At 40.1% G+C, this 239,668-nt stretch overlaps 2 protein-coding genes, 1 long non-coding RNA gene and 2 pseudogenes across 10 annotated transcripts; 3 read left to right on the top strand and 2 right to left on the bottom strand.

Annotated features, from left to right (window-relative positions):
• The first annotated feature begins 24,376 nt into the window (after positions 1–24,376).
• On the top strand, positions 24,377–69,605 carry TC2N (tandem C2 domains, nuclear). 5 transcript variants are annotated; one of them, XM_045451901.1, is made up of 13 exons: positions 24,423–24,486; positions 30,483–30,615; positions 38,564–38,686; positions 40,054–40,287; positions 46,784–46,951; positions 48,747–48,838; positions 50,042–50,117; positions 50,840–50,940; positions 51,322–51,438; positions 55,307–55,498; positions 62,067–62,181; positions 64,454–64,653; positions 66,595–69,605. In XM_045451901.1, exons 3-13 carry the CDS (start codon positions 38,620–38,622, stop codon positions 66,703–66,705), a joined length of 1,473 nt encoding a protein of 490 aa, XP_045307857.1. In that variant the 5' UTR covers positions 24,423–24,486; positions 30,483–30,615; positions 38,564–38,619; the 3' UTR covers positions 66,706–69,605. The 5 variants fall into 5 exon arrangements, with proteins under 5 accessions (XP_045307855.1, XP_045307857.1, XP_045307858.1 ...); XM_045451899.1 differs by lacking the exon at positions 30,483–30,615 and having other exon boundaries at positions 24,377–24,486; XM_045451902.1 differs by lacking the exons at positions 24,423–24,486; positions 30,483–30,615 and adding an exon at positions 26,767–27,089.
• LOC123584233 lies at positions 54,154–55,046 on the top strand (annotated as a pseudogene).
• Positions 69,606–102,269: 32,664 nt separating the features above from the next.
• CATSPERB (cation channel sperm associated auxiliary subunit beta) lies at positions 102,270–208,499 on the top strand. Of its 4 annotated transcripts, XM_045451894.1 has the most exons (28): positions 102,271–102,505; positions 106,408–106,486; positions 109,045–109,133; positions 109,666–109,764; positions 111,593–111,733; positions 116,329–116,389; positions 128,362–128,457; positions 132,832–132,981; positions 138,164–138,259; positions 138,397–138,515; positions 140,554–140,586; positions 144,854–144,920; positions 145,191–145,237; positions 145,876–146,028; positions 147,573–147,725; positions 154,940–155,084; positions 167,979–168,133; positions 170,522–170,676; positions 182,026–182,216; positions 184,188–184,526; positions 189,563–189,702; positions 192,270–192,467; positions 193,308–193,418; positions 197,208–197,318; positions 198,662–198,797; positions 200,316–200,416; positions 201,100–201,174; positions 208,085–208,499. In XM_045451894.1, the coding sequence occupies exons 2-28, from the start codon at positions 106,408–106,410 to the stop codon at positions 208,286–208,288; spliced, it is 3,444 nt and encodes a 1,147-aa protein (XP_045307850.1). In that variant the 5' UTR covers positions 102,271–102,505; the 3' UTR covers positions 208,289–208,499. The 4 variants fall into 4 exon arrangements, with proteins under 4 accessions (XP_045307852.1, XP_045307850.1, XP_045307851.1 ...); XM_045451896.1 differs by lacking the exon at positions 192,270–192,467 and having other exon boundaries at positions 102,270–102,505; XM_045451895.1 differs by lacking the exon at positions 109,666–109,764 and having other exon boundaries at positions 102,272–102,505.
• LOC123584231 lies at positions 122,163–135,179 on the bottom strand. The gene is made up of 2 exons (XR_006705270.1): positions 134,013–135,179; positions 122,163–122,740 (listed from the first exon to the last, which is right to left on the bottom strand). It is a non-coding gene; the product is annotated as an uncharacterized LOC123584231 (long non-coding RNA).
• On the bottom strand, positions 205,188–206,325 carry LOC123584230 (annotated as a pseudogene).
• Positions 208,500–239,668: the final 31,169 nt, after the last annotated feature.

Here is a 239,668-nt window from a genome sequence, read left to right as displayed (position 1 = left end):
GAGTTCTTCTGTGTTTTAATGTGCAAACCATTTATAATTTATCTGTAAAGAGGAGCATGGATTGCTGTTATATTTGTGAAATATAATATACCCTGTTCTTAAGAATTTTATCAAAAAAGCCATTATGGGTACAAGGCCAGGCTATGGCATTTGCAAGTAACCTAGCTCCTTACAGAGACCTGTAGTCTTACATTTTTGTTTTGTTTTGCTTTTGTCTAGTTCCACATCGAAAAATACCCCATGGAGGTTTCCACTGTAAGCCTGGCATTTCCACACAGCCTCTTGCCAGTTTTTCTGAAAAGCAGACCTATGTATGGTCCAATAACACTGCTGAATTTTTATGTGCATGGGCACTATTGAAACTATAATCTACTTCCAGTAAAACCATGGTTAGTCAAGAGGATCTTTTCAGCTCAGAATTTATGCATAGTTGGGGAGAGCTAGACCCCCTTGCTGTCTGTTTTTTTGTTTTTTGTTTTTTGCTTTTTTCCTGTTGGGACTTTGGAATGTATTATCTTCTTAGGGTTCTCTGCACCATTAAAAAAAAAAAATTCTGTGACATCATTTTTCCTCCTAAAAGTCAGGGCTTTCCACAAGTAGGTGGTGAAGAGCTCTCAGGTATAATGCAAGAATTCGGGGACCATAAGGGACACTACAAAGGAGTGGATTGCCTCATTTGGAGCAACATGTCTAGATGGGGCAGGCCTGCCATGCTCCTGAGTGAGGTCGTAGGCTTGGGGAAGTTCTTTGCCCTTCCACTTTCTCTTCCCAATTCTTCCCTGTCCTCTCTTCTCTCCCCTTGTCCCTTCTCTGACTTGTCCCTGCATCCCTGCCATTGAATCTCCATCCAAAGTTGGAAGGAAGTGGCCGAGGCTAGGTCCTGTCCAGTGAGAGCACAGCGGGGTCTGGGGGGCAAAGCACAGCAACCCCCCAGCTCCTCTTTAAAAAAAATTTTTTTTAACGTTTATTTATTTTTGAGGCAGAGAGAGACAGAGCATGAACGGGGGAGGGTGAGAGAGAGAGGGAGACACAGAATCTGAAACAGGCTCCAGGCTCTGAGCTGTCAACGAGGAGCCCAATGCGGGGCTCGAACTCATGGACCACGATATCATGACCTGAGCCGAAGTCAGATGCTTAACCAGCTGAGCCACCCAGGTACCCCTCCTGCCTAGCTCCTCTTGACTTCTCTTCCCAGCACACAGAATTTCTCCCAGACTCCAGAACACCCTTTCCTGAATAGAACCGGGATCTCCTTTTCCTTCTTCTCCTCCTGTTGTCCCTGCACAAAAAAAAAGGAAAGCATCTTCATCTGGTGATGTGACCCTGGGTCTTTCTTGCAGCTGTCTTTCATAAGGATTCATTTTCAGGGTTCCTTCTTGATCTCCAGTCTCTCCACTCTAGGGTCAGTCTCCTTTATTCCAACACCCCCTGTCCAGGAGCCAGGCTACCCCCCTCATTCCCATTAAAAAAAAAAAAATCTTTCCATCTCTCTCTTGGTCCCTAGTCCATCATGGCACCTAGTAGCTGGACATAGCACCTATATTCTTCATGTAATCTGGAGCAGAGAGGCTGGGAAAGACTGGAGTCCCTTTAAATATGGGACGGTGCACAGTCTCCAGAGACCAGAGTCTCTGTGCCAATAACAACCCTTCACTTTCTTTGTAAAACGTAGTCTAGCACTCTTCACAGATTCACAGACTGCAGAATCATTCACCCAGACTACTCCCAGATGGTACATAGTGTGGTTTTATGGATAGTAGCCTTTAGTCAGGCTAATATATATCCTTGCAACGATCACCCATACACCACTTTTTCACAGTGGAGTTGATATCTGGCTATGACTTAAAGAATTCCTCAAGCATAGGGAGGGAAGGGCGCTGAGACCAGTGTGGTTGGAGCAGAGGATAAAGGGGCATGTGGATGGCAGGTAGCGATGGAAGTTGAGGTCAGATTTTTTATGTTTCTGTTCATCTAACTGAACTTGGTCTTTGTTGTGGAGGCCAACACTTCACAGAACTCTAGTCCACGGAGGTGCTAACCAGGACTCTAAGACAAAAGAGTTCACTTGTTTAATAAGTTGAGGAATCTGAGTCTCCTCTTTAAAGATTGGCAAATGACGTTAGAAAATGAAAGGCTCTGAAAAGTTCTGCAATAAAAGGAAACATGTTTACTTTTGTATGAAGGTTAACCAAACTTATTCACAAGGGATACGTCTGCCCCCCCCCCCCCCCCCCCCCCCAGCTAAAACAACCATCAACATCGCCAGGAACAATCTTCTTTAGAGTTTGAGAGTTGCTGTCTCTGCTGTGGGGAGCTATGGTAGGGTTCTTATTTGATCTTGTTTTACTTTTTAATTAGGGGAAGGGACACGGTCTAATTTGTAGGAAGATCCCTTTGGAAATGGTGTGTGGAGATGGGAAGGCAGAAGTCAAGAAAATCATTGCAGTTGTTCATATAAGAGATCATGATCTCTAAACTGGTCTTTCTAAAGAGTGAAGCTGGCTAGTTTCTTGCTTAAAACTCTTTACCGACATCCGCTCTGCCCACAGGTGAAGTTTCAAACACCTGAATGTGGTTGACGAAACCTTCCTCAGTCTGGCCCCTGCCTGCCTCTCCAGCTCCGTCTCCTACCTCTTGCCCCTCCTTTATAAGCCATTTCGAACGAAACAAACCTGAAAAGGCTTATGTATTCTCTCCAGCTATTCTTTTTTTTTTTTTTTTAATTTTTTTTTCAACGTTTTTATTTATTTTTGGGACAGAGAGAGACAGAGCATGAACGGGGGAGGGGCAGAGAGAGAGGGAGACACAGAATCGGAAACAGGCTCCAGGCTCTGAGCCATCAGCCCAGAGCCCGACGCGGGGCTCGAACTCACGGACCGCGAGATCGTGACCTGGCTGAAGTGGGACGCTTAACTGACTGCGCCACCCAGGCGCCCCCAGCTATTCTTGATAGAGCTGTCCTCCTTGGCTCCTCTCTACCCACTTGGCAAATGCCTTTTGGCAACATTGCCCTCACAGGTCAGGTGCTCTGGGAGCTTTCCAGACCCATGCCTGACACTCCAACTGCACTGCCACCCCCCGCCCCCTCCCCCCGTGTGGAATAAATCACTCCTTCTGCATGACCTGTGTCTCCAGCATTGTGGTCACCACATGGAGCTCCAAAATGCAAACTCCTTCAGGACATGGTGTGTTGCTTCTCACTATAGACTTAAGGGCTAACGCAGTGCCCGGCACAAACTGGGCGGTCAGTGTCATTTGATTGAACATGATCATGGAAACTGACAAGAAAAAATGGAGGAAAAAGGGAAAGATTCAAGAGAATTGCAGTAGATGGAATCAGTAGGTCTCCGTGATTTATTGGGTGTGGAGGCTAAGAGACACCCTGAACCAGGCTAAAGAATACTTCAGGAAGAAGAGTTTGGGTAGTGGGGAAAGGTAAATTCCATTTTTTAAAAGTAGGCTCCACACCCAACATAGGGCTGGAACTCACGCCCCTGAGATCAAGAGTCAGATGCTTTATGGACTGAGCTGGCCAGGTACCCCCTTTCCCCCAACACACATACCTTTTTTAGATGAATTCCATTTTTTTTTTTAAGAAAGAGAGAGAGAGAGAGAGAGGGAGTGTGTGTGTGTGTGTGTGTGTGTGTGTGTGTGTGTGTGTGTGCATGCATGAGCGGGGGAGGGGCAGAGAGAGAGAGAGAGAGAGAACCCCACGGAAGCTCCACACCCAGTGTGGAGCCCCGATGCAGGGCTCAATCTCACCACCATGAGATCATGACCTGAGCTAAACACAAGAGTCAGACACCTAACTGACTGGGCCACCTAGGTGCCCCTGATGAATTCCATTTTAAACCTGCTTCTTTAGTTCTATTTTTCAGTTGAGGTATAACTTACATACAGCGGAATAAATGCATAGATCTCAACTACACGGATATCTTGGACAGGAAAACTATGCTGAACTTGCGATGACTGTAAGATAGCCAGCTGGAGGTATTCTGAAGATGCTCAGAAGCATGTGTGGAAAGAGAGAAATTTGGTGCTAGAGATTGGACCCTGGGGGTCCTTCTGAGAAGTGACCATGGAGATGTAGATGAGGTGGCCCCTTGGAGATGAGAAACTTGAGGATCCAGTCTTTGACCTAGATGACCAAACACACTTAGGACAGCAGTCACAGAGCCAGTCACTTCCTTGAGTGAGTGATGGGGCGCCTATCCTCATGGTCTGTACAAACCACATACGAGGAAAGAATGCTAAGATAAACCAAAGTGACTCAGAGCCGCATATGAAAATTGAAAATTGCATTAACCATGCCACCTAGTAGCTTCTTCAAGCAGCGGAGTCATTTTCCAATTAACCCATTAGGCAAATAAATGTTCCTGGTTGGAGGCTAGCATTTATTTTCCCCCAGAGTATACTGTATTTAATTAAATGTATAGGAAAAATTCTGTTGGCCTAAGGAGTTATGGCAATGTGGTAGGAAGAGCGCTAGTCTGGAAGTCTAGACATCCTTGGCTCTTTTGCCAACTCTCTCTGGGGAAAGAGAATTTTTCGAGGTTCTCTTAACCTAGGGCAAGGCACGTGACCCCCTCAGAGCCTAAGGTCTTTCTTTTGTGGCCTGTGGAACATTTTAACCCTGAATCCTGTGTTGACTCAACTCCTCAATTTTTATCCAGCTGCCATCTGGCCCTGGCTCTGACCTGGTTAAGAATCCCTGCTCTCACAACTCTTTGCTCTGGCCCCTGGCCAGATAACCCTTCTCTCTCCATTCAAAAGCAGCCTGCGTTCTTTACACCAGCAGATGGAAAAGTGAGCTGGACACCACTTGGGTTCTTCATAGGAATTTTATTCTATAAACTTCGGATCCCTGGGTGTAATTGTGTCAGCCTGGTGAGGCAGGAGGAACACTGGGATTGGAGGTGACTAGAGCCGGATTTGGGTCCTCATTCTGCCACCTAGCAGTTTGTGACCTGGAGAAGGTGCTCAGGTTTTATGAACCTCACTTTCCCCATCTGTTAAATGGAGATAATGATACCTCCTTGTTGTTTTGAGAAATAAGATGGTGCACGTGGAAATGCTTGGTGCTTCTCTTCTAGCAAACAGCAATTGCCCCATGCCTTTCTTTGCCTCAAATATTCTGAATATCCAAGCCATGATTCACCCGAGCCATGACTCAGTTTATAAACAATTCCTGGAACTTGGAGGACCAAAGTGGCCCCATGTGCTTTAGCACACCCTCAGCAATTTCCATTTCATTTCACTTCAGACTTGAAATCTGACCCATTTCATCCTCACTTTCTACAAACTGGGGACATGGTTTCTAGCAACATTTCCACTCTTCCAGTGCCCTACGGATGTACCAGGGAGGTGGTTTTAATTGCATTTTCTTGATGATGCCCTGTAGAGACCATATGGATCTGAAACAATTTAGAAATTATGCTATGCGGGCCAATTACTTTGTGCACAATGAGGGGTCTGAGGTGGGGCTGGGGGGTTGACTAGCTCTGGTGACCTGGTGATAGATGGGCATACAGGTCTCTTGATTGTTGGTCTTGTTCTTTTCCCCTTAGACCACAGAATGGGTCTCATCCTAAACTATTTTAACTGCTTATATCTCGAGTAATCGGAAAGCTATTTCCTTAATCCACAGGGCTCTCCTTGTTCGTTTGTGTTGAAGGACCTTTGCTAATTGAGGACATTTTCGTGTCCTTTCTTGAGATTCAATAGGGTGAATTCTGGCACCATGAGGGACAGCAGAAACCACACACATAGAGGCCAGAGGTGTGTGCAGCTCCAGCTAGAGTTGAGGTAGAATACTCATCATCACAAAAGGCAAGAGTTCACAAGCCTTGGGTGGAAAATGGACAGCTGCCTCTTCAGTCTAAGGATCTGTGATACAGAGAGAGAAGCAGAAAACATTCCCATGCAGTGCTCTGGTCTTTGGAGTTCATGGAGGATCATGAGTAGGCAACCATTGTACGGACAGCTCTGGGTGATGGTGGAGGCGATGTTTGGTGACAGTGCATGAGGACTGCCACGCACACCTCTCCCTCTCTCCTCCCTCTCTCTCTTTCCCTCCCTCCCCCTCTCTTCTTTTCTTTCTTATGCAAACTTATCTTGAGTATTCTTTATATACCAGGTCTTGTGCTAGATCCTTAACCCTGACTCTAAAGAACTTATGCTTCTCTCTCCTTGATTGTCCTTCAAAGACTCACCCATCTTTCTTATTCATCTCCCTACTTTTTTTTTTCTTTTGTTCTTCCTTCTTTTCCACCTCTCTGTTTTTCCTTTTCCCATGGGTCTTTGTTTCATTGGTAATCCAAAAGATAGCTATGGTCTCCTTGGTCTACCAGGTCTAGATAATATTGCCTTGAACTTCTCATTCCATGCCCTATGGAATTCCAAAGCACTCGCTGATTTCTAAAAACTTCCATGGGACATAGAGAGGGCTTTTATTTTCATGGTCACCTCTGACTCCAAACACCGAACTTCTCTTGAATTTGCTTGGTTCATAGGCTGTCTCACTACCAACCCAGTCCCTTGCCAAGTTGACCCTGACACGAAACTCTGCCTCTTGCTTGATTTCCAGAAAAACAAGATGAAACAACACTTCAGTGGGTTGAACAGTGTCTGCCCCCCCCCACTCATGTCCCTCTAGAACATCAAAATGTGAACTTATTTGGAAATAGGGTCTTTGGATATGTAATTAATCAAGTTAAGAGGAGGTCGCATTGGAATAAGGTGAGCCCTAGATCCAATGACTGATGTTCTTTTAGGAAAAACAGAGGACATACAAAGATACACAGAAAGATGGCCATGCGAAGACGAGGCAGAGCTGGAGTGATGTGGCCACAGATCAAAAAGAACCAAGGATTTCCAGGAGCCATCAGAAGCTAGAAGGGTCAAGGAAGGATTCTTTTCTAGAGACTTCAGAGGGAGCTTGGCCCTGCTGACACATTGGTTTTGGACTTTGAGCCTCCAGAAATGTGAAAGAATAGATTTCTATTGTTTTTAGCCAAGTTTATGGTACTTTGCTATGGCAGCCCTGGGAAACTAACACAAACACCATTTTCATTTGGGTGTGCAGTCAGCTTTACAGAGGACGTGAGAGTGGAGACAAAGCAGAGAGGAATGCACATTGTAGCTCTCTGTGCCTGCTGTTTTGCTGGCTCCCTCTTCCATGCTCAACCTGCCTCTGCATCGCCTCTCCCCATGAAGTCCCCAAACTCCAAATCCATCTTACCCTATCATGCAGAACTCTGGGTCTCGAACTCGGCTCCCAGCCCACCACTGAGGCCAAACCCTTCCCGACACTTAGCTGTATGAAAATACTTTGCAGGGACTAGCAGCCCCTCTTAGAAGGGAGATGTGGATTGAAAAAAGCCACACCTATTCCCCTTTGGGGAGACATATTTCTTTTCTACTTCCTGTTCTGCAGCCTGCCAGGGACTGTGGGTTAGGCTTCTTTACCTGCACTCATCTTTAGAATGCTCAGGGTGTGGGTTGTAGAAATCAGAGGGACTTGTCTGTCTGTCAGTCAGTGGACGCTGCCCTGGGCACTCTGGGGAGACATTCAAAGAACACAAGAGGTTATCCTGTCCTTGAGGAACATTCCAGAAGACCACCCTTATCTTTTCTTTATTCAGAGCTTTGTTCAGCTGGTTCAATCTCTCCCGTGTTCTGATAACAATCTCTTACCTTCTACTTCTTCCCCCTCCCCGTCTGTATTTCCAGTTCTCCAATGTGCCTACTATTAGACAGCTTTAAAAGTTCTGTCACCCTTAGTATTCTGTTGTTTTATGGTTGTAAATTTCCAAGACCTGGGGGCAGTATTGTTTTTCTTTAATTTTTTATAGGAGATAAGGAAAACCAAGCCCAGAGATGGAGTAAATTGTCCAAGATCAGCTGTGTTTACGTGACAGAGCTTGCTATCACTTTCTGAGAGTGGTTGATAGCCTCAGCCTTTTTAGCTGGAAAAATCTACTTAATTTAGACTAGCCATCTTCTCATTAGCATGAGAGCTCTGGATCCGTAAGCTTGATTCCACTTAGACACTCTCTGTTTTAAGAACTGATTTCTAGCCTGATTTTAAATTAAGTTTATTCAATGGTTTGAAGAACTCTGTGTTTAGACTCCGGTTTCAGAGAAATATTCTTACTAGGTTACACGAATATTTTGAAACTCAGCCCTTACTTTTTTTTTTTATTCAATAAAAGTTTGCACAAACAATGCATCCCACAGGAGAAACTTACGCCAGATCCCAGATGTTTAACACGTTTGCTTCAGATATTGGAGTTCATGGCCTCTTGTGCTTGTTAAACTAAAAAATGTAAGACCATAGAAATGATTTTTAATATCTAAGAGCTCTGCAAAGCCAGGCTGGACTCTGGGCAATTGCATCATTTCAACAACCTTTTGATCACAGGTTTTTCATGTGTGTATGTGTATGCATGCGTGTGTGTGTGTGTGTGTGTGTGTGTGTGTGTGTATGTGCATGCGTGCATGTGTGTGTATAATTTTTTTAAACAATCCAAGCAAACATTTCAAGGAGAGGAAGCATAAACTCTTTTTTAAATGTTTATTTATTTTTTTAAAATTTATTTTGAGAGAGAGAGAGAAAGTGCAAGCAGGGGAGGGGCAGAGAGAGAGAGAGAGAGGGAGAGAGAGAGAATCCCAAGGAGGCTCCACACTCAGCACAGAGCCCAACGTGGGGCTTGATTCCATGACCACAAGGTCACAACCTGAGATGAAATCAAAAGTTGGTTGCTTAACCTGGGCCACCCATGCACCCCAGAGCACAAACTCTTTAGTTTTGACTCATTTTCAGTTTATTTTGGTTGCTCTATGCAGAAATGTTCAAAAAGTTCCTTTTCTAATCCTGATGTTGACTCTTACTTGTTACCACACAGCTGGGTCTGCCATTTGATCACCCAGCCCTGTATTGATGAGTCTCAGGGTTCAGAATGCCATCATACATGATAATATCCTGCATCTACTGGGGGCTGACTGTGCCAATCACTGTGCTGTGTCTTTGCTCGTGTTGTATCATTCAACCCTCACACCCATCACCTTCACACCTACTACTTTGGTCCCAGCCACCCTCCTGTCTTGCTTCCATTATAATTAGTTGACTATCTAGTCTTTCTGCTTCCACCGTTTCCTCCCGGCTCCCTGCCATCTCTTCTCAACCCAATAGCTGGGGTGATCCAAATAAAAGTTAAATCTTTTAATGTCATTCCTCTACCCCCAAACCGTTCAATGTCTTCTCAGCCTATTCAGAATAAAAGCAAATGTCTTTTTGATGGCCCATGCTATCTCTCTCGCCCCAAACCTTACCCTATGCTTCTCTGTCCCTAATTTCCCCTTCTCCCTCTCTTTTTCTTATTCTAGTTGCTGTGGCCCTCTTACAGCTCCTCAGATATGCCAGGCAAATTTCTTCTGGATGGCTCAGTAGAGCAGCAGAGGTTCAAGCACACATATAATATTACATCTATTAAGGAAAGTGGAAGATAATTTGTTTCAAACAGTTAACAACAGGTTGGTGATGTACTGGTGGAAATTTCAAAAATAAGTTCAGCAGAGGTTAAAGCACACATAATATTATGCCTATTTAAGGTAGGAAAGTGGGAGATAATTTGTTTCAATTAACAATAAGTTAGTGATCTACTGGTGGGATTTAAAAAAAATATCTAAAGCCCACGAGGATTCACATTTTTTTCAACAATCTTTGTTATAGGAAATTTGGCCAAAGGCAAGTTTCCCTTAAAAATACAAAATATTAAAATTAGTGGGGCAAAGCATTTTTGTCCCAACAGCATACACTTAGTTTCAGGGGACTGTTCATTTCACCTACTGTGCAATGTTAAGGGTTGGGAGCTTTAAGTTATGGGCATTTAGTACCTGCAACTAACATACTGAACCAATGAATGAGCAATGATACCCAAAAACTAAGGCTCTCTTAAATAGCCGGAAAATAAATAATTTTGGGAGATGTGTTTCAGATCATTCAGAATACGCTTTTTAAAGCACTAAAACTTTGAAATAATTGTAGTCATTCTGATGGATCTTAAAAATAAAATATTGTCCACTTTCTTGTCTTGGTAGCCAGACTATGCCATATGGGAAGTTTTACTTGATGATGATTCAGGATTATCATTATAAACATTGGTGGCTACACTCTGCTGTATTATAATATTAGTGTATGTCAGTTTGTCCATACCTTGAATGGTCCCAGGCAATGGTGCTTCTTAAATCCCCATGTCTTCCTTGTATAATTTTATAATAGGCATGTAGGAAGGGGAAAAGGAGTCATAAATGGGCAATTTCCATCCTGAGAGTTTTGTGGGAGACTTAGCTGTGTTGGTGCTTCAGAGGGAGAGGTAAGCTTTATGTGCTAATCATAAGCAAAAGGGCCTTGGATCCTTTTAACAACCATTTTCTTCACCATCATTTCCGTCTTGATGCTTCTGCAACACCATCCAGCAGCTCCAAAGCATTGGCCACATTTAGAACTGGGGACCAGAGACACTTTGACACACTGCCTGGACCAAAAAGAGGGAGAATAAGCAAAGGGAGGGTGGAGGCGTACCGGACACAAGTTGCGTCCACTTCACATCTTGTTTATAGGAACCTTATATAGGAAGGTACAAAATTGTCATTCAGCCCAAAGATCAACTTAACCTGCCAACACACATCTTTAAAAAAAATTTTTTTTTAATGTTTTTATTTATTTTTGAGACAGAGAGAGGCAGAACATGAACAGGGGAGGGTCAGAGAGAGAGGGAGACACAGAATCCGAAGCAGGCTCCAGGCTCTGAGCTGTCAGCACAGAGCCTGACACGGGGCTCGAACTCACAGACCATGAGATCATGACCTGAGCCAAAGTCGGATGCTTAACTGACTGAGCCACCCAGATGCCCCGCCAACATACATCTTTATACATATACTCCACCATTGCAACATGGTCTTAATCACTTTAATTCACACTTAAATAGTGCTTTGGTGTACAAAATGCTTTGTATTTTTTTCTTTCCCTCATCGAATATTTGTTCAGTATCTACACCACTGTCCCAATACTTTCTGGTAGACATTAGGAGTACAAGGACAAATATGGCCTGTCCCTCCCCATTTTCTTCTTTTGAGCATCATAATGACCCTGAGAGGTTGCTAGGGCAAAGACTATTATCCCCACTTTGCAGGAAAGAGATTGAGGCTCAGGTTCTCGCACTGTCACAAAAAAAGTACAAGAGCCAGAAATTAAACTCGGGTCTTCCGCCTGTAAACCCCATGTTTTTTCCAGTACGTTATGCCTTAAACCAATACTGAGAGGCGAGCATCATGCAAAGCAAATGAAAATGTATGCGCATCACAACCGAATGAAAATGCCAAAGACTCAGTTCCAAAGAATCTTGTAAGGACCTAGTTTTTGGAGAATTCCCGTTAAGTGTCTCGTGTTCGAGTGACAGAAACCAAACATGTGTTAACTTAGGCAAAGATGTAATTTGTGGGTTTATAACTGGTGTGGCTTATGTATTAGAACAGTGGTAAAAACAGGGTGAATCTTCCCTAAGGACTGAATGCAACCACGAAATCTAGTGCAGACTCAATACAACCAAGAAACCCCCTATACCACTTTTGCTTCTCTTGGCATATCTCCTTTATTGTATATTGACTTCTCTCTTGGAGATATGGCCCCCAAAGGGTCTTCCATCACCAAAACAGGACTGACTGCTCTTTTCTGGTTACAGTTTGAAAAAAAATATCCTAGACAAAGATTCTGATGGACGTTCCTTGGGTTTAGGTGCCTTCTCATGAGCCAATCAACTCTGATGGGGGGGAGGGTTGTGAAATCATGGGAAAATATAGCAGCTGCTGCTGGAAGTCCACATTTGGAGTAGAGGACAGGGTGTAGAGGACCAAAGGGACAGGAAGAGAGATGTTTGTCTGGAACAACTGATCTCTCAAGATTGGTTCTGGGGAATTCATTCTATCCCCCTCATCTGAATTGAAGAAAAAAGGTCTGATTGTCCATGTCAGCCATTATAGAAACATGAGGGAGGTCAATTTAGGGTAACGTTTACATAATCTCAAATCTCAGAGCAAAGGGGAAGAAAACATTCGGTGGTAAATGATCAGATTGGGGAAACAGTGACTTGGAAGTTCAACCTACCTTTGCACTTCCTTTCAATGATCTGTGGTTGTGCAACAGACCTTCCCAAGATGTAGAGGCTTAAAACAACAATGTTTTATCATTATTTAGCTCCTAAACGCAATATGGGCGGGGTTCAGTGGGGAAGGCTCATCTCTGCTCCATAAGGTGTCAGTGGGGGTAGCTCAACCAGGAACTGAAGGATCCACTTCCAAGGTGGCTCACACACATAGCTGGAAAGTTGGTGCTGGCTCTGTTGGATCAGAGGGTCCTGGCCCTTGGTTCTTTTTATGTGGGCATCTCCATGTGGGTTTCTCTGCAAACTGCTTTGTCTTCTTCAGAGCAAAGGTGGCTGGATTCCAAGAACAAGCACCCAAAGACAGCCAAATAGAAGTTGTACTGCCTTTTATGACCTAGCCTTAGATGTCCTATTTCGTTATTTCCACATTCTGTAATTGACGAAGTATTCTCTTGGTCAACCGGTCACTATGGTTAGCCTACATAAAGGACAGGGGACATAGAACCCAATCTTTGAGAGGAGTTTCAAAGAACTATGAACATGGTTTAAGTCACCACACAAGTTAATACATTTCCTTACTTTTATGACTACTTCAGTTGGGTTTTTTTGTTACTGGTGGCCAAAAGTATCCTCATTGATACGGTTAGTGTCATCTCAGCTGTTGACAGTAGAGTGTCCTAAATTCACAGCTTCCAAGTACAATGCCAATTGTAGCATGGTTTCCAGTAATTTGTTACTAGTAATTTAATAACAAGTTTTCGAAACTTTTTATGATTTTTTTTCTGTTTGCAAATCAGAGCAGAACCAAGCTGACCACTATAATAGCAGAACCGTCATATATTTTAATTCTATTAGACTTCTCTGAATGGGTAATTAAGGGATAGAATCAGAACAAGGATATGGTACATAGGAGCGTTATTCTAGGTTGAGGGCCATTGGCCTGGATGCCTCTTTTGGTAAGAGTGAGAAGAAACTCTGGGGTGCCTGGGTGGCTCAGTTGGTTAGGGCATCTGACTTCAGCTCAGGGCATGATCTCACGGTTCATGGGTTCGAGCCCCGTGTCAGTATCTGTGCTGACAGCTTGGAGTCTGGAGCCTGCTTTGGGTTCTGTGTCTCCCTCTCTCTCTGCTCCTTCCCCACTTGCACTCTGTCTGTCTGTCTCTGTTTTTCTCAAAAATAAATAAAACATTAAAAAATTTAAAAAAAAAGAGAGAGACAAAACTCTAGATAGTCTGTGTGCTTAGAGTCAAATTCTTTTTCTTCTCCATTATGCTGCAGCTAAGCTAGTGGGGTTAAAGACTTGTGATCACATTTTATATTCTCTATCTAATTCTTTTGGCCTTTCTGTGGGCAAGAAAAAGAATGAAGACATTCTTCTCGGTCATCTGCATTGTCCTGCCCCACGATGAACCCTAACAAAGCAAATAATGTTTAAGTGTCCATTGTGTTCTTAGCACTCGGCTAGGCATTGCAGGTATAAGGATAAGATGTGGTTCTCTAGGAAACTAGAAAGTGAAAGGCATTTGGAGAGCAAGAGGAAGCAACTTAAAATTAAACCAGGTGCATAAGCCAGCCTTGTAAAGAAAAGGAGAGTGAGTAAGAGCTGAGCACTTCTTGGATTTTAGGGTGCTTCCTGCCCAGGTATAGCCGCAGATCATGTGATTCTCCCTTCCCTGCTGCCTCTGACTGAGCCAAGGTCAACATCTGACCCAGAGTGCCCAACTGTGTGCTGGGAAGACCAGCCAGCAGCCTGTGCCTTGTGTCTGGGAAGTCTGAGCTGAGCCCATCAGATTGCTGGAATCTGAAGGGAGCCGCAGTGTCTTCTTTTGGGCGGTAGGCCCTAAGCTCAAAGTTCTAGCAGATTTGCCACCAAGGCATGCATCATGGACTCCGGTGCAGGCTGCAGCTCTGAGGGGGTCAGAGACCCCAAGAAGCGGGTTGGGGTGTGCAGGCATGCAGAAAGAAGCAGCCTCTGGGAGATGAGGGGCCACAGGGTGTCTGGACATCCTTGGGTTCTGCTCTTCCTGGGGCTCACTTGTCGAGATTCCTGAAAAAGTATGTTCCCTTTGTTTCCTTGCCCAGAGTGCCATGCTCTGTCTTTTACTTGAACTAATTTGAGTGGGTTTCTGTTCCTTGTAACCATCGGAGCTCTGTCCAGAACAAGTCAAGAATTCGTAGAAGAGATGGCGATTTCAATGGGTCTTGAGTTATGAATTGGATTTATGTAAACATAACTCCTATGTCTGGACTTTCCAGTTTGCTGACCGAGCCTGTGATTTAATGAAAGGAGCTTGACCTTTAAAGTCACACACACACAGCCTTAAGGTCAAATCCTGACTCCTTCATCACTTCCTTGTGATCTTGGAAAAGTTACTCATCTATAAAGTTTAGACAATAATCCCCACTCTGCAGGGTTGTTGGAAGAATTAAAAATAAGTCTATTCATATGTGTGTGTGTGTGTGTGTATACACACACACACATACATACCATTAACAGTGCTTGGCATGTGATAGGTCAGCAGAGAATGGCAGCTATTATCATTCCAAATGTATTTGGATGGGAGAAGGGAAGTAATTTTTAACCCTGTTCTCAGTAATGCAAAGTGGTTTTGATTGAGGCATTTTATGTTTTTCAACTTTTTCTTGAGTTTATTTATTTATTTTGAGAGAGACAGCTTGAGTGGGGGAGGGGCAGAGGGAGAGAGAGAGAGAGAGAGAGAGAGAGAGAGAGAGAGAGAATCCCAAGGAGGCGCTCCGTGCTGTTAGCACAGAGCCCGAAGCCGGGCTTGAACCCACAGACCGTGAGATCGTGACCTGAGCTGAAACCAAGAGTCAGATGCTTAACCCACCGAGCCACCCAGGCGCCCTACATTTCTTCACATTTTTAAGTGGCTTTGTACGCTGGGGGCAAGTGTGTGGGTATGTGGGCATGCGTGTCTGTTGGGCAAGGATATTGTTTGTTCCCCTTGCCTTCTTTCCCACTGAAGTTGTATCCACTGTGTTCTCCGACTAGTTATTGTTATTAATCAGGCTTGCGGTATGAGACGAACAGCGGTGATGAGTTGGTCAGGCTTCCAAGCAAGCTCATGTTTTGCAGGAAACGCCAAATTGTTTCCTGAGGGGATGTTTTTTAGGAATGGAAGGGTATGCTTCATTGGCCCTCACAGACCCCGTGCTGTCCCCGGAGTGCTGTCACCTCCCAGGGTGATACAATAGCTCTTTAAAAGCCAGTGCGTGGAGCTGCTGTCCAGTTTTGCTGGAAGTGTGTTTGCGTTGTTGTTTTTCTTTTTTCTTCTTCTGGTAAATGAGGCTCAAGTAGGAAATGGATTGCAGACCTCCCACATTTCCTCAAGAAAGATCCCAACTTCATCCGTCCCCTCATAAACTAGAAGGGTGGGGGAAGCTAACAACAGGCAGGGAGTCATGGAGGGGAAAGGAATGCCCGAGAAAATAGGACTGAAAGGGTTTTGAAGACACTCCGCCCCCAACCGATGCCTCTAATTAATAAAAAGATCAATGCGTACTTCAAACTAACAAATTAAGACGCAATTGTCATAAGAATACGTCTTTGGATATTTGGCTCACCTGCCAACCACATTTATTCGTGAATTCTCCTTATGGAGCAGTTTTAAAGAGAAGGAAAGAAAGTCTTGGCATCCTAAACTGCCTGGGGATTTTTCTGGGCGTATGAGTTTTCCTCAAATTCTGATGAAAGCAAAAATCACGAATAATAGCCTTCAAATTTTATTTCAGATAGTGAGTTTGAGTTGCATTTGTAAACAACCACTAATATTCAGATGTAGTCGTCCAAAGAGTTTTTTAAATCTTTCTCTTTTCTGCTGTGACACATATTTTGATTTCATATCTGACCAAAAGGATAGAAAATTGTTAAACAAAATTTTACTGAAGGTTATGAGGCTGAATCCTCTGATTTATCGTTGGCCCAACGGGAGCCCCCGAGTGGCACGAGAGGGGGTCTGGGCACACTGGTCTGGAGCTCTCCTCCACCTCACCACAGAAAATCATGGTTGGAGGGTGTGTCAGGAAACCATTGCCCTGCGACGGTCCCAACACGCCGAGGCATGAAATGACAATCATCTATTGTTTCTCATGTGTCTGCTGGTCAGCTGGAGATTAGCTCATCTCGTCTGGGTTTATCTGGAATGACTCTCATTCCATGTCTCTCATCCTTGTTGGACCACCTGGCTTGGCCCAGGCGAAATCTTCTCATGGCTTTGGCAGAAGCACAAAGGGCAAGCGGCAACATACAAGGCCTTCTCAGCTAAGCGCTGACATGTAACACTCTTGGTCCTATATCACTCTATTGGCCAGAGCGAGCCGAATGGCTGAACCCATAATCAAGGGCTAGGCAAATCTAGTCCACTCCTTGAGTGGAAGGAAACTCAAAGTCATGGCCAAGAGTGTGGGTACAGTGAGGGATGAAGGGCTGGGGCCAATACTGTAAACGGTCACAGAGAAGAAGTTCTATGACTACTCTTGGTGAGTGAAACCATACTGCTCGCCTGCAACTCTGACATGCTAGTCTGTTCTGTGGCAGTGATGATGACTATCATAACTTGGTGCTTTTAAACCCTCAGTATTTCTCCTAATTTCTCTAATTTTGGTTCCACGTCTCTCCCTGGGCAACCCTCTGATTATCACTCAGCTTCCTATATGGTTGTTTCGGTAGGGTACAGTATAATGTTTGGACCATGAGCTAGAAGCATCTGGGACCCATAGCGATTGTTTGTCTCATGTTCTGTTCACAGACAGGCCCTATTAATATTGGTAGAATCTATTGTCTACCTCAGTCCCTAGGGAGCTTGGCTGAGCCTTCTTCTTCAACAGAGTTTCGCTTAAAATGCTAATGGTGAAAAGACACAAGTTTCTAAGCTTGAAAAGTCAAAAGTCAGTTTCCATACTCCAGTAAAGTCATTCTGTGAAGCCAATGAGCAACTAAATAACTACCCTCTCTTGGGGAGACCCCTGTTGGTGTATGATTCTACCCAAATATTTGTAGTTCCTACTTATAACACCAGGACTTTTTCTTTCACAGGGGAAGGGAAGAAAAGTATAACCCACGTAATCATCCTGTTGGGCAGCCAAGGACATGCCTGGCGAATCAGAGGGCTCCAGCCAGGGAAGCAGAAGCACTAAAGTGTTACTGATACAAGAATAGGATCTCACAGAGTTACGGGAGAAACTTGGGGGAATAAAGGTCTGGAAGTGGGGTTGAAGGATCAAAGCCTAAACGGCCCCCTATGAGGTACTGGTGCAGGTGAACGTACTGGGTCAGAATTTGCATCTAGGAAACCGGGCACACCTGGCCGCACAAGCAGACTCCACGGAAGAACTGTGGAAAAATCTAGGGATAGCTCTCAGCTCTGTAGGTCTTCAGCCAGGCTTTGGAGGAGGGCCTGGGAGGACTGGCTGTGGAAGCTGGCAGCATCTCGGTTGGTCTGCCACTGTGATCTTGGGGGGTCTTCCAAGATAATAGCTCTGTTTCATTTATACCTCCCAGATCTTGTCCACATTCCTCTTGTGCTCAGTCTAACATAGAGCCATACATAGGGAAAGAAATTTTGGGAGATGTAGTTAGAGCTTAAGCAAGTTGACACAGTTTAAGCCATTGTACACGGGACTGCAGAAAAATGCAGACACATTTACTTTAGGTTTGAATCATTTCTTCCAATCCATACAAAGTTCACAGGAAGTAGGAATTTAGATGTTTCTCTCCTTCGTTAAGGGAGTCTGGGGGCATTTGTTCTGGAATCCTGGGGCAGTTCCACATGATGTGCTCTACGCGTCTTTCATTCTATTTAGACCAGCTTCCCAGTCTGGGTGAGTTGATGAGGTGGTTGGTAGAAAATCCTCCTTTTTTTTTTTTTTTTTTTTCCTGAATCCTTTCTTCTTTTCCTCTTTTATAACCTTCCTTTGATCCCAGCGGTGCTATTGCCTCTTGTCCTAGGGGCTGAATAATTTTCATTTAGGCTTCCGTGAAACTGTCAGCCTCTTGGTGCTCTGAAGCTTCATTGATTAATGGGGCTTGGAGAAGGAGGAGGATGGTGATGTGTTGGGGAAGGGCTTTGGGGCGAGGGCACTGGGAAAAGAGGACTTCATCATGCTAGGTCTCTTGGTGGAGCATCTATGACCAGCCATTTTCCCACTGTTCCCTAGCTTTGGTGGGTACTAGTTATCCAGGAAAGAAGAGGATGGGGGAAGGAAAAGAAAAAAAAAAGAAGCTCACTCCATCGCAAACAGTCCCGGTTTATTCATCACGTGTCCTGGAGACCAGTAGACAAACTCCCTGGTGGGATACTCAAGAGCCTTCAGAGCCAACTTCTCACACTTAGTTTCTATCTCTCAATATACAGTTGACCCTTGAACAAGGCAGGGTTAGGGATAGGACCCGTTGGCCAGTCAAACATCTGGGTGTAACTTCTTTTTAATGTTTATTCATTTTTGAGAGAGAGAGAGACTAGCAGAGGGGCAGAGAGAGAAAGGGAGAGAGAGAATCCCAAGCAGGCTCTGTGCTGTTAGCGCAGAGCCTGAGGCGGGGATTGATGCTATTAATGGTGAGATCATACCTGAGCCGAAATCAAGAGTTGGATGCTTAACTGACTGAGCCACCCAGGCACCCCTGGGTATAACTTTTGTCTCCCCAAAACCTTAGCTGCTAATAGCTGTTGACTGGAAGCCTAACTGACAACAAAACCAGTCAATTCACATGTATTTTGTATATTATATGTATTATATGCTGTATTCTTACAATGAAGTAAGTTGGAGGGAAAAAATGTTACTAAAAATCAGGAGGGAGAGAAGATACATTTACAGCACTGTACTGTACCAAATTCACGTGTAAGTGGACCCAGGCAATTCAAACCTGTGTTGTTCAAAGGTCAACTATATTCTCTGAGTGACACCAGACCTCCTGAAGCTCACTCAGGGAAATTCTTCAACGTGCAGGAAAGAGATTCACAAGGGCTGCTGAGTGATGGTGACTCTATGCCAGTTTTCAGGTCAAGATGTCAGCATTCTGATCAGGTGGCCACCCAAAAGAGAGAACAAAGAGCTGTGGATTCATAAAGATATTTATTTGTCCAATTGGGACAAACTTAAAGTCTGTGGCCTTAATACCTTTGAAAAATTTTCATGTTCCGTGTCTCCCATGCAATGCTTAGAGCAGGAGACAACATTTTCTGGTGTCTTATGTAATCTATATGCCATCATTTCTGACAGTGTTAAAATCAGGGTAAGTAAAGTTACCTGCTTGGTGGGGGGGGGGGGGAGCGGAATCCCTAAATGTTAGGAGTTCACACCATAAAGTTTATTTTTCACTCCCATCACAATCCCGTCAAGATTAGCGGTGGTGGGGAGAGCTTTGTTCTGTGAAGTCAATCAGGGACCTGGCCTCCCATCTGGTCACATTTTCAGCTTCAGCAATGGTCTAAGGTGGTCAGGGAGAGAGTGGGGAGAAGGCTCACCAGTTCTTAATTATCTAGACCCAGAAGTAAAACTCTACCTCTGCTCAAATTCTATTGGTGAGAACTGGCCCTATGTGAAGGGGAAAGGACAAAGTAATTCAGCTTTGTGTTCAGGAAAAGGAAAGGAAGTTTGGTGAGCATTCATGGCTCTGCTGAAATGTCACTTTCCCTCTGAAGCAAGTGCTTAGGATTGTTCCTGATGTATCACTGGTACTCAAGAATGTTAGTTGAACAAGTACATGAATGAATGAATGAATGAATGAATGAATATGTATAGGCTTCTGCTTTTCTAAGGCAGAAAATGAGAAGAAAATAATTTGGGGGGAAGCAGAAATCTGTCTGCCAGCTCCATTTTATTCATATGGTCATTTGTTTTTTTTTTGTTTTTGTTTTTTTATAAATTTTTTTTTTCAACGTTTATTTATTTTTGGGACAGAGAGAGACAGAGCATGAACGGGGGAGGGGCAGAGAGAGAGGGAGACACAGAATCGGAAACAGGCTCCAGGCTCTGAGCCATCAGCCCAGAGCCTGACGCGGGGCTCGAACTCACGGACCGCGAGATCGTGACCTGGCTGAAGCCGGACGCTTAACCGACTGCGCCACCCAGGCGCCCCTCATATGGTCATTTGTATTTGTGATATTACTTCACGAGCACTCTAGGAATTCATATTCTTTTAAAGACTTTTCTCATTCATTCAACAAATATTTGAAGGCCTTCTATGGGTCAGGTGCTAGGCTCAGGAAGTTATAATTCCTGTCTATTTGGTAACTCACGTAGGATGAGGTTAGTAGGAGGAGGGCAAAGAAGCCAACAATCACAATGATCGTGTAGGTGCCATGATCGAAATACGGATGGCTGGTGGTGGGAGTGCTGGGGTTAGGCACCTAATCCGCTCTGGGATGGCTGTTACGGCGTTTCATCTTCCAGAAGAGGTGATACGTCAGCTGAATGAACGTGAATTTGCCAACTGATACCCATACAATAGAGGTAAGGGAAACAGTAGTGCAAATTTGGCAATTGAGGGAACAACAGTTGGTTCAGAAAGTCAAAAATGTACCCCAAAATGGGTAGTGGAGGGGAGGCTGAAGGGGTAGGACTGGACTGAGTCATCCATCATTTATAAACTGCACTAAATGCAGGATGAATGAAAAGGGATTGGGACAGGGATGAGGTGATTTCTCTCTCAAATGAAAGAATATGAGTAGGAAAATCTAAGCAGCAATGTTATCCACACCAACCTGGTTATATTTTTCTCCTCAGATCTGCTTCAAAGAGTATAAGACATTAAACATTAACATTTAACATTAAAACTAAGCCAACAAAAGCCACTCAGAATGTTGCAAGAACCATCACTTTATGGGAAGAGTTTAAAACACAAGGGCACAGAGAAAGGTATATAGTATCCTTTATTCCTATCTTGCCTCTGGAACAGGAAGGAGGCCCATTTCGAGGAAAACAAAGAACACGGTTTCATTGTTTTCAAAGAACTATCTTTGTCAACAGAAGTGTTCTTTTAAGGACACCTTTTTAGATGGAAGGTGGAAGGAAAGGAAGAACATTTCAGGGAACGCTTTCTCTTGGGACTTTGGCATCAGCGAGGAGGTTGGTAAGATTGTTCAGTTAGGGACCCAAGGGCTCAGTCCAGTTAATAAGTATTACTAAGCATTCACTCATTCTTTTTTCCTTCAGCACATCTGAGCGACGCTTTTATGCCCTGCATTATGATGTCAGTTGCTGCAGGAGAGTAAAGGCTAGGTGAAGGTCCCTCGCCTTGAGAACTAACACGTGCAGCTAGAGGTTTCTAGCCAAGGATGTGCTCTATTGAAGGGTGTGAGATGATAGAAAATAAATATCGGTCTCTTAGGAGTGCCTGGGTGGCTCAGTGGGTTGAGCATCTGACTTTGGCTCAGGTCATGATCTCGTGGTTCATGGTTCATGAGTTGGAGCCCCACATCGGGCTCTGTGCCAACAGCTCAGAGCCTGGAGCCTGCTTCAGATTCTGTGTCTCCCTCTCTCTCTGCCCCTCCCCTGCTCGCACTCTGTCTCTCTCTCTTTCTCTCTCTCTCTCTCAAAAATAAAAAACAATATAGATGTATCTATATCTATATCTGTCTATAGACATATCTATCTATATCTATATCTATCTATCTATCTATCTATCTATCGTATTGGTCTCTGCCCCAGGTTCCTGGCTCAGGAAATCCTAAAATCCTTGTAAATTTCCAAGTACTAAGAGCACTAGGTGACTCTGTGTGGGCTCCTGGATGAGGAATGGTCACCAGAAAGACCATGATTAAAAACTTGCCAGAGGGGAAAGTGGCTGGAAGTGGGGCTAATACGTGATCATGCCTATGTGAGGAAGCCTCCATAAAATCCCAATAGTGCAGGGTTTGAAGACTTTCCAGGTTGGCAAACACATCCACACTGGAAGGATGATGCACCCCAACTCCACGGGGACCCTCCCAGACCTTGCTCTATATATCTCTCTTCATCTGGCTGTTCACCTGCATCCTTGATCATATCCTGTAATAAACTGGTAAAACTAAGTAAGCATTTCCCTGTGTTCTGTAAGCTGCTCTAACAAATTACTTGAACCCAAGGTGGGGGGCGGTTCATTGGAAACTTTGACCTATAGCTGGTTGGTCTGAAGCACAGGTGATAACCTGGCATGTGATGTGGGGGTGGGGTGGGGTTGGGGGTGCAGGAAGACAGTCTTGTGGAATTGAACGCTTCACCTGTGGGATCTGATGCTCTCTCCAGGAAAGTGATGTCAGAATTGAGTTGAATTGTGGGACATCTATCTGATGTTGCAGAGAATTACTTGGTGTGGGGGGAAAACCTCCATGTATTTAGTGACCAGAAATGTTGGAAATGAAATGTTTTATATGAGGAGGAAAGGAGATACACGGGCAAGAGATAATGCAGGAGGAAAGGACTGGGTTTTCCCCTACAACAGGTGGGAAACTGAGTTTTTCTAATATAAAGTGTCAGAGAAAATACACATATTCTCTCTCTCATTTGACCTTTAAATAGAGCACATCATATGTGTATATACACACGCACACATTTTATATAATATATATTTAAGAGCCTTGGAGTCTGAAGTCCAGAGTCGGTCTTGACTCTATACTCAGGCAACCACTATTTGTTTGACTCTCAATATTTTCAACTGTAAAACAAGGATAATAACAGTTACATCATAATTGTGAGGGTCGAATGAGATGACTCATGTGAAAGCTTTGTGTAAACAGTACAGAACTTTGCAAACATTTGTAATAGAGAAATGATTGAAGGTGAATGTACGAGGACTTTTAAGCAGTGTTTACCAAAGTGTGTGAGTTGAAACACTAATTCCCCAGGATGGCAACAGGCATCTCTCAGAAAGAGAGTTGTGTGGTGTGTAAGGGAGGCGAAACTTTACTGCCACCCTTTTAGGGTTTCTGGCTGGGACTGAGAATTAAATTGGCATAGATGAACAGGAGTGAAGCATACAGATCTTTAACATGGACACAGCAGCCCTTATGGGAGAATGAAGACCCAAAGAAGCAGTTAGAGATGAACATTATATACTAAGTTGAACAAAGGGTGCTAAATAATGGAAAAGGGGCTTGAGCTGGGGCAGATAATGGTGAAGGGACTAGGAAGATCAGGGTTAGTTTCACAAGGTTTGTGGGTATAGACTTCCTTTATCCTCTACTCCCTGGTGATAAGAATGTTTCTTGCCTCCCAGTATAGGGAAGACATCTTTCACTCAGGAGTTTCATCTTCCACTTTCAGGAAGAAAAAGGAGGGTCAGAGTGATCTTCTTGTATCTGCTGTTGTTCAAGTGCCTTTAACTTAAAAGAACCCTTATGTCAAAGTGGCATATTTTGGCCTAGCACCCTTCAGGTCAAATAAAGTTGGGAACTACAGGATGATACAAAGCAAAACACAGTTCTTAAGCGTGTTAAGTGCCCGTGACTCTCAAGGAGGGTAATTATACTGTGTCTGTTTCCCAGATTAATTTGATCTTGGGATCTAGCCCCCCCTCCACCTGCACTCCAGCATCTGTAGGGCCTGGAGATGAGCAGAACCCACTTACCCGCTTTGGGACAGACTGCTCCTTGGGAAGAAAAGGCTTACCTTTACTTCAATTCGTACTCCCTCAGCCTTTCCAAAGCTGAGCCATTCATCAACAGGTAATCTAGGAATCCACTCAACAACTTTCCAGGAACGGGGCTGAGACTCCCACCGTGGGAGGCCTAAAAGAAAAGGGCGAGCCCACTCCTTGCCAGGGTGCTAGAGTGGATTCTAGCATAATATGGGGGCCCGGGCACTGTAGTAGACACCTTCCAACAGACCTATTGCTAGCTGTGAAGCCACAAAAGTGAAGAGAAGCGGGCTGATCCTTAAAGAATTTAAAATTAGGGTGTAAGGTCAGGTGACGCTACAAGGCAGCTAAGAAAAGCTTCTTCCGTTTCCAAGGGTGCAGCCACATCTCTGGCAAGAAAGACTGCTCCTCCGTCCCCTCTACATAAAAGTCATCAGGCCCCAAACGTTCCCTCTGTCCCTCGGTTAGTTTTTATCTCCCTTCTGACCCCTCCAGGCACTCCAAAGACCTCTCCGGAGGGGCCCAGGGCGGCGGCTGGGAGAGGCGGGGAGGGAGGAGCCGAGCGCGCAGACTCGCGCGCTCAGGTACCGGCCGGGCGGCCCCGCCCCGCCCCTCGGCGCGCACCTCCGGAGGGGCGGGGCGGACTTGGAGGGACCGGGGGCGGGGTCTCGGGGCGCGGCCGCGCGAGGTGACCCGGGGCCCGGCTCCCGCGGGAGGCCACGGCGGAGCGCCCGCTGGCTGCAGGAGGTAACCGGCCTCGGCCGCGCGGCGCCGTCTCAGCGCGGCGTGGAGCGGGGGGCGCCCAGGAGCGGCGCGTGGAGACCCCGCGCGGGGCGGCCGGGCGGCACGTCTCGGGCGGGGAGGGGGCCTTGGGCTCAGGTGCGCCGTGGGGCCGCTCCCGGGCACGCAGCGTGGCGCGGGCCTCGAGCGGCCGCTGTCGGGGGCCTCCGGGGGTGGGGGGCGCGGTGTGAGAGCGGCCCCTGCCCCAGCCGCCCGGGGCTTGCGGATGTGTACGGTTTTTCGTCTCCTTTCACTCTTTAGAAACGTCGCCTTGCTTGGGGGCTGGGGGTGGGGGGGGGGGGTCGGTTTCCCGAGTCTCTCAGGGACACCTGCTCTCCGGAGTCCTCGGGGAGGTCTGAGGTCCCCGGACAGCCGGGCTCACCGTGGCCTGGGCGGGGAGGGGGCTCAGTGACTCGGGGGTGGGGGGTGGGGGGCGAGGCCAGGCCCCTGCCCTGCCCGGGTCCGCTCACTGGGACGCCCGGACGGGAGGGAAGGGACCCCAGCCCGCACCTTGCACCCCGCTCTCTGCCCGGTACAGGTGGCCTCTGGGCAAAGAGGGAAGCGAACTTCCTTTGCCTGGAGAGTCCGGTAAGAACACATTAGCGGAGTGTCTTTAATCTGTGACGTTTCTGAAACTTGTAGAAGCAGAGAAGGGGTATCAAAATGTCACTTCCCTATGGTTTTTGCAAAACAGGAATTATACACCCAGCTTGATTTTAGATTTGGCTTCTGTCTCTTACAGTTTTTTTTTTTTTTTTCCTTCTTCTTCTTTGCTGTGGTTTCCTTTGAATAAAGGAAAGTAGGATGGCTGATTTGTGGGGTATATTGCACACAGGTAGGCGTCCAGGGATAGGCAAGATAGCTGCCAAGCCAAAAACACCGATTCCTTTAGAATACTAAAAAATGCAGCATGTAAAAGGATTGAGTTGGTTTTTAGAATATTATTAATTTTCTCACTCCAGGTAGGCATGTAGTAGAATTTTGTCTTCTGATTAATACTGCAAAAAGTAGCCTGGAAAATACGAAGAGTTAACAACAACACCATCTATTTACTAATTTGATATTTTGCTATGTGACTTTATTGTGGTGAAAAACTGCTTCTTCTGGAAGGACATGTTAATATTGCTTGCCTTTGAGAGCTGGGATTGGAGGAGATTTGCCTTTTATCTCTTGTGTTTTGTAGTTTTGGTTACTATGAGTTACCTTCGTAACTGGAGGAAAGTCTTTATAAAAATTTGTGTTTCTTTAAACCCTTCAAGAAAAATATTTCAAAAGTATCTCTTGTATTTTATTGGCTCCACTTGAATTATAATTGTATTCACGCATAAAGCTAACAGACTGAGAGATTAATTCAGGCCGAGAGAAAAGCAGTGAGATTCTTGGAGACCATCTGGCAGACCTGTCTAGTATTGGGATTTTCTGAAGTCAGGATAAGAGTTGTAAATGTTGGAAGCATCATGGATTTGTGTAGTTAGTCCCATGAGAGTGGAAGAAATCTTCCAGTAAGAACAAGAAAAGAAGACCAAGCATGGGAAACCAACATTGAAGTGCTGTATAGAGACAGCCATGGAGAGTGAGGAGGAGAATTCAGGAAAGAGGGAGGAAAATCTAGCAGATAATGGTGCTTAGAAGCCGGGAGAGGAAAGAGTTTTAATCAGGAGGGAAATCTATCTCAGTCAAATGAGTCAGAAGGATCTGGAAGATAGGCGCTGATTAAATGTCTCTTGGCTTTGGTAGTTAGGATAGGAGGAGGTCATTGACCTCAGCAAACACAATATAAATAAAATGATAACGATAGAAGCCAAATAAGAATGAATTTGAGGAGTAAATAGAGAATGAAGAAATAAAGATAAGGAGTGTAGAGTCCTTATATTGAGAGACAAAGATTAGAAGAAGTTACAGGGTGGTGGAGGGGAGTTTATGGTCCGTTTGGAAAGAATATAAGGACAGTCGAATACCTTTATGTTAAAGTGCATCTCACAGCATTGTTCCCCTCTCGTGGTTAAGTAGCAGAAGCTGAGAGCAAGTAGCTGAGCAGACTGAATAGAACTATTGTAAGAAAGATTTTCATCGTCCCTCATTCAAATTATCGCGATCTTAGTGGTATTTTGGTCTCTTGGGGTCTGGTGTTATCCGTGTTAAAGTCACACTTTCACAAACCGTGTTGGATTGTATTTCACCTGAGTTCCAGTACTGTGAGACTCCCAGCTTGCATTTAAGTCATGGGATTCCTCTTACATATTTCAGTGATTCTTCTAAATCTCTTATGTGGAAATCAGACGTCTTTACTAAATCGGAACTCATGAGGCATGCACCAAGGGCTTTGCTTCAGTTATTACAATGCATTCAAGGGAAAATGCCCTTAACGTGAAAATTTCTTTACAATGAGTGTCACTTCGGTCATCATTGAAGTTTAATTTTTTTTGTTGCCGTTCAGACAAGTAGTTTTATGTATATTTACCTGGGGAATATGCAAATAATCGCTACAATGGAAAAGGCCAATAACCAAATGTTGCAAAGGATATGGAGCACCTGGAACGCTCATTCTCTGCTGATGGAAGTGTAAATTGGTAAAGCATTTTGGAAAACCTGTCAGTGTCAAGTAAAGTGTGACATAGGCATAAAGTGTGTTCAAACCTGACAAAATCCTAGAAAATGCAAAGTAGCCTAAAGTAACAGACAACAGAGGATGGGTGCAAAGGAAAAGGACTGGAAAGGGGTGTGAGGAAACTTTTGGGAATGGTGAGTGTGTTCACTTTCTTTTTTTTTTTTGTTTGTTTATTTATTTTGAGAGAGAGAATGGAGATGGGGGTGGGGGGGAAGGGCAGAAAGAGAGAATCCCAAGCAGGCCCCGCACAGGGCTCGATCTCATGAACAGTGAGATCATGACCTGAGCCGAAATCAAGAGTTGGGCGCTTAACCGACTGAGCCACTCAGGCACCCCTTCATTTTCTTGGTTGTGAAGATGCTTTCACCAGTGTATACATATGTTTGACTCATGTAATTATACATTTTAAATATGTATAGGGATGCCTGGGTGGCTCAGTCGGTTGAGCTTCCGACTTCGGCTCAGGTCATGATCTCACGGTCTGTGAGTTTGAGCCCCGCATCCGGCTCTGTGCTGACATCTCAGAGCCTGGAGCCTGCTTCAGATTCTGTCTGTCTCTTTCTGCCCCTCCCCTGCTTGTGCTCTGTGTCTCTCTCAAAAATAAATAAACATTTAAAAAAAACTTTTTTAAATAGTAGAAAAAGATATGCTAAATATATTTTTTCTTTTAAATACTGTAGTTATCTCAGGGTGATGGGATTATTGATAATTTTTATTTTCTTCATATAGTTTTCTGTAATTTTCATGTTTTCAACCACAGCCATGCACTTACTTAATTTTTAAATGAGAAATTATTTCATATGTACAAAATAGTACTTTTCACACAGCTATAGATTTAGAGAATACAAATAAAATAAATGCCCCTGTACTCATATCATGCATTAGAAATAATACTTATTGGGGCACCTGGCTGGCTCAGTCAGTTGGGTGTCTGACTCTGGCTCAGGTCATGATCTCACAGTCCATGAGTTCAAGCCCCACGTCGGGCTCTGTGCTGACAGCTCAGAGCCTGGACCCTGCTTTGGATTCTCTGTCTCCCTCTCTCTCTGCCCCTCCCCCACTCACACTCTGTCTCTGTCTCTGTCTCTCAAAAATAAACATGAAAAAAAATTTAAAAGAAACAATACTTATGAATATTTTCAAAGCCCTGACTGTGTCTCTCTCTTTCCATGCTGCTACTTTTTTTTGGTATATTATATTTATGAGATTCGTTGATGTTGCTATGTTACAGTTCATTTACTTTTTATTGCTCTATATCATTCCATTGTATGACTTTACTGCTGTTTATCCGTTTTCCTGTTAATGGATGTTTAGGGACATTTTCCATTTTCTTTTTTTTTTTTTTTTTTTTTTTTTACTTAATTTTCACTCTTTGCCACTAAGAGCTGTTTTGTTATGGCCATTCTAACACATGTCTCTTTGCCCAGAAGTAGAGTTGTGGATCTTCAGTTTTGCTAGAACATACTGAATTTTTTTTTTTTTCTTGAGAGAGAATGTGAGCGTGAGTGGGGGAGGGGCAGAGAGAGAGAGGGAGAGAGAGAGGGACTCCCAAGCAGGCTCTACTCTGGCAGTGTGGCCTATCTGCACTGCCAGACCCGGGGATCTGTCTCACAAATGGTGAGTTCATGACCTGAGCTGAAACCAAGAGTCAGACGTTTAACCGACTGAGCCACCCAGGTGCCCCCATACTGAATTGTTTTGCAAAGTGGTTATACCAGTTTATACTTCCACAGGCAGTGTGTTCAGTGCTCACTTTGTTCCCTTCCTCAACATTTGAGACATTTGTACAATAACATTTGTAATGATCTGAATTGTTTCTTTTCGACAATCTGGTAGGTGAGAAATGGTCCTCCATTGAAGGTTGAATTTACATTTCCTTAATTACTGATGATGTCAGATGTTCCACAATTCTGTTATGTCGGTTTATGTCTTTTGCCTATTTTTTTGACTTAAAAAAATCTCCTTCTAGAAGTTGTATTTATTTATTTATGGTACTGAGTCTTATTGGTTATGCATGTGGGAAATATCTTCTCCCCAGCAAGTGGCTTGTCTTTTACTTTACATGGTTTTTGATAGATGTATTCTATAGTTTAGAGTACTTGAGTGTTTCAGACTTTGTCTTTATGGTGTATGCTTTTGGCATCTTTTTGTTTTTAAGCTTTGGCTTTTTTTTTTAATGTTTATTTGTTTATTTTGAGAGAGAGAAAGTGTGTGTGCGCCTGTGAGTGGGAGAGGGGCAGAGAGACAGTGAGCGAGCGAGCGAGAGAGAATATCCCAGGCAGGCTCTACATTCAGTGCAAAGCCCCAAGCAGGGCTCAATCTCATGACTTTGAGATCATGACCTGAGCCGAAATCCAGAGTCAGACACTTAACCAACTGAGTCACCCAGGTGCCCCTTGGCATCTTGCTTAACACATTTTTCTCTTCCTTGAGGTTAGAAAGATGTAGTCTTATATTTTCTTCTGAAAGCTTTAAAATAGTATTGCCTTTTGTATTTACGTCTTTAATCCATATGTGATTGATTTTTGTGTCATGTGAAGTGGGGGTCCAGTTTCATTTATTTTCCAGACGGGTAATCAGTTTTTCCTAGCATCATTTATTGAACATTCTGGTTTTCCTCCTACGGATCTATACGCATCATATGCCAAGTTTCCATATATGTGTGCATATGTTTTTGGACTAATCTTTCTTTGGTCTCTTTGTGTATTCTTGCTGCGATCATATTTACTTTAATTGTGTAAAGAGCCTTGATACCTAAGAGAAGGAGTCACCTACTTACAATTCTTTTAAAACTAGACTCCCCCTCAAATTAATTTTTTTTCTAAAGTAAACTTTCATTGGAATATATTTTAAATCTTAAATATCTACTGTAATCAGCTGAAGTCACAAGGAATACTGAAGCTACTTTAATGTAGACTATATCAGGCTTTTTGTTTTTGCAGATCCTGTCCTAACTCATTAGAGTTCATTCTAACTTGAAAAGTAAATAGAGAATTTTCATTTTGGGAATATAGTTAAGATTTGGAAAAACCTTCACACTGAAAATAGCTAAGAATGCTGTAGTGCAATTTTTAAAAAAGGTACTTATGAATTAATATGCCAAAATCAAAGAGAAAGCTGAAAATCAGAGACTGAAGGAGCCCTTAATTCTTATTTGCTCTGAGTGCATTTGCTAAACTGGGGAGACTTGATTAGATTTGATTAAGAATTCGGTGGATTTGCAGGACAGGAGGCGTAGTTAGAAGTCAGCCTAGGGCTCGTTCAAGGTAAGCTAACAAGAGACTCTCTGCCTCTAATTCTGGAAATCCCAAAGGTCTGTGGCCTCAAGGACTAAAACTCACTCTACCTCTTTTAGGGAACCACAAGGAAAGTTGCCTTGACGCCAAGTAAAACAGGAGAAGAAAACGTGTCCTTGGAAAGTTGTAACCATGGACGGTGGTAGAGAGGTGGTTCACATCACCTTGGTGGTCCCCCCAAAATTCCAAGATGTAATTTGTTTAATATCTTATTTTTCTTTAGATACAATTCACATACCATAAAATTCACCCTTTTGAAGTATACAGTTCAGTGGTTTTTCATATATTCACAAAGTTGTGCAACCGTCATCACTAATTCTAGACCATTTTTTCCCCCGGAAAGAAACCTGTACCCATTAGCAGTCACTTTTCATTTCCCCCTTTTCCCCCAATCTCTGGAAATCACTAATGTGCTTTCTATTTCTATGGATTTGCTTATTCTGGGAATTTCATGTAAATGAAATTATACAATACGTGGCCTTTTGTGTCTTGCCTTTTTCACTTAGCGTGTTTTCAAGGTTTATCTGTTTGGTAACATGAATCTGTACTTGATTCGTTTTATTTTTTTTATTTTTTATTTATTAAAAAAAATTTTTTTTAACGTTTATTTATTTTTAAGACAGAGAGAGACAGAGCATGAACGGTGGAGGGTCAGAGAGAGGGAGACACAGAATCTGAAACAGGCTCCAGGCTCTGAGCTGTCAGCACAGAGCCTGACGTGGGGCTTGAACTCACGGACCGCGAGATCATGACCTGAGCCGAAGTCGGCCGCTTAACCGACTGAGCCACCCAGGTGCCCCAGTACTCGATTCGTTTTAATGGCTGAATAAGATTCTACCATATTTTGTTTTTGTATTTCTGTTTGTTAGTTGATGGACATTTGGGTTGTATCCGCTTTTTGGCTATTATGAATAATGCTGCCGTGAGCATTTGTGTACAATTTTTGTATGGAAATATAGTTTTCATTCTCATAGCTGTTACCTACGGAGTGGAAATCTTGGGTCATATGGTAATTCCATGGAGGAACTCCCGAACCATTTCCCAAAGCAGCCGCACCAGTTTTTATTCTCACCAATAATCTTTGAGGGTTCCGGTTTCTCTAGATCTTTGTCAACACTTGTTTTTGTCTGTCTTTTTGGTTATAGCCATCCTCAATGTATGTGGATTGGTATCTCGTGGCTTTGATTTGCATTTCCCATTACTGCTGATGTTAAACACCTTTTCATGTTGTTTATTGGTCATTTGTCTGTCGTATTTCTTTAGAGAGTCTATTCACATCCTTTGCCCATTTTTAAATTGGGTTATATGTCAATGTATGAATTTAAAATAATATGGTAAACAAATGCAGGTATTTTCTGTGGCAGTGTATTTTTATCTTTGTCTCTAAAAAGGTCTGCGAATAAAGTTTCAAAGTCACTGAATAATTTGTCAAAGATAACCAAGTGCACAGGAAATAAGACAGCCTGAACAAGAGTCAGCAGAAACAACAGATAATAAGAAGTAAACTTACAAAAGCTTACATATTGGAATTACTACTTATGGATTATTAAAATAACTAGGATGGGCTCAGGGCACCTGGGTGGCTCAATCAGTTAAGCATCCGACTCCTGATTTTTCACTCAGGTCATGATCTCAGTCATAGGATCGAGCCCCGCGTCAGGCTTTATGCTGGTAGCACGGAGCCTGCTTGGGATTCTTTCTCTCCCTCTGCCCCTCTCTCTCAAAAAACAAACAAACAAAACTATGATAGGCTATATTTAATGAAGTAAAATACAAGTCCTTCCTTTTTTCCAGCTGCTTTTGAAATTTCCTCTTTATCACTGGCTTTGAGCCATGTTATTGTGATGTGTCTTGGCATAGTTTCCTTCATACTTTCTATGCTTAGTGTTTGTTGAGGTTCTTAGATCTGTGGTTGGTAGTTATCAAATGTGAAAATTTTTAGTATTATTTCTTCAAATATTTTTTCTGCCTCCCCCCATCTCCTTCATGGATTTCTTTTTTTTTTTTTTTTTTTAATTTTTTTTTCAAGGTTTATTTATTTTTGGGACAGAGAGAGACAGAGCATGAACGGGGGAGGGGCAGAGAGAGAGGGAGACACAGAATCGGAAACAGGCTCCAGGCTCTGAGCCATCAGCCCAGAGCCCGACGTGGGGCTCGAACTCACAGACCGCGAGATCGTGACCTGGCTGAAGTCGGACGCTTAACCGACTGCGCCACCCAGGCGCCCCTCCTTCATGGATTTCAATTACACGTTTATTAGGCTGCTGGAAGTTATCTCATGGGTCATAGATGTTCTTTTTATTTTGTCTTTGTTCTTTTTTCTCTTTGTTTCATTTTGGGTAGTTTCTCTACCTGTGCCTTTAAGTTCTTTAATCTTTTCTTTTGCAATATCTCATCTGCTATTAATCCCATCCAGTGTATCTTCTACCTCAGATACTATAATTTTAATATTTAGAAGTTGCATCTTTTTTGTATCTATCATGTGACTTCTTAACTTTTTGAACATACAGTGTCAGAAATGTTTTAAAGTCTAACTCTCCATGTATTTCTGTGTGGTTCCAGTTGGTTGATTTTTCTCAGTGTTTTTTTTTTTGTTTTTTTTTTTTCCTTTTTGCATGTTTGGTCATTTTTTTATTGGATGCCAGATATTGTGAATTTTACCTTGTGTGCTGGATGTTTTTAGATTTTTAGAAATATTTTTTGCTTTGGGACATATTTGTTTGTTTATTTTGAAAGAGAGAGAGAACCAGTGGGGGTAGGACAGGGAGAGAGGGGGCAGAGGATCTGAAGTGGGCTCTGTGCTGACAGCAGGTGCAGGGCTCGAACTCATGAACCATGAGATCATGACATGAGCCAAAGTCCTCAGGTGTTTAGCCAGCTGAGCCACCCAGGTACCCCAGGACATAGTTTTTTTTGAAAATGGTTTGATCGTTTTGAGTCTTGCTTTTTAAATTTGTTGGTTGGAAAGCAGACTAGCATTTAGTTAGGGCTATTTATTACCCCACGGAGGCAAGACCTTTCTAAGTATTCTACCCAATGTCCTGTGAATTATGAGGTTATCCCAGTTTGGTTGGTGGGAACAGACATGAGTCCTGACCTTGGCGAGAGATGGTATGGTTTTTGTAATCTTTTCTGGTGGTCTTTGCCCAGTCTTGTGCGATTTGCTTGTGTGCATGCTCTGAGCAGTGCCCTGCTGAATCCTGGGGGGTAGGGGGAGGCTTTGCTGAGGTCTGTGGTTGTCTCTGTGTGTACCTCTCTATTCTCCAGTAGTCTGTCATGCAAACTCTATCTGCCTTCTTTTTCTTTTTAAGTTTTTATTTACTTTTGAGAGAGAGAGAGAGAGAGAGAGAATGAACACATGAACTGGGGAGGGGCAGAGAGAGATGGCAAGAGAGAATCCCAAGCAGGCTCCATGCTATCCACGCAGAGCCCAGTGCAGAGCTCGATCTCATGAATCATGAGATCGTGACCTCAGCCGAAAGCAAGAGCCAGAAGCTTAACTGACTGAGCCACCCAGGTGCCCCATCTATCTGCCTTATTCATATTCACATAAAGTTGTTTTCTTTTCTGCATCCCTCCCCCATAGTCCCCAGTTCATTTTGGATGACTCAAGGCCATCAACTTTGAGGACCTTTGAGAAGCAGTAATGGTTTTTAACCAGTCCTCCCACATTCCTTTCATGATTAATGTAAAGTATTTGCAGGCTGGCTGGGGGTCAGAAATGTGGTTTGATGAGTTCATTAGGAGTTTTTATATGAGGTGGTTATACTTTGTTCCCTTGTCGATCAACTATATATTTGCTGAGTTCCTCCTATGTTCCAAGTATCATATAGAGTGCTGAGTGATAAATAGAAAGTAAGTATAATATTGTTTCTGAAAAGTTTATATTTTAGAAGGGGAGAGAGAACAAGTATCATAAATGTCAAGAATATGAATATATATATATATATATATATATATATATATATATATATATTTTTTTTTTTTTTTTTTAAGTTCACTGGATGTTTAGAAATGAGAGAATTCAGTATGACCTGAGTGGTCAAGGAATACATCCTTTAAACTAGGGTTAGGGGCACCTGGGTGGCTCAGTTGGTTAAGCATCTGACTTCAGCTCAGGTCATGATCTTCCAGCTTGTGGGTTCGAGCTCCGCATTGGGCTCTGTGCTGACAGCTCAGAGGTTGGAGCCTGCTTTGGATTCTCTGTCTCCCCTTCTCTCTCTGCCCCTCCCCCACTCATACTCTGTCCCTTTCTCTCTCTCTCATAAATAAACATTAAAATGTTGTTTTTTTTTTTTAACTAGGGCTAAAAAAGGGATTTTGAAAATGTATCAATTTTTAAAACAAATCAGTTACAAGATATAATGGAAGAAAAGATGCCGTTGCTGATAGCCAAACAGATCTTAAAAGCATACACTTAACAAGAAAAGTTCTGCATTTATATGAGAAAAACTACAAAAACTCTTCAAAATACAAACACAGGGCGCCTGGGTGGCTCAGTCGGTTAAGCGTCCAACTTCGGCTCAGGTCATGATCTCACAGTCCGTGAGTTCGAGAGTCGCATCGGGCTCTGTACTGACAGCTCAGAGCCTAGAGCCCATTTCGGATTCTGTGTCTCCCTCTCTCTCTGCCCCTCCCCTGTTCATGCTCTGTCTCTCTCTGTCTCAGAAAAATAAATAAATGTTAAAAAATTTTTTTCAAAATACAAACACAGACTAGAACAAATGTTCTGGGTAGGCATGCACAACATCTTAAGAATGTCAGTTTTTTTTCTAAAATCACTTATAAATATAACAGAATCCCAACAAAAGTACCATTAGATTTTTCCTCCTGGGGCTAGACAGATTATAAAGTTCATTAGTAAGAACAGACAAGCAAGGAAAGCTGGGAAAACCTTGAAATTAAAGAGCAGTAAGGTTGGGGGGGGGGCAGCCCTGCTGCATATGAGAGCATATTACTATAGGCCATTATCATTTTATTTCTTTTTTATTAAGTTTTTAATGTTTATTTTTGAGAGGGGGGAGGGGCAGAGAGAGAGGAAGACACAGAATCTGAAGCAGGCTCTGGGCTCTGAGCTGTTGGGCACAGAGCCCGACACCGGGCTCAAACTCATGGACCATGAGATCATGAGGTGAGCTGAAGTTGGACATTTAACCACCTGAGCCATCCAGGTGCCCCTGCACTTTAAAATGTGTTACAGGAGGGGCGCCTGGGTGGCGCAGTCGGTTAAGCGTCCGACTTCAGCCAGGTCACGATCTCGCGGTCCGTGAGTTCCAGCCCTGCGTCGGGCTCTGGGCTGATGGCTCAGAGCCTGGAGCCTGTTTCCGATTCTGTGTCTCCCTCTCTCTCTGCCCCTCCCCCGTTCATGCTCTGTCTCTCTCTGTCCCAAAAATAACGTTGAAAAAAAAAAAATTAAAAAAAAAAATGTGTTACAGGAAAAGACAGTCCAGTTGAAGAGAATAGAAAATATATACATATCTCAATTATATGTGGAAATTTAGTCTATAATAAAGGCAGCATTCTAAAATCATTGGAGAAAATACAGAATTTTAAATAAATGGTGTTTGTGATACTGGAATAGCCAACTGGGAAAGGTAGGATTGAATCTACTTCTCATACTGTATGTACACTGGGGTGTTAATATAGAAAGTAACACCATACTAAGTATTAGAAAAGACCATGGGTAAAGTCTTTTATGACCTATGTATGAGGAAAAGTTTCCTGTGAGTCCAAATCCAGAAACAAAGAGGGAAAACATAGGTAACCATAACTACGTGTATGTGTATTCACACATTCATGTATGTTTTTATGTGTGTATATATATACACACACATCCTCCCCCCACACCCCCTCCCCCCCCCCCACAAGGCAGAAAATACCTCAAAAATAATGACAGACTGGAAGAATGTTTGCCACTTATATCATGGGCAACACATTAATCTCTCAACTATATAAAAATCCTCTAAAACTGAGGCAGGAAAGGACCAATAGCTTTATAGAAAGATGGGCAAAAAAGGTAATGAACAGCGAGTTCATAGAAACAAATACAGATTAGCCTTATATGAAAAGGTGCCCAACCTCACATAAAAGAGATGCTAATTAAAACAACACAAGATATCATTTCTTTCCTATCAGATTGGCATTTTAACAAATACTTTGTTGGTGTCTGTATTTGAAAGCTGGAGCTAGTGTATTGCATTAAGAATTTGCAGATTATGGCCTGCTGAATGGGGAGGTACGAGCCACCCGCAGGGGTCTGCAGGTAGTTAGTTCCCTCATCATCTGAGCTCCCACTTTGGGGAAATGAAAACCCCCCAGGGTCGTTTTGATCGAAGGCACAGTGTCAGTACACCCACACAAAGGAAGTAAAGTCAGCAGATTTGTTACAGATCCCAGAAACGGAAGTGGGAAGGTAGAGATGAATTAAGATTTGCTGTGAGTTGATAACTCTTTCATCTGGGTGATAGGGATTTTCTTACATCATTTTATCATCTTTTGTATACATTGGAATTTCCTATGAAAAATGTACAGAGTTTAAGTAGGCATAAATGAAGAGAGTGCATTTGGAATAAAGTCCGTGAGCCCAAGGTGGGCAATTGGACATAAAGTTCTTAATACAAACTTAAGTTCCTGGTAAATTTAAAACAGACTCCCAGGGCGCTTGGCTGGCTCAGTCGATACAGCATAGTACTCTTGATCTTGGGGTTATAAATTCAAGTCCACACTGGGTGTAGATATTACTTAAAAATAAATCTTAAAAAAAAATAAGACAGACTCCTTTTATTTCCATCTTATGTTATATGTGAGTTACTTAGCTGATAACTCTGTGTGTGTGTGTGTGTGTGTGTGTGTGTGTGTAATACAGTGTTTATTTTTTTATGGCAATCACCTTTTATTTTTTTTCTTTGCTTTATTTATTTTTTTAAATATATAAAATTTATTGTCAAATTTGTTTCCATACAACACCCAGTGCTCATCCCAAAAGGTGCCCTCCTCAATACCCATCACCCACCCTCTCCTCCCTCCCACCCCCCATCAGCCCTCAGTTTGTTCTCAGTTTTTAAGAGTCTCTTATGCTTTGGCTCTCTTCCACTCTAACCTTTTTTTTTTCCTTCCCCTCCCCCATGGGTTTCTGTTAAGTTTTTCAGGATCCACATAAGAGTGAAACCATATGGTCTCTGTCTTTCTCTGTATGGCTTATTTCACTTAGCATCACACTCTCCAGTTCCATCCACGTTGCTACAAAGGGCCAGATTTCATTCTTTCTCATTGCCATGTAGTACTCCATTGTGTATATAAACCACAATTTCTTTATCCATTCATCAGTTGATGGACATTTAGGCTCTTTCCACAATTTGGCTATTGTTGAGAGTGCTGCTATAAACATTGTAGTACAAGTGCCCCTATGCATCAGTACTCCTCTATTCCTTGGGTAAATTCCTAGCAGTGCTACTGCTGGGTCATAGGGTAGGTCTATTTTTAATTTTTTGAGGAACCTCCACACTTTTCCAGAGTGGCTACACCAGTTTGCATTTCCACCAACAATGCAAGAGGGTTCCCGTTTCTCCACATCCTCTCCAGCACCTATAGTCTCCTGATTTGTTCATTTTGGCCACTCTGACTGGCGTGAGGTGATATCTGAGTGTGGTTTTGATTTGTAATACAGCGTTTAAGATATATTTTTCTGTTGGTGTAATTCTAAATGTTAAACCAACTTATAAAGTATGAAGTTGTATATTGGCTGCATTTATAGGACCTTTGGATTACCAAAAGAATTGATTTGGAGGAAGTGAAAATTTTTCTCAAACTTTTTATGAGTGCCACATTTTCTTGCAAATTTTGCTTGGGCATTGATTTGGGTATACCTGGCAAAAAAGAAGACTGAGAGTGGAATTTTCCCTTTTTTTCAGGTTTAACATTGAGATTTTTCATCTAGTGATTTTTGAGTATCTCATTTTAATAACTTATAAGAAGCCTAGCTTATACAAAATTATATATAAGATAAAAAATCTATCTTCCTTGAAACATTTTTGCTTTGTATTCCTCATTACATCTTAGAAAGACAGATAATATGATTTATTTAGTGATACCTAACGCATTAAGCCTGATCATGTTAACTTGTTTTCTGTTCTGCCAACAGATTGATACTAAAATTGGAAGTTTGTATCAATTGCTGACTGTTAGAAATTGTATGTAATGGCAACAGAATTTCTAAAGAGCTGCTGTAGAGGATGTTTCTATGGTGAAACAGAAAAGCACAATTGTGAGTTTGGCTTCTTTTTACATCAACAAACATTTATTTAATATCTTTTTTAAATGTGGGATTTTGTAATATAAAGATAAATGAGAAATATTTCCTGACATCATGGGGGAAGCAGACATAAATGTAAGGCACACCAGGTAAGTAATAAGGTACCCTGGGGCATAAGAGACAGAGAGAAATTCAACCTGGCGGACACCCTGGGACATGACCACTGAGAAGATGGCATTCGGCATGGGAGTCTGAAGAGGACTTCAGCAACTGCGTGGGAGGAAGAAAGTTAGAGAAGGTGAAGATTGGACACGAGGATTAGTAGGTGGATGAAATTGCACAGGCAAAGGCAGGGAGAGAAGAGAACTGTTGAGTGTGTTTGGGGACAGTATACTCTGGCAAATGTTTTAATTCGAATAAAGATAGTTCTAGTTGATGACAATGCTCATTAAAAAACGCCTTTCACAAATGAATGACTAACGGAGAAGAGACCCATTATTTCATCAAGACCCCATATTTATGAAGGACTTCTGGAGATTTCCCTTTCTATTTAATGGTCTCTTCATTTTCTTCAGAGTTATGACTGGAACTTTATTTTTCTTTGGCTTTTTCTTGTATTTCATTGTCTGGAGCATAGCTCCCTAGTATATTTGAATAGGAAGGCTTCTTTTTGCATTAAAACATTTCACAAATTCCTACACAGTAGTAGTTGGACTTTCATCCAGTCAACAGACAATACCGCTCATACATAAAGATGAACTCTGGGTGTCCCTTACCTCCCCAGCCTAAGTCACCAGCTTAGGAAACACATATAATTTGAGACCACGGACAAAATAGGTCACAGAAGCTAATACAGGGAGAGTTGCTAGTGTATTAGGGTAAAAATACATTTTATTTTGTGATTCAGTAAAGATTTTTGGAGACTTGGGAGACCTTTAGCTTCTTTTCAGAATTGCTTTATATATTTAAGACTGATATTAACCACTAGTACTGACAACAAGAATTGCTTCATTGGCAGTATTTTTAAATGCCTGGCTTTTACTTGAAAGTATTGTGGAATTAACTACAAAATAAACTTATTTTCCATCTGTGAACTCTTTTTGTGGGAATGAGTTTCTTTAAAAACTGCTTTTACCATTATGATAAGTTAATATACTTTGGCAATGGTATGCTAATTTTGCAAATATTGCCTGGACAGAATTAATGTAGATTCCAGAAGTGCTTGATAGGGCCTAGAAGTGGTAGTTTTTCTATCAGCAGTTTCTCCTAGAAGATTAAGTAAGTACCAAAGCATGGTAACTTTAGATTATTATATATAACTCTACATTCATATTTGTGATTTTTCTTTTTCTTTTCTTTTTTTCTTCTTTTATATGTAGTTTCCACAGAAAGAGACTTTAAAGCAGCAGTCTCAGAATGTCAGAATACCACTGTCTGTGTACCTCCATTGACTTCTGTCTCCGTAAAGCCTCAGGTTGGCTGTACTGAGGATTATTTACTTTCCAAATTACCGTCTGATGGCAAAGAGGTACCATTTGTGGTGCCCAAGTTTAAGTTATCTTATATTCAGCCCAGGGTACAAGGAACTCCTTCACATCTGGAAGAACTGGAAGGTAAACCACAAAATGGCAGGATTTAAAAATCAACATGTAGCATTTAAATGCTATTGTTTCTGTTATTTTGTTCTTTCATATGTTTGAAGATATAAAATCCTTTTATATATAAATTTTATATTTTGTTTCTTATATGTTTTGCTCTTTTTGTAGAGGAACTTAATGTATAATATTTTTGAAAGATCTCATTATGAAATCTGATCACATTCAACACATCTATAGATGTGTCCTTTTTGAAAGGAATCATGTAATATCTCAGCTATCTTTAACACGTCTGGAAAGAAAATGAGGAATTTGTTTTTATTTGATCAGTAAATATAGAAAGCATTCTTAAATTTTTTTTGTTTGAGGATAGTTCTTATTTTCTATCTTCTAAAATTTGGTGTAAAGAGAAGAAAGGAAGCAATGGAGTAGTCTTTCTTCACCACTACACTACATGACCCAGGCTCAGTAGCCACTTGAATGAAATAGTCATTGGGTAGATTTTGGTTGATGTTGTTAGAGGCCAAGAGAGTAATGGTAAGAAGAAACAACATGTAACTCTTGTATTTTAAAAATAATTTGCTTCAGTCCATTGAAACACTCTCACAGCGCACAGTGTCCCCCCCCCCCCCCCACCTCAAAGTTTTATTTTGAAACATTTCAAACACACAGAAAAGTTGAAAGACTGTAACGGTGAATGTCCACCACATAGAATCTGTTATTAATATTTTACCAAAATTAATCACATGTCTGTCTATTGATTCTTCTATCCATTATTAATCCTCTTTGAGTGGGGCATGGGTGAAGAACACATTTCAAAGTAAATTGCAGACATTAATATACTTCTAAATACTTAAGCATATATGTAATTTATTAGAGTTCAGTATCTGTTTATAGTTTTCTTCTTTTGATATAAATGTTATACATAATGAACTACCTAAGTTTTAAGTTTGTATTTGTTGGGGCACCTGGGTGGCGCAGTCGGTTGGGTGTCCGACTTCAGCCAGGTCACGATCTCGCGGTCCGTGAGTTCGAGCCCCGCGTCGGGCTCTGGGCTGATGGCTCAGAGCCTGGAGCCTGTTTCCGATTCTGTGTCTCCCTCTCTCTCTGCCCCTCCCCCGTTCATGCTCTGTCTCTCTCTGTCCCAAAAATAAATAAAACGTTGAAAAAAAAAATTTAAGTTTGTATTTGTTGAGTTTGGTTAAATGCATGTAACAGTGTAATCCAGACTCCTGCCAAAATCTAGAATATTTTTCCAAATAGTCTTTTCTGCCCCATCCTTCTTCTCTTCTTTTTAAAAAAATTTTTTGACATCTGTCCATTTTTGAGAGACAGAGACAGAGCATGAGCAGAGGACAGGCAGAGAGAGGGAGATACAGAATCTGAATCAGGCTCCAGGCTCTGAGCTGTCAGCACAGAGCCCAATGTGGGGCTTGAATCCACAAACCGTGAGATCATGACCTGAGCCAAAGTCAGACACTTAACCGATTGAGCCACCCAGGCACCTCCCATCCTTTTTCTCTTCTCATTTGGGGATTCCAATTAGACACATGTTGGACCTTTTTATATTGTTTTATGTGCCTCTGAGACTTTTTTTTTTTTTTTTTTTTTTTTTTTGCTGTTCAACTTTTTTCCCCCTCTGTCAAGATTGGGTATTATTGACTGTCAAGTTCACTCTTTCCTCTGTCATCTCCATGCAGCTGTTAAGCTCATCCAGTTAATTTTTATTTTAGACATTATATTTTTCGGTTGTTGAATTTACATTTAGTTTTTTTTGTAGATTCTATTCTTTTGCTGTGATTTCATTTTCTATTTTTTTCATTATTGTGAGCTTATTTTCTCTTATGTCTTTGGACTCTAGCATCTTTGCTAATTCTAACATCTGAGTCACTTAGGTGTGGATTCTGTGGTTTTCTTTTCTTTTTTGAAAGTGGGTCAACTTTTCATGTTTCATTGTGTATGGAGTAATTTTGTATTATATTCTGGATGTGGGGTGTTTTGTTGTAGACACTTTAGACTGAGAGGGGTTTTTTTTTTAAAACAGGTGATTAACTTAGTTAGACTATGCTGCAAATTCTGGGTCTTTGGTGGCAGCTCTTAGCTTAGTTTTTGTATCTTTTCTTAAATTGTTAAATTTTTGTTTTTTAATGTTTTATTTTATTTTTTGAGAGGCAGAGCCAGAATGAGCAGGGGAAGGGCAGAGAGAGAGAGAGGGAGACAGAATCAGAAGCAGGCTCTAGGCTCTGAGCTGTCAGCACAGAGCCCGACGTGGGGCTTGAACCCATGAATGCAAGATCATGACTTGAGCCAAAGTCAGAGGCTCAACTGACTGAGCCGCCCAGGCGCCCCATGTATCCTTAGTTGGGGTCCGTCCCATATATTTGTGGCTCAGGGATCAGCCAGATATTTGAGCAGACTGTATTCACAGAATTTGGAGCTTTCTCCTTTCCAAGATTCCCACCTTGCTTTCTAGCAGCTGTGGTTGCTCTGAACTCCGCCCTCTGGTTCTTCAGGCCAGAAAGAGTGTGGATTTTTCTGTTGGAGTTTATCTGCCCTGTGCAGCACCAACTTTGGCTTGCCCTCAGGCTAACAGTCATTAAAACAGGCGGCCCTGTTCCCTTTCTTCCAAGAGTCAGTGCTCTCCAGAATCTGCACTGCTTTTGATCACTGTCCAGTCCCTTCAGGGTTTTTGTTCATTTTGTTTTTGGTCTACAGTGTACTGTTTTTATCTATAGGAGAGTTGGGTTTGGTAGGAGTGATCTTTTTTCCTTCCTTCGTTCCTTCGTTTTTTCCTTCCTTCCTTCCTTCCTTCCTTCCTTCCATCCATCCATCCATCCATCCATCCATCCATCCATCCATCCTTTCTTTTTTTCTTTTAGAGAAACAAGGAAAGAGGAACCCTGTGCCTGGCCCACCACCTTGTTTTACACATATCAGTAGTATCTCTCACAAACAGTGTTTAAAAGCTTTGTGTCACAGGATACCTTGATAATTGGTCTTTCTCCTTTTCTTGTGCTTGTTAACAGCATTGAGATTAAGCCATACAAACAGTTTTGTAATCTGTTTTATTCCTATCAGACATTGTGAACATGTTTTCATACTCATTGCTTTTTAATGGCCCCATAGTATTAAATCTATAGATGTCCCATAATTTGTTTAATAAATTTTGTCTTCTTAAAACATTTAGGGTATTTTATGTATTATTTTCATAATAAAAATGAGAAGTACCTACCTAGCAATATGTGATAATTTTTCTTTTGTCTTTTCATTAAATCACTAGAAAACAGATTGCTTTTTGGTTTGAATGAGTGGGAAATTGGTTTACACTTAAATTATAGGCTCAATGAAGATGTGGTAAAGCCATCTGATTTTTATTATATTGGAGAGAAAATCATTAGAGTCAAGAAAGTATTCTTGGTGCCTAATTATAGAAATCAGACATGCGCAGGTTGTATGTGTATGTGCCTGTGAATGATGGGTTGACAAGGAAATTTTGAGGAGAAGACAGGACAGAGCACTGTCAGTAATGACTACACTTATGTTTCAAGTATTCGAAATGTGTTTTGTTTCATTTCTTACTTACTGATGTGTCTGATGAAGCCACAGATTACTGCTTTGTAACCCAGAGATCCCATCGTTCACATCTTACGGTGCTTGCTCTATCTCATATCTACCTATCCATTAAGAGAATGTGTTTTGAATAAATATTGAAATTTTAAATAGAGCTTTTGAGAGGTGTAAAGTAAATGTTACTTTGCATTTAGTTTTATATTTATAGCACTGTGGTTCTGTAAATTGAGAAGCGTTCCTTTTGAGCTTTAAAAATAATATCACTGTATATTGTTTGAGAGGAAAATTGGAATTCTGGAAAGGAAAAATGAAATCAGAATATTCTTTTTTAGGTATAGCCCATAAAGGTAGTGAGTCATTTTTGGTACTACTACTCCTGACAGCATATTCTTGTTACCATAAACAGACTTGTAGCAGTGTTTGTGTGCTGAATGATTTAAGGGTTAGCTTATAAGGTGCACAGGCTCCTTAACAAAGCTCTCTGGCATCAGAACCCCCTCTTGGCGCCCCTCTGCCTATGTATTATGCTTGGATTGCACACATAGCTATTTGAACTGGGGTGAGGATAAGATCTCACCTCATAACCCCATATTTTATTTTTCTTCTCTGAACTCAGTGTGAAGCCACCTGTTTTATTGTTTAGCTCAATTCAGAAAATATTGGTTTATACTGTGGGTTCTATTTTAAATGGGACAAAAAGAATGAAAAGATGGCAATAATTTAAACTCTTAAAAACTTTATGCCTCTGTGTTATTTCCAGTGTGATTCTTAACTTTGAAAGGAACTTGATCTATCGTTTTATCCTTTTTAAATTGTGAAATATGCACATGTAGAAAAAAGGAACAACAGAAATATGTAACTCAGTGATTTACTCCAATGCAGGACACGTGTATGGTCACCACTCGAGTAAACAAATACGCACTGGCAGCAACCCAGATATAGTCTTTTGTTTATGATAGGTCCTTTCATTCAGCATTATTTTTGTGAGCTTCACTCAAATTGTTGTCAGTAGCTCCAGTTTTAGTATCTGTACAGAAAATACATTTATTTTCATTTATTATAAATGGCGTGGTATAGTGTTTCTGCATAGCATACAAAGGGTCTTTTTATGTAGCCTATATAGACTACTGTTCATTTTACTGTTAATGGGCATTTGAGTTTTTTCCAGTTTTTGGCCATGACGGATAATAATGCCTCTGAGCGTTCTTGTACTCGTCTGTTGGTGCACATGTGCGGGCATTTCAGTGGTGTGTATGTCCCCAAATGGCACTGCCATTTCATAGGGCATACGTCTCCCTCAGTCTTGGTGGAAATTGCCAAACTGTTTTCCATAGTGATTGCCTCCGTTTATATTCCCTCCGGCAGGAGTGCGATCTTGTCAACGCTTGCTTTTGTCAGGCTTTTTAGTTGTAACCCATGCTGGTGAGTTTGTAGTGGAATCTCACTGGAGTTTTCATTTGCGTGTCTACCCCATGACTAATGAAATCGAGCACTCACTCATGGTTTTGGCTATTTGGATGGCTTCTCTTCTGAAGTGCCTGCTTGAGGCTTGCAGCCAATTTCTGTTTGGGCTTGCCTTTTTCTTATTGATTTGTGGGAGTTCCTTATACATTCTGGATATAAGCCCTTTGTTGGTTATATGTGTTGCACATAACTTTTCCCACTCTATGGGTGACCATTTCACTCTCTTCAGTGGTCTCAAAAAATGGAAAATTTCAATTTTTAATGTAGTCCAGTTTATTAAAAAATGTTTTTTATAATAATGCTGTGTTGCATTTAAGAAGTTCTTGCCTGCCCTAAGGCTGTGTAAACTTTCTTATAAATTGACTGAAATGTAGACGTTTTATTGGTTTGCCTTTAACATTTAATTTAGATCCGCAATCCACATGCAATTAATATTTTATGAATTTTTTTTAGTTGGGATGAGGTTGTTGTTTTTTTCTTCTGTATCAATATCCAATTGTCTTAGCACCTTTTAGTGAAAAGACTGTTCTTTCTGCATTCTTATCCAGTGCTGCATTGATTGTAAATCTAATGTCCATAAAAACAGTGTCTCTTTCTGGTCCTCTGTTCTGTTCAGTCTTATTTTATTGTGTACCAGTGTTCTGTTCTTAAAACTCAGTAGCACAGATCTTTCCATCTTGTTTTACTTCTTAAAGTGGATTTCGTTTTTTTGTTTGTTTTTGTTTGGTTATCCTAGGCCCTTTGTGTTTCCATGTAAATATTTTCTAATCTTTTTGTTGATTTCTAACTTTATTATATCGTGGTTAGAGAGCACACTCTGTGATTTCTGCCCTTCCAAAGAATTGCTCTGCATATCTCAGCATGTGGTCAGTTTTTATAAATGTTTTGTGTCTTCATCAAAAAACGATCTTCTTTTTGCTTGAAAGATGTTCTTTATGCAAGTAGAAAAATAAAAGGAAACTCAGGGATGCCTGGATGGCTCAGTTGATCGAGTGTCCAACTTAGGCTCAGCTCATGATTTCACGGTTCGTGGGTTCGAGCCCCACGTCAGGCTCTGTGCTGACAGCTGGGAGCCTGGAGCCTGCTTTGGATTCTGTGTTTCCCTCTCTCTCTGCCCCTCCCCCACTCATGCTCTGTCTCTCAAAAATCAACAAACGTAAAAAAAAAAAAAGAAAAGAAAAGGGAAACTCAGATTAAAAAAATACAGGAAAATACAGGATTGTGTATAGGGCAAAGAGAAATGCCACAGCACAAGAGAGAAATTACCAGACTGTCTTGAGAGCAGGTTTCATGGCTGATCCCTGGCAGGATGCTCCATGCAGAGCACAGTAAATAAACATGTGCGGATTTCTATTTTATATCTCAAGCACATGTGATTTAGTGTTACTTGAGGAAAATTTTTTTCTTCCTCTTGCGTTGGATACGCCAACTGTTAATAACTTCAAGAAAAGGGTAAAACTGTAGAAACACTTACTTTCAGGATCTGCCAGAGCATCTTTTGGAGATCGAAAGGTAGAACTTTCCAGTTCATCCCAGCATGGAGCCAGCTACGATGTATACAACCCATGCTATAGGTATCAGCACATTTCACCTGATTTGATCCGGCGCCTTCCTCCACGTTCAGAAGCAGTGAGACTATATGGATCAGGTATGAAAATTTTTTGTGTTTTTTCTTTGTAGAATGTAGAAATCAAATAAATGTAGAAATCAAATGTAGAAATGTAGAAATCAAATAAAGTCTAAGACCCTGGAAGAGATGATTCTCATGATGAAGAACAAAAAATAAGATAGAGAAAAGCAAGGCTTCAGAAGTGATATGAAAAACATTATGGCTTCTCTGTGGTATTCTATCTGATGTAAAAATTGAAAGATTAATGAATTATGTGTATTGAGAGTTCCAAGTTCCATTTTCTTTGTCCTTTTCTGAAAAGTTTCATTTTCAGATTATTTCTGTATTTTATACATCATCTGCCTATTCAGAAGTTCTACAACGGGTATTTATTAGCTTTTCTTTCCTGCTCTGTTCAGTGAAAATGATAAATTTACAAACTCATGATGAGATGACAAATGTAAAGAAAGAAAATAGAAAATGCCCAAATAAGGAGTGCCTGGGTGGCTCAGCCGGTTAAGCATCTGACTTCGGCTCAGGTCATGATCTCATGGTTTGTGAGTTCGAGTCCCACGTCGGTCTTTGTGCTGACAGCTCAGAGCCTGGAGCCTGCTTCAGATTCTGTGTCTCCCTCTCTCTGCCTCTCTCCTGCTCACTTACTCTCTCTCAAAAATAAATAAATGTTAAAAAATTAAAAAAAAACAAAGTGCCTAAATGATTATAGAATTTTCTCAGTTTAATATTTGAGGACTGTATCAATTTTAGACTGGTATAAATGTACGTATCTGATTCATAAAATCCTGTTTTTCAGGATTTTAATGTTATATATAGCTACCTCAACAACTGAATTCAGGGTGAGGTACTGAAAACAAAGCAGAAGTATTTATTTAAATACTTATTTCAGCACTGTGTTAGAATATACATTATACAGAGTTCCATTCTTTAAGAATCTCCTAATTTAGGAGAGAAGCTAGAAATATAGACTAGAAATATAGAAGCACATGGAATTCAATATTTTTTTTTTTTTCAACGTTTATTTATTTTTGGGACAGAGAGAGACAGAGCATGAATGGGGGAGGGGCAGAGAGAGAGGGAGACACAGAATCGGAAACAGGCTCCAGGCTCTGAGCCATCAGCCCAGAGCCCGACGTGGGGCTCGAACTCACGGACCGCGAGATCGTGACCTGGCTGAAGTCGGACGCTTAACCGACTGCCCCACCCAGGCGCCCCTCAATATTTTTTTTTTAACGTAATAAGTACTCATTAAATAGTTGAATTGCATTTAGCACAGAGGACCTACGTTCTCTTATATCATTCCTATGGGATATAGAATTGAGTAATGAAGCAAAAAGAATGAATATTTCCTGCTTGATAGTTGATGTGGATGTGAAAATGTATTGTTTGATTTATATTGGTTTCTGTTTGGAACAAAAGTAAAATAATTGTAAAAAGTTTTAAATTTTTATGAAGAGGTTTTTTGTTTTTTTCTCATGTTTATTTTGAGAGAGAGAGAGAGCGGGTGTGTGCACGCACGTAGGGGAGGGGCAGAGAGAGAGGGAGAGAGAGAATCCCAGCAGGCTCTGTGCTGTCAGTGCAGAGCCCAACTTGGGGCTCCATCTCAGGAACTATGAGATCGTGACCTGAGCCAAAATCAAGAATCAGATGCCTAACCGACTGAGCCACCCAGGTGCCCCGAGAAGACTATTATCTCTTAAATCGATTGCATTAATATTCATGATAGATAGAACTAAACAGAGATTTAGTTCATGGTGAATAAGTAAAATTCCAATGTTTCTTCTTTAATGTAAAGACATTTTTCCATGTCCATTCGTAGTTTGTGATTTAAGGACCAGCAAACTTCCCAGTTCCCCTGGGCTAAGCAAGTCTATGTTTGATCTTACAAGTTCATCCCAGCGGTTCATCCAGGTGAATTACTTATATAAATGTATACGATAATTTATTTTCAAGCTAAAAACTCAGAAATGTGTGAATTACATTAGAAACAACATGTATAAATCTTTTGTAGATAAATCTATGGTAATATCTGAAGAGTTAACACTTGGCATTTCCCATGTATATTTTTTCAGGAAGCTCTCAGCTGAATAGTAAAAGGTAGTAGTTTTTTTGTTTTTTTGTTTTCTTTTTAATGAATCTTACATCTCTTGGTATATACTCAGGCAGTCTTGAAGGCAGTTGGAATTTAAAATGGTATGGTTCAAAGTGCTTATTCATTTAACCTTCCTTGTTGATCGTAACTACCTAGTAAATAAAAAATACTATTTCTATTCAGACATAGGGCCTAATTAACATTAACACAGCATCCTCCTATTTTTTAAATGGAATAACTTTTCGATGTTTAAAAAAGTTTCTTCTAAAAATATAAGTAAATTGTAATCATTAAAAACTGGAAGATAGAGTTAAGCAAAGTGAAAAGACAAATCACCTATATTCCTGTAACTGAGAATAAAAGCGCTATGAAAATATTGTTGCATATACTTGCGGGCTTTTTTTCCATGTAAATGTATATGCATACATTTTATTCAAATGGAAGTGTATTCTAAATAATCCTTAGCATCCTCAGTGGAGTTAATATTTTACAGAATTAATTCTTCATAGCATCAACTTTTTAATGTGTATCAGAATTGGTTGGAGAACTTGTTAAAATACAGATTGCCAGGCCTCACCCCCAGAGCTTTTGAGTAGCCCTGCACTGGGGCCCGAGTTTGTATTGCTAACAAATTCCTGGATGATGTTGATGTTGGTGGTTCAGAGGGACTGTGCTTTTATAACCGCTACTTTGCAAGTTTTTAAGTAACAGGGCACTTCCAGATATATTCTTATTTTTACTTGTACTTTCAAGTATGAACGTAAACGGTGATCTCTTCCTCCTTATTATAAAACCAAACCCCAGACAGCAAAGGCTTTCCCCATCTATGATCTAGTAAGCTATTTAAGATTCTCCTGTTAACACACACAGAAAGCTTTTCTTCCTCTTTACTATCTGATCAGTGACACTGTCTATGGTTAGCATGCAGTTTGATGCTGGGGGTGTGGGGAAGTTGGGGCATAAGTTTCAGATCCTTGAACTTTGCTGTGTGGTATCTGACTAGAGACCAATTTTATCTGTAGAGACATGATTCCCTGTCCAGTGTGCCTAGCAGCTCTTCTTCCAGGAAGAACTCCCAGGGGAGTAACAGAAGCCTGGGTAAGGAGTAAAGTACCTTCTTTTTATATTCTGAGGGGAATGAATTCTACCGAGTTGTAATTTGAACATATATTTGATAAGGTAAAAAAGGACAACTCTAGATGGTTATATCCATGTTACCGGCATATGAATACTCAGATTAGATGGCCCACTTCTTGTGTTCGGGCATGAATGTATCTTTAAAAAAGGCATAGCAGTTGCACACCTCTTGTTTGTTTGATATAAAGTATACCATTGTTTTGTGGGAAAGTTTATCTTAGTTTTAACTTAAATCTCTCACGCTATACTTGGGTTAAGTTCTTAAGCCAGGCACTTTTTACAGCAGGCCTTCCTCTGCTATAAAACATTGATGTGTCATTTTTGTCTTATTAAAGTGGCAACTTAAAAGAGTAATTTTGCCATTTTTCAGTTGTACTCTTAAAATTGGATTGTATCGGGGCGCCTGGGTGCTCAGTTGGTTGAGCGCCCGACTTCAGCTGAAGTCATGATCTCGTAGTCCGTGAGTTTGAGCCCTGTGTCAGGCTCTGTGCTGGTAGCTCGGAGCCTGGAGCTTACTTCGGATTCTGTGTCTCCCTCTCTGTCTGCCCTTCCCCTGCTCATGCTCTGCCTCTCTCTGTCTCAATAATAAATTAAAACATTAAAAAAATTGGATTGTATCAAAGCATGATTGGATTAGAAGGATTGCATAACATTTCAAATGTCCCTGTCCTTTTACGATTCAGATACAATTACTCTGTCAGGAGATGAAAGAGATTTTGGGAGATTGAATGTGAAAGTGTTTTATAATTCTTCAGTAGAGCAGATCTGGATCGCAGTTTTACAGGTAAGTTAACTTAGTTAATACCAACTTTGCTTACAAAACTGAATATTTTCGCTATAAGCATCTACTGTTTCTCTCAATGGGGAATGGGACAATACTTTCTTTGGAATTTAGGATTCTGTAACATTTTGCGTAAAACTGTATTTAATAAAGACTAAAGAAAATAAATCTGTAGGTATGATGGAATTATGGTTTTAACCTCAAGAAGGAGATTGATATGATGTCTAGAACATTAAATGTCAAATTATCTCAATGTAGATGAAATGAGAGCTCAGTAGAATAGTTTACTTTTATAGTTTGTATTTAAGTCATTAACTCAAGAAATACATCAAATATTTGTATTGTCAGAGTCCTTTATAAAATCTGTACTTTTAATTTTTTTAGTGCAAAGATTTAAGTTGGCCTTCTAGTTGTGGAGACACTCCTACTATTTCTATAAAAGGAATACTAACATTGCCCAAACCAGTGCATTTCAAATCTTCAGCAAAGGAAGGCTCTAATGTAAGTGGCTGTTTTTGTTTGAATTTCTTTTTATGGGTTTTTTTTTCCATATTTGTCACTATAAACCACTTAAAGAATTGGAATAAGAAAGTGTTTTTTTGGGGGAAATTGCAAATTATATACCTCTTGCTTTTTAAAGACAATTTTGAGCCTTAAAAATATTTGATACTTCAGTGCCCAATATTAAGATGTATTTAAAAAGAAAATCTTTCTTTTTTTTAAGTTTATTTAATTTGAGAGAGAGTGAGAGAGTGAGCTGGAGAGGGGCAGAGAGAGAGAGAGAGAGAGAATCCCACACTGCTCCACACTGCCAGCGCAGAGCCAGATATGGGACTTGAATTCCCAAACCGCATGATCATGACCTGAGCTGAAGTCTAGAGTTGGACACTTAACTGACTGAGCCACCCAGGCACCCCTAAAAAGAAAATCTTAATCACTAAAGTATGTACAAGATAAACAATATCTAAGAAGACTGTTTTTCTTGTATGAAAGGAAAATGAATGTCTGTATTTTTATCGTCCCTCCTCCTACCCCGCTTTGGCTTTGTGAAATAATTGCTTGATTGCAATAAATTTCTTTTAAATACTTCCAGCTATTATAACTGGAAGACTTATCCTGACTTTGGTTTTGTAGATTTCAGATTTCACATTAGTTTAAATACATCTTCATTTTTGTGTCCTGATACATGTTGAGAGGTTAGTGTTTTTCCATGCAAATGAAAGGTGTTTTCTGTAAGTACATATAATTTAAAAATAAGGTTTCACAAATGACTAATACCATGAAAAAATTTACTCTCACTAGTAATTATAGAAATATGAATTTAAATTGCATATTGCTTTCTCTCTTTTTTTCTTTGCTTATTAAAATGAAGAAAAAATTCATAAATATAGAACTTTCTGGAAATTATTTTGACAAAACACATTGAAACCTTGAAATATTTATGTGCTTTTACATAGTAATTCTACTTGGAATGTGTTCCATGGAAGGAGTTTAAAAGGCAAATAAAAAACGTGTAAAGTATTCTTGGCAGTTTTGTTCATAGGGGAAAAGTTGGAAACTATCTACATGTCTTAATAGGGGATTGGTTGAGAAAATTCATGGTATATATACCATGTGTATTAGTTTCCTCTGGTTGCTGTAACAAAGTACCACAAACTGGATGGCTTAGAGCAACAGAATTTTCTCTCCCACAGTTTTAGAGTAAGTCTGAAATCAAGATGTCATTAGTGTTGGTTCTTTCCTTCAGCAGTGAGGGAAAATCTGTTCCATGCCACTCTCCAAGCCCCCGGTAATGGTTAGCAGTCTGAGTCATTCCTTGACTTTGTTTCATGCTTCCATCTTCCCATGGCATTTTCCTTCTGTCACTGTGTCTTCATGTGGCCGCCTTCTTACGAGGACTCTAGTCCTAGTAGATTGGCAGTCCACCTACTCCTGGATGACCTCACCTTAATGTCACTAGCTACATTTTCAAAGACCCTATTTCCAAATAAGGTCACATTCTGAGTTACTGGGGGTTAGAACTTCAGCATATCTTTTGGAGGCCAAATTTAAACCATAACACTGTGTGATAGAATACTGGACAGCTGTAGAAATTTTTTAGGTAGAATTTTTAAGGACATGGAAAAATGCTGTTAAGTAAAAAGACAGTAATCAAAGTTGGTTTATATGTATTAGTATCTCACACTGAAAATATGCCTTTTAGAAAGTCTAGATGGAAATAAATTTTAATTGGTTATGATGCTGACACTCAAAATGAATCCTTCCTGAAACAATTTCACTTTCTGATTTTCAAATGAAACTGTGAGTTAACTTAGGAAAAGTTAGGAAAAATTGTTCTTATATTAAAGTTGGCATGGGATCTTACTTTTAAGATTTATTACTATTTATCAACTTGTTTACCTCTATTATAGCAAAATGTGAAGTCAGCCAACACACTTATTACTTCATGTGTAATCTCATTGCATCTCAATTTAAAAATTAAACACTTTATGTATACTATATTGTTGGTGTGGTCCTGTGGTTGAGACTCTGAGAGAAAAAGATAGCTCTGGTGGTTGGGAAGCTCTCAGAAACAATTTTGACTATACAGACATAAGCAGTTACAATAAAAGTGAAAATTTGGGCACTGTATCTAAGATACTGATTTTAGTTACCCAGATCAGATATCTTGTCTTTTCAAAAGGAAAACAAAAACAAAAACAAAAACTCCTTTTCAAACGAAAGCAGTAAAGATGGGAAGAAGGAAGTGTATAGCGAAAATCAGTCTAGTGTCAAGAAGATGTTAGAATAACAAAATATTAAAAGTAACAAAAAGAACATTTGGGAAAATATTCTGAGCATGAAGAACACTGACTTTCTGCCTGGACTGGATGCTAATGAGAGAAGATAGGACTTTTTAAGGAGATTGATTTTCAGATTGGAGAGAGTGGAGCAAACATCACTAAGAGAGAAATCAAATCCCAAGGTAGGTGGGAAGAACATTAGAAAAAGAATAGAAATAATTTAGGTCTCTTAATGTGAATGGATAGATTTGGGGTACTTCCTGAGAGAGCACATGTGAGATTCTTGAACCACTTACTGTTGAAAAATTGCGGTGGATAGCAGGAATGAGGCCCCAGAACCAAAGATGGAAAACAAACACAGTTTTCAAAAAGGAGAAAAGCTATATTCTGCTAAAGTTGGTGTTGATATTGACCTGAATCCCTTAGTAATTAAAAGGATAATTTGTGACTTCCGCCCTTTTGGCTCCCTGAGCAGCGCCATGGCGGTAGGCAAGAACAAGTGTCTTATGGAAGGTGGCAAAAAGGGAGCCAAGAAGAAAGTGGTTGATCCATTTTCAAAGAAAGATTGGTATGATGTAAAAGCACCAGCAATGTTTAGTATAAGAAATATTGCAAAAACACTAGTCATGAGAACTCAAGGAAGCAAAATCACATCTGATGGCCTTAAGGGTCGTGTGTTTGAAGTGAGCCTTGCTGATCTGTAGAATGATGAAGTTCCATTTAGGAAATTCAAGCTAATTACTGAAGATGTTCAGGGAAAAAACTGCCTGACTAATTTCCATGGCATGGATCTTACCTGGGACAAAATGTGCTCCGTGGTCAAAAAATGGCAGACTGATGATTGAAGCTCACGTTGATGTCAAGACTACCAATGGGTATTTGCTTCGCCTCTTTTGTGTCGGTTTTACTAAAAAACACAACAATCAGATTCGGAAGACCTCTTATGCTCAGGACCAACAGGCCCGCCAAATTCGGAAAAAGATGATGGAAATCATGACCCGAGAGTTGCAGACAAGTGACTTGAAACAAGTGGTCAATAAATTGATTCCAGACAGCATCAGAAAAGACATAGAGAAGGCTTGTCAGTCTATTTATCCACTCCCTGATGTCTTTGTTAGAAAAGTAAAAATGCTGAAGAAGCCCAAGCTTGAATTGGGAAAGCTCATGGAGCTTCATGGTGAAGGTAGTAGTTCTGGAAAAGCTACTGGGGATGCTAAAGTTGTGCTAAAGTTGAACGAGCTGATGGATATGAACCACCAGTCCAAGAATCTGTTTAAAATTCAGACATTTAATGGTGACAAATAAAAAATCTTATTTGGGATGTTTTAGATAAATAGATAGATAGATAGATAGATAGATAATTTGTGACATTAGAAAGGCAGTATCCAGGATAAATTCTGGAAAAACAACTCATGGTCATTGTCATCTTAATTTACACTGAAAGATATTTTTTTGTTGTAAAAAATTAGATCTTCCTTTCCTAGATTACAAAATGTTATTTTCATTTCTTTGGTATTGCCATATCATCTCTTTTTCAGTCCTTTTATTTATATATTTTATATTATTTTCCTGCATTTTTTTTTTAGAGTATTGAATTTATGGAAACTTTTGTATTTGCTATTAAACTCCAAAGTCTACAAACCGTAAGGCTTGTATTTAAGATTCAAACCCAGACACCCAAGAAGAAAACCATTGGAGAATGCTCACTGTCACTCAGAGCTCTTAGCACACAGGAGATGGATTACTCTTTGGATATAACGCCACCTTCAAAAATTTCTGTAAGTGATAGTAGTATCACTATAAAAGTGTTTTATACTTTAAGAAATATTTTGTGGATGACCTTCTGTTGGAGTATAACTTGAACACTCTAGAATATATTAGAGGATCGGGAAGGCTCTCAAGAAGCAATAATAATAGTAATAATAATGATGTCATTGTTTAATAAGGCTTTTTACATAAGTGATAAAAGGTTAACAGAGACCCTTTGCTTTCTCCATTGAAAAATAACCTTAGGGTTACCTTCTCCTAGGACATTTTTATTAATGTTTCATATTTTATACTTCAGGAAAATAATCCTGAAGTTAGGAATCATTTTATTAAGTTTTTAAAAATTTCTTTTATAGCTGATAATTTAGGAAGAGCAAGAAAGAAAGTTGGGAATCATAAATTCCAAATTCAAACAAGATTGCCTTAAAAAAAAAAATTCTGTTGGGGCACCTGGGTGGCTCAGTTGGTTAAGCATCTGACTCTTGATCTCAACTCAGGTCTTGATCTCAGGTCATGAATTTGAGCCCAGCACTGGACTCCAGGCTGGGTGTGAAGCCTACTTTAAAAAAAAAAAAAAAAAAAAAAAGTGCCTTAAAAGAGATTAGGAAAGTGATTTTAATCATGAGCAAGCTCAATATCTATCCATAAATTGGGTAGAATGGAGGTTCTTAACAGCTAGTTTGTCTGTTTTTGTAAAGAACTTGATTATCTGTAGTGCTGATTGATTTTTGAGACCTGATAATTTGTTTCTCTCAACTAGCCAGCTGAACACTATCTTAAAATTGTTTAGAAATCCCTAATAATTTACTTATATAGTTTCTATGTCAGGATAACAGTTACAGAAATTTTTTAATCTTTAAATCTTTATAAGCTTTTATAAGGCCAAGCCTGTATGTAATTTTAAATTTATATAGGATTTATATTTTACCTGCCTTCAAAAATATTTAATGTGACTTAAAGTGGTTCTTGTCCTGGCTACACATTAAATCAGAATTTGGTGGGGGGTGGAGAGGGTGGGGGGAGATGGGAGGTGGGAGGCCAGAATCATCTATAGTTTTTTTTTTTTCTAAAATTTATTTATTTTTTATAATTTACATCCAAGTTAGCATAGAGTGCAACAGTGTGTTCATGAGTAGATTCCTTAATCCCTCTTACCCATTTAGCCCATCCCCCCTCCCATAACCCCTCTAGCAACCCTCTGTTTGTTCTCTGTATTTAAGAGTCTCTTATGTTTTGTCCCCCTCCCTGTGTTTATGTTATTTTTGCTTCCCTATGTTCATCTGTTTTATATCTTAAAGTCCTCATATGAGTGAAGTCATATGATATTTGTCTTTCTCTGAATAATTTCGCTTAGCGTAATACCCTCTAGTTCCATCCACATAGTTGCAAAGGGAAAGATTTCATTCTTCTTGATTGCCGAGTAATACTCCATTGTATTTGTATCCCACATCTTCCTTATCCATTCATCCATCGATGGACATTTAGACTCTTTTCGTACTTTGGCTATTGTTGATGGTGCTGCTATAAACATTGGGGTGCGTGTGTCCCTTCAAAACACATATCTGTATCTCTTGGATAAATACCTAGTAGTGCAATTGCTGGGTCATAGGGTAGTTCTATTTTTAATTTTTTGAGGAACCTCCATACTGTTTTCTAGAGTGGCTGCACCAGTTTGCATTCCCACCAGCAGTGCAAAAGAGATCCTCTTTCTCCGCATCCTCGCCAACATCTGTTGTTGCCTGAGTTGTTAATGTTAGCCATTCTGACAGGTGTGAGGTAGTATCTCGTTGTGGTTTTGATTTGTATTTCCCTGATGATGAGTGATGTTGAGCGTTTTTTCATGTGTCGGTTGGCCATCTGGCCGTCTTCTATAGAGAAGTGTCTATTCATGTCTTTTGCCCATTTCTTCACTGGATTATTTTTTTTGGGGGGGGGGAGTGTTGAGTTTGGTGAGTTCTGTATAAATTTTGGATACTAACTCTTTATCTGATAACGTCATTTGCAAGTATCTTCTCCCATTCTGTCAGTTGCCTTTTAATTTTGCTTATTGTTTCCTTCACTGTGCAGAAGCTTTTTATTTTGATGAAGAAGCATCTGTAGTTTTTAGAAGCTTCCCAGGTGATTCTACTCTGCACTCTGGCTTGAGAACCAGCGAATTAGAAGGGAATTAAAGTAGAGATTAAAAAATAAAAAAGGATTTCTATAACTGATCAAGAAGTGAAATTTTTAGATAGTTCTTTCTTATCTATTATTTTCTGTCTCCATCTCCAATGTGTTCTCTGTACGGTATTTATTACAACTTAGAATTCAGTTACTTGGTTTAAACAAAACAAGGCTCAAGCTTCCATCCGTTTTCTTTATGTTTTACTGTGTTCTTAGCAAGGGCCTAATTATATTCTTGGCATTGACCGTTGGTACGTAGGTAGGAATGAAAGAATAAATGATTAAACGGAAGCATGCTATATTAGATTATTTTTATATTCTGTTTAAATGTAGGAAATTTGCTTTGTAACTGTGACAAGGAGTTTGTCACTTGCATCTTTGAAACTAGGTTTGGTAGACCTTAAGCTGCAACCATAGTTTACAGAAGGCACAAAATATATTATTCAAATGGATAATTCATTTACTAAAACTTTAAAGATGAGTAGAGTATATCAGAAGATAACTCAGCAAAGGTATTTTCTGGAGAATTGAGTTGTTATAATCTTATCTGCCTTGGAGAATCTGAATGAAAGATTTTGGCTAAGTTTCTACCAAATTACTTCATGTTTTAGAGGTCTTGCAACAATTGTGTATCTGTTGTGTGTTAGGTCCTAGGGGTACAAAAAGATTGATGGCCTGAAAGAAGAACTTAGGGGCTATATTGGACCAGTGGGTTTATATTAGTGTGAATGTTTCATATTATTGGCCAATGCAAAAATAGTATGCTTTGTTTCCTGTGTCGAGGAGGAAAATTGATATTTTAGTTGACAGAGCCGGACTTTCACACCCATCCTCCACGGTGACAATTATGCCACCACACACAGCAGAACTTTCATGTAGAGCTAACGTCTTAGTAGAGAGTTCTTGACCCTGACAAATAGTAACGTAAGTATTTATTTGAGAACCCAAGTCTCTGTGTTGAATAATGCAGAAAAGATGAGATTTTTATTTACAGAGCCTTACATACAACTGATGTGGTGTTAGGTGATTTAATGCTCACACTCAAATCTATGAGCTTTCTGCTCTCGGTATCCCTACTGAGGGCACCGACACACCAAAGCACTTGCATGATTTCCTCCAGCCAGTAGTTGGCGAGCCAGGATTTGAACAGAAGCATTGATTCCAGGACCAGCTCTACCATATGTCACTTCCCCCCAAGAAGATATTCTCAGAGATCACCAGATCATGGTTTTCTCTAACTATGCTTTTCACTTTCAACAACGATTCAAGGAAGGCTTGGAAAGTTTTCTTTTCTTTAAAAAAGGATACGTGTTGCAGGATTAGAGATCATGTATCTTCCATAGTTATGTGCCCATTAAAAATGCACTTTATATGTGCTAATTGATTGGAATTTTATTTTATGATTTTTTAAAAGTTTATTTTGGGAGAGAGAGAGCATGCACAGTGTGCACGAGCTGGGGAGAGGCACAGAGAGAGGGCAACAGAGAGAATCCTAAGCAAGTCTTGTGCTATCAGCTCAGAGCCTGACACCATCCTCAATCCCACAAACTGAGATCATGACCTGAGCCGAAGTCAAGAGTTGGACACTTAACTGAGCCACCCAGGTGCCCTGATTGGAATTTTGATTTTTTTTTTTTTCAACGTTTACTTATTTTTGGGACAGAGAGAGACAGAGCATGAACGGGGGAGGGGCAGAGAGAGAGGGAGACACAGAATCGGAAACAGGCTCCAGGCTCCGAGCCATCAGCCCAGAGCCCGACGCGGGGCTCGAACTCACGGACCGCGAGATCGTGACCTGGCTGAAGTCGGACGCTTAACCGACTGCGCCACCCACGCGCCCCTGATTTTTTGGTTATAGGGACATTGAAAACCACTTTGAATAGTTTTTCATGATCTGAATTAATATTCTGGAACATAATAAATAAGTTGAATTCAGAAATGACACTGGCAAATTAGAAATAGCAAACCTTTGCCAAGCTCTGCTTTGTTTTGTGAGAGTGAGCTCTACAAGTGTGTAACACTAAGGGAAGTTTTGCCACCTTTAGGTGTTTTAAGAAGTGTTGTTACATTGTGGACACACGACCATAATAACAAAAAAATTTTACCCATAGTTTCCTTGGTGTTTTGTAAATAATAAATAGCTGTCGTTGTTTTTTTAATGTTTACTTATTTATTTTGAGAGAGCACCAGCAGGGGAGGGGCAGCGAGAGAGGGAGAGGGAGAGTCCGAAGCAGGCTCTGCACTGTCAGCACAGAGTCTGACATGGGGCTCCACCTCACAGTTGGAAGATCACGACCTGGGCCAAACTCCGGAGTCGTGCTCTCAACCGACCGAGCCACCAAGCACCCCAAGTAACTGTATTTAATCTATTTTTTTAAATGCCAAGAACAGCAGCATTTTTTTAAATAAGAAAGAGCTCCGTTTTATATATGGCTACCAAAAAAGATTTATTAATCCATTCTTAAACTCTGATTATAAAAGCAAAAATAGTACTTTCACTTTTTTATTAGAATTCAGCATTTGTTGCCAAAATAGACAAGTTTGATCATCATTTTAGACTTTTCAAGGGGGAGTCTAACCTTGACAGTTGAGTTTATACTTTAAAGTGGTTCACTTTTCACTGCCTCGCTCTCGATTTATGTCATGACCAATTTAATTTTAAAATTTTTATTTATTTATTTATTTATTTATTAAATATAATTTATCGTCAGATTGGTTCCCTACCACCCAGTGCTCATCCCAACAGGTACCCTCCTCAATGCCCATCACCCACTTTCCCCCCTCCCCCACCCCCAGAAACCCTCTTAAATCCAGGTATAATTGGCATACAGTGTTACATTAGCTTCAGGTATACACCATAATGATTCAGTGATTCTGTACATTACTCTGTGTTTACCACAGTAAGTGTAGTTACCATCTGTCACATGTAGTGCTATTATAGTATTCCTGACTATATTCCCTATGCTATACTTTTCATCTCCATGACTTCTTTGTTTTATAACTGGAAGTTTGTACCTCTTAATCCCCTTTATCTACTTCACCCATCCCCTCACTCACCTCCCTCCTGGCAACCACCAGTTGGTTCTCTGTATGTGAAAGTCTGTTTGTTTGTTTTGTTTTTTAGGTTCCACATATGAGTATCATCATACAATATTTGTCTGTATCTTATTTCACTAAGCATGATACCCTCTGGGTCCATCCACGTTGTAGCACATGGCAAGATCTCATTCTTTTTTATGGCTGAGTAATATTCCACTGTGTGTGTGTGTGTGTGTGTGTGTGTGTGTGTGTGTGTGTGTGTGTGTAGACACACGTACAGATCTTTTTAATCCTGGCATGAGCAATTTTAAAATGCCGAATCCTGTTTTGAAGGAAACGCCCATGATTCAGTCGATGGCAGATACATGGAAAGGTTCTTTTTCAGTGAGTTATGTGCTGATGGTTGGGGAATACTCGGTAATTATCAAATACAAATCTCTTCATCAAGTGTCATTCAGCCATTCTGTAGCTTTGTTGGAATCCATACTCACAAAGATTTTTGTGCCTGTCTGTGCTGGGCCCCAGGGAGGTCTGTTAACCTGATGTTCTTTCTTCTCAACATGTGAACAGTAGTATTTTTCTGTTTGGATGACTTTATGTTTCTCTCCTTGATTTTTTACTCCAAGGACCTTGAAATCCACATAAGTAGGCTGGCTTGTGTTCCATCTCACGGATTACTAACTTTCTTCTTTAGTCGGTGCTACAGAAGAGCACATTTTAACTTTTTCCCCTCTGAATCTCCTTCATTTCATTGTTTGCCTCAGGTTTTCTTTGACCTTTTCCTTATTATTTACTGCCTCCGTCTCTTTCATTAGCTTCCTTTTTGCCAACTTTCTTGGCTGGCTCTCGTTCAGCATAGTAATTCAGCTCTTAACCTACACATTTATTCCTTGTAGTAATCCTTTGTCTTCAAATCTTCTAATCTGGGTAGCATCTACTGCTGTGTCTCTAGTCAGAAAAAATAATGGTGGTTCTCATATATGAAGCTTTTCATTATAGTTTATGTATTCTTAAAAACAATTCAAATGACTAAGTGTTTTGAAAGTGGCCTTTTTTGGTGTTTATTTCGTGGACATTTTCTTTACAAAAACTGCTGAAGAATTTCATTTGTTTTCAATTTGAAATATCTTTTGACCTCCCTGGTTTTGAAGGATCAAGTATGTAGGTTTAACTTGGCTTTTCAGAATCCGTGAAAGTGAGTACCTCATATTTACAGAATCCGTGCATTTATCCTAACCATATTTTCTACCATAATTTTGTGTGTCAATAAAAAGCATCGCTTTCAAAACTTAAAATTGTAGCTCTTTGCTTTTGAATTTTTGAAATATCTCCAAAACTTTATTCTTAATTATCAAATGGCACTTTTTTGATACCTAGGTTTGCCATGCAGAACTGGAATTGGGGACTTGTTTTCAAGCAGTAAATAGCAGAATTCAGTTACAGATTCTCGAGGCACAATACCTTCCAAGCTGTTCATCACCTCTCACTTTGAGTAAGTATATCTGTGGTTCAAAGTGAAATCTTCAGAAAATATTAGTCAAAGCTAGTTTTTCCTATATTTCTTAACAATGGAAATTAAAATCATACTTTTGTTATTTAACTTAAATACTTACCTTTTAACGTAAAATTACTTTATTGGATTTCAGATTTTAGCCATGTGTCTATTCTACTCCATAGTCTCTTGGATTTTTATTCATTTGATGCTATTCCTTATTTGGGTCATTAGTTTATATAGGTTGAGTGTCCAGAGGACTGTCAGATATATTTCACCAGCCTAGATAATTTATCTTTTCTCTAGGTCTGTGCCCATTGTTGAGTATTCTGCTAACTAGAAACTTAATTCAAAAAACCCTCAGAAAATATCACACATAAACCTTGAAACACTTTTCCTTTCCTGTGCCTTTGGGCACCAGAAGGGGCTCTGATGTTTTGGTTGCGTAGGCCTGGTTTATATGGCTGTTCCTAGAGCTGGAGGTGTGAAGTCAGTCCTCCCTAAGGGCTAAGAGTGGGGTAAGAGTGCTCCTTTATTCGACTACAAGAAGAGAAGATCCCTGCAGGTGGGCAAAAAGCAGTGGATGTCTGAAAATAAATGCGAGCGACTATTCAGCTCAGGAAGTTAGGAAAAAAACAGCAAACACAAAGGAAAGTAGAGGTAAGGAATTAAAGGTAAAGCCAAAGTTGATAGATACGGAGACAACAGCAAAAGACATAATCAATAAAGCCAAAAACTTTTTCTTCGAAAAGATCAGTAAAATAGACAAACCTACAGTAAATTGGATCGAGCAAAAAATAAAGAAAACAGGCACAAGGAAGAAGATAACATTTCAAATTTGAAGGTGGTTCAATAATAAATAAGACAACCCCATTTATAACTATATCAATTCATTTGAACATCTCTGTAAAATAATTGATTTTTGGAGAAGAAAATTGTTGAAATTCACTGCAAAAGAGGGAGAGCATCTGAATAAAATGATAACCATGTGTAGGTAGTTAAAGAATTTCCTCTAATAAAAGCACCAGGCCAAGATGATTTTACTGGTGGATTCCACCAAACTTTCAGGGAACATTTAATTCCTATTTTATATAAGCTGTTCCAAAGCATGAGAAACGATGGAAAAAGTAACTTTATGAGGTTAGCATATTCTCGATATCAAAACAGAAAGGATAGTGCACACAAAAAATAGCTATAGACTGTTACCACTTATGTAGATAGATGGAAAAATCATAAAATAAAAATAAGCAAATAAAATCTAACGTAGTATTAAAAGAATAAATTACCAGGGCTACATAGGGTTAATATTCTAGGAAATAAGGACATCAGTAGAAATCCACAGATGGAATTTATTTATGACATTAATAGGGTCTTTCTTTGATCAAAACTGCTATCAGGATTATCATAATCTCCATGTTGGAAATCTGATGGTCCGTCTAGGTCCTCACTTGGCAGCTCCCTTTTTTCTGGAAGTTCCCTCCTCACTCTCTTGCTGCCCTGGCCACCTCAGCTGTATCCCATGACTACTCAAACTAGTCAGACTGCCCTCTCTGCCTGAGCTGTAGGGACCACGTGTCAGTGAGACGGGGGAGACGGGGGAGTATGCTTAGGGGAAAAGTTATATAAACTGAATTTTACCCAGTGCAGTTCCCATCTGTAAAAGCTGACTCTGCTCCAATTTCTTCCTGCTTTTGGTCAATCTTTAATGGCTTGTGCACTTGTTTTTTATATTTTTTTTCCCCAGAATTTATAATTTTAATCTATGGGAAGGTTAGTTTCTACAACTATTCTGCCATTGCTGGAAGCTCTCTATCTCCATTTATTTAAAGAGTAAATTTTCTCTAGTGGGTGTGTGTTTAACCTCAGGAGTCTCGAGCAAAGAATTTTATCTGTGTAAAACCGTGAACTAAATTCCTCCAGCTGTCCAAAGAGTTGGCCCCTCTCTTTTGTATAATACTTTTCAGTGTGTGCTGCCCTATTGCTGACTGTCATGTATGCCTCCAGTTTCCAGTCTTTAATGGCATTCAGGTTAGAGAAAGATTAGATTCATTGGAGGTTGCTGTAGTTTTTTGTAAAGCGTGGTGAGAACTATAAAGTTTACTAGAGATGTTTTCCGTTATGCCAAGAGCTCGTCAGATCTTTTTTTTTTTTTTTTTTGTCAGATCTTGAGAAGCGGCTTATCTGTATTTTCACACCAAATATAACATATAGATATGTATCTTTTATGACATTTAAAATAAAATTTTACATATCAAAATTTCTTATTGTTTAGGTTTTTTTGTGAAGGTGGCAATGTTTAGTTCAGGAGAGTTGATTTATAAGAAGAAGACACGCTTACTGAAGGCCTCCAGTGGCAGAGTAAAGTGGGGAGAAACTATGATTTTTCCACTCAGACAGAATGAAAAAGAAATTATTTTTCTCATTAAGCTTTACAGTCGGAGCTCTGTAAGAAGACGACACTTTGTGGGGCAGGTTAGTAGGGATTTTTTATCTTGAATTCTTTGCTTCACTTTTGTATGCTCACAGCAGTTAGTCATCAAAGGGAATACGGGATAAAATTGAAGTTGAATAGAGTAAAATTCTTCAGCACCATAAAATTTAATGTTGCCACAAAAATGAAATCTTGCCACACTTTGCTTTAATACAAATAGTTGGAATTTCTGAGCAATCAGGCTTCTTATCTTGAAATAAGTCTATTTCTGAGCTTCTCAGCTGTAAACACTATAAGAAAGGTCAGTTTTTCAGTACTGTTGAGTTTGACGCTAAGTATTTAAATCAAATTTTGTAAGGCTGGAGATATCCAACTTTCTTCTTTCTGTGTCCTGTTCGATTTAATATTTAACTCTGAATGCTATTAACTGAATAATGTTAGATTTGAATTTGAAATTTGAATGTTAGATTTGAATTTGAAAACATTAGTGTTAGCAGTGGTTGTGGTGGTATTTAGATAGTATTGGTGTCTAGATTAATCTATTTAAAAATTTTTAGTCATCTGTGTAAGACAACAGAACACTTGCTTACTTGCCAATCCTATAGGGACTTGTTTCCTTTGTAGTTTCCAAAAGTAGCTCATTATCTTTTATCTTAATTATGATTGTTTCGCTTGAATTTAAATTCCAAAATCTACATTACTGGTTTAAAGGCTTCTGTCTGCTTGATAACAAGATGTTATTAGCAGCCTATGTGAAATCCTTAAATTATATGTGAATTTTCAAAGATTGATAATAACTTTTTGACCCACTTCTTCATGTGTTTTACCTAAAACATTTATTAAAAAAATTACAGTTTTGTCGTTCTTCATTTATTCCTATCTGGGAAAGAGTTTGGACTCAAAAACTCAAAGACTCAAAAGCATACTTTTCAAAGCCGTGAGGCCTATGGAGTGGATTCAGTTAAGGCTTCCTATCTCACTAAGCCTCAGCGATCATGTAGGAATGGAATGGGAGATTTCAGGTGATTTTCAGCATAACGTTTTTGGTGATTCCATTTTCTTGGTTGAGAGTCCAGTTAAGAATAATAAGTCTGGAAGGGTTCTGGCTGTCCATCTGTTCCCTCTGGCTTCTCTGGTGTCCTTAGTAGCCATCATGATGGGGTAGCCAAATGTGGACTCAAGGTCTCCCCACCCTTACATCAGCCAGAGCATGCTGGCGTTATCTGATTCATATCATATATTAAGGTTCTTTGTAAGATTTTACATGAAGGTAAAGTTCTTCAGATCAGGAAATGAAGGGGGAAAGGTTGAAAATCAGTGGCCTGCTCCAGTTTCTTTATTTAAAAGAATTAGAAACTCCGTCTCACAGAAGTTAATTCCAAAGTAGCGGCACTTGGTAGTGCTAAAGCTGAGGTGAGAATTCAGGCTTTGGGTTCCTTGCCCACCTTGCCTCTGTGGTATGTAACCAGTGTGATGTCTTACATTTGCATAATGCTTTGCAATTTTCTCAAATTCATTCATGTCTATTACCTAAAGTTAGTTTAGATTTCAATTAAAATCACAGCTTTATCTAATGTAAAAGGTGCTTAAAATGGACAGTTCTTACCAATCTAACTTAAATCATGATTAGTCTCCGTTAATCCTCACAGAAGTGTTTCAAATGATCAGGATCAATTGTAAGTTGAGCTCCTAGGCTTATTGAATAACAAAAGATACTAATTACTGTTTTGGGAGAAATGATTTTTATAATCTTTCATGTTGAATTTTTAAATTGGATTGATTCATATAAAAGAGTCTGCAGGGTGACTAGGTTAAGTATTTTAACATTTACGTTTCAAATAGAAATCAAACAAAATTTTGGAAAAACGGAAAGATGTTTAATTGAAAATACGTGAACCAAACTTCCACTCGTCTTTCATCCATAAGAGTTATTAGCAGTTTGAATTCAGACTCTGTTAAATGGTTGTGCTGTTCCTTTCTAGATTTGGATAAGCGAAGACAGTAATAACACTGAAGCAGTGAATCAGTGGAAAGAAACCATTACAAATCCAGAAAAGGTTGTTATCAAGTGGCACAGATTAAATCCATCTTGAAGACATCACACATTAATTTGATGAAGAATTTGACATTCTTTTAGAAGACTTAGGATTTCAATTTGCTACCAATGAAAAGAGACAAATCAATACATTTGTCAATTTATTTATGGAGGTCATAATTGTAATGTGTAATGGATCTTATAGAAAATTAAATTTGATTAAAGAAAATAGGATGACTTATATCTGATATCCAAAATAAAGGGGATGTTTTAAAACTATGCCAAAATAGACAGTGAAATAAAGAGTAGTATTTCTGGGGCAACTAAATAAGTTATAAAATCAATGAGAATTTCAACCATAGGTGGTGATTGCTATCTTACATTTACGGGTTTTTTGAAAGCTTTCCCTAGATATTTAAAATCTAGTATATCAAGTCTCTGTTAGTACTGTTAGACATGTAGAAGACTTTACTACTGACTATTTCAGTGCCAGTCATTCTTGATTAGATCTTGACTCCACTGCTTACCTCTTGCTACCTCTCTTCTCTCAGAAAACAAATATGAATCATCGAACCACTTCAGCTCTTAGGTATTCGGGGAAGAGTTGTGCCCTAGGTTTCTTACTTCTTACCCATAAGGTGTCACATTGCCACTGTATAAATTATTTATCTCCGAGAAACTTCAAATATAGAACGCTATGTTTTGGCAAGAATAAACGAAAACACCAGAAGGTTGAAGTTTAATTGGAAACCTTGTGTGTACACATTTTGCTGTGTTTTCCTCCCTCAAATATTTTACCTTTTGTTTTAATTGGAGTTGGAATAAGATTATCCTCCATATAGCTCCTCCTAATTAGCAGAACTAAATGAGCTTAATTAGCAAGTTCAAGATTTTATGATAATTATTTCCCTTTTTTTAGTGTTTATATATATATCTCTATAGATATATAGATATAGAGATATATATATGAACTACTTGTTCTATAATCCACAGTGCTATTTTCCCATGTTTTTTAAGAAACTGTACGTGATAGCATTATATAGCACATATTTTCTATTGCAGTTTCTCTCAGGAACTCACTAGAAGTCAGTATGTGGGCCTAATTTCAGGTTAGTCAACTATGCAAACTATGCCCCAAAAGAATAGCTGCTTGGAGAAACAGATAATGCCTTCCTTGATCTTGGCAAGTCTGACTTTAGTTTTGCTAATGAGTAGACCAACTGCTCTGTGGTCATGGTCTTCCATTTTTCTTTCTCTCTTACCTTGTCCACACATGCCAGGAGGTAGATGGTGATATTTTAGACCAGAAGATACTTTGGTATAGCTTTAGAATACCCTCTTCATTCTAGTTCTTATGTTCTGTATGTCTCATTAAGATTTTCTCAAGTAAACCCTTAATTCCTTTTTTCCTAGGTATCATCTCCACAAGCTACAAAATATGCCTAATTTACACGTTCTTTGTTTCTGTTCCCTAGAGTTTATGTTATACTGGTGGTGTTGACAGTGTGCATTTGGAAATAATTTTCTGAGATTTGTGAACAATGAAATATTGGTCAGTACTCACAACTTTCAAGAGAAATCACCTTGACTGTAGTGTTTTACATCTTTGAGACAAATGACTTTATTTTTTTAGAGCAGTTTTAGGTTCACAGCAAAATCGACAGGAAGGTACAGAGAGTTCCCAGGTACCCCTGACCCCGACATACACACACCTTGCTCATCATCAACATAGCCCATCAGAATGATACATTTGCTAAAATCAGTGAACCTACATTGGCATAGTGTTATCACCCAAATTTAGGGTTCGCTCTTGGTATTGTCCATTCTGTGAGTTTTGACAAGTGCAGAAGGTCGTATAGTCACCACTGTAGTATCATACAGAGTAGCCTCACTGCCTTAAAAATCCTCTGCAAATACACCTATTTTAATAGCCACCAAATAGGTATTTTGGCTTTTGGACAATAAATAACAGACTTTATTGTTTTTTTTTTTAATCTAGAATTTAATTTGAGCAGTTTTTTTGTGTTCTATTAATGCTTCCAATTCCTAAATTTATTATATGTAGTCATGTATTTAACTCAATTTAAATTATTTAATGTTTAATGTTTTTGCAATATGTATACAATGTATAATTTCAGAGAAAGTGTGATTTTTTGGTTTCTTGCATGTCTTAGAATCATAGGTAAATAAAAAAAATTAAAAAAAAAATCTTTTCACTTAAAAGACCTTTCAGTTAGAGTAGTATTGACACAACTAAGTTCCCAAATATTTTAATTAGTTTTACTTAAGCCTTTTTCTGGTGCCAGAGGTACCGAATACAGATGATATTCTGGTTGTCTTTGAAGCTTTACATGAAATATGAAAAGAAACACACTTTTTTGTTAATAGCTACTCAAATTATGAGAAAAAACATTAGCTGGTAATAAAAACATGAGATAGTAAGCAAAAATCACTTGTCTTTGTTTTTACTCGGGTATTTCTTGACCTTTACCCACTTATCACAAGGACAAGGGAATCAAAATGGTGCAAGATGACCAGAGAAAGCCATGGAAGGGTTCACACTGATAGCTGATAGTTTATACAATGCTAATCCCTAACACTGTGCTTATTTATGTATAAGCTTTCAGATTGATACAATTAGGTAGCTACAGCCCATGTCAAAATACAACATCACTCTTCAGCTTTCATTTGGTTTTGCATGACTTTTTCTTTTAGCAGACCTCCTAGGGAAATTATCACTGAAGTGTATCAGTTCCAGCATTTACCAGACCGTTAAGAAGAAACCAATGGCATTTTGAACATATGTAATTATGAGCTGAAAATAAGCTAAAGTGAACTTCTGCTTAAATATAGTTATGTGAATTTCTGTGATACTATTGTACTGAAACCATATTTCCCAAAATTTCCCCCCAAATTGTTACTGTTTGTTTAATAAAATAATTGTTTATTTTTGAAGGATTTTAGAAATTTTCAGTAAATTTCACTATTTTATATCATGACGGCAATATTTCAAAGGATACGTTATTTCCTTTTGGTATTTGATGGGGTATATTGAGGGAAGTACCAGATAAAATATCTCTATGTATACTGTATTAGGGTTTTTTCAGAGAAACAGAACCAACAAGGTGTATATATACATTTTTAAAAATATATATTTTTTTAATTATGAGAAGTTGGCTCATGTATTATGGAAGCTAAGAAATCCCACAATCTGTAATACAGGCTGGAGACCCAAAAAGGCCAACAGCATTATTCAGTCTGAACCTGAAGGCTTGAGAACCAGTGGAATCAATGGTATGAATCCCAGTATGAGGGCAGGAGAATATGAGATGCTTAGCAGTGAAGCAGGAAAAAAGGGATCAATCAATTTTCCTTAATCTCCCTTTATTTTATTCAGGTTCTCAGCAGACCAAAAGATGCCCACCCACATTGGGGAGGGAAATTTTCCCAGCCCAGTGATGCAAATGCTAATCCTGTCCAGAAGCATCCTCTCAGACACACCTAGATATAACATGTAATCTGGGCACCCCTGGCCAGTCAGGTTGACACATAAAATTAACAGACATCTACTTGTGTTCTCTTGGTGGGTCAGCTGAAATTACTGTTCAACAATTTCAAATGCTTGAAGTTTTGGCTGAAACATTGAGTTGAGGAAAGAATTATGAAAAGTGAGTATATATGAAGTACCATGTCCATTTTGAAATAGAGGTTTAATATTTTAAAAGATATTAAAAGAGTTAGTGTTACCCTCCAGAATTGGGTATTTTTTGGGTAAATTGTCTGAAAATGAATGCTGCCTGCATTTTTAGTCCTTTCCTGGTGGGATTTCTTTAACTTGGCAATTACTGATTTTTAAATTTTTTTCATGTATGGAAGATCTGATGTCTAAAATAACTATTTTATTAAAACTGGTAAGTAAATTAAATTATATAATGATAACTATATTAACTATCTAACTATATTAAGCCATAGGACTCTGATAACAGCAGCAGATGTCCAGAAAGTTCCGTATGTCTTCTTGGATGACTAAAAGGTATCTGATTCCATACTGAGCCAAATCACTGAGTAAGATAGATGATGATGTTTATTTAGTATTGATTTTCATATTGTCGTGCCATGGAATTTGTTTTCTGAGTCACCATTCTTTAGTTTCTGAGGCAGGAGGATGATAAAAAAATATCTGCCCTTCATGATAGGACTAGATTTATTTAAAAAAAAATTTTTTTAACGTTTATTTATTTTTGAGACAGAGAGAGACAGAGCATGAACGGGGGAGGGTCAGAGAGAGAGGGAGACACAGAATCGGAAGTAGGCTCCAGGCTCTGAGTCATCAGCCCAGAGCCCGACGCGGGGCTCGAACTCACGGACCGCGAGATCGTGACCTGGCTGAAGTCGGACGCTTAACCGACTGAGCCACCCAGGCGTCCCAGGACTAGATTTATTTTAACAGATTTTGTTGACTGTGGCTCTTGCTGTGTTTTAGTTTAATTTCTCAGTCTTTAGTATTTCTTGATTATACAGTATATGGAGACTTGATCTTGAAACAACTAAATTTTTAAATGAGCCATTTTGTGTACTTCATAATTGTAAAAATGTCTATATGTTACCTTTTGCAAAGAACTGTTGTAGGTGCTTTTAGGGGTAGAGGTGGCTAAGCCATCACTCTTTACTCTGGGGTTTTATATTTTAGTAGGGGAATAAAACAGCATAAAGCAGAATTGTAGTAAAAAGCAGGATTAGAGGTATGGTCAAAATGATTTAGAGGCTCAAATAAAGAAAATCAAGTCAGCTGAAGGAATTAGGAGCATCTCTGATTTTTTTTTTTCTTTTTTTTAACACACGTAGCCCCCACACACAACATGGGGCTTGAACTCACAACCCTGAGATCAAGAGTCACATGCTCCACATGCTAAGCCAGCCAGGTGCCCTTCTCCCTCCTGGAAACCATGTCTTCCCTTAGTTTTCATGTTATTATGCTCTGTTTGCTGTCTTATTAGCCTTCTAGCCTTTTCTTTCTTCTCCGTTGGCTCGTCTTTGTGCACTTTAAACACTGGGACTTCTTTAGGACTCAGTCCTAGACCATTTTCTCTCCTCACTCCACTTTGCCCCTCAGGGCAATCTCTTCTATTTTCATGGCTTCAACTGCTATTTACTGGCCAAAGGCTGCCCAATATAAATTAAAAAAAATTTTTTGAACGAGAGAGAGAGAGAATCCCAAGCGGTCTTTATGCTCAGTGTGCGCTCCATCCCACAACCCTGGGATCGTGACCTGAGCCGAAATCAATAGTCGAGCACTTAACTGACTGCACCCCAAGGCTGCCAAATTTATATCTCTACCCTAGTTTGCTAACGAGCTCCACTATCATTTGGCTGATACGGACATCCTGTCTCGAACATATCCCAAGCGAAACTTTGGATTTCCCATTCTCCCACAATCTGGCCTGCACTGTTCCCTGTCTTAATAAAAGGAGCCTGGAGCCACCTTGGAGCTTCTCTGTCTTTCATTTCCCACACTCAAATCAGTCACCCTAGTCGGTAGCATACGTGCTACGGAGCTCTTGAATCCACCCGCTTTTCCGTCCTGACTGTACATTCCCTAGTCAAAGTCAGCATCGCCTCCCACCTGTAAGTTCTATTATCACCCCCTAATTGGTTTCCTGCCTCCCTCTGTTTTCCCTCCAAACCATTCTCCACGCAGTGGCCAGGGTGATAATTTTTTAAATACAGATATGATTGTCACTCCTTAGTTCCTATTGCTTTTGGTGTGAAGTCCAAAATGTTTAAGTCTACAAGGCCCTGCATTATCTGAGCTCTGCCTTTGACTCCAGCCCCATCTTTCCCACTGATCTGCTTTCAGTTCTTGGAAGGCAATACGCCCCTCGCTTCTTCAGCATCTTCACACATGCCATTTCATCTAAGTGTAGTAGTCGTCCTTTTTACCCTTCCCTTTGCTAAATCCCTTGTTTAGGTGCCCACTTAAATATCTGTTCCTCAGACGTCTTTGCCTTCACATCTTACGCAATGTTAGAGGCTATTTTCAGATGTAATTTCCTTTATTGATTGTATCATAATTGTCATTAAATAATTACACGATTTTTGTTCAATGTATCTTCTACCCTGCAGTTTTCATGAAAGTGGGGTCATGTTTACTGCTGCATTCCTGAGGCCAGCATCGTACCTGGCACATAGGAAGTACATATCTGTTTACTCATCCACTTAACTGATAGGCAGTGGTCTGAGTGTTTGGGATACAGCAGTGGACAAACAGAAGAAAAATGAATGAACACATTGAGTCATGTCTTATTGCACAATAGAGTGGGCTTAAAGACTAATATCATCTTGTGGAGAGAGATAATGCTGGATTATTTAGCAAATTTACTTTTAAGATTCATTGACGCATTTCTTAATTATAGAAAAGAAGAACATGATAGCCTCACACTATGAGTTCTGGCCTAGGAAAAAAAATTCTGAAATTCTCAGCAGTGTTTAAAACCTATGATTCTATTCAGTCACACTTAATTCTAGATTTTGTAGATTGCTGAGATAGTAATCACATTTTACCTTATTATTGCATGACAACAGCTTCATGTATATCATTGCCAAGCACAAAAAGTATATTAATTTATCTAAAACATTTGTTTTTTTGCAGTTAGGTTTGCTTCCTGTATAAAATAGGAAGGTTACTTAGATTGTATCCAGCTTTGAACATTTCCTGTAAGATGTAAATAACCTCTTTAAATTAGCAGCCCAAACAGGATCCATATGACTTCCGTAGAATAGGTGAGTAGAAGATTGGTTTGTTGACAGTTCTAGTCCTGGAGGATAGAATGAGAGATTTGGAGGCCTACTGTGATAGAATTTAGGGAAGAGACTCAAGCAAGATGCTGTCTGAGAAGCAAGCCTAACCCCGTGTATGTCTCAGTGGTAAGGACGTGTCCTCAACAGGTAATGAGTCTGGAGATGAGGAAGGTGGGGAGGATTGCTGAGGAATGTTTTCTTATTCATAATGGAAAAGGAGCCCCGGGAAGGAGGACTGACAGTCACCAGAAGGAAGAGAGGCCTCAAGGAGGAAGGAAAGCCTGTGGAGAGCAGTGAAGGATAGAGGTGGGAAGGTAAGGATGTGGTTATATGAGGTGCCTATATGCTTCCTGATACTGTATCTTCTTTCTTTTTATAGAAGACACTTGTAATTCAGATTCCCTTCAGTGTACAGAATTCTTACACTGTCCCTTCCTCTCCTCCTTTCCTCCATCCTGTTCCTGCCCCTCATTCCTCCCTCTCTTCCCCTCGCTGCCATTTACCAAAACCCGTGCTCAGTTTTCACTTTCTTTCTAGAAAATCTGAAAATGAGTTTGGCCTAAGATAGTAAAGTCATTGACTCTGACTTCTGGTAGAGTCTTCCAGGGTAAATGCCCATCATCCTGGAACACAGGGATATTTATTCAACAAATAACTATTGAGTAACTACATTGTGCCACTCATTTTAGGTGCTGGGAATACACCCAATACACAACGCCTCCACTCCCACCACCGAGCTTATATTCAAGCAGATGTATCAGAACATACAGAATATTTCCATATAGAATTTGATGGATTTCATGCAACGGGCAAGCAAATAGAAGATCAGAAAATCTGTTCCTGGTCTTTCCTTCTGTATGACTGCTTCATATACTAATCGTCCTAATTTAAGTTCCTTCTGTCTTAGTTTATTTCAAATACTCATGTTCATAATATATTGATGAGTTACTATGTAGGGTTTTTTACAAAAGTACATTTTTAAAAATATTTATTTTTGAGACAGCGCAAGCGGGGGAGGGACAGAAAGAGGGGGAGAGAGGATCTGAAGCAGGCTTTGCGCTGACAGGCTGACCGCAGCAAGCTCGATGGGGCTCGAACTCACAAACTGCGAGATCGTGACCTGAACCAAAGTTGGACGCTCAACCAGCTTGAGTCACCCAGGTACCCCTAAAAAAATACATTTTAAAATGCTATTTTCCTTAAGTTACTCTGAGCTAAAACAGGACATACAGAGATGTCAAGTGACCGTCTGAAAAGAAGAAACTCAGAATTCTTAACCCAGGCAAGTATTGTGATTATTTTAAGAAAAACCCACTTGTAAATCAATTTTTATCTGTGTTGCTTGTGTGTTTGGGTTTTCTTGGCTTTAAAAGACAGCAGAGATGGAGTTTATTTTCTAAATGTGATTTTGTTTTTATTGAGTTTAGACAAAAAGAGGCAACAGACATCTTTGTATTTTCTGCATTTACTTCCTGTGTGTGTGTGTATTCATATCTATAAACCTCACTGTAGTCCCATGTCAATCCTTTTCTGTGTTGTAAGGCTGGGGGTAAAAGGGAAAAAGGCAAAAGGTATCAAAAACATTTTCTTAAAATGTTAAAACTAGATTGTTTATTAACTAAGTATAGTTTCTTCTCTGGGACACTGAAAAAAGGACTTGAGTCTTTTCTAAAAACATTTCATTTCTTTTTTTCTTAAAGAAATTTTTATTGTTTTGAAGCCTATGGGCAAGGCAGCAGGAAGGGTGGACTGAGATAGTGGGCTTTTGCAGGGAAACGGTGACATCAGGGGTCCAGAAAACTGCATCAGGTGGTGGGATTTGGCTTATGGGGTGCATGTGTGTCTGTCTGTCCGTGCACTCTGCACATGTGTCCATTATCTTGTAGAATTAGAAAAACGACATCTGTTTTCTTGAAAGGAATGGGAATAGATGATTCCAACAGGACTGGGAGAGTGAGGGAAACATTATGACAGATTTGATCTACGGTCCAGTTTGTTTCTTTTCCCAGTCCAGAAAAAAATAAACTTGAGAAATAACAAAGGGAAAAGTTTTCCCTTTCCTAGTCCAGAAGAAAGTAAGTTGCAGAAACAACAAAACAGGAAAATGTTTGGAATGATGCCTCTGTTTATTTGGCTTAGAGAGTGTGGTTCCGAGAGGCAGGAGTTGCTCATTGAGTCTAGCGTTCTAGTTCTGCTGTGTGGGTAATAAATAGTACCTCCTATTCCTGGCTCCTTCTTGAAAGCTGAAAGAGTTAAAACGGTCTTATTTTTTTTCCCCTAATGATATTACCTGGGTATATGAAACAAGATAATGGTTTTTGGCTTTTTTTTTTTCTTCCCCCACGTGCCTGAGGGTGTGACACACTTCCGTCACTAACAATGAGTCACAGTGGCAATAATTTGCACCAGCTTGTGAATCTTGAAGGAAGTCCTCTGGGTGATTTATTGAGTTACTGAAGTCAATAGACCATGGTGAAATTCACACACATACCTAGACCTTGTAGTTTTCTGATTTTTCTTTTTTAGTGTGTGTGTGTGTGTGTGTGTGTGTGTGGTAAAATAGACATAATATTTACCATCTTAACCATTTATAAGTGTATAGTTTATTAGTATGAAATATATTCATATGTTCTGCAGCCGTCATCACCATCCATCTCCATAACTCTTTCCATCTTGTAAAACCCATACTCTGTACCCTTTAAATCACTCCCCATTTCTCTACCTCTCCCCCAGCGCCTGGCAACCACCTTCTACTTTCTGCCTCTAGGATTTTGACTGTTCTAGGTCTCTCATGTAAGTGGAATCCTATAGTCTGTATCCTTTTGTGACTGGATTATTTTACTTAGCATAATATCCTTAAGATTCGTCCATGTTGTAGCACATGTCAGTATTTTCTTTCTTTTTTTTTTTAAATATGAAATTTATTGTCAAATTGGTTTCCATACAATACCCAGTGCTCATCCCAATAGGTTCCCACCTCAATACCCATCACCCACCCTCATCAGGGGCACACGTCAGTATTTTCTTCCTTATTATGGCTGAATAATATTCTATTACATGTATATACCATATTTTGCTTATTCATTCATCCCATAGGGTATATTTGAGTTGGTTATATATTTCAGCTATTGTGCATCATGCTGATATAAACATGGGTGTGCAAATATTTCTTTGAGATTCTACTTTCAATTCTTTTGTGTGTATATTGGCAAGTGGAATTGCTGGATCCTATGGTAATTCCATTTTTGATTTTTTGAGGAACCACCATACTATTTCCATAGCTACCCAACCATTTTACGTTCCTACCAATAGGGTGGGAACAATAAAGCTTCCAGTTTCTCCACATCCTTACCAACACTTGTTATTTTCTGTTTTGTTTTGTTGATCATAGCTGTCCTAATGGGTATAAGGTGATATCTCATTGTAGTTTTGATTTGCATTTCCCTGATGATCAGTGATACTGAGCATCTTTTCATGTGCTTATTGGCCATTCGTATTTCTTTTTGGAGAAATGCCTATTCAAGTCTTTTGCCCATTTTTGAATTGGGCGTTGTTTGTTTGTTTGTTTTTTATTCAGTTTTAGGAGTTTTCTATATGTTCTGGTTATTAATCCCCTACCAGATATATGGTTTGCAAATATATTCTTTCATTTTGTGGACTGCCTTTTACTATGCTGATACTGTCTTTACTGTCTTTTGATATACAAAAATTTTAAATTTTTATTAAGTCCTATTTCTCTGTTTTTACTTCTGTTGCCTGGGCCTCTGGTGTCATATCCAAGAAACATTGACAAATCCCAAGTTATGTAATTTTATCTTTAGGCAGTTCAGACATTAAAATGTAATTTATCCTTTTGAATGTTTCAAAGTCCTTATTCCTTATTAATATTATTATGTAGATATTTTTTAAGTCCTATGGCTTAATGAGGAATGTGGAAAATAAACAAGTTCATATATTTTATTTTTAAAATCAAGATGTTGGAAGGTTAATCTTTTGGACTTTGGGCCACATTTGAGAAAAATTGATTTAATTACTTAATTTTTTCCTTTATAAAGTAGAAAAACTTTTTTCAAGACCTTGTGTCATTGAAGTAGATAAAGACAGTAGATAAATGTGGTTGTTGCTGAAGAAGGGAGGTGGAAATAAGGGGAGACCAGCACTGCTCAGGACAGCTTCACCTGAGTGAAGTCTCTGAGTGGAGCGTCTGGGCCCTCAGTTTTACAAGGCTTGAATTTTCATTCCGTCAGAACACTAATAAATTTGGGCAGTTGGCTAATGAAACTTTCCAAAGGCCAATGTATGAAGTACAATACCAGTTTACTAATTTACAAAGGAAACCTAGTCCCTTCTGTTAACAGAAATATTTACGTCTGCCTTCACAATCAATGACGAGTTGAATTTTGGAAGCTAGATGATTGGGCGGAGAGCACGAAGTCAAAGCAAAGGGAAATGGATTGTAGACAGAAGCTATTACCCAGGCTCTGGCGTAGCCGGTCTAGCATTGTGCCCCTGACAGGAGACTGCTGAAGAGCCTTAACTTCTGATGTCTGTGTTTAACGCCTTTCTCCTGGAGGGCACAGGACTCGCACAGTTCGTTCTGCCTCTTCGGCTTTCTGGTTTGCGATAGATCATTCTGATCATCCGTACCTATTCAGAGTCTTTGGCTAGGCAAGTTTTCACTCACTTGATGAGGTTTCAGCTTGCTGCTAAATTATAATCCCCTTTGATGGCGCCTCCCAGACACAGGTCCTCCGAAGTGCAGCTTTACGGATTCCCCTCACATTTTGGTAATATTTAAACGTATGTCCAAAGTTTCCAGGTTTGTAATTTCTGTTTTATTAGTAGCGTTTGAAGTATTTGACACGGTTGATTACTCCCCACTTACAAAAACACTTTTCTTCATTTTTGAGAAACTTTTTTTTTCCCCCATGTATTCCTGCATTAGTGGGAGTAGCCGTAAGCACTCTATGAGATAGGAAGGAAAATATGGCCCTGTCATCCACAGGGTAAGGAAATTCGACGGGGTTTGTATTGTGCTTGTTTGAGAGCCTTCCTAGCGCAAGCAGGGGAAGAGAAATTGATCGATGCAGAATTCCTCTCTGGCTTGTCAACAAACGTCTCCCGTCGTCATCGTCCTCGTGGGAAGCTGCATCCCAAGAATATGGCATTTTGAGATTTGGATGACTGGAGCTCACATCATACAGCTCCAATAATGATCTGTTTCCCAAAGATAACAGGGAAAACGTTGTTATGAAACACCTGACTCGTCTTTGTGTGCTTCTCACAGTCCAGCAAGATTTCCATTTTTATTACCAGGTCATTTGAAAGTGCTCAAAGTGTACTTTTGATACCATTTGTCATCTCAGTTTACTTATCTGGAAGTGACAGTGTTCTGCTGTGTTTCTGCCTGAGGAAGAAAATGATGAGAAACAGGTTTGTCACTCCAAGTATGGTGTAGAGCTGTTTTGAAAGAAATTAGTCTTATATTGGTATCATGTTTTCAAGATTGACTGAAATTCCTTTACTGTTACAGTAATTCTCTGCAAGTTTCAGTAGAGTTTCCTTATTATGAGAACATTAATTCATAATATAAAACTCTAAATTTTATATTTAAAAAATATAAATTAGTGGGTTGCCCGGGTGGCTCAGTCGGTTAAGCATCTGACTTTGAAAGCTCAGGTCATGATCTCACAGTTTATGAGTTTAAGCCCCACGTCAGGCTCTGTGCTGACAGCTCAGAGCCTGGAGCCTGCTTTGGATTCTGTGTCTCCTCTCTCTGCCCGTCCCCTGCTCATGCTGTGTGTGTGTGTCTCTCTCTCTCTCTCAAAAATAAATAAACTTTAAAATATGTATATAAATTGGTTTATATGTTCATAAATTTTAAAGAAAGACTCCTTCAGTCAATGCTGCCTTTCCCGCTTCTGTGGGGTGGCGGTACTGAAAGTTATCTGCGAGCGATTTGTCTTCTGCATTATTAGCCCACATGGCAGGTTGTCACCATCCACTTGGCATATTACCACGGTGTTTGCTAGAGAAGTTACAGGTTCTTACAGCTACAGCTGCTGAGGAGTGTGCTAACTCTAAGGCTAACCTTTATGCTTGCTGTCTTTAGGATATGGCCACAATTACAGGAACCATCAATAATGTTTTTGGAGGGGAGGAGAGTTACTATAGTGTACTTACAAAACACAGCTGAAAGTTTACGTTTATGGAAAGGACTGTTATCTGCTAAGATTCCAAAGAATTTTGTCATGGAGGTGGGGTAAAAATGAGGAAGCACTTACTTAGCTCCCAAGCATGGAGAAAAAACATCGCTTGTCACCAAGCTTATTGGTTTTAAGTGTAATCGTTCCATTTGAAGAGGTTAATGTCCATAAGAAAAGAAAATGTTAAATTATACACACATGAGAAATAGTTTATCTTATATAGATAAGTGACTTTCAAATTAACCAAAGTATACTGAGCATCTATCATATGTGGGATCCAGAGAAGACTGATTCTCTATTTTTTTTTTCAGTTTTACAATTAAAGCTATTTGCCAGTCATTTAAAATGTTTAATTCTTAACTTATTCAGCATGTGTTTATATGCTGCCTCCCATACATGTCTAGGGGAATGAGGTGGGAAGGCTTAGCTGTGTTTTGTGTAACAGAAGGATCATTAATGGTTGGAGAGCTTCCAAATTGAATCTGACTCAAGTTAAATAGCAACAGTTAATAATAACCAAGAGAGATTAGTTACATGCCAGAAGTCTCTTGAAATAGGGCTGTCCTGGGAAAAAGAGAAGTAATTTGATAATATGTAAATCCCATCTTCTTTGGGAATGCTTATTTCCATTTTCTCAGGACACAGTATAAGAGACAGACTCTGATCACATCTCAGTTCCTGGTATCGTTAGCTCAGATCTTGGGCTTTATATGTGGGTGCCTCATCTACAGTCTTGCCCTTTGGGGCCGTGCTCATGGTGCTTTCCATTGCCTTCCTTTTTCTTCCTTTCTTGCCTTCCTTTTCTCCACCTCACTACCCAATTCTATGTGTTGTGAGAGTCTCAGAATCACTTTTTCTAGGAAATCTTCTGTATTAGGGTTCTCTGGAGAAACAGAATCAATGGGGGTATATCTATATCTGTATATATGTATATGTATACACACATATATCCCATATGTATAATTCCTTATTATATATAAGGAATATATAAGGAGTATATTACTGTATATTGTATGTATAATATATAATACGGAATTAGCTCACAGATCTGCAGTGTAGGCTGGCAGGCTCAAGACCTGGGAGAGCAGATGGTGCAGTTTTGGTCCAAAGACCAGTGGGCAGAGATCCAGGAGAGCCAGTGCTACAGATGAAGTCCAAAGGCAGTATGCTGGAGAATTCTCTCTTGCTCAGGGAGGCTGATCTTTTCATTCTATTCAGGCCTTCAGCTGATTGGATGAAACCCACCCACATTACAGAGGGCAATCAATCCTCTTTACCAAAATGCACCAATTTAAATGTGAACCTCAAGGAAAACACCTTCCATGTTGACACATAAAATCTGCCATTACACCTTGCCTCTTCTCAGGCTAGCCCCAGTTTGGGCGGGGGCCCTGGATGCCTGAATTAATGTTGTCAGTGCTGTGCTTGTGCTTTTGAAGAAACCCTTAGCAATAGCTTATTTTATAAAGTTAAGAAATCGTAGCGTTTATGGTTTGAAGTTATACTGAATGTTCTAGATGTGATCTCACTGGCTCATAGCACTTGCCACAAGATTATTCTCTTCTGTGGTCTGGCTGCTATACTTCTGTTAATGTGACCCAGGGTTTTATTCATTTTCCCCCATTTTATCATTGTTTGAATTTGTGATTAAACCAGTAGTTCTTTTTCTCTATATGAACTGTCGTTAGACCAATTTGCTTCCTCTCCTTCCTGTCCGTTTTTCAGTACTTGATGGCATTTAACATTAAGTATAGATTTCACATTATAATTCCTATCTTAAAATATTATGATTTAGCCCATCTGGTTGATTTTAGAACCATGGAACCATAGAGGCAAAATGAACATTTCTGTAGCATAAAACTGGGATCCAAAGTCAATGTTGCATAGATTTCTTTAGCTAATTAGTGCCAAAGCTAAATCAAGGATACATATTTACTGGTGTCTAGTCTAGTGATTCAACAGACATCAAGTACCTGTTATATCTCCAGGTAATGTGTTAAATTTTGGTTAATGTGCTATATTTTGGTTAAAATAATTTTAGAATATATGACAACTTTATAACATAAGTCACTGTCCATTTTAGTTACAGAGAAGGAAATAATGAGGGATCGGTTTTTATTCAAGCCTATGTCTTTGTATAATTCAAAATTCAATCGTTTTGTTATATCTTTGCCTTAGTTGTTAAAATTCTTTTCTTTTTCTTGTTTTCTTTTTATTTATTTATTTTGAGAGAGAGAGAAAGAGAGAGAGAGAACGAGCAGGGGAGGGGCAGAGAGAGGGAGAGACAGAATCCCAAGCAGGCTCCACACTGTCAGTGAGGAGCCCGATGCGGGGCTTGAACTCATGAACCGTGAGATCATGATCTGAGCTGAGATCAAGACTCAGGCACTTAACTGATTGACCCAGGTGCCCCTGTTGTTAAAATTCTTTTTTTTTTTTTTTTTTAAATTTTTTTTTTCAACGTTTATTTATTTTTTTGGGGACAGAGAGAGACAGAGCATGAACGGGGGAGGGGCAGAGACAGAGGGAGACACAGAATCGGAAACAGGCTCCAGGCTCTGAGCCATCAGCCCAGAGCCCGACGCGGGGCTCGAACTCACAGACCGCGAGATCGTGACCTGGCTGAAGTCGGACCCTTAACCGACTGAGCCACCCAGGCGCCCCCCTGTTGTTAAAATTCTTAAAGCATCCAAGGTAGATATGTTGCTCTACTGTCTGTTACAAGGAGCTGTTGACTTTAATAAGTATGCTTTAGGTATCATTTACTTAACAATAATTTAATCAAATAGAGATCTACTTAGTTGAATTACATTACTTCCCTTCTCTGTCCTTTATTTTTAAAAAACTTTAAGTACACTGCATGCCCAACTTGAGGCTTGAATACATGACCCTGAGATCAAGAGCTACATACTCTACCGACTGAGCCAGCCAAGGACACCCTCCCCCCCCCCCCCCGTCCCGTCTCTTCTTTTTCAATAATGAAATGAGGCTATTTGGATATGATTGGACAGGAGACATACCTTACCATGACGTTGTGCCTTGCCTTTTTGTTTCCACATCAAATAAGGGTTGACATGTCAAACTGTGAAGAAGTCAAGAGAAACTTGTTTTCGGGTTTATTACTGTTTCTTAAATACTACAAGTGGCAGCAAAATAGCCTTCATTTGAATCAGTACCCTCAGTCGCCCCACACTTTCAAGAATAAGTACATTTTACTTAAACGTATTGGAGAATTTGAAGTTGAATCTCAATAAGTGTTACTTCCTTTCTCTTTGGTTATACACAGTGTCCCCAAGAGATGAAAGGCATAACATGGATTTTTTAAAAATGCCATTTAGGTTTTTTTTTTTAAATGTTTATTCATTTTTGAGAGACAGAGTGCGAGTGGGGGAGGGGCAGAGAGAGAGGGAGACACAGAATCGGAAGCAGGCCGCAAGCTCTGAGCTGTCAGCACAGGGCCTGACGCGGGGCTCGAACTCATGAACCATGAGATTGTGACCTGAGCCAAAGTCAGACACTTAACCAACTGAGCCACCCGGGCGCCCCTAGGTTTTTTTAATTTTGCATTTAGTAACTGTAAGCAGTGTGAACACAGCTTAAAATATTTGCTTTTCTTCTGACTAAAACATGGGCAGTTGTATTATTGAGAGCAAATGCTCAGCTTTGAGATCTTAGATCTGAAAAGTCAAAACTGTATTTCTGTTAAACATGTTTTGGTTTAACGATTGACAGCAGGTAGTTGAAGTGCCGTGTGGTGTGAGTTGCGGTAGTTAGTATCCAGGCCCTTCTCCTAATAAGAGGATTTACCAAAGAACCAGAGAGAGGACAATATGCCTCTCTTTGCCCAGTTCCTGCTGAGTCAGACTTGGATGAAGTATGGGGTACAGGCCGTCCATCTCTGGAGCCAGATGAAAACTTTGGCCTTCATTCCAATTGTCACCCTACCTTTCAACTGGTAGCCACTAGTCTTTGATTAAAAAAATTTTTTTAAGCCCCTTAGAAGGTTTTCTGATGCACAGTCCAATCTATCATTATCAAAGATGAGAGGGAATTCATTATGTCAGACCTACTTCAAAAGCTGTAAGTTTGGTTTTAAATCACTTTCAAAGAAATCAATAATCCAGGAATGAATGTTTTCATTTTAGCCTACCTATTATGGTTACCAGAACAGGGCACCTCTCTGGTAATGAAACTGAGAAACCTTTTCATTCCTGGAATTTCCTGTTGGGAGTGTAGAGTTTTCTAAGCAATATGTACCACTGGCTAGTTACACAATATGTTGGATTTTACTGCCAGCTCTTTGTTTAAAAAGGGCGTGAGAGGTTTGGCCCAACAGGAATGTGAAGTCAAAGTTAACTATGACGTCATCTTACTGCTTGTCACTTGAATGAACCGGATTCGTAAGTAAATACACATACATTAAAATTTTTTATCAGCTCTGATGAATCAGTTATAAAATAATTAGCTTTCCCTAGCACTTCCCTGCATATGATTTGGGGAAACTTTTTCTTTTTCACTCCAGGAACATGTTGAGAGGGGGGAAAAAACGTGGCCCCAAAGTTGCATCCACAGGTTAAGGGACATGTAAGGGAGGTTTCTTTGGTGATTGTAGCAGAGAGGAATGTGCACTCATAGAGTATTTACATCCCCAGACGTGGCTGGAAGTTGATTCTTCCTAGTCCTGTCCAACTTGCTGAGCTTCAGGCCCCTATTCTCCTGTCTCTATGTGCACAGGTGCTTTGTCTGCCACAGAACATTTCAAGTTCTGTTTAGAATAAGAATCTTACACAGAAAAGTGTCTACAGTCTGTGCTGCTTTTAGAGGTGTATTTAGAGACCATGCTGGAGAGTCTCCTTCAATAACACGTCGCCTCATTTAATAATTGTAACCGTCAGGAATTCCTTAGGTTAATACCTAACTTATCTCTATAAGACAGGGTTTCTCAACCCCGGCACTACTGATATTTTGGTCTGGAGAATTCTTCTTCTTTTTTTTTTTTTTAAGTTTATTTATTTATTTTGAGAGAGAGAGAGCAGAGAGAGAGGGGGAGAGAGAAAATACCAAGCAGGCTCCACATTGTCAGCACAGAGCCTGATGCGGGTCTGGAGCCCTATGTGGGTCTCGATCCCATGAACTGTGAAATCATGACCTCTGAGTCATGCCCTCTGAGTCTGTTGCTCTACTGACTGAACCACCCAGGTGCCCCTGAGCTGGAGAGTTCTGTGTTGGGGGTAGGTGGGACTTGGGGGGCTGACCCATACATTGTAGGATGTTTAGGAGTGCCTCTGGTCTCCATTTGCTAGATATGCCCCTGCCCCAGTTAGGACAACTGGAAATGTCTCCAAACATTACCAAGTGTTCCCTGGGGGATGGGGGGGGGGGGAGGGGGAGAATTTCCCCTGGTTAAGAGCCACTGTCCTGAGGCAAAATAGAATGTTAGAGAAAAGATCGTAGCAATTACCCAGCTCTTATTTTCTCATTTTCCATATGGCTATGATTTACTTAAGATCTCATGACTCCTTAGTCCCAGAGATGACTGGGGTTTCCTGACTTTGCAGTATCTTTTCCTACCATACCCTCCTTCCTTGGTTTGGGTTTAAGATATTCTGACGCCCTGCTTATGGGCTTGTCCAACCACATGGCTTCTGTTAGGGCATAACCACCATTTAGTAACCTGTTCCATACAGTGTGCACAAAATCTGTAGTTACCCTTAAGTATCCGCTTGTACACATTGTTTTAGTTTTTTTTCCTCTCAAGCAGCAACCCTGAAACGTGGATTTACAAGTGGTTTATTGGCAAGTGTTCTCAGGAAAACTTGGTAGAGCAGTGGGGAAGGGGACAGGGAACAGAAGGAAAGCAAATGAGGATACAATAGCAGACAGACTTCCAAGGAGGTAGTTTCAGCTCAGTCTGACAGGAGAGCTCTGAAGAGAGTGGATATAGATCTTATCTCAGAATTTTCCAGGTCAGGCACAAAAGACCTGGAGTATCTACACTTCCCTCCCCATCAGTCATTGTTTAAGGTGGAGTTTCTTAATCTGGACACCATTGCCATTTTGGGGCTAGTTCTTTGTTCTTTGTTGCGGGAGTCTGTCCTGTGCACTCTGGGTGTTCAACGGCTTCCCTGGCTCCTGCCTGCTCGATGCCAGTGATCTCCCAAGCCTCCCCCCCCCCCCCCCAGTAGTCACAACCAAAAATGTCTCTAGACATTTTCACCCCCAGAGGTCAAAATACCCCCCAGTTGAGAACCACCGGTTTAACGTTTGCCCTGGGGAGGTCTGAGTTCCCAGGAACTTCACGTGATCAGACAAAGACACAGGTGGAGGCTGTGGGGCGGGGGGGGGGGGGGGGGGAGACAGCAGGAGCCGGCGTGCAAGAGAAGTTAGTGAGTCCCAGTGGGTGTGCGTACAGCACTGACATCTCCAGTTACACGTATATGAACTCCGTAAATTTCTCCTCCGCTGCAGGAGCAGCAGGAAGGATCTGATACGAAGGCCCCGTTTTCCTTTAAGGGCACATACTGTGACTCCGACAGGTATGAGTGGCCTTGCAGCAGGTGCCGTGTCAGCAGTACTAGGATCACCCTGCCATGGCCAGCACACACCCGAACTGCTCCTCCACCTGGGCTCATCTTAATCTCTGTGGAGTTGCTTTGATCAGAAATATGATTTGAGAAAGAGTGCGATAACTTGGAACCATTCCTGCAAGGTTAGGGTTTCTGGCTTTTGTTTGCTGCATCATCACACAAAATCACCATGTTTTGGCTGTAATCTTGGACCTATTTTCTTATTTCCCTTCCTCCTGGTCATCTATTCATTTCTTCAGCAAGTGTTTCTTGAGTGCCTAATACATGCCCAGTACTTTGCTAGGAATACAAGAGGAGACAAAAGACATCTAGTCCCTGCTTTCAGTCTGTTAGAGGGGAAAGATAGGAAATAAGTTGTGGTTCCAAGAGCAGGCTTGTCTGAAGATGGCCATGAGGCCTCACTCTTGGTTTTCTAGCCAGTGAGAACTGGGGACTCCTCTTCTCCCGGTAGGAGGGCTGCGCACAATTCTTACGGAGCTGGTGGCTTTGTCCTCTCCATGGAAGTGATTGCAACTTTGCAGGGAAGCTGGCTGCCAAAGTCCGACTGCCTGGCACCAAGTGGTTTGCTCATTCCTCTAATGTGAAGGCTCTATAAACAGGGGCTCATTGTCTTCCTATGAGAAGCAAAGCACAGTAGTATGGTGGTTCCCGTAGGAAGAGGGTAAGATATTCATATCTTCTAAACACTGAGAAAGTTAATCCTGTGAAGACCTAGGGGAAGAACCTTCTAGGCAGAATATGGAAAATTTTTGAGGTAGAGAAGAGCTTGATATGTTTGAGGAATTCGAAGAAGGCCAATTTGGGTGCACAGAGCATGGTGATTGAGGGAGAGAAGGAAGGAAGAGGCATGAAACAAAGGTGGAGTTCAAAATACAAGTGGAATCTGGTCATAATAAACAGCCTCATTGGCCATGGTTAGGAAATCAGTGGAAAGTGGAAAGGGGTGGAGAGAGAACTGAGATCAACTTTGGAGGCACAATCAGCTGGACTAGTTGGCCAACAGGATGGAAAGGAGAGAGGGAAAGTCCAGGATGATTCCTGAACATTTGACCCATGCTGCTAGAGGTGCTAAGACCAGGGTGGGGGGAAAATGCTGGGAGGAGCAGGTTTGTAGGACAGGATGCAAACTGCCATTTTTGTTATGTCATGTTTAAAATGTGAACCATCTGTGTAGAGATCGAAGTGGGCAGCTGAATATATACCAGTTAGAAGTTCAGAGACAAGGTATAGGCTTGAAATGTAAATTTGGGGGTCATCAGCATACATGTGATATTCCCGACCAGGTTTGCCAAAGAAATGAGTGTAGACAGAGAGGAGTACCAGGGACTAGTACTGAGGTTCTCCAGTATGGAGAGGACACAAAGATGAGGAGGAACCAGGAAAAGATACTCAGATGACGGGCTATCTCCAGTGCCTTTGGTTAACGTAAAAAACATTACAACTGGGCGTTGGAAGGAGAAAAGGAACACCATGAACCATTCTTTCCGTTCAGTCTTGGAACCACAAGGAAAGTTATAGATCATGAACATCTCCTTGGGTGATAGAATTGTATATGTTATCCAGTTATATAGGGTCATCCAAATGATACAGAAAATGATTCCGTTTTTCAACATTTTCATAGAAATGAAAATACAACGTTTGAGAATTCTCAGAAACCTTCCCCATGCCTTCAGGATGAGTTTTGCACTTCTCCTATGTACCCATCACACATATCCTTATCACCACATTGATATGCAGGATGGTAAGATGGGAAGAACCATCATGAGTTCACATGCTGTTCCTTCTGCCCTCCGCACCCACCCCGTAAGTGTACAACTCTGAATACCAAAGGCCCTTCTCAGCTTTTAGTTTAGGTGTCATCTTAAGAGGTATTCCCTCAAGGGAACATAACCCCTACACCCTATTCTCTATTATAGCCTACAACTACTCATGATCTCTTATTAATGTATTCAATCCTTTGCTAATTTTTGTCTGTCTCCTCCACTGGGTTATAAATTCCATGAATGCAAAGACATGGCAGGCAGTATGCTATCCCAGTCTGCACATACGTGATAAATATTTTTTGAATGAATGAGTAGTGATTATGAAAAATTTTTGAAAATTAACAATAAGCAGTGATGTAAAGAGTTCCTTTTCCTTTCTCTTGCTACACAGATGTCTGTATCTTACCATTTGTAATTTTTTTTTCATTATTACTTTTTGGTGTCTAGGTATGTGACAATGGCTGCCCCCACACCCAACTTTTCTCCATTTCTGTTAATTTCTTGAGCTTTACACTATGTCTGCCTAGTCTTCTGCGTACCGCTATATCTGCTTTTCACCACCTGTAGGTCTGTGCTCACTCTTCACCTTTTAAAATAATCTTGCCCTTTAATAACCATATTCTTCCAGCCTCCTTCTTGCCTGACCTCAGCTTGCTGCTTTGTTTGTACTTCTGGTGCTTACCTCCAACCTGTCCACCTTATTCCATATCACTGGCTCCATATCGGCTTCCGGTTTACAGGTACATTTCTGGGCCTATGCTCTTGTTGGGAGCCCCCAGGCATCGCACTGATTTGAAGACCTTAGGGAGGGGGACTTGAGAGCTGGGCCCCGCAGTGACTGGTGATGGGATAATCAGCTGTTACTTGGCTGGTATGCCTGTGCTCTTCCACAGATAATTTACCCCTGCTTTTCTTGGAGGCATAAGACTTTGGCACAAACAGAAGGATTTGCCCTGGAACTTCTCCACTCTATGGATGTCTGCCTAAGGTTTTTCATTTTCAGAGGCCTTCAGCTGTGATTTTTCCAATAAGATCTCTTGCTTGAATTATGTCTCTGCCTCAGTACAATCTTAGTTATTTAAAAAATCTTAAATAAAACAATCTGCCTTAGTTATGGTCTTATCCTGTTGGTTTTTACTTTTTACCATAATGGTCTGATACTATTTTTAAAGTTTCTGCCTGTAGTAGACATTGTCAAATACGTGGTGTTGCCCAGAACCCTCTGTTCCTGTGTTTGGGATGTCCTTACGTAGGCATCTTGGTGTGAAATGGAACCCAAATCCCACATAGTTGGTATCTCAGCCTTCACCTTGGGCCCATGCATATGACCTAGGTGTGATCAGTCAGGCACATGGACTTTGAAACTGGAGCCTGTGTGGATAAGAAGCAGGGCAGTGGTGAATCTCAGCAACATCCAGTTTTAGAGGAAGTACCTTGTGTCCATTTCCAGTGAAGGTTGTGTGGTAAACAGTAGGTGGTCAGTGGTTTGGGCTGTAGCTACAGCCATGTGCTCATGGATTCTTCTATGGTATGATATTTGGCTGTGACCTTGGCTCCTGTGAGCCTTTCCAGCAATTATGCAGGGCCAACAATGTCCTTTCAGTTGACTCCTATTTAGAAATCAGCCATAGTTAGTTACATCTAAGAATTCTACCTATTTTCTTTACTGATTTCTCTTTATATCATTCCTTCTTGTACCTCTGATCATCTTTCTGGGGTCCTTTTCTTTCTTGAAGTGCATACTTTAATTTTTTTTAATGTTTATTTTTGAGAGACAGAGAACAGAGCTTGATTGGGGGAAGGGCAGACAGAGAGGGAGACACAGAATCTGAAGCAGGCTCCAGGCTCTGAGCTGTCAGCACAGAGCCCAACGCAGAGCTCAAACTCACGAACCACGAGATCATGACATGAGCCAAAGTTGGATGCTCAACGGACTGAGCCACCTAGGTGCCCCATGAAGTGCATTCTTTAAAAGTTCCCTTAGTGTGGAGTTCCTGATGGTACAATTGACTTGAGCAATACAGGAATTGGGGGCACTGATCCACTGTGCAGTTGGAAGTTTGTGTATAACTTTTACCTCCCCCACAACTTAACTACTAATAGCCTACTGTTGGAACAGATGCCTAACTGATAATATAAACAGTTGAATAACATACATTTTGTATGTTTGTATGTATTCTATACCATATTCTTAGTAAGTTAGAGAAAAGAAATGTTACCAAGAAAATTATAAGAGAAAAAACATTTATAATATTGTACTGTATAAAAAGAATCCCCATAGGGGCGCCTGGGTTACTCAGTCAGTTAAGCATCTGACTTCAGCTCAGGTCATGATCTTGTGGTTCTTGAGTTCAAACCCCACATCGGGCTCTGTGCTGACAGCTCAGAGCCTGGAGACTGCTTCAGATTCTGTGTTTCCCTTTCTCTCTGTCTCAAAAATAACTAAGTATTAAAAAAAAAAAAAAAGAATCCCTATTCCACTTTTGCTCTCTCTCTCTCTCTCTCTGTCTCAAAAATAACTAAGTATTAAAAAAAAAAAAAAAAAGAATCCCTATATAGGTGGACCTGTGCAATTTAAACCCATATTGTTCATTGTCAACTGTTAAGTGCTGTTTTTATCTACAAATGACTATTTTGCTCTCATCCTTGAAAGATAGTTTTTCTGGGTATTTTTCTCAACACTTTGAAGGTATTTTTCCATGGCCTCCTGGCCTTAATTATCACTAAAAAAGTCAGTTGTCTTTCTAATGGTTTCTTTGTAGGTGGTCTGTCTCTTTTTTCACCTCCTTTTGCATTCTTCTTTTTAAGAACTGAAGATCAAACTGAGAAGGTCTAGAAATTACTGGAAATCTATTTCCCAGCAAATCTCCTAATAGTCATCCTGTTTTAGTCTGAATATCAACTCTAAGAGCCAAAAAATCCTGCCCCATCTATAAAATTGGTTCAGTTTTTCTTTCACTGTGATTCTGTCGTTTCTTCTCCCTCATACCGTCTTTGGATTCCATTTTTTAGGGTTTATTGTAACCCTCAGAAGTTTTACACTACCACCACCGTCCCACATAGCTGCTGACTCTCCATCAAGCCTTTCCCCTCTCTTAGAGTCTAGATTTAAAATCAGTAAGCAAAAATTATGGAAACAGTCCAAGTGTCCATCATCTGATGAGTGGGTAAAGAAGATGTGGTATATATACACAATGGAATATTACTCAGCTATAAAAAGAGAATGAAATCTTGCCATTTTTAGTGGCACAGATGGAGCTAGAGAGTATAATGCTAAGTGAAGTAAGTCCGTCAGAGAAAGACAAATACCATATGGTTTCACTCCTACGTGAAATTTAAGAAACAAAAAACAGATGACCAAAGGAAAAACAAATAGAGAAAGAGACAAACGAAAGTTCAGACTCTTCACTATACAGAACAAACTTCTGGTTACCAGAATGGAGGTGAGTTAGGGGGATGGGTTAAATAGGAGATGGGGATTAAGGAGGGCCCTTATGATGAGCATCGGACGTTGTATGGAAGTGTTGAATTACTATTTGTACACCTGAAACTAACGTTACACTTTATGTTACCTGACTGGAATTTAAATAAGAACTTAAAAAATAATAAAATAGAATCAGTAGACGAGGATGTAATGAACTGAGGTAAACTGAGCCCATCCAAGTTGAATGATGTTAACAGATCGGCAACTGTAGAATCAAACAAGCATAAGCTATTGAAGGCTAACCAAAGCATCGTGCTCGATAAAGAAGCACTGCCATTCAATCAGGAATGACATAAGGATGAATTCATCATAACTATCTTTGTTCTCAAGGTATTGGCCATTGCAATTAGGCTGAAGTAGAAATAAATGGTAAAAAACAAACATTTTGGTTTTTTTAATGTTCATTTATTTTGAGAGAGAGAGAGAGAGAGAGAGAGAGAGAGAGAGAGAATCCCAAGCAAACTCCACACTGTCAGCACAGAGCCTAAGGTGAGGCTTGAACTTACATACTGTGAGATCATGACCTGAGCCAAAATCAAGAGTTGGATGCTTAACTGACTGAGCCACCCAGGCTCCTCACAAGAAACATTTTAAAAGGAGAGAGATTAAACCAATATTTGCAGACCCTGGGATTCAACTGAAAGGCTAAATGGTGGGATGATTCAGTAAGGTCACCAAGACAAAACGCATATAAATAGAAATTTATATATTCAAACAACAACCAGTTAGAAGTAACGATGGAAAAAATGATCGCACTGCATAGATTTGAAAAAGATAAAAAGAAAGGTATAGACTTAGCATGAAACATGAAGAATCTGAAAAAAATTATAAATTTTTCTGAAAAAAATTATGGCAAGAACAACAAAAAAAGACATTTAGATAGGAAAATTTAATGTCTTCATAGTATTCTCCTTCAGTCAGTCCGACTGACATCAACAGGATATTTTGGTTTTTGTTTTTTGTTTGGACAAACTGATTCCAGAAATCACATGGACAAAGAAGTAACAATTACCAGGAAAATTTTGAAAGGAGAAAATTAATGAAAGGGTACTAACTATAATAAAAATAACATATTCTACAGTAATAATAAACTACTGGCACATGAATGAATCAATCGTTCAAAGGAACAGACTAGAAGACCCAGAAACAGACCTGAAGATACGCAGCAATTAAATGAAAGTCTCATTTCAAAACAGTGGAGAAGAAAGGGATTATTCAGTAAATTGTGTTGGGACAACTGAGTAGCCATCTGAAAAGAAAAAAAAAAGTTGGATCTCTACTGCAGAGATTATACCAAAATGATTTCCAGATGAATCAAAGAAGTCACATTAAAAAAAATGAAACCATGAATTACCAGAAGATAAACAAGAAAATCCACTTATTTAACTACAGAAAGGAAGGAAGGAAGGAAGGAAGGAAGGAAGGAAGGAAGGAAGGAAGGAAGGAAGGAAGAGAAAGAAAAAGAAAGAAAAAAGAAAGGAAAGAAAAAAAGGAAATCGCATAACCATAAAAAGAAGTCTAATGAGAAAGGACACAAGGTGGGGCTATTTTGTAATTTACCTCATCGACAAAGGGCTAATTCCCTTAACATATAAAATCATTAAGAAAAAAAATCAGTCCAGAAAAAAATGGGTGAAACCTAGGACAGTTAAGAAAAAAAGGCAGAATTTAATATGAGAAATGCGAATGCAGTGACAATACGATATTTTCCGCAGCATGACGGCGCTTGGTTGGTGAGAAGGTGGAGATACCGTGTTCGTGCTGGGCTGGAGCGTGTTTCCACAACAGCTGTGATGGGCAGTTGGGAGACAGCAAAGTTCTAGGAGCACTTTTCCTTTAACTCAGCAATTTCACCCTCAGAAATTTATCTCAGAGCTATATTCACATATGTGTGAAATGACATATGGACAGGAATATTCTTTTGTAAGTTTTTAAACTTATTTTGAGAGATAGAGAGTATAAGCAGGGGAGGGGCAGGGAGAGAGGGAGAGAGAGAATCCCAAGCAGGCTCTGAGTCATCAGCACAGAGCCCAACACGGGGCTAGAACTCACGAATTGCAAGATCATAACCTGAATTGAAACCAAGAGTCAGACGCTTAACTGACTGAGCCACCCAGGCGCTCCAGGAATATTCTTTGTAACTGAAAAAAGATTGGAAATGAGCGACGTGTCTATCAACGGTGGCTGGTTATATAAAGTATGGGACATGCGCACAATAGAGTAAGAGGCAGCCACTAGGAAAAAATGGGACAGCTACAAGGAAAGAGCTCCAAGATTTAATATATACATTAAAAAGTAACACAGATAACAATGACCACAGGAATAAGAATCCAGGGAATCTGACTTTAGGGTTCCTAGTCTTTACTAATATGTATTGTCCCCAGTGGGGAGGAGAATGTTTACTCTTTTTTAAAAAATTTCTTTTAATGTTTATTTTTGAGAGAGAGAGAGAGAGACAGAGCTCGAGAGGGGAAGGGCCAGAGAGAGAGGGAGACACAGAATCCGAAGCAGGCTGCACAGAGCCCGATGCGGGGCTCGAACTCACAAACCGTGAGATCATGACCTGAGCCGAAGTCGGACGCTTAACTGACTGAGCCACCCAGGCGCCCCGAGAATGTTCACTCTTTAAAAGCTGCCCAAATGTTCACTTTCTTTTATTTGAAGATACACAAACATGTGGTAACAAAGTAGTCCTGAAAGACTGATGACAAAAAGGACAATTTCAGGCTCAGTTCTTGTCTTAGCCCTCCTTTCCAGAGGCATCATCTTTAACAGTGTGTGTGTCCTTCCAATGATTACCCCACACAGCCTTATAAAATATGCTAATCCTTCTATTTCTTGATTTGCCAAAGTATGCTTTGTCAGTGAGTTCAGTTTAAATGGTGGAACCAATAAATAGCATTTATTACGACTGTATCATAGTCCAACCAGAGAAGCAGAATGAGTAGGAGATTATATCTAGCTATTCAGCTATCCAGGTATCAATCTAGCTATCTACATATCTATGTGTAAATAGACATACATACCTATGTGTCCATACACACACACTAGTTTGTTTGCTGTTTTATGAAAGATACGAGTAATGTGCCTATAATATCGGCAAGCTGTCTGCCTTCTGATCATATTTTATCCATCCTTCCTTCCTTCCTTCCTTCCTTCCTTCCTTCCTTCCTTCCTTCCTTCCTTCCTTCCTTCCTAGCAGGAGTCCTCTGTCATCCTTTTCCAGTCTAGACTGTGCACCCTCCACGCTTGCTGCCCGCTCATCATCCCAGGACCTACCTTTCACTATTCTTCTGGATTACTCCAATTCTTTCTGGATCCCATGTCTTTTGTTTTGCTTGAGTACGTCTGCAAGCAACTTCTAAGAATGACACATGGGATATAAATTTCTAAGTCCTCACTGTATCTGTTAGATACTGCATTAGAAATAGACTCACCACATAATCAAAAAGGAATTTATTTGAAGGATAATGGGGTGCTCACAGACTCCAGGAGACTCAGCCTTAGAAAAAGATAAAGGTCAGGCAGGTCCAGGGAAGGTCACAGCAAAAAGTGCTCATCTGTATTGCTTGCAACCTACCTCAAGAATGGACTCCCATTGTCAGTCTTGTTCTGCTCTGATTCCCAGTCCAGGAAAGGAGCACTTGTTTTTTCTGGTGCATGGGTCACATACTTGCCACTTGACTATGAAAAGGTGAATCTTGATCAGTGGTGCCATTGGACTACACGGAGAGGTTGAGTCCCCAAAAGTGAAAAAACAAAAACTGTTATTAACAAAGAGTGGTGGAATAGATGTTGAACGAAATGTGTTCATTAAACTCTGCTTGAGTAAAATGTCTTTTTTTAAGTTTATTTATTTATTTATTTTGATAGAGAGAGAGTGAGCAGGGGAGAGGCAGAGAAAGAGGGAGACAGAGAATGCCAAGCAGGGTCCATGCTGTCAGCACAGAGCCCAATGGCAGGACTCGAACTCACAAACTGTGAGATCATGACCTGAGCTGAAACCAAGAGTCAAACTCTTGACCAACTGAACCACCCAGGCTCCCCAAGTAAAAATGTCTTGAAATGTCTTTATTCTGTTCTCATGCTTTCTTATGTGATGGGTTATAGAATTCTAGGTTGAAAAATCATTTATTTTTTCTGTAGGACCTTGAAGGCATTGCTCTGTTTCTTCTATCATCCAGTACTGTTGATAGGACTTATGTCAGTGTGATTCTTATCTTTTTAGTGGGAATTTCTCTCAAGATTTTTAAATAAAAACTCCAATGGCCAACAAAAATCCAACTGCCTCTGGAGATGCTTTCTTGGGGCCATCTTGTTAAACCACCCAATTGTCAGGCGACTCTTTCTAAGGAAGCATAAACAGTTATTGGTGTCAAAGGATGCTGTGATCTTTGAATTTGAATTTCAACCAACCCTTCACATCTCTCTAATAGGGCACAGTAATAGAACAGAAGTCGATGAGAGACCAGCATGCACTCAGAGTCCAGATTCTTATCTAATACAGATAAGTTCAAGTATGCCAGATTCTTCCCCCACCTTCAGTCTCCATGATGCGCTCACCAGGGATTGCCCCAACTGGATGGCAGGCGGCTGGCTGAGAACCACCTGAGTCTCCAGCCAGAGGCAGGTGTGAGCTAGGCTGGAGGGGAGCCAAGGGTGGGACGGGCTGGGGCAGGGAGGAGGAAGCAGGGGCTGCTCTCCAGAAGTTTATAAGCATCTTTATCCTTGTTCTGAAATTTCATCAACTGGGATCAGATATGAGCCTGATTTCATTTCTCATGTTGACATTTCAGTCTGTATACTTGTGTCTTTGTTTTGCTTTGAGAAGGTGTTGAATTTTCTTTGCCCATTGTCTATATTAATACTTTTTCTCCAATGATTTTACCATTTAAAAAAAATTCCTCTGTTCTCTTGATAGTTTCCATCCCTCTTCTCTATGACCCTTATGATAGTTGTGATCAAAACTGTTTTCCCCTGGACACCTTGAGACTTATCTTTATTTCTGAGATTATTTTGTCTTTTTCTTCCATTTCCTGGGTTTGGTCAACTCTGACTTCACATATTCCTGGTTTTTTCTCTGTTTCTATTCTTGGTTATTTCACACTTGTTATTCAAGGTAATTTTTGTTTTAATGTGCAGATTATTTTAACACTTTAATTCAGATTAGAGGGTTCTGTTAAAGTTTCCTCTCCTTTGTACTTTTTGTTTGTTGCTTTGGGCAGGGAGAATATTTTCTTTTTTTAATTTTTTTTAACATTCATTTATTTTTGAGAGACAGAGACAGAGCATGAGTCAGGGAGGGGCAGAGCGAGGGAGACACAAAATCTGAAGCAGGCTTCAGGCTCTGAGCTGTCAACACAGAGCCCAACACGGGGCTCGAACTCACAAACTGCGAAATGGTGACCTGAGCTGCATTCGAATGCTTAACCGACTGAGCCCCCCAGGCGTCCCTGAGAATATTTTCATCTGCTGAAATGTTTCACTTCTCATGATCTGTCTTCTAATAGCTTTGTCTGATGTTCCCGCCACTTTGTGTTCATTTTCAAACATATTTTATCTGGACAAGCCTCAAGGAGGGGGCGGAAGTTGAGTGTCTAGCTAAGCTTCTGAATTCAAAAGCACCTTCTGTTGCTTTAGTGAAGTTCGTTTGTGAAGTAGATGCAAACTTTTTGAGGTAGAGTCAGTGTGTTTTCCAATTTTGTGGTTCTCGTCTATCTCTATAAGACCTTCAATTTCTACGGCTTTCTTTTTTCTCTTCACCATCTAACATCTGTGAGATTCCTCCACCTTCCACAGCATCTTACCTCTTCTTCAGAATGCTGCTCTCCTGAAATTGCATGAGAACTTTCAAGCCAGTGCTCTAACCTGCCAGTTCTCAAAGCTGGTCTTTGGATGTCCTCTCTTAGGTGGGGGATTCTACAAGAGAGATTCTCTGTCTTCCACCTCTGCAAACTCTTGCTGTTCTCTCTTCTTTTCTTTACAGTCTCTCCCTGACCTATATGTGACATAGACTCTGGAGTCGGTTCTTCTGGTTCTAGAAATTGCTTTCTCTACTTATATGCAAATTGAAATTAATCTGTTTCCTGGTTGCTCTAGGATTGTTTTATTGATTCCTCTTATTTGTGTGTCTTTTAGGGAGAATATATGGGGAAATTCAATTGTAAGTAGCCACCATTTATCTTCCATAATGTTTTGTACTTATCAGTTTGTTCATTTGTTTGTTTTGTACAGGTTTTATTTTTACGTAATCTCTGCACCTAACATGGGGCTTGAATTTCCAACCCCAAGATCCAGAGTCACATGGTCTACTGACTGAGCCAGCCAGGTGCCCCTTCATTTATTTTTAAGAAGTCTCCCCTAGCCCCCAGATTATGGTTTAAACATACCATTTCTCAGTAAAAGAATCACAATTCTGTACAGAAATGACGGAAGGGACAGGAAATGTATAAGGTGAGCCTGGAATATCTTGTCCTATAAGGAAAGAAAGAAGGAAGGAAGCTATCAGAGATCACTAGAGTCATTTCAAGAAGACCAGAGCCAACTTTCAGACAACACCTGCCCAAAATTGTACACTTTCAGCAACAATGAGGATAATAACTAATGGATAGAAACACTCAAATATTTAAATAGAAACCTATTGGGGTGCCTGGGTGGCTCAGTCAGTTGAGTGTCCGACTTTGGCTCACTCAGGTCATGATCTCACAGTTAGTGGGTTCGAGCCCCATGTCAGGCTCTGTGCTGACAGCTCAGAGCCTGGAGCCTGCTTCGGATTCTGTGTCTCCCTCTTTCTCTGCCCCTCCCCTGCTTGTACTCTGTGTGTCTCTTTCTCTCTCAAAAAATAAACATTAAAAATTTTTTTAATCTAAAAAATAAATAGAAACCTATTAATTCATAACGATACTAAAAAACAAACCTTATTGGTTGCTTCTATGAGGATTCTAGAGAATCAAGTCGCTATTTTCAAACTGGTAAGTGAAAGAACGAAGCATTTATTTTGCCTTTACTTAGGAACTATACTCTGAGTAACCAGATAACTGTTGAAGGAAAGTTGATCTTTATAAATGTATTCCAGCAAATAAATGAAGAATAAATGATAAAATATCACCATATTGCAGCCTCTAATGAATTTAACAGGTGTAGGAAAGAAATGACAGCTGCTATGTCATGAAAAGAGAGACAACCAGACTTTATGTGCCTCCTGTTGAAAGTATCCAAAAACACCTATGAAGTGTTCCTGCCAAAAAAATTAAACCTGAATCTGACCAAGCCTCTAAATCAACTTAACAACTTACAGGACAAATGAGATAGACTTAATGGTAGAAAAAGATACCATGGTGATGCCATCAGCAAAATCCAGACTGTGAGAGACACATTAGCAGTAGCGAGTTCTTCAACTAATAAGTTGCAAGGAGAAAGAGAAAAAAATGATAGGGGAGAGGTAGGGAAGTTACCTGTAGATTAAAAAACTTCAAGGATAATGGCTAAAATGAACAACTCAGGAAACAACAGATGTTGGTGAGGATGCAGAGAAAGGGGAATCCTCTTACACTGTTGGTGGGAATGCAATCTGGTGCAGCCAGTCTGGAAAACAGTATGGAGGTTCCTCCAAAAGTTAAAAATAGAACTACCCTATGATCCAGCAATTGCACTACTAAGTGTTTATCCAAAGCATACAAAAGTACTGATTTGAAGGGACACATTCCCTGATGTTTATAAGCAACATTATCAATAATAGCCAAATTATGGAAAGAGCCCAAATGTTCATGGACTGATGAATAGACAAAGAAGATAGATATAGATATAGATATAGATATATACACACACACATGATGGAATATTGCTCAGCCACAAAAAATAATGAAATCTTGCCATTTGCAGTGACGTCAATGGACTAAGCAGTATTATGCTAAGTGAAATAAGTCAGAGAAAGACAAATACCATATGATTTCACTCAATGTGGATTTTAAGAAACAAAACAGATGAATGTGGTGGGGGTGAGGTGGAAAGAGAGAGGCAAACCAGAAAACAGACTCTTAACTCTACAGAACAAACCGAGGGTTGCTGGTAGAAGGCAGGTGGGTGGGAAGATGGGTTAAATGGGTGATGGGTACTAAGGTGGGCACTTGAGATGAGCACTGAATATTGTCTGGAAGCGATGAATCATAAATTCTCCTGTAGCTAATATTGCACTGTATGTTAACTAACTGGAATTCAAATAAGAACTTGAAAAAGGAAAAAAACCCGTCAAAGCTATATCAATTAATTGCAAAGTATGAACCTCATTGGATTTTTATTCATACAAAGTATAACCAATTTTAAGCATGAGACAGCTGGGAAATAGGTACTATCACTGGATAGACATTCCAGGACTCATTCTTAGCTTTAGGAATGAAATGGTATCATGGCTTTAATTAAAAAGTAATTTTCCCTAAGGAATATATACTGAACTACATATGGATGTTTAAGATATCTTCAGGATAATCCTGGAGAAGAAAAATGAATGGGTAAGTGTATCGATGAAACAGGACTAAAGCTAGGTGATGGATGCAAAGAGGCTAATAATACCGTTCTTCCTGCTTTTTCTAATGTTTGAAATATCCCATAATAAAACATTTTTTAAAACTGGGAGAGAACTGTTAATCTGGGGTGATCAAAATGTCCTTGTTATTTTATTCTTTGAACTTTCTGAGTCTTTATAAGTTTTCTTATATAGAAAGTATGAGCAAAGTATGTCTCTGATTGGGATGGACTTTGAGACCATGAAGCAATGGAAATGACCAGAAAGGAAAATACAGATAAATTTGATTGCATCACATTTGAATTACTGTACATCCAAGCTCATCATAAACAAAATTGTGACAAATTGGGTTTAATATTCACAGTAAATATTGCGAGGGACTGTTTTACCATTTCACAAGCAAAACACTAAAATTCCAGTAGGACATGGTCAAGAAGTCTTCTAATTTATAGAAGAAAAAATGGCTAATAAGCATATTGTAAATTTTCAGCTGCACCAATACTAAAACAAGAAAAACGGTGAGATACTTTTTTTGGTTTGTTATAGACTGTATCTCATTCTCAGTGCTGCATTTTCTGGAAAGCAATTTGCCAACATGTATCAGGAGTCTTCAACATATTCATAGCCTATGAAAACCTTTCAAATGTTGGGACAGATTTTTGTTTAAGACTGTTTATTACCACATTATTCATAACAGGAAAACACTGAAAGCAGCTGAATGTCTTACGTTTAAATAATTTGCGTGTAGTTATTTTAGATATGTAATTGTGAAAACTTCTGAAAAAACACTTGAATTACGCTAGAAAATAATCAGAATAACAATGACTGAAAGCTATATACAGAAGGATCCTACATGAAATGTATAAATGTGTAGGGAAAAGACTGACTAAATTTGTCAGAATGTTAGTAGTGGTTCTATCTGACCATTGGTTTATAGGTAAATTTCCCTATACCTGTTTATATTTTTCAAGTTTTGCATTATGAGCACTTTTATAGTCAGAAAAAATCCCCTCGCCCCCCCCCCCAAAAAAAAGTCAAAGTCATTCATCTGTCTTTCAATTAGCCCCTTCCCTGGTTCTCAACCCTCCTAACTGGATACCCAGTTCCTGACTTGTGTTCCAGGGGGAAGAACATCTCTCATTGCACTGTTAACAGAGAAATGATCTGCCATGGGAGTTGTTTGGTCCTCATTTGCATCAAAGTTAATTCATCAGTAACTCTGAAGCAGATCCTTGTCTTCTAGGGGAAGGAAAACACTACTCGAATTGGGAGGAAGCATCACATGGGGGCAAATGAAGAAGGGAAACAAAGGTGTGGCTGGGGGAAAAGAGGGCCATGTCACCTGCTGCTTCATAATTTTCTTGAGAGCCCTCAGTGTGCGCCTTCAACACTGCTCAGGCATTCCTATTTTGATGCAGTGTGGGCAAGCAGCAACCACAGTGTTGCCACAGAGACTGAAAATACAAAACCCTCGTCACTTTCCGTAGTCAGAAACCAGCAGCAAAAAGGAGTCCCAGGTTTCTGATAACTAACTTCTTGTTACAGAAGAAACGTTTTGTTGAGTTCTCCTCATTATTTCAGATTGAGGAGTAACTTTCTTCTTTAGGTCAGTGGGAAAGGTAAGAGAAAGTTGTTTCTTATACAGGCTCTTCGAGGAATAGATTAAACTAGCGGGTTCTACCTGGCCATGGAAAAGGATGTCTGAAGGAGGGCATGATAAAACAGGTTTTATTATCCTTACTAAAAAAATTGCTAGTCCCAGTAACCATTCATGACTTGTCGGGATAGTTAGTAAATCAGAGAGGTCAGTCTGGGCTCAGTAGCCAAAGGCACCCTAAGTGGATATAATCAGCAAGACCAAGGCCATTCACAGAACCATGAGTCTGGAGAACAGCTTGGTATCTCACTTGGTTTTGCTGATTCCCAGGCATACACAGCTCATTCCCATCTTTGTGCTTTGTGTATTTACTTATCTTGTTTACCCCATCAACAAGGTCATCTCTCCTTTTCTAAAAGTCCCGATATTTCTTTAAGACATAGTTATGAAGCTCTCTTTGACAGATTTTCTTCTCTTAAACCTCATTGTATGTAGTTAGCATTTCCTTTTAGCATTCATGCTTTTCCCCAGGCACTCAGTAGTCCCATGATGATTTACGGACTTTGAGAATAGTCATTTGTAGGTTTCTGAACCTTCCTGGGTGGAACATGGTAGGTTTGGCGAAACTCCACCTCTTAAAATTTTTAAAGAAGATGACCTTTGGTTCTCTGAAAGAGGCAGTTAATTGGAAATTCCAACTGCCTAGCCTTTAGATTTTCCAAGCCCACTTCCGTACTTGGTAGCAGCTGATTGGCTGTTACTAAAGTTAAGTGGACCATTAAACCAGTAAACTGAAAATTTGGACCCAGTCTTCTTTCTGAGCCTGAATGGAAGAAAGCTTGGGAAAACACAACAAAGAAAGGGGCAAGTAATCAGGCATCTACTCTTAGAAGGCAGTCACGGTAAGAAATAGTAAAATGAGAGCCCTACTATAGTTCACACTGATAACGTAATCACTCTTCTGTAACGGAGTGACTTAAAATGAATCAGATGGTGGAAAATGCAGCTTCATTCTTTAGGACAATTCCCAGTGTTTATTTGGCTCCGGAGAATAGAAAATACCCAGCTTTGTGACTTACATCTGACCATTAGATAAAGCTCATAATAGTTAGATGGGATTGAAAACTGGAGGTAATTTAAGGGCTGAAAGAGTGAGTCGGGAGTGGGATGAGGACAAAGAAATTGCTTCCGGACATCAAAACATGGATTCAGAGCTGGTGTTTATCCATTGTGTAGCCTGTGTGAAGCGGCTGCTGAAAGCCTAAAGTGCATCATTCAGTTCTCACAACAACCCTGCAAAGTGGCTGTTACACCTGGTTTACTGAATTGAAGAAGTTAAGTAACTTTCCAAAGATCAGACATCCCAAACGGGCAGAGCCGATCTGAAGTCAACGTCAGTGCTTTTTCTGTAGCCATAAGATGGTGGTTGAAAGGAGGTAGGAGTAAATTGAAGAAAGTTGTAATACTGAAGAAGGAGGAAAGGAGACTAATGAACGTATGGAACAGAATCTCGGTGGGCACATGTAGCAGTTGCAGTAAGAGGTCAAATCTAATCATGTACTTAATAGCTTTCTGTTTTTAAATTCTCGTTTTGTGGCATCTCTGTGTGCTGACTAAATCTTTTGAATCAGGAGGTCTTGGTTCTATGCCCAACATGTTACTAGCTAGTAATGGGCTTTAGACATGTAACTTCGTGTCTCATATATTAACTCTAAAATACATTCCATCTCTAAGTGTAAAAAAGAATAAATATGGGCTGAATTACTAGCACAAGGGAACATGCAGCTACTAGCAAAGTCACAGAGGGCCCAGAGGGCCTTCCTTAACTGTCTCTCTCTTCAATTATGCTCTCTTGGCTTTCCTTTCCTTAATGAAAGCACTTAAAAGCCTTTCAAAGTAGGTTTTTAGTTCTTTGGTCAAAGATAGATACAACCAAATACACTCAAATGAAATTAGAGAACTTTTTATATTTATTTGAGAGAACTGAACTGGGACAAGTCTGAGGATAACGTAATAACAGCATCTGTCTGGAGCCCCGGGGCATAATAGATTTCAGTCAGTTTTTTAAGGAGGAGAAAAACGAATGGGTTCTGGTACTGGTGTTATGTCATTTAATGTGAATATTGAGCAAAATAATACAAGATTTTCCTGGCAAAGGCACTATTTTCTTTTTCTTTTTCTTTTTTTCTTTTTTTTTTGTTTTTTTTTTTTTTTGAGAGAGCAAGAGAGAGAGAGAGCGGGAGGGGCAGAGGGAGAGGGAGAGGGAGAATCCCAAGCAATCTCCATGCTGTCAGTGTAGAGCCTGACACGGGGCTCAAACCCACGAACTGTGAGATCATGATCTGAGACGAAACCAAGAGTCAGCCGCTGAAATGATGGAGCCGCCCAGGTGACCCTAAGGCACTATTTTCAAAGTGACTGTGATGACTTCTCCATTTAATGTTAAATTCATTCCTACACCAAAAATATAATAGCACATAGCACCATGCTGATACAGTTTCACCATGCTGAATAACTTTTCAGGGTTGTGTGAATTAGGCAACTGACTGTCCTAGATGCACTACATGATTAAAAAAAAAAAAAAAATAATAATGTCGGGGCGCCTGGGTGGCGCAGTCGGTTAAGCGTCCGACTTCAGCCAGGTCACGATCTCGCGGTCCGTGAGTTCGAGCCCCGCGTCGGGCTCTGGGCTGATGGCTCAGAGCCTGGAGCCTGTTTCCGATTCTGTGTCTCCCTCTCTCTCTGCCCCTCCCTGGTTCATGCTCTGTCTCTCTCTGTCCCAAAAATAAATAAACGTTGAAAAAAAAAAAAATTAAAAAAAAAAAAATGTCCATAGGGAGTCAATATGTAGTTTAAGAGACAATCGGTGTGTGTCTTATATAAATGGTACGTCTGTGGTTTTAATCTGTGCTGGACTTCAAAACTGTGATCTACTGTTTTTGAATGCAACCTTGAGCTCCACCTCTGCAGGGTTTCTTCTGTGATTAAATTGATTATGGGGTGCCTGGGTGGTTCAGTTGGTTAAGTGTCTGACTTTGGCTCAGGTCATGATCTCACAGTCCGTGAGTCCGAGCCCCACATCGGGCTCTATGGTGACAGCTCAGAGCCTGGAGCTTGCTTCGGATTCTGTGTCTCCCTCTCTCTCTCTGCCCCTCCCCTGCTTGCTCTGTCTGTCTCAAAAATAAATGAATATTTAAAAATTTTAAAAAAAGATTACAACTGTAAGCAAATTCAGAGCAACTGGGTGTCTGAAAAGATTTTTTTTGGCTGGAGGTGAGCTGCTCTAAAACTTAACAACAAAATGTTTCTGGACAAAGAGAGTGAGAGAAGAGAAACAGAAGGACACTAATTCATCTGTTTTATGTCAGTTTGTGAAAACAAGTTGTTTTCTCAGATGACCAAAAAAAAAAAAAAACCACTTGAAAAAACCCACAGTTCTCCCCAACCATGTGATAAAGATGATGAATTTAAAAATCCGATGAATGTTTGAATGTTATATTGTTGATTAAATGTATTGAATCAAGCAAACCAATTTTAAGGGAGGAAAAACATCAGTGAAATTTAATTTACTCAGCAGATGTCAGGAACCACACAGGATCTGGATTGTGCTTTACCTGCATCTGGCAAGTCAATCTGTTACTGTTTCTTGGATGCTGGCAAAAGACACAAGACTCCTAGGTCAGAGACAAAGGACTTCATCACTAACAGCAAAAGCAGTAGCCAGAGTGTCAGCATGATGTTCACTTCCAGTCTCCATGCCCCGCAAATCCCATGGAGTAGATATCCATCATGGAAGCTGCATTAGCATACTAAGGTTACAGTAACAAAATGCCACACACTAGTTGGCTTAAACGATACAAGTGACTCACACTTCTGAAGGCTTAATGTCTAAGTTCAAGGTGTTAGCTGGGTTGGTTCCTTCTGAGGGCCAAGAAGGAAGGATCTGTTCCAGGCTTCTCTCCTTGGTCATCTTTTCCCTGTGTCTTCACATCATCTTCCCTATGTGCATATCTGTGTCCAAATTTCCTCTTCTTATAAGGACACTAGTCACACTGGATCAGGGCCCACCCTAATGATTTCACTTTAACTTAATCACTCTTGTATAAAGACCCTATCTCCAGCTACAACTGCATTCTGAAGCCCTAGGGGTTAGGGCTTCAACATATAAGTTTTTAGGGGACACATTTCAGCCCATCACAGATGCTTGCTTACACACATAGCGGGGTGTATTACAGGAGGAGAACACTGAGCCTGGGAGATTCACCATGGAAACAAGCCTGCTCTTGCCCAAGGGGGATGTTACCTTGTTCCTCAAGGATTCTTGCCACAAACACGACTCTGAGAAAAGGCCTGGGTAAAGAGGGGCCAGGGCTTTGCGGTGTTGGCACACGGGGGCAGGGGGACATACAGGGATGCTCAGGGCTCGTGTGCATTCTCTCTCTCAAGAGCAGTGCAGTCAAAATATCAGATAAGGTACAGCTCTGCCTTCTCAGAGTCTTTATCAAGTCAGGCTCTGTTTTATACAGCTGTAGAATTGATCACACCTCTCCAACAGTTATCTACATTGAAGAAAAACCAGAGCCCCAGCTCTTTAGTTTGTGGTAATTATAAATATCTTTAATACCAACAAGGAAGTAAATGTAGAGCTTAGTCAACTGTTAACATTGTTTTGTCACATAAAGGGAAATATTTTTAACTTAAAAGGAATAGATGATTTCTTTACTATGTAGTTGTTTATAGAAAAAGGAACTAAAAAGTACGTTCAGAGCAACTGAATAGAAATAATTCTTATTTCTTTTGATAGATGGAATTGCCACTTTTATATATTATAATTTTACTTTTGACCATATTTGACCTTTCATCAGGAATAATATATAATAAAGGTAAGTTTCAGACTCTCTTACTCTCTATTTTCTCGTAGGAGTTTTCCTTTTCATCCCTTCCTTGTTAACAGTTAAAATACTTTCTTGGTACTTCTCTTTACCTTACCTCTCAGTTTTTTTCAGGTATTATTTGTTGTACTCTTGTCTAGCGATTTCTAATAATATTGTGAATCTATTGTTATTAAGTTGTGTACATAGAGACCTTTATTATAGTGTTTCATCATTTATAAGTCATAGAATATTAAAGTTTGAGGAGCACTTTATTTTTTTTAATTAAAAAAAATTTTTTTTAACGTTTATTTATTTTTGAGACAGAGACAGAGCATGAACGGGGGAGGGGCAGAGAGAGAGGGAGACACAGAATCGGAAGCAGGCTCCAGGCTCTGAGCCATCAGCCCAGAGCCCGACGCGGGGCTCGAACTCACGGACGGCAAGATCGTGACCTGAGCTGAAGTCGGACCCTTAACTGACTGAGCTACCCAGGCGCCCCTATTTTTTAATTAAAAACATTTTTTTAAGTTTATTTATTTATTCTGAGAGAGAGAGAGAGAGAGAGAGAGAGAGAGAGAACGAGCAGGGGAGGGACAGAGAGAGAGAATCCCAAGCAGGCTCTGCACTAACAGTGTGTAGCCTGATGCAGGGCTTGAACTCATGAACCAGTGAGATGACCTGAGCCAAGATAAGAATCAGACGCTTAACCAACTGAGCTATCCAGGCGCCCCTAAGGAGCATTTTATATTTGAAAAATTGTTCATTATTTAAATAGATTTTTTTCATTCTTCCTACATGAATGGTTACCTGTGGTATGAATTATAAACTGCCTCATAAAGCGAACAGATTGAGACTGAAGATTATTTTCTGAAACTAATACATGGATTAAATCACTCAATAGGACTTTTATGGTGGAAATGCTTTGTAAAAGGAATGAAACAATCCACCTCCACTTGTGCAGATTGTTTAGATTCTCTAGCATTTTGGACTGGATCTGCTAGAACATAGTAGATGCTTGATTCAAAAAAAAAAAAAAAAAATTGTTGACCAAACGATGAAGAGGAGGATTCAGTCTGTCTTCTGTTCACAGGTTTGTTGCAGAATTGCTTGAGTTCTAGGATGACCCAGTACCAGTTCCTAGGTTCTTCTGAAGAATATGTAACACACGTATGGGTATATTCTAAGACTGGAGAGTCACAGGCCAACTTCTAAGATTTCAGAGAAGGGAGAGTTGACTTCCACCTGAGTCGGGGGTGGTCAGGGAAGGCTTTGAACAAAAGAGAGAAATCAATTCAGGCCCCCAAAATGAGTAATCTCTATCTATGCATGCATGGGGAAGAGTATTTTACAAAGACAACATCAGGGTAAGTGATGGTAAAGTCATGGAGGTAGGTAATCATATAATGTGAGGGGAGAAGTGTGTAGTTTCGTTTGGCTAGAATGAAGGGTTAGAAAAAGTAAAATACTTTGGAAAGGTAGGAAATCGGCTCATGTCAATGAGATACTGGAATGCCAAGCTGGGATTTGGGCTTTAGTCTAAATTCCTTGTGATGGAGGTTGTCAGAATGGATAAAAACACATGATCCAACTCTGCTGTCTACAAGAGATTCACTTTATTATTTTTTTTTCAATGTATGAAATTTATTGTCAAATTGGTTTCCATACAACACGCAGTGCTCATCCCAAAAGGTGCCCTCCTTAATACCCATCACCCACCCTCCCCTCCCTCCCACCCCCCATCAACCCTCAGTTTGTTCTCAGTTTTTAAGAGTCTCTTATGCTTTGGCTCTCTCCCACTCTACCCTCTTTTTTTTTTTTTCCTTCCCCTCCCCCATGGGTTTCTGTTAAGTTTCTCAGGATCCACATAAGAGTGAAAACATATGGTATCTGTCTTTCAGAGAGATTCACTTTAGATCAAGATAAGGAGAAGGGATCTTCCTCCCAACCCCTCCCTTTTTGGGGGAGGAGTCACCTATCTGTGGCTCTCTATTAAAATACAAATTCTGCCTTCTGTCCCTTTTCTGTGCTCCCCAAAGACTTGAAGAGTCAAGAACTATTTAATTTTTACATGGCAGATTTTCCAGCTTTGTTTTATTGTTGATCTTTACTTTTGTACCATTGTGGCTGGAAAATATACTTGGTATGATTTCAGTCTTACTAGATTTGTAGTATGTGTGATGTCTCTTTTAGTGTGATTTAACCAGGGGATTCTTCTGTGTGTACCTGGGGATAATGTGTATTCTATTTTTCTTGGATTGAATGTTATATATAATATATATTATATATAACATATATATATAACATATGTGCATGTGTATATATATGTTACGTATTCTGAAGAATGCTTCAAGTAAAAAGTGTTCTTGTTGATTTTGCATCTGGATAATGAAATTTGTTGAAAATTAAAAAAAAAAAAAACCCTGGTTTTTGGCCACTTCTGAATTTAAAATATACAACTATGATTCTTACCCCCTTAAAATTATTTTGTCAGTTTAAAAAATATGATTCTTTTCATGGAAATCCTTCTATCAGCGACCTAAAGTATGTGTATTCTTGTTGTTATTTAGGTGATATAGAGAAACACTTTGCTTGTGCCAGTGAAGGGATCCCCCCAAAGAAAGAAATAATCAAGCTGTACCTTTCTTCCAATGACTTGGTAAGATCCATTAATAATATGTGACAACCTCTCACATTCTTTTTAGCTCCACGTGTAAAACCAGTAACACTGTACTTTTTCAAATACCTTCTACTATGTTCAGACTTGGGGAGGTAAAATTCTACGTAAATAATAAATCTTTTCTATTCCATTCCATTTGTATCAAGTGAAATATTGCATTTAGCCATTGAACATCCTGGGTTGTATTTTCTTTTTCTTTTTTTAAGATACCTTCTCCTTCCCTTTTTATTTTATTTTTTTAAGTTTATTTTGAGAGAGAGAGAGAGAGAGAGAGAGAGAAAACATGAGCAGGGGAGGGGCAGAGAGAGAGAGAGAGAGACATTCTCAAGCAGACTCTGCACCATTGGCACAGAGCCCAACTCGGGACTTGAACTCATGAACTGTTAGATCATAAGCTGACCCAAAATCAAAAGCTGGATGCTTAGCTGACTGAATGGCTCCCTCCTTCCCTTTTTAAAAGGTTGGCTGTAATGATTTTTATTTTTTATAGATCTGATTTGTTCTTTTGAAGTTTGACAGATACAGCCTGTTAGAGAAATTTACTTCACATGACCTAGAGAAAGAATCTTTCTCTTTTAGAACAAGTACCACATTGCAGATGCCATTTGGGGTAAGGGATCATTTGATTTCTTCATTTCATATAATGGCATTTAAACACACACACACACACACACACACACACACACACACACACACCAAAATAAGATAGCCATGCAGCAAATGCTAACAAAAACCTAAGTTAAGAAAAAATGTACAGATTGTTTGAAAGTCTATGATAAATATAACACCCACAAGGACAAATACATTTTTCCCAAAATCTTTTTTGACTTAGTTCCCAGTTCTTTCCTGATATGCCAGACATATATTTAAGTCTTTTATTCACAACTGTTGTGAAGGGCATGCCCCTTGAGTCAAAAATGCCTTTCCTCTTTGTGATTACTTATGGGGCAAAAAATGGATGTTAGAGGAAGAAAAACCTTCAGAGCTGGGGTCAAATCTTGGAGTTATACACAGACATGCATGGTCTGTCATGCCCTGGAGCAGGTTACCCAACCCCTCTAATCCCTAGTTTTGTCCTCTTAAAAAGGAACTTAATTATCACCTACTTTTTAGAGAGTTGTCATATAGTAGTTCTAGAATATATTAGTAGAAGTAAAACCTAACATTTATAAAATGTTTATATGTGTCAGGCATTTTTCAAAGCGTTTTATGTTCATTACGACCTTTAATCTTCTGTAAGATGAGTACTTAAGATAAGTAGAGGAGTACTGGACCTACCCTCTTAGGTTCTGTACCTGGGGCCTGTAAAATAAATGGACAAAAGACAGATTAACAGGAGAAAAACCCAGACTTTACTGACACATGCAGTATGTATAGCCACAGGAGAACTCAGTGGTGAGTAATTCAAAAGGGTGGTTAGAATTTGGGGCTTATATGCCATCTTAACAAAGGGCAATAAATTGTAAATCAGTGACAAGACAGGGAAAAGGTGTTTGTCTTCATCTGTCTTCCAATCTCCATTAGAACCTAAGTTCCTTGAGAGCAGGGCTTTTTGTCTGTTTTCAGCAGTTCTGCTTCCCCAGCCCCTACAACACTGCCTGGTTTGTGGTAAGAGCTCAGAAAACGTTTTTTGGAATGAATATGTTTCCCTATTTTGTAGATAGGGAAACTGAAACTCAGGCAACTTGTCCAAAGTGGTCTTAACTATTAGGAGAACTAAATGAGGTGAAGTTGTTAGCATCTATCTCGTGTTGGTTTTCATTTGTGATTGCTGCATTTTCTTTTCTTTTTTTTTTTATTATGTTATTTTACTTATTTTTGAGAGAGAGAGAGCAGGGGAGGGGCAGAGAGAAAGGGGGACAATAGGATCCGAAGTGGGCTCCATGCTGACAGCAGAGAGCCTGATGCGGGGCTCGAACTCACAAACTGTGAGATCATGGCCTGAGCTGAAGTCAGATGCTTAACTGACTGAGCCACCCAGTGCCCCGGTTGCTGCATTTTCATATACCTTCTCAAAACTGAGAAACAGCAATAAAAATACACTAAAATGAGTTTTCCTTTATACATTTGCTCCTTGTAAAGTTTAAACACAAAATAATGATTTTAATAAAACAGGGATTTCTACATGTGATGGGCATGTGGCTTTGATTCTATATTTATTAAATGTAATAACTTTATGTCCATTCTTTTTACAGAAAAGATTACCATATGGTTGAGGTTTCAACCTATTATGACACTAGTATGATAGGTTACTAAGTTCTAGAAGTGTGCTTTTTCAAAAGAGATTTTTTTTTCCTGGTTAGAGATGAAAATTACTACAGATAGACGTCTTTAGCAGCATAGACGATTCATAGATTACCTCTCATTTTTAAATTAATGTAGGAGATGCTTCTCACCATCGAATTGTTATTACTTTCCACCCCTTCTCTTTCCTACAGAAAATCCAGTGTTTTTTACTATCTGAAAGTGGGCATACTTCGCAGGAATTTCTAGGTGTGTTCACATCAGGAGGACTTGCTCCCAGCTTGGAAATTATAAATAGTACATATACAGGCATCTTCCACTTTAACTTAACTTTGGTAATGACACTTTATTTTATTCTTTATATTATTAATGAGAAGCATACTCTCTCTTGTAGGATGTGTTTTTTTTTAATAGCTAGCCCATAAGATCACATTTATATATGTTTTAAACCTAACAGTACAGTGTTACATGTTTTGCTTTAAACAATTTTTAAGAAATTAAAGAAAAAATACATTTTTTTTTTTTTTTTTACTATTTACCTATGTATTAATGATTTCCACCACTCTTCATTCTTTTGCAGAGATATAAGTTTGGGCTATTTCTTCAGCCCAAAGAATTATTATCATTTCTTTTCTTTAATATTTTATTTTATTTTATTAATTTTTTCAGAGAAAATGGTTTATTCCTTGTCTCATTCAAAATATTCATGCCAGCACTTTCCTTTGGGTAGCAAATAAATTTGTAAATTCTGGACATCCCTTCCCACATCATTACAAATATATTTGAAGTGTTTATTTATTTTTTTAATTTTTTAAAATTTAAATCCAAGTTAGTTAACATACAGTGTAATGATGATTTCAGGAATAGAATTTAGTGATTCATCACTTACATACAACATCCAGTGCTCCTCCCGACAAGTGCCCTTCTTTTTTTTTTATTAAAATTTTTTTAATGTTTATTTTTTTTTTGAGAGAGAAAGAAAGAGTACGAGCAGGGGAGGGGCAGAGAGAGAGGGAGACACAGAATCCGAAGCAGGTTCCAGGCCCTGAGCTGTCAGGACAGAGCCTGAGGTGGGGCTCAAACTCACGAACTGCGAGATCATGACCTGAGCTGAAGTCGGATGCTCAACTGACTGAGCCACCCAGGCACCCCATAAAAAGTGCCCTCCCTAATTCCCATCACCCATTTAGCCCCTCCCTGCACCCAACACCCCACCAGCAACCCTCAGTTTGTTCTCTGTAATTAAGAGTCTCTTATGGTTTGTCTCCCTGTTTTTATCTTATTTTTGCTTCCCTTCTTCTATATTCATCTATTTTGTTTCTTAAATTCCACATATGAGTGAAATCATATGATAGCTGTCTTTCTCTGACTGATTTATTTTGCCTAGCATAACACATTCTAGTTCCATCCACATTATTGCAAATGGCAAGATTTCATTCTTTTTTAATCGCCAAGTAATATTCCATCGGGTCTATATACAACATCTTCTTTACCCATTCATCAGTCATGGGCATTTGGGCTCTTTCCATAATTTGGCTATTGTCAATTGTGCTGCTATAAACATTGGGGTGCACGTGCCCCTTCGAATCAGCATTTTGTTGCCTTTGGATAAATACCTAGTAGTGCAATTGCTGGGTTGTAGGGTAGTGGCTGCACCAGTCTGCATTCCCACCAGCCGTGCAAAAGGGTTCTCCTTCTCTGCATCCTTGCCAATATCTGTTGTTTCCTGAGTTGTTAATTTTAGCCACTCTGACCGGCGTGAGGTGGTATCTCATTGTGGTTTTGATTTGTGTTTCCCTGATGATGAGTGATGTGTATGTTAGCCATCTGGATGTCTTCTTTGGAAAAGTGTCTATTCATGTCTTCTGCTTGTCTCTTCACTAGATTATTTGCTTTTTGGGGAGTTGAGGCATCATTTCTTACAGTACAGGTCTATGGGCAGTGAATTCTCCGCGAGTTTCATCCCCTTGAAAATGTCTTCATTCCCCCTCATTTTTTCGGGGATAACAACTTTATTAAGATATAATTGCATACCATACAATTCACCTATTTAAAGTGCACAATTAATGGGGCGCCTGGGTGGCTCAGTCGGTTGAGCATCCGACTTCGGCTCAGGTCATGATCTCGAGGTCTGTGAGTTCGAGCCCCATGTCGGGCTCTGTGCTGACAGCTCAGAGCCTGGAGCCTGCTTCTGATTCTGTGTCTCCCTCTCTCTCTGCCCCTCCCCTGTTCATGCTCTGTCTCTCTCTGTCTCAAAAATAAATAAACATTAAAAAAAATTAAAAAAAAAATAAAGTGCACAATTAAATGGTGTGTAGTATATTCAGAGAGTGTGCAAAAATCACTACTGTCTAATTTTATCACATCTTCATCACCACAGAAGGACAGCCCATCCCTGTTAACTCCCCAGCATACCCTCTGCTCTTCAGATGCAGGCAACCACTAAACTACACCCATCTGTTGTAGATTTCGCTTCTTCTGAATATCTCATGTAAACGAAATCATACAACATTTAGTTCTTGGTGACTGGCTTCTGTCAGTTAGTGTAACGTCTCCAAGCTTCATCCATGTGGTAGGATGTGTCCTACTTCATTTCTTTTTTAACTTAAATTCAAGTTAGTTAACAAACAGTGTAGACTTGACTTCAGGAGTAGAACCTAGTGGTTCATCTCTGACATACGACACCCAGTGCTCATCCAGAAAAGTGCCCTCCTTAATGCCCATCACCTATTTAACCCACCCCCTCACCCACCTCCCCTCCAGCAACCCTCAGTTTGTTCTCTGCATTTAAGAGTCTCTTATGGTTGTCCTCCCTCTCTGTTTTTATCTTCTTTTTCCTTCCCTTTCCCTATGTTCCACTGTTGAGTTTCTCAAATTCCACATAGGAGTGACATCATATGATATTTATCTTTCTCTGACTGACTTATTTCGCTTAGCATAATACCCTCTAGTTCCATCCACGTTGTTGCAAATGGCAAGATCTCATTCTTTTTCATCGCCCAGTAGTATTCCATTGTGTGTATGTATATGTATGTATGTATATATATGTATACATATATGTATGTATATGTATACATATACATATACATACATATACATACATACATGTATGTATATGTACATATATGTGTATATATATATATATATATATATATATATATATATATATCACATCTTCTTTATTTGTCCCCTATATGTAATGTGTCATTTTTCTCTGGATGCTTTTAAGATTTTCTCTTTGTATTGACTCTGATTGGGTTTCTATGGGCTTCTTGGATTATAAATTCACCAAATTTGTGAAGTCTTCAGCTACTATTTCTCTGAAGAAATATGTTCTGCTCCTTTGTCTGTTTTCTTCATGAGATTCTAATTATGTGCATTATCTCACGGATATCTAAGGCTCTGTTCATTTTTCTCTAATCATTTCCCCCCTTTTTCAGAATGGATAATTTTAACTGCTGTATCTCTAAGTTTACTGATTCTTTCTTTTATCATCTCCAATCTGCTCATCTACTAAATATTTTATTTCAGTTATTATACTTTGCAGCCTCATTATTTTCATCTGGTCTTATTGTTATATTTTTCACTCATGTGCTAGGATTCCCTATCCATTCTTTCACTAGGACATTTTCTTTAAGCCTATATACATTAAAAAAATTTTATGTTAGAGAGACAGCACTGGCAGGGGAGAGAGGCAGAGAGAGAGAAAAAGAGAAAGAGAGAGAGAGAGAACCTTAAGCAGGCTTTATGCTCAGTGCATAGCATGACATGAGACTCGATCCCACACCCGGGATCATGACCTGAGGCAAAATCAAGAGTTGGATGCTTAACTGACTTAGCCACTCAGGCACTTCTAGCTTATGTACATATTAGTAATAGCTGCTTTGAAGTCTTCATCTACTCTCTGGACTCACTCTGGGTCAGTTTATCATCTAACTTTTTTTTTTTTATCAGCTAGATGTTTCTGTTTCTTTTCATGTCTTGTTATTTTGGTTGAAACTGGACATTTAAGATAATAAGCTGTAGCAGCTCTGGATTCTGTTATGTTCTTATGAGAATTTGCTGGGCTCTTTTGTTGTTGTTGTAGTGTAAAAGATTCTTTCTTGTCTGGACACAAACTGTAAACTGTCTTAGCTATGGTTTCAGCAGCTGCTATCTTTGCTCAGGTTTTAAGCTTCCATGGCTGACTTTTTAAAAATGTTATTTAATGTTTATTTATTTTTGAGAGAGAGAGAGGAACAGAGTGTGAGCTAGGGAGGGGCAGAGAGAGAGGGAGACACAGAATCCAAAGCAGGCTCCAGGCTCTGAGCTGTCAGCACAGAGCCCCGACGTGGGGCTCAAACCCATGAACCGTGAGATCATGACCTGGGCCGAAGTTGGATGCTTAACTGACTAAGCCACCCAGATTCCCCAGGGCTGATTATTTTAACGAGGACTTCATGAGTCTCCTCTGCACTTGTCTTGCCCCACGGCGCAAGAAGAGTGTATATTTAACTCTTAGCTCACCACTCTTGCAGTTCCCTTGTTCACAGGATTTTCCTTTTCAATTCCCCAGTTCTCTTTTAACACCAAGTTCTGTCCTCTGACACATCAAGCCAGTAATGCCCCAGTTTTGTGCTACCTGAGCGTGGTTGCATGGTATTCCACTTTATGGCTATTAAGTGGAATTTTAGTTATTTCTATTAAGATTTTAGTTATTTCTAATCTATACTATTACAAGTAATGCCAAAAAATATCCTTGGATATATTTTATTTCACACATATGTGAGTATAATGTAGGAGAATTCCTAACAGTGAAATTGCTGGGTAAAAGGTATATGCATTAGATGCTCTTGTTTAATTTCATTTTTAAAGGTAAGGTTGAATATGCAAAATAAGTGTGGCCACGAACATTGTAAAACACTGTGTTCTGATGTCTTCTTTATTCAAGTTCAGTGATCGACTTTACTGGTTGATTGAAATTCCCAGAGAAAACATTACGAAAAATACAGGTAAGTGTGATCTGAATTAATTCTTTTGCTCATGGGTCTGGATTGCCAAATTTAGCAAATAAAAAATTATTTATTGTATTAAAATTTTTTTTGCTATTCCATATGATGTCTCATGTAGTATTTCAGACATACTTACTAAAAATTATTGTACTTTATCTAAAATTAAAATTTAACCTGGGTTCCTGTATTTTATCTGGCAATTCTATTATAGATAGATTGGTTTGACACACATAACATTTATATTGTTCTTCATTTAAATAAATTCATTTTCTAGAACTCAAAAACTATAGCATCAAGAAATTCATGTGCCAATAGGTTACCTTAAAATAGACTGCAATATGTAATGAATTATTCACTATGGAGTCTTCTATTAAATGTTACATGGCAGCATAAATAGCTTTATATCCTACTGCAAATACTCAGATGGAAAAGGAGGAAAGTATATTGAGCTGGTAGACTGAGCTAGCAGATCTTGAGGCATGAGATACGTTTAATGAGATAGATTAAAAATGATGGAGGGTAAATTGTTTTAATATGGCAGGGGAAAGAAACAGAAACCAACTTGGCTTCACTGAAGGAAAAATAAGACATTTGTTTTTGTCATGGAACCAAATAAAAATGCAACCAGGTTACAGGAAGGAATTAGTACTAATAAATGGACAGTCATCAAGACCCCATAGACTGCTTTCCTCCTATTTCTCTTTTCTATATTTTCTGTAAATCTACATTTGTTTCTCTCTCTCTCTCTTTCTCTCTGCAGACTATCTTCCTAAACATGCCTCATTGCCAGTCAATTTTTTAAGTATATATTTCTTAGGGACCAACCCAATTCCAAATTCCCAGAGGAGTATCTTTAATCAACAAGTGTTGTTCCAGCATCCACCTGTGTATCAATCAAATAGTCATGAGGGACCAGGACAATGGGAATCCTACAGGCCAACCCCTTTAGGTACAGGAGTAATTAAAGGACATATGAAATTGTGTGTCCTTCGGGGTAAAAGTGAGAGTTCATTAGATAAATGATAGAAAAGATTCCAAATAGGGAAGTGTCAAAGCAAAAGTCTGTAGAAGTCCCAGTGCTGTAATATCTGATATGGTTCATATCGGCATTTTTATCCTTTATTCATCTCAATTTTTTCCAAATTAATCTATTGAAAGCTTGGTGGGGTTTTTTTTTTGTTTTTCAAGGAATTCATCCAGAAAATCATACTCTTTCTTTCTTTCTTTCTTTCTTTCTTTCTTTCTTTCTTTCTTTCTTTCTCTAACTTCACTCTCATCAGTATAAGGATGGATCATTCTAGCTCCTTGGCATAATATTGATATTACTTTGAGAACTGAAAAAGTGAAGATCACTCGTTATTTTTGCTTCTTCTATTTACAAACTTTAGTTTCAGAAATGCGGTGATTTCTAGGGTGACCCAGAGAGGAACAAAGGCAAGCTGAGAGCTTGAGTATTTTATGGAAAGACACCAAATGGGCTCTGCCACAACTCCCAGGACCGAATAAAAGAAATATATTTGAGTGCATAATTTAATAGGAGAGGATGGTCTAATTAGTAATATGCTAGAAATTGGGAAAAAAAGTATTCAGGGGAAAGGAGATCATACTTTCTCATTCATTTTTTTCTTCCTTAATCATATCTTATTTCCTGTCCTGCCATGAATTGGAGTATTATGTAAACATAACATCTTGGGAAGGGTAGTTGAGGTCACATCAACCACCAAGGTAGCAAAACAGTCATCATAGTAATGGTGGAGCCAGCAGGTAACATTGACTGAATCCTTGTATTTCATCACTACTGTAAACACTCTACTTATATAAACTCATTTATCCCTATATGGTAGGTCCCGTTATGATGTCCATTTTCAAATGATTTAACTGAGGCCCATGGAGCCGTAGGGAGATGTAGTGATAGCTAGAAAGTGCTGGAGGCAGCCTGAAGTTTGAACAGCATATAACTATTGAAAGTCAAAAGAGTTGCTCTTTGATTTACACTTCATAATTTGTCCATTTTTTCCCTTTGAAAATGAGGTATAATTTACATTCAGTAATATGTACCCTCTTTAGCGTCCAGGTCTAGAAGTTTACACAAATGTATATACAGTTGTGTAATCACTACAATCAAGATGCAAAACTGATCCATTACCCAGTAAAATTACCCCACCTGTAGTCGACCTCTCCCTGTTGCCCAAACCCCAGCAACCACAAATCTGTTTACCCTTCCTATCATTTTGCCTATTCTAGAGTCGTATAAATGGAATCACGGAATACGTAGCCTTTTGAATCTGGCTTCCTTCACTTAGCGTAATTCATTTGAAATTCATCTGTGTTGCAATTTCTTCAAATTTCCTTACTGGATAGGATTCCATTGTATGGATGTACCACAGTTAATTTTATTGAAGGGCATTTGTATTTTTCCAGTTTGGGGCAATTTTGGGAAGAGCTGCTACAAGCATTCTCATACAAGTTCTCTTATGAACATAAACTTTTATTGCACTTAGCTAATATTGACTAGTAGGATCACTGTGTTATGTGGCAAATGTAAGTTGAACTTTATAAGAAACTGTCAAACTGTTTTCCAAAGTAGCTGTATCATTTTGCATTCTCACCAGCAGGTTATCTGACTCCATATATAAGAGCGTGTGTGTGTGTGTATAATTTTATCCATTCTCATAGGTGTGTAGTGGCATTTAATAATAGTTTTAATTTGCATTTCCCTAATAATAATGGCATTGAACATTTTTTGTGCTTATATTGCCATTTGAATTACCTATGCAGATCTTTTGCAAGTTTGTTATATATTTTGGATACAAATCCCTTACCAGATATATGGCTTACAAATACTTTTTCCCAGGCTGTGGCTTATATTTTTTATCTCTTAAGAATATCTCTTAGGTCACCTGGGTGGCTCAGTTGGTTGAACATCCAACTTGATTTTGTCTTGGGTTGTGATCCTAGGATCATGGGATACAGCCCCACATCGGGCTCCCCACTGAGTATAGAGCCTGCTTGAGATTCTCTCTCTCTCTCTGTCTCTCTGCCCTTCTCTCCCCCACTCATGCTCACTCACTCTCTCGCTCAAATGTATATATATATATGTATCTTAAAGATACATATATATGTATATGTAAGATACATATATATGTATCTTAAAGATATATATATGTATGTGTGTGTATATATATATATCTTTAAGATACATATATATGTATCTTACATACATACATACATATATATATACACACACATACATATATATATCTTTAAGATATATTATGTATGTATACATATCTTTAAGATATATTAAATATCAGAGTTTTAAATTTTGGTGAAGTCTAATTTATCAGTTTTTTATTTTATGGATTGCACTTTTGGCATCACAGCTAAGTCAAATTCACAAAGATGTTCTCCTATGTTTACTTCTAGAGGTTTGTGGTTCCAGGTTTTGTATTGAGGTCTATGACTCAATTTGAGCCAATTTTTGTATGTTATATGGACTGAGGTTAATGGTGGGGGAATATGGATATCCAGTTATTCCGGCACCACTGTTGTAAAACTCTTTGTCTCCATTGTATTACTATTTCTGGGTTCCCTGTCTTTTCACAAATACCAATTGTCTCGATTACTTCAGCTTTATAAGTAATAATCTTATAATAAGTAATATTAATCCTTCAACTTTGATCTTCTTTTTCAAAATTGTTTTGGTTAGTATACTTCTTTTATCTTTATAAATTTTAGAATAAACTTATTTAGTTCTATTTGAAAACTCCTGTGGTTTTAAAATGTTGGATAGCATTAAATCTATAGAGAGAATTGACACCTTACCAGTGGACACTGTATACGCTGTATCCATGAACACTGTATACCTCTCCATTTATTTATATCCTCTTTGAACTACTTCATCAGGGCTTTGTGGTTTTCAGCATAGAGATGTTACACATTAAAAAAATTATAACTAAATATTTCATGGCTTTGGTATAGTATAAGTGGCTATTTTTATTTTATTTATTTTATTTTATTATTTTTTAAATATGAAATTTATTGTCAAATTGGTTTCCATACAACACCCAGTGCTCATCCCAACAGGTGCCCTCCTCAATGCCCATCACCCTAAGGGGTTATTTTATTTATTTATTTATTTTTTTAATTTTTTTTTCAACGTTTATTTATTTTTGGGACAGAGAGAGACAGAGCATGAACGGGGGAGGGGCAGAGAGAGAGGGAGACACAGAATCGGAAACAGGCTCCAGGCTCTGAGCCATCAGCCCAGAGCCCGACGCGGGGCTCGAACTCACGGACCGCGAGATCGTGACCTGGCTGAAGTCGGACGCTTAACCGACTGCGCCACCCAGGCGCCCCAGGGGGTTATTTTTAATATTTGAATTTCCAACTGTTGACTGCTGCTATGTAGAAATATGATTGATTTTGTAGACTGACCAAGTGCCTTGCAATCTTGTTAAAGTCACTTATTGGATCAAGAGCCTTTTGTATATTCTTTGATTTTTCTATGTGGAAAACCAGATATAATTTTATTTCTTCCTTTCCAATATGTATTCATTTTATTTCTTTTTCTTTCCTTATTGTAAAGGCAGGACCTCCAGGACCATGTTGAATAAGAATGGTAAAAGGACATCTAGGCATTGTTTCCAACTTTAGGAGGGAAACATTCAATATCTCAACATTATGTATTATGTTAGGTATTTTGTAGATACCCTTTATCATGTTAAGGAAGTTCTCTTCTTAATTTGCTGCATTTTTGTGGTGAATTGGTGTTGCATTTTGTTAATGCTCTTCTGCGTCTGTTGAGAAAATAAGGATTTTCTTGTTTAGCATGTTGATATGCTAGATTTCCTTGATTCATTTTTGAATTTTGCACTAGCCTTGTAATCCTAGGATAAACAACTCTTGGTCATGATGTATTATCCTTTTTATATATTGTTGGACTCATTTGGCTAGTAGGTTCTTGTGGTTATCAGTCTAGAGTTTTATTTTCTCCTAATGTCTTCATCTCCATTTGGTATCCAATAAAGCTATCACTATACAATGAATTGCTTTGTTGTTGTGGATGCTGCTGATGAACGCCAGGGTGGTGCTCAACTTTAAGTGAAAAAGGACAGACAATGCAAGGCTTTGGGGAAGAGTCCGGGTAGCCCAGCACAGCTGGTAACATTCAGGAGTTCTTATGGAGCCTCAGATGCTTTAGAGTCTTTATCACCCTGGGGAATGTCTTCATGAGGCCCTGCAGGATCAAGCTTTTTGGCTCTTGAGCCCAGATATGGAACTAGAAACACACCTGCCCAGATGCTGTGTCTCCATCCCTCCATTCCTGATGACTTTAAGAATGTTTTTGACTGGGAAACCAGTGACCTTCCCAGAAAGCCCAAGCTCATGGTGGGTTGGAAAATAGTTGCCAAGATGCACAAGGTTTCCTAGCCACATTATTCTTCTTTCAAAGATATTTTCACTCTGGTCTCTGAATTAAAATGCTTTCTACTTAAGGATTTTCAGAAGGCTTAACTAAGGGGCTGTGATACCATTGCATTCCCCATAGATAAAAGAACCTGTCTAAATCATTTTATTGCATTGGAAGTCAAGCTTTCACTAGAAACCTGTTTCTGTATATTTCTTGGTTTATTTTATTTTATTTTATTTTATTTTATTTTATTTTATTTTATTTTATTTTTTTCTTGGTTTATTTTTAATAGTTGCCCTTTTGGTTCAAATTATACAGATTTTTAAAAATCCTTTTTATCCAGGAATCTGGGCAGAAAGGTTGGCTTTTAAGTTTTGATGCATGCTCTTTATTGGACAGCATTTATGAATAGTGAACAGGTTCATTGTTGCTGGGTCAGACAGCAGTCCTGGGACCAGCAAGGGGCCCTGTGTCCAAATCCCCCCACCCCTCCCTCTCCGGATGGGCTCTGCTTGGCAACTTGGTGCAGCTGAGGTCATCTCCTGGACTTTAAGGGTGAAGATTCCCATGGAAACAGATGTAGAACAGTCAAGTCAGCAGGGGCAGGTGAGATTGCCAAGAAATTCCGCCTGGTCTTGAAGCCCTCTGTTAAATAAAGTAACTTTGGGGGCTATTGGTTGTAAAATTACCACAGCAATGGTGATACTATAACCAAGTTCTGAAAGCTTGGGTTTCTGGGTCTGCTTTTCAAGAGGGTGACTCCAAGGTTGAAAAAACACGCGCCTCATTCTAGAAACACGGCACTTTGCATAGAAGTTTCTTTGAAAGGGAGTCCTGGTTTAATTGCCAAAATGAAATGCAGGTGGTCACTGCCTGAAATCCCACAGTGCTGTGTGTGTGTTTGTTGCGGTTTTCGAAATCTTGGCCTGCAGGTAAACCTGGTGAGAAGCAAAAGTAAGTACATAGGCTGTTAGAACTAAATAACACTGAACATAAAGCTGACTTCTAAGAACAGAAATAAACAAATACATACACACATAAAATGAGGAAGAGTCTCTCCTATATTATGGAAGGAATTTTGTAGTATTGATATTCTCTTTTCATTAAATGTTTGGTGAGCTTCTCCAGGCCAGTGAAGATATCCGGGTCTGGAGTTTTCTTTGTGAGAAAGCTTTTAACCACAAATTCAGTTTCCTTAATAGATGTGGGAACATTCGCATCTTCTAGTTTTTCTTAAGTGTGTTTTGGCAGTTTGCATCTTTGTAGGAATTTTTCCGTTTCATCTACACTTTTGGATTTATGACACAGCGAGTAGAATAGACAGTCCCCAGTGAGGTTCCCTATTTCACCTCTAATATGAGTTATTTGCACCTTTTTTTCTTCTTGATTAGTCTGGCAGTTTCCTCAATTTTATAGACCCTTGCAAATAAACATCTTTTGATTTCACTGATTGAGAATATTAGTTTTTGGGGGGTTTTGTTTTGTTTTGTTTTGTTTTTTGGCCTTCATTTCATTGAACCTCACTCTTTATCTTATTCTTCTATTTGCTTTTGGTTTAATCTACCCCCTTTTCCCTAGTTTCTTAATTTGGGAACCTTTAGATTAGGGGTCGGCAAACTACACTTTTGGCCCGCAGCCTGTGTTTGTACACAAAGTTTTATTGGTTACACAGCCATGTTCATCAATTTATGTGTTTGCTGGGGCTGCTTTTGTATTACCGTGGCAGAGTTAGTGTTGTGACAGAGACCATATGGCCCACAAAGCCCAAAATATTTACTATTTGACTCTGTATAAGGCCTTTACTGTCTTTCAACCCGAGCTTCAGATCATTGATTTGAGGTATTTCTTTTATCCAATATAAATATTTTACTGCTATATATTTCTCTCTAGCACTGCTTTCGCTGCGTCTCGTAAATTTTGATGTGGTGTGTTTTCATTTTCTCTCAGTTAGAAATACTTTCTCATTTGCCCTCCTGCTTTCTCTTTGACCTGTGATTATTTAAACTTTTTTTTTTTAATTGTTTTTTTTCAACGTTTATTTATTTTTGGGACAGAGAGAGACAGAGCATGAACGGGGGAGGGGCAGAGAGAGAGGGAGACACAGAATCGGAAACAGGCTCCAGGCTCTGGGCCATCAGCCCAGAGCCTGACGCGGGGCTCAAACTCACGGACCGCAAGATCGTGACCTGGCTGAAGTCGGGTGCTTAACCGACTGCGCCACCCAGGCGCCCCGACCTGTGATTATTTAGAAGTACATTGTAAGATGTCCAAATACTTGGAGATTTTCCAGATATCTTTCTGTTATCTATTTTTTCCAGATTAATTCTGTGTTCTGAGAACATATTTCATATGATAATTTGTTAAGATGTCCGGTATGGCTCGTGTGGAGAATCTTGCACGCACACGTGAAAAAAATATTCTGCTATTCTCAGCTGGAATGCTCTACAAATGTTGGTTAGGTCAGTTGGTTTGGTAGCATTCAGCTTTTCTATATTCGTACTGATTTTTGTCAGTTACTGAGAGAGGAGTTTTGAAATATCCAAGTATAATTGTGGATTTTTAGATTTCTTTTTTCAGTTTTATCAGCCTTTGATTCATGTACTTTGAAGCTCTTGTTAAGCATGTACACATTTGGAGTTGTTGCAGCTTTTTAGTGAATTGATCCCTTTATCATATGCATTGCTGCTCTTTATTCCTGATATTACCTTGATCTGAAATCGTCTTTGTCAGATATTGATATAGCCACTACAGCTGTCTGTGAATTAGTATTTGCATAATGTATCTTTCTTTTTTTCATTCTCTTGCCTGTTTTTCCCAAGGCAACCATTAGAACACATTGACCAACAGAATGAAAGCACACAAATGAATTTTAAAATAAAATCAAGGCGTCAGTAAATAAGATCAAACACAAAAGTACTGATGCCTCCCACCGAGAATCCAATCAGATGGAGGAAGGCAGAAATTTAAATCAGAGAGCAGAGCATGTGAGGAGGGAATTAACCATAGCACAACAAGATAGGATGAAAAATTGCTCAGGTTACTAGTGTAATGGAGGAACTGGAGCTGTAGGAAGGACTCCATGGAAAACAACCAGCTAGTCTAGCAAAAATAAACATTCAAGCACTGGAATAGCTATGGTGCTATCCCATAGCTATCCCATAGTGATGGGATACCATCGCCTTGGTCACTTATCTAGTGGACACATCTTCTTTACCCAAAGTAACTAGGGTTTTAACAGCCAGATATCCCTCTTTTCTATAACTCTTAATGCAGTTCTACTGTTGTTCTCACTGAATTCTTGAATAGCGTGTGAGACCAATGGGAGGGCACATCAACTACCTGACTAGGTTTGTGTGGAGCTTTGTCATTGAACCTCTTCAACTTCCAGTTTTGGATCTACCAGCTAACCCTGCATTGCATGGCTTCTTGGTTGTTTCATATACATCTTTCACTACATTAACCACATTGCAGGTGGGATTAATATTTCCTGTGTGTTTAGGATGAGCGGGATTGGTATTACCACCAGAAGCGTGTGCTGGTTAATAAACATGTGGGAAAAGATGCAGTTGCTATAAATCCAACCTAATTTGATTTATAATAGATAATAATTGGATGTTACTGTTAATAAAGAATTAAATCCAGAGGCGCCTGGGTGGCTCAATCGGTTAAGCATCCAACTTCCGCTCAGGTCATGATCTCGCAGTTCCTGAGTTCCAGCCCCATGCAGGGCTCTGTGCTGACAGCTCAGAGGCTGGAGCCTGCTTCCAATTCTAGGTCTTCCTTTTTCTCTGCCTCTCCTCTGCTCTTGCTCTGCCTCTCTCTCTCTCTCTCTCTGCCTCTCTGTCTCTGTCTCTCTCTCTCTCAAAAATAAATAAACATTTACAAAAAAATTTCTTAAAAAAGAATTAAATCCACACTTTTCCTTATATTCAATCACTCCATGTGCCATTATAGGAACCATACCATTTCTGTCTTTAGTCAGAACTTGTAAAGAGTTATCCAAGATGTGTGGATCCCCAGGGCTCTTCATATTTTAAAAGTCAAAGATGGTTATGTACATACCAACTCTGAACCAGTCCCACGGAGGGCCAGTTAAGTCATACATCCAAAGATTGACTTCTCTGGGTCAGCCAGTCACGTGGGAAGCTCCTTTTGTAGAAACATACATGATGTTTTCTCACACCATTATCTTTCTCAAAGTCCAGGAATTGCTTGATGGAAAATAGTGACAGGAAGAAGCACAAATATCATCTGATATATTTGGGCATACTAGCTACTTCAGCAGCCACTGCACAGACCCAACTAGATGCCTGGGTGTACATGAAAACCCATTCAGCTGTCATTTGGGTCAGGCATGTTTTTCACGAGTGCACCCTGGTTGCATCAGCCTTGGCCCGTGTCACAAGAGCTCCCAGGCTGAGTTCACCACCCATGGCTTCCCCATCAATGCTTTTATATTTATATTTTTATATATACTTTTATATTTAAAGTGGATCTATTATAGATAGCATATTCAGTCTTGATTTTTACATCTTGTCTGGAAATCTTTTGACTGGTATTTTTAGATCATTTACGTTTAATGTAATTGTTGATATGGTTGTTTTGAAATTTATCATCAGGGTATTTTCTATTCCTTCTCTTCTGTTTTCTTTTTTCTCTCATGAACCAGTAAATTTTAATATTAGTTACTTAATAGTTAATTTAATAACTAATATTTAATATTAGTTATTAATTTCATCCACTACAACAGAATCATAAGCCCTGTCCCCAGCTAAATCTGCCCCTACCACCCCCCTTTAAAAGATAAGCCCCTGGGATCTGGGCCCCAGTGGGGTAAGTGTCCCTCATGTGAGAGAAGTTGTAATTCTGAAGAAAATGACCACCAGAGTAGGAAGAGCTTTTAGCCCAAAGGGAAGCCAGAGGGCACACATCCAGCCACCCTCAGGGACCAGGAGCCCGTCCCAAGCAGACAGAAATTTTTGCGTGGGATGAGGCTCTGTGCTGAGCCTGAGGTACTGGTGAATGGACTTGCCTGTGAGAACAGAAACTCAATAGTGAAAGCCACAGGGGGAAGAAGTGGCCGGCATTCGTGTGGCCAGTGTGTGACTCTGTCCCTCACCCCACAGGAGGAGGGGGCGGGTGTCTGTGGTGGCCAGACCCTGAGCTCGTAGTGGATCCGCAGCCGGGAAGGGAACCAAGAAAGGGCCAGCGGGCAGGAAACGGGGAAACAGGATGTGCAGACCGCCAGCCTGGGGAAAGTGCACTGTGTGAGGCAGAAAGTTCCATCCCTGCCCCTCCACACTCCCTCCACGCTGACAGTGTGGAGCCTGATGTGAGGCTCAAACCCATGAACCATGAGATCATGACCTGAGCCAAAGTCAGACACTTAATTGACTGAGCCACCCAGACACCCCTCTTCTGTTCTACTTTTCTTTCTCTGTCTTCATTTATATTAATTATGTTTTATTCTATTTATCTCTACTATTAGCTTATTATTTATACCTTAAATTATTTTTTTGTGTGTTGGCCCTAGGGGTTACACCATATATATATATATATGTATATATATATATATATATATATATATATATATATATTCTTTATGTATATACATATGTGTATATATGTATATATACATATACATATGTATATGTACATGTATATATACATATACATATGTATATACATATACATACATACATATATATACATATATACATGTATATATACATACATATATAAAATAAACTTTATATATATACATATATATTTATATATATACATGTGTATATATAAAGTTTATTTTGAGAAAGAGCAAATTGAGGAAGGACAGAGAGAAAGAGGGAGAGAGAGAATCCCAAGCAGGCTCAGCACTGTCTGTGCAGAGCCCAATGCGGGGCTCAAACCCACAAACTGTGAGGTCATGACCTGAGCCAAAGTTGGATGCTTAACCAACTGAGCCACCCAGGTGCCCCTACACTATATATTTTAATTAATCATGGTCTGCTTTAAAATAATAGTATACCACTTCACATAAAGTGTCATCATTTGCTTTTTACCAAGCCACAACAGCTCTTATAGAAAAATTATGATCTAAAATATCATCTGGATTTATGGTTGTGGTAGTAAGACCACTTCATAATTCTTTTTTTTTAATTTATTTAATCATCAAAATGTCTGTAGGAAAAGCATGGGAAACCTTATATTTAAATGCAGTCAAGGGGCGCCTGGGTGGCGCAGTCGGTTAAGCGTCGGACTTCAGCCAGGTCGCGATCTCGCGGTCCGTGAGTTCGAGCCCCGCGTCAGGCTCTGGGCTGATGGCTCGAAGCCTGGAGCCTGTTTCCGATTCTGTGTCTCCCTCTTTCTCTGCCCCTCCCCCGTTCATGCTCTGTCTCTCTCTGTCCCAAAAATAAACGTTGGAAAAAAAAATTAAATTAATGCAGTCAAAGCGATTGGGAAATGAATAATAATGTTGTTGGTCATGTGTATATAGCCTTAAATTTCACCAACTTGGCACACACAAAAAATAGCTAATTTTTTGCCTTTTGTTTTCAAACAGATATTGCAGCTGTAGAAGAATGGTTAGTAAGGATCACATTACAACACGGATTACATATTTATACTACTGAAGGAACACTATTGGATAATGTCCGAGGTAAATGCCAACAGATAAAAGTAAAATGGAATTCATAATATTCTTTCAACAAATGTTGTAACCTACTATATGCCAGACTCCGTGCTAAGTTCTAGCGATAAAAAAGAGAGAGATGATCATTACCCTTGAGGGGCTCCCATTCTGATGAGGAAAACAAATAATTAAATACACCTCTAATGGTTAATAGAGGTCTGCAAAGAGTGCTATAGAAATATGGAAATATATCTTTTTTCCGTAATCATATGGAGGTCATGATAAATAATGGCTTTATAAAGTTAGTTTTTGCACATTCTATGAACATGTTACAAAAGATACTGTTCATTGCATTTCAGTTTCCTTTATGATGACCATCAGCAAAAATATTTGCTCATTCTTTGTAGGAACATTTACATTTTTTCATGAAAAATTGGTTCTTTTAAGGTTATGAACACTGAGTGATATAATTGTCTAGGCTTCTCTTTTCCAGTTGTCTGACTTATAGTCCAATTTTTGATCATCCATAGCATTAAATTGTATTTTTTTAAGTCCTCATTCCTGGATCTTGTATTTATCTTTACTTTCCTCACCTTCCCTTTTTTTAAAAATTTAAATTGCAGTTATTTAACATACAGTGTAATATTAGTTTCAGGTGCTTTTTACTTTTATTCTTTACTCCCACTCTGATGGTGCTATGTAGAATGCAGAATAAAGATAAATAAATAATACATCTTATGGAAAGTAGTAGCTTTAGGAAAGTGGGTAGCTTTAAGAAAAGTAATGATGTCCCACCCAACCTTATGTCAATTAAAATCTGACCTTTAAGGGTGCCTGGATAACTCAGTGGATTAAGCATCTGACTCTTGATTTTGGCTCAGGTCATGATCTCGTGGTTCATGGGTTCAAGCCCCACTTCAGGTTCTGTGATTACAGTGCAGAGCCTTCTTGGGATTCTTTCTCTCTCCCTCTCTCTCTGCCTCTCCCCCCCCCACCCCAAATAAATAAATAAACATAAAATAAAATAAAATCTGAGCTCTAGAAGTGGAGCCAGCCATCTGTAATTAAAAAGAAAAAAAAAATCCCCCCAGGTGATTCTGACGTGCAGAGGATTGAGAACTGGTCTAGAACAAAGGTTGCATGTGTGCAAAAGACAGATCTATTTAATGTAGCATTATTTGTAATAGAAATGAGAAACAACTTAAATGTCTATCAATAGGGGAAAAGACAGATACCTGTAGAATTTTCTGTTAAAATGAAGGAAATAGACCCATATATATCATCAAGAACAGAACTCAAAAGCATTGAAAGAAAATTCAAGTTTCAGAATAGAATAGGAGAACATTTACTCAAAATTTAGAAAACACATAACAATGCTATGTACCATTCATGGGTACATATATATTGTAGTAAAATGTAAAAACATGGGATTAGAATTATACACAGCAATTTCATGATAGTGGTTGCATTTGGGGAAAATTTGGAAATGGGGCCACAAAGGGAGCAGAGATATCTTCAATCATTCTATATTGTTTTATTTCTTTAACCAAAATTAAAACACCTGAAAAATGACAAAATGTTGTGCTTTATTATTTTGTCATAGCGTCCAGGTTTTTAAAAAATAGTCAATTATTGGGGCGCCTGGGTGGCTCAGTCGGTTAAGCGTCTGACTTCGGCTCAGGTCATGATCTCGTGGTTCTTGAGTTTGGGCCCCGTGTTGGGCTCCGTGCTGACAGTTCAGAGCCTGGAGCCTGCTTCAGATTCTGTGTCTCCCTCTCTCTCTGCCCCTCCCCCACTGATGCTCTGTCTCTCAAAAATAATAAACATTAAAAAAAATTTTTTTAATAGTTATTCAATAGTAACTGCAAGCCTTTGAGGTGGATATTTTGAAGTCCTGTGCTAGCTACCTTTAAGTACTGAAGTAACAGTCCATAATTATTTCAGTTTTCAAAATATTTTTGAAATCTGAATCACAACACATTGGAATGCACCCAGGTTATTATCTACTGCATTTAAATGTTAGCATATACTTAATTTAGAATGTATAGAGGTAACGTGGTAGCAAAGAGTTCTACAAATGAGTTGTTCTTAAAGGTTCCAGATGCAGAAATGAGATTCATGTTCAGAAATGAAATTCATGAGATTTGAGGAACAGAAAGGAGGCCTGTGATGTGGAAGCAGAGTAAACGACAGGCAGAGTGGTTTACAATACGTTTGGAGAGGCCAACAGGGAGCATGGTAATAAGTGCAGGTGTTATTCTAAGGAAGAGCCTTTGGAGCGTTTGAAGCTGGAGAGTGATACATTCTGACTCCTGCTTTCTAAATGGGTCACCTTGGCTGCTGTGTGAAGACACTCAGAGAAGGATGGCAAGAATGGCATAGAGGAGATTGGTTGACAGCTGTTGCCCTGGTCCACCTAGGAGGTGGTCCGGGGGACATGGGCCGGGGGGTGGAGATGGTGAGAAATAAGAATCTTTAGAATGTGTTTCGGAAGTAGAGCTGGTAGGAGTTCCTTCCTCGTGGACGAGGGATAAGGCAGACAGAGGAATCAGAATGAATCCTAGATTTCTTACTGAGCAATCAAATGGGTGATGGTCTCATTTACTGAAATGCTGGAGACATGGGGAGAAAGCATTGAGAAGAGGCAATTAAGGGTTAAAGTTAGGGTTAGAGTAGGAACTCTTTATTCACTACTAACTCCAAATCCACCCCCTAGACCCTTCCACTAACACTGTTCCTAATCACAATCCCTGGTTCCCTTTCATAAGGGTCCCTTTTCTGTCTCCTCCTTGACTTCTCAATAGTAGTCAAGACTTATAACCACTCCCTCATTCTTAAAACATTTAAAATACAGTATCTGACTCTAGGGAGCTTGTACATCGAGGTGTTTTCATTTTGATGTGATCATGTCCCAGCAACAAGGTCCAGTCTCTCTGTCCTGTAAGATCTGGTTATTAATTGCCTGCACAGACATGCTGTCACCCTGGAGAGTCAGCTGCCATACCCCAAATGCCTTTGAATTTCAGAGTGAATAACCTTGGTTTATAAGTTTGATCTCTTTCTGTTCTAAGCTACACTGTATCAACCCAGATAGAAATCTACCTCCATTTCTTGCTTTTGCAGGAAGTGAAAAATGTATCACTTAAAGTCTTTGGGCTTTGCGCAGATTTGGAGGAAATGGTAAAGATCTACATTGTAGAAATGTAAACAGCTAAAGAATCAATTATTAGATATCTCTTTATTTTACTTTTTTTAAATGTTTTTTTCATTTTTGACAGAGAGAGAGAGAGAGAGAGACAGAGCATGAGCGGGGGAGGGGCAGAGAGAGAGGGAGATACAGAATCCGAAGCAGGCTCCAGGCTCTGAACTGTCAGCACAGAGCCCAATGCAGGGCTTGAACCTACCACTAGATCATGACCTGAGCCAAAGTCGGACACTCAACCGACTGAGCCACCCAGGGGCCCCTAGATACTTCTTTTTAAAAATCCCTTGGCTGTTTTTGAAATTCAGACAACAGTATTCTGTCAAATTGCCCTGGCTTGCTTTTTGTACTCCCTTTTCTCATTTTTCAGAAGAAAAAAAATTCCCCTATTTTCTTATTAAAATTTGACTTCATCCATCCCCAATGCTTTGCATATCCAAGAATAGATTGCCAGGTTGAGGGGTGGAACCTGTACCCCTCTCATTGGTTTTTCCTTGTAATCCCAGCCCGGCTTCTGTGTCTCTTCCGGAAATCCCCCAGTGTCTCAGCCCCTGATGATACCTTTCCCCATCTATTGGTATTCTGGATTTATTCCCATTGTTCTATATCTGCTGCCGTTTCTGTGGAATCGGAGGAAGAGAACAAAAAGTAAATGTGTGGTGTGGGCTTTTGAAGCAGAAGCTGTTCTCCATCGTAAGTGTCCTATGACCCAGCAATTCCATTTCTAGGGAGAGATCCTGCGGCCAGTCCTCGTCCCCAAAGGTGACCAAAGCAGTGTCTGCCATCCCACACGTTCTTCTGCAGTATGACTGTGCCAGGCCCCCATGAAGGGCACTTAACCTTCATTCCTTCTACTCTGGAAAATAAGAATCAACCTTTTTTTTTTTTTTTTTTTTTTTTTTTAGCTGATGAAGGGTGAGGTAATACACCTGCTTTTTGGAAAATGAAATAGGCCCTCTACATAGTGCTTTAAAAATCCTTAAACGGGGCACTTGTGATGAGCACCAGGTGTTGTGTGTAGGTGTTGAATTGCTAAATTCTACACCTGAAATGAATATTACCCTGTTTGTTAACTAATTGGAATTTAAATAAAAACTTGGGGGAAATTACAAATAAAAAAACCTTTAAAGGAAAGCAGTAATGTCCCCTATTCAAGCCTGCAGGCACGATTTATAAACACCTAAATTTGATTTCCACAGAACCTATTCTTCAGGGGGATCTCGGGGCCATAATGACAAAAAATGATATCAGCAAAGTGTATCAGCACGTGATGGATCTCGAAGTGGCCAAATGCCCCTGTGCTAACGATGTAGCGTTACTTGGCTTCATCTTGAATGAAACCTACAACGGTAAGTCCCTGGCTGTGTTGAAAGTTGGATGTGGGTTTTGTGTTTGATAACAGCAGTGTTTAACTGGCAGTGCAAGTTAGACTCAACAGAGTCAAAACGTTTCCTCAATGGGGCGCCTGGGTGGCGCAGTCGGTTAAGCGTCCGACTTCAGCCAGGTCACGATCTCGCGGTCCGTGAGTTCGAGCCCCGCGTCGGGCTCTGGGCTGATGGCTCAGAGCCTGGAGCCTGTTTCCGATTCTGTGTCTCCCTCTCTCTCTCTGCCCCTCCCCCGTTCATACTCTGTCTCTCTCTGTCCCAAAAATAAATAAACGTTGAAAAAAAAAAATTAAAAAAAAAAAAAAAAAAACGTTTCCTAAAAATACCTGCAAATTTACTCTTTGTCACTTCCCCTTGTCAACTTGCAAGTGTGATCAACTACTTTTACTCTGTGACTTTTGGTCATGTTCATCGTGACTGTAGTGTCTCTCCTAATGTCACTTACCCCCTGATTTCTATTAATGTTATTTCCTCTCAGAGGTGACTCCTTGTGTAAATGGGAATCATGTTCTAAGGCATCATAACATTACTTCATTTATTATGTAGGTGCTTTTAGATTCCTACTGTAGTATTTAAAAGCATCCTACTCTGTTTCAACTTTTTTTTTTTTAATGTTTATTTTTGAGAGAGAGAGAGAGAGAGAGAGAGAGAGAGAATATGAGTGGGGAAGGGGCAGAAGGAGAGGGAGACACAGAATCCGAAGCAGGCTCTGAGCTGTCAGCACAGACCCCGACGTGGGGCTTGAACTCACGAGCTGTGAGATCATGACATGAGCTGAAGTCGGACACTTAACCGACTGAGCCACCCAGGCACCCCATCATTTCAACTTCTAATGTATTATGATAGTTGTTTTTCCTAGATCATCAGTGACCTTCTAGGCCCCAAACCCAATGAATGAAAAGGAAAATAAAAGAATTAAAAGAAACAAAATATTATTACTCACAAATAATATGGGCACCCTAAAATCCAAACTAAAATCCTCGAATCCAACTCACCATCCGTATGGATGACCGACGTAATACTCAACGGCCAGACGTCGTTTCCTCCAATGATCTTCCCCCATTGTACTTCTGTGGCCATATTCTGGACCTCATCATCTCCCCTAATGTTGGTACCTGTGGAGTCTCTACCATGAGCAACTCACACTGTCCACACCTCCTCCCCTCACGTTCTTACCATCTCTTCTAGTGCTCCCACTCCGGTGTTCCTTTGATTTCACTGAGACTTCAGTGTCTTGTCCCTACCACCTTCTCCACTTCCCAACACCCTTGGTTTTCTCTCTCCCCTCCCCCATAATTTGCATAGCCCACCCTTACAGATCCTTCTGTAGCTTCCCTGCCCTGCTCTGTCTTCCATTCCCCGAGCAGTGCCAACTCCGGTTAAAACCACCTCTAGTCCTGCCCTGAGACAGCGGAATGTTGCCAGAGAAGACACTGCACGCCAGTCTCCCTTTCGCATTCCACCGACTGCTCTCACTTTAAATTCCCGATCCCAAGTCTTAAGTGGGCCCTCAGCACCACCCAGAAACCCTGTCCCTCTTCGCTGGTATGTTTATTTTCCAATTCCGCCAAGTGGCCTTATCTCACACCTCTTCCCACACCTCAAACCCTCCACGTCACCCCCTTCCCCTTTCCACTCTCAGCTGTGCCTTTATCTAATATTTCATATAGAAAACCAAGATCGACCACAAGGCACTCCTTCGTCGTTGCACCTGCAAACCTGCCGTTCTACCCACATTGGTGCTTGTGAGCCTTGCCTTCTCGCCTGTTGCGTTGCGAGAAGCATCTCTGCCCGGACTCCACCTGTCGGAGGCCACCACCCCCAACCCTTGTGTTCTGGATCCCGTTCCCTGCGGCCATCTGAAGCACCTTGCTTCTGCTGCCTCTCTGCTGCAAATGCCACCTTTCCCTCTGCATCGTCTGTTCTCTCTCCTCGCTGGATTGGGTCCATTGGCGTACAGACAAACCCTCCTTTGTTTGGGAGCATCCTAGCTGTTTTTCTGTTCTCCTTCAAAGCAAAATTTGGGCAAAGAACTTATTGTAGATGGTGCTCCGTTGTCCCACCTCCCGCTTTGTCTTCATTCCACTAGAGATGAGTGTTTGGTACCCGCCAGTCTTGATTTCCCAAGACCATTCCTGATTTCCATATTGTCAGTTCCAGCCACCCGTTCTTCTTCTTTTTTTTAATGTTTATTTTTTATTTTTATTTTTTTACATTTATTTATTTTTGAGAAACAGAGTGAGACAAAGCGTGAGCAGAGGAGGGGCAGAGAGAGAAGGAGACACAGAATCCAAAGCAGGCTCCAGGCTCTGAGCTGTCAGCACAGAGCCCGACGCGGGGCTCGAACCACAAACCGTGAGATCATGACCCGAGCCAAAGTCAGACGCTCAACTGACTGAGCCACCCAGGCACCCCAATGTTTATTTATTTTTGAGAGAGAAAGAGAGTGCAAGCGGGGCTGACAGCACAGAGCTTGACACGGGGTTCAAACTCACGAGCCGTGAGATCATGGCCTGAGCTGAAGCTGGACACTTAACCAACTGAGCCACCCAGGTGTCCCCAGCCGCCAATTCTTTATCCTCATTCTACTTTCCTTCCCAGCAGCACTGGACACAGCTGGCCACTCTATCTTCAAAACACTTTATCCTCTTGGCTTTCTCGGTATCACCTTCGATTGCTTTTATCTGACCACATTGGTCATTCCTTAGTTTTCCATTCCTCTTTGGTGTGTCCCCTCAAGTAGTTGTTAAACTCAGGGCTTTGTCCTTGACTCTCCTTCCTTAGGGAGCCACGTCTCTCTCTTTGAAAAACTTAACCCAGTCCTATGGTTTAAGTGCCGTCTCCAGGCCAGTGATTCTCAAACCTATATTTCTGGTGCTGAGCGCTCCGTGGAGACCAAACTCCTCTATGCAATTGTCTATAGTTTACATTTCCTCCTGATGTCTACTGAGCATCTCAAATACAGTAACTCTGATCCAGAACTCTTGACTCATCTCCCTCTGAAATCTGTTCTTCTCCAGTATTCCTTATCCCAATTCATATGGAGTTGCTCCAAGCTAAAGTCTAGAACACATTCTTGACTGCTCTTACTCTCATGACATTCCAGGATGGTGCCGTACCCAGTGTGTATCCCCAGTGTGACCGCTTCTTTCCTCTGCTGAAGTCTTAAGTCAACGTTGGTTTTCCACAAGACTAATTCATAGCTTCTTAAGTGGTCTCCCTATTTGTATTCTTGCCCCAGTACAACCCGTCTTCCATACAGCCACCAGAGTGGTCTTCTCAAGTATAAACCAAATCACATCACTTCCCTGCCTCAGACACACAGCGGCTTCCCTTATGGCCAGTAGAATAGAATCCAAACTCTTCACAATGGTCCACATCAGCTTCTGTAACCCTGGGGTACAGTCGTGGTCGTTTGTTATACACAGTGGCTTTGTAACTTAATTTGAGCCTCAAAGTATTAACCAGAACAAGACATTTGTTTTCCTACTTACCCTTCTATTGAATATTTCTAAACTTTGCAGGGCCCTGGTCATGTGATATCATACTGGACACCGATGATCATCCCTACTTAGAATATAGGATAGTGTTATCTGTGGAACGAGACTTAGAGCTCAGAATGGCAACACACGTCATTAGCTTTTTCTCTCTCTGGAAAAAGTATATGGTGACAACACTTCCTGCTACATCTTTCCCTACACAGAAAACAGCTGAGAGTGGAAATATACACTTCACCACATGAGTGGTCCTACATTCGTCTTTGGGAAACAGAGCACATGCATTAGATCATCAACCGTCTTCAGGCTCTCCCACCACCCTCAATAATTATGCCTGTTGACTAGATTTCAGGTTAATATTCCACATTTAAAGCAAAAGACTCTCAACACTCCTAGATATGGCCAACGAAAAGTGAGATCAAAGTATTTGCAGTGTGTTCTGTCTTCTTTTACGAGGTTCTCATGAGGCATAAGCAAATACTTTTTCTATTTTTTAAAAATCACAAATAGTAAAGTAAATCAAACATAGTTTCTTCCTCTTGGAATTTTAACTTTCTTCTTGGAGTTTTAAAACTATTGACTAAGATTGTATTTCTGAACTAGGAATGTACTTATGCTTACAAAAATACCATCAGGGAAGAAAAAAACCCTCTTCCTCTACTCTCTTATGTCTAGTGAATGAGGGCTGTGAATTAAATTACCAAAGGAAGATTATCAGGAAAAAAAGGCACACATTTTAAATTAATATTTGCATTCACAGGAGCACCTGGGTGGCTCAGTCGGTTAAGCAACCGACTTTGGCTCAGGTCATGATCTCGCGGTTCACAAGTTTGAGCCCCGTGTCGGGGGTCTGTGCTGACAACTCAGAGCCTGGAGCCTGCTTCAGATTCTATTGTCTCCCTCTCTTTCTTCCCCTCCCCCCTCACACTCTGTCTGTCTCTTTCTCTCTCTCTCTCAAAAATAAACATTAAAAAATATTTACATCCACAGAGTTAACTTAAAAGCAGTGAAGCTCAAATAAGTGGTTAAACTTGGGGGCATATATACCATTTTAACAAAAGAAAGAAGGTTGGGCTTCAGGGGATGATAAAGTATGGGGAAGTGACTAGGAAAGATGTGAGGGGATTAATGAAAGAGAAGGGCTGTTCTGGTAAAGTGTGTTTATGCAAACTTAGCATCGACTTCTCTTCCATCTCTGGTGAGAAGAGAGCTCTTCTCTTCCTGGCACAGGGGTGGGGAGGCATGTGTCCCAAAGAGAAAGTCATGCTCTGCTCGTAGCCAGGTAAGGGGAGGGCAGAGATCGCTTCCTGAATCTGTTGATTCTCAGCTGCCTTCAGCTTAAAGGAATCCTTAACCAGAGTGGCATATTTTGGGGGGACGTATTCTGATCCCCTTCGATATAAAACAGAATCCTTAAAATTTAAATCAGACAGTTGGCTAAAATCCTATGTTAACCTGAAGTCGCTTCATCTTTCCAATGCTTAGGAAGTGAGATACTAGCTGAGGGGAGGCGAGTTGAGGCAGGGCAGAGATTGGTTTGGAAGGTGGGGCAGATGTCGGTTCTGGCTGCGGCAGTCTGGGAACCATAGAAGTGGGTTACTGTCTTTGTAACGTTATCTAGACTGAATCTTCCTTTTTTCTCCTGTTAGGTATTTACATAGGCCTCAGTTTTTCTGGATTTTGGAATTACAGTGATACCACGTGGTATAACCTGACAGATACGATCTATTCCCAAGTTGGAGAAGGTAATTCCTCTAATGGTGACTTCATCTTCAGGATCCCATATATAGCAATACTTGATCAGTATGAATGAAATGAAATGTCTGTGCTGAGGAGCTCACCTTTTCCTTCCTTTTTAACCTGGTGTGATTTCTCCCCTTAGAACACACAAAGCTTTCAGTGGTGGATATGGTTTTAACCAATCACTTTTTAGTTATCCTCACCTCTCTGGGTCTTTTTGTAAGTGGAGATCTCCGTTATCCATCATCCTCTGTCTTAACGGTATGTGAATTGTTTTTAAATACATTCCTAGTTCGGGGCTCCTGGGTGGCTCAGTCGGTTGAGCGTCCGACTTCAGCTCAGATCATGATCTTGCGGTTTGTGAGTTTGACCCCATGTTGGGCTCTGTGCTGACAGCTCAGAGCTCGGAGCCTGGAGCCTGCTTTGGATTCTGTGTCTCCTCCTCTCTCTGCCCCTCCCCTGCTCATGCTCTGTCTCTTAATAATAAATAAACGTTAAAAAAATTAAATAAATAAATACATCCCTAGTTCAGAAATACAATCTTAGTCATTAATTTAAAAACTGTAAGAGGAAAATTAAAAATTCCAAGTGGAAGAAACTATGTTTAATTTACTTTACTATTTGTGACTTAAAAAAAAATAGAAGAAGTATTTGCTAATGCCTCATGAGAACGTAGTAAAAGAAGATACAACACACTCCAAATACTTTGATCTCACCTTTTATCTACATAAAGTAGACATACTTGATACTTGAGCTATGTGTGGTGTGTCTTAGAATTTAAATGCTTCTTCCTTTTAGAAAATGTAAAAGCAGAATACAATGGCTTTTTCCCTTGCCTCATAGTGTTGACCATATCCTTTGGAAATGGTGCTAATTTTATTGCCGCACAAGTTTATGTTTTAAACATGCACATATAGAAGATTATTTATCTATTTATAGCTATGTATGTTCCCCAAATACTTTATGTTAATTTATACAGCTAAATATAGTATTACAAATGAGCATGAGTCAAAAAGTTAGCACTGGGATTGAGTGGAGGGGCATATACATTTTGGTGAGGATACACAATACATATACCATGAAATTCTCAAACATGTCAATAAACATCTCTCAAAAACTACCACAACAGAAATAAGAGCAGTGATAGAGATTTTGAAACAGTGGAAAAAAAGATGAGAGAGTATAGAAGGGGTGATTGCTTTGGTTGAGAAGCAGTATTTCTTACATGTGGGGATTATGAATATTCACAGCTTTCCCTCCTTCCTCACCATTTCTGAGGAGGTACCATGTGTTGCTCAACCAACCAACAGATCTGACCTTTTATGTGCTTACCATGGAATTGTTGGAGACTTGAAGAAGCCGGGCACGGTGACTTCACAGTCCAAAACATGGAGGATTGGGCACAGGTTGTACAGTGAGGGCTGGCCCTGGGTGAGGCAGGAGAAACAGGGGACCATGGAGAAAATAATATGTTAAGGGATTTCCTAATCCCAGTGGGTGGCAGATTTAGTACCTTTCTGTACCCTTCTAAACTCTTCCGTTTAAATCATTACGTGATTTAAAAAACAAAAACGGGCGCCTGGGTGGCGCAGTCGGTTAGACGTCCGACTTCAGCTCAGGTCACGATCTTGTGGTCAGTGAGTTCGAGCCCCGCGTAAGGCTCTGGGCTGATGGCTCAGAGCCTGGAGCCTGCTTCCGATTCTGTGTCTTCTTCTCTCTCTGCCCCTCCCTCCTTCATGCTCTGTCTCTCTCTGTCTCAAAAATAAATAAACGTTAAAAAAAAAAATTTAGGGGCGCCTGGGTGGCGCAGTCGGTTAAGCATCCGACTTCAGCCAGGTCACGATCTCGCGGTCCGTGAGTTCGAGCCCCGCGTAAGGCTCTGGGCTGATGGCTCAGAGCCTGGAGCCTGTTTCCGACTCTGTGTCTCCCTCTCTCTCTGCCCCTCCCCCGTTCATGCTCTGTCTCTCTCTGTCCCAAAAAAAATAAATAAACGTTGAAAAAAAAAATTAAAAAAAAAATTTAAAAAAACAAAAACAAAAAAAACTCAGATCCTTTCTGTAATTAAGTCCAAGTACAAATAAATCAATAAAACAGTGAAACAAAGCAAAGACCAGAGAGGAAATCTCCAGGATATTATTTAAACTATGTTAGAGGCTGGTTTTAATGGGTGACACTCCTAACTGCTGGGATACAAAAGCATCATTTCCTTTAGTATAATTCAAATTGCTGTGTTTTGTTATGCCTCCTGATACGCAAGCAAAAATTAAAGTGTTGTCGTTGTGTTTTTTTTTTCTTGTAGTTTTCAAGGGCAGACTTTTGTGGTTTCGAAAGGGTAAGAAGCTTAAATTTTCCAGGGGTCGGTTAGAAGAGGAGTGTTTCCTTGATGGCCCGAGGGATGAGGCACAAGATTAAGAATTCACAACACAGATCATTCCTGTTACTATGATATTATTTCCAGTTTGAACTTAAAGAAACTTACTTCCAGCAGACATTAAGCAATGATCTCCTTCCCTTTCAAAGGAAGAAGTGTATCTGCTTGTTTCATTGGGCTCCCCTCTCCCACTTCTTTGCATGTTCTCTCCAGAACTGTTGTGGTTGTTCAGGTGTATTCTGCACAAGGGCACCCCCTTGAAAAGAGAGTTGGGGCTGAAATTTGGTTAACACTTTTCTCCCCAGTCCATCTACCCTCCCCCACCTTGTGGGTCTCTGCCTGCCTGGAGAAAGGGGCACCTCCAATTTTCACAAAAGTGCCATTTAAGCCAGCCACAGCTCCGCTGCTGGCCTGTGAAGGGTGGGGTGGGGAAGGGATTCCATCCGTCTTTTCTTTCCTCTGTTATTACAAAGTCAAGTTTTGTGATTCAAGTAGGTCATTCCCATCAACATAAGCATGCTTGAGTTCGGAGCCCACCACAAAATTATGAGGATTCCTAGCCTATTGCCATGGCCCGTCCCCCTTCCATCCTCATGCAGGCCTGTGGGCACACACCCAGCTGTGCACACACACACACACACACACACACACACACACACATACACACACACACACTCACACACACACTCACTCGCTCTCACCATCTAGAAGGAAGGAGCACTTATGTCTCAGGACGCCAGTGCAACAGATTCCTGCCACACTAACTGGAGGAAATGTAAAGCAGAGACCCAGGAAGGTCCGATGGGCAACACTGATGTACATTAGAAAGAACAGGGTGAAGTACCTGCCAAAATAGAATTCCGTACCGGGCACAACTCTGTCATTCAAGAACGAGCCGGAAGGAAAGAAAGTTGCACAGATAAGACATTAGCGGAGCTTACTACCCAGAAACCCCCACGAAGGAGTGGAATACCAGAAATAGTGACAGACCTAAAACGTATGCTCTAAACTCTAACAGAGGAAGGAACTTCGTCTGTGAGCTCCACTCTGGGATCCGCGTCCAGCACGGTGCCTGCCACAAAGTAGGCACTTAGTAAATATTTGTTCCAAGAATGGAATTGGCGTAAAAAAAAAATTTACAGTTCCAAATTTTGTGTTTAATACTTGGGCGGAACCAAAACTCCAGATACTACAAGGAGGAAGGGAGATGATTTTCAGCGGATGACCAGCCTATTGTGAGACCCTCGTTTGGTGGGAGAATCAATATGGGGAATCCTTTTGGAATTTGATAGAAAAACGTACTCAGTTCAACACAAACCATACAGTTTAAGGGATAATTACCCCAAAAGAAAAGGAAATATGACCTAAAGCTTCCAACCCACCAGAAGAAGGGAAGAAGATTAAGGACTAATCCATAAGTTCCCACAAAAAGCAAGAAAGGAGGAAAACAGGTGCAAAGATAGAAGAATGGAAAACCAACCATAAGGTGAGATGTTAGAAATCAATCCAAATATGTCAGCTAAAATTGAATCATACAAGAAGCAATAAAATAAAGAGACAGAGGGGACTATACCCTGAGCTCTTCTCCTTACCCCTCAGCTCCCACTAACTTTCATCTCCAGTCCACCTGGCTGTCAACTCAGCAGTGTTGGGGATGCTGGACAGCTGGACTCAAAGCCCGAGCTTTGAGGAACCCCTCAAGCTTTGGGGAACCCCAGTGAGGAGGCCTGGCATGTCTTTCCTCTCATGGGTCAGGTGAGAACAAGGCATTTGGCGACCTGCAGGTAGACGGCTAGAAGGTGGAGGCTCCCGGAGAGTGCTTGGCTTGCAGAAATCCAGGAGCCCCCAGAGAAGGTTTCAGTCAACCTTGTGAGAGTGGCTGGCCTCCTGGAGAAAAAAAGCCCAGTGGGAAGGCTGTTTTCTCCCTGTGCCTGAGGTGAGCAGGATGAAGGAGATGGAAGCAGAGAAGCTTCTTTCTGGTTCTGAGGTGAGGGGGAATGGCAGCCCAGAGGTGGAGAGACCACTTGGTCTTCTGTTACTTCACAGTCTGAGATGCTTCCCAAACCAGACTTGAGTGCTCCCTTCAAAATACGTCTAAGCCAGCTCAGCAGGCGGAGAGCACAAAAGATCATTAGAATCAGACCATACAACAGAGTTGCTGATGGAGAAGGTGATAAATGAAGAAGAACAACAAAATGAATCGACTCATTTAACAATTATCCAATGAGCGTCTATTCTATGGCTACTGTTCTTGGCACTGAGATATTAGCGAGAAGAAAAGACCACCAACATCTATTAGCTTAGAGTTTCAAGTGCCACATGAAAGTACTTTCTGGGATTAAATACCACACTTTAATTAAAGTGTCTAATTAAAAAATAGGATGAATTGGGGCACCTGAGTGGCTCCAAGGGTTAAGCATCCGACTCCTGATTTTTGGCTCAAGTCATTAACTCACGGTTGGTGAGTTCAAGCCCCACCTTGGGCTCTGCACTGACAGCATGGAGCCTGCTTGGCATCCTCTCTCCCTCTGTCTCTGCTCCTTCTCTGCTTGTGCTCTCTCTCAAAATAAATCAGTAAACATTGTTTTTTGTAATGGAATAAATTGAGGGATAGAATAGCCACTGTTTAGATGCAGATAAGCAGTGCTGAAGATGAAGAGGAAGAAACTTCTCAAACCAGGGAAGATGGGTAAAAATCACGGGGCAAAGATAGGCCTTTGAGGATAAGCCAAGCCTAAGAGGTGAGAGAAGTTTGGGGAGGAATAAAAAAGGAACAGATAGAAGACAGGCAATAATAACACAAATAGCAGAAGAAAATTACACCAAAATTAAGAAAGATCCAAGGCGGGGCGCCTGGGTGGCGCAGTCGGTTGAGCGTCCGACTTCAGCCAGGTCACGATCTCGCGGTCCGTGAGTTCGAGCCCCGTGTCGGGCTCTGGGCTGATGGCTCAGAGCCTGGAGCCTGTTTCCGATTCTGTGTCTCCCTCTCTCTCTGCCCCTCCCCCGTTCATGCTCTGTCTCTCTCTGTCCCAAAAATAAATAAACGTCGAAAAAAAAATTAAAAAAAAAAAAAAAAAGAAAGATCCAAGGCTATCTATTGAAAAAACCCACTATATCCTGGAAGAGTTGAAAAAGATGTATGCTTGGGCATGTCCTAATAATATTTCCGAATTTGACGATTAAGGGGAAAACACTACAACTTTCCAAACAGAAGAAACAAAAGCAAAATATACCTCACTGGCATTAGAGTTCACTTATACAGCAGTAGAAGCTGGAAAAGAGTAAAATACACATCTACAGACTATCAAGACAGAAGGACCAAAATTCACAAATCCTTTTTCCAGTCAAGAGATTATTCATCTTTCCAATTAAGAAAGAATTTGGAAAGTGTGTCACCCAGTTATTCCAGCTAAGGAAAATACTCAGGAGAGAACTTTAACAAAATAAACCAATGAGCACAGATGTTGGGGAGATAAAGAGAACAGGAAACAGTGATGAGCAGTGCTTAGCTGTTCCTCTCGTTTTACCTAATATCTATGTTTTCTGTCTGTGTAAATCAAAATGGAGTGCTTGACGAAGATCTTGAAACAGAGAGAACATGTTGCAAGGGAAATTAGAATTTCCAACATCTAAAAATGACTATTTTCAAACAGTAATACATTCCCATAATTAAAAACCAAAACAGTTACATAAAAATCTACATTAAAAAGTCCCACTTGCTCCTTTGTATATACTCTCCCTGCTTCTTCCTGTCCCCTACATCTTTTAGATTTTCAGTGACATACATTTATGTATTTACTTATTTATTTATTTAAAGATTTAATTTTTAAGTAATCTCTACCCCCAGTGTGGGGCTCGAACTTAACAACTGAGAGAGCAAAAGTCCCACACTCTACCAGCTGAGCCAGCCAGGTGCCCCCTCAGTGACTTTTAAATGTAAATTTAAATAATTATGAATACAAACTCTCCTCACTTGCTCCCACTATATTCTAAACATATCTGTTGTTTTCACTTAGCAACATGTCAGGGGGGAAAATGCCATATTAGTACGTGTACTAATTGTTGATTCTTGCCCAACCATTTCCTTTGTTGGCATAGAATTTTTCTCCATGTATTTGCCTCACACTCCTGAACTATCAAACTTTAGAAGTTTTCATTAGGTTTTTCTCTTTTATATCTTAAGTCTCCCTATTGCCTAAATTAATTTTTTATTTCTTCTTTTATGTAGGTTGACTATGTCAAAGGAAAATTGTGGTATAATGAAAAATGTTTTGCCAACAGAGAACACTTTGAAGGTAAATTGAGAAGAGATATTAACAGGCTTTTTTCAACATAGATGGCGTATAAAGATGAAATAAAATGACATAAGATAAAAATAGAATAAAATAGAAAAGTAGGTTTATTTTATATAAGTTAATGGCCTAAAACTGAGGGGGGAGGGAAATTAAATCTGAAATAGGCAGGCCCTGGTATAAGTGAAAAAAAATATTGTATTTGAATGTACTTAATGATACATTTAAAACTGTAGATGCTGCTTTTAATTTCTGTACCTTTGTATTTTATAGTTGATTATGTTACTATCACCTTTGAGAGAAACAGGACCCTGAGTGAGGTATGTTCTTAAATATTTTAAAAGGTAAGAAATTTTAGGGGTGCCTGGGTGGCTCAGTCGGTTGGGCGTCCAACTTTGGCTCAGGTCATGATCTCACGGTTCATGGGTTTGAGCCTTGCATCGGGCTCTGTGCTAACAGCTCGGAGCCTGGAGCCTGCTTCGGATTCTGTGTCTCCCTCTCTCTCTGCCCTGCCCCCACCTGTGCTTTGTCTCTCTATCAAAAATAAATAAAATGTAAAAAAAAAAAAAAAAAAAAAAAAGGTAAGGAATTTTATTTCTTGGATTATTTCATGGCTTGTTATTAATCTAAAAAAACGGCAGTTCTGCAGACTGAAGGACTTCATCCCTCTTCGTGCCCAGTTGTGTTTCTACTTGGGTTTAACGGTACTTACCTAGCTACGTTAAATCTGGAACTACACAGTAGTTCTCGAAAAACAATTCATGCCAGAAAGAGAGGCTTCGCAGTGTTTTCTGGACACCCCTCCCCCCCGGAAGAGAAGCACAGACAGCAAAGATTTATCACTATTATTTGTGGTTGATCAGGAGAACGCAGTGGCTCACTAGTGTGTCTGCTTAAGAGAACTAATTAGAACTTACATTTTAAAAATGGCATTAACTTTTCCTTTCTCTTTTTGTAGTCAAGCTCTTGTTTTTACAGCAAAGAACCACTCCGTCAATGGTTACCTTGCTTACCTCACATTTTAAAAGGAAGGAAAACTATCGCTTCAACTCTGGTAACGTTTCTTGTTGACCAAGAGCACAGTACTGGAGTCTACCTGTTTTCCAACCAGGTAAAGCGTTACGGCCCCGGGAGGTTACTCTTAATGACATGACAGTGAAAATTTACCCTTGCAAATGTATCTCCAAGTTCTTGTTATCTTTGGCAGTAGGAGTGGCTATGATTAACCACCACAAAATTATTTATGGTTGATAATATAGTTTAAGGCACGTTAGGGATTTCTTGCCTCTGCTTTACCGTTGAGTTTGATGAAAACAGAAAATACGATGGTGTCTGCAGAGTGATTCTTCTTTACTTCTTCTCCAGGAGAATATAAGCTGAGCTTGGTCTATATAAGGTTAAGGTTCCATAAATTGATTCGTTTACATGAACAAAAACTGGGGCGCCTGGGTGGCTCAGTCGGTTAAGTGTCTGACCTCAGCGCAGGTCATGATCTTGGGGTTCATGAGTTCGAGCCCCATGTCGGGCTCTGAGCTGGTAGCTCAGAGCCTGGAGCCTGCTTTGGATTCTGGGTCTCCCTCTCTCTCTGCCTCTTCCCCCACTCTCTCTCTCTCAAAAACAAATAAAGAGTAAAAAAAAAAAAAAATTAAAATGAGCAAAAAATGGGACTAGCCCTACCCTTATAATTTTAGTGGAGAAAAAGTAATTTTCTTCTATCTTCTTAAGTTCAGTTCTTGAGGCCCTGCAAATTAAACTGATAAAAGACAGATAACAGGAGAAGAGAAAACAATCGATTTACGCATGCGGTGTACATACATGTGGTTGAAAATCAGTGATAAGAGACTCCAAAAGGTGGTTCAAATTTGGGGATTATATACCATCTTAATAGTTTAAGGGGGCAGGCGAGAAAGGCACTTAAGGGAAAACAAGTGAAAAGATAACAGGAGAACAAACAGGAGATAAGAAAGTTTGTGATAATGTTTGCTCATACAGGTTTGAGTGGTTTTCCCATCTCCTCAGGGCCATAAAACTCCTCTGGAGGAGGGATTTGGGGTGGGCTTTATTTGATTCTCCCTTCTGGAAGTAGATCTGCTCTGAAGAGGAATTAATGATAGTTTTATTTCCCAGAAGTTGCTGCTTTTAATCAGAGAAGGGAAGGCTTTTTTTTCTGCATCTGTTGAATCTTAAATGTCTACGGCTTAACGATGATCTCTATACCACAGTGGCATATCTTGGGGTACACTTTCTGACCCCCTTCAACGCCACGATCCAAGTAGAGTTGTAAGGTGACCCAGGCATCCACGCTTTTAAAAGGTAGGGTGCCATGACAGTTGTAGGCATGGGCGTTGGAATCGGTCTATTTGAGCAATAGCTCTATGATAAACTTCCCCATGCCATTTATTATAGAAGCTTGGACAAATTATTTAATCTTCTAAACCTCATGCTCAACATCTATAAAATGGGCATATGAGGCAGGGAGAGGCAGAGCAAAGGCACATCGATGGTTGCCACTCCTTTCAGTTCTCTTCTGTGCTAATGGATGTGTCCCTGTCTTAATCAAAATCCAAGTAACAGGAAACACAAAAAATTGTAACATCGTCTAGTAATATAAATGGTAAAATTCTTATGATTTGTTCATGCTTAATCTATTTCTAGAAAACCACCACTGTCTCTGTGAGCACCCTAAAAAATAACAAACCAGGATTAAAACCAAAATTTCCACTTTTCGTATTTCCTTCATCATTCTCTTCTCCTGTGGGAATGGTATTCCATCCGCGAAGCCATTTTCTGTATGCTTATGGTGATCAGGTGAGTACACATGACATTTCACGCTCTAGGGTAGGTGTAAATCATTCTCTTGTTCTATGCTGAGTGGCTATACGTCAAGTAAAAAACAGCATCGTTCTGATGATCAGGGAGATAGAAGGCCCAATGAAGAGACGATGAGAGCAGAGGAATTAGGAGAGTGAATACAAACAAATCCTTTGCAAAGTTTTGCTGAAAAGTAGAGCAGTAAAATGCAGCAATGGTAGCAGGAGGAAGGGAGGTCAAGAGAAGAGGGAGAGGGGCACCTGGGTGGCTCAGTTGGTTAAGCGTCCACCTTGGGCTCAGGTCATGATGTCACGGTTTGTAGGTTCGACCCCCACCCCCCGCCCCCAACCCGTCAGGCTCTATGCTGACAGCTCTGAGGCTGGAGCCTGCTTCAGATTCTTTGTCTCCCTCCCTCTGCCCCTCCCCGACTTGTGCTCTGTCTCTGTCTCTCAAAAATAAACATTAAAAAAAATTTAAAAAGAGAGAGAAGAGGAAGAGACAGAAGGAATTAGGCTATGCGGATGGGAATTATTCAGTAGAGAGGGAAAGACTGGTGATGCGGGTGAGAGAGGGAAAAATTGCTAGAGCGACATGTCTAAATACAGTACCAGGAAGAAGGGAGGGCTTTTGGATTCCAGAGCCGGTAAGTGGGTAGATGTGGTAATGGAAGGGGGTGGAAATTTATCTTTTATTTTCTCCACAAAAACCAAAGTTATTGTTTGAGCATGAGGGTGGAGGAGCGTTGGGGGTTTGAGGAAAGAGACAACAGAGAGAGATAGTTGCCTACGAGAGCGGGAGAGTGGATTGACGGATGAGAGAAGGCAGTACAATTGCTTGGGCTTTGTGCTCATGGATTCCAAGTGCGACCAGTTCAGCATTATTGTATGTTCTTCTCTGTGGTCAGTTGTGGGGGTCCACACACATCGGAGAAGACAGAGAGTTGTATTTAACCACAGTTGGAGTTTTATCAAGAGGTGATTAGGAAGTAAAAGAGTGTACAGAAGGAAATGCAGTGAGACAAAAAAAAAAAAAAATTAAGAATTCAAAGGCATGAGTAATAAAATGTAAACAAACTATTTACTTGCAGAAGATCTGATTGCCTATGTTGAAAACTTAAAAGGTACATACACATTATTAAAAAGAAGAAAAGAGTTAAACAGTGGAAGGGAAAGTCAGTTTCATTTCTGTTCATGATCAGCAAATTTGAAAGCATAATTTTTTTAAGTTTATTTATTTTGAAAGAGAGAGAGAGTGAGCATGAGCAGGGAAGGGTAGACAGAGAGAGAGAGAGAGAGAGAGAGAGAGAGAGAGGGAATCCCAAGCAGGCTCCACACTGTTAGCACAGAGGTAGACACAGGGCTCAAACTCACAAACCATGAGATCATGACCTGAGCCGAAATCCGGAGTTGGACGCTTAACTGCACTGAGCCACCCAGGCACCCCTGAAAGCATAATTTTTAAGAGCTTATTTACAACAGCAAAAACAAAACAAAGCTAAACAACACACACAAATTTTAAAGTATGTAGGAATAAATCTAAGAAAAGATTTCTGAGACTTATATGTAGAAAATTATAAGCTTTATTGAAGGATGTTTAAAACTTTAAGAAGAAACAGATAAAAACATACTTGTAAATAGGAAAACTTATAATATCATTTCTTCCTTAAATTAATCTGTAGATCTAATACAACTTTAATTAAAATCTCAAGGCTTGTTGTGGAGTTTAAGTTAATTCTAAAGCATGTATAGTGTATGTCAACTCTATCTCAGTATAAAAAAATTTTTTTAAATAAAGCCCCCCAAAAAAGTATATATGGAAAAACGAAAGACCAAGAATAACCAAGACACTTCTTTTTTTTTGTTTTTTGAGTTTATTTATTTATTTTGAGAGCAAGAGAGAGCCCAAGCAGGGGAAGGGCAGTGGGGGATGGGGGGGGGGGGTCACGCAGGGTGGGAGAGAGAGAGAAAATCCCAAGCAGGCTCTGCACTGTCAGGACAGAGCCTGAAGTGGGACTTGATCCCATGAACCATGAAATCATGAGCCCAAATCAAGAGTCAAACACTTAACCAACCGAGCCACCCAGGCACCCAAGATGCATCCAAAAAAGAATAAAGATGAGGAATTTGTACTACCAGATATTAACAGTTTTTAAAAAGTTTTCATAATTATAATGTGTTTTGACCCAGGAACAGACCAACTGACCAATGGAATGAAATAGAAAGCAAATAGACCCATTCATATCTAGAATGTTGATCGAGGCCAAAAATAGCATCACAGCTGAGGGGAAAATAAAAGATTGCTTAAAATAGGGTGGGAAGCATTGGTTACATATGGAAAATGTTGCAACATACATCAAGTCCAACTCCTGATGGATTAATAATTTAAATATAAAAACTTTTACAGGAAAATATAAGTAAATGCCTTTCTGACATCAGGATAGGGAAAGCATCTTAAAACAAGACATAAAAAAACAGTGACCATTAAAAAAGATAGCATCACTTCCATTAAAAAGAATTCTGGTTCTGCAAGATGGCAGATTTAGAATCTTTGGGCCCTTGTTCTCCCATAGACACAGTGGGTTAGCTACAAAATACAGATCAGAGTACCTTTGCAAGAACTCTAGAGACCAGTTGATTAGCTACAGCACCCAGACCAACATAAAACCAAAAAGGGATTCTAACAAGAGGGGTAGGAAAATTTGCCCATCTGTGCCCCACCCCCACCCCCAACCACCTTAGCATGGCACAACCAGGAGGAAACCTCCCACACAAGGGAGCTTCCCTTGGGATAAAAACAAAAGAGTGGGCCTTGCATCCAACATTCTGGCTTGTCTGAGGGAGGCTCAAGGGACTGGTTTCAGTCTTGCCTAACCCAGAGCACTGATGGAACTGGCAGAATTTTTTGGAAACTGCTGTAAAGGAGGTGGAGTAGCATTGGCAAGATGGCGGAGCAGGAAGCATCAGACATCCCCTTCCCCCCAGAGACACCAATATAACAATATACAGACCACAATACCTTTGAAAGAACTCCAGAATCCATTTGAGAAGCTACAGCATCCAGACCAACCTAAAGCCCAAGAGATTCCAACAAAAGGGATAGGAAGACTTACAGCATTTTCCATATCCATCCATGACTCTCCTTCTATTTGACTTAATGCAGCACCACTTGGAGGAAGCCTCCCCCTCCGGGGATCCTCCCTCAGGATGGAAACAAAATAATTAACTGTGTGTCCAACATTCTGGCCAGACTGGGGAATCTGTGTCACCTAACTCAGAGCACTGATGGAACTGGCAGCCTTGTTCGGAAACTGTTGAAAACAGATATGACCTCTGCAGCACTTTAAAGCCGCAGTTCTACAGGCACATGCCAGGAGCAGCAAGAGCTTATGGGTGTCTGGAAGGAGAGGGATAAACTGCTTAGGCAACTTGAAACAACTGAAAACACAGCACAAGCCAGAGAAAACACATCCTTGGAAGAGATTGCAGAAGTCCTAGAGCCTCTAGCTGGTCTAATTGGTAAAGGTCTGCATGAAGCCAGTCCATAAACAGTGGGAGAAGTGGTTGTGTAATCAAATGCCCAAGTCTCAAAACAATAGCATCACAAGGCATGCAAAGAAACAGGGAAACATGGCCCAATCAAAGGAACAGAATAAAACCCCAGGAAATGACCGTAAAAAATGCAGACTTATGAGCTGCCTGACAAAGAATTTTAAACAACTGTCATAAAGATGTTCAACGAACTAGAAGTGAGCACGGCTAGACAACTAAAAGAAGTAAAGAAAATAACGAACTAATGGAGAATATAAAAAATAGATAGGAACTATAAAAAAGGTCAAACAGAAGTTCTAGAGCTGCAACATACAATAACTGAGCTGAAATACTCACTAGAAGAGTGGACGTTAGACTTACTATTTGAAATCATCAAGTCAGAGAAGCAAAAAGCAAAAAAGAATGAAGAAAAGTGAAAAGAGTCTCAGAGACTCACAAGGACTATCAAACAGACCTATCTATGCACTATGGGAATTACAGAAGGAGAAGAAAGAGAGGAAGAACTTATTAAAGAAGTAATGACTGGAATTTTCCAAAGCTGAGGAAAGAAATGGATGTATAAATTAAAGAAGCTTAAAGAATTCCAATCAGGATAAATCCAAAAAGACCAACACTGAGACATAATCGAAATGTCAAAAGTCAACAAAGAATCTTGAAAGCAAGGAGAAAAAAGTGGCTCGTTATATACATTGGAACTTCCGTAAGATCATCAGAGGATTTCTCAGCAGAATCCTTGCAAGCCAGAAGTGAGTGGGATAATACATTCAAAGTGCTGAGAGAAAACGTCAATCAAGAATACTACATTTGGCAAACTGTCATTCAAAATTGAAGGAGAAATTAAGATTTTCCAGGTAAACTAAAGATGAGGGAGTTCATTGCAACTAGACCTGTCAGGAAGGAAGGAAGGAAGGAAGGAAGGAAGGAAGGAAGGAAGGAAAAGAGGGAAAGAAATTACTGAAGAGCCTCCTTCAAGGTGAAAATAGAGGATGCTAGATAACATCAAGAAGTCACATGAAAATTTAAAAGTTTTCCAATAATGTAAAAACATGGACAAATTTAGTACTTGCAGTGTAATTTTGGTGCATAAATTCACTTTTAATTCTTGTATAGAATTTAAATGAGAAAATCATTTTTTAAAATTATAATCCTATGTTAATAAATATATAATATAAAAAGATGTAATTTGTGACATCATTGACATAAAGTGGGAAGGCAGTGCTATGTAAGAGGAGCTTTTGCCCACAATGAAGTTAAGTTTTTATCAGATTTAAAAGAATGCTATAACTTTAAGATGTTTTATTGCAATGGTTACCACAAAGAAAAAAATGTATAGGATATATGCACAAGAAAATAAGGGAATCAAAGAATGTCACTACAGATAATCAGTGAAATGCTAAAGAAAGCAGTAAGAGAGGAAAAGAGGAGGAACAGAAGCTACAAGACGCACAAAAACATAAACCAAATGGCAATAGTAAGTCCTTCCGTATCAGTAATTACTTTAGGTGTAAATGGATTAAATTCCCCAGTCAAAAGACAAACATAAGCTGAATCTATAAAAACAAAAAACATTGAGAAAAACTCTCAGGATGCAACCATGTTCTGTCTACAAGAAAATCACTTTAGATCTAAGCACACCCATAACCTGAAGGTAAAAGGATTGAAAAAAAATATTCCATCAAATAGTTACCAAAAGAGAGCAAGGTTGCCTATTCTAATACCATACAAAATAAACTGTTAGTCAAAAAGTGTTGGAAGAGACAAAGAAGGACATTATATAAGAATAAAAGTTCAATTCACCAAGAAGATCTAACAATTATAAATATTTATGCCCCAAGCCATCAGAGCTCCTAAATATAATGAAGCAAACTTTAAAAGAATTGAAGGGAGAAACAGCAATGTAACAGTAGGAGCCTTCAATACCCCGCTTTCGATAATGGATAGAAAAACCAGACAGAAGATAACACAGAAGACTTGAACCACACTGTAGACCAATTAGACCTAACAGACATAATCAGATGACTCCACCTGACCACAGCAGAATATAAATGCTTCTCAAAAGACACAGAGAATTCTTTAGGACAGAACATAAGCAAGGCCACAAAAAAGTCTCAACACATTTAAAGTGACTGAAATTATACAGTGTTTTTTTCTGATCATAATGGAACAAAACCAGAAATCTATAGTAGAAAGAAAACTGGAAAATCCACAAGTATATGGGAATTAAAACAACACGTTTTTAAACAACCAGTGAGTCATAGATGTCGTCAGAAGGCAAATTAGAAAATAGCTTAAGAAAATTAAAATGAAGGAGCGCCTGGGTCGTGGTTAAGCATCCGACTTCGGCTCAGGTCATGACCTTTTGGTTCGTGAGTTCAAGCCCCACGTCGGGCTCTGTGCTGACAGCTCAGAGCCTGGAGCCTCCTTCAGATTCTGTCTCTCTCTCTCTCTCTCTCTCTCTCTCTGCCTCTCTCTCACTAGAACTCTCTCTCTCAAAAATAAATAAAAACATCTTTAAAAATGTTAAAATGAAAATGAAAACAAAACACACCAAATTTATGGGACGCCCCAATAGCAATACTAACAGGAAAGATTATAGCTACAAACACACACATTAATAAGGAAGAAAAATCTCAAATCAACAACCTGACTTTACACCTTAGGGAACTATAAAAAAGAACAAATCAAACCCAAAGTTAGTAGATGGAAGGAAATAATAAAAATTAGAACAGAGATAAAGGCAATAGAGAATACAAAACTAATAGGAAAAATCAACAAAACGAAGAGTTGGTTCTTTGAAAGTTGAAAGGCCAACAAAATTGATCAACCCTTAGCTATATTAACTAAGAAAAAAAGAGAGGAGTCTGGGAAGGGATAGAGGAGACCACAATTATCTAAGATAAGGTATAAAAGGAAAATTATTTGGACGGTGGTCAAAGAGACTTCAGCTGCATTTACAACATGTTAAATTTAAGAAAAGCCTATTTTCAGATATAACTTGCCATTAAAATTCATTTTTAAAAAGAACTTTAAAAACCTGAAATCTTCATGTGAATAAGACTTAGGCTATTAAAAAAGGTAGCAGGCAGGATTCATCCAATACAGGATCTGATTTATCTTCAAGCAACCCGTAACTGAAAGATGAGGGGATAGAGACACTCACGTGCTATGGTGGAGTATACGTGAGGATTTACCAAGGTCCCAGGACACACTCTTGCAAGTGTCTGGGGCCTCTTCCACACAAAACATGTTCACATCCAGATCGGCTGGATGCCTGGAACATGAAAGTCTCGTGTCAGTATGAGGTGAGCTCGCTCCTTCCTATCCAAGTACACCCAACATTTCATCCTTTTAGAATCAAAGGGACCCCACTTGGGAGATGACGGGATACCTTCATTCTCTTACACATTCACCACGCACACTGCGTAGACCTGTGACTCGGCCACATACACTGTCATCCAGGCCCTAGGAAAGAACCAGAGCGTTGATGAAGTGGGTAAGGAGTCTGTACGTATGTGCGTGCATGCATGCGTGCGATGGATGTGTGGGAACGTGGGAAGGCCATGCTGTAGGACTCTGCTTACCTAGGAAGATAAGGCTGATAGGCGAATGCTGACGGTCAGATGGCAGCCTCTTTAGTGAGCTCTTATCTTTTTATTTCCTTAGGTATGGTTTTCGATCGACGGCGGCAACACTTTCGAATTTTTAGCGGACTTTCATGATGATATCATAAAGAACACTTACCATAGTTTTTATACTTCAGATATTACTTTTGTTTCCCAAAGTGGAAATGTTTACTTGACGAAAGCAGGTGAGGAATTCACTTTAATTGGCGTAAGCACTACATGTGAGTCAGGGATTAGAAGATACGTGAAAAAATTCTGCCATTTTAATCAACTAATCTTAAGGTCTCAAACCTGTTAGGGGTGATGGATTTTTTAAAAATATTTTTATTGTGGCAAAATACACGTAACATGAAGTTGGCCGTGTTGCTCATTTTTAAAGTATACAGTTTGATGATATTAAGTACATTCAAAACGATCTGCCATCAGCGCCATCCATCTCGAGAACTCTTTCCATCTTATAAAACTAACACTCTGTATCCCTTAAAAAATAAATCCTAATTTCCCCCTGCCCCCAGCCCAGCAACTCCCATTCTGCTTTCTGTGTCTATGATTTTGACTACTCTAGGCCCCTCATATAAGTGGAATCTTCCAGTGTTTGCCCTTTTGTGACTGGCTTATTTCACTTAGTATAATGTCTTCAAGATTCATCCGTGTCATAGCAGGTGTCAGAATTTTCTTCATTTGTCAGACTAAAGAACATTCCACTGTATGTATATACCACATTTTGCCTATCTATTCATTCCATCAAGGGACCTTTGTGTTGCTTCCATGTTTTAGCTATTTTGAATAGCACTGCTATGAGCATAGGTATACAAATATCTCTTTGAAACCCTGCTTTCAATTCTTTTGGGTGTCCGCCCAGAAGTGGACTTGCTGAATCATATGGTAATTCTATTTTTAAGTTTTTGAGAAATTGCAATTCTCTTTTCCATAGTAGCTATGCCATTTTACATTCCCACTGCCAGCATAAAAGAGTTCTAATTCCTCTGCATCCTTGTCAACACTTGTTATTTTCTGTTGTTGTTGATAGTGGTCATTCTAATGGGTGTAAGGTAGTATCTCATAGTTTTGATTTGCATTTTCCTAATGATTGATCATCTTTTCTTGTTCTTATTGGCCATTTATGTATCTTCTTGGGAGAAATTTCTATTAAAGTCCTTTGCCAATTTATTAATCAGATTACTTGTTTTTTATTGCTGAGTTGTAGAAGTTCTCCATATATTCTGGATATTAATCCCTTATGAAACATTTGCAAACATTTTTTCCCATTCTGTGGGTTGCCCTTAGTCTCCTTGGTTATGTTAATTCCTAAGGATTTTATTCTTTTTTTATGAAATTATAAATGGAATTTTTTCCCTAATTCCCTTTTCTGATTATTCATTGTTAGTATATTGAAATACAGCTGATTTTTGTGTATTGATTTTATGTTGTGCTACTTTGCTGAATTTGTTTATTGATTTTATATTGTGCTACTTTGCTGAATTTGTTTATTATAACTTTTTTTTGTAGAATTGTTGGGGGTTCAACATATAGGATCATATCACTGTGAACAGAGATCATTTTACTTCTTCCTTTGTGATTTAGATGCTTTGTATTTTTTTTTTTTCCTGGCCTAATTGTTCTGGCTAGAACTTCTAGTACTGTGTTGAATAGAAGTGGTAAAAGCAGACATTCTTGTCTCATTCCTGATCTTAGAAGAAGAGCTTTCAGTCTTTCACTATTGAGTATAATGCTCACTGTGGATTTCTCATAAATGGCTTTTATTATATTGAGATAATCTTTTATTCCTAGTCTAAGTGTTTTTATCATGAAAAGATTGGAACACAGATCCCAATATTTGGAGGACAGAGATCTATCCCACCCTGAGCCCACCCTGGCTCCTATAAACTGCCCCAGGAATATGTGCACAGCTGCCTGCCAGGTGGCTTGAGTAGAGGATGGGTAAATACTGCCAAAGGCTGACATTAACCATAATTTACCATCCAAGCCTTACTCCGGAAGTTGCAAGCCTTCAATAGACTCCAGAATTCCAAAGTAATTACATCAGATATACTCTGCCAGTGCAATTGTTGTCGGCAGACAGATTCCTGGGACTTCCTACTCTACAGTCTTCCCAGAATCCTCCAGGGGGTGATAGAGTTTTAGGATCTACTAAAGTAGGACCCTATGAACAGCCCTAAAGAGGGGGACCCTGGAACATCATGCTAAGCTCTCATTTATAATTTCTGTGATGTTTTACTTTCTCAATAGACAATAATATACTCCCACTTACTGAGCTACATTTGTGCTTAGCACAAATGCTTAGCGTTTAACATCCACAGCGTCCCAGCTGACGTAGGTAATGTTAGCCTACTTTTTCAAATTGATGCAACTAAAATCACATGATTTGTAAGAGGTGGCATTGTATAAATGGTATATGACTCTCAATCTACTTTAATTTTGTGATTTTGTTGACCAAGCTCACATAGCTCCTCTCAGTTTATTGTGCAGCAAAAGAAACAGTTATGGACAGATGCCCAATCTTTTCCAAAATCAGTTGAATTTTGTTAACCAGTCTTGGAGCCTAGAATGATAAAGGAACATGGTTCTCTGTTCAAGTCTACATCTCTATGATCTGCATTCTCATTTTATTTTGTTATTCAATTACTAGGTCTTTGAGATCTTTTTTTGTTGAATCTATTAACTTATTAAGGTCTTTTGATGCAAAATATGGGGGATATTTTACCTTATCTTGAGACAGGCTTCGTCTCAACTGGATTCTTTATATCTTTTAAATGCTATAGTACCTTCCTTCTCCACGTTTTCATTCCTCTTCCCCTCTGCTCTTCCCCAGCTCCCTCTTTTCCCCTTTTCCCTCACTATGTCTTCTCCTCCTTCTATCTCCGATCCTCCTTTATTTCTCTCTAATTCATCACAAAAGTGTGTAGCACCGGTCAGATCTTCTATTTGCTCTAATATAATATAGGTGAGTTATTCTTGAAACGTGTTTGCTTCACCTCATCAAGGTAGTACTTGAACTTGTTCTGCTAGGACAGTGCCTTGGAAGGTGGTAAACCTGGCTACACTCAAGAGGGTTTGATTTTTTCCTTTGAGAACAATCTTATCCATTGTCAACTTCTCTCTTGTTAGGAGAATATTCCTGAGAGTCCTCAGGATTTTGTTGGTTTATCTTCCTTCTCTCAGTATTACCTAAAAGGGCTGGGTGTAGAGTGGTGTGACATGTTACATCAGAATTTTCTTTCTTCCCTTAGCACTTTCTTTTGTATGTTTTGACATATCGTTCTTTTCCCTATTTTGATTGTTGCTGGTGGTTTTGTTTTTGTTACTTATTTTTGTGGCAAAATATACCTAGCACAAAATTTAGCATTTTAACCGTGTTAAATGAGCCATGTTCATCAATGAACTGACATCAAGTACATTCATGTTGGGCACCATCAACACCGTCCATCTCCCGCCAGATCTCTTCCATCTTCCCGAACTAAAATCCTGTACCCACTAAACAATAACTCCCCATTTTTCCTTCCCTCGAGCCTCAGGCCACTACCTTTGTCCCTGTGAATTTGACTACTCTAGGGACCTCAGATAAGTGGAATCATACACTTTTTGTCTTTTTGTGACTGGCTTATTTCTCTTGTCTTCGGTCTTTTTTTTTTTAATATTTGTTTATTTTTGAATGAGAGAGCGCGCACACAAGCGAGGGAGGGGCAGAGAGAGGGAAGACAGAGGATCCAGAGCAGGCTCTGCGCTGACAGAAGCAAGACTGATGTGGGGCTCGAACTTACAAACCTAGAGATCCTGACCTGAGCCGGAGCTGGGCAGTCAACCGAACCACACAGGCACCCCCATGTCTTGAGGTTTTTACTCATGTTCTAGCAGGTTATTAGTACTTTATTCCTCTTTATGATCGAATAATATTCAATTTTATGGATATGGCACATTTTGTTTATTAAGACATTTGAGTTGATGGACATTTGATGTTTAAACACTTTTTAGCTCTTATGAATCATGCTTTTATGAACACTTATGTTCAAATTTTTGTGTAGAAACATGCTTTCAGTTCCCTTGGGTACGTGTGTAGGAGTCTAACAGCTGGGTCATATGGTAACTCTGTGTTTACAGTTTGAGGAGATACCAAACTCTGTACTGTTGCACATTCCCACCAGCAACGCGTGAGATTTATTTTTCCACACCCACACCAACACTTATTATTTATTGTCTGCTTTATTTTAATTACTTGAGTGAGAAAATGTATCTCATTGTGGTTTTGATTTGCGTTTCACTAATGACTAATGATGTTAAGCAGCTTTCCATGTTTTTGGTGGCCATTTGTACGTCTTTGGAGAAATGTCTGATCAAATCCTTTACCCATCTTAAAGTTGGGTTAATTGTCTTTTTATTGTTGAGTTGTAAGAGAAGCTTTCCATGTTTTTGGTGGCCATTTGTACGTCTTTGGAGAAATGTCTGATCAAATCCTTTACCCATCTTAAAGTTGGGTTAATTGTCTTTTTATTGTTGAGTTGTAAGAGAACTTTATATATTTTGGATATTTGTCCCTTAACAGATACATGATTTGGATGCATTTTCTCTCATTCTGGGTTATCTTTTTGACTTGTTGATGGTGACTTTTGATTCACAAACATTTTTAATTTTGATGAAGTTCAATTCGTCTATTTTTCCTTTTGTTGTTTGCACTTTAGGTGTCATCTCTAAGGAAACAACCATTGCCTAATCCGAGGTCATAAAGATTTACTCCCATGTTTTCTTTAAAGGGGATTATAGTTTTCATACATACGTCTTGGTCCATTTTGTTAGGTGTTCATAAGACGATGAAGCTATCCATTGAATAAAAAATAAAACTGAATTCAATCAATAACTTCATAGGCAAGGAGATTTGCCTTCAGAAATACAGTCTTCCCAAACAGTGCTCCAGTGGCACTTCTGTAGATTATTGGGTAAATTTGGAATTGGGGCTAAACTTAGAGATAACTGATCAGGTCTAACCACAGTGAGAAAAACATTGATTATTCCCAAGATAAGAGTGAGGCTGGATTCATTGTTGTTGTTTGTTTTTAACAAGTCAGCATTCTTTACTGTTTAGTTTCCAACCAGTTTCTTCTGGTCTCTGATACGATGTTAAGCAATAAGCCTTCTGAAGCTTTCTGCTATAACTTCAAAAAGCAAGGTTTCTTCGACCTCAGTATTGTGTCCTCAATGCACACCACCAGAATTCAGTGTCACCATCATAGAATCTCCTTATTGGTTCTTCCTTACTCAACGATGAGGAGAGACCACAGAATTCTGATTCTGTTTCTCCAGGACTGCACCACTGCGTTTATGTATTCTATATCCCAATTTTTTTCCAGCTCATTTTTAAACTTTTATTCAATTTCTTTTGGTATCAGGTTCATCTTCTTGGTGTATTTGCTGCTATATTCGTTGAGACAGCAGTTGTGACATAGCATTTCAGAATCTAATGATCAGCCATCACAGGATTATGAAATAAACGAAAATAGCTATGAGTAATATTAGGAGGGGTTGGAAAGTAGAGTGAGATGTGGAATACTTCCAGTATTCCAGAAAGCTCCCTCATGCTACTTTCCCATCAGTATACCTTTAAGTGATGCCATTATTCTGACTTCTAATACCATAGATTAGTTTTATCTGATTTTGAACTTCACATAAATACAATTATGCATATATATTTTTTTCTCAGTCAAAATTATGACCGTGATATTCCTCCACACTGATGCAGCAATTTGTTCTTTTTCACCGCTGTGTAGTCTTCCACCGTCTGAATACCATATCTCTTCCACTTCTAGTAGGTATTTGAATTGTTTCCATTGGGTGTTGATTATAAATAGAGAAGCCATGAACATTTTTGTATTAGTCTTTTTCTAGACAGAGCTTTCATTTCTGTTTGGCATATACCTAGGAATAGAATTGCTGCACCGTAAAGTGTATGTTTATTTGGCTTTTTGTGGAAAAAAATGTTAAGTACTATCAACGTTTCTCCAAAGTAATTGCATCAATCTATTATCCCATGAGCAACATGGAGGAATTCTCGTTGCTCCTCCTCTTCTCCAGCACTCAGGTTGTTAGTCTTTTAAATAGGAAGCCATTGTGATCAGTATGTAACCATATCTGCTGAAGATTTGCTTTGCATGAGTAATAATGTTTAGCACATTTTTGTATGTTCATTGACGAATTTTTATATATTTTTGATAAGTTATCTGAAGCCTCTTTGTAATCTAGTTTTATTGGAATGACCTTTTTGATTGATTGCTCTGAATTTTTAATGCATTATGGACATGAGTCCTCTTTTAGAAATATGACTTACAAACATCTTTTTCCAACCAATGGCTTGTCTTTTCTCTTCTCTTTTTTCTTATTTTATTTTGTATTTTTTTAATGTTTATTTATTTTTGAGACAGAGCAGGAGCGGGGGAGACACAGAATCCGAAGCAGGCTCCAGGCTCTGAGCTGTCAGCACAGAGTCCGACACGGGGCTCAAACCCACGAACTGCGAGATCGTGACCTGAGCCGAAGTCGGACGCTTAACCAACTGAGCCACCCAGGCGCCCCTCTGTTCTCTTTATGGTGTCCTGTGAGGGGCAAAATTATTGGTTTTTAAAAGTTCAGCTTATCGGGGTGCCGGGGTGGCTCAGTCAGTTAAGCATCCAACTGTGGCACAGGTCATGATCTCACGGTTCATAAGTTCGAGCCCCATGTCAGGCTCTGTGGTGACAGCTCGGAGCCTGGAGCCCACTTCGGATTCTGTGTCTCCCTCTCTGTCTGTCCTTCCCCCACTCATGCTCTGTCTCTCTCAAAAATAAAATAAACATGAAAAAAAATTTTAAGTTCAGCTTATCCATCTTTTCTTGTATGGCAAGTACTTGTTCTTATATCCTGTTTGAGAAATCTTTGCCTATCCCAAAGTTATGAAGATCCTTTCCCTGTTTCCTTCTAGCAGATTGTCCTAGGTTGGTTGTATAGGTCTACGTGACATTTCTGTTTTCATGTGCGGTAGGAAGTGAGGTTCTTTTCTCCCCATAAAGCTGTCAGGTTTTCTACTATGGCCTTGAGCTGAATACTCAAGGTCATGAGTTGTCGTTGTTGTTTGTAAGCTCTTTGGTATATCCATAAAGTCGTACCACCCTACCGTCTTTGTGAAAATCTTTGAAAAAATCTTTGTAGTTGTCATCGTTGTTAGGTACAGCAACCGCATTTGATCATTTAAAGTGCAGCTGTCCACAGACACGCCATCCCCTGCCACTACAGTAATACTTTGAGTAACTGTGATGCCCTTGCTTGCTGTGGATTGCCAGCGTCATGATAACCACCAGGCATAGAGGTCATCTGTGCATTCCTTGAATATGTGAGCGACTCCGTCCCAGAATCCAGTCTGGATATTCTATTTTCCATGGACATTTCTAGTAAAAATACTGTGCCACTTCTAGTCCTGGCAGCAAATATAATTCCACTCGAGTGTTTCACCTGAAGAGCCTTTATAAGGAGACGATTTTCAGAGCAGTGGACAGAGCTAAAGGAACCAACAATGACACTGAAGTACCCAGAGACTAGCAATGGGAGAAAACCATTACAGTCCTCAGATTTAAGAGGCAATGCAAATAGGGGCGCCTGTTAAGCATCCGACTCTTGATTTCAACTCAGGTCATAAGATTGAGCCCCACAATGGGCTCTGCACTGACACCAGGGAACCTGCTTGGGATTCTCTCTCTCCCTCTCTCTCTGCCCCTCCCCGACCTGCGTGTGTGTGTGCACACTCGCTCTCTCTCTCCCTCTGTCTCTCAAAATAAACAAACATTTTGGGGCACCTGGATGGCTCAGTCGGTGAAGCATCCGACTTCAACTCAGGTCATGATCTCACAGCTGGTGAGTTTGAGCCCCATGTCAGGCTACACGCTGACAGCTCAGAGCCTGGAGCCTGCTTCAGATTCTGTGTCTCCCACTCTCTCTGCCCCTCCCCCACTCACGCTATTTCTCTCTCTCTCAAAAATAAATAAACATTTAAATAAATAAACATTTTGGGGCCCCTGGGTGGCGCAGTTGGTTAAGCATCCAACTTTGGCCAGGTCACGATCTCGCGGTCCGTGAGTTCGAGCCCCACATCGGGCTCTGGGCTGATGGCTCAGAGCCTGGAGCCTGTTTCCGATCTGTGTCTCCCTCTCTCTCTGCCCCTCCCCCGTTCATGCTCTGTCTCTCTCTGTCCCAAAAATAAATAAACGTTGAAAAAAAAACATTTAAATAAATAAACATTTTAAAACAGAGGTAATGCAAATAAATAGATGATAGATAGACAGATAGATAGTAGATAGGTAATAGCATCACCCAAGCCCAGTCAAAGCTGGGATGGAAGAGGGGCTGTCCTATAAGAGGAATAGTGTTGGAGGCTCAAAGCTACTGCCAGAACTGTATCACTAAAGTAGGGAGAAAGGCAGGGAAAAACTACCTAGACTTTTCTCTCCTTCCCTTGTTCTTCTCTCCTGCTAGTGCCAAACCCAATCAGAAGCCTTCTGGAAACAGAGCACAAGTATTGCAGTTTGTAGAGGTCAGCCTTCCAGTGTAGCAAACAGGGAAGAGGAAGTCTAAGGATGGGTCTGGAGGAAAAGGCAAACAGAGAACCAACAGCGCATATTATGAAATAAAAATTGAAATAGGCTAAATAAGATTACTTTGCAAGCAGTAAAAATAACACCTAAGAAAATGGAACTAAATTGTCAATATAAATGATGAACTATGACAAAGTATAGATAGAAACTAAAGAAACATGTCTTGGGAATGCAAGCTGGTGCAGCCACTCTGGAAAACAGTATGGAGGTTCCTCAAAAAACTAAAAATAGAACTACCCTACGACCCAGCGATTGCACTACTAGGCATTTATCCACGGGATACAGGTGTGCTGTTTCGAAGGGACACAGGCACCCCCATGTTTATAGCAGCACTATCGACAATAGCCAAAGTATGGAAAGAGCCCAAATGTCCATCGATGGATGAATGGATAAAAAAGATGTGGTATATATACAACGGAGTATTGCTCGGCGATCAAAGAGAAAGAAGTCTTGCCATTTGCAACTACGTGGATGGAACTGGAGGGTATTATGATAAGTGAAATTAGTCAGAGAAAGACAAAAATCATATGACCTCACTCACATGAGGACTTTAAGAGACAAAACAGATGCACATAAGGGAAAGGAAACAAAAATACTATAAAAACAGGGAGGGGGACAAACCAGAAAAGACTCAAAAATATGGAGAACAAACTGAGGGTTACTGGAGGGGTTGTGGGAGGAGGGATGGGCTAAATGGGGAAGGGGCACTAAGGAATCTACTCCTGAAATCATTGTTGCACTAGATGCTAACTCATTTGGATGTAAATTTTAAAAAATAAATAAATAAATAAATAAATAAATAAAATAAAAAAATAAACATGTCTACATGGAATAAAAAAAAATCAGTGGAAAGAATCTAAAATGATAAATACAGATGCTTGAGAAACAAAGTTGTAGGAATTTCCAGTGAAGAGCAGAGGCGGTGTCTCTGTTTCTCTATATCTACAGTTCCTGGCACGTCCCCTCCGATACGAGTGGACAGATGGGTGAATGAATAAATACTGAAAATAGAAAACAATACAGGAAACCAAAAGTGACAATAAGATTTTTTTAACTGAAAGCAAAACACTTCTGAATTATTTGAAATAGAAAATGTAAATCAACTTTAAAGGCACAGAAAAATCAAGTCAGCCTTGGATTTTTTTCTGCTGCCACGATGAAAGGCACATATTCTTCTACAGAACTTTCAGAGAAAAATAATATTACCTAAGAATTTGGAGCCAACTAACTTCACCATTAATTCACATGCAAAGCCAACAGAAGAATGTTGTAAAACCTATGTTGAGTCAAAGCTGGGGTTCATTGATCATAAGATGACTTTGTTCTGTTACCACAAAGAAAAACTTCCAATTAAACCTTAACACCCTGTTTTAACAGTGTTCCTGAGTGATGCTTGGATTACTGTGACATTATTGCCTTACTTGGTTTGTGATAGGGTAATCGTTTTGAGTGGTATTTCACTAGCGAAAGATAATGTAATGTCATCTCCTGTGAGATTCTTCCTTCCTTTTTTTTTTAAAGAATTTCTTTAATGTTTACTTATTTTTGAGAGAGACAGAGACAGAGTCCAAGTCGGGGAGGGGCAGAGAGGGAGACACAGAATCCGAAGCAGGTTCCACGCTCCAGCACCGGATGCGGGGCTCAAACGCATGGACCGCGAGGTCATGACCTGAGCCAAAGTCGGAGGCTTAACCGACTGAGCCACCCAGGCGCCCCGGATTCTTTCTTTCTTAGGTTCTATGAAACACTTGGTGTCATACGAGAAAATGTGACATTGTGGTGATTCTTCTAGTGTCGCTTACTGATAAGTATATACCCTGCTTTGTTTTCTTCTCTTACTGCGCCCGTAACAATTTTGTTTCAGTGCCAAATTATAATGTAATATTATCGAAGGCATCTTAAGCATCAGTAAAATTCAACAATATTATACCAGTGTTTCAGGAAACTTGAAGCGATGGGCAATATAAAAAGCTGGCACAAAGTACGTGCCTGTGTGGCCAAATGACCACTGTACTTTGAGTGCCACCTGGTGGGAAATGATTGTAAGACACAGCAATTATGAAAGTGATCCCAATCAAAATGTTAAAATGTGAAGAAAGTGTATCTTATGTTTATAGATGAAATATGGCCTAGTGAACCTTAGCAACTGTAATATTTAATTTTGTGTCAACTTGACTGGGCTAAGGGGTGCCCATATTTTTTTTAATTATTTTTTAAATTCTTTATTTTTGGGGCGCCTGGGTGGCGCAGTCGGTTAAGCGTCCGACTTCAGCCAGGTCACGATCTCGCGGTCCGTGAGTTCGAGCCCCGCGTCAGGCTCTGGGCTGATGGCTCGGAGCCTGGAGCCTGTTTCCGATTCTGTGTCTCCCTCTCTCTCTGCCCCTCCCCCGTTCATGCTCTGTCTCTCTCTGTCCCAAAAATAAATAAACGTTGAAAAAAAAAAAAATTAAAAAAAAAAATTCTTTATTTTTGAGAGAGACAGAGAGACAGAGAGACAGCGACCAAGAGGAGACACAGCATCCAAAGCAGGCTCCAGGCTCTGAGCTGTCAGCACAGAGCCTGAAGCGGGACTTGAACTCCCCAACTGTGAGGTCATGACCTGAGCTGAAGTCAGACACTTAACCAACTAAACCACCCAGGCACCCCAAGGAGTGCCCAGATTAAACTATGTCTGAATGTGACTGTGAGGGTGTTTCTCGAGGAGATTAGCATTTGAACCAGCATATAAAGCAGACTGTCCTACCCAGTGTGGGTGGGTGGGCCTCATGCAATCCCTTGGAGGCCTGAGTGGAACGAAAGGGTGAAGGAAAATGGAATCCCCTCCTTTGCTTCCTGCCTGCCTGTGAACTGGGACGTAAGCCTTCTGTCCTTGGCCTAGGACTTAAACCAGGGGCCTTTCTGGCTTTCAGTCCTCATTTCTTTGTCCTCTGACTGGGAGTTATGCCATCTGATCCCCTGGTTCTCAGGCCCTTGCTTCTGTAGCTTACAGCTGATCACAGCAGTTCTCAGCCTCCAAAATTGTATGAGCTAATTCCTCACAGTAAACCTCTCCCCATATCATATCCACTTGTGCGGGGCGACAGAGGTGGAATTGGCGAGAAAAGGTTGGCTTGTATATGCATCTTGAGGCTAGAGTCAGTAGGATTTGCTGATGGCCTCGATACAGGCTGTGAGAGGAAGGGGAGAATTAAGAATGACACCACGGGAGGTGCCTGGGTGGCTCAGTTGATTAAGCATCCGACTTCGGCTCAGGTGTTGATCTTGCAGTTCGTGAGTTCAAGCCCCACATCGGGCTCTGTGCTGACAGCCCAGAGCCTGGAGCCTGCTTCGGATTCTGTGTCTCCCTCTCTCTCTGCCCCTCCCCTGCTCACACTCTGTCTCTCTGTGTCTCTCAATAATAAATACACGTTAAAACAAAAAAAAGAAAGAAAGAATGACACCACGGTTTTGGGTTGAGCAAAAAGAAAACTGCAGTTGGTGTTATGGAGAGGAGGAAGGCTGAGGGTGGAGGAGTTTGCCTGGGGGTTGGGAGTCCTGTCTGGGATGAGTTTGGTTTGAGATGCCTGACCGCCATGGATCTGGAACGGTCAGTAGGCGGCCAGATATACAAATCTGGAGTTCAAGGAAGAGAATGGGATGAGAGGTTTACATTTGGGAATCATCTGCATAAAGATGGATTTAGTGGCACCTGGGTGGCTCGGTCAATTAAGTGTCCCACTCTTGCTCTCAGCTCAGGTCTTGATCTCAAGTTCCACGCCCCATGTCGGGCTGTGTGCTGGGTGTGAAGCCTACTTAAAAAAAAAAAAAGGATTTAAAATCCTAAAACTGGATACGATCTCCAGAGATAGAGAAGAGATCTAAAAATTGAGCCCTGGGGCACGCCAACATTCAGGGATTGTGGGAGGCATCTCTCTCTCTCTCTCTCTCTCTCTCTCTCTCTCTCTCTCTGGACCAGTGTCCGTTCGGTTAGGTGAATGCTTTGCTACTACCAGATTACTGCCAGGACTGCCCATCATGTTTCTCTAAAGGCACGAGAGAAACACAGGACACCAAATTTGGTTCAACCTATTCATCGTAGGATAGCTAATGACTCCGGGGTCTCTGCAGAGAATTCTCTTGGCATCAGGAAGAGGAACCACCAGGGGGAGCTCACTTCTCTTTCTCCAGATCTCTCCTGTGACCCTCACTCTGGCCTTCACCTACTTCAGGGAACAGGTTCTGTAGTGAAATGGAGCCCCGAAAGGACTTTTGAGGGACTTAACCAAGACCAACATGTATTTTACTAATTGTGGAGTCTCAAAGCCTTACTTCCACCCCTTAGTTTAAGTGAAGGGTTTTTTAGTTTTTTGGGGTTTTTTTTTGTTTGTTTGTTTTTTACAAGGTATGGTATTAAAACGTCTCTAGTTGTATTATATCGACATCAAGAGACTTCTGTTTCTTTCCTCGTAGGATTAAGAAGATATAGTAAAATCGGATCTATTAATGACGATATCTTCACATTATACTATGACCACATGGGTTTCATACATAAACTGACTCCAGACCATTTTGAAGCTGGTGGGTCATTTGCAGCCTTTGGAAATTCTAAAGGTATTTTTGGACAGGTTAGTGATATAATGCATTGAAACTGTTCACCTTGCTTTAAGAATACATATACCACATTCCACACACAGAATTGTGGGAAAACAGGAAGGTATTTTCCTTGGGACAAACTCGTATTAATGCACTTTGCTCTGTTTGACTACAGGAAAAGCCTCCAGATAGCAGAGAACATCTCCAAAACCTTCTTCCCAGTCCCTTTCAGGGTTATATAGATTTACCTCCACCCAGACTATCTTCAGAGCAACATGACCAGATATTGTAAGCTTATTACTTAGACCTATTACTTCCAACCCAGGGTCACGATAGGTTTGGTTTTCTACCTCGCAAGAAATATGAGTTCCATTTTTCCCAGTGGTTTACCTTTCCTCTTTCGTATTAACCCTGCCCCTTCATTTTTTTTTCCTTTTCTGATGCTAATATAGGACTTCCTCACAGGGGACAGTGCAAAGAGTTGTTCTAATAATTTTAATGTATAATGTGCCACTTGTGATGGTGCATGTGCCTAAGAACTCATCACTGGGCACACGGTCACGAAATGAACTTTCCTGAGTGTATCAGCAAAGAACAAGGTTTTTGTGTTCACTGGGGCTTAACAAAACCTTCCCTTCGGCCTAAAGGAAATGGAATAAAGGCCGACTCTAGTTTCAACAGATCACTGCAAACTACCAGGCCAAGACTGGGGCCGAAAGGTTGTTGTCTTTGCTTTCCCTGTCCGAGATATTCCTAAAGAGGGTGGCGGGAACTTCCCTGTGACTGTAAAATGCCGCCATATGACTTTCTGTGCAGTTACCAGTCTGCCGTGTGGGCTCTGCATAGACACAAATCAAATGACATGAGGGGAGGGTGGAACTTGCCAAAAAAGCAGATTCCACAGTTTTTCACTAACTTCACAATTTATAGGAAATGTCTTAGTTCTCTTATGTGAAAGTTTACATTCTTAAAATCAAAAGCCAATAAATAGGGTTTTTTTTTTTTTTTTAACTCACCTCTCTCCCCCAGACAAGCTGTGCGTGCCTCCTCCCGGGATAAAAATCACCACTGGCTTTTTCGTGGCTCTATGTCCCGAGCACTGCTCTGCTCTCTTAAATCTTTGTAACAGCTACTTATCCTCATTTTACTGATGAGAAAAATGAGGCAGAGCAAGGCTGAATAATCTACCCCAAATCACACACACCACTGACATCTACCCAGACAGTAGGTCCCAGGCCCCGCGTGTTGCCTTTCATTGAACTTGTACACACTTTTCATAGGGTGGTCTTGTCACTCCCAGGCTAGAATGGCATTAGGAATTCTAAAATTGTTTTTAATCTTTATTTGTTTTTTTGAGAGAGAGAGTTGGGAAGGGGAAGACAGAGAGAGAGGGCGACACAGAATGTGAAGCAGGCTCCAGGCTCCGAGCCATCAGGACAGAACCTGATGTAGGGCTTGAACTCGCAAACTTCAAGATGACCTGAGCCAAAGTCAGATGCTTAACTGACTGAGCCACCCAGGCACCCCGTGGTGTTTGGAACTCTAAAGCACTCTCAGCCTTTCGAGAGCCCTTAAGACACTGATTCTGTCTCATGTCTAGTCTCCTGGCGTCTGTTTCCCACTCTCTCCCCTCTTCAGTGGGTTCCCAAGTTTAAGACACTAGGGGGACAAGACATGACAGAAAATGGGTCTTGGAGGCACTGTTGAATGGCCGTACCCCCAACCAGTCTGCACTACCTACCACCCCCACTCCCCATGTCATAACAAAGAGGTCAAACCACAACACCCCCTTCGGGATGGTCCTCAAAGTTCCCCAAGCTGGACAGAATCAGGATCAGAGTAGAGTGTGTTGGAAAGACACTACCGGTCAGAAATTGGGGCAGTGGTGCTGGCGTGGACTATAGGGAAAGGCTTGTGAAACAGAAGAAATGAGAAAGGCTATAGCCCAGGAGCGGGGGGGGGTTGTGGGGTCAGCCGTGGGGTCACTGGCATGCAGCGGTGGGAGCAGCGGCTTTCAAGTGAGGAGCTGTATGCCACAGCCCCTTCCTGTAAAAAAAAAAAAAAACAAAACAAAAACAAAAAACAACTCCAGGAAGAACCGAGCTCCAAAATCTGCCCCTCCAGACCCCTCGCACACAATGGAAGACATGCCTTGGTACATTCTTCCACTCCAGCTCCTGCCAAGGTCACAGGAATCCCATACTGAATCTTACTCCCCAGAATTTGCCTCCGCACCAGGAGAAGATATTATCCCTCACACACGCGTGGATATTCAAACAGAACATGTTGAAATATTACTCCTACTGATGAACAAAAACGGTCCTGTTTTGACCTGAACTGGAAACAAATCTCATATTTGCATTTTGCCCTAATTGAAGTATAAAGTAGTTTAGATGCACTGTTTTTTTTTCCTACTCCAGCCTCCTGACATGGGCTTCGAAACTGCACTCGCGCCACAGTTTATCACTTTAAAAGAAGTGGTTTTTTTTGCGTACGTCCCCACAAACGAACCTCAGGAAAGTAGATACACCAAGAAATTCAGCAACATCCACTTGGGAAAAGTGATACACTCCAGGTAGGGACTGATTTGCCTCACATGTATTTAGATTTCACACTGGTTTCTAAACGCTAAATTCTGAGCCGCCTTTTTTGAGTCGTGTTCTTAGCTGTACCAGATAGAGTATATCTTTTTCCGATACCTCAGAAGCCCACATACGTTGGTAGCTTCCAAGGTGGCTTGACTGATGCCCCAAATTCAGAAACACAGAATTGATCACGTCAGCACCTTCAGTCAAAGATTTCGTCTTTGAGTGATCAAAGATGTCCTGGGCTACACTGGATACTGTTTGTCTATACTGCTCACTTACATGGCATTTGTCACATGTACTAAGGACAAACACATCTAGCAAAGCGAAGGTCATCTTGCACAAAATACCGCACGGCAGGGTATGTGGTATTCTTAGCCACGCTTACTTCTAAGATAACAGCAAGAGCCCAGGACCTTTAAAGCTACCTTTAGGGCTAAAAACCGTCTTTGAAGACCACTATGAATTTTACAACCCCCAAAATCTAACAACCAGAAAGGGAACAATTTCAGATGACCAGAAGAAACTCACCCTACTCCAAACAGGTGTCTCCACCAGATTGAAATCTGTTTACTATATTTGTATCGGGATATCGGTTTGCACCTTGTCGCGTAGCCAACAACTTCATGTGCCGTGGGGCAGCTCGTACAGAGATGGAGGTAAAGACTGAAATTGGATAGGATGGAACAAATGCTGGTAGCAGTCCCCCATCCCACACAAGGATGGTTGAACTTTCTGTGTCTAAGAAAAGTACCTGGGATTTTGTGTGTGTGACATTTCCAAGCCACTTAGTCTTTTTTTTTTTTTAATGTGTGTGTGTGTGTGTGTGTGCATGTGTGTGTGTTTAGAGAGAAAGAGAGTGCAAGAGCATGAGCAGGGGAGGGGCAGAGAGGAGAGAGAGACACAGAATCCGAAGCAGGCTCCAGGCTCCGAGCTGTCAGCACAGAGCCCGACACGGGGCTCAAACTCGTGGACTGCGAGATCATGACCTGAGCTGAAGTCGGACGCTTAACCAGCTGAGCCACCCAGCTGCCCACCACTTACTTTACATAGGCATGTCCTTGTAGAAAACATACAGAATCACTTTTTAAAAGACTGACATATGATTAATATAATCTCAATGTTAATATTAGTGTTTTACATCCTAATAATTTAAAAAAGCGTATGATCCTCTTAAGGATCCAAATACAAGTTTCCCCTCACTATCCAAAAGTAGAGTGTTCCTGTGAAACTTTTTGGAAGCCAAACTGGCGTAAAGACGCAATTACCCTTAATTTTTATGGAAAAATTTCTGAGCATTCCCAGACCCCAAAAATAACCTCCGTTAGGCTTTTTCTGATGCCTTACGACATATCTTGCTAACGGATGCACAAAATGAATGGAGATAAACCACAGCTGCTCACACAGGTCAACCCTCTGGCATCTTGGTGCAGAGAATGCTGCGTGCGGTTCGAGGGGGAGGAGTTCGGCGGGACCTTCTTGCTGCTGGGGATGTGCACTGGCCCTATGAGGGCTCAGCTCACTGCAAAACCAAAGCTGGATTCTGTTTTCACTTTTTGCCTCTTCTCGTGGAAGTGGGCATCCTCTTGCGATTTCTTTCAGTTAGGGAAAACAAGGGCTAATGCTGGTCTTTCCTAAAAGTGGAGCGGCGCAAGGTGAACTCTGGAAAAGTGAGGGTGCCTGTATTTAAAAATCAGAACAGCACATTCTGGGGTCAGATTCTACCTTTGCTCTACTGGTGCGGAAACGAGGGAATGGGCATCTCCAAGACAGGAAATGGGAGAAAAGAGCCAGGATCAGAGAACTAGAAGAGAGCCAAACTTCAGCTGGACTGGTCAAGGATTTGGGATCCAAGGTTCCAAAGTTAGCAATCGGTCAAGGCAGATTCTAGGTATTCAGGGGCTGGAGCAGGGTGACTCCTTCATTCATTTTCCCACAAACAATTGCTTAAAACCTACTATGTGCAAGGCACTCTGGATACCATAGAGCAGTGAAGACGACACTCGAGCCCACGCACATCTTGAACTCACGTCATTGACAGCAGAAGAGCATGGGCCATCAAGAGAGTGTTTTCCTGAGGGTTGAGCCCTTATTGGAGGATGTTGGAAGGTTGCTCGGGGGCGGTGATGCTTATGATGGGAACAGAAGAATGCGGATGAAGAGAGGGGTGGGGGGAAGTTTCCAGACTGAGAGGACAACACGTAGAAGGCCCCCAGGCCAATGGGAACATGGTGTGTGTTTGAGAAACCAAAGGAAAACCAGAGTGACTTCAGTGTTGTGAAAGGAAAAGAAAAGTCATTCAAGACCGTGGAGCCAGGGGTTGGGTGGGGCCTTCTGAGTCCCGCGGGGATGGGGTTGGGGGGTTAGATGTCATTCCAGGTGAAGGAGAGGCATTGAAGGCTTCTAATTATGTGAGTAACTGGATAGATAGATGTGAAATTTGCTCACTGAATAAGCTGGAGAGACCACCTTTAATTTTCCTCCTACTGTCCTTCAAGCCCTTCCGTAGACTTCCCTCCGTTCTATCTCTAGATGAATATCAGGCAAGTCCCATAGCTTTTCTCTTCGAGGGCAGGTGAATATTTCCTTGGTCTAAAAATGTCTAAGTCAGTCTAAGAATCACGTGACTCTCTTCTTGTCCAGTGTTTTAGGAGAGGTCAAATTCTTACCCATTTTAAATTTGTTTCCCAGCCCCTGTTTGTGCCTGACCTGGACTGGGGAGCTGGGGGAGGTGGGGTATTGCTCATTCTTACTATTTTTCAGCTTCTAGTATCTTCTTCCCTTGAAGCTTATGGTTTCTAGCCCTTCCAGAGTTCAGGGGAGAGAAAGCAGGTGAAATAAAGGGGGAAGAGGCCCTCCTGATGGAGACCTCCAGAGTCCTTTGGAAGGGACAAGGCCACTATTCCACCTGTCCACCCTGCTGGTTCCCTCGACCCCTTGGGCAATCCCCCTGGGAAGGTCTCCTTTCTTCCCCACCCCAACACTAGGTCTGGTCCCCCAGAGATCAGCATCATCTTGATTTCTGCGTGAACATTGACACATTTTTTTCTTTATGGCTTTAACATGTACCCATGCATCAAAACATACTATTTAGTTTTGCTAAATGTATTATTCTTCTGTGACTTGCCTTTTCCATACAGCAATATGCTTTTCCATACAGCGATATGCTTTTTAAATTCCTCGGTATTGATGCATCTGTAATTCACTCACATTAATACACCACGATCTATTTGGCAACTCTCCTGTGTTTTCATGTAATCGTCTTAGTTTGGCTTTTCATTTTTAAGTGTTTAGTCTATCTAGAACCAATGTGTGTCGTGTGAAGTAGGAACTGATTTCTTTCTTTTTATATATATATAACCAGCCATCTGTAGAAGTCACTCTTTCCCCCCACTGATGTGGGCTCCCCCCACCCTGCAACATGTGATGAGTCCATGTGTGAGGGAGTCTGTTTCTGTCTCTCTTCTGCTTCACTGGAGTATTCATGTTCCCTTTGTCACAGTGACTAAAACTCTGTGTAACAACCCCTCCTGGTTTTTCTTGGCCTTTGTCCTTGCTTTAAAATTTTTTTTTCAATGTTTATTTATTTTTGAGAGACAGAGAGTGAGTAAGGAAGGGGCAGAGAGAGAAAGGGAGACACAGAATTCAAAGCAGGCTCCAGGCTCTGAGCTGTCAGCACAGAGCCCGACACGGGGCTTGAACCCACAAACTGCGAGATCATGACCTGAGCCAAAGTCAGACGCCCAACCAACTGAGCCACCCAGGTGCCCCGTCCTTGCATTTAAATGTTACGTTCAGCTTGTCAGGTTCCATTAAGGGAGGGGGAAAAAAACCACCAAAAAACAATAATCTGTTAATAGAAATTACCTCTTGCAGCCAAATTCTGCCTGGTATCTGAGATTCAATCTTGGGTGGAAATTTCCGGCTCTTCTCCTCACAGTGAGATAATGCTTTAAAAATTTGTTTTAATGTTTATTTTTGAGAAAGAGCATGTGCAAGCAGGGGAGGGGCAGAGAGAGAGGGAGACACAGAATCCCAAGCAGGCTCTGTGCTGTCAGTGCAGAGCCCGATGTGGGGCTTGGACTCACAGACCACAAGACTGAGCCAAAGTCAGATGCTTAACCAACTGAGCCATCCAGGTGCCCCAAGAGACATTCATTTTATGGACAATCGATGTGACACTGGATAAGAATGCAAAAAGAACAGTCTAGTCTTTTCACTAAAAGGTGCTAAGACAGCGGCCTGAGCTGAAATCAAGAGTTGGATGCTTGACCACCTGTACCATCCAGGCACCCCTAGATAATTCTACCAGAACTATAGACACAAGACAGCTTCCTGACCCTCTATAATGGGTCGAGCGCTATTATTTTATACTTCTCTCATCCTGATGTGTCCTTGCCTGTGCCCCATGGCTTTTGCTTCCTGTCTCCCAGTAGCTTCAAGCTTTTGCTACATGGGGGGACAGAGGGAGGGGAGGAGGAAGGGAAGCAGGGCTTCAGTGCCAGCACCCTCCAACCACCCCTCCCAGCACTGATCACCTCTTTGGAGGCCAGTGTGCAAAAGTGGTTAATATCTTGCTTCCCATGTCTTGAAGTTTTTGCTTCCTATGAAAGAAAGTTCAAGAAAGTGTGTGATGCTTGATGCCTGTTTCCTCCCATCCTTCATGCTGCCTGGACCACCACCAGGGGGTCTCTCTGGTCTATTGCCCTGCCCCTGTCTTTCTCATGAGCCTCTGGGAAAGCCCATGCGAAGGAAGTAACTTGTGAGTTCAAAGGGGACACCCCTTTGAAAGGTGCCTAGCTTCTCCAAACTCATAATGCAAGCATATACTCGGGCTTTTTTTTTTTTTTTTTTTTTTTTTTTTTTTTTAACAATTTTAGCCAATTCTTACTTGCTTGTGTTGTGGCCAACACTGGGTCTCTCCCTCCTAAGCTCTTCTATTGGTAAGTCTCTTCTTGTGTTCAGACTCTCCTTGGAATGACTTGTTCCCCTGGATTTAATGTTAGTTGGTCATGTTAGTTGGTGACCTTAGTTCTCTAATGGACTTATGGAGAGTGATGACTTTGTGCTTTATTTCCTTTGTTTTCTTGTTGGATTGATCTTTCTTCCTCTAAAGCAAAATCAGAAATCTTATAACTAGGGGCGCCTGGGTGACTCAGTTGATTGTGTGTCTGACTCTTGATTTCAGCTCAGGTCATGATCTCACAGGTTTGTGGGATTGAGCCCCACATTGGGTTCTGCTCTGAGTATGGAGCCTGCTTAAGATTCTCTCTCTGTCTAACTCTGCCCCTCTCCCCTGCTCACATACTCCCTCCCTCCCTTTCTCTCTCTCTCTGTCTGTCAAAAAACAAAAAACAAAAAAAACAACCCACTGATTTCTTACCTCTCCCAGAACGGTAGAGCTTAATTACCCCCAACAGCAAACCCTAGACACTTGAGTAAAAGAGACTCGAGTGGAGAAGGGGAGAGACAGCTTTGGTAGTCAAGGTGTCTGCCTGGCCATTGGTCATTGACTTCAGAGGCAACGAGGGTCATTTTTTCTCATTAAGAAACTTCACTCTTTTTTTAAATTTTTTAAATGTTTTATTTATTTTCAAGACAGAGAGAGACAGAGCATGAGCGGGGATGGGGCAGAGAGAGAGGGAGACACAGAATCTGAAGCAGGATCCAGGCCCTGAGCTGTCAGCACAGAGTCCAACGCGGGGCTCGAGCTTACAGACCGTGAGATCATGACCTGAGCCGAAGTCAGAAGCTCAACCGACTGAGCCACATGGGAGCCCCTAAGAAACTTTACTCTTTAGAGAAGTTTTGGGTCCATAGGAAAACTGAACAGGAAGTACAGAGTTCTCATACATCCACCCTCCATACCCACATACACAATCTTCCCCACTGTCAATGTCTTGCACTATGGTGGTACACTTATTACCTACATTGACATACCATCATCACCCAAAGTCCATAGTTTATATTATGGTTCAGTCTCAGTGTTCTATATTCTGTGGGTTTTGACAAATGTATGACATGGACCCACCTTATAGTACCATACAGAGGAGTTTCACTGCCTTAAAAATCCCCTGGGCTCTGCCTATTCATCCCTCACTCCCAGATAACCCCTAGCAATCACTGGTCTCTTCTCTGTCTTCATAGTCTCGTCTTTCCCAGAATGTCATACAGTTGGAGTCATTACAGTATGTTGGAATCATAAAATATACAGCCTTTTCTGGTTGGTTTCTTTCACTTAGTAAAAGGCATTTAACTTTCCTTTGTGTCTCTCCATGCCTTGAGAGCTCATTTCTTCCTAGTGGTGAATAATATCCCATTGTCTGGATGCACCACAGTTTATTTATCCACTCACCTGCGGAAGGACATCTTGGTTGCTTCTAAGTTTTTGGCAATTATGAACAAAAGCTCTTATAAACATCCTTGTTTAGATTTTTGTGTGAGCTTAAGTTTTCAACTCACTTGGATCAGTACCAAGAAGAAATGTGATTGCTGGATCACGTGGTAAGAATATGTTTAGTTTTATAAGTAGCTGCCAAACTGTCTTCCAAAGTGTCAGTACCATTCGGCATTGCCCCGAGAAATGAATGAGAGTTCCTGTTGCTCCATGTTGTTGCAGGCATTCAGTGTTGTCACTGTTTTGTATATTGGCCATTCTAATAGGTGTGGTGGTATCTCATCATTGTTTTAATTTGGACTTCCTGATGATGTATGATGTGGAGCATCTTTTCATATGCTTATCTGCCATCTGTATATCTTCTTTGGTGAGGTGTCTGTTCAGGTCATTTGCCCATTTTTAAATTGGGTTGATTTTTTTATTACTGAGTTTTAAGAATTCTTTATATTGTAGGGGATCAGAATATGCCACCCCAAAATATTCCAGTTTGGCATGAGGATTGTTTTCAGCTGAAGACAATTGAGAAGAAGCAGATACAGGAAAAAAAAAAAATCTCTGACTTAAAACCCAAGTTGCCCCTTTAATAAAATGCACGTAAGGACACTGTGAGTCGTAGGGATAGGCATTTCAAGGCATCACACAACTGATAAATGAAAGAGCTTTTATTTCTCCTCTGGTCTTCTAACGAAGAGCATAGATTTTTATCATTTTCCTGAATTCTCATCTTACAAAAAGAAAAAAGAACAAAGAAAAACAGTGAAGCAATTAAGCTCGTGCGTGTGTGCACAAACACACAAAGAAAAAAAAAAAAAAATCTCTGCCCTCTCCCTCCCCACCAGGAAAGGCAAGATGATTCCTAATCTCCAGAGACTCTTTTAAGCCCAGAGGCCAGAGTGGAATCTACATAACCAATCTTACTAAACAAGACTTCTCTTTCCTTAGTTTCCCTCACAGGCATATTTACTTTTCCAGTTTGGCACTCCTGAAAGCCTAAACCCCTTTTCCTTTGCCTTGTCACTTTTCAGAGAATTTACTGTTCTTTGTTAAAATGCTTTGTAAGCCTCAGGTTCTAACCACCCCTTTGAGTTCCTCATCACTGAAGTTTCTCTAGTGTATAAACATGACACACAGGTTAATAAACTCTATTTGTTGGATGCCCAGGTAGCTCAGTTGGTTAAGCATCCAACTCTTGTTTCAGCTCAGGTCATGTTCTCACAGTTTGTGAAGCCCCTTGGCGGGGTCCGTGCTCACAGTGCAGAGCCTGCTTGGGATTCTCTCTCTCTCTCTCTCTCTCTCTCTCTCTCTCTCTCTCTGCCCCTCCCCCACTTGCTTCCTATCCCTCTCTAAATAAATAAATAAATAGATAGATAAATAAACATTAGAAAAATAAACTCTATTTGTTTTCTTCTTGTAATCTGTCTTTTGTCAGTTTAATTTCCAGGCCCTCAGGTTCAGAATTTAGGGAGGTAGAGGAAAAAAAAAAAAAAGAAAAAAAGGCTTTTTTCCTTCTCTACAGTTCATTTTGGATAACAGTCCTTTATCAGGTGTGTCTTCTGCAATATTTTCCCCCGGTCTGTGGTTTGTCTTCTAATTCTCTTGACAGTGTCTTTCACAGAACAGATGTTTTTAATTTTAATAAAGTATGGCTTATCAGTGTTTTCTTTCATGGATCATAATTTCAGTGTTATATCTAAAAAGTCATCCCCATACCCAAGGTCATGTAGATTTTTCTCCTATGTTAATCTTGTATGAGTTCTATGGTTTTGCATTTTATATTTAAGTCTGTGATCCATTTCAAGTTAATTTTTGCGAAGAGTGTAAAGTCTGTGTCTAGATTTTTTTTTCTTTTGCATGTGGATGTTTCAAGTTAACATTTTTTAAATGGATTTTTTCCTTGACTGTAAAGTACTTGCTCCTTGCAAATTTCTTAGGAGTCAGATAAACATGAAGAAGCAAATTAGGATCACAACTGTAAACATTTTGATGAGTTAGCAATTAATCCTTTTAAATATGCATTTTTAATTTTTTGCTTACCATTTTTCACCTTGCTTCTTTCATTTATTCTTTGTTTCTTTTCTTCCAAGATTTTATTTAAATTCAAGTTAGTTAACATCCAGTGTAGTATTGTTTTCAGGAATAGAATTTAGTGATTCATCGCTTACATACAACACCCAGTGCTCATCACAACAAGTGTGCTCCTTAATGCCCATCACCCATCTAGCCCATCTCCCCACCCACCTCCCTCCATCAACCGTCAGTTGGGTCTCTACTGTTAAGAGAGTCTTATGGTTTTCCTCCCTCTCTGTTTTTATCTTATTTTATTTTTCCTTCCCTTCCCATATGTTCATCTGTTTTCTTTCTTAAGTTCCACGTACGAGTGAAATCACTCTGATGAACTTGTTTCATTTAGCATAATACACTCTAGTTCCATGCCATTGCAAATGGCAAGATTTTATTCTTTTTGATGACTAATAGTTCACTGTATATGTATCCATATATCTATATCTATGTGTCTGTATCTACATCTATATCTGTATCGTATCTTCTTTATCCATTCATCAGCTTGTTGGACATTTGGGCTCTTTCCATCATTTGGCTATTGTTGATAATGCTGCTATAAACACTGGGGTGTCTGTACCCCTTTGCATCAGTATTTTTGTATCCTTTAGATAAATACCTAGTAGTGTAATTGCTGGGTCATAGAGTAGTTCTATCTCTAACTTTCTGAGGAACCTCTAAACTGTTTTCCAGAGTGGCTGTACCAGTTTACATTCCCATCAACAGTGCAAGAGTGTTCCCCTTTCTCCACATCCTTGCCAACATCTGTTGTTTCCTGAGTTGTTAATTTTAACCACTCCGCCTGGTGTGAGGTGGTATCTCATTGTGGTTTTGATTTGTATTTCCCTGGTAATGAGTGATGTTGAGCATTTTTTTCATGTGTGTGTTAGCCACCTGGATATCTTCTTTGGAAAAGTGTCTATTCATGTCTTCTGCACATTTCTTAACTGGATTTGGGGGTAGGGTGGGGGGGTGTTGAGTTTGGTAAGTTCGTTATAGATTTTGGATACTAGCCCTTTATCCAATATGTCATTTGCAAATACTTTCTCCCATACCGTAGTCTGCCTTTTACTTTTGTTGATTGTTGCCTTCTCTGTGCACATGGTTTTTATCTTCATGAAGTCCCAGTAGTTCATTTTTGTTTCTGTTTCCCTTGCCTCCAGAGATGTGTATAGTAAGAAGTTGCTGTGGCTGAGGTCAAAGAAGTTGCTGCCTGTGTTCTTCTGTAGGATTTTGATGGTTTCCTGTCTTACATTTAGGTCTTTCAGCCATTTTGAATTTATGTTGTATATGGTGTACCAAAGTGATACAGTTTCATTCTTCTGCATGTCGCTGTCCTGTTTTCCCAACACCATTTGTTGAAGAGACTGTCTTTTTTCCACTGGATATTCTTTCCTGTTTTGTCAGAGATGAGTTGACCATACAGTTGTGGGTCCACTTCTCGGTCCTCTACTCTGTTCCACTGATCTATGTATCTGTTTTTGTGCCAGTACCATACTCTTGATGATTACAGCTTTGTAATACAGCTTGACGTTTGGAATTGTGATGACTCTCCCTTTGCTTTTTTTTTTTCAACATTAGTTTGTCTATTTGGAGTCTTTTGTGGTTCCATACAAATTTTAGGATTGTTCTATCTCTGAAAAAATGCTGGTGTTATTTTGATAGAGGTTGCACTGAATGTGTAGACTGCTTTGGTTGTATAGACATTTTAACAATATTTGTTCTTCTGATCTGAAAGACTACACCAAAAAAATTGCTAGAATGATACATGAATTCAACCAAGTCGTAGGATATAAAAATCAGCGTACAGAAACCTGTTGCATTTCTATGCACCAATAATGAAGCAGCGGAAAGAGAAATCACGGAATCAATCCCATTTATAATTGCACCAAAAGCAGTAAGATACCAAGGAATAAACCTGACCAAAGAAGTAAAAGATCTATACTCTGAAAACTTTAAAACACTTATGAAAGAAATCGAGGACACAAAGAAATGGAAAAACATTCCACGCTCACGGATCACATTACTTCTTTCGTTTAGACATTAGAACATGACCACTTCCCTCATATAAGGAAAAACACTTTCTAAATACGATTTTAATAGTTACATCTATTCTAACTAGATCATGTATTATCATTTACTTAATTCTCTGATTGTCGGTATTTCTTATTTCTAACTTTCATCATAATGCCATGATGAACATCTTTGTGTGGAAAGTTTTTTTTTCTTTTTCTGTGTTTCAAGTTATTGCCTTAGGATAGAGCCCTGTCAGTAGACTTATGGAATCATAGAGGGGAAATAATGATAGAGCCCTTCATGCACAATGTCAGTCTGCTTTCTGGGAAGCTTGTACCAATTTACAAACCATCAGTAGTGGATGAGTGCCTATCTCCACTCAATTCTTGCCACTCCTGAACCCTGTCATTTAAAAATCTTTGCTGGGGCGCCTGGGTGGCTCAGACAGTTAAGCCTCCGACTTTAGCTCAGGTCATGATCTCCCGGTTTGTGAGTTCGAGGCTCGCGCGGGGCTCTGTGCTGACAGCTGGGAGCCTGGAGCCTGCTTCGGATTCTATGTCTTCTCCTGTCTCTGCCCCTCCCCCGCCCATGCTCTGTGTCTCTCTGTCTCTCAATAATAAATAAACATTAAATAAATAAATAAATAAATAAATAATAAAAATATTTGCTAATCTCTGATGGGTGAAAAACTGTATCTAGTTGCAGTGGTTGAGATTTCATTGATTGCTAGTGAGGTTGAATAAATGATAATCAAATACTCATTTGTTAGCCATTTTTGATATATTTCTAAATCATATTTTCACACACTTGCTCATTTAAACCACTGTTTTATCCAGATGGGTTTGATATTTGTTGCTTTGGTCTTTAGGAAAACTGGAACAGCTTATATAAGAGAGATACTACAACATAACCGTACTGAAGGATTTTTGTCCTCTATTATCGTGGAAGTGATAGACCCTTTTGGAATAGAAGAAGCGAACGAGAGCTCTTGTTTGTCTAGTTCCCTTTCCATTACTCAAACTGGCGATGTCACCTATAAACTTACTCTTCAACCGCAAAGTAAGTGTAATAATATAGCACATCTCTGATAGCTTAAAAAAAAAAGATGAAGAATTATCTTTTTAGGAGGATTGTTCATGCTTACTTATAAAACAGTATATTTCAAAATTTTGTCCCGTTGACAATCTGCCGAAGTCTACATACTCAGGTTCCTGGAGGAAGTTTTGGTTTCTAATATAACAAACCCTAACTATAACTTCATTAATATTTCACCGATACTAGTGCCTGTCTTTTATGCCTGCAATGTTATTGATTTCATCATAAGCGGTATTCAGGAGAAGTAAAAAAAACCAAACAAAACAAAACAAAAACAAAAAAACGGAAATCCAAAAAAAAAAATTGTTCGTGTAGATTTTGCCCTACATACTAAAATAATTTTAAATCACTGTTATGTAGGGTAATTCTTTTCAAAGGATTATACGTGATAGATACAAAGCCAAAGTTAGTATAGTTTACTGTAAGGATTTGGATTTTATTGTGAGTAAATGGGGGAGCCATTGGAGGGTTTCATGCAGAAAGTAACACGACTGGACTTAGATTTTAACATGTTCACTTTCGTTCCTGTGTTGAGAATATACTGCGTAGGTGATGGAGAGAGGTTAAGAAGGAAAGGACAAGAGAAATCAGTTTCGAAGTTGAAGTAATCAGGTGAGAGATTATATTAAATTGAAGATGCCTGTTACTCATCCAAGTGGGGAAATGAGGTTCACATTTAGGAAGACAAATGTGTGGAGTTCAGGAAAGGCATCTGGACTGGAGAGAGAAATTTGAGCCATCAGTACATGTATGATAGTTGATGCTATGCGACCAGATGACGTCGCCCGCAAGATGAGTGTAAATACGGAAAGAAAAGGCCTAAGATGCAATCCCTAACATTCCGACAAGTCAGGAAAGGAGACTGGATGGTCTGCTCAAAGAAGAACTAAGAGAAACTGTCTCTCAGAAGCCAGGTGAGGAAGGTCTTTCAAGAAGGAGGTCAGGTCAGAAGAGGAAGGAAAACTGACCAGCAGATCTGTATGAAAGTTACTGACAAAAGCTTTTGTTGGGTGGAGTAGTATAGATGAAAGTCTGGTTGGATTAGATTCTAAACATTAGGAAAGGAGAGGAATTGAAGACAGTGAATGCAGGCAACTGTCTCGAGGAATTTTTTATAAGGGGAGGAGAGAGATTATGTGGCAGTTGAAAGAAAGCTGGGAAAGGATTTTTGTTGGTTTGTTTTAAGTGGGAGAAATTAGAGCATGTGTACATGATAAAGAGAGCTATGAGGGTCTCTTCTGACCGCTTTATTTTTTCAGAATGAGGAGAATATTGGTGGTGGTGGTATGTTTCATGACCTATCAAAGACATTTGATTGTGATGACTCCCCTTCCTTGAAACAGCCTTCTTTTGGCTCCCTGCACATCCTCTCTGATGGATTTTCTCCACTGATTTCTTCTTTATCTGCTTGGTGAAATCTTTCTCCCTTTCCATTCCTTATATGGTGGTGTTCCTCACGGTCCTTCCCTAAAGTCTAGTTTCTTTTAAATCTTCATGCTTTTTCTGAACAATTACTCATCTACTCAGCAAATATTTGTTGAGCACCTTCTATGTAATAGGCACACCTTTAGGTACTGGGGAATCACTGGCTATGTTATCCTTCTCTTGTGAAGATTCTAAATTATTAAGGTTCTTGGCATTTCTATAGTAATCAGCTTTTTTGTCATTACTTAGCCCTATGTGGGTATTTTTTTTTCTGATAAGGATTTCATAGAACTAGTTTCATAATAAAGTTAAAGTATAGGTTTGTGCTTGACATATTTGTGATATACTTTCTACAAAATAATTTGAATTCTGACCTCAAAATCTGGCCAGCGTGTTCTCTGGTTAAGACCATAGTTTAAAAACTCAAATTGTGTTTTCATCAGTTACGTCCACCAGTGTGCTTGGAGAACATTTGCTATTTTATTTTATAATAAATGATTCCTGTTTTAGCCTCAGGTACCATTTCTTCATTTCAAGATCTGGATGTGGAGAAGACCGTGGTGATTCCTGGTTACAGCAGCTTCATGATCATAAGCATTTTAGATGATAAGAATGCCTTGGCTATTGCTACCATGCCTGCAGAAGTACTCAACAATATGACCGTCCCCAAAGACTCCTGGTTCTTATACAACTTTGGGCACAGGAATGGACGAATGTGGAAAATATATGCAAAACCATGTAATTACTGGTTTCAACAACATGATGATTCCCTATCCCTCAATGTCCTGAAATACATTGATCTGGGGAAGTCTCATACTTTAAAAGTTAAGGTCATACCTAATACAAAAGGTAAGCTTATTTGTATTGGGAAACATCAAAAGGAGATGTTGTTGTTTTTCTGGAATATATACTCTTTGATATTATTTCCTTTATCTTTGGCTTATGTAGTAACTGGCATTCTGCTAATCACAGTATGAGCTGCTAATGACTGAATGCTTACTGTGTGCGAGGCTCTGTACTAAATTATTTTTGTGTATTTTTACTACTTACAACAACTCTAAAAGGCTAGATTTTAATTCTCACTTACAAATGAGGAAAGTGAGTTAAGTTACCAGCCCAAATTTACACAGGATTTTAGTTTAGATTTTTGCTGTCCTGAAAAGAAAATCTTTTAGTTACTTTGGTGTTGTTGTAATTATTTCAAGTATTTATTTTAAGCCCCCAAAAAGCCTTTTAAAATAGAATTCTATACTTTTCCCTATTTTTCCATGACATTTACTTATTATGAAAGTAATATTAAATTTCCTAAAGATGATGGAGAAATGGCATACTAGAAAAATAAAATAAAAATTTTAGTAAAAAGCTGAGCTAGAAGGAGAGGAGGAAAGATGGAAGGAAGGGAGCAAAAGAGAAAAAAATCTTGTCGCCAGAAATGAAGAGGGAACTCAAAGCCAAATAAATTAGCTACTTTGTGGTCCCTGAAGGATGTGAGACTCAGATATAGGCCATATAGACAGAGGGATGGATTTTAATGCCCAAGCATTAGCAGAATATGCTTTGTGGTAGGAGGTTGGAACCAAGACGATTAAGTAAAGCTAAGAGCTTAAATCATGAAGAGGGGATTGTGAAAACTTTACCAACAAACCAAAGAGGGAGCTCGGGAGGTTATCGTCTCCACAAGACTCAAAGTGGAAAAAAAGGATCTCCTGTAAAAACCCCAACTCCTTAAAAACCCCAAACTCCAAGACTGTATAATCCCCAGAGACTACACACCAGTTGCAGGAATCCCAAGCTGAGAAATAATTATAAGACCTGGGCTCCAGCATAGGCAAGCTTCGTAGGAATACTTTCATGACCCAGGGAACATAGACTTCCATGGAAAAATCAATATCCATTGAACGTGAATTGAGGAAAAGAATCTTGTTTTATTTTCTTAATGTTTATCTTATTATTTATTTTGAGAGGGAGAGAGAATGTGCAGGAGAGGGGCAGAGAGAGGAGGAGAGAAAGAATTCCAAGCAGGACTCGATCCCACAACCGTGAGATCATGACCTGAACCACTTAACCCACCCAGGCGTCCCAAGGACAAGAATTTTAAAACATGTAAGAAAATGACCTAAATGTAAAAGTCTGCAGGCTCTCTCCAAGAACTTGATATTTAGTCTCTAAGAAGTTGAGATAATAGAAAAATCAGAAAGACACAATAAAACAAGTACATGTAAAACTCTCGAAGAGACAAAAGAAGACCTGAACCATGATGAAAGGACAAAATGCTACTTTTAAAAGGCCTCATTTTGAAAAGCAGAACCAAATACAATTTATACAAATGAAAATTACAGCCTTCGAAAAAAATGGAGGACATCTATTTCTGTTTCAATCAATATTGTGGACTTAAATTTTGTGGAAAGCTTCCTCTTGAAACCCTTAGAATCCTCTCATTGATTATATGACTCATTGTCCATATTTACTTCAAGTAATTTTAGAGTTTTAATTTTATAGTTTTAACTTTCCAAGTCTTTAATTGATCTAGATTTTGCTTTGGTGTATCGTAGGCGGTTAGCTAGTTGTTCGAACATCACTTCTTGAACAGTGTGTCCTTTCTTAACTGATTTCAAATACAACTTTATCTTGTAAACAATTTACCTATCACTTGGACCATTCTGGATATTTAAAACTCTGTTCCTTTGTTATCTCTTTGTATTCGGGCACAAATCCTACAGCATTCTAATTATTGCAGCTTTAAAATATACCAAATTTGTTGTTGAATTATATAGTTTTACTTGTTCAGTTTGATGGAAGCCAATAGTAATCAGCAAATCAACTCAATTGCCTCTTTGTGAAGAAAAGCCTAGTGCATGCTATACAAAGTGTGGGTGTCTTGACGAGCCACATCAGCAGCATCTGGGTACTTGTACGAAGTACAGAGTCTTTTGTGGTTCCACACAAATTTTAGGGGTTTTTGTTCTATTTCTGTGAAAACCCCTATTTTGTCAAATGCTCTTTCTGCATTTATTGAGATGATCAATGATTTTACCCTTCATTCTGTTAATGTCATACATCACATTAAAGTCCCTGAATAGTAAAGCAGTCTTTGGAGAGAACAAAGCTAGGGGGCACCTGGGTGACTCGGTTAAGTGTCTGACTCTTTCGGCTCAGGTCATGATCTCACAGTTTATGGGTTCAAGTCCCATATCGGGCTCTTTACTGACAGCGTGGAGCATGCTTGGGACTCTCTCTCTGTCTCTCTCTTTCTCTGCCCTTCCCTTGCTCTCTCTCAAAATAAATAACAAACAATTTTTTAAAAAAAGAAAGAACAAAGCTGGAGGCATCACACTCCGTGATTTCAAACTACATTACAACACTATATTAATCAAAACATATGGTCCTGGCATAAAAGCAGACACATAGGCCAATGGAGAAGAATAGAAAGCCCAGAAATAAATCCATACATATATGGTTAACTAATCTTTGACAAGAGGGGCAAGAACACACAGTGGGATCTATCCTCTGATAGATCCAGTATTGGGAAAACTGGATCATCATATCCAAAAGAATGAAACTGGACCCCTATCTTATACCCCTCACAAAAATTAATGAAATGGAATGAAGACTTAAATGTTAAGATCTGAAGCCATAAAACTCCAGAAGAAAAGATAGGGTGAAAAATCCTTGACATTGGTCTTGGCAATGACTTGGATATGACACAAAATTCAAGGGCAGCAAAAACAGCAGTAAACAAGTGGGACTACATCAAACTGAAAAGCTTCTGCACAGCAAAAGAAACCATAAGCAAAATGAAAAGACAACCTACAGAGTGGGTGAAAATATTTGCAAACCATATGTGCAATGAGGGGTTGGGTAATACTTACAATACATAAGGAACTCATACAACTCAATAGCAAAGACAAATAAAACCCTACAAATAATGCAATTAAAAAATAGGCAAAGAACCTGAATAGACATTTTTCAAGGAAGACATATGAATGACCAACAGATAACGTGAAAAGGTGCTCACCATCACAAATCATTAGGAAAATGCAAATCAAGACCACAGTGAGGTATCCCCTCACACCTGTTAGAATGACTACTATCATAACGCCAAGAGCTAGCAAGGACTGCTGAAGATACGGAGAAAAGGGAACCCTCATGCACTGTTGGTGGGAATGTAAACTGGAACAGACACTATGGAAAACAGTATGGGAGTCCCTAAAAAATTAGAAATAGAACTATGATATGATCCAGCAATCGCACTACTGGGTGTCTATCTGAAGGAGATGTAATCAGTATCCCAAAGAGATATCTGCAGTCCCATATTCATTGTGGCATGACAATAGCCAAGCTACGGAAACAACCTGAGTGTCGGTTGATGGATGAATGGATAAAGAAAACATGATGTGTGTGTGTGTGTGTGTGTGTGTGTGTGTGATGAATATGGATGATATGCTAAGTGAAATCAGCCACATAGGGATAGACAAGTGCTGTGTTATCTCACTCAGGTGTGGAGTCTAATTTTTAAAAAGTCTAACTCACAGAAATTGAGAGTAGAATGCTGGTTGCCAGGGGTTCAGGAGTAAAAAGAAATGGACAGATGTCAGTAGATACTTCTCATTGTAAAGTGAGTCATCGTAAAGTGAGTAAGTTCTGGGGATGTAATATATGACATGGTGACTATAGTTAATAGTACTGCATTATATCCTTGAAATTTTCTAAGAGTGGATCTCATATGTTCTCACCACACACACAAAGTAACTGTGAGGTGGTGGGTGTGTAATTAACTTATTGTGATGATCATTTGACAGTGTCTATGTATATGTATACACACACACACATATATATACATGAAATCATCATATTATACGCTTTAAATATATACAGTTTTCTTTGTCAGTTATACGTCAATAAAGCTGAGAGGGGTGTGGAGCTTCAGTGCCCTCCACAGACCCCGCTAAATCAGAATCTGCGTGTTAACAGAATACCCGATGATAGTTTAGGAAGCACTGGCCAGATCGCTTTGGTTTAAGGGAAACTGTTGCAGATGAAACTTCAGGCTAATCATTTCCTACTTCTCATCCCTTTCTGATTAGTAAGGATGGAAGTTAGACTACTTGCTCTGCCAAATCTCTTTTTCTATTAAATTTCTCAGTATGGAGTGATTGCAAGGCAGAGACTGGCCTGACGATGTGCCGCGTTAACTGCCTAGTTTTGTCTTGGCAACAGTGGCCGACAGCTCTTTTAACTGAGCATGTATCCTTCAGTTTCTTCCCTGAGCCATCCAGTTCAGTGTGACCGGTACTGTCCAAGTGACCTTTCCATGCATTTGAGAACTTGGCTGAAGAACGAGAAGTGGAGGGGAGCAATATTTCTTTGAGAAGATATTTGCAAAGTTGAATTTTTCTAAGAACCATCAAAGTTAACTCTACATAAATTCCTAACTATGTTTGTGGCCATTATGCATCCTTCATAACGGACTCTGCAGATGTTCTAGAATCCTGATTAGCCAGTCATTATGAAATTGTTTAAAATTTTCATGATTATGCAGGGTTGCTCAGTTGGTTAAGCGTCCAACTTTTGACTTCGGCTCAGGTCATGACTTCGCAGTTCATGAGTTAGAGCCTCACATGGGGCTCTGCGCTGACCGTGCAAAGCCTGCTTGGGATTCATTCCCCCTCTCTCTCTCTCTCTCTCTCTCTCTCTCTCTCTCAATAAATATTTAAAAAAGTAAATAAAAAATAAATTTTTCATGATTTAATTTTTTCTTTTTTATTAATTTCCAGAAGAATTTTACCTGGAGAGATAGATATAAATGTAGATACAGATATTTTAGTATAGTTGACACCCAGTGATTTAATTTTAACTAATTTTAAACTTTGGCCTTGTTTCCATAGGTGTTCGAACACTTGAAATACCACTACTGAATGTCATTGTTGGAAACCCAAATTTGTTAGAAGTTAAAACTGAAGGCTCTTTCGATGATACTGATAGTTACGTAATGAAAATTTCTGCAGCTAGCAAAGCTTTACGTCAAGTAAGATTTTAGTTACAAAGAAAAAATCTATTAATTATGGAAAACTTAGAGTATAAACTAAGAGAAAGAAGAGAAAATCACACATAACCCTATCTATCAAGAATGACTAAGCACTTTTAACATTTGGGAATTAACCAAAGGCATCGTAGCATTACAGAACAGAGGTTGAATGAGTTTTGGAGAAGACTGGCTGGTATAGATCTTCTGGTACTGTCTGTGAACTTGGGAAGGTCACTTTACCATGGCTCAGTATCCTCATCTAGAAAATGGAGATGGTAATGATAATGCCTACCTCATAGGGTTTTTTGTGTTTTTTTTGAGAATTAAATGTGATAATTCAAGTAGGACATCTAAAACAATGCCTAGGGGCACCTGGGTGGCTCAGTCGGTTGGGCGTCAGACTTCTGTTCATGACCTCGTGGTTCACAAATTTGAGCCCCACATTGGGCTCTGTGCTGACAGCTCAGAGCCTGGAGCCTGCTTCGGATTCTGTGTCTCCCTCTCTCTCTCTGCCTGTCTCTCTCTCTCTCTCTGTCTCTCAGAAATAAACATTAAAAAAAATTTTTTTAAATAATGTCTGGCATGTAGAAAATCCTCAGTCACTATAAACGAACCGTATTTTTCTTTTCTTTTTTTCCCTAAAACTGGGAGAGCTTTGTACATACACTTTGAACATTTTGCCCCTTCCATTTAACTATATGGTTTAATCCTTTTGAGTTACTAAATATTTTTCTACATATTTCAAAGTTGTTTTTATCATGAAGATTTTTGGATGCAGAAACAAGTAGAATTTCCATGTACTTAATACTCAAACAGTAGTCAAGACATTGCTACTTTTGTTTTATCATCACCCCTTCCCCCCGCTCTTTGGTTTTTGGTTTATCGTCTGAGATATTTCAGAATGAAAGCAAACATCATGCCATTTCACTTCTTACATGATTCAATACACGTGTATAAAAAATATGTGGCTATCTCTCCCATAACTATTATCATGCCATTGTTTTTCCTAAAACTTTTTAAACAATTTTTTGGCATCCTATAAAACCTAGTCCATAATCAAATTTCCCCAATTTTCTTAAAAATATTTTTATAATTGTTTTGTTTGAATTTGGATCCAAACAAGATTCACACAGCACGTGATTATTTTTCTCTGAAGTGTCTTTTGTTTGAAGGTAGGTACCAGTCCATTTTCTTCCCTTGTCATTGAATCGTAGAAATCAGATCAGTTGTGTTATAGAATGTCCAACATTTTGGATTTTTTTTGTTTGCTTCCTTGTCTCTTATTTAACTTGCATGTCTCCCAACCCTAACCATATTCTCTTTAATGGTAGAACAAACCGTGTTTAGATTCTGGTCCAATGTATTTTGGTAAAACTTTTTAAAAATACATCATGTTTAATGGGTACAGAGTACGGGGACAGAGGTACAGTCTACAATACCACTACAGTTATTAGTATTTCTAGATTTTTAAAATTCCAAAAAGACTTTAAAATTTCAAACGGAATATAGCTAATTTTGTTGAATATTCAACAAAATGTGTTCAAACACACATATTGTGCATCAATTCCTACTAAAAACCTATCTTTGTGAGCTACAGCAATTGCTACATGTATATCTTCTTTTCAAAATGAATATCAGTGGAAGTTATTTTATTCACATCATCCAAGCAAATCTCCAGATGTTCATGAGGGAAGGGGGGGAAGCATCATCAGTCTGAGTAGGGTGTAATAATGGAGTTTATTTCATAAGCTTTCTCATTTCCAGTGTTGCCCACAGCTGTTAGATTGCAATGTACTTCTTCCTGGAAAAGAAAGTGTTTTCTGTCATGATTTATTCTCAAACAATCTTTATGGTCAAACATATCTCTCTATTTCTATTTTCACTCATTTCTTTTCAGATATTCTTAAATTTTTTTAATGTTTATTATTTTTGAGGGAGAGACCACGAGCAGGGAGGGGCAGAGAGAGAAAGAGATGGAGACACAGAATCTGAAACAGGCTCCAGGCTCTGAGCTGTCCGCACAGATCCCAATGCGAGGCTCAAATTCACAAACAGATCATGACCTGAGCCCCAGTCGGACATTGAACGGACTGACCACCCAGGCGCCCCTCTCTTTGTATATTCTTTCATTGGTCACTGTGTTAGTTTACTTGGGTTGTCATAACAAAATACCACAGACTAGGAGTCTTAAACCACAGAAATTCATTTTCTCACGGGTGTGGGGGCTGGAATTCCCAGATCAAGATGTCAGCAGGGTTGGTTTCTTCTGAGGCCTCACGCCCTGGCTTGTAGACGGCCGTCTTTTCCTCGCGTCTTTACGCTGTCTCACCTCTGCGTGTGTCTGTGTTCAAATTTCCTCTTGTTATAAAGACAGCCATTATATCAAATTAGGGTGCACCCTGATGATCTCAGTTTAACTTAATCCGCTCTGTGAAGGCCCTGTCTCTAAATAACAGCCACGTTCTGAGACACTGGGAGTTAGGGCTTCAACATACAAATTTTGAGTGAACACACTTGAGCCTGTAACAGTTACTTTAAGTAATCTTCATTTACTTGGATATTTCCAGGGTTCAACCTCATTGGCGTTAGTTGTCTGGGGAGCATCTACTGAGTGCTTTGTCACAACAGTCGTGCCAACATTGAAAAACAGCTGTAGTTATCTCAAATCCATGCATCATATTCCGAGTAAACCTATCCCACTGGAAGACTGGACTAGTGGCATTCACAAAGACAGTCAGGGGTTCAATATGATCAAAACTTTGCCGGTAAGAGACCCAAGCACATTGTCGTAAGGGTGCCCATGACATAATACTTTTGTGTGATTGGCTGGCCATTGTGTCTGAACATTTCTTTCCTAAGATACTCAAAACACCGGTCATTTTTCAAACTTCTTGTCATTTTGAGGATATGATTATTATTTATTTCTAAAACATAAGAACTTCCTGAAATAATGATTTTTCTCGGTAACTCAGTGCCACCATTTTAAAAATCACTTTATGCTATATTATGGTGGCATAATCTCGGGGATTTTGTAATCTACAGTGATTTGTCATTATGTTGACCTGTCCCGGGCTGATAGTTTACTGGTTCCATTGTGATGTAGTTACAGTTTTCATTTGTGCCTTGTCAGTATCTGTGACACCTTAATATATATATATATATATATATATATATATATATATATATATATATATATATAATTATTATTATTATTCTTTGCTAACTATTACTTTTAATTTTCTCTGTGACAAAAAAGCAAATAACCAAACTTGAAGGTTTATTTACTAAAGACATCACTAAGACTTTTTATAAAGTGTTGAAACTTTATTGCATTTGCTTCATGGTAGCTATTTTATCTACTAACATTTTTTTCACTTATTTACAAGTTGCAAACAGTTCTATTACCATGGGTTGAGGTTGTCGAAATTCCAGAAGAATAAGGTGTAAGGAGTGCAGGGGAAGTAGAAATGGACTCTAATACCTGGAACTAAAAATTAAAAAAAAAAAAATTGCTTTGAATGTTTTTATGGAAAAGCAAGATTTTTAAGTTAAAGACTTAGTAAATAACAATGAATTACCTGTTTTCTTTGCTTGGTCACTTACAGGTCAACTACCGGCCTCCATCTAATATGGGGATTGCCATTCCCCTCACAGATAATTTTTACCATGCAGACCCTAGCAAACCCATACCGAGAAATCTATTTCCTAAGTCAAAGGTAAATAATTTTTCACATTTAAGCCAGTACTTATTTGAATTCGAGAAATCATTCAGCAAAATTACAGATGGCCCTGCAGGGATTAAATGAGAAGGCGTATTCTAAACAATGTTCTACCTGCCCTGATATGTCAGCACTGTTATTATTACTACGACTCCTGCCCTCTTCCTCTTCCTCCTCCTTTAGCCCCGTCTCCTCTCACTGCTATTTCTAGAGGTGGTTTTGGAGCCAAGAAGTCTAAGTGGACCCCTTTCTCCTGACTGTTCCCTGGTTCCCATCTGGATTTCCAAGGGGATACGTGGCGTGAGAGTATCTTTTCTCAAAGGAAGGGAACCCCAGGCCCGTTTCATGTCCAGCTTAGTGAAGTGAAGGGTCGTGCTTGAGGAAAGAAGACTGTTTGATCCAACACAGGCACATTTAAAGTGCTGCCAAGGTTCTTCCTAGAGAACAACCACACTCTCTGGAGTGTGGACTGAACACGGTGGGAAGAACAGAGAGAAACCAATGGGTTCCGAGGAAGAGTATGTGATGGGCAATGCACCTACCTGCCTGTAGACGTGCACAAACGGACATCCACATCCATTCCATATCCGCACGCACTGTGTATGTGCACGCACACGTACACAAAGATATAAAATGGTTCTTTCTCTTGTTCAGAACTCTCTCTTGTCACCCATGTCATTGGGAGTAAAAGCCAAATTCTCACAGCGGTCTATCGGGTCCTTCATGATTTGGCCTTGGCATTGCGTCTGACCTGATTTCCCCCAGGGTTAATCTGCTCTAGCCACACTGGCCTCCACGTGGTTCTTCAGATATGCCAGACATATTTCCAACTCAGGGCCTTTGCAGCTGAAAAAATTCCTGTCTGGGATGCTCTTCTGCCAGAGAGCACACGGCACACTCTGTCACTGTCCTCAGGTCTTTGCTTCAATGCCACCATCATTGTGAAGCCTGCCTTGACCACTCTATTTAGAATTGGAAACTCCACTTCCGTTGTTACCCACTCCTTGTCCCCCTTCTCTCCCTTATTGTTCTTCATTGCACTTATTATAATTTTACGGATTTTGCCCATTTGTTTTAGTTATCATGATTCATAAAAAGATAAGCTGGATAAGTCAGGGTTGTTGCTGTTGATTTGAAATCTTCTCCTCTGCTGCCTCTTTAGTACCCAGAACAGTGCCAGACGTAAAGAGTGCTTTAAGACTGTTGGACAAACTAATAATACACATTTGTGCAAATATTATTACACACGTAACACAGGGGGAGGTTGACTTTTGGTTGAATCTTGCATTTTGGTGTAAGAAGCTCCATTCCAGGCAATGACCAGCTATAATACTGAGTTCTGCTTTGATTCCCCTTTATTTTCCCAAAGATAAACCCTGTTGTGTCACTAGAACCAAGCTTCCACTACCAAAATATGATTTTACTACACTTACGTGGAAATCCTTAATTTGTTTGGATTTTCAAGATTCTCTTGGGAGTTGAATAGTAACTGTATCTAATTTGCAGCTAAGTCAGGAATTTTTTAGCACTTTTTATGCAGTCGACACATGTTAATTTCAACATTTCTAGTGCTATCAGCTACTGTACACACAGATGTTCTCTGAGGATACAGCAATAAACAAGACAGACAGATACCTTTATAGATCTTTCCTGTAATGGGGGAGGATAGGAGTTAAACAAAAGAGTTGTACAAATTAAATACTGTTTCTGTACGTATGGCCGTGCATAACCCGAAGCAGAATTATCTAGGCATATTTCTGCAACGCAGCTTTCTCAATTGTCCCTCGCAGCTACTGAATCAGAAACTATGGGTGCAGTCCTGAAATTTGCATTAAAAAAACCTCTCCTAGTTAATCCTTACTTACCCTTACATTTAAGACAGCCAAGTAGTAGAAATAGACACAAAACACACAAGATGACTGTGATCAGGGGCATATAATCTAGTCCAAGGGAGTCAGACTGAAAGAGGAGTAGGGGTGAGCCAACAAAGGAAGAGCAAGGCAGGGTGTAGAAGAGGGTACGGGAGAGACAGAGAGCATCCCAGGAGAGGCGGTGTTGTCACAAGGGCAGTCATGGCAAAGAGCTCCATGAGTCAGGAGAACCGGGAGGCATGGAGCGCAGTGAGTGTGTCTGTGTAAAACAGAGAATACACCTTCCGTTCAGTCTGCGTGGAACATTCATACAAAATGATGGCTTATTTTGTAATAAAGTCTTAAGGAATTCCAAAAAGGCTTAATATGGTCCGCATTCTATAACTTTAATTCAAATTAAAGAAATGCAAAACAATGCAAAAAGAAAATAGTACGTGCAGACACACATATATCTTTAATTCACTCACCCCTAAATCTGTCTAGTGTGACTTGTGAAAAATCCTAAGTAAAATATTACCAGCAAGTCAAATGCAGGAATACACTAACACCGTAGTGTATCAGGAGACTGTAGAGTTTCTCCAGTGTGAGCAAGTTTGAGCGTAGGAAAACATTAAAATAACATACTGTATAAATGGATTGAAGTAAAACTAATCTCAACAGAAGCCATAAAACATATTTGATACAATGTAACATTCATTTCTGAATAAGTTTATGTAAACCAGAAATAGAAGTGATACCACCCAATGCAATAAAATCGGTGAGAAGTCCTTAGCAAACATATAAAATTCAATATTAAAGCATGAATGCTTCAATGCTTCTATTTTATTTTGTTCTTTAGGGTCAACCTAAGCCAACACAACAAAGAATAAATAAAGTGTAAATATTGTAAAGAGACAAAACTCACCATTTCCACATATAATTACTTACTTAGAAATATGGAAGAAACCACTGGTGAACTATTAAAATGAATAATAATTATCACTAATGTAGTCCAATGGATATCAGATCACAAAGAAAAATCAGTAATGTTCCTATATATCTGTACTAATTAATTGGAAGTAATAATGAAAAACAACGCACACTTCATCTGCATACAATAAAAGATGTAGAATTTAATCTAAAATTATGTGTAAGGCAGGTGTGAAAAACATTGTATGATTTAGGTGAAGCACATAAAAACACCTAATAAATTGAGAGAAGTCTCATGTTCTTGATGGGAAGGTTCACCATTAAAAGCTCAGTTCTCTCCAGGGTAATTGCACTGCATTCAGTGCAAATACAATCAAAACCCACCAGGGTATGTTTGAGGGAACACGGTGGGCTTATTCTAAAGTTCATAGTGAAAAGAAAATTTGTATTAATAAATAATCTGAAGGGGCTCCTGGGTGGCTCAGTCGGGTAAGTGTCCAACTGCAGCTCTGGTCATGATCTTGTAGTTCGCGGGTTCAAGCCCCGCGTCGGGCTCTGTGCTGTCAGCTCAGAGCCTGGAGCCTGCTTTGGATTCTGTGTCTCCCTCTCTCTTTGCCCCTCCCCCACTCATGCTTGCTCTCTCTCTCCCTCTCTTTCTCTCTCTCCAAAATAAACATTAAAAATAAAATAATAATAATAAATAATCTGAAGAACAGAAAGTGAATGGATTTGTCTTCCTCTATATAAAAAGAAATTAAAATAATATAGTATTACTCAAAGTAAGCAGATAGAAGGAAGTAGTAAAGATTAGAGTGGAGGTGAATAAAAAAGAGAATTGAAGAAAGGTGGAGAGAATCAACTTTTACTTCATTATTAATGGATATTTTTGCCCTATTAACTTCTCAGGGATTTTATGCATTCAGAGAACAAATATTTATTGAACATTTACTCAGTTGGCAGAAAGCCTGCCACAAAAAAAGCAAGTCAACCTGTATTCTATTTGCAGAAATCTGGTAAATTCAAACAGTGTGCTAATGCGTCTACTCGAGAAGAGTGTAATTGCACAAATGATCAGAAATTTTCACATGCTGTTGCTTTCTCAGACTGCAGAGAAAAGGTAAGCTAATTTTTAATTACCCGAAGACAAAATACTTTCATATCAATAAAGATTTTGAAATGTGCAGTTTGATTAAACATGAGTGTTAAGACAAAGAAACGTCTCATTATGACACAGAATTAAATAGGACACAGAGCTAGAAAGATCTGGATTTAAATATGCCTAAACCAGTTAATTAACCACTCTATAAAATAGAAGAATACCCGCCCTATCCCGTCCATTTCACAAGATTCTTATGAAGATACGCGCACAGGCACGTATCTGTATGAAAACAATTTGTGACCTGTCCTACACTACACTAGATTATGATGAACATTGATTCACTAAAAAAAAATGTGTACATGAGTGTCAGTGCTGGGAATATGGGTATCAGTGTTGGGAATATGGGAGATCAACTCCTTGTAATCAAGGAGTTTGGTCTGGTAGCAGCCACAAAATAGAAGACAGTATAGTATATTGGTTAAGAGAAGGGTTCTGTGTCACATGTTTTATTCTGTTAGCCTCAAGACATCCAAGAGTGTATCAAATGGATATTGATGTTTGCAATAGGTGAGTTAAATGTCCACTTAGTATAGCTTTCAAGTAGATCTATTTCAAGGCCTTGTAAGACTATATAATAGCATTATAGACTCTCCATCTCTGTCTTCTATCCATCTATAGCATTATATTAAGTGATTTGATTTTTATAAAATCTTTGATATAAAGATAAAATCACTGAATACCATGTTGGGCGTAGAGTTATCATTCAGTGAATTGTGAGGAGTGTCATATATACCCCTGCAACTCTCCCCTCACTGAATTACAATGTATCTCTTGAACATTCGCTGACTGCCAAACGCTGCTTTACGCATTCTTCGTGATTGGTCTCCAATTCAAGGCACTGACAAGCCAGGTAATTTGCCAAAGATCACCTTGCTAATACATGAAAGAGTTAGATTTCATCTCTGACTCCAGAGCCTGAGCTTAAAGAGTGTGGCTGAAAGATCATGGCTGGCTGGGAGAGAGGTGTGAGAGAGGTGGCCAAGAGCCACCTCATGCAGTGCCGTTTGAGATGCGGGTTAGCCAAAAAGGTTTGAATACCATCATAGAAAATTTCTGAAAAAGACCAATAGAAAGTCATGAATTTTGTTACCACAATGTTTGTGTATTACTTTTGGAGTTCACGTTAATTCTACTGTAAGACACCGTGTTTCTCACGCCCTGAGAAGGCAGAAACCCTGAGAGGCACATGTCCCTTAGAATGGCCAAGCTCTTGGAGAATGTATCTATTCACTCTTTACCAGGAAACGAAATTAGTCCTGAATTGTCCAAATTGACATTCATTCTCGGAATTTGCATTTTAGGTTCCTCGTTTTAAGTTTCCAGTTACACAATATCCAATTTCTTTGGAAATTTACAGTGAGGATGGACATATCCCAGTGGAAATGCCATATCTGGTTACCGTGACTGAAGTGAACAGGAGAGAAAATTGGAAACTAAGTAGGATTTGCTTTCTTCTATAATTATTTTGTCTTATAAGTAATGTTGTTATTACCTAGGTAAGCGGCTTATAAAACCAGTTTACAACAACCAATAGTTCTTTGGAAAAGAATTTGAGTCCGTTGGCAACTTGCGGTTTACTGTCCTCCTTGTCTCCCACGTATTTCATTATTACTTTCAGTGCCCTGGATTTCGTGGCATAACAGCATTTTTGAAGAACTTGAACTGTAAAACATTTGAAAGCCATTTTGTAGATGAGTAGCAAAAACGACTGACTGAATTTGTGCTACACGTTGGTCTAGTGTCTCTTTCGAATGGTTTCTCTGTGTTACAGAGAAGGTTCTAAAAGGTGTGGCCAGATAGCCTATAGAATCTACTCTCTAATACGAGCAAAGTTTTTTCAAAATTCTATGGTAAAATAATTTAAAAGATGCAGAAATTTTTTTTAAACAAGAAAAATCAGGGGCACCTGGCTGGCTTAGTCAGTAGGGCACGCAACTCTTGATCTCAGGGTTGTAAGTTTAAGCCCCATGTTGGGTGTAGAGATTACTTGAAAGTAAAATTGTAAAAAAATTAAATTAAAATTAAATTTACCACAATTCAATGTTACCTCTAATATACAACTTTTTCCTGCACATTTTGTTTATAAATACTTTGAGGCAATCTCCCACTCGATCAGTAAGTAGACAGACAAATAGATTGATAGAATTAAATGAAATTTTGGCCAGTTATTAATGTTACCAAATATCCAGACACTGGGTGTTCAGTGAGTCTTACTCTGCCCAGTATATGCATTCTTGAAATGAAAAATCTAGCAAAGAAAACTACTATTTCACTTTACTAACATCCCCATTTTCTGTGGTATGCTGGAGCCTAATGTTGCCAGCTTTTGAGCATCAATTGTTAAATATTCAAGCGTTTTGTGTACTGGTTGTTAAGCCATTAGTAGCTGGAGATTAGCCATGGTGAGGCTATTTATACCATGGAAATTGGCAAATGCTGCTATCAAAGCTTTCTCCTCCCTTAGATCCCGTGTACCATTATACCACTGCAATTTCTAATCCCCACACCATATATCTGGTTTTAGAAAGAATTACAAGAAAAGCAAGAACACCTGATCGTTTCTTTTAGAAAAGATTTAAGTGATCCTATTGTGAAAGTTTTCTACCACCTTATCGAAAATCATTTACCAACCACTAAGTTTGCATTATCTCATTGCCAAAGATATAAAGTATGTACAGGTTAGAACTTGTCATAAGCATGGGGTTGGAAGAAAAGGGCAGCCTGAATAAAGTGGTCAAAGGGCTTGTCCTTCTTGACAATGTCCTTGAGAAGATGCATTGTTGGCCTCATTTCCCTAAGTACATTTTCTATAAAGTCAAGCAGAACTGAAAGTCTGGGATAACTTAGCCATGTTACGGAGTAAATTCCTTCATTGTACCTTGATGTACGTAGTAAATTTTATGCAAAATGTGAAAACAGCATAATGTGCTTAAAATATACCTCATGTACTTTTAGAACACAGTGTACCAGAGAATGTAAAAAAATTGAAAGATTACTTAGAACCACGTCTTGATGCTCCAGTGTATAATCCTTTAGGCCTCAACTTAAGTATAAAGGTGAGTTGACAGCATTTTTGTTTTTCCTGTTTTGAGTTCACAAAGAACATGTGTCTAAACTAAGATTGGTTTACGTTTTAAAGTATAGCTGTCCGTCAGTAGCAGAAACTGTATCTTTAAGATATATGGAAAAGTGTTTATTTTTCCTCCGTTTCTCTTGACATCAGTATTTCAAAAGGCATCTGAAAGTTAAATTGAACACTTTACTAGTTTTTGAGCTGATAGGCAAAAGTAATAGGTTATTTTTCAAGGTAGAGCAGAAACGTTATTTCCAAAATTTAGGCGGTAAATGAGTTTTCTTGTGTGTACTTTTGGATGTATACACGTATGTCTTCATAGCCGCCCTTAAGAACACATGAAATTGATATAATCTAGGTAATTATAAAAGTCAGTAACAATTAGTGAACGTATCAAAACCATGAATATGATGATTAGCCCAGATTACTCGTCAAGTCCATGTTAGGTTTTGTGTCTCTGTTTCTTCATTCTAAAAAGAAGCATCACCTATTTGTCCTTCTCCCTCCGTTCTAATTTTGATACATAAAGTAGATGTGCAAAAGCCTTAGGAAGGGGATCGGATTTTTCTATGCATCATCTGTAGGGAAAGTGGCCACAGTGTGTATTTTAGCTTGAAGGAATATACGTGTCCATGCTGCTAATGACCAGGTGTGTTTTTTCCACAGGGCTCTGAACTTTTTCACTTCAGAGTGTCTGTTGTTCCGGGCGTCACTTTTTGCAATTTAGTTGAAGAATTTCAGGTATAGTAAATGCACAAGGTACTGATGGGATGATGGCTGGGGAAGTAACATGACAAATGTCAGTGCAAGAGACTCTAAAGAGAAAAAAAAAAACAAACAGCATAATTTGTGTGATACACAAGGCTTGGAGACCAGAGATCCTGAAGAATGGGGATGACATTGTCAGTAATGGTGAAGGCAGAGTGCGTGACAGGTATAGGACCCAGCAATGCTGGGAAAATTTTAATAAGTGCTTGTATTTGTTTTTATTCTCTCTCCATCTTCCATATTTGACTCAGTTTTCCGACTTTTACCGCACTTCCTCTCACGGCATCTCCCCAGAGGAACACAGGTCTATAACACTCAAGTTTCCATTATGATCTTCCCTTTGATTATCATTGTTGTGATGATAGTCTTAATACGCCTAAAGCTGTCAGGATCCAAAAGTATTTGGAACCAAAATCAGTGCCCCTTAGGGGGCAGGGAATGAGAATTTGAGTTAATTGATTAATGACTCATTCATTATCGAATAGTGATACCATATTATAAAAAATAAAATATCTCTCTCTCTCTCTCCCTCTTTCCCCACCCCTCTCCTTTTTCTTTTTTTTTTCAATATATGAAATTTATTGTCAAATTGGTTTCCATACAACACCCAGTGCTCATCCCAAAAGATGCCTTCCTCAATACCCATCACCCACCCTCCTCTCCCTCCCACCCCCCATCAACCCTCAGTTTGTTCTCAGTTTTTAAGACTCTCTTACGCTTTGGCTCTCTCCCACTCTAACCTCTTTTTTTTTTTCCATCCCCTCCCCCATGGGTTTTTGTTAAGTTTCTCAGGATCCACATAAGAGTGAAAACATATGGTATCTGTCTTTCTCTGTATGGCTTATTTCATTTATTTATTTATTTTTTTAATTTTCTTTTTAACGTTTTATTTTTTTTTTTAATTTTTTTTTTCAACATTTATTTATTTTTGAGACAGAGAGAGACAGAGCATGAACGGGGGAAGGGCAGAGAGAGAGGGAGACACAGAATCAGAAGCAGGCTCCAGGCTCTGAGCCATCAGCCCAGAGCCCGAGGCGGGGCTTGAACTCACGGACCGCGAGATCGTGACCTGAGCTGAAGTCGGACGCTTAACCGACTGAGCCACCCAGGCGCCCCTAATGGCTTATTTCATTTAGCATCACACTCTCTGGTTCCATCCACATTGCTACAAAGGGCCATATTTCATTCTTTCTCATTGCCATGTAGTACTCCATTGTGCATATAAACCACAATTTCTTTATCCATTCATCAGTTGATGGACATTTAGACTCTTTCCATAATTTGGCTATTGTTGAGAGTGCTGCTATAAACATTGGGGTACAAGTGCCCCTATGCATCAGTACTCCTGTATCCCTTGGGTAAATCCCTAGCAGTGCTATTGCTGGGTCATAGGGTAGGTCTATTTTTAATTTTCTGAGGAACCTCCACACTGCTTTCCAGAGCGGCTGCACCAATTTGCATTCCCACCAACAGTGCAAGAGGGTTCCCATTTCTCCACATCCTCGCCAGCATCTATAGTCTCCTGATTTGTTCATTTTGGCCACTCTGACTGGCGTGAGGTCCTATCTGAGTGTGGTTTTGATTTGTATTTCCCTGATGAGGAGCGACGTTGAGCATCTTTTCATGTGCCTGTTGGCCATCCGGATGTCTTCTTTAGAGAAGTGTCTATTCATGTTTTCTGCCCATTTCTTCACTGGGTTATTTGTTTTTCGGGTGTGGAGTTTGGTGAGCTCTTTATAGATTTTGGATACTAGCCCTTTGTCCGATATGTCATTTGCGAATATCTTTTCCCATTCCGTTGGTTGCCTTTTAGTTTTGTTGGTTGTTTCCTTTGCTGTGCAGAAGCTTTTTATCTTCATAAGGTCCCAGTAATTCACTTTTGCTTTTAATTCCCTTGCCTTTGGGGATGTGTCGAGTAAGAGATTGCTACGGCTGAGGTCAGAGAGGTCTTTTCCTGCTTTCTTCTCTAAGGTTTTGATGGTTTCCTGTCTCACATTCAGGCCCTTTATCCATTTTGAGTTTATTTTTGTGAATGGTGTGAGAAAGTGGTCTAGTTTCAACCTTCTGCATGTTGCTGTCCAGTTCTCCCAGCACCATTTGTTAAAGAAACTGTCTTTTTTCCATTGGATGTTCTTTCCTGCTTTGTCAAAGATGAGTTGGCCATACGTGAAAAACTGTTTTCAAGAACTTTAGAGGAGGTAGTTTTGCTGGAGAATACAGATTTCAGAGGTGATACAGGTGCCTAGTCTCAAAAAATGATGGATGGCTTAACTGAACAAGTGAAACTTTTATAGTGTCTGGCGAGGTGACTCAAATTTTATTTTAGGTAAAAATGGGTAAGGAAGGGATTCTGGGTAGAGGGAACAGCAGCCTCAAAGACAGATAAGAGAACGTATAAAACTTACCTCTTGAGTAGCTTATAGACATTTGGATGGAACTCAAGGTTATGTATAAGAACATGGGTAGGTTAGGGTCAAATTGTGGGAGACCTCAAATGTCGTAAAGAGAGCTTTAGAACATTTCTATTAGCAATAAGAAGCTATTAAACATTTCGAAGAAAGGTGTTTGGGGATGGACACAAGGTCTATAGGAGCCCAGTCAGAGTCAGAGTGAATCAAGGTTTACAGCAGCCCAGTCAGAGTGAATCACAGGATTTTTGTTCCAAGCGCTGGGACATGTATTTGCTCTTTCTTGATGATATTGAACAAAAAACTTGTAGCCCCAGGAGCTGCTGCTGTCACCCATGAGGGCTGTGGGGACTGAGAGGGGAGATACCCAACACCGAGGAAGCAGAACAGAAAGATGGAAACAAACCCCAAACGGACTATGATTATAGTAACTTGTATCCTCTGGCTCTAACTTCTGCATAGAAAATAAAATTCACTTTTGCAATTACAGGTAGCGTATAAACTGTCTCTCTCATTGGCCACAAACATATTAGATCTCTCTTTTTTTTTTTTTTTTTTTTTGAATGGAAAATTGAGGGTTCTTTTTTTTCTAAGTTTATTCTGTGAGAGTGAAAGCACACGAGCCTATGAGCTGTGTAGCAGCAGAGAGAGAGAGAGAGAGAGAGAGAGAGGGAGAGGGAGAATCCCAAGCAGGTTCCATGCTGTCAGCACAGAGCCCAACCCAGGGCTCTATCCCATGAACCATGACATGACAATCTGAACCAAAATCAAGAGTCAGACACCCAACCAACTGAGGCACGCAGGCACCCCAGATTAGATCTTTCTTAACAAAGCTAATTATCCAAACTCTTCTGATGGTCCAGCTTAAAAGGAAGATTTTGGTTTTTAATTTTTTTTAACGTTTATTTATTTTTGAGACAGAGAGAGACAGAGCATGAGCAGGGGAGGGGCAGAGAGAGAGGGAGACACAGAATCCAAGGCAGGCTCCAGGCTCCGGGCCATCTGCACAGAGCCCAACACGGGGCTCAAACTCATCAACCGCGAGATCATGACCTGAGCTGAAGTCGGACGCTCAACCGACTGAGCCACCCAGGCGCCCCTAAAAGGAAGATTTTTGTTTTCTTTCTTTTTTTTTTTTTTAAAGATAAAGTGGGTATTTATTTGTACTTAAATCTATCATAAACCACCAGCCAAACTGGTCCTATCATCACGACACATTAAAATATAAAAACAGCTTTCTACAAATACTGGAATAACGAACAGGTCAGGAGTTGTAGTTAAACCAGCACAGGGGGCAGAGGAAATCAACGACGCACATTATAACTTAACCCTCCACCGTTAACAATTGAGGTTGTTAAGCCTCACTATCTCAGAAAATACAAATAATCCTTCATCACATCTTTGTATTTTTACTTCCTATTCTTGTGGTTAAACTCTGGAGCCTAAAGATATACAAGTTAGTATTGTATCTAGTTATCTAGAGCCAGAAATGTATTTCCGCATGTTGTTCAAAGCAGCCAAAGCTACGGAATCCTCTTTGATGAGACTCCTGCCGTTCCCCCTTGATGGACAGAATAAACATAATGAAAAGCAGAATATCAAGGCAGAGATACAGGACCCTAACAGACAAATCCTAGAAGTAATACAGCCATCGCCCAAATGGAGACGGATTAATACACTCATGGTCACGCGACTTCAGGCTGTATGTTCAGGGTAGTTTGGGAATAAATCCATTATTTGCTGGGCACTAAAATACTTAGCCGTTTGCTGTATTACACTGTGGCTTTCCCCAGTCGTTTGTAAGATGGACTGCAAATCGCTGACAGAATTTTGCTGTAACTGTATCTGGGGCTGCGGGGATTCCTCTCCACAGTCGTGCAGCTGACTGTTCCAGACCTGGCCATTCCAGGCTTGGGGGCACCAGGTCTGACTGTTCCAGGTCTGGTTGCTCCACGACTGGCTGTTCCAGGTCTGGTTGCCCCATATTGGAAGGTTTCCGGAAGTGTTCATCAGGTATCCCTGGTGATAGGAATAGAAGCCTGGCTATTCTGGATTTGCAGAGCTGTTCTGAGTCACAGTGTTTTATTCTTTGGCCAGTTTTCTTGCCACCTCTTACATTTCATTCTCTGGTTCTGGAACCAGGTCTTAACCTGCTTATAGCTAAGGTTCAGAATGTTGGAAAGTTCTTGCATCTGCTGGAGACTGAGGTATTTCTGTCTCTGAAATCTATCATTGAGTACATACAGCTGGGTCTGAGAGAAGACGGTTCTGATCTTCTGTTTCTTGCCCTGAGCTGGATCGTCCTTCTTCGCGGTGATCTCCTCTGCAGAAGTGGGTAGCACTTTTACTCTGGGACTGGTGGAAGAATCGGGGCTGTCCTGATCAAGTAGACCCATGCAGGAAGGAAGAGGAGAGACGGTCTCCGTGTGGGGGGTCTCAGCAGATGACATTTGCAAGGGTGCATAATTTTCTTCAGGCCCATCAATCTCAGGCACTGGAGAAGAGTCCCTAGAATCGGGCGCTTCGGGGCAAGGCGGGCATTGGGGCTGAGCTGGATCCGTATTCATGTTGCTGAGTTGAGGGAAGAGAGAAAAAAAAAGAGGGAGATGCAGGCTTACGTGTCTAGGTGGAAGAACTTAAAAGAGAAATCTGAAGATCTCCAGATGTAAGAGTATCAGAAAGACAGGATGCAGTGGCGTCACCACTGAAAGGGCCAAGCACCAACCAACCCAATTTAGCCAGATTTTTGTTTTCTTACAGTACCCTTTGGAAGACCACAAGTAGAATATCCATTCAGCATCTAACATTTTCTACCAAATTCCCAATAATTCCAGTACCAACTGAACACATACCATTGGCTCTAAAGTACAACAGGAGATGGTTAGGCCAGCTGATCCATTATTGCAAGGATAAGTATCTGCCCAGATGGGAAAGAATGGTTTCTCGCTGCTCTCCACACCACTCAGCCGGGTCCACCTTTTAAATTCTGCAGCTTACAACATCCCACTTCCAGTGACAGTTCCCGATGGTCAAAATACTTTTGGTTGCAAATAAAGCAACTTCACTTAAAAAAAAATAAAAGTGTTTTATGGACAGATTGGTGTCCTACCAAGATGAATCTGGCAATGTTATTATGTCAACCTGGATTGACAGGGTGGAAAGGAGGCTAAGTGGTTGGTTTGTACAAGGTGAGTCGATAGAGCTCACAATAGCAGGATCGAAAATGGAATGGAATAAGTGAAAAAATAAATAAATAAATAAATAAATAAATAAATAAATAAATAAATAAGAAGGGGCGCCTGGGTGGCTCAGTCGGTTAGGCGGCTGACTTCGGCTCAGGTCATGGTCTCTAGGTCCATGAGTTCGAGCACCATGTCGGGCTCTGTGCTGACAGCTCGGAGCCTGGAGCCTGTTTCAGATTCTGTGTCTCCCTCTCTCTGACCCTCCCCTATTCATGCTCTGTCTCTCTCTGTCTCAAAAATAAATAAAACATTAAAAAAAAAAAAAAGGAATGGAATAAGTGAAACTGAGAGAAATTGTAGAAGAATTGATGGCATATGAGGGCTGTTTCTAAGAAAAGGCATACCTCCTTAGGTCACTAGGAGGGAGGGTGGTAGTAACTTTAATTTGAGCTGTATCCTAAAACAGCGTATCGATCCTTTTTCTTATCCTTGGCATTTTCCCACGTTTGCCACTATCTTACTTCCACTCATCCCTTCTTTCTTCTACCTCAAAATATGATCTTGCTTCCTGCCTCACGGACAAAACCCAAGTCACCGGGCTCAAACCACCTCACTCTCTGTCCCCACTTCTACATTTAACATAAACGGTGCCCATTCTTGACTCAAGTCCCAGAGAAGAAGATGCCTCTGTGTCTCTCTGTTAACAATCCTGTCTCTCTTCTAGGAACTTATTTTTATTAGTTATCCATTCAGGTGTAGGAAGCATTTTGAATATACAGAAGTTTCCCTATGTTAACGCCTAGAGGATTTTCTAAAGAGATGGTGGCTTGAAAGAGCACATACTGACTCCCCCTCCTGGGAATGCCCATTCTTCTTCTCCTCTTCCGTGGACCCAATTATTCTTCAAGATCCAGCTCAGGAAGCTCCATCCCTAGTCACCCTAGGCAGTTAGTCATTCCCTACCTGTTTTCCCAAAGCACGCTGTCCATTCCTCTATAACTGAACACAGAACTTTTCCCCGCCGTATCCTGCCTACCGCCGCCATTAAAGACCGATGACAAAGGTACAGGATGGTAAATACAATTCTTATCCTGTATTGTGTGCAAATCATTTCTTGCCAGATTGTCAAGTGACTGTCTCTGGGCTTTGTGGATGCCGAATATCTGCATGTAGCTGAGCAGAAGCTTGCTAAATTGGTTAATAATACCTCTGCTGTTGGGGAAATCATATGAAGTTCAGTGTTTCGAATGACTAGATTCAGAAAGCTAACGGACTTTGCTTTTTCCATTGCAGATTTATGTTGATGAAGTACCATTGCCATTTCCGGGACACACACTTATTGCTGTGGCAACAGCTGTAGTGCTGGGGGCATTAATTTTTATAACATTTATGCTTCAAATACGTAACATCCACCCAGGTGATATGTTCCAAAACTTTATGACAACAAACAAAGTGAACTTACCAAATCTCAGCATCAATCAGCTGCCTTATAGATGAAAATCTGAATAGTGAGCAAACAGTAATCACAATTCTCTCCTTATTTCCTGTTTTTATTAGACAATTCCTAGAACAATATGTTTAAATGTGAATATAAAAATGAGATAAAATGCTATTACCATTCAACTCATTATAACTCAAACTGCTATTTGTCGATGTGTTTACCATTCTGTTTTCCTATTTGAAATACATGAAAAATTATTTATTTATTTATTTATTTATTTTATTTTATTTAATCCTTACACCCAATGTAAGGCTCAAGCTCACAACCCCAAGATCAAGAGTCATATGCTCTTCTGCCTGAGCCAGCCAGGTGCCCCTACATATACAGAAAATTTCTTTTTTCATTTTTTAACGTTTATTCATTTTTTTAAGAGACAGAGAGAGACAGAGCACTAGTGGGGTAGGGGCAGAAAGAGAGGGAAACACAGAATCCGAAGCAGGCTCCAGGCTCTGAGCTGTCAGCACAGAGCCCGACACGGGGCTCGATCTCACAGACCGCGAGATCATGACCTGAGCCAAAGTCGGACACTCAACCGACTGAGCCACCCAGGCGCGCCCCCCCCCCAATTTCTTATGTTAACCCTTACATAGAAGATTTTCCTTGAGGTTTTTAGAAAACTGTAAAATGACAGCCATCTCTGTGTGGAATGAGTTTTCCGTATGTTTTAGCTTTTATTGACCGGAGCCCATTCTGTGGGATCAGAGTGCCTGCGCCTTGCTCTGTTCACAAAAGAGTATAAGCAGAACGCAGTCCTGCCAGGGAAAGGCAGGTGCGGAGGACACCCATCTGCAGGTGTACTATCAGAACCTCCTAGGAATTAAAGATGAAGCCATTTGAAGCAACTTCAAAACCAGACGGTAGTACCTAAAAAGAGGGAGATGTGACCCCCATTATGGGGGTGTTGGAAGAACACTGTGTGTGCAAGGTATTGGTTTACAAACCCACGTGCAGAAATCCAAGAGATTTCTCTCTCAGAGCACCTGCTCCCAAATAGTCAGAAGATGGCCAATACATTCTGAGATCAGGCTACACTCTCTTGGAAAAGCTCAGGAGAGGCAGCACACTGCTCTGACAACGTAAGGAAAAGGTAAACATCTGGTTCAGGAGAGCCCAGCTCTGAGAGCTATAAACTGTGGCCATGCCTGTATGTCGGGAAAGGTCTCTTGAGGTGGCAGTGAGCAAAGTGGCTCCAAGGATCAGACTCAGGAGCCAGGCATCCAGGATTGCCACTTCCTGGATTTGTGACCTGGGCAAGTTACTTCCTTGTGTCTGAGTTTCTTCACCTGTAAAAAGGAAGTAGTCTTAATACTCACCTGATAGGTAGATAATTAATAGGCAGGTTATTGTGAGGGCCGAATGAATAGTTGCATGTAAGAACAGCGCCTGGCTCCATGAATACTCTAATTGTTAGCTGTTGCTGTTTGGTGGCGCATAATAGAAAGTGATCATGTCTAATTGTAATAAAAAGGGAAATTAATTGGAAGAATACTATAGAAAGATAATCCAAGCAAAATCTGGATAATCGATTCTTGTCATGGGCAAGAATGAGAATGTTCTGGGGACCTAGGAAACAAGAGTTTTTCAACTCTTCAGAGCATCCATTGGGCCAAAGGTCTAGAGATGAAACATGGCACCGTGGTTAAAAGTGTAAGTTCCAGAGTCTAACAGCCTGTTTTTTTTTTCTTTTAATAAATGTTTACAATTTTAGAATAGTTTTAGATTTATAGGAAAGTTGTGAAGATAGTATGGAGGGTTCCCATATAACCCACAGTCAGTTGCCACTGATATTAACATCGTATGGCCTGGTTTTTATCTCCCTCCATCACTTACTAGCCATATGGCCATTGGTAAGTTATTTAACCTAAGATTCTATACTATGGTCAATAGATGCACACGTGTGTCTTCCTGTACATTCAAAGATGCTCCTGCTAAGATAATCCAACTATTGTACATGTACCCACAAATTCATTCACCTCTTCCCCCCAAAAAGACAATTCAAAGCCTACCTGCTATCAATTTCTCTTAGTTTCTTCTTGAAAAGGGGGGAAATGGTGATAATTACAATGCTTTCACAGAAAACAAGAAATGTGAATAGAGTTTATGACCCTTGTTTCTGTAACACATATTAAAGCTGATATTAGATTCCTCTCCACTCTACATTCCATGTGCTCCCTTGCCTTTGAACCTCAGCAGCTCAGCTGACTAGGATCCTTTGCCCAAGAGAATGAACTATCTTCATTTCCCGAGGGTCTGAGTCTTTGGTAAACCTACCCTTTGGTTGTCGGGTGTCTGTTACTTTCCGTCGGTCATTATCCTTGGGTATTTTTGGTAATAAACCTTTGTGGCCCAGGATCCACCCAGGTTAATGTTGGTCCTCATTGTGTTACAGCATCTCTACTTTTCCTCAGTAAGATCAATTATTCTCCCTCTGCCTGTTTTCCTAATATACTAGGAACCAAAAAAGGCTACATGGCAGTCTTGGTTTCCAAGTCAGTGGAATCAATATCGTGTTCACTGCTGGAAGCATTTCTACACTAGCTGGAGAGACCACTTGATTGTCAGAGCCCAAAGTTCAGGGCACAGAGAGCAAAGTCTCAGGAGTATTTTATTAAGTGAAATATTAAAAAGAACCATTCATTCTCCATCCTTGTTTCCCAAATGAATGTGTTATAGCTATAAGGAATAACCCTGTTTACTGGGAATTATGGCATAGAACATACATTTTATCCAACCAGGGAAATTGCCAGTGTCCAAGGGGCCATTGTGCACGGACTTTCAGTAGACTTTCTCCTTATCATAAGATCACCTATTTCTGGGTGACAGAGTAACAATAATGCAGTGAATTCCAGAACATCAACCATTGCTTCACTTGTTTTTGTGCAGTTGATGATAAGGTCACAGGCAAATCGTGAGGGGCTGAAACTAATAAAGTCGCAAAGTACTGAAAAGAATATCATGTCTCCCCATTCGTAACTAAAAAAAAATTTTTGACCTAATACAAAACTTCAATGTATGTGGAAACGAGAATAACCTGTTTCTAGATTTTCTGACTGGAAAATTCTGAATACATTCAACAGGGCTTTACTATTCTCATGGTGGGGGGGGGGTGCAGGGATTGCCCCATTCCTCGTGTTGGAATATAAAGTGGCAGGGATGGAAGAACACCATGGCAGCATATAAGGCATTCAAAGCAAATGGGCAGGCACGATCACTGTGTAATAAAGATCAATGTCTTTTTCAAGAGCAAAAGGCAGCATGCTTACTGCCTGTTATCAAAGAGTCAAGTTCCCTAAGTTCAGGGTTCCTTTCATATAACGTAACTCATTACATGGGTAGATGTCACCCCACCCTCTTTGTGTTACCGTGAGACTCAGGTGAAAAATGTGGTGCCCAAACGCTGATAATCTGGCTAATGCTATTGCTGAAGGTGATAAATATTCCTTTGTTCTGTCCCGGGAGTCTTGTATCTTCACCCAGCACCCAGAACTACCTTGTAAGTTTGCAAGTGGGATAAAACCTCAGAGCCTTCAAAGTGATTGACACAAACAGGACTTAAATTTGTTTGTAGGTTTGCTAGATCATGAGAATAGAGTAACCAGATCTGTACTGCAGCCTGTATTGGGCTAGACGCCACTCAAAGCTGTCCACTTTTTGAACCAAAATGAATTAGAGCAGAATATTCTAAACATTATGTGTTATGTGCTGCCTCACATTTCCCAAATGACCTACCAGGCACTGTTTGCCCTCCTTAGTGGTGGGGATGGAAGGTGCCCTCGCCTGCCCTTTACTTTGGATTGAGAGGCCCCCACAGGCTCCGGAATACTGGATTAGCCCAGACTTTGCCGAAGTGTATTCTTGTTGAGTTTGATTTTCTTCTCCATCACACATGTATCCTATCAACATATCTTAAGAATTTGCTTCTACATGCCTCTCAGGGCCATGAAACATAATATTCTATAGCCTAGTGAGGTGGTCCACTCACTCCCCACTAGCCTGGGGAGCAGAGTCAAAGGGGACAGAACAGTAAAGGTATATTGCTGCCCTGCCAGGGGAAGGCCTGCACTTGAAATAGAGCAATACTCCAAGTACCAGGCCCTTCACTGGTTGTCTCTGTACCGTGATTACTGTGCCTACTCTGCTGTCATTGTAATGACCATGCAGGACATGGTCATCTAGCACCTCCCATCTCCACCAATACCAGGATCCAGCTCTCACTGCAGCACCACCCACCCCCATCCAATCCTACTATACAATATGGCGGGTAAGAGCTTGGGCTCCAGAGTAGGAGCATCTGGGTGGGAATGCTGTCTTTGCCACTTTCTAGCTGCGTCCTCTTGAGGAAACTATTTCTGTGTCTTGGTTTCTTTGTCAGTGTGATAATGTTACTTACCTCATTGGATTATTTGGGAATTAAAGGAGATAATACACAAAGTGTATTAGAACAGAGCCTGGCACCTAGAAAGTGCTGTGGACCTGTTAGCTACCCAAAGGGAAGGTCAGGGAGCATGCCTTGAAAGATTCAAATACTTTCCTTATCAATCCACTCCTAATGATACAAAAAGAAAAAAAAAAAAAAAGGAGAGAGACTTCCAGGTGTCATCACTCTGAATTCCTCTCCATGGGCCAGGCGCTCTATGGCCTTTTAGTGTCCTGACATAATGCAGATAGTGGGTCAGATTTGCATTAGTTCATCCAGTCCCTTAGAAACCCAGCTAGCAGCCTCAGCTAGCATACTGACTACAGTATCGCTATGACAATAAATTGAGAATAATCAGTACTATATTCTTTAGTCTTTGGTCGAACATCTCCAAACTCTTGGCCTGTAAACATTTCCCTAGAGTTTTTGACAATAAAATCAGCACATTTCTATACCTGCAATTCTGTGATGTAACTCTTCTGAACACCGTCCTGTTTATTTTGAGTCAGAACCCAATATTCAATAAAGAGTCGGGCACAAGAAAGACTTTGAGATTCAGCCTACAAGAGAGGCCCATCTGGAAGCCACAAAGGTTTCACTGAAGGAAGAATTTAGACAGTATTTTGTTGGCTGAGTATATTGGATTCTAAAGGAGCAGCGACCCTCACACCTCAGCTCTCTGTGGTTCATGGCAACAAACGTGTATTTCTTGCTCACTGGTCTGTGGATAGGCTGTGGTGCTTCACCTCGAAGCAGGTCTGCCCTTCGTATCTGTGGTTCTGAAACACAGGCTAAAGGGCAAGGGCCAACCTGCCAGCTCTTCTCACAGCACAGGACCAGACACAAGAGACCAGCCAACCCATCTAAACTACTTAAAGCAAGAAGTACGCATTATGTTTGCTCACATTCTGTTAGCCAGATCAAACCACGTGGCCAAGCCCAACAAGACAGGCATGTCCATTACTTTCATTCTAAACATCAAGTTTTAAGATCCCTCTCTTACCTGATTGCTGCTTTTATCTATTGCTGTGCAACCAACTCCACAGTTTAGTGACTTAAAACAATAACCATTACATTTGCTCAAGATGGTGTCGTCTGAACTGGACTTAGTTGAATTGTTCTGCTGGTCTTGCCGGTGATGATGTCTGAGCTGCTTTCTCTCTCCGTGGAGTCTCGGGGCCTCTCCTTTTCAAGAGACCTGTCCACATGGCCTCTCTTTGTGGATTCTCTACCAGGATAGCCAGACCTCTTATGTGGCAGCCTGGGGCTCCTAAAGATGCAAAAGGAGAAGCTTGGGCCACCTACTGGCACAACATCATCCATGTTCTGTTGGCTAAAGAAAGTCACCAGGCTAGCCCAGATTCAAGGGAAGAGGCCTATGCCCGATCATGAATACTGAGAGATGAGGTTTTTTGAAGGCCACCAATGAAACAGACCACCAGAAACCACCCTCCTTAGCGAGTCTAGGCTCCTTCATGTGCTGGGAGTGAAACATCTAAGATGGCTTCCTAACTCACATGCCTGGCTTTTCACGTGGCCTGGCCAAAACAGCTGGAAGCTGGCCAGGCACCTGCCTCTCCACATGGCCTAGCTCCATGGAGCTAGCTTAGGCTTACTCACACCCTGGTGGAATCGTGGTAGTTGGATTTCTTGCATGGCAGCTGGCTTTCCCCCAGAATACAAAAGCAGGAGCTACCAGATTTTCTTCAATACTTGGACTTCAAAGTCTCACAAGGTCACTTCTGCTTCATTTTAATGGTCAAGGTAGTCCCATGGCCAACCCAGATTCAAAGGGAGGAGGAATAGACTCCACCTCTTTTGTGTGGCAACATGGCATGGCCAAGAGCCTGTGGGTCTGGTGGGATTGTTGCAGTCGTCTTTGGAAATATAAGATGCCATTTTGATGTTCATCAAAGAAATATACCTGGTCTCTGAACACAACTGGAAATCCCTAAACTCATTTCTGAACCAGGTTTTCATCACCTCAGCTTTTGACCATGTGTAATGAGAGCTTCATTCAGAAGGGTCACAAAGTAGTCTGGCCAAGACTATCTTACATATACCACTACTTTTGGGATAGTCTCTCTGTACTGTCAGAAGCAACCATCCATTCCTCTTTCAGTAAGTCAGCAAGTATCAGGGCACCTGGGTGGCACAGTCAGTTAAGCGTCCGACTTTGGCTCAGGTCATGATCTCATGGCTCGTGGGTTCCAACCCCACATTGGGCTCTGTGCTGAGAGCTCAGAGCCTGGAGTCTGCTTCAGATGCTGTGTCTCCCTCTCTCTCTGCCCCTCCCCTGTTTGCACTTTGTCTCTCTCTCAAAAATAAACATTAAACAAATTTTTAAAAATTTTTAAAAAGCAAGTCAGCTAACATCTATCCTGCTCCCCACACACCCCCATCTCATGTCACACCCAGGGAACTCAGGACCCTGCACTGACCCAGGCAGCTTCAGGTTACAGCAGCAGGGGGTTCCTGGTGAGACCTTTTCACACACTGCTATTGTGTGACTAAGCTCCCACACATGGAGCCACACACAACTACAACTTCTATCTCAGGTCTCCAATTCAAGTAAAAAATCCTTGGCAGGAGTCAGGCTAAAGGAGTCTCAATGAGATGGTTATCCCAAGATCAACCAGCTGTGGTCACGTGACAGGGACATGAAACTCAGCCTAGCCCTTCTGTTCACTGGGGTCATCCCAAGAAGACAAAAATTATTATTATATAACTTTGTCTCATTTAATATATTTTGTCTGGAACTCAAACTTGCGGAATTTTATTTTGATTTCTCCTCTTTTTTTTTAAGTTTAGAGAAATATTTATTTATATGCAAGTTAAATTCATCCTTTTTGGTGTACAGCTCTAAGAATTTTGACAAATGTATGTGAACATTCATGTAAACACAATCACAATCAAGATCTAGGGCACCTGGGTGGGCTTGCTCTTGTCAGCACCGGACCTGCCTCTGTTTCCCTCTCTCTCTGCCCCTCCCCCGCTCAGGCACGGTCTCTCAAAAATAAATGGGGGAAAAAAAAAAAAAAAGAGAGATCCAGAACTTTCCCATCACTCCAAAAAATTTTCTCCTGACCTTTTTTAGATAACACCTCTCCCACTCTTACTGCCTGGGAGCTGTGGGTCTGTTTTTGGCTCTACAGTTTTTTCTTTTCCAGAATGTCATATAAGTGGAATCATCTGGTATATAACCTTATAAGTTTGGCTTCTTTCTCATAGCAGAATGCAGTTGGAATTTGTCTGTATTGTGTATATCACTACTTTGTTTCTTTTTAGTTCGGAGTGGCATTCTATTGTATGGATGAACCACAGTTTGTTAAACTGTTTACTGATGAGAGCATATTTTGGTCGATTCTAGTTCTTGGCAAATAGGAATAAATGTGCAATGAACATTTGTATACAGGGTTTGGTATGATTTCAACAAAAAATATGGGATTTTGATTGGGATTGTGTTGAATCAATAGTTAGATTAGGGGAGAATTAATTTTTTTTTTTTTTTTTTTTTGAGAGAAAGAAAGCATGTGTATACACTGGAGCAGGAGCGGAGTAGAGGGAGAGGGAGAGAGAAGATTCCAAGCAGGTTCCATGCTCAGCACAGAACCTGACACTGGGCTCTATCTCACAACCCTGATATCATGACCTGAGCCAAAATCAAGAGACAGACACTTAACTGACTCTGCCACCCAGATGCCCCCAGAGGAATTGAAATCTTAACCATACTGAGTGATTCACCTCCTGAATGTGCTACCTCTCTCCACTTATATATATCTTCCTTCATTTCTCTTATTGGCCTTTTGTAGTTTTCAGCATATAGGACTTGCATACAATTTAAGAGACTAAGTATATCATGGTTTTGGTGCCATTGTAAAAGGTACTATTGTTTTAGTTTCAATTTCTATTCTCTATGAGAAGAAGAAATATATATAAACCAATCAAAAAATATACAGGTTCCATATGCTGACAATTATAAGCAATGATGAAATAAGTCAAAGAAGATCTAAGTAAACAGAAGAGATATAGTGTGTTAAATCTATGAGTTAAAAACTCAATATTGTTATGATGTCAGCTCTCCCCAATTTGATCAGCAGGTTAAATGCAGTTCCAATCATAACCCCACAAATTTTTTATAGATATTGACAAGCTGATTCTAAAATTTATATGGAAAGGCAAAGGAACTAGATTAGCCAGAACGATTCTAACAAGAAGGACAAATTCGGATGTTCGTGCTGTCGGATTCCAAGACTTGCTATGATTCTACAGTCTTTGAAGGAAGGTGGTGTTGGGGAAAAGATAGATATATCAATTAAGGGAACAGAATGGAAAGCCTTTCCAGTAAATGGTGCTCGGACAACTAGATGTCCATATGCAAAAAAAAAAAAAAAAATCAACCTCAACACATACTCCCAAACTTATACAAAAATTAACTAAAAATTATCATAGAAAAAAACTTCTGGAAAAAAAACGTAGGAGAAAATTTGCATGACCTTGAGTCTGCTGATGAGTTTTTAGATACGATACAGATGCACCATCTATAAAAAAATAAATAATGACCTGTGCTTTTTGAAATTAGTTAACTATTGCACCGCAAAAGACATTATTAAGAAAATGAAAAGACAAACCAGACTGGAAGAAAATATTTGCAAGTCACATATCCAGTGAATGCAGAAGGGTGTCTGGGTGGCTTAGTGGGTTAAGCATCTAGCCCTTGGTTTCAGCTCAGGTCATGATCTCACGGTTTTTGAGTTCAAGCCCTGCATCAGGCTCTGTGCTGGCAGCGTGGAGCTTGCTTGGAATTCTCTCTCTCCCTCTCTCTCTCTGCCCCTCCCCTGCTCTCTTTCTCTGTCTCTCTCTCAAAATAAATAAACTTAAAAGAAAAACTTGTATGCAGAATACATAAAGAACTCTTTAAACAAGAAGAAAACGAGCAGCCTCTAAAATGGGCAAAAGATCAGAATAGACACTTGCCAGAAGAAGTTATACATATGGCAAATAAACATTAATAGAACGTGGTGGTTGTGGGGCACGTGGGTGGCTCAGCTGGTTAAGCATCTGACTCTTAATTTTGGCTCAGGTCTTGATCTCACTGTTCGTGAGTTTGAGCCCAGTATCAGGGTCTGTGATGACAAGTGCAGAGTCCGCTTGGGATTGTCTCTCTTTCCTTTTCTCTCTTCTCTCCACTCGTGCTCACAATTTCACTTGCTCTCCTTCTCAAAATAAAGAAATAAACATTAAACAAACAAAAAAAAGAATTTGGCAGTTGAGCGGCAGAGGAGGAAGCACCGTGATGATGTCAAATACTGGTGTGGTTGCAAAGTCATGGTAACTCTTAATCATTGCTGGTGGGAATGCAGAACAGTACAGCCACTTTGGAAAACAATTTGTTAGTTTTACTAAAGGTAAACATACACATACCCTTTGACCCAGTAATCCCACTCCTAGAAATTAATCCAAGTAAATTGAAGGCTTGTGTTCACACAAAACCTGAATGTAAATGTTTAACTCAGCCTTATTCATGATTCCCAAAAGTGGATTCAACCAAGCTATCCTTCAGCTGGTGTACAGATAAACAACCTGTTTAGAGAATGCTATTCACTGATAAAAAGGAATAGACTGAGTTTTGTTTGTTTTTTTAGAGAGAGAGATAGAGCATGAGCAGTGGAGAGGGGCAGAGGGACAGAGAGAGAGAATCTTAAGCAGGTTCCACATTCAGCATGGATCCCGACACAGGGTTTGATCCCACCACCCTAGGATCATGACCTGAGCCAAAATCAAGAGCCATATGCTCAACTGACAGAGCCACCCAGGTGCCCCCGAAGGAAAGGACTGTTCATTGGGGTGCCAAGGTGGCTCAATGAATTAAGCGTCCAACTCTGGATTTTGGTTTAGGTCATGATCTCATGGTTCCTTGGGTTTGAGTCCCGCATCCAGCTCTGCACTGAAAGTGCAGAACCTGCTGGGGATTCTCTCTCTCCCTCTTGCTTTGCTCCTCCCCCCTCAAAATAAATAAGTAAACTTAAAAAAAAAAAAAGGAATGGACTGTTAATTGATGCAACAACATAGAGGAATCTTACATGTATTTGGCTAAGTAAAAGAACCCAAACCCAAAAGACTATATCGGCACTTTCATATGATTCTACTTCCACAACATTCTGGAAAAGGCAAAACTATGGGAGCAGAAAACAGATTGGTGGCTGCCAGACATTGGGGGAAGTTGGAGAGGTAGACCACAAAGGGGTCATAGTTGGATTTGTTTAGCATCGTGGAACTGTCTATGGTCCTGTTGTGGTGGATACATGACTCTACATTTATCAAAATTCTTAGAAATGTATATACCACGAAGAGTGAAGTTGACTCTATGCCATTAAAAAAAACCATCATCCAGGAGGTTGAGACATCTCAGAATGGAATGCACTTTGTAACAAATGAATCTAACTGTATTGCAAATGTCTGATATGACCTTAATGAGATGGGTGAAGGAAAAGGAGGTGACCTGAGTAATTTGGGAAAAGAAGCGTCTTGACTAGATACTGTAAGGCTAAAGACAACATGAACAGGAGGTACTGTACTTTAGTTGTTAAATTTGTTTCTTAAAGGGGTACAGATTGGAAATTCTGAAACTACTTAATGCATACTCTAGGGTGGAGGAAATAAATAAATAAAGTGTAGACTATAGGCTCCAGGTTTCTCACTGTGAGAGAAAGAAATTACAAAGGAGCAAAGGAGGAGCCCCTGGGTGGCTCAATCCATTAAGCCTCTGACTCTCGATTTCAGCGCTGGTCATGATCTCAGGGTTGGTGAGATCGAGCCCCGTGCTGGGCTGCGTGCTGGGCATGAGGCCTGCTTAAGATTCTCTCTCTTCTCTGCCTCTGCCCCTGCCCCATTCATGTTCTCCGTCCAAAAAAATAAAAATAAAAAATAAAAACAAAGAAGCAAAGGGAGAGAGGCTAGAATGAGCCCTGTGATGCTAGATTAAAGTGAGAGACACTAGTATAAACTCAAGTTTTTTTCTTTTAATTTCATTTAGTTTGAATTCCAAGATAGTTAACATACAGTGTTATATTAGTTTCAGGTGTACAACATAGTGATTCAACAATTTTATACGTACATACTCTGTGCTCATCATGATATGTGTGCTCTTCACCCCCTCACCTGTTTCCCCCATCCCCCACCCACCACCCCTCTGGTAACCATCAGTTTGTTCTCTATAGTTAAGAGTCTGATTCTTGGGGGCGCCTGGGTGGCTCAGTCGGTTAACCCACCAGACTCTTGATTTCAGCTCAGGTCATGATCTCACGGTTTGTGCATTTAAGCCCCACATCGGGCTCTGCACTCACAGTGTGGAGCCTGCTTGGGATTCTCTCTCCCCACCCCTCCCCCACTCTTTTTCTCTCAAAATAAATAAATAAACTTTAAAAAATTAAAAAAAGAAAAAAATCTATATTACTACTAGCTATAGACAACTAGTTTTAACTTAACATATGCAGTATGTGCGTATATGCATTTGACTTAAATGGTATTATGGTGCAAATCTCATTCTGTTTCTTTATCGCTCAAGATTTTGTTTGGACTAGTCTGTTGCTTCTAACCGGTGCATAAGAATTCGTATTTTATTTATTTTTTTTTTTAATTTTTTTTCAATGTTTATTTATTTTTGGGACAGAGGGAGACAGAGCATGAACGGGGTAGGGGCAGAGAGAGAGGGAGACACAGAATCGGAAACAGGCTCCAGGCTCTGAGCCATCAGCCCAGAGCCCGACGCGGGGCTCGAACTCCCGGACCGCGAGATCGTGACCTGGCTGAAGTCGGACGCTTAACCGACTGCGCCACCCAGGCGCCCCAAGAATTCGTATTTTAAATGTGCATTCACCACATTCTAGGTATCCATTCCCTTAATGATCAAACCTAGATTTGCCTCCAACTTTCGCAATCCATAAACACCACCACAGCAAGCATCCCATTATATGCCACCTTAAGGTCAGAGGGGGTATCTGTCCCACCCCCAGACACACACATGTGGACGCTGATTCCTCTTTGCTGAGTCAACGGGAATTTGCATTCTTAATCCACTATGTACCTCCAAATGATTATTTCTAGAATGTCCTAACCAGTTTCTACTTGCATCAAAACTTCCAGAGTTCCCCTGTACCCTAACACTTAGTAGCATACATCTATTTTATTTTTGTCCTTCTGGTGTAACATAGTTTTAAAATGTATTTGCCAGATTACTAATAGGTTTGAGCACCTCTTCATATAGTTGCTAGCCATTCAGTCTTCTCGCTCTGTTCACTGTCTCTTAGTGTACTCTGCTCAATTTTCTGTTGAGTATCATTATTTTCTCTGCGATTTGCTTGAGCAGATATCAAATGGTTTTCAGGACTTTGATCATAATCAACAGGAAGAATCTATTTAATACTATAACCAATGCATATATATTATCTATAATATATATCATATTAGTATATGTAAAGATTATATATGAATATATTAATTATAATATGTATTGATTATATTAACAATATGTAATTGTATATTAAGTCTATGTAAGTAATTTTGATTAATTATATGTTACTATGCATTAATATATATGTATATGTAAATATTATATTCTCCATACACACTACGTATATATATGTATATATTTTATTTATTTTTTATTTTTGTTAATGTTTATTTATTTTTGAGAGAGAGGGAGACAGAGCATGAGCTGGGAGGGGCAGAGAGAGAGGGAGACACAGAATCTGAAACAGGCTCCAGGCTCTGAGCTGTCAGCACAGAACCCAACGTGGGGCTCAAACCCACAAACCGTGAGATCATGACCTGAGCTGAAGTTGGCTACTTAACCAACTGAGACACCCAGTGCCCCAGTGTATATATGTATATTTGAATTTGCATTTTATTTACATAATCTAAACAAAAAGTTGATGAGTATATTCCCCTAATACTTACTATGATCTCTGATATTCTCCATTCCATTCTACTTTATTTTTAAAAAAATTTTTAAGTTTATTTAGTTTGAAAGACAGTGAGCAAGCTGGGGAGGGGCAAGAGAGGGAGAGAGAGACAATCCCAAGCAGGGTCCACACTGCCAGTGTGGAGTCCGATGTGGTGCTTGGGCTCACAAACCAGGAGATCATGACCTGAGCCGAAATCTAGAGTTGAACACTTAACTGACTGAACCACCAGGTGCCCCTCTACTTCATTTAAAAACAAACAAACAATGTTTGTTTATTTATTTATTTATAATTTTTTTTTAAATTTACACCCAAGTTAGTTAGCATATAGTGCAACAATGATTTCAGGAGGAGATTCCTTAATGCCCCTTACCCATTTAGCCCATCCCCTCCACATCCCCTCCAGTAACCCTCTGTTTGTTCTCTATATTTAAGAGTCTCTTATGGTTTGTCTCTGTCTCTGTTTTTATATTATTTTTGCTTCCCTTCCCTTATGTTCATCTGTTTTGTATCTTAAATTCCTTATATGAGTGAAGTAATGATATTTGTCTTTCTCTAATTTCACTTAGCATAATACATTCTAGTTCCATCCACGTAGTTGCAAATGGCAAGATTTCATTCTTTTTGATTGCCGAGTAATACTCCATTGCATATATATATATATATATATATATATATATATATATACACCACATCTTCTTTATTCATTCATCCATCAATAGACGTTTGGGCTCTCTCCATGCTTTGGTTATTGTTGATAGTGCTGCTATAAACATGGGGGTGCATGTGTCCCTTCGAAACAGCACACCTGTATCCCTTGGATAAATGCCTAGTAGTGCAATTGCTGGGTCATAGGGTAGTTCTATTTTCAGTTTTTTGAGGAACCTCCATCCTGTTTTCTAGAGTGGCTGCACCAGCTTGCATTCCCACCAACAATGCAAAAGAGATCCTCTTTCTCCACATCCTCACCAACATCTGTTGTTGCCTGAGTTGCTCATGTTAGCCATTCTGACAGGTGTGAGGTTGTATCTCATTGTGGTTTTGATTTGTATTTCCCTGATGATGAGTGATGTTGAGCATTTTTTCATGTGTCGGTTGGCCATCGGGATGTCTTCCTTGGAGAAGTGTCTATTCATGTCTTTTGCCCATGTCTTCACTGGATTATTTGTTTTTTTGGTGTTGAGTTTGATAAGTTCTTTATAGATGTTGGATACTAACCCTTTATCTGATATGTCATTTGCAGATATCTTCTCCCATTCTGTCGGTTGCCTTTTAGTTTTTCTGATTGTTTCCTTCGCTGTGCAGAGGCTTTTTATTTTGATGAGGTCCCAGTAGTTCATTTTTGCTTTTGTTTCCCTTGCCTCCGGAGATGTGTTGAGTAAGAAGTTGCTGCAGCCAAGATCAAGGAGGTTTTTCCCCGCTTTCTCCTCGAGGATTTTGATGGCTTTCTGTCTTACATTTAGGTCTTTCATCCATTTTGAGTTTATTTTTGTGTATTGGGTAAGAAAGTGGTCCAGGTTCATTCTTCTGCATGTTGCTGTCCAGTTTTCCCAGCACCACTTGGTGAAGAGACTGTCTTTATTCCATTGGATATCCTTTCCTGCTTTGTCAAAGATTAGTTGGCCATACGTTTGTGGGTCCATTTCTGAGTTCTCTATTCTGTTCCATTGATCTAAGTGTCTGTTTTTGTGCCAGTGCCATTCTGTCTTGATGGTTACCGCTTTGTAATACAGCTTGAAGTCCGGGATTGTGATGAGTCCAGCTTTGGTTTTCTTTTTCAGGATTGCTTTGGCTATTCGGGGTCTTTTCTGGTTCCATACAAATTTTAGGATTGTTTGTTCTAGCTCTGTGAAGAATGCTGGTGTTATTTTGATAGGGATTGCAATGTTTATTTACTTTTGAGAATGAGAGAGAGACAGAGACAGAGTACGAGCAGGTGAGGGGCAGAGAGAGAGAGGGAGACAAAGAATCTGAAGCAGGCTCCAGGCTCTGAGCTGTCAGCACAGAGCCCAATGTGGTGCTCAAACTCTCAAACCTTGAGATCATGACCTGGGCTGAAGTCAGAGGCTTAAGCCACCCAGGTGCCCCTACCTCATTGTTTTTAATGCTGATTGCAATCACTACACTGAATTTATCACCCAATAATGGTCTACAAATGATCAATTGATGTAATTCCTGCTCAGTCTGCCATGTCTCTATTTTGCCAATGGGTACATTGTTTATCAGAAAGTTTTAATTTTGATGGACTCGAATTCATCCATTATTTGAATCTTGGTTAGGAAGTTTCCCTCCACTTCTAGTTCACATAGATATTTTCTTACATTTTCTTCAATTTGATTTATAATTTTAACTTTTGAATTTAGGATTTCAGTCTGAGACACCCCCCCCTTTGTTTAATAAAAAATGGAGACTTAACTTTATTTTCTTTATTTTTCTCCATGGAGTGAGCTAATTTCCCCAATACCATCAATTAAACAAAAAATTTTTTTGCCACTCTTTTGTGGCACCTTATTTATCATAGCAGGGTGTTTTTGTCTTTAGACTTTTGTAAGGAGGAGTAAACAAGTTGCAGATGGGGGTGATTTATAGTTGGGCTTGTTTTTCAAGCACAAGAAGTTTCAGTCAGTTACATGAACAGGAAATGTTTTTCTCTGTGGTTAGTTTCAGGGGACAGCTTTGATCTTAGCAAATCAATCATGAGACAAAGAATGGGGAATTGGAGGATCAGTGTCTGGCCTTGTCAGCAGGCTCAGGCAAAGGGGAAAGGTCTGTGTTTGGCCTTGTCAGTGCCCCCTCTTGTGCAAGAAAGACATCATTTGTCTTAGAACACTCTTAGGGGTTAGAGTCATTTCTGCGGGGTCTTGGTCAAGGCTCAGTGAAACTGTCCATGGAGTCAGCAGTTCCTTGTTGGCGCTCTCCTTGGAGCACTGGCTGAACCATCTGTTGAGCTCTGATGGTGGTCCAGAGCTGAGAAGGGGTTTTGGAAGCAAGGCATTTAGTCGGGAATATAATTGTAGGAAAGAGGAGACAAGTGACGGAAGCTGTGTTAAGAAACACAATGAGGACTCGAAGCCAGTGGGAACCCATCTAGTGGATTCAGACAAATTGGTGTGAGAGGTCCTTTGATAATGGGTCAGGACATTGGTTGCCATGCAAAGACATTTCTTGGTTAGCATCTTAAGTGTCCTTGCTTATGATGTGGAGGTCAGGGAGGTTGAGGGGGAACAAATGTGCAACACCGGGGGACTTGAGTGTTTATGGGTAGATGAGGAGTAGAGAAAGAAATGGCAAGGAGGGCTGAACTGAAAAGGAAAGGGAAGGCATGACTCACGGAAGTCCTGGAACTAATGGGGGAGAGACAAATGGAAGAATAATGAGAAGGAGATGAAGGAGGAATATGAAGGAGACCAGATCGGAGGGTCTGAGGTACTCATGTTCCAGAGTCATGAGCAGAAGCTGGCCCCACTGTGATGTCGTCTACTTGTTCCAAAGCTAGTGGGAAAGTAGTCTGTCTCCTGTCATTATCTGCTTCTGACAGCTCTCAAAAGAGCCTCAGTTTAAGGTCTCCTGTTGGGGTGAATTTCCCCAACTTCAAAATAAGACTGGTGTGGTTTTTAAAATTTTTGTAAATATTTATTTACTTTTGAGAGAGAGAGACAGAGAGAGAGACAGTACGAGTGGGGGAGGGGCAGAGAGAGAGGGAGACACAGAATCTGAAGCAGGTTCCAGGTTCTGAGCTGGCAGCCCGGAGCCCAATGCGGGGCTCGAACTCACAGACCGCGAGATCGTGACCTGAGCGGAAGTCGGACGCTTAACCGACTGAGCCACCCAGGTGCCCCTAGATTGATGTTTTTTAAATTGTGAAACATGAATCCAAAGTTGTACTCCTTACAGTTTTACAGCAGTCAGTGGTTAGGAAGGCAGTACGGTTGACACGGGTTTGAACTGTGCAGGTCCTCTTACACACAGATTTTTTTCAACAAATCCAGTCCAGTACTTCAAATGTATTTTCTCTTCATTATGATTTGGTTAATAACAGCCTCTTTAGCTTTCTTTATTTTAAGTGTATAGTATATAATACATATAACATACAAAATATGTATTAATTGGCTATATTATCAGTAAGACTTCCGGTCAATATTAGGCTATTAGTCATTAAGTTATTTGGGAATCAAAAGTTCCCCCAAGGATTTCTGACAGTGCAGGGGGTCAAGGCCCATACCCTCTGCATTGTTCATGAGTCAACTGTATTGGTCTTCCTAAGATTGGGTTGAACATTGGTCTTCTGGTGATATTTCTTCCAGAAGCCCTTTAACCTAAAGATAAGGGCTGAAGTCAGATGTCTGGGGTAAAGACAGACTTAAACTACTGGTAATAAATAAGAGTATATTGAGTAAGACCTTGGCAGTATTTGAGAATATCAGATTGGGGGTGCCTGGGTGGCTTAGTCAGTTAAGTGTCCGACTTTGGCTCAGGTCATGATCCCACATTTCGTGAGTTCAAGTGCTGTGGACAGCTTGGAGCCTGGAGACTGCTTTGAATTCTGTGTCTCCCTCTCTCTGCCCCTCCCCTGCTCGCTCTCGCTCTCTCTCAAATATAAATAAACATTTAAAAAAATTTTTAAAAGAATATCAGATTGGATCAGATTTGAATCTTCTATGGTACAAAAAAAGTAAGGAATCTTCACTGGCTTTCCAGTAATTATTTCATAAAAGGATAATCAGTGTTGAGAGGAGAATGAAAATCAAAGGGTCAACAAGGTTGATGGCAAGACCTTGGGCTAAGTCAGGTTGAGTTCTTCAGAGTTGGACTGGTTTAAGTGTAAGAGCGCCATTGGCCCATTCTGGTTTTGGTGGATCGAGGGTGATATGGACCATGCAATTTTTGTAAGATGAAAGAACGCATTGAGTATCTTGAATAACTTGAGCAATGAGGTGAGTTCCTCTATCTCTGGAGAGGAACAAAAGGATTCCCCAAGTGGGGAAAATCCTTTCTAGCAATGACTTAGCTAGAGTTGTGGCAGTAGCCTATTTGCAGGGAAAAGCCTCCAACCATCCTTTTTCAAATGCAGACTATAGTTAGAACATATTTGTATCCATGAGACTTTGGGAGTTTAATCAACTCCATTTTCCAGTGGAGAAAGGGACCTGGGGAGCTGGCTATCATCCTTGCTCTACCTTTACATTTTTACCAGGACTATGGTTCTGGAAGATGGGACAAATTAAGTAAGGTTCCCTGTTCAATATGAGGGCTGAAGTGTCCTCATCATTTTTGGAGGAGACCCATTTGTAGAGGAGGCCCTTAAGATTTCCACTATCACAATGTACGATATTATGAAGGGTGTGGACCAGTATGGAAACTGTTCATGAATAAGAGGAAAGCACCTGACCACTGGGTCTAAAATGAGGTTAAAGAGCCAAAAAGGCTGATAGCTTGTTGTGTGCTTGAGTGAGGATGCTTTCATGTTTGTAAATAGAATAGGATAATGAGTTTTAATTTTAAGTGCTAGTGAAATAAAGCAGAGCTTCAGTCAACCCCTGAAGTATGACAGTCCATGGGTATTGGTGATCTGTACATGTGAAGGCAAAAAAAAAAAAAAAAATTGTAGTTGGGGTGAAGAGGTATATTGGAAAAAGCAGAATATAAGTCAGTGACTATGAAATGAGTAGTGTGTGGGATAGAGGCCAGAACAGTGTGGAATTAGCAGCTGGAGGAAACCTGAGTTTGACTATTCTGTTTCTTGTTCATGAGTCTTATGGGGTCCAGTATCTCTTGGCAGTAAGTCTCTTTACAGGGAGTATAGAGGTATTACAGGGACTGCCTTAAATTATAAGTTGAAAACCATGGAAGGATTCTGCTTTTAGAGGATCTTACGGTAATCTTGGAAGTAGCATGGGCTGGTTTATTTCTACTTTGAGAGATTCAGCCTCCCGGATTTGGCCTATAAGTGGAGGGAGCAAGTTCAACGGGAGTCAGGTATCTTAGTTAACATAGCTAGTACTTGTCTTAGTCTGTTCAGGCTGTTATAACAGTATCAGGCACTGGGTGGCTTATAAACAGCAGAAGTTTATTTCTCATAGTTCTGGAGGCTAAGTGCAAGATCATGGCACCACTTCAACAGCCATCATGATGGCAAGGGTCAAGAGAGCTCTTCTGCAGTCTCTTCTATTAGGGTACTAATCCCATTCAAAAAGGCCCCACCCTCGTGACCTAGTCACCTCCCAAACACCCCACCTCCTAACACCATCACATCGGGAGTTTTCAACACATGAATCTGTGTGGGACAGAAACATTCAACCTGTAGCATCACTTAAGGGAATCCAAAGGGTTTTTTTTTTTTTTTTTAATTTTTTTTCAACGTTTTTATTTATTTTTGGGACAGAGAGAGTCAGAGCATGAACGGGGGAGGGGCAGAGAGAGAGGGAGACACAGAATCAGAAACAGGCTCCAGGCTCTGAGCCATCAGCCCAGAGCCCGACGCGGGGCTCGAACTCACGGACCGCGAGATCGTGACCTGGCTGAAGTCGGACGCTTAACCGACTGCGCCACCCAGGCGCCCCTCCAAAGGGTTTTGACTCGAACAAGAAGTTATATGATGCATGAGAGTCATTGAAAGCAAGGATAATAGGAATGGAGTCAGGGACTCAAAGGTGAGGTCATAGAGAGGGCAAAGACTGATATTCCAATTGGAGAGTAAATATCTTCTCAGAAGGTTTACTGGGCAGTGGGCTAAGCAGAAGGCTGTGCTGTAGTGAGGGGTCTTGGTGAGACAGAGAGATGCTTAAATAAAGGCAAATCATGTGGCAGATTATCTAGTCTTGCCTCAGGTATGGCTTGTATACTCCAGGGGATGGTGGTGGGGAAAAAAGAGATGCTGGTTGTGGAATGTGTTGTTCCTGTGCCCACTGGGAAGGTGGTGGGATCATTATTTCCCCTTCCACACTGAGAGTCACTTGTGGAGACAAGGGGGAGAGTCTCTTGGGGAAAAGTCACTCTTCTATTTGTTATAAGGTCAGGTGACTCAAGTCTGAGATCCCCCCTTTTTTAAAATAAGATTTACAAGTATCCCTATGTGTGGTTGCTGTGGAAGGAATAGATCGCCCTGGTTTCTTTCTAACTCTTTCAGTTGTGAAGCAACAAAACCAAACAGAAAGAGAATTCAAACCAAGAATCAAAATCAAACCCTAATAAAGATCAAATGTATATCAAAATTAAAAGTACAGTGACATATCATGGTACTTTTCTTTTAGTTTTTTTAATTAAATTTTTGATTTTAATTCCAATATAATTAACAGGGTTATATTAGTTTCAGGTGTACAAAATAAGTGATTCAACAAAAACTCTATACATGGCTCAGTATTCATCACAACAGGTGCACTCCTTAATCCTTATCACCCACCCATTTTACCTATCCCCCCCCACCTCCCTTGTGGAAACCATCAGTTTGTTCTCAAGAGTCTGTTTCTTGGTTTGTCTCTCTTTTTTTCCTTTGTTTGTTTTGTTTCTTAAGTTCCACAAATGAGCGAAATAATATTTGTCTTTCTCTGACTTACCTCACTTAGCATTATACTCTCTATGTCTATCTATGTTATTGCAAACGGAAAGATTACATTTTTATGGCTGAGTAATATTCCATTGTATATATATACCACATCTTCTTTATCCCATTCATCTAGTGATGGATACTTGGGCTGCATCCATAATTTGGCTATTGTAAATAATGCTGCAATAAATATAGGAGTGCATGTACCCTTTCAAATTAGTGTTTTTGTATTTGGGGGGTAAATCACACCCAGCAGTGCAATTATTAGATCATAGGGTTCTATTTTTAATTTTTTGAGAAACCTCCATGCTTTTTTCCACAGTGGCTGCACCAGTTTGCATTCCCACCCACAGCGCATGAGGCTTCTCTCTTCCCCGCATCCTCGCCAACACCTGTTGTTCCACTATACAACCATTAGAATGGCTCCATTTCAAGACTGATCATACCACGTGTTGGAGGTACAGGTCATACAGTGGTTGTACAGCCACTTTGGAAGACAGTTTTATCATTTCTTAGAAAGTTAAACTTCTGCTGACCATATTCCTATGTACTTTCCCAAGAGAAATGAAAGTACATGTCCATACAAAGACTTCTACCCAAATGTTCATGGCAACTTTACTTAGACTAGCCCAAAACTAGAAACAACACAAATATCCATCAATAAGTGAATGGATAAACAAATTGGGCTATGACCACACAATGGAATACTGCTCAGCAAGAAAAAGGAATGAACTATGGGTACAACCACAACAGGGATGAACCCCAAATCATTATGCTGAGCAAAAGAAACCAAAGAGAATACACATTGTATACAAACCAATCTATTGCAACAGAAAGCAGATCAGTGGTTGGCTGGGGGTGGGGTGAAGCAGTGGGAGGGGCATTGGGGACACTTTAGCAGGGGATGGATATTTTCATTATCTTGATTGTGGTGATGTTTTTTACTGGCATACACATTTGTCAAAAATTACCAAATTATACACTTTATATATGTGTCTTTTATTATATTTCAGTTACATATCAATAAAGCTAATAAAAATTAAAAATGGAAACATGAAGACAATATAACCACAAATCCTGGCAAGATTAAAAGATGTATGATATCTCCAAGGGCAACAGGACAGAAAAAGCAAATTTAAAAAGCTGGAAGAGGGGCACCTGGGTGGCTCAGTCGGTTGAGCGTTCGACTCAGGCTCAGGTCATGATCTCACAGTTTGTGAGTTTGAGCCCCACGTCGGGCTCTGTGCTGACAGCTCAGAACCTGGAGCCTGCTTGGGATTCTGTGTCTCCCCCTCTCTCTGCCCCTCCCCCACTCAGGCTCTGTGTCTCTCTCAAAAAATAAACATTTTTTTAAAAAAGGAAAAAAGAAAACAAAATAAAAACCTGGAAGAATGCATTCTTCCCTAACAAATTCTAAGTTACCAAAATGAACCTAAGAAGTGATGGAAACTTTGCATAAACCAATTATCATTAAAGAGACTGGAAAAGGTATTAAGCAACTGCCACTGAAATAAAACCAGAATCAGATTAACAGCTGAGATTTGTCACCTATACAGAATAGATCATTCCAATAGTATTTGAATGTTTCCTTGCCATAAAAAAAGTGGAAACTCCCCCAATTATTTTTCTTTTTTGTTTTTTAATTTTTTTAACGTTTATTTATTTTTGAGACAGAGAGACAGAGCATGAACAGGGGAGGGTCAGAGAGAGAGGAAGACACAGAATCTGAAACAGGCTCCAGGCTCTGAGCTGTCAGCACAGAGCCCGACACGGGGCTCCAACCCACAGACCGCGAGATCATGACCTGAGCCGAAGTCGGACGCTTAACCGACTGAGCCACCCAGGCGCGCCCCCCAATTCTTTTTCTAAAGTTTATGTACCTTTAATGGTAAAAATGATCAGTGATTCCAAATAAAATATTAGTGAATCAAATCCAGCAGTGCAGTTAAGTGCACAATACAGCATGATCAAGTCGTATAGTCCAAGGGTGCAAGGACAATTCAGGGTCAGGAAGCTAAGCAACATAGTTCATTTCAAATGCATCAGTAAGTTAAAAGAGAAAAATTAAATAATCATATAATTTAATCCTTAAAAGGTACTTGATAAAATTTGGTAGCTCTTCCTTTTATAACATAGGCATAGTTACGAAAACATCAATAGCAAATGATATCTTTAAGTGACAAAACACTGAAGCGACATCAGTGAGAATCAAGAACATGACCAAACATTTGTGGAACAAAGGTACCCCAAGTCCCCTTCCATGGTACCCCTTCTTGAATGTACGCGTCATGTGTGCAGGGATTTTGCTTTATCCCCCCGGGTATCCTCAGCCCCTAGGACACTGCTTGACTCTCAGCAAACGTTCAATGAACATTGGTCAAATGATCAAAACCATTAGGAACAAGGCAGGACAACCTGCTACTATAACACTCCACGTCGTCTTGGAAGTTATAACAGGAACACTAGGACCAAGAAATAAGGTACTGGCATAACACTGGAAAAGGAAAGATAAAAACCATCTATTTGTTGCTGGCATTATTTTATAAACAGGAAGGCCAAGAGATTCTCATGAGAAGAATGCATTAGAACCAATAAAATTCCTTGGGGCGCCTGGGTGGCTCAGTCGGTTAAGCATCCCAACTTCAGCTCAGGTCATAATCTTGCAGCTCACGAGTTCGAGCCCCACATCAGGCTCTGTGCTGACGGCTCGGAGCCTGGAGCCTACTTTGGATTCTGTGTTTCCCTCTCTCTTCCCCTCCCCCACTCGTGCTCTGTCTCTCTCTCTCTCTCTCTCTCTGATAAATAAACATTAACAAAATTTATAAAAAATCAATAAAATTCATGAAGTTCATAAAATGGCTTATAAGTTAAATGTACAAAAGAACCATTCTCTATTTTAATTTCCTAGAAAAATAAATGGGGGTATTTTTCCCATTCATAATAGCAACAAAATCTATTAAGTACTTGGAAGTAAACATAACAAGATTAGAACCTATATGAAGAACACTATAAAAATCTTTTTGAAAGCCATAAAATAAGATTTGAGCAAAAGGAAAGACACATCATGTTCTTGACTGGGAAAAAATACAAAAATGTCAATCCTTTAACCCGTCATTAGAATAGATAAATAGATCAGTAAAATGTATTGTCCCTAATATAAATATAGTAGTATTCGTATTGACAAAGGTATTATTTCAAATATGTGGAAAATAGTGGATTTTTTAATTAAATGATGCTGGCACAACGGGCTAGTCACCTGGATGAAAATACAGTTGAAGGCCTATCTTAGCACCATATAGAAAAATAAATTCTAGAGGCACCTGACTGGCTGAGTCAGTTAATCGTCCGACTCTTGATCCCGGAACAGGTCATAATCCACAGTTCGTGAGACTGAGCCCTGCATCAGGCTCTGCACTGACAACACAGAACCTGCTTGAGATTCTCTCTCCATCTCTCTCTCTCTCTCTCTGCCCCTCTCCCGCTCATGTACTCTCTCTCAAAATAAATAAATAAACTTAAAAAAATAAATTCTATATGGATTGAAGCATAAACATCTTTCAAGAAAATATAAAATATCACATGTATAATCTAGGACAGGGAAGCTGTGGACAAAACTGGAAATCCAAGAGCTATAAAGGAAAGGTGAGATTTGGACTACATAGAAATTAAAATCACGTTTTGGAAAAAATACTATAATCGAAGTCTGTATATTATAACAGCTTTAGAATCATCAGGGAAACACAGGTCAAAACTCCAATGAGCTACCACCTCACACCTGTCAGAATGGCTAAAAGCAACAATACAAAAAACAACAGGTGTTGGCAAGGATGTGGAGAAAGGGGACCCTCTTGCCCTGCTGGTGGGAATGGAAGCTGGTGCAGCCACTCTGGAAAACAGTGTGGAAGCTCCTCATAAAAGCTAAAAATAGAACTACTCTACGATCCAGCAATTGCACTACTAGATACGTATCCAAAGAAGACAAAATACTAATTCAAAGGGATACACGCACCTCAATGTTTGTAGCAGCATTATCTTCAAAGCCAAATGACGAAAACGTCCCAAGTGACCATCAACTGATGAGTGGATAAAGAAGTGGCATATATATATGAATGTGCATGCCAAAACCTTGCCATTCATTCTTTGGATGGAGCTAGAAAATATTATGCTAAGTGAAACAAGTTAGAAAGACACATACCATATGATTTCACTCGTGTGTGGAATTTAAGAAACAAAACAAGCAAAGGGGGAAAAAGAGAGGCAAACCAAGAAATAGACTCTTAGCCATAGAGAACAAACTGATGGTTACCAGAGGGGAGGTGGGTGGGAGGATGTGTGAAATAGGGGATGGGGAGTAAGGAGGGCACTTGTGATGAGCACCAGGTGTCGTAGGGAAGTATTGAATCACTATTTGTACACCTGAAACTAATATTACACTGTACGTTCACTAACTGGAATTTACATAAAAACTTTTAAAAAATAACAAACTTAGAAGATATGTTAAAAACAGAGAACAAATTATTTATGATCCCTAAATATAGAAAGAGCTCTTACATTTCAGCAGAAAATGTATTAGGTAGGCCAATGAAAGAGTAGATTGTTCACAGACAGGCAAATCCGAAAGACAACAAACACGAAAAACTGCTCAAATTTGATGATAGGGAAATTCAAATTAAGATAACAATGAAATGATCCTTTTACTAGTGGTCTGGTAGCATCTATTCCTTATAGGGATATCAGAATATTCTTAGATATTGCTGGTAGAAATGTTAGCATCAGACTTTCTGGAAAATAATCTGACAGTAGCCACCAGTCCCTTTCCTGGGGACCTAGCCCATAGAAATAAGAGAGTATATATATTCTATGAACTTTATTGTAGCATTGTTTATACTAGCAAAAATAAAACAAGTACAAAGTGAATGTTTACCAATAGGAAAATAGATACATGCCCCAAACCATGGAGTATTATACAGCCTTTATAAAGACTGAATTAGGGATATACTGGGTGACTTGGATGAACTTCCATGAGATATAAAAAGCAAGATGGAGATAAGGGTGTTTAATTCTACTTTTATAAAACAATATATGTTTATGGATATATGTTTATTTTGTATGTGATTAAACATGAGGAAAAGACAGGATGATATCAATTAAGTCATTCACATAAGTTCCCCTGGTGCATGGTATGAAAGTAGGGAAGGATGTAAAGGAGAAGAAGGAGAATGAGAAGGGAAACAACCAAAAAGCTAAAGAAAAAGCACTGCATCAAAAAAAAAGTATATATGTATTTTTGTAAAATTATAAGTGGGTGTTTTTGCAATTTTACGTATGGTTGATTCTTCTTTCTTGCAGATTCTATATTTTCCAGTTTGCCTATTTACTAAAATTTATTTGTAACTCCAAATCGATCAACAGAAACACACATTAAAACAAGGTTATGGTCAGTTGACAAAAATGTGGTGACCAGAGGCTCACAGGAACCTAAGCCTGTGTTTCATTAGAAGCGATGATGCACTATTCACTAATTCAGGGTTTGCAGTGACCTTGGAGAATGTAACTACCACATATAATGAGAACTGACTGTGTTTAGTACCCATTTTTTAAAAGATGAGGTAAGGGAGAAATTATCTTATATTTTCCATGCTAAAATACTTGAGTGTTCTTAACAACTGTATTTATCTTATTCCCATTAAATCTTACTAAATCTGATTAGTTCTGGGAGTTTGCTGATTTCTTTGCAAATTTCTGAGTTCCTTGATTTCATACAATGATGTCACATTTTAGTCTCATCATTTCCAACAAAATGGTGAACATTTCCAACAAAAAGTACTTTCTTGTACTTTTTAATGTCTTTATATATTGTCAATGCCTTTTAAACAACAGAAAAAAAGGGTGAAAAATGAGGTTCCTTGTAATATCGCTGAGTTAAAAAAGAATAACTTTGGAGTGCAGGTCACAAACTCAATGTCTGTGGGGCCAGGCATGTCATTTTGCACAATCAACTGTCCCAGAAGCACCCTCTTGTGGAAGCTTCATTACAAACATTGCAATTTTCAGTGTTTGCAACTAATTCAGAATTTTTTAATACAGTGTGTGAGCCAGATACAGTCGAAAGTCTGCCAGTTTATGGCATCTTGCCACATGTTGACTTTTAAAAAAAGTTTTTAAATGTTTTTGAATGTTAATAACTCTGTTCCACAGCAGCTGCTGGTATATTGTATTTACCATTTATTCAAATGTTAGTGGGAAATCTAAATGTGCTTAAAATAAAAATGACAAATTATACGGATGATACTGATAAGCTACACAGTAGAAATAATAGCTTCTAGTAAGCTCCACCATTAGAAGCATGTCTGCTTGATTCACAACCCAATATTGAAAAGAAAAAAAATTATTAATCACTTTAGAAAGAAAAAAATGGCTTTGGTAAAGATCTTAGATTACTTTGATTAAATAATCTAAGTTCTAATCTAATGTTCTTAGCAAAAGAAAAACACGTTAGATAGATAAACAAATGAATTAAGGAATTTCAAAAGGGATATAAAACAACACCACCTAGAGGAATTTTCATCCTTTTTAATTAAGTCTGCTGAATTTCTGGAACTTCTTTTTCTTGGGAACAAATGTTTTTAAACTGCTCTACTGAATCATCTGCATATGGTTACCTATTGTCGCTACAAGGCACTTCCTGATTCTTCTCATAGTCAGAAACTTAAGGGCTTACAGGGGCCAGGCACGGATAAAAAAGCAGGATAAGTGAGCACTGACAGGTGTGTATGCTCTCTCTAGACGTAGTTTCTACTCTGTGTCACCTACCCGTTGTTGTCGCATGGTAATGTGAGCAATGTGGCCAGATTTCCCAATCCCTGAAGAGAAGTCAGAAGTCCAGATTTTTTATGTAAAATTTCCCAATTTTTAAACTATGCAGGCAAGTGTCATAGGTCAGCGAACTCGATCTAACCCTTAGATTAGTAGTTTGCAACCCCTGGTTAAAGGATCAAAAGGTTAAGCAGGCAGAAATCAGAAGCATGTTGATTATTAGAATTTTAACTGACACTGGTGGCCCCGTAGGGCATTGGACCATAATCTCTGTTCTTTATCTCCTTCTCCTCCCTTTAGAAATGTAAAGATATTTTGAATTTCAAATGTCTTCTGAAAACGCAGCTCTTTGCCAAGCATTCTCACGTATAGTTTATCAAAAGAGCCAACACGCTCTTGATGTTTGTTCTATTATTTAATGTTTTAAAACTCAAGAAGTCAATTCCATTAGGAAATATCAAAAAGCTGACTCCCAAATTCAAAAAGATCATGTTGAACTTCTGGGTCAAAAGAGTTGGTGGAGGGTATAAAGGGATGACCACTCTAATAAGAAACATCTCCACCTTCCGGCTCCTAGACGAAATGCAACAGAAAATAGTATTGGGAGCCAGTTAGTGCCTAACTGGTTACACGAAGTTCTGAGTCGGCCCGCCTGGGTGGCTCAGTCAGTTGGGCCTCTGACTTCGACTCAGATCACGATCTGGTGATGTGCGGGTTTGAGCCCCGTGTCTGGCTCTGTGCTGATAGCTCAGAGCCTACAGCCTGCTTTGGATTCTGTGTCTCCCTCTCTCTGCCCCTCCCCTGCTCATGCTCTGTCTCTCTCTGTCTCTCAAAAATAAATAAGCATGAAAAAAAAAAAAAAAGTTCTGAGGACAGCCACAAACATTTGAGTTACTCTGGCAACCTATTATACAGGAGGCTTGTCAGTGTATCCTGAATGCGATCCAGTTCTGGAGTGATCATTGCTAGAGTTTCAGAGATATCATGCCCGGTTTCCGTGCAACTTTATTTATTTCTGTACAGAAAACATAGTGTACCTGTAATGACTCTCTAGACGTAGTTTTTGGTAACTGGATATGATAGGAAGATATATCAGTCAGGGTTTAAGAAGACACTTAGGGAAGGTGGAAGGATGAGGAAAGTATAAAGAATAACTAAGTCACTTTACAATTTTTTTTAATGTTTATTTATCTTTGAGAGAGAGAGAGGGAGAGAGAGAATCCCAAGCTCGAACTCACAATTCGTGAGATCATGTCCTGAGCCGCAATCAAGAGTCGGGTGCTTAACCGACTGAGCCAACCAGGCACCCCAAGACACTTTACAATTTGACCAGAGCAGCCCTGATCATGTCATGCAAATTATCTTGTAAATCTTTTAAGCATGTCTTTCATTAGTTCCCAACTCTGTTAAAAAGACAGAAGATAAAGGATAAAGGATACCCAAGTACTATTGCATGCTTGTAATCCTATAAATTTTTTTCAGTGTAACCTGCATTCTTCAGGACAATTTGAGGGGTTTTGGTTTGAAAATTATCTAGTTCAGGCCACCTGGGTGGCTCAGTCGGTTAAGCGTCTGACTTCGGCTCGGGTCATGATGTGGCAGTTTCTTGGGCTCTGTGCTGACAGCTTAGAGCCTGGAGCCTCCCTCTCTCTGCCCCTCCCCCACTCACACTCTGTCTCTGTCTCTCTCTCAAAAATAAACATTAAAATAAAATAAAATAATCTAGTTCAAGTAGAATCCCAATAGTGAATACCTGGTAGGTAATGACACTGTCATACTGGGTCCATATTCTGTTTAAAAAGTAAATCTGTTGCTAAACCATATGGGAGGGTGATACAAACTTTTTTTTTAACCTTTATAATAAAGACTTGACATTCCCTCTATACATCATGTTAACAAGCAATTTTAAACCATGGTTTTTAAAAAAAATAACGGGGAATGGGGGCCTCTGGGTGGCTCAGTCAGCTAAGCATCTGACTTCGGCTCGGGTCATGATCTCGCCACTCGTGAGTTCGAGCCCTGTGTCAGGCTCTCTGCTGTCAGCACGGAGCCTGCTTCTTTCCTTTCCCCCTCTCTCTCTGCTCCTCCCCAGTTCATGCTTTCAGCCTCAAAAATAAATAGAAACATGAAAAAAAATTTTAAAAAAACAGGATATACTTAACACTCCTCGATATATTATCATATGCTCTTAATAAAAGGGACTCTTTAGAAGTATTGTATCCGTTATTTGAAGAGGAAAAACAATACATCTTTTTGATGAATAGCTTCCTGTGGTAGAAAGAACATTGAATTCAGGGTCCAGAGCCCCACCTTCAAGCTTTAAGCTTCAAACTCCATCTTCTCTCTTGCCAGCTATGAGAAGCTTGGGTGAGTCCTAATTCGCTCAACCTCATTTTTCTCCTCACTAAAATGAGAGGCTTGGATTTCATGATTTCTGGAGTTCAATCCCACTGCAACCACCTTTAATTGCATTTATTTTTATTCTGAAGAGTGCTTCCTAGATATTGTTTGGCTAATTGATGAAAACTGTAAAATAAAATACCAATCATTTTTTAGCAGAAGACACATAGGATATGAAATTGTGAAAACCCCTTTTAAATACAGAATTATCCTATGAACCATCATATCCCCAGGAAAGTTAAAGTACGATAGTCTTAGGAGGAATCCCGTGCTTTACATACAATTTAAATTCCTCTTCAGAAGCCACAAAATATTCAAAACTTTTTTTTAAGTTTTATTTATTTCATTTTGGGAGGGGGGTGGGGGGCAGAGAGAGGGAGAGAGAGAATCCCAAACAGGCTCAGTCCGAGCTATCAGCCAGGAGTCTAAGACAGGGCTCAAACTCACCCACTGTGAGATCATGACCTACCTGAGCCAAAAACAAGAGCTGGCCTCTTAACTGACTAAGCCACCCAGACACTCCAGAAATTACAATATTTTCAGATAATCTTTCCAGATGCAAAATTTAAAATTAAATATGGGAAATACAGGCTTCCAGTTGTAGAACAGTAAGTCACGGGAATAAAAGGCATGGGTTGGGAATACAGTCAATGATCCTGTAATAGTGTTGTATGATGGCAGATGGTAGCCACACTTGTGAGCAGAGCATAACATACAGATTGAATCACTATGTTATACACCTGCAGCTAATAGAACGTTTTGTGTCAACTACAATTTATTTTGCTCAGGCAAGGGGTTTTTTTTTAATATGAGATCTTACAAAATACGCCAACCAAGAAGCAAGAACATGCAAAATAAGATCAGGATTAGGTACAGCTGTGAGTAACAGCAACTTCAAGTAACCAACAGGGAAATTTGTCTTTCACATAAAAGCCTATAATTAGCAGTCTAGGGCCAGTAGGGTGGCTTGACTCTCTGATGTTCTTAGAGATCCAGGCTTTCTGTAATTCTTTTTCTCCCTAGCCTTAACGAGGTATACTTGACAAATAAAATTTTCTATATTCAAAGTACACAACTCAATGACTGATACATTGTGAAATGACAACCACGATCAAGTTAATTAATGCATCCATCATCTTACAGTTACTTTTTTTGGGGGGGATATTAAGAACACTTGATATCTACTTTCTTAGTGAATTTCAAGTATATAATACATTATTATTAACTATACTTACTT

This window comes from Leopardus geoffroyi, chromosome B3 (genome assembly GCF_018350155.1).
Source record: "Leopardus geoffroyi isolate Oge1 chromosome B3, O.geoffroyi_Oge1_pat1.0, whole genome shotgun sequence".
Classification (NCBI taxonomy): domain Eukaryota; kingdom Metazoa; phylum Chordata; class Mammalia; order Carnivora; family Felidae; genus Leopardus; species Leopardus geoffroyi.
The sequence above is the reverse complement of the archived record's forward strand: the minus strand, read 5'-3'. Positions and strand labels throughout refer to the sequence as shown.

What these genes read in the sequence shown, in the direction of transcription:
- TC2N (XM_045451899.1), top strand. Translation starts at nt 38,620, where the DNA reads ATGGCAACAGAATTTCTAAAGAGCTGCTGTAGAGGATGTTTCTATGGT. An exon ending in CATCCCAGCGGTTCATCCAG is followed by an intron (nt 48,839 to 50,041) that starts GTGAATTACTTA and finishes TTTTATCTGTAG; the next exon opens with AGACATGATTCCCTGTCCAG. An exon ending in TCTGGATCGCAGTTTTACAG is followed by an intron (nt 50,941 to 51,321) that starts GTAAGTTAACTT and finishes TAATTTTTTTAG; the next exon opens with TGCAAAGATTTAAGTTGGCC.
- CATSPERB (XM_045451894.1), top strand. Translation starts at nt 106,408, where the DNA reads ATGGAATTGCCACTTTTATATATTATAATTTTACTTTTGACCATATTT. An exon ending in AGGAATAATATATAATAAAG is followed by an intron (nt 106,487 to 109,044) that starts GTAAGTTTCAGA and finishes GTTGTTATTTAG; the next exon opens with GTGATATAGAGAAACACTTT. An exon ending in CTTGAATGAAACCTACAACG is followed by an intron (nt 132,982 to 138,163) that starts GTAAGTCCCTGG and finishes TTCTCCTGTTAG; the next exon opens with GTATTTACATAGGCCTCAGT.